General features: G+C 37.4%; 1 protein-coding gene and 4 pseudogenes across 6 annotated transcripts; 4 read left to right on the top strand and 1 right to left on the bottom strand.

Moving 5' to 3' along the window:
- The first annotated feature begins 37,805 nt into the window (after positions 1-37,805).
- On the top strand, positions 37,806-38,784 carry LOC101708850 (non-POU domain-containing octamer-binding protein pseudogene; annotated as a pseudogene).
- A 29,783-nt stretch (positions 38,785-68,567) lies between these two features.
- Positions 68,568-153,094, top strand: Wif1 (Wnt inhibitory factor 1). Of its 6 annotated transcripts, none has more exons than XM_004861109.4 (10): positions 68,605-69,063; positions 69,530-69,669; positions 117,978-118,086; positions 134,678-134,818; positions 135,747-135,842; positions 136,807-136,902; positions 143,013-143,108; positions 148,521-148,616; positions 149,114-149,209; positions 152,233-153,094. In XM_004861109.4, the coding sequence occupies exons 1-10, from the start codon at positions 68,916-68,918 to the stop codon at positions 152,355-152,357; spliced, it is 1,143 nt and encodes a 380-aa protein (XP_004861166.1). In that variant the 5' UTR covers positions 68,605-68,915; the 3' UTR covers positions 152,358-153,094. The 6 variants fall into 6 exon arrangements, with proteins under 6 accessions (XP_087048372.1, XP_004861166.1, XP_004861167.1 ...); XM_004861110.4 differs by having other exon boundaries at positions 68,736-69,063; positions 148,521-148,550; XM_021241525.2 differs by lacking the exon at positions 136,807-136,902 and having other exon boundaries at positions 68,736-69,063; positions 148,521-148,550.
- Positions 81,124-87,895, top strand: LOC147823733 (bifunctional phosphoribosylaminoimidazole carboxylase/phosphoribosylaminoimidazole succinocarboxamide synthetase pseudogene; annotated as a pseudogene).
- A 24,960-nt stretch (positions 153,095-178,054) lies between the features above and the next one.
- Positions 178,055-233,633, bottom strand: LOC147823732 (oocyte-secreted protein 4A-like; annotated as a pseudogene).
- A 2,812-nt stretch (positions 233,634-236,445) lies between these two features.
- On the top strand, positions 236,446-237,968 carry LOC101709334 (glycylpeptide N-tetradecanoyltransferase 1 pseudogene; annotated as a pseudogene).
- The last annotated feature ends 5,064 nt before the right edge of the window (positions 237,969-243,032 follow it).

Below are 243,032 nucleotides of genomic sequence, written 5' to 3'. Positions count from 1 at the left end.
GAGATGCAAATGAAAACAATGCTGAGATTCCACCTCACTCCAGAAAGAATGCCTGCTATCATGAAATCAACCAATAACAAATGCTGGCGGGGCTGTGGGGAAAGAGGAACCCTGCCCCACTGCTGGTGGGTGTGTAGACTGGTGTAACCACTGTGGAAATCAGTATGGAGATACCTCAAAGAACTAGGACTGGAAGTCCCATTTGACCCCGCTATTCCACTGCTGGGGATCTTCCCCAAAGAATTAAAAGAATCATACCACAGTGATATATGTGCTCCCGTGTTCATAGAAGCACAGTTTGTGATAGCTAAAACTTGGAAACAGCCCAAATGCCCATCAACTGGAGACTGGATAAAGAAAATGTGGGGGTTTTTTATAAAATGGAGTACTACTCAGCCATAAAAAATGAGAAATTAGAGACATTTATAGCTAAGTGGATGCACATTGAGGCAATACTCTTAAGTGAAATAAATAGGACACACATGTATAAATACCAAATAGTTTCTCTGGTGTGAGAAACTGAAAGTGTAAATAAGGACTAAAATGTATAATAGGTAATGTGAAACAGGAAGAAAAGGGGCAAAGAGGAAAGAAGTGGGAGGACTAGGGGAAAGGATAGAAGGAAATGGGGTTAATATGAGAAAATGGAAAAATAGGAACAAAATCTTTGTAACTAGGGAGGACTGGAGGGGTTGAAGGGAGGGCTGGGCAAGGGTGAAAAATAAGAACCAAGAGAGATTATGTAAAGGTGCAAATTTCCAATGATGAATGTCATTATATTGTACACCTAAAATGTACCAATGATTAGAATGAATAATCGATAATGCAAAATAGGAAGAAAAGGTCCAAAGGGGTAGGGGTAGTGGGAGGGTCAGGGGAAAGGAAAGAAGGGAAAGGAAAAATGCTGAGAAATGGAAATAAAGTCTTTGTAAATAGGGAAGGGTGGAGGGGGTGAAGGGAGGGCTAGGAATGGGGAAAAATAAGAACCAAGATGCATCATGTAAAGGTACAATTCCCAATGAGAAATGTAATTGTGTTGTATACTTAAAATGTACCAATAAAAGAATTTAACAAAAAGAAAAATAAAGAAGTTCAGGCTAAAATGTGTAACTCAGACATAGCAAGTGTACAGGGCTGCACAGCATATATTTTATAAATTAATCACATTACTAGATTCATCTAATTTCTAACTTTATTTTCATATGCCTTATTAAAAATAATTTATTTTTATTTTGTCTTCTTCAAATGACAGGAATCTGTGTTTTTTTTCTTTTTGAGACAGGGTCTTACTATGTAGGCCAGGATAGACTTGAACTCACTGTGTAGCACAGTCTAGTCTCAAGTTCACAGAGATACTCCTGCCTCAGCCTTCCAAGTGCTGAGATAAGAGGCATGTACTACCACACCTGGTTTGACATACATCTTTCTAAATGTCTTAAGTCATTTGAGGAATACAATATAATTCCTCTGACAACCCAATGGATAGGTTTTATTAGTTTTCAACTTTAATATTTGGAGAACCTGGAGCTAGAAAAGGAACTTGACTGAAATCTGACAATCAAATAGGAAACTGAAGTCCAGAACCTCCAAGTGTAAATTCCATTTCCTCTCCACTACATCACACTGACTTTTGGGTCTCTTTCTTAAATAATACAGTAATGTGTGTAAAATAATCTCAGGTCCCTCTTCTCTCACCCACCCTAAGGAGGAAGGAGTCTGTAACAGGGAAAGAAGAGGACAAAAGCATTTGCATTCAACCTGTCTCTTAACCTTGTTGCCACACACAACAAGTACAAAGAAAAGTCAAAAACATAAAGGTAACTTTATCGCATAACTTTCTAGCAGATCAAAGAAATAATACAATTTTATATTGATAGTATCACTTAACTTCTCTTAAAGTGCCTAAAGTATATGTTCATTAGTTTTTATCTATAAGTTCCTGCCCAATATTATTTTTCTTTTTAATTGCTTAATTTCAATATTAACATTTCTTCTAAGGAAGAAGTCAGCATAAATAGACTGAAAATACAACATGGTATTGAGAAATGTTTGACAAAATTATTATCATATGTAACTGCAAAAATTAGTCAAGAAAATTTTGTAGTAAGAGCATCTGTGTTATTTTTCCATATATAAGTCAAACAAGTGAGGAGCAATTATAGAATCCAAGTAAACAACATACACATGTCAGGATTGATAATTATATTCTACTCTAACTATGCAAGCAAGTGAATTGCCTAAATCATGCTAAAAGTCATGGAAAATATTTCACATTAATAAATGATGGATAAAGGTCTCCAAGTTAGGAGGCTTGAGTTATATCCAAGTTCTGCAATTAATCAGTGTAGTAATATTTTATGTTTGCATATTGCCTCAGAGTACACACAACCTTTCAGTTCTTTCATTTGATCTTTGTGTATATCTTAACAGGAATGTCTTCTTATCCTAGTTCTGAGAAAATTAAACTCAAGAAGCTTCTGTCATTTGTCTTTTATTAATAAGTCCTACTAATAAGTTCTGAATTCCAAAACCACTTCTCAGTTATTTGACCATAAATTCACTGTTCTTTCTAACCCACCTATCTCAGGTATGTAGCTTGTACTGAACAGAATGAGCCAGTTAACATTTTGTCTTTTAGTGCATCTCTAAAATGTGCAAGTAGAGCTGCTTGACCATTAAAATTCCTTCCAAATCCAAAACTTTGTGAAAGCTGTTTCTTACATTATTGTACTTATTATTATACTAATTTATATATGTGCCTTATTTCTACCTATAAATTATGTGTTCTTTGAGGCATGTGTCTGTCTTTCACAATTTTTCATCCTTTCAATCTCCCACCTTATTGCCTTATGAAGAATAGTCAATATAAGTGTGTTGAAAGAATTATAAAAAGGTATTACATGTCACAAAATTATAACATTAGGAAGACTTTTGGGTGCATACAAAGAAGAAATAATTTAGGGATGGTCCTCCTATAGAATATCTAGAAATAAGTTGGGTTTTTAAAGAAATTATAGTTGGTACAGGGGATTTAATTCAGGGCCATCACACTAAGTGACATCCCCAGTCCTTTATATATATATATATTTTAATTTTTATTGAGTTTTTGGTACATTTAGGTATACCTTATGATCACGTTCATCATTGAGAACTTGTACCTGTACATGATATATATATATATATATATATATTTTTTTTTTTTTTTTTTCTTTTTGTACTGGGGATCAAACTCAGGACCTTGCACTTTCAAGGCAGGCATGGTGCCACTGAGCTAAATCCCTGGCCCCTGTTCATGATATATCTTGATTCTTATTTTTTCCCATTCCCCTGCCCTCCCTTCAACCCCTCCACTTCCCCATATACATAAACTTTGTTTCCATTTTTTTCTTTCTTATTTTCTCTTTTTTTCTTTCCCTTCTTTCCTTTCCCCTGTTCCCCCTCCCTAGTTCCCCTTTCCCTTTAAACATTTTCTTTCTATTTCACATTTTCTATTATACATTTTGGTCCTCATTTACACCTTCAGTTTCTCACACCAGAGAAACAATTTGGTTTTTACACATGCATCCTATTTATTTCACTTATGAGTATGGCCTCAAGTATGCATCCATTTAGCTATAAATGTCTCAAGTTTATCTTTCTTTATGGCTGAGTAGTACTCCATTTTATTTTTTTAAAACCCACCACATCTTTATCCACTCACCAGTTGATGGGCTGTTTCCAAGATTTACCTATTACAAACTATGCTGCTGTATACTACTATTGTGGAAATCAGTGTGGAGATTTCTCAAAAATCTAGGATTAGAGATCTCAGTTGACCCAGCTATTTCTCTGATGGTTATGTTCCCCAAAGAATTAAAAGCATCATACCACAGTGGCATATGCGCACCCTTTTAATATTTTTTACTTTGAGATAGGACCTTGCTAAGTTGCTCAATCTGGACTCAAACTTGGGATTCTCCTGCCTCAGCCTCTCAGAGTGCTGAGATTATAGGTGTGCACAACCACACCAGACTACAAAAGGTATTTTAATACCAATACTTTCCTGTCCCACATTATGTGAATATAGTAGTGTAAACAAAGAGAATTGAACACCTCACCTAACAATTGTGCATTCTTTTCAATGAAATCTTTTCTTTAAATGTCATGTTATTAGTGGCAAGAGAACTTCATATGAAATAGCCACAAAGAGTCACCAGGTTTAGGATCTTATAATACTTTCAAATTTTAGCAGATGTATATTTGGATGTTTCTTATTTGTTCCTCCTAGAAGCTTAAGTCTGGATAGAGGAGATGGCAGGGAAGAGGGCAATTGTTAGCTTTTGCTGATGGGATAGGAAATTTCCTTTTTACACTCATGACTGAGACCTTTTTGATAAGGTGACATTTAAGCAGGCATCTAACAAGAAAGAGGAAGAAAGCCAGCTGGATAGCTAAGAAGGAAAGGGGATGGGGAGGACAAAACCAGAATGGGAATGTCCAAAAGGGGATGATGCATAGAAAGAGAGGAGTGTGAGTGACACAGGGAGGACAGGGGGACACGGACACAGGAGATGACCTCAGCTAAGTGGCAGAGAAGGAGTACAGACTGTGTGGGGCCTTTTAGGTTATGGTTTATGATGAGGACTTTGAATTTCACCTTGAGTAAGAAAGGAAAACATCATAGGGTTTGGAGGAATTGAGCAATATAATCTCATTTATGTTTTAAAACCTGTTGTGTTGAGAATAGGCTTTGAGAAGAGAAAAAAGAGAAACACACAAGGAGAATATTGCAATAATCCAGGTGAAAAAAGTTATGATTTAGAACAGGGTGATGGTGGGAGGAAGTCAGAAGTATTAGGATTTGAAATACATTTTATTTTTTAAATTTATTTTCATTTTTAAAATTTATTTTTAACTGATACATTAAAACAAAAATTGTTCATCATAATGGAATGCTGTGAAATCCTTTGATAATGTGTGCGTTGTGTATAAATCAGTATAAACATACCCGACTCCTCGAAGATGTATCATTTATTTACAGGGAAAAATTCCAAAATCTTTCTGTCTAGCTTTTTGAAATGTACCGTACAACCAGGCATGGTGGCGGATGCTTGTAATCTCAACACTTTGGGAGGCTGTGGCAGGAGGAGCACAAATTTGAATCCTGCTTATGCAATTTAGTGAGATGCTATCTCAAAAAGGTGGGGGAGGACCAGGTGAAGGCCCTCAGTTTAAAGGCCCTGGGTTCAATCCCCAGTTAAAGAAAGAAATAAGAAAAAGAAAGAGAGAGAGAGAGAGAGACTACATTATTATCTGTAATCACCCTGCTGTGCAATTGTACACCAGAACTTCTTGTTTGTATCTTACTGCAACCTAGTAACCTTAGCGCCCACTGATTCACCTTTCTCCACCTCATGGTTTTTTTTTTTTTTGGTACCAGGGATCGAACTCAGGTCCTTGCACTTGTGAAGCAGGCGGCGGAACAACTGAGCTAAATCCCTGGCCTTCCAACTCCATTTTTAAAGATAGAGCTAGGCAAGATTATCTATAGTCACCTTTCTATGTAATAGCACACAGAACTTCTTGCTCCTATCTTACTGCAGCCTCATATCCATTGATCTACCTCTTCCCAGTCCCATTTTAAAGATAGAGGTAGGCAGGATTTTTTTTACAAATGAGATCACAGATATGAAGGAAAAGTGTCAAGAATGACTGCAAAGTTTTAGGCTGAGCACTCAGAAGAAAGTTTACTGAGATGTAGTAGCCTGGGGGCATAGTAAGTCTTCTGAAGAGTCAAGAGATGTGTTTGGACTTATGGAGTTTGCAGCTTCCAAGGAGAGGAATCTGGTAAGCAGATGTTTAAATGAGTATGGAATTCAAGGGGGAAGTTCTGGGCTAAAGTTATAAATAAGAGTGTCACAGCACACAGAATTAAAAGCCATGGAAAAGAGAAAAAAAAATCTGAGAACTAATCCTTGATGTACTTCAACATTTAGGGTTAGAGAAGATCAGAGGGAACCTGGAAAGGAGACTGAAAACTAGCTGGCAGTGAGATACAGGGAAACCAAGAAAGTGATGCCTTAGAAGCTGCAAAGCCAAATTTCATTGTTGTAAATGTATATGTACAAACTCGCCATGATAAAAGTAATCATTATGTACTGCAAACATGTATTAAAATAAAAAAGCCAAATTTTAGAAGACACTCCTCAATCATGTAGTTTCTTTGTAGGTAAAAGACTCTTTTATGAAGCCAAACAGGTGATGATTCCTAAGAAGGTAAAGATATCAAATATATGCCTGTAAATTAAGAAGTAGTGATTAAAAATATTCATAGTTGCATTACAGTAGTGGGATAATGAATAACATACTATTTGTTGAGCCGGTCCCAGTACCCCGAAGGAAGCTTCCCCACTGCCATCCCAAGCTCCTAGGGCAGAGAAGGTGAGAAGCGTGGGTGCCAGAAGCACCCCCCACACCCCCAGGGAAATGAGAAGACACATAAACAAGCTTCAAAAAAAAGACTTCTGGATCACCTACAGGAACCCCAAAGGGAAACGAGATGGAACACTCTTATACTCAACCACCTGGACTCTCTGAACTAGCAACAAAAGAGGATCTGGGAAAAATGAAATCAGAAATAATTACTCAGATGAAAGCAAAGATTTTGCTCATGGTGCAAGACATGATTAATAAATCTAGAGAGGACACAGATAAAAAAAATAGAGGATCTGAGGAATATGATGGCATCCCAACATAGGAAACAAATAGAATCCATAAAACAGATACAAACAGATTTCCAAGAGATTAAAAACTCCGAAAGTCTGCCCAGCAGAATGAACCAATGTGAGGATAGAATTTCACATATAGAAGATAAGATTGCAATTAGTGACCAGGAAAAGAAAAATTGCTTTAAAATTATAAGGGAACATGAGAAATCAATCCAGCAGCTGCTAGACAATGCAAAGAAGAATAACATAAGACTGACTGGAGTCAATGAAGAAAGAGGAGAGAGTGCAGATGACATAAAAAACTGTTCACAGAAGTGATGGCAGAAAACTTCCCAAGGAGGGGAAAAGAATTTGACATACAGATAAGTGAGGCATACAGGACTCCAGCTAGCCTTAATCAAAAAAAAATCTACACATAGACATAGAATAGTTAGGATTCCAGGAATCCAACAGAAGAACAAAATTCTACAAGCAGTGAGAGAAAAGAAACAAATCACATACAAAGGAAAGCCCATCAGAATCACAGCAGACTTCTCAATGCAAAGCCTCAAGGCAAGAAGAGCTTGGAGTGATGTAGTTCAAGCCCTAAAGGAAAACAGCCTCCAACCCAGATTGATGTACCCTGCAAAACTACCTTTCAAAATTGATGGAGAAATAAGATACTTTCATGATAAAGAGCACCTCAGGAATTTCATGAATACGAAAGTGGCACTCCAAAAAATTTTAGACTATGCCCTAGGAAAAGACAATGAGAATCACAACCCCAGGAAACCCAGCAGAATGAATCCATTGGGCGTGACAAATTAAACGCAAAGAGGGAGAATCCAACAAAAAGAAAAAGTCATGACAAGGCTTTTAAAGCTTTTAACTTTATCTCCCTAATGAGTGTATAATTCAATCTTATTATTGTACTGATTAGTATTTTTCTGATTCTAGAGTTGCACACCATGCCTTGTGCTATACTGGCTATTTATCATCTTCTTATTTCTACATTTTAATTGGGTTGTCTATTAATGAGCTCTAAGTATTCTTTATATATTCTGGTCATAGGTTATATGCATTATAAATATGGTCTGTTTAAGGAGTACTTTTCATTTTAATGATGTCATTTAAAGTTCTAAATTTTGATGGAATCTCATTTATCAAGTTTTTTCTTTTATGCATCATGTTTTTTGTATCCTAGGTAGTTCTTGCCTACCCTGAATTCAAAAATATTTTCCATTATAATCTCTTCTTAAAGTTTTATACTTTTAGACTTTCTTATTTAGGTTCATAGATACCTTCAAGCTATTTTCATGTATGAACAAAAGGGTTGAGGTTAATTTTTTATATACAGATACCAGGTGTTCTAGTGCCATTTGCTGAAGACACTATCTCTTCCTCAGCTCTTGAATTGAGTTTATATTCTATAAAATGCTAATGTTAAATAATCTTTCAAAACTCAGTGGACCATATATGTGTGGTTCTATTTCTAGATTCTCTGTTTTATTCCAATGATCTATATGTCTTTCCTTACACCAACACTGCCTTGATTACTGTAGTTTTAGAAGAAGTCTTAAAATTGGGTGATAAACATCTTCCAACACTGTTTTTGTTTTTGTTCTTGTTTTTGTGTTTGGCTTTTCTGGGTCCTTTGTACTCCTACATAACTTTTAAATTTCAATATCCAATTCTTCATTTATAGCAAGTATACACAGACCTGAATTTTTATATATACCTTGTGTTTTCTAATCCTGCTAAATTCAATTACAAGTTCTAAGGGGTCCTCGAGATTTCTTAGTATTTTCTCTGTAGATGATCATTTCATCTACATATAAAGATTTTGCTTCTGCTATGCCAATCCTATCCTAGTTGTGTCATTTTATTGCCAGACTATTTTGGTGGGGACTAGGTTTCAAAGTTTAATGGACAGATGAAGAGTAAGCATATCTGCCCTTGTTCCCTACCTTAAGGAGAAAGCATTGTATCTTCTCCATTCATATAAGGCGTTCTCGCTGGAAGTATGGAGTATATGTCTTCAATCTGTTGAGAAGTTTCTGTTCTACTTCTAGTCTCCTGATAGCTTTTACCATGAACAGCTGTAGAATTTAGTCCAATACTTTTTCTCCAACTAGTGACAAGATCATATGGCTTTTTTCCTTTCCTCTGTTAAAATGATGACTTTTGGGGGTGGATCTTCCAATGCTGAACCAACAGTGCCATACCTATAACAAAACCACTTTCTACATCCTGCCAGATCTGACTTCCAATAGTTTGTTTTGTTCAACAAATTTCTGTCTATGTTCATACTTTTTTATTATCTTTATCCAGTTTTAGGATTAGCACAATGTTGAGTTCCTAAAATGAGGAGAGAAGTGTTCCTTCTTTTTTCTGCTTTAATTGTTTGATATAATTTATCAGTTAAAATGTTTATGAGCCTGCTGTCATCATATAGGTAGGTTTTCAAGCTAGGAATATACTTTCTTTAATAGGTGCTATTCAAATTTTATATTTCCTCCAGAGTTAGTTTCATTAATTTGTCTTCCAAGGTACTTCTTAGAAGCTGTCAAATTTATTTCAAAACAGATTTTTGTAAAATGTTTTCTATATCCTTTTAAATTCTGTAAAATCTGTGGTAATGTCTCCTAGATCTTGATATTGTAATTTAAAAAATGTATAACTGATATTGTGTAACAGGAAGAAAAGGTCTAAAAGGGCAGGGGAATTGGGAGGGGTAGGGGAAGGGAAAAAAAGGAAACGAAAAAATATGAGAAGAGGAAAAAAACGGAAACAAGGTCTTTGCAAATAGGGATGGGTGGAGGGGGTGAAGGGAGGGCAAGGGAAGGGGATAAAAATAAGAACCAGGAGACTCATGTAATGGTACAAGACCCCAGTGATGAATGTAACTGTATTGTATACCTAAAATGTACCAATAAAGTTAACGGGGAAAAAAATATATATACTATTTGTTTTATTTTTCTCAAACATTTAGTAATCATGCTTTCAATAAAAGTAAACTTCATGAAAAGAGCTTGAATTAATGTCCCAATCATTTTTTTCTATTGCTTGTAACTTAGGTTCTCTTCTTAATTTTAAAATTTTATTTGAGGTTTTTTGCACAAAAGTTCAAATGAAGCACTTTTCTAAAAAGGAAAGATGAAATAACTTATTGCTACTATGTGTATCTTTTAAATTTCATATGAAAAGATCAACTGTTTTTAAGCAACATGTATTATTCTTATTAAAGCCTTTAGTACCTGCAAGTTTTAGGTAGAGGTCTGAGTTATAAAACTTATATTCAGTAAGTAGAAAATTCTTTGTAGTTTAGCTCAAGTGGATGTTGAAATTACCTGAACTAAACTTTGTTGGTTTCAATTAAGTGTTTCAGGACTTTTTTTTTTTTTTTTTTTTTTTGGTACTGGGGATCGAACTACTTTCAGGACTTTATAAAAACAGACTTTTATAAGGACTATGCCTCTGCTCCTATCTGAAATGCTATGTAAATATCTTAACCATTATAAAAGCCACCAGACATGTACCTTGTACCTTTATGAAGAGAAATGTATAAATAAGATTTCAGTTATTTTTTCGTGGGCCATTATGGCAGGTATTTAAAAATTCAGAGGCATCTTAGGAAATATATAGGTAAATCATATTTTTTTAGATTATAGAAATAAAATCTATCAGGTTATACTATTTGTGCAAGGTAACTCAACTAGTTAGTGAGAAAAATAGGGTTAGAACCCAGGTATTCCTGCTTCCAAACCAGTTTGCAATATTATAGAGCTGCATATTAAAGGAAATAAGTAGTAGAATAAGTGACATTAGTCTGACTGTAAATCAACTTATGGTCTCTGACCATTTTTGTTTATTTTATATAAATACTCCTTTGTCTCTTTCATGATCTCACTGAATTTTAAAATAACCCTATAGCAGTCCAGAGCCCCAAGGAGCAGAACCACTTGGGCTACAATAGCACTGCCCCCAAGCCCCAAGGAGCAGAGCCTCTTGGACCACCATAGCACCGTCCCTCATGGCTGGGCCATGCCAGTACCTAGATCCACACTGCAGAGGTACAGGAGGTCATAAAGGCCATTGTTCTGAGCTCCAGAAGATAGAGCAGAAGTGAACAAGAGAAAGAGGGACTTTCTGAGACTACATGATGAAAATTGAAGCCCACTGGAAAAGTGAAGAAAACCTCTGCAGTAAAGGCACACCAGTCCACAGTAGTTGCTAAGTTGGAGGCATCATCACCTCCCATCGGAACCTGGACTATCTTCAGGGGAAGGGCAGCTGGAACCTGCAGTAGAACCTTGCAGGGTTCAACCCACCAGGAGGTCAAGGAACTCAACTTGAGCCTTGCATCCAGAAATCAGCTTGAATCTCAGGGGACTGCTGCTGGCTTGCTGAGACTGATTGACTTAGATCTGCACACTGCTGCCCACTTTATTGTGACAGCAGAGACATACCCTGAAAGAGGCCCTTTATCTTTATTTTTTATTTCCAAAGTTACTTTTTTCTCTTTTCAAATTTATTTTATTTTATTTTTTCTTCTTCCTTTTCTCTTTTTTCTTTCCCTCTTACTCTCCCCCCCCGACCTTGTTCTTCATCTCTCCCTTTTAGTTCATGTTACTGTCCCAATTCAGACTTCTTTTCTTTTTCTTTTTCTTTTCTTCTCTCTTTTTCCTTCTCTTGATTGTCATTAGTTTTAAAAGAAAGAGAACACCATTTCTAGCTTCCCTATTGCTGTTAGGTTGTTCTGTTCTTGTCTTTGTTCTTTCATTCCGTCTTTTCCTTTTGTCTTCAACAGTTTCCTAGAGTTTGCATGATCTTCCAGTATCCTCTGACCTCACTTCTAACCTTTCCCTATCCATCTATCTATCTATCCCTCCCTCCCCAACTCTTTCTAAGCCCCATCCTTAAAGGTAAAGTTGCTATATTGAAGAGTTTATTCACTATAAACCTATTTTGAGCTGGTCCTTGATTTTGATTTAATTCACACAGTTAAAGGTGACAGATTAATAACTAACACAAATTGTCATTTTGTAAGCTGTGCTTGATGCTATTGCTGCTGATTGCATCACTTGGGCTAAGGTGTTGTGATTGATCTAATCAGTTGTCCTTCCTAGTATACTGAAAACAAGATTGCTGAAGAGTCATTAGAGGCTCAAAACCTAAAGACGAGCTATATCTGGAAGACACCTCTGAGAAGCAATCATTCTGTAAGGGTTCTAAATACAAGCAACAAAGATACTTACAATAAGTAATACTGATGTAACAACCCAGGGATTAAATCAAACAAGTACCAACAACAAAAATAGAAATGAGAAGACACCTAAGTAAGGTGCAAACCCAGACTGCCAGCTCACCAAAGGCAAATTCTGGGGAAAATGAGAAGGAAAGGTCTGATAATCAGCCACCTGGATACCCTGAACTGATAGCACAGGAAGTAACAAAACAGATGAATGAGGCTCCAGAAAAATTCAAAACAGAAATAATTTTCCAGATAACTACAGAGATGGTGAGCAAAATGAAAGACATAATTAGAGACTCTAAAACAGAAACATAAAAAAAAATAGATGAGGTCAGGACCATGATGGAAGCCATGAATGCCCGACATAGGAAAGTAATGGAAATCATGAGTGTCCAACAAAGGAAAGAAATGGAATCCATGAAAAAGATTCAAACAGATATTCAGGAGATTAAAAACTGTATTGAAAGCATTCACAGCAGAAAAAGCCAATGTGAAGACAGAATTTCAAATACAGAAGACAAGACTGCAGTCAATGACCACATAGAGATCTCTTAAAAATAGTAAGGGACCATGAGAAATCAATGCACCAGCTCCTAGATGACAGAAAGTACAAATGACATAAAAAATCTGTTCACAGAATTAATGACAGAAAACATCCCAGAGTGAAAGAATTTGACATACAGATAAGTGAGGCATATAAGACTCCAACTAGCCATAAGCAAAAAAAAAAAAAATCTACACCTAGACATATAATAGTCAAGACCCTGGAAATCCAACAGAAGAACAAAATACTACAAGCAGTTAGAGCAAAGAAACAAATCACATAAAAAGGAAAACCCACCAGAATCACAGCAGACTTTTCAACACAAACCCTCAAGTCAAGGAGACCCTGGAGTGAGGTATTTCAAGCCCTAAAAGAAAACAAGCTCCATCCTAGACTAATGTATCCTGCAAAACTATCTTTCAAAATTAATGGGGAAATAACATACTTCCATGAAAAAGAACACCTGAAAAACTGCAGGAATACCAAACCAGCACTCCAAACAATTCTAAACAATATCCTAGAAAAAGACAATGAAGGTCACAACACCATGAGGCCCAACAGAGCAAATCCACCAGTCAAGGCAAGAAATTAAAGGGAGAGGGGGAAAAATTAAAAATAAAAGAGCCAATAACAGGAAAATAACATGACAAGGATAAGTCACTACATATCAGTCATAACCATCAATGTTAATGGCCACAATTCACCAATCAAAAGAAATAGACTGGCAGAATGGATTAAGAAGCAAAATCCAACAATATGCTGTATATAAGAAACACACCTAATTCAAAAATAAATTCATAGACTGAAAGTAAAAGGATGGAAGACGGTTCTCCATGCAACAGGAATCCGGAAAAAAGCAGGGGTAGCTATCTCATTTGCAGACAGAGTAGATTAAAAACCAAAATTAATCAGGAGAGACAAAGAAAGTCACTACATCTTGTAAAGGCAACAGTCCAAAAGGAAGAGATGACAATCATGAATATATATGCAGCAAATAAAATTGCTCCAACTGTACAAAACAAGCATTAATGGACATGAAAAACCAAATAAGCACTAATATAATTTTAGTGGGGGACTCAATACCTAACTGTTACAAATAGACAGATCATCTAGACAAAAAATCAACAATGAAATACTAGAACTGAATCAAGCTTTTGAACAAATGGACTTAATAAATGTCTACAGAGTGTTCCACTCCACAAAATCAGAATATACATTCTTTTCAGCTTCACATGGGTCATTCTCCAAAATAGACCACATGCTAGCTCATAGAACATGTTTAAATAAAGGCAAAGCAACTGAAGTTATCCCCTATATACTATCAGACCATAGTGCAATTAAACGGGAGAACAATAGCATAAGAAACTGCAAGAACTTCATGAACACATGGAAATTGAATAGCACTCTCCTGAACAACCAATGGTTCACAGAGGAAATTAAGGAAAAAATAGACAGTTTCTACAATGAAATGATAATGCCAATACAACATACAAGAATCTTTGGGACACAATGAAAGGAGTTCTACAAGGGAAATTCATAGCAGTGAATGCCCATATTAGAGAGAGCACAAATAAACAACCTAATGTTGAAACTTAAGCTCCTAGAAAAAGAAGAGCGAGACAAACCCAAAGCTCATACAAGAAAAGAAATTATAAAAATCAGAGCATAAATCACTGCAATGGAGACTAAGAGAATGACACAAAAAAAAATCAATGAAGAGTTGGTTTTTTGAAAGAATAAATAAAATCAATAAACCCTTAGCCAATCTTGTTTAAAAAAAGGAAAGCAAAGGTTCAAGTCCATGCAGTTAGGAATGAAAAAGGTGAAGTCACAACAGATCCAACAGAAATCCAGAGGATCATCAATACCTACTTCGAGAACTTGTACTCTAATAAAATGGAAAACACAGAAGAAATGGACAGATTTATAGATACATATGAATTACCAAAGTTGAACGAAGAAGATGTAAAAATTCTAAACACCTCAATTACAATCAGTGAAATTGAAAACATAATTAAAAATTTACCAAAAAAGAAAAGTCCAGGTCCTTATGGCTTCATTGCTGAATTCTACAAGACATCTACAGAAGAACTATTGCCACTACTGTATAAACTCTTCAATGAAATTGAAAGGGAAGCAGTACTTCCAAATTCATTCCTGAAAGCAAGTGTTACTTTGATTCCAAAAGCAGAGAAAGACCCAACCAAAAATGAGAACTACAGGCCAATCTCCCTAATGAACATAGGTGCAAAAATCCTCAATAAGATAATAGCAAACAGAGTGTCATCAAGAAGATCACACACCCTGGCCAAGTCGAATTTATCCCAGGAATGCCAAGGACAGGGATGCCAAGGAGCCAAGGACAAATACCATATGATCACCTCAATAGATGCAGAAAAAGCATTTGACAAAATTCAACACCCATTCATGATAAAAATGCTACAGAAAATTGGAATAGATGGTCTTTATCTCAACCTGATAAAGGCTATATATGAAAAACCAACAGCCAACATCATACTAAATGGTCAAAAAATGAAAACCTTCGGTGCTGCTTTTGCCAGAAAATCCAGAGCAGAGTGAGGAAAAACTACTGCTGCCTCTGTCTCCTCCAGTTTCCACCTTCTCCTCTGCCCCCTAGTGACTGAGCCCAAGTGAACACAGGAGCCCAGGTGGAGAATTAAGAAAGGTTTCCTAGCTGCCTTTCCACCACTCCCAGGCCAGAGGGAGGGGCTTCCAGGCTACCTTTCCACTGCACCAAGCTCAGAGGTAGGGGCTTCTGGGCCCCTGTTCCACTGCTCCCAGCCCAGAGGAAGGGGCTTGCTGGCCTCCTTTCCACTGCTCCCAGGCAGAAGGAAGGGGCTTCCGGGCTGTCATTCCATGACTCCCAGCACAGAGGTAGGGGCTTCCAGGCTACCTTTCCACTGCACCAAGCTCAGAGGTAGGGGCTTCTGGGCCCCTGTTCCACTGCTCCCAGCCCAGGGGTAGGGGCTTCTGGGTTGCTGTTCCACTGCTCCCAGCCCAGAGGAAGAGGCTTCCAGGGCACCTCTCCACCGCACACAGCCGAGAGGTAGGGACATCCTGCCGCTGTTCCACCTCAAACAGCGCAGAGGTAGGGGATTCTGGGCCCACTTTCTACCACTCCCAACCCAGAGGAAGAGGCTTTCAGGCCACCTTTCCAGCGCTCCCAGCCAAGAGGAAGGGGCTTCTGAGCCGTTGTTCCAGCAAAACAGGCCCAGAGGTAGGGTCTTCCAGACTGCCATTCCACCGCTCCCAGCCCAGAGGAAGGGGCTTCCAGGCCACCTTTCGACTGCTCACAGCTCAGAGGTAAGGGATTCCAGGCTGCCATTCCAACACTCCCAGCTCAGAGGAAGGGGCTCCTGGGCCACCTTTCCACTGTTCCTAGCCCAGAAGAAGAGGCTTCTGGGCAGCTGTTCCACCACTCCCAGTCCAGAGAAGGTGAGATGGGAGGGTGCCCATAGCAGCCCCCGTGCCCCATTGAAATGAGAAGACACATAAACAAGTCTCAAAACCAGACTTCCAGATTACCTACAGCAACCCCAAAGGGAAATATGTTGGAACACTCTGATACTCCACCACCTGGACTCCCTGAACCGGCAAAAAAAGAGGATCTGGAAAAACTGAAATCAGAAATAATTCCTCAGATAAGAGCAGGGATTGTGCCCATAGTGGAAGACATGATTAATAAATTTAGAGAGGACACAGATTAAGCAAAAATAGAGGAGCTCAGGAACATGATGGAATCCAAACAGAGGAAACAAATGGGATCCATAAAACACATACAAACAGATTTCCAGGAAATTAAAAACTCCATTGAAAGTTTACAGAGCAGAATGAGCCAATGTGAGGAAAGAATTTCAGATATAAAATATAAGATTGCAATTAGTGACCAGGAAAAGGAAAATTGTTTTAAAATTGTAAGGGACCACAAGAAATCAATCCAGCAGCTGCTAGATGATGCAAAGAAGAAAAACATAAGACTGATTAGAGTCAATGAAGAAACAGGAGAGAGTGTAGATGTCATAAAAAAAATTGTTCACAGAAGTAATGGCAGAAAACTTCCCAAGCAGGGGAAAAGAACTTGACATACAGAGAAGTGAGGCATATAGGACACCAAGGACCCCTGATCAAAAAAAATCTACACATAGACATATAATAGTTAAGATTCCAGAAACACAATGGAAGAACAAAGTTCTACAAGCAGTTAGGGAAAAGAAACAAATCACATACAAAGGAAAGCCCATCAGAATCACAGCAGACTTCTCAACACAAACCATCAAGGCAAGAAGAGCTTGGAGTGATGTATTCCAAACCTTAAAAGAAAACAGCCTCCAATCAAGATTGATGTACCCTGAAAAACTATCTTTCAAAATTGATGGAGAAATAAGATACTTTCATGACAAACAGCACCTTAGGAAGTTCATGAATACCAAACCAGCACTCCAAAAAATTTTACACAATATCCTAGGAACAGACAATGAGGATCACAACCCCAGGAAGCACAGCAGAATGAATCCATAGGGCACAACAAAAAATAAAATGCAAAGGGGGAGAATCCAACAAAGAGAAAAAGTCATGACAATGATAAATCAACAAATACAAGTTATAACCATCAATGTTAATGGTCTCAATTCGCTAATCAAAAGAAACAGACTGGCAGAATGGGTCAAAAAACAAAATCCAACAATATGCTCCATACAAGAAACACACTTAATTCAAAAAGAAACTCACAGATTGAAAGTTAAAAGGGGGAAAACAGTACTGCATACAATGGGAACATGGAAAAAAGCATGAGTAGCTATCCTCCTTGCAGATCAAGTGGATTTAAAACCAACACTGATTAAGAGAGATGAAGAAGGACACTACATCCTTGTAAATGGAACAATTCAACAGAAACACATGACAATCATAAATATCTATGCACCAAACACTAGTGCACTCAACTATACAAAAGAAATACTAACGGACATGAAAAGTCATATATGCACTAATACAATTGTAATGGGGAACCTCAACACCTCACTGTCACAGATAGATCAACTAGACAAAAAGGAAGTAATGAAATACTACAATTCAATCAAACTTTTGAACAAATGAACTTAACAGATGATTACAGAGTGTTCCACCCAACAAAATCAGAATACACATCCTTCTTAGCTGCACATGGGTTGTTCTCCAAAATAGACCACATACTCACTCATAGAATGTGTTTAAGTAAGTGCAAAGGGATTGAAGTTATCCCCTGTATATTATCAGACCATAGTGTGATGAAATTGGAGATCAATAGCAAAAGAAACTGCAAAAATTTCATAAATACATGGAAATTGAACAACACACTTCTGAATAACCAATGGCTCACAGAGGAAATTGAAGAAGAAATCAGACAGTTCCTTCAATTAAATAACAATGACAACACAACATGTTGAAATCGATGGAACACAATGAAAGCAGTCTTATGAGGGAAATTCATAGCAGTGAATACACATTAGGAAAACAGAGCGACCCAATTAAACAACCTGATTCTGAACCTCAAGCTTCTAGAAAAAGAAGAGCAGGACAAACCCAAAGCTCGTGCACAAGAGGAAATTATAAAGATCAGAGGAGAAATCAGTGCAATGGAGCTGAAGAGAATGATACAAAAAATCAATGAAGCCAAGAGTTGGTTCTTCAAAAGAATCAACAAAATTGACAAACCCTTAGCCAACCTTATCAGAAAAAGGAAAGAAAAGGCCCAAATCCATGCAATTAGGAATGAAAAGGGTGAAACTACAACAGACCCAGCAGAAATCCAGAGGATCATCAATACCTACTTCCAGAACATATGTGTCAATAAGATGGAAAACACAGAGGAAACGGACAGATTCCAAGATACATATGAATTACCAAAGTTGAATGAAAAAGACCAAAAATTCTAAACAACCCAATATCAACGAATGAAATTGAAAATGTAATTAAAAACTTAACAACTTAGTAAAGCCCAGGTCCTGATGGCTTCACTGCTGAATTCTACAAGACATTTAGAGGGGAACTACTGCCACTATTGTTTAAACTCTTCAATGAAATTGAAAGGGAAGCAATACTCCCGAATTCATTCCTGGAAGCAGGCATCACCTTGATCCACAAAGCAGAGAAAGATCCAACCAAAAAAGAGAACTATAGGCCAAGCTAACTAATGAACACAGATGCAAACATCCTGAATAAGACACTTACAAATAGAATGCAGAAGATCATCAAGAAGATCATACACCCTGACCAAGTGGGATTCATCCCAGGGATGCAGGGATGGTTCAATATATGAAAATCAATCAATGTAATACACTATATCAATAGAGCCTAGGACAAAAAGCATATGATTATCTCCATAGATGCAGAAAAAGCATTTGACAAAATCCAACACGCATTTATGAAAAAAAAACCCTACAAAAAATTGGAATAGATGCTCCCTACCTCAATCTGTTAAAAGCCATTTATGAAAAACCAACACCCAATATCATACTAAATGGTCAAAAACTGAAATCCTTCACACTCAAATCAGGAACAAGAAAAGGATGTCCACTATCACCACTCTTGTTCAATATAATTTTGGAAACATTAGCCATGGCAATTAGACAAGAGAAATAAATAAAAGGAATAGGAAATGAAGAGGTCAAATTGTCATTATTTGCAGATGACATGATACTCTATATAGAAGACCCCAAGAGCCACCAAAGGTCTTCTAGACTTAATAACTAAGTTCAGGTAGACTAGCTGGTTACAAGATTAACACACAAAATCGGTAGCTTTCCTCTACATGAACAATAGACTCATGGAGACAGAAATAGGGGAAATAATTCCTTTCACAATAGCATCCAAAAAACTGAGATAACTAGGAATCATCCTAACAAAAGAAATCAAAGACCTCTTCTCTGAAAACTATAGCACTCTGAAAAGAGAGATTGAAGATGATATCAGAAAATGCAAAGACATGCCCTGATCCTAGGTAGGAAGGATCAACATAGTGAAAATGGCCATATTTTCAAAACTGCTATATAGATTCAATGCAATTCCAATTGAAATCCCAGCAGCATACTTCATGGACCTTGAGAAAACAATCCAAAAATTCATTTGGAACAAGATACCTAGAATAGCAAAAGCAATTCTAGGTAACAGAGACATGGCAGGGGGTATCACAATCCTCAACTCAAAACTACACTACAAAGCTACTGTGATAAAAACAGCATGGTATTTGCAAAGAAACAGACCGGAAGACCAGTGGAACAGATTAGAAGATGGTGAAACAATTCCAGACACACTCAGTCATCTCATCTTCGATAAAGGTTCCAAATACCCTCACTGGAGGAAAGATAGCCTCTTTAATAAATGGTGCTGGAAAAAATGGGTTTCAACTTGCCAAAGATTAAAACTAGACCTATATCTCTCACCATTCACTAAACTAAAATTGAAATGGATTAAACATCTAAATATTAACAGGGAAACACTGAATCAGCTGGAACAGAGGTTAGGTAGAACTCCTGAAGACATTGGTGTACAGCACCCAGCAGGAAGCTCCCCTGCCACCATCCTCATGCTCCTAGGGCAGAGAAGGTGAGCCAGTCCCAGCACCCTGAAGGAAGTTCCCCCACGGCCATCCCACGCTCCTAGGGCAGAGAAGCTGAGTGGGTCCCAGCAACTGGAAGGAAGCTCCCCTGCCACCATCCCAAGCTCCTAGGGCAGAGAAGATGAGCCACGCAGGCACCAGAAGCACACCCCCCCCCCAGTGGAAATGAGAAGACACATAAATAAGCCTCAAAAACAGACTTCTGGATCACCTACAGCAACCCCAAAGGGAAACGGGATGGAACAATCTGATACTCAACCATCTGGAGTCTCCGAACTGGCAACAAAAGAGGATCTGGGAAAAATGAAATCAGAAATAATTACTCAGATAACAGCAAAGATTGTGCTCATGGTGCAAGACATGATTAATAAATCTAGAGAGGACACAGATAAAAAAATAGAGGATCTGAGGAACATGATGGAATTCCAACATAGGAAACAAATAGAATCCATAAAACAGATACAAATAGATTTCCAGGAGATTAAAAACGCCATCAAAAGTCTGCACAGCAGAATGAACCAATGTGAGGACAGAATTTCAGATATAGAAGATGAGATTGCAATTAGTGACCAGGAAAAGAAAAATTGCTTTAAAATTGTAAGTGACCATGAGGAATGAATCCATCAGCTGCTAGACGATGCAAAGAAGAATAACATAAGACTGACTGGAGTGAATGAAGAAAGAGGAGAGAGTGCAGATGACATAAAAAACTGTTCACAGAAGTGATGGCAGAAAACTTCCCAAGGAGGGGAAAAGAACTTGACATACAGATAAGTGAGGCATATAGGACTCCAGCTAGCCTTGATCAAAAACAATCTACACATAGGCATAGGATAGTTAGGGTTCCAGAAATCCAACAGAAGAACAAAATTCTACAAGCAGTGAGAGAAAAGAAACAAATCACATACAAAGGAAAGCCCATCAGAATCACAGCAGACTTCTCAATGCAAAGCCTCAAGGCAAGAAGAGCTTGGAGTGATGTAGTTCAAGCCCTAAAGGAAAACAGCCTCCAACCCAGACCCTGCAAAACTACCTTTCAAAATTGATGGAGAAATAAGATACTTTCATGATAAAGAGCACCTCAGGAATTTCATGAATACCAAACTGGCACTCCAGAAAATTTTAGACAATACCCTAGGAAAAGACAATGAGAATCACAACCCCAGGAAACCCAGCAGAATGAATCCATTGGGCATGACAAATTAAACGCAAGGGGGAGAATCCAACAAAAAGAAAAATCATGACAAGGCTTTTAAAACTTTTGACTTCATCTCCCTAATGAGTGTATATTTCAATCTTATTATTGTACTGATTAGTATTTTTCTGATTCTACAGTTGCACACATTTCCTTGTGCTGTACTGGCTATTTATCATCTTCTTATGTCTACTTTTTAATTGGGTTGTCTATTAATGAGCTGTAAGAGTTCTTTATATATTCTGGTCATAGGTTATATGCATTGTAAATAAGGTCTGTTTAAGGACTACTTTTCATTTTAATGATGTCATTTAAAGTTTCAAATTTTGATGGAATCTCCTTTATCAATTTTTTTCTTTTATACATCATGTTTTTTGTATCCTAGGTAGTTCTTGCCTACCCTAAATTCATAAACATTTTCCCTTATGATTTCTTCTTCAAGTTTTATACTTTTAAGCTTTCTTATTTAGGTTCATAGATACCTTCAAGCTATTTTCATGTATGAACAAAAGGGTTGAGGTTAATTTTTTGTATACGGATACCAGGTGTTCTAGTGCCATTTCCTGAAAACACTATGTCTTCCTCGGCTCTTGAATTGAGTTTATATTCTATAAAATGCTAATGTTAAATAATCTTTCAAAACTCAGTGGACCATATATGTGTGGTTCTATTTCTGGATTCTCTGTTTTATTCCAATGATCTATATGTCTTTCCTTACACCAACACTGCCTTGATTACTGTAGCTTTGGAAGAATTCTTAAAATTAGGGACTAAACATCTTCCAACACTGTTTTTTGTCTTTTTTAACTTTTCTAAGTCCTTTGTACTCCTACAAAACTTTTAAATTTCAATATCTAATTCTTCATTTATAGCAAGTATACACAGAACTGAATTTTTATATATACCTTGTGTTTTCTAATCCTGCTAAATTCAATTACAAGTTCTAAGGGCTCCTCAAGATTTCTTAGTATTTTCTCTGTAGATGATCATTTCATCTACATATAAAGATTTTTCTTCTACCTTGCCAATCCTATCCTAGTTGTGTCATTTTATTGCCAGGCTAGTTTGTTTGGGCCTAGGTTTCAAAGTTTAATGGACAGATAAAGAGTAAGCATATCTGCCCTTGTTCCCCACTTTAAGGAGAAATCATTGTATCTTCTCCATTCATATAAGGTGTTCTCACTGGAAGTATGGAGTACATGTCTTTAATCCATTGAGAAATTTCTGTTCTACTTCTAGTCTCCTGATAGCTTTTACCATGAACAGCTGTAGAATTTAGTCCAATACTTTTTCTCCAACTAGTGACAGGATCATATGGCTTTTTCCTTTTCTCTGTTAAAATAATGACTTTTGGTGGTGGATCTTCCAATGCTGAACCAACACTGCCATCCCTATAACAAAACCACTTTCTACATGCCAGGTCTGACTTCTAATAGTTTGTTTTGTTAAACAAATTTCTATGTTCATACTTTTTTCTTTTATTATCTTTATCCAGTTTTAGGATTAGCACAATGTTGAGTTCCTAAAATGAGGGGAGAAGTGTTTCTTCTTTTTTCTGCTTTAATTGTTTGATATAATTTACCAGTTAAAATGTTTATGAGCCTGCTGTTGTCATATAGGTAGGTTATCAAGCTAGGAATACACTTTCTTCAGTAGGTGCTATTCAAATTTTATATTTCCTCCAGAGTTAGTTTCATTAATTGTCTTCCAAGGTACTTCTTAGAAGTTGTCAAATTTATTTCAAAAAAGATTTTTGTAATATGCTTTCTGTATCCTTTTAAAATCTGTGGTAATATCTCCTAGATCTTGATATTGTAATTTTAAAAATGTATAATTGATATTGTGTAATAGGAAGAAAAGATCTAAAGGAGCAGGGGAAGTGGGAGGGGTAGGGGAAAGGAAAAAAAGGAAAAGAAAAAATATGAGAAAAGGAAAAAAATGGAAACAAAGTCTTTGCAAATACGGTAGGGTGGAGGGGGTGAAGTGAGGGCAGGGGAATGAGGAAAGAAATGAGAACCAAGAGACTCATATACAGGTACAAGATCCTAATGATGAATGTAACTGTATTTTATACCTAAAATGTACCAATAAACTTAATGGGAAGACATTGGTTTAGGAAAAGATTTGATGAACAAAACCTCAGTTGCCTGTGAACTAGCACAAAAAACAGGTAGGATCTCTCCTTATTGAAAAACTTCTGCACAGCAAGAGAAACCACCAACAGTGTGAAGAGACAACCCACAATGTGGAAAAAAGTCTTCACCTGCTGTTCCTCACACAAAGGTCTCCTATCTATAATCTATGAAAAACTTTAAAAAAAACAGACCTCCCAAATTTAAAGACCCATTTCAAAAATGGGCATCTGAAATGAATAGACATTTCTCGGACAAAGAAGTAGAAATAGCAAATAAACACATGAAAAAATATTCAACATCACTGGTCATTCGAGAGATGCAAATGAAAACAATGCTGAGATTCCACCTCACTCCAGAAAGAATGCCTGCTATCATTAAATCAACAAATAACAAATGCTGGCAGGCTGTGAGGAAAGAGGAACCCTGCTCCACTGCTGGTGGGAGTGTAGACTGGTGCAACCACTGTGGAAATCAGCATAGAGATACCTCAAAGAACTAGGACTGGAAGTCCCATTTGACCCAGCTATTCCCCTGCTGGGTATCTTCCCCAAAGAATTAAAAGAATCATACCACGGTGATATATGCGCACCCGTGTTTATAACGGCACAGTTTGTAATAGCTAAAACTTGGAAACAGCCCAATTGCCCATCAACTGGAGACTGGCTAAAGAAGATGCGGTTTTTTTAAAAAATGTGGTACTACTCAGCCATAAAGAAGGAGAAACTAGAGACATTTATAGCTAAGTGGATGCACATTGAGGCAATAATCTTGAGTGAAATAAATAGGACACACGTGTAAATAACAAATAGTTTCTCTAGTGTGAGAAACTGAAAATGTAAATAAGGACTGAAAGGTATAATAGATAATATGAAATAGGAAGAAAAAGGGCAAAGGGGAAGGGGAAATGGGAGGAGTAGGGGAAAGGAAAGAAGGGAATAGTATTTATATGAGAAAATGAAAAAATGGAAACAAAGTCTTTGTAAATAGGGAGGGATGGAAGGGTTGAAAGGAGGGCAGGGAAAAAGGGAAAAATAAGAACCAAGATATATTATGTAAAGGTAGCCGATCCCAACGATGAATGTAACTGTATTGTATACCTAAAATGTACCAATAAACTTAATGGAAAAATAAATAAATAAATAAATAAACCCTATAGAATGACAAATGCATGTTAACATTATTTTCATGTTAGATGGATAATTAAGAATTAGCATTTAATTTACTTCTCCAAGATCATAAAACTAGTAGATGAGATAGAATCCAGGCCTTCTAAATAGTATTTAACTTTTTTCTATAATTAGTCATATTAGGAGAAATATTAAAATAATCTAGTAAATATCATCAACCAAAAAATTCCAAAATAAAACAACTTTCACATTACACACAAGTTGAAAGGTGAAGGGGACAAGTTGATGGGAAATGTAATGGTTGAAATAAATAGTAACAAGTGTTGCCATAGTAGCAAAACTGAGAAAGGAATTGATGTAAATTTCTTCAAACAAAAATAATGAAATTCTATGAAAGGAGATAATTGTGGGCCAGTCCTTATATAGTTTCAAAACACCAACTGCGTAGATGCAAAGAGAGTAATCTGAATTAATGTCAGTTTCTGGGTGAAGATGCAGCAATGTTTTTAACTGGAAAGAAAATGTGATCCAGTGTTGTGACACAGCTGCCAAAAAAGCTAATATTTATCTAGTGATAGAGGCTGTGTGAAATATATTTCATTGGTTGTACAAAAGTCAGAGCTCTATGTTCATATTTTGTTGTCACTATTTAAGAACACTAAAAAGCTAAAATTCAGTTAAGGAAGTTGACCAGAAGAGAAGTCTGGAAGACATATCCTCAAAGAAAACTTTGCAGAAATAAGATTATTAATTTGAAAACAGGGAGAGAAAGAGTTCTTTAAATTTATTTATTAATTCGATAAAAACTTATTGAGTGCTCACTGTATGTTACAGCAGGTAGGACTTTTTAAGTGACTGTAAAGATACTGGCCAATGCCTTTGTGGATTGGAATCCGTGCAGAAAGTTTTAGGTAGAGGAAAACCACTTCTTACCTGTTTTCAAAGCATCATTCTGATGAGTACATTGAGGGTAGGTAGTGAGGATAGGATAATGATGGAAGCATGGAGACCAATCCAAGAAAGTTATTGCAATAATCTAGACAAGAGCAGGTTAAATACTTAGAGCAGGGTGATACCAGTGGAGGAAAAGAGAAGTGTTTGGATTTTTGATATATTTTGAATTTGGGCTCCTTGGTAAAAGGAGACCTGTGTAAAAAAAAATAGGTTAAACTTAATCTAAATCTTTGTGGGTCTATAGAACAGCACCTGGATCCACAGGTAGTGTTGGGATGGGAATATGTGTGGGAGGAGGGAATTTGCCACAGTTGGTAATCTTTCAATGGCAACAAGAAGAGGAAATTATCATCCTGTGGGTAAGAGGAGGCCAGAACTGGAACATTGCACTCTCTCCAAGGTTCTAACATCTTAGCTCAGTGATACAGAAGGAGAGAAGACTTGTAGCTCTCAGAAATAGAATTTCAAAAGGTTTGTGAAATTAGCAGTATAAGTTACAAATCAAAACTTTCATTATATTTGCTCTAAAATAGCATTTAAAATGGTCTTATAAAATAGAAAGCATAAACAAACTATAATCTACCTCTGTATTGAGGCGGCATTTAGGATTATGACTTGCAAATCCTATGCATGACAGGCACCACCTCCCATTCCCATTCAGATTATACTCATTTTTTTCACTTAACAATTATAAAACATAATAGAAATAGCAGAAAAATGAACAGCAAAGCTAAACATAGATAAATAGTTCTATCTCAAAATAGTCTGATAAAACAGTAATTAATTGGACTCATATAGGACATACTTAATAGCATTTGAGAAAGAAGAATGGAAATGTGGGCTAAGAGCAAGACTAATATGACAACAGAATTTAGGCCATTAAAAATCACAATAATGGGCTTGTTTTTGACACATTGTAAGTAATCTTAGAAATAATTTGGATTTATAATATATTCATGATATATAATTCAGTTACTAATTGTAGGGTAAGCCTCTTCATTGTCTTACACATTTGTATATAATCAGAAGTGTATTGTTGATGTAAGAGACATTTTATTAATTCTTCAGTATACTTATTAGGTATCATATATTCCAGGCAATGTGTCAATGATATAATCCTAAACAAGACAAACCAAGTCCTTGCCCTCAAGAACCTTATAGTGTGGTTCAATAGTTTTCAAATATTAATGTTCTTGAGAATAACCTGGAGAAATCATTGAAATGCAGATGTCTAGTTCTTTCTATTTCTTCAGACACTGCAGATATGCTAATGCAGTAGATCTAGAGTGAATCCCAGTAATCGTTCTCCATTCTAAGCAACTTCCTATGAAATTCTAATGCCAGTAGTCCAGGGACATCATTTTGAGAAACCCTGAAATGTAACAGAAAGATTGTGATTTTCTCTCAACCTTGCAACAACAGGTAAGTAGAAACAGGTCTCCTTTGGTGACAAAAACTATTTTTAGTGAGTAGAATCTTGAATGTTTATTAAAAAAGCATAACTATTAATTCCCAGGCTACGTGTTTTCCAAGTAGTCTGGTCTTATGGGGATTATTTATCTATCGAGAGTATACTGAGCCAGGCCGGGGATTTAGCCCAGTGGCCCTGCGCCTGCCTCCCAAGGTCCTGAGTTCGATCCCGGTACCAAAAAAAAAAAAAAGAAAAAAGAAAAAATCCACAGCCGGGGATTTAGCTCAGCGATTTCGCCGTCTGCTGCGCAAGCGGCAAGGACCTGGGTTCGATCCCCGGTACCAAACAAAACAAAAAAACAAAGGAGTATACTGAGCCGACCAGTTGCTTGGCAGGTACGGTGTCACAGACTTACGAACATTTGAGTTGTGAACTTTCACAGGTGTATTATATAAGATTCACAGATGTACTGTATGACTCACTTTGTCAGATCATGAACGAATCCGACTTATGAGCGTTCTCTTGGAACAGAACTCTTTTGTAAGTCAAGTTTGTATTCCCAACTTTACCTTGTTCCTTGAGCTACCTTATCCATTGTGTCCAGAGAGGTATGCAGTTAATTAATCTGACCCTCTCTTTTTTTTTAATTCTTTTATTGGTACATTTTAGGTAAACAACACAATTACATTTCTCATTGGGAATTGTACCTTTACATAATGCATCTTGGTTCTTATTTTTTCCCCATTCCTAGCCCTCCCTTCATGCCCTCCACCCTTCCCTATTCACAAAGACTTTATTTCCATTTTTTCCATTTCTCAGCATTTTTCCTTTCCCTTCTTTCCTTTCCCCTGCCCCTCCCACTACCCCTACCCCTTTGGACCTTTTATTCCTATTTTGCATTATCGATTATTCATTCTAATCATTGGTACATTTTAGGTATACAATATAATGACATTCATCATTGGAAATTTGCACCTTTACATAATCTCTCTTGGTTCTTATTTTTCACTCTTGACCAGCCCTCCCTTCAACCCCTCCAGTCCTCCCTATTTACAAAGATTTTGTTCCTATTTTTCCATTTTCTCATATTAATTCCATACCCTCCTTTCCTTTCCCCTACCCCTCCCACTTCCTTCCCCTTTGTCCCTTTTCTTCCTATTTCACATTACCTATTATACATTTTAGTCCTTATTTACACTTTCAGTTTCTCACAGGAGAGAAACTATTTGGTATTTATACATGTGTGTCCTGTTTATTTCACTTAAGAATATTGCCTCAATGTGCATCCATTTAGCTATAAATGTCTCTAATTTCTCATTTTTTATGGCTGAGTAGTACTCCATTTATAAAAAAAAAAAATCACATTTTCTTTATCCAGTCTCCAGTGGATGGGCATTTGGGCTGTTTCCAAGTTTTAGCTATCACAAACTGTGCTGCTATGAACATGGGCACACATATATCACTGTGGTATGATTCTTTTAATTCTTTGGGGAAGATCCCCAGCAGTGGAATAGCGGAGTCAAATGGGACTTCCAGTCCTAGTTCTTTGAGGTATCTCCATACTGATTTCCACAGTGCTTGCACCAGTTTACACTCCCACCAGCAGTGGGGCAGGGTTCCTCTTTCCCCACAGCCCCGCCAGCATTGGTTATTGGTTAATTTCATGATAGCAGGCATTCTTTCTGGAGTGAGGTGGAATCTCAGCATTGTTTTCATTTGCATCTCTCAAATGACCAGTGATGTTGAATATTTTTTCATGTGTTTATTTGCTATTTCTACTTCTTTGTGTGAGAAATGTCTGTTCATTTCAGATGCCCATTTTTGGATTGGGTCTTTCAATTTGGGAGGTCTGATCTTTTTAAGTTCTTTATAGATTCGAGATAGTAGACCTTTGTCTGAGGAAGAACAGGTGAAGACTTTTTCCCACATTGTGGGTTGTCTCTTCACACTGTTGGTGGTTTCTCTTGCTGTGCAGAAGCTTTTTAATAAAAAGAGATCCCAATTGTTGATTGTTTCTGCTAGTTTATGGGCAACTGAGGTTTTCTTCATAAAATCTTTTCCTACACCAATGTCTTCAAGAGTTCTACCTAACTTCTGTTCCAGCTGGTTCAGAGTTTCTATTTTAACATTTAGATCTTTAATCCATTTCGATTTTAGTTTAGTGCATGGCAAGAGATATAGGTCTAGTTTTAATCTTTGGCAAGTTGAAGCCCAATTTTTCCAGCACCATTTATTAAAGAGGCTATCTTTCCTCCAGTGAGGGTGATTGGCTCCTTTATCAAAGATGAGATGGCTGAGTGTGTCTGGAGTTGTTTCTGCATCCTCTAATCTGTTCCACTGGTCCTCAAGTCTGTTTCTTTGCCAGTACCATGCTGTTTTTAGCACAATAGCTTTGTAGTATAGTTGCAGGTTGGGGATTGTGATACCCCCTGCTATGTCTCTGTTACCTAGAATTGCTTTTGCTATTCTGGGTCTCTTCTTGTTCCAAATGAATTTTTGGATTGTTTTCTCAAGGTCCATGAAGTATGCTGCTGGGGTCTCAACTGGAATTGCATTGAATCTATATAGCAGTTTTGGAAATATGGCCATTTTTACTATATTAATCCTTCCTATTCTGGAGCAGGGGATGTCTGTCCATTTTCTTATATTATCTTCAATCTCTCTTTTCAGAGTGCTATAGTTTTCAGAGAAGAGGTCCTTGATTACTTTCATTAGGTTGATTCCTAGTTATTTCAGTTTTTTGGATGCTGTTGTGAAAGGAATTGTTTGTCCTAGTTCTCTCTCAGTGAGTCTGTCATTGGTGTAGAGGAAAGCTATTGATTTTTGTGTGTTGACCTTGTAACCATCTACTTGACTGAATTTGGTTATTAAGTCTAGAAGACTTTTGGTGGAATTCTTGGGGTCTTCTATATAGAGTATCATGTCATCTGCAAATAATGATAATTTGACTTCTTCATTTCCTATCTTTATTCTTTTATTTCTTTCTCTTGTCTAATTGCCATGGCTAATGTTTCCAGAACTATATTGAACAAGAGTGGTGATAGTGGGCATCCTTGTCTTGTTCCTGATTTGGGTGTGAAGGATTTCAGTTTTTGACCATTGACTCTGATATTGGCTTTTGGTTTTTCATAGATGGCTTCTACCAGTTTGAGGTAGAGACCATCTATTCCAATTTTTATAGGGTTTTTATCATAAATGCATGTTGGATTTTGTCAAATACTTTTTCTGTGTCTAAGGAGATAATCATATGGTTTTTGTCCTTGGCTCCATTGATGTAGTGTATTACATTGATTGATTTGCATATGTTGAACCATCCTTGCATCCCCGGGATGAATCCCAGTTGATCAGGGTGTATGATCTTCTTGATGACCTTCTGCATTCTATTTGCCAGTGTCTTATTAAGGATTTTTGCATCTATGTTCATTAGTGAGATTGGCTTATAGTTCTCCTTTTCAGTTGGGTCTTTCTCTGCTTTGGGGATCAAGGTGATGCTTGCTTCCAGGAATGAATTTGGGAGTATTGCTTCCCTTTCAATTTCATTGAAGAGTTTAAACAGTAGTGGCAGTAGTTCCTCTCTAAATGTCTTGTAAAATTCAGCTGTGAAGCCATTAGGCTTTTCTTAGTTGTTAAGTTTTTAATTACATTTTCAATTTCATTGGTTGATATTAGGTTGTTTAGAGGTTTTAGGTCTTCTTCATTCAACTCCATTTCTTCTGTGTTTTCCATCTTATTGGTGTAAAGGTTCTGGAAGTAGGTATTGATGATCCTCTGGATTTCTGCTGGGTCTATTGTAATTTCACACTTTTCATTCCTAATTGCTTGGATTTGGGCCTTTTCTTTCCTTTTTCTGATAAGGTTGGCTAAGGATTTGTCAATTTTGTTGATCCTTTCGAAGAACCAACTCTTGGCTTCATTGATTTTTTGTATCGTTCTCTTAGTCTCCATTGCATTGATTTCTCCTCTGATCTTTATAATTTCCTCCCTTGTATGAGCTTTGGGGTTGTCCTGCTCTTCTTTTTCTAGAAGCTTGAGGTTCAGCATCAGGTTGTTTAATTGGGCTCGTTCTGTTTTCCTAATATGTGTATTCACTGCTACAAATTTCCCTTGTAAGACTGCTTTCATTGTGTCCCATAGATTCCGATATGTTGTATTGTCATTGTCATTTAATTGAAGGAACTATCTGATTTCTTCTTTAATTTCCTCTGTGACCCATTGGTTATTCAGAAGTGTGTTGTTCAATTTCAACGTGTTTATGAAATTTTTCAAGTTTCTTTTGCTATGGATCTCCAATTTCATCGCACTATGGTCTGATAATATACAGGGGACAACTTCAATTCCTTTCCACTTACATAAACGTGTTCTATGTCTGAGTATGTGTTTTATTTTTGAGAATGACCCATGTGCAGCTGAGAAGAATGTATGTTCTGATTTTGTCGGGTGGAACATTCTGTAAACATCTGTTAAGTTCATTTGTTCAAGAGTTCGACTGAGTTCTAGTATTTCATTACTTCCTTTTTGTCTAGTTGATCTATCTGTGACCGTGAGGTGTTGAGGTTCCCCAATATAATTGTATTAGTGCATATATGACTTTTCATGTCCGTTAGTATTTCTTTTGTGTAGTTGGGTGCACTAGTGTTTGATGCATAGATATTTATGCTTGTCATCTCTTCCTCTTGGATTGTTCCCTTTACAAGGATGTAGTGTCCTTCTTCGTCTCTCTTAATCAGTGTTGGTTTGAAATTTACTTGATCTGCAAAGAGGATAACTACTCCTGCTGTTTTTGGGGTTCCTGTCTCATGGAGCATTGTTTTCCACCCTTTAACTTTCAGTCTATGAGTTTCATTTTGAGTTAAGTGTGTTTCTTGTATGCAGCATATTGTTAAATTTTGCTTCTTGACCCATTCTGCCAGTCTGTTTCTTTTGATTGTTGAAATGAGACCATTAACATTGATGGTTATAACTTAAATGTATTGACTTATTGTTGCCATGACTTTTTCTTTTTGTTGGGTTCTCCCCCTTTCCATTTAATTTCTTGTCATGCCAGATGGGTTCATTCTGCTTTGCTTCCTGGGGTTGTGATCCTCAATGTCTGTTCCTAGGCTATTGTGTAAAATTCTTTGGAGTGCTGGTTTGGTATTCATGAAGTTCCTAAGGTGCTCTTTGTCATGAAAGTATCTTATTTCTCCATCCATTTCGAAAGATAGTTTTTCAGGGTACATCAATCTTGATTGGAGGCTGTTTTCTTTTAGGGCTTGGAATATGTCACTCCAAGCTCTTCTTGCCTTGATGGTTTGTGTTGAGAAGTCTGCTGTGATTCTGATGGGCTTTCCTTTCTATGTGATTTGTTTCTTTTCTCTGACTGCTTGTAGAACTTTGTTCTTCTGTTGTGTTTCTGGAATCTTAACAATTATATGCCTATGTGTAGATTTTTTTTGATCAAGGCTATTTGGAGTCCTATATGCCTCACTTATCTGTATGTCAAGCTTTTTTCCTCTGCTGGGGAAGTTTTCTGCCATTATTTCTGTGAAGAGATTTTTTATGTCATCTGCACTCTCTCCTGTTTCTTCATTGAGGCCAATCAGTCTTATGTTATTCTTTTTTGCATCATCTAGCAGCTGCTGGATTGATTTCTCATGTTCCCTTATAATTTTGAAGCAAGTTTTCTTTTCCTGGTCACTAATTACAATCTTATCTTCTATATCTGAAATTCTGTCCTCACATTGGCTCATTCTGCTGTGTAGACTTTCAGTGGAGTTTTTATGTCCTGGAAATCTGTTTGCATCTGTTTTATGGATTCCATTTGTTTCTTATGTTGGGATTCCATCATGTTCCTCAGCTCCTCTCTAGATTTATTAATCATGTCTTGCACTAGGAGCACAATTTCTCCTGTTATCTGAGACATTATTTCTGATTTCATTTTTTCCAGACCCCCTTTTTTTGCCAGTTCAGTGGGTCCAGGTGGTTGAGTATCAGAGTGTTCCATCTCATTTCCCTTTGGGATTGCTATAGGTGATCTGGAAGTCTGGTTTTGAGACTTATTTATGTGTTTTCTCATTTCGACTGGGGTGGGGGCTGTTAGCGCCTGCACAGATTACCTCCTCTGAGGTGGGTGAGGTGGGACAGGGGCTGGAAGCAGCAGTAGGGATGGTGACCCAAAAGCCCTTTCCTGTGGGCTGGGAGCAGCCAGAGGGATGGTAGCTGGGAAACCCCTTCCTCTGGACCAGGAGCAGTGGGATGGTGGCTCAGAAGCCCCTACCTCTGGGCAGGGAGCCGCGGGATGGACAGCAGCCCAAAAGCCCTTTCCTCTGTGCTGGGAGCAGTGGGAGGGATGGTGGCTGGGCAGCCCCTCCCTCTGGACCAGGACTAGTGGGACAGTGGCTCAGAAGTCCCTACCTCTGGGCAGGGATTCTTTAAATGCTGAGAACTTGATTAGCTCCAGTACAGTGGTCTGGTGGTCCAGTGTCCTCTACATCTTTGTAGTGTGGAACCAGGTGGCTGTACAGAGAAGAGGCCAAAGCGGGGTGAGGGTCCAGTGGATTGCTGCCTGAGGCATGGGCTGATTTGGTGTTTTCTGATTTGGTGGTTTTGGTCACGAGGGACCACCTCGGGACTGCGTCTGCAGACCTGCCTGTCTGCAGTGGGCTGATTTGGTGTTTTCCATGCCACTCCCTCTCTTTTCATTAGCTTATTTGATTAAGGGAAAATACCTAATCCAAAGCCAACCAGACAGCAAATTTGTCTCTTAATCATCTGAACTAAGAGACATAAAGTTGTAATAACTTGATGATAGATTGGCCTAATGAGTAGTGAACAATTAATATGAAATGTAAAAGAAGAATCTAGAAAAAATGGATACCAGAACACAGGTGCAAAAAACAACAGTAAAGCCATAATAGAGACACAAATATGAAGGAGAACATGTGATCCCTGAGAAATCAAAAGAATAATCACAGTTCCTAGCTTCCTATTTCTCAGGTCAGTTTCCCACATTCCAGCTCTTAAGAACTTCCCTTAGTGTTTGAGGCTTCTTTGTGATCTTTCAATAGAAGCTTCATTTTCTGAGTCAGCTACAGTGAGTTCTGTCCTTTATAATCAATAAGTAGAGACCAGATCCTTGAGGAAAATCATCCACTTACCCTTTTATATGTAGTATTTGTGTAGAGATTTGAATTGCAAGCTAGTGCAGCAAATGCGAAGATAATTCAACCACTGGAAAGCTATTTGGGGCACTTAGAATTTAGATTAGAAGAAGTATTAGAGACCAGATGCATATCCTCAAGACAGAAAAAATTACAGACATATGATGTTATATTCAACTAAAAAATGTTTTCTGGGGTCAGGGATTTAGCTCACTTGTTCTGCCACCTGCCTCACAAGCACAAGGTCCGGGGTTCGATCCCCAGTACCAAAAACAAACAAACAAACAAAAATGTTTTCTGATGATTGGAGATATAGACTAGCCAAGTTAGTGAAGAAATGAACACCTTATCACTAACTATTCAAGTAGAGTCTGGGTAACCATTAGTGAGTGATATTCAAGGGATTTCTATATCAGATAACAAATGGATTAGATAATCCATCTGGCTGTTTACAGTGCTTCATAGTATAATAAGAAAAACACATTTAAAGTTATGTAACTATTTCATATCTTGGGGTAATAAGAATTATTTTATGAAGCAGCTTTGCTTATTTGTCTTCAAATGATTGTTTTAAAATTTAAACTGCCCCTCTTATTTCCCTGTCCTATATCCCTCTATCATTGCTGAGATACCTTCACCTTGAGGGAGCATAATCTTGCCATGTCCTCTGGGACTGAATTTGTTCTTAGATATAGGATACAAGAGGAGCCTCAAGAGCCCCAGGGTAGAAGCTTCAACCTCAACACACAGCTGTGTTGCTGCTTACATGTGCTGAAGTTGGTGTCTTGGTACCTTGATGAGTAGGACAGTACCTTATTTTCTTGTGATGGAGACTCTGACACACATGTCTCCCTGGTGACTTAATTTCTTATGCCTAAACTGACTGTTTATTGGTATCTCTGCTGATTATTGGCTACATGAATCATTTGTTGAATGACCATTTATATTAGTCAGGGTTCAATGCTGGAAAGAGAAACCATCTCTAGTATTTTAAACAGAAATATCTGAACTATTTTAAACAAATTTAGCATGCGTGGTGGTGCATGCTTGTAATCTCAGCACTCTGGGAAGCTGAGGCAGGAAAATCATGTTTGAGCCCATCCTGGGCAACTTGACAACTTACCAAGAGCCTATCTCAAAATTAAAATGAATAAATAATAAACGGCTGGGGATGTAGTTTACAGTGAAGGTCCAGCACTGCAAAACAACAACAATAACAACAAAAACAAATTTAATGCATACAATTATATAATTACAGAATCACTAGAAGATCCAGAAGATTTGGTTATAAGCTGAGATCCACAAATAACCTTTAGAACACTATGAATCTGACCTCTCAGAGAATTACCTCCTCTGCCTCGATAGGAAATAAGGGAATCAAATATTGGTCATTAATCTATGACAGTTAAAAATGAAACAAAACAAATTATTATTATACCAGCCATCAAGGCCTACTATCCAAAAGCATGTTGCTGTCTTTAAGGGGCAGTAAAGAGGCACCAGAGCACCAGAAATCATTCATCATATAAACTACATAGCTCTCAAGCAACTTTGAATACCTTTTTTCAATGCTTACCTTCATGCCATTCACATCTACATCGATTGTTTCACCAGTGGATGTGCCTGAGAAAATCTGGCATTTATTAAATTCTTACCATGGCTAAGCATGAGAAGACAGCGCAGGTGTAGCTGTGTCTCCTATGATGAATATCTTCTAGTTGAGGGACTAAGCATATAAAAATATATTTAACAATATAAAGGGCCCTAAAAAGTTCGAAATGGTTGTATAAGTTCACTAAAGGAAGAGATAATGTACAATAAGCTAAGTGCTCAGGAATAGTAGTCACAACTTCTGAAGCAAATACAGGGTTCAGGTTGATTTTGGCCTAGGCCACTTTAAAGAATGCTTCATTCATTCAATAACAGTGAAAAAAAGTACCTCAGTAATGGAGCTTACATTTGAGACAGTAAAGCACATACACATAAATGCAACCTAATAAAATGAAAAATTTATAAATGGTGAAGAGTAAAGCCAATAAAAGTAAGGGTGGGGTTATTTGACATAAATATGGTCCATCATGGTGATCTAAATAAAGTGTGGGGACAAGTCATGTGATTTCTAGAGGCTGTGGTTAATCTTAGTTGCCAACATTTGAGAAGCAGGAGATTGAAATGCAAATCAATTACTAGGTTTTCTAGAGAGATTGGAAATGCTAATAATGTTGGGTCCAAATTTCTACTTTCATCTGAGGCTGAATCACTGCTATGCCTTTCAGAAAGTATCTGGGCATCTGCAGTTCACTGTGTCCCCACCTGTGCCTTTCCTACAACCAGCTTTACTCATTTAGCTCAAGTTTCTTGTTTTCATAGGCCTTTGAGTTCCAACCTCTGCTCTAAAAGAAAGTACTGCGTGTTAGGTTAAGTTAAATTTTCATCCAACAACATACCAACCTCCTATATGAATTTAGATATTTTTTAAAAATAACTATATAGGGCCGGGGATTTATCTCAGTGGTTCCACCGCCTGCCTTGCAAGCACAAGGACCCAAGTTTGATACCCAGTACCAAAAAAAAAAAAGATATAGATAGTCTATGGTAGATTAATCATGTGTTAGTTGGTCTTTCTCAAAGCTCCATTAAAATTTAAAAAAAGGAATAACAAAGTTAAAAGTACACAAGACCAACCAACAAGAGAATGTGACAGGAGAAGTCAGTGGACAAGAAGATAATTTGGAAGGTGGAAAGTAAATGGAGTGTTGAGAACTAAAATCAGCATAAAGAAAATACAACCAAATTTTGCCCTGTAGAAAGACCTCAAAGGTGAGTCTTTGAGGCATAAGGTAGAGAGGAAGTGAGGTACCAGGCAGGGCTGAAAAGTGAGGAATTGGTTAAAAGTTGGTAAACAGACTCAAGAAGTCCCAGAAACCCTCCCCTGCTGAGAAACCAGATGACCATCTCCAGCCAAGGCAGCAGAATGGAGATTTCCTACTATTTTCTGGAAAATAGAGCCATGGAAGTTAAGGCCTTGAGGACCATGGATATGGTAGTAGACCAGGATAAAATGAAGGACTAAAAACAAGGATTCAATACAATCAGTTTACTCTGGTGACCCTCTGGTCTTTTTTTCCTTAAAACACCAGGACCAGAGGGAGTGGAGAACGAATTGAAAGTTTATCTGATATGTTTAGCCATTTAGAAAAGCATACTGATGGGTATCTGGCAGATCTGAGAATATATTGCAAGAAAAATGTAAGAGTAGACCTGTACAAAATCTTTTTATTCAAAGTGATGATACCAGTTTACAAATCAGGAACACTACAGGAAATTGTTCATAAAATTTTAAAAGACAAATCTCCATTGCTTGGTGTAATAGCACATATCAAAGCAATTGAAAGCGCCAATATTTTGCTGACATTTGTGATGAAAAATTAATGAAAATATCCTCTATTTCCACAAAATATAATTGTGCAAATTCCTGCACTGTTTTGGAAAAAAAAAAAAAAAAAAGAAACAAAACACTGTGGCTATAATCCAGATGGCAGAAAGCTGCTGCTGCTATTGCCCCTGCCTCCTGATGGCCAGGAAACTAGTAGACTGAAGAAACCCAACCAGCAAACAGCTAAAAGAGAATCTACAAAAAAATTATTGCAAGTATTAAGTAAATATTGTAATGGGTTGTCACTCTGAGGAGAAAACTGTCAGTGTTGGGGTGTAAAAATGCAGAAAATTTTAAAAAATGCAGAAAATGCAGAGCAATAAAACCTTTAACTTGAAGAAGCAGAAGCATACTCCAATGAAGCATCACCAGCATCACCAGCAGCAGCAGCAGCAGCAGCCACCACTACCACCAATACCGGCAAATGGGCAACAGGCCAGCAGCCAAAATGGGAGTTTGACTATTGACCTGAAGAATTTGAGGAAACCAGAGAGAAGACATTTACCCAACATAGCCATCTTTTTGTGGGCAATCTTCCCTCTGACATCACTGAGGAATAAATGGAGAAACTATTTGAGAAATACTGGAAAGCAGAAGTTTTCATTGTTAAGGGAAAAGGCTTTAGCTTTAGCCACTTTGAAACATGAACCCTTGCTGAGATTGCCAAAGTAGAGCTGGACAATATGCCACTCTGGAGAACAACTGCATGTCCTCTTTGCCTGCCATAGTGCTTCCCTTACAGTCTAAAACCTTCCTCAGTACGTATCACGGAACTGCTGGAAGAAGCCTTTTCTATGTTTGGCCAGGTGGAAAGGGCTGTAGTCATTGTGGATGATTGAGGAAGGCTCTCAGGAAAAGGGAAAAGGCATTCTTGGGCTCTCAGGGAAGTCAGCTGTGCAGAAAGCTCTGAACAAATGCAGTGACAGGTCTTTCCTGCTAACCACATTTCCTTGGCCTGTGACTATGAAATCCATGGACCAGATAGATGATAAAGAGGGACTTCTAGACAAACTGGCTATAGAGAACAAGCAATTTCACAAGGAATGAGAGCAGCCATCTATATTTGCACAGCCTTTGAATATGAGCATGCCATGCGCTGGAGGGCACTCACTGAGATGGAGAGCAGGAGCAGCATCAAGTGCAAAGAACACCAAGGAAGCTCACGAGAAGCTGGAGATAGAGATGGAGGCTGCTTACCATGCACCACGTCATGCTGATGAGGCAAGATTTGATGAGGTGCCAAGAAGAACTTCTATCCCTGTCATTGACAGTATATGGATGCCCTTAGTCTAGTTACTTTATTATTGTAAATCTCAGTTTCCTCTTCAGCAGGTTTTTTATAAGAATTAAATGAAATATTATATGTTATATTTAACATAATGTATAGTATATGGTATACACCATCTAAGTGATAGTTATTAATATAAGCAAAAGTGGCTGCCATATTCTTGGACTTAAGTAAAATTTTCCTGGACTTTAGCCCAATTTTGCAAGTTTTAAACATCCAAAGGGAGTAACAGACAGATTACAAACTGGAGCTAAGTTTCAGTTCCTAAGTCTCCTATTTTATTTTTAAGTGATAAATTGAATGTCATTAAAATTAAAAACTTCTACCCTTTGGAAACCACCTTCAATAAACTACAGACTGGGAGAAAATATTTGTGATATGTATATCTGACAAAGAATTGGTCTTAGCCAGGCACAGTGGTACATTCCTGTAATCTCAGCTACTTGGGAGGCTGAGGCAGAGGATCACAAGTTTGAAGCCCATATGGGCTTCTTACAGTTCAGTAATAAGAAGGCAAACAACTCAATTAAAAAATGAGTAACAGGCATGATAACACATACCTCTAATCCTAGCACTTGGGAGGCTGAGACAGGAGGGTTGCCATTGTTTTGATGGCAACCTGGACTACATGGTGAGTTCAAGGCCAGCCTGAACTGCATAGTGAGACTGTCTCAAAAAAAAAAAAAAAAAAAGACAGAGCAAAGTATTTGGACACTATTTACAAAGTAATATGATCAATAATTATAGGTATGCTCACCATTAATAGTCATAAGAGTGATTCAAATTAAAACACAATGAACTATTACTGCACACCTACTAGAAGGTCACTGTTCCAAGTATTAGCAAGCATATGAAATAGTATTTTCATACATTGCTGCTGGGATTGTAAAATGGTACACTCACTTGGGATACCATTTTGGAAATTTCTTATAAAGTTAAACACACAATTACCATATATTGTAGCAATCCTGCTCTTGGGTATTTATCTAAGAGAAATAAAAACATATATTCACACAAAGACAACTGAATGTAAGCAGCAGTTTTCTTCATTTTAGGCAAAAACTAGATTGGGCAAAAACATTGACAAAACTCCAAAGTATTTTTTAAGTTAAAGAAATTAGACACAAAGGAGCCCACATTATATGATTCTATGTGAAATTCTTAAGCAAGAAAAATTAAAAATAGGTACAAGAAACAGAATTATGTTTGCTTTTGGTGAGAGAAGAGGGAGTGACAGCCAAGAGTCATGATTGGGGGGTGAAGAAACTTTTATCCTGATTGGGGTAAATGTTGCACATGTTAATGGAGTACATATGAATACTTGTCAAAATTCACCTACTAGCTTATTCAATGAGTACATCTTATTATATGTAATTTATATCCTGCTAAAGTTGATTTAACCAAAAAACCCAAACTATACAGTATATATACTTCTGATTATGAAATTAATTCCCGGTTTATACACCCCCAGAAACATATAGCCAAATCACTTTTTTCTACATTAATAACAACATTGGAGATGGTCAATCCTTAAAATTGTTTTCTCATTTGTTATGCAAAATAAGTATCTAACGGACCAGCATTGCCCAGATATTAATGAATTGTCTGAAAGTACTAACTTTTAGATGTGTAAACAAAGGAGGAGGAACCGATAAATAAGACTGAGAAAGAAGCCAGGCATGGTGGCACACACCTCTAATCTCAGAACTTGGGGGTCTGAGATAGGAAGATCATTACGTGTTCAAGGCCAGCCTAGGCTACATAGTGAGTTCAAGGTCAGTCTGAACTACATAATGAGACCCTGTCTCAAAAAAACAAAAACAAAACCCAGGACTGAGAAGGAGCAAGCAGAGAGGTAAAAAGAAAACCAGTTTACACAGGAGTAGAGAATAACCTATTTACTACCCCCTCATAATATTTCTGTCTCTCTCCTTGCTCTGCATCAAAACTTTAGCAGCTATTTTGGTTTCTCCTTTATCCAATTGTCATATCATCATAATTATTTACAGGCCAATTGCTAAGTCCTTCATAATAATTCTTGCTTCAGTATCATTTCCCTCTCTCCATTACTTCTGCCACTCCAGCTCTTTTGACCTTTATATTCTTATACGTAGACGAAGTGGGTCCCTACCTCTGGGTTCTCTTTCCAGGCCATCTTACTCCCTGCTGTTTGTTTAATTTCCCTGAAGCACATTTCTATGTTGGTACTTACAGGATCAAAAACAGGAAGAAATAATAGTAGCAAATTTTTTTTCAGTAGACTCTTTACTAAATAAAATCAATGATGGGTGCAATGGCACATGCCTGTAATCCCAGCACTTGGTAGTCTGAGGCAGAAGGACTGTGGAAAGTTTGAGGCCAGCCTAGGTGACCTGGTGAGTTCAAGACCAGCCTGAAATACAGAGAGAGACCCTATCAAAAAAAAAATCCAAACCCTAAATAAATAAATAAGATTCCAATACGAATATTCAAGATACTCCAAATTTGGAATGGCATTTACATTTCTGGACTTATATTCCACTATTTTTAAATTTCTACTAACACTACACAGTATAGTGGTTGAAAGCTATTATTATCTCTGCATTAGCAATGCCTGAATAACTCTAGGGAATGGGCAACCTCTGGCACTTATCAAATACTCAGAAAGACTTATATTCATATGTGACAGCTGTTCCTGTGGTCTATTTTCCTTCAAAGTCCATGTTTCCCTCAGCTCTACCACTATAAAAATGGTCTATACTGTCCCTTGTGTTATTTAGGCACATGTTTAACTAGACCATACTCCAAGCAAAGGTTCATATATAGAAAATAGCCTCTTTATATATAAACAAGCCTTTATTTTATACACTTTGCTTCAGCAACCTTGGTTACATTTTCAAAAATCATCTTTTTTCAGCTTTATTGAGATATCATTGAAAGTAAAAGTTATATATTTTTAATTGGACTACTTGATGTTTTGACATATATATGTTGCGAAATGATCACTACAATAAAGCAAATTGACATATTCATCCTTTCTTTTCTCTTTTCTTTCCCCTCCCACCCTTCATTCCTCCTTCCCTTCCTTCCTCTCTGCCTCCCTTCCTTCCTTCCCTTCTTTCCTTCCTTCCCTTTCGTGCTGAGAACATTTGAAGTCTACCACCTTAGCAAATTTCAAGTATACAGTCAATATAACGCTGTGAACTATGATTACATTGCAGTGCATTAATCTCCAGAACTTATTCATCTTGCATAATTGAAACTTTGAGCCTTTTCAACAGCTCATTTCCTCCACCTGAATCACTGATAGTCATCATTTAATTCACTGCTTCTATGAGTAATGACATTTTAGATTTCACATGAGTGAGATCATGCACTATGTATTTGTCTTTCTGTCTCTTACTTGTTCCACTTAGCACACTGTTCTCTAGGCTAACATGGCAGAATTGCTGTCTTTTTAAGGTTGAATAATATCCCACTAAATATATACAGTATTTTCTTTATCTATTGGATAAAGAATCCATGGAAATTTAGGTTATTTCCATACCTTGGCTATTGTGAATGATGTTGTAATGAATATGGGAGTGAGTGGATATACCTCTTTGAGTTATTAACTTCATTTCCTTTGGATGTATACCCAGAAAAATTCAGTATTGATGGATCATATGAGAGTGCTATTTTTAATGTTTTGAGGAACTTCTATACTGTTTTCCATAGCAGTTACACCATTTCATGTCCCCACCAACAGTATGTAAGTGTTCCCTTTTCTCTGTATTATCTGTAACACTTACTATTTTTTGGGTTTTTTATAATAGTAATATATGTAAGGTAATATCTCACTGTGCTTTTGATTTGATTTCCCTAATGATTAGTGACATAACTTTTTCATATATTTGTTGGCCATTTGTATGTTTTCTTTTGAGAAATGCCTGTATATGTCTTTTGCCTGTTTTTAAATTATTTGGATTTAGCTATTGAGTTGTTTGAGTTACTTACATATTTTGGATATTAGCCCCTTATCAAATTGATGACTATGAAATATTTCCACCTATCCCATGGTTATTTTTTACTCTGTTGATTATTTCCTTTGCTGTACAGAGCTTTTTAGTTTGATACAATCCTATTTGTTTATTTTTGCTTTTGTTGCCTGTGGTTTTGGTGTCTGTTCCAAAAAATAATTGTGCAGGCCACTCTATGTTTTATTTTAGAAATTGTGTGATTTCATTTCTTATGCTTAACTTTTAATCCCTTTTCAGTAGATTTTTGTGTACAGTGCAAGATGTGTGTAATTTCATTCTTATGTGTATGGATATCGGTTTTCCCAACACTTTTTTGAAGAATCATCTTCCTCTGTCTTTAATTATAGTCTTTGTTGTATTCTACAAACATTTGTTGATTCCCAACTTTGTTAATAGAAATAAAACTGACAAATTAAAAGATGAGTGGGCCAAAGCCATGTAAACATTTTACAACCTGGTAAAAGATCAAGATAATAAATCTTGAAAATCTGAAATTTAAAGCAGAAATATTTCATCATCACAAGAGACATACAAAATGTTAGAGTGGCTTAAAGAAAGGACAAGTAATATATGGTTTGTGAATCAAGGCTTCATGACAAGAGTGATTTATAAGAAAGCCCTGGAATTATAGGTAGGATTTAGATAGGCAGAGATGGTTCAAGAAAACTTTCTGCCCAGAAGTATCAAAGATGAAGCCAGAGTTCAGAAAGTATTTCAGTTTTAAAAAGGAATTAGTGTGCCAGTTTAAGAAATGCATAGCATCCATAAAGGGAATAGCTGGTGGTATCGGTTCTATCTATTTCACAGCTTTCTTTTTTTTTTTTCCCTCCCTCTGTACCAGGGATCGGACTCGGGACCTTGTGCTTGTGAGACAGACGCTGGAACCACTGAGCTAAATCTCCTGCCCTAATCTATCTATTTCAGTAGAAAGCCTATGGTGGTAGGCTGAGGAGGCTAAACCGATGCTTCCTAGATGGCATATAACAAATGCATGACAGGCACTATGTTTTGAGGAGGATTAAACTGCAAGGACAGTAGAAGAGAGAAGGAGCCAAAAAATAAAGAGGAAAATCAAGGATTCTAATTCAACACTAAGTAGAAAATAACATAATGGGAGGAGGTAGTACTAAGGAAGAAGATGAAGTGAAATGGCATTTTACAAGATTTTCACAGGCATTAACAATGTCTTTCAGTTAAAGGAAGAGTGAGTAAAAGGCAAACATTAACTGAGCACCTACATAATACAGGTCCTGGTCTCAACTATTATGCTGAGGGATCCAGCAAGTTAAGCAGAGAAACAAGAGCATTTCCAAGATTCCCAGGTCAGGTATTCCTCACTCTGTTAACAGGCTGGGAAGTTAGGTGATAGTTTAATTTGAATATGTTGAGCTTGATGTTTTGATAGAACATTTAGGTGGAGATCTACGATGGAAATTAAAGACAAAACAAGGGAGCCCAGTCTATCATGGCTTTCCTCACCATAGCTTGCTTTGCTTCCCCCAGGGTTTACTCTTATCTTCTTTCTCCTCTTTTACCTGGCCCAAGCTCCTTCTGCAGAGCCAGTTTCTCTCTCACTTTTATTTTTTTCAAATAAAACTTTGCCCAAAAGGTGAGGGGAGCCCAGAAGCTATGTCTGGAAATCATCTAGGTAACAGAGATAGCAAAAGTTGACTGTACATCACCAAAAGAGAGCTTGTAGAGAGAAGGACTCTGTAGAGAAGATAAGAATACTGATAACCTTCACCATCATCATTGCAAACACTATCCAGTGATTAGTACGTGCCAGGCATTATGCCAAACACTTTGCATTCATTAATTATCACAATAAAGGAATATGTGAAAGCTATAGTTATGACTAGTTATTAATACACGTACAAAAATTAATTTTCCAGAAATAAAATCCCAGATGATTTCAAGATGGAAAATAATGAAGAGGGGGTCATACAAGGGACATAGCAAGAACACCAAATTTTAATGTCTTCTTCAGAAAACAATGAGTCACTTGAACTGTTAATCAATAAAATAGAAATTCAATGTGCATTGAAAAGTTTTGAACGAACAGAGCACGTTCTTCCATCACTGAAAGGAAAAAATAGAATAAAAAACAAGTAACTATGAATGTATAATAGTTATAAATTTTTATGCTCTAAAAACACAGCTCTAAAATAGACATTTTAAAACTGTTAACAATACAGGATACTTGCAAATCTGTAATCATAGTGAAAGCTATAAACAAACAAAAAAATAAGGATTTACACGACATAGTTTAAAAGTGTGACCATATATGTACATAGACACACAAGTGATTATAAATGAATATGATTTTCAAATGTCTATGAAACATTATCAAATAAATTGATTTTGGATCAAAGAAGAATAATTTCAACAAAATTCAAACAATAGAACTCACAATTTCATACCTTCAAATCATATGATAGCAAAAACAACAGCAAGATAAGCAAAATTTTAATAACTTGATTAAAGAGAAAATTTAGACTGATATTATAGGGAATACTCTTCAAATTGGTTGACAGGCTTAGTGAAATTCCTATCAAGATTTCAGTAGCATTTTTGGTTTTTTTTTGAAAAAAATTGCAAATTGATCCTAAAGTTCTTAAGGAAATGTAAGAAAGCCAGGCTAGGCAAAATAATATTTAAAAAGGAGAATCAAGTGGGGAATTCTCACTTCCCAGATTCAAAACTTACTGTAAAACTTCAGTAACCAAGACTTGTGTGGTACTGGCATTAGGCACAGACTTATAAACGAATGGAATAAATCCAAATGTCTATGGTCAATTGGTTTTCATCATGGTGCCAAAACCATTTGATCTGAAAAGAATAATCTCTTCAACAAGTGGAGCAGGAACAACTGTATATCTATATGCAAGAGAAGGCAAGAGAATATTTTTTGAATACAAACACAAGAAAAAACCAGATTCGACTTAAAATCTTCGTGTTTCAAGGGATATTATAAAGAAAATGAAAAGAGAATGAAGATAGCTCCTTATCCCACAAAATACACAAAAAATTAACTCAAAATCAATCAAAGACCTAAATCTAAGAGCTAAACCTATAGGACTTTTACAAACATACCAAAAGGGTAAATCTTCATGACTCCAGATAAATCAATGGATTCTTGAATGTTGTGTTTGTACTAAAAAAAAAAAAAAGGAAGAAAGAAAATGCAGAGATGCTGGGTAGAAAAAGCAGAAAATGACTATTTTGTTACAGAAATAAAATGTCTTACTTTAAATTTCCTGGGTTTTAATCCTTGTCCTCATATTAGTTATAAACTATTAGTTTGCTTTTTCTCTGCATTAATTGAGAAGGGAAGCATCTTGTTTCAATTAAATATTCCAAACCTTTCCCATCTAATTATTAAAATGAGGAGTAATGGAAAAACTTGTATCTGCTTTATGAAGGATGAAGGACTCAGGGCTTTGGCTTCTTTTGGCAAATTTCTCCTTTCTCTTCTAAGTTTTGTTTCTTTTTCATTTAGATTATAGTCATAAACTCCATCATTGCCTTTGTTTTTAATAATATAAACTATTTTAAATAACTTTATTTCAAATTTATAGACCACTTGTACAAATTCAATTTATCTATGTATTTAACTTTTTAATCACCTCAGTCTCCTTTTAGCCACCACTTTCTTCTTGACTATAAAATTTTATTAGTACTTTAGATTTTCAAAGCAGGATTTCAGACATTTATTTGGGAAGATAATCTGGCTTCTCAGTCCTTGGATACCTGAAAATGTTATTCTCTCTTTTTCTTTTCTCTACCTGATAACAAATGACCAAGGTAACTAAGGATGGATATGACTTTATTTACTGTATCAATAAGTATAATGATCAAGTTAACAAGGTCCTTACAGGAAGGAAGGGGTTATTCTGTTCCTGTAAAGAATCTGATTATATCTTTTATTTTACTGTATATTCACAGAAGATTTTCCTTATTTCTCATTAACTTGTACAGAATTTAGAAGAGAATTTTCACTATATACTATATTATCCATTTAGGTAGAAATTGATATTTGTTCTGTAATTCTGTAGCTGAGTATGGCAGCTTTAGAATATGGCAAAGAAAATAGACAGTAGGGGTTTCCTGTGCTTGAGGTCTGACAAACAGGCTATGACACCAGGTTAGGTACTGAGGACAGACTCAAATAATTGCAGTAGTGGCCTGGCCCGGCATACAGGGATACTGCATAGGAGGGTAAATGAGGTTGCAACAAGTGCATTTCCTGAAAGAGCAAGAAAAAAATGAAATAACTGAAAAATATTATTTGCACAAAGAGTAGGTCCAGTAGGGAGAAAGAATGTATAATTAAAATATCCTACATTCAGGTTTTATTGGAATCCTTTAGACTTTTTATCATATAATTGTACTTTCTACTGTATAATTTTTCTTTATCATTTTATCTCTGGCTGAAACCCATGTTATTACACTTTCCATTGACTAGATTCCTAAACAGCCTTTCCAGCTTTCTTCATAGAAACCCACCCTAATTAAGAGTCAGGCATAGATAGCCAATTTTCCCCTCTAAGAATAATGCCACCTCTGTTTTAACCATCAGCTCTGGTTTTTCTGTATTTATTCTCCATTTGACCAATATGACAAAACTTTTGTAATTATGCTGATGCAGTGAGAACCCTGTGTAAGCCTTTTCTGAATCATAGGATTGAAAGGATAGACTAATGTTAACAGTGATTTGGAAAACACATAGTGGCGATTATGCATGCCACAGAGTATTTAGCCTCTGATGAAAAAGCTTTTCATGATTCCTTGATTACATAATTGAGCTTTATAATTTATGTCCTATTACAGCCCCTGCAAAAGATTTTATGGTCTGCTTAATTGCAGTTATGACACAGCCCAGACTCAAATTCTGTCCTTGTAATTCCAAGTTGTGTTCCAGCTACTAGTCTGCATTGCATCTTATGTGCCCTGCTAGACTGTAAATTCCTTGAAGGAAGGCAGTAAATACTTGTGGAGTTTATATATTTAAAAGGAGTTGTATAAAAAGGGGTGAGACATGAATAATTAATTCCATGGGTAGAATATAATTCATTTTTCTGTATTTAAGTATATTTATATTTACTATTAAATGCTAGTACTAATACTGAAATGAACTGGTAATAAAAGAGGAAAAAAATTAAACTGGAATTACACCTGTATTTCAAAACATTCAATCAGAAAAATACAGATTTACCTATGAATCAACTCCTTCTCCAATGAACTGTCCATCTGGTCATTGTCACTTAAAACACTGTCTCCCATTTCATCTTAAACAAGCCCATCCATATATAATTACAAAACTGGGCACATTCTCTAAGTGTAGGTTTATGCCATAATCTAATTTAACATTGCCTCATGCCTTGACATTTCCTGAAAGAGTAAGAAAAAATTAATAATTGAAAGTTATTATTTGCACAAAGTCCAGTAGGGAAAAAGAATATATAATTAGAATGTCCTACATTCAGATTTTATTAGAATGCTTTAGCCTTTCTATTGCATAATTATGTCTCATGAGTATTCCCCAGGTTAGTCAATATTATGCAATTAGGACTCCATAATTGTTTGTACATCACTTTTCCCCATTGGTGAACATGTATCTATCTTCTAATGTTTTTGCTTTTGTAAATTATGCTACAAAAAACATCATAGCACATAAGTCTGTGTGCATCTTTTATTATTTCCTTAGGATAAAACCCTATACCAGCCAGGATTTTAGCAGATGGATGGCTTGAAATGTTTCATTCAATAGACTTCAATGATAACACTGATTACAAGAGATGTGACCAGGCTTAAGGAATGGTGAGACACTTAGGGACTGTAAAAGAAGCCCTTACCACCTCTATACCTGAAACAAAAGCACAAGGCTATAGTGTTATGGAACACAGGGAGCCTCAGCTAAGGAAGAGGGGCTGCTCCAAAGAGAGCTGTGGCCATAAAGCTGTGCTTTTCTGGATATAGTCCTGGAACGGCAGGATCAGCAAACCAGTAACCTCTTAGGAATGGAACTTCTTGGGGCTGTTTCATCCCTACTGAATTAGAAATAAGGCCCCCAGATAATTTGGATGCATAAGGTTTGAGAGCTACAAAACCATTCATAAAACCATGGCTGGGGTAGGTAGGGGGGTTGCAGGTGGAGGGATATGTACATTGAATCAGAAAAATACAAACTGAACCCCCACCCCGGAAATTTCTAAAAGTGCCATCATTGGCTAAACCCAACTGGAAGCTCCAGAGCAGGGTAGCCCATGAATCTAACCCACAGAAAACATAAAGGAGGACAGAGAGGAGTGAAATGTGATGTGGAGGGGCAAAAGAACAACCAGCCCAGTCCCTTTGTGGAGGATTTCTGAATCAAACAATGTGAACATTTTAAAATCCCTTAATATACATTAATAAATTGTTCATAAAGAACTTATGAGTAAACACCAGCAGTGGCTAAGACTGCCAATCTGGTGGGATTTTCGCTAACTTTTAAGAATGATTTTTTTTGGAAGTCTGTTCTAGTTTCATAAATTAAAAAGTTATCTCAGTCTTGTTTAAATTTGTATTGCTTTATTTAAAATCATATTTTTTTTTCAGTACTGGGAATTGAACTCAGGGAGCACTGAAGGCCAATCATTTTTTTAAAAATCTTATACTGTCTTGTTGACTATGACAATTTACATTACATTTAAAACACAAAAAACTCATTTTTAGAGGAGGCATTCATATTCTAAAATTCATGATTTAAGAAGTAAATCTTCCTTCATGGAAATGAATATTTTCTTTTTCACTCACTAACACTGCTTAATGTTGCAAATATAAAGGAAAATAGGACATCATTTTGCTCTCAAAGTTAAGAATAAACACAATTCCAATCATCTTTGTCATGTTTTAAAATAGAAATATTAGAAATGCATGTGTTTGTCTTCTTTCTTGCAAACTCACAGATAATTTGAATTCCATGTGTTGTACATATATTTGTATATATACATTTGTTTAGTACTATATATATATACACATTTTTTTTTTTGAGACAGGCTCTCACTATGTAGTTCAGGCTGGCCTTGAACTCACTATGTAGTGCAGATTGGCCTCTTCTTCCTGCTTCAGCTTCCCATGTGCTGGGATTACAGGCATGCACCACCATGCCTGGCAATATACTATATATTCTGAAAAGAGAATATTATCTGATAAGCAAAATATAGGTTCAAATCTTGGCTCTATCATTTCCTTATTCCGTGACTTTGAACATAAAATTTAACAATAATGAGCCTTAATTTTCATATTTGTAAAATATGGGTGATAGTAGCTACCTTACAGGGATTTTGTAAGGATTAAATGAAACAACATACGTGGTATGGTCTGAATATCCCCCAAAATTAATACATTGAAATTAAATTACAAAAAAAAGCTGATAGGGGCTTTAGAAGGTAATTAGGACATTAGGAACCTTCATGAATAAATTAGTGCCTTTATCAAAAAGCTTAGAGGAACTAGCTAGCACCCTTTTTCCCTTTTTACCTTCCACCAAACAATAACACAGCATTAAAGGTGATATCTTAGAAAAAGAAATCAGAACTCACTAGACACAAACCTGCTTGTACCTTAACTTGGATTTCCCAGCCTCAAGAACTGTGAAAAATAAGGTTCTAGTCTTTTTTTTTTTTTGTACCAGGGATTGAACTCGGGACCTTGCGTTTGCAAGGCAGGCAGCAGAAGCACTGAGCTAAATCCCCAGCCTAAGGTTCTATTCTTTATAAATTACCCAGTCTCACTTTGTTATGGCACAGGAACAAACAAATACAATATATCAAACACTTGGAGCAGTGTGGCACATAGTAATTCCTCAAATGTGTGGTCAGAATTTAAAACAGAGATGGCTTCTTTATATTATAGAGGGGTTAAGAACACATACTCGGGCTGGGGATTTAGCTCAGTGGTTTCACCGCTTGCTGTGCAAGCACAAGGACCCAAGTTCAATTCCTGGTACCAAAAAAAAAGAACACATGCTCTAGGGCTGGTGACAGCTCTGCGGCAGAGCACATGCCTAGCATGCATGAGGCCTTGGGTTCAATCCTCAGTACTACAACAGAAAACAATGACAACAACAACAGTAAACCACATACTCTGTAGCTAGCCTACTTAGTCTAAAATTCTAGCTCTGCCATTTGCTAGCCATCTGACCTTTGTTGTAAAACAAGGATAATAATAATTCCACTTCATAGAGTTGTCACAAATGGTATATGAATTATACTCTCTAACACAGCTAGAAAACTTAGAAGGCTAAGAATCCCACCTGCACATTTGAATCACCTGCACACCCCCAGCTTCATATAGCCAACCCTGATGTAATGGGGCTGGAATAGGACTGTACTATGGATAAGTTTCAAAAGAACATCAGATAATTGTAATATGGAGCAAGGACTGTATTATGGCTTATATCTAGGTGTCCCCCCAAAGCCTCATAGGGTCATAGGCAGGGCTTTTTGGAGGTGGCTGGATCTGGGTGTGTGATGCTAGGATCAAGGATGTGATGTTGGGATTGATACATGGTGAGATGCTAGGATTAAGGCTCCCCCTCCTTGGGTGTGAGTGCTACCCAGCCTAAGGATGGGTAGCCTGGATAAAATATGAGACAAAAAGAAGGTCACTGCTGGTCTCTTACTGCTTCTTTGCTACTTTGCTGCCTTCTGCCCACCATGAACCATTTCTCCTCTGTGATGTGCCTCTGCCATGCTACCCTGTCTTGGAGCCAGCCAACTACGGACTGTAACATCTACAAACCATGAGCCAAAATAAACCTTTCCTCCATTAACTTTGGGTGTTGAGTATTATGTCTCAGCAACAAGAAAAAGTAACTAAAACAGAATTAGAACCACTAATTTAAGCAATCCAAGCAACTAGAAACCTTTTTCCTGAGGGAGAGAATTCTGCATGGTTTTGAGCAAAGGAGTGCATATCTTCCAATTTAGACTCTATGACACAAGTATCCAACCTTTCAGCTGGCTGGGCCCCATTGAGTTAAGAGGAATTGTCTTGGGCCACATATAAAATATGTAATATAGTTAATGTATGTAAGTAACAAAACTTCCTTTCAATGTTTTTTTTTTTTGGTACCAGGGATCGAACTTGGGTCCTTGCACTTGCACAGCAGGTGGCGAAACCACTGAGATAAATCCCCAGCCCTCAATGTTTTTGTTTTTTTTTATTAGAAAGAAGAAGGCAACATATATAAAACTAGAGGGATAGTTGACCTTGTTTTTGTGGAACTAATGTTAAAAGTGTGTGGCTCAGGGGAAGTGGTTGCTGTTCTTAGTGAGTTCTCTAGGTGCTCTTCAGAAATTTTTCATCTAATTTTACTCTTTGTGTGCTTCATCTTTGAAAATAGTTGTTCACAATGTGCATACTGCAAAAAGTGATGACATGCATAAGATGATCGTGAAACAAGTAATATTTTTCCTCTGGAAAGATATATCTTATAACTATCTAGCAAAGAGACATGATCAAATTTTTCTTTAGTTTGAATATCTGCTTGTAGCCTTATAATTCCAAAAATTAATAGCAACAATTTATTTTTTCTAGTATTAATAACGTTATATGAGTAATTATAATAATGCCATAAGCAAAAAACTATTTGATACATTTGTATACTTACTAAACCAAAGATTTTAAAATAATATTTTAACTTAAATTATTTCACAAACTAACTTAAGCCCAAATTTAATAATTAAATAAGAAAAGTTCCATATCTGTTTAAAAAATAAACACCTGACTTCACAGACACACATGCACATATAGGGAGGTTGAACTACTATTGTTGAACTACTATTGGAAATTGCTGAAACCCATCTGACGTGTGGTTTTCTATTTGACTGACTGTGTATGCCTGACTGCACTGTGCTCTTCCCTATAGTGTTCCACTATTGCTTACGTGGTCAGTGCTCAAGCATCACACTTTTTTTTGAGTCATGAAAAATATTACTAAAAATAAAATAATGTTAAAAGTTTCCAATCTGTGGGGCTGCAGTGAGGACTGTCCAGGGCCACAGACAGCCCTTGGGCCGCTGGTTGGACATACTTGCTCTAAGAGGATCTCTGGCCAGAAAATATATGCAAGCCAGCAGTGTGCACATCTGTAATTCTAGCACTTGGGACGCGGAGTCAAGAGAATCAAAAGTTCAAGTCCAGTCTGTGCTACATATCAAGATCATGAATTTTTAAAAAAGAAAGAAAAGAAAGGAAAAATTTTATTTCTGACTTCTGAATGGGTGGATAAGAGCTTAGTCCTAATCTGCAAAACCTTGCCTGAGATTGTAATAATATCTAACTATGATAAACTCTGTGACATCTTTGCAGATTTCAAAGATAATAAATAACAATGGAGAGAAAGGAAGTTTAATAATGAAAATCTTTTTTATACTGGGCTACATGCCATTTACAGCAATTCTTCTGTAGATTGTTTCATTGTCATGTTAAATTATATGCCTTTTTTCAAATTGCTTCTCTATTTTTGCAAAAAGAAAAGAAAAACATTCTGTTAATAATGGGATACTTAGGTTTCTGTTCTGATGTATTTTTAAAAACTTGTAAAATATGAGTTACAAAAAGTGCTTCAATATGTATTCACTCTGGGAACTCCATAAAATCTAAGTCTTCTGTGGCTTTCCAGAACCCCATGTCCATATTCGGCAGGAGAAATATAAACCTTCCCTAATTCCCCTACCTATTCTTATTTCAAAAATAAGTGCATTATAATCATTACAAGAGAAATTAGAACAGTAAAAGAAGGAAAGAATAAAGCTCTCTACAATTTGAGGCTGTTAATGAAAAAGAGAAAATTTTTGTTTCAAATGAGTAACTGAAGTAAGTGATGGGTATATTCCATCTACCTACGCACCCTACACAAGATTTTATTTGAACACATATTTCTCTCCTTTCGATTTTTAAAGTTTTATTAAGAAAAATATCAAACATATACAAAGGGAGAGAGAATAGTATAACAAACTTCTACACATTCGTCACCCAGCGTTAGATTATCTCTGCCAATATTTCTTGTTCTGAGGTTGATTTTTGTCTAATATCAATAATCTCACTCCAACTTTTTAATGAATACTCCAGTGTTTACTTAATATATATTTTTTCATCCTTTTACCTTTAACTTACATGAGTCTTCTTATTTAAAATACATCTTCCTTTTTGAAAACAGCATAATGGAGTCTTCTTTTTTAAAATTCCAATCTGGCAACCTCTTATTTCTAAATGAAATGTGCAGACATTTATAGTTCCTGTAATTAACATTATGGTTCCTTTTAAGGCTGTCATTTTGCTACTTGTTTTCTATTTGTCACATCCATTCTGTTCGTTTTTTCCTCTTTTAGATTTAACGAATCTTTAAAAATATTCCATTTACTCTCTCTTAGTAACTTATTTTACTTTTTGTGTTTTCTTCCCTAGTATTTACAATATTAATTTTTAACCTAACACATTCTACCCTCAAATAATATTGTATTATTTCACATATAATAAAGAACCTTATAACCAAGCATGGTGGTGCACACCTGCAATTCCAGCCAGCCCTCTGCAGGGCTGAGGCAGGAGGAACCTAAATTTGAGCCCAGCCTAGGCAACTTGGACATTTAGTGAGACCTTGTCTCAGAATTAAAAAATGAAAGAAGCACAGTACTGGGAATGTATCTCAGTGTGAAGGCCTTAGATTTGATTCTCAGTATTAAAACAAAACAAAACAAAATAAAGCAAAACAAAATAAGACACAACACAACAAAACCTTATAAAAGTATTCTTCTATTACCTACCTACTCCTCTCTTATTCTTTGTTATTGTTGCTTTTACTTAGAACATCAAAATGCATTGTTATTTAACTTTGCTTTAAAGAGTCAATCATTCTCAAAGGAAATTTTAAAATGAGAAGAGATTTTTTTATATTTATCCACATTTCTGATTTTCCTCTGCTATTATTTTCCTTCAGTCTGAACAACTTCCTTTCCTATTTTTTATAATGAAATTCTTCTGGTAACAATTTTTTTTTCAACTGCTATTGGAAAAAGTTTCTATTTTGTGTTAATTTATTGAAGGACATTTTCACTCAATGTAGAAATTTAGGTGGACTTTTTGTCTTTTGACACTGTAAAATCCATTCTAGTAGATGTTCTTAAGGTTTATTCACCTGTAGGGAATTTTTATTTTTAATTTATCTCTGCCTGCTTTTAAGGTTTATTTTTAATTACTTGTTTTCAACGATTTGATTAAGATATTGTTTGGTGTACTTTCTTTGTGTTTATTTTGCTTGGGGTTTCTTGAACTTCTTGAATCTGAGTTTATAGTTTTCTTTTAATTTGGAAATGCAGAATTTCAGCCATTCTTTTTTTAAAATAAAAATTTCTGCTTCCTGGCCACCCTTTTTGTGCAATTCCAATTACATATATAAAAGTTTGCTTAATTATTGTCTTACAGAGGCTCTAGTTTTATTAAAGTCTTTTATTTCCTCTTTGTGCTTCCATTAGATAATTTCTAATGCTATGCCTTTGAGTTTATTGATTTCTTTCTATTTAATCTATTCTTGAGCCCATTCAATGAATCCTTTATTTCACATACTGCATTTTTCAGTTTAAAAATTCCAATTATATTTTTTTTATATCTGCCATCTCAGGACCTTGCACTTGTGAGACAGGCGCAGTGCCACTGAGCTAAATCTCCAGCCCTATATCTGTCATCTCTCCATTATATTTATGTTTTCCTTTAAGTCCTGGTGTATATTTAAAACTTTTAAAATTGATTCATTTGTCCCCTATGTGTATTATGTATATGTGTATATATATATATATTAATTTTTATGAATTAGTCTTTTCTGTCTCTTCACATGCCTAATAATTTTTTATTATATACTGAATTTTAGACTGTAATGTCTGGATTTTTACATTTTTCTTTAAAATTTTAATCTTGTTTTGAAACAAATTAATTTGTTTGTAGAATAGCTTGATCTTTGTGGCTCTTGTTAAGCTCTATTGAGATGGATCTAGGGTAGCTTTTACTCTACAGCTGGATTAACATTACTATTAAAAAATTATTTTGGGGATAAGGGGGAGTGTTTGGGAACATTTAAAATATGTTATGTGCACACACAAATCTGTCAAAATGATATCTATTAATTTGTATAACCAATATGCACTAATAAAAAAAGTAGGAAAAAAGATTATTCTCCTGAAGTCTCTAGTAAGAGTCTCTACTGTTCAACCTAGTCTTTTAACTTTGTTGTTTAGAATTCAAATGTCTCCTTTCTCTGAAAGAAATCTGGGAATTTTTCACCTTACATCTTCTCAGTAGTTTTTAAACCAGCTTTGTTATGTTTCCCTCTATGAATTCTTAACTTCATATTCATACAGCGAACAAGGGAACTTTTATGCCAACTTTTTGAGCTTATCTATCTCTCCTTTCCCTTCTTTCTTCCTTTCTCCCATCCTCCCTCCCACCCTCCCTTTTCCCCTCCCTCTTTCCCTCCCTTTCTCTTTCTTTCTCTCTTGTTTCTTCTTTTCTCCCTCCCCACCCCCCCCTTTTCCTTTCTTTGTCCCCTTTACTGTTTTTTTTTTTTATATATAGCTCTTTCCTCTAAGTTTTTGGCTCCATAAATTTCAACTACCTCAGTCTCAGCGGTCTCATTGTCCTCAGAGACCACCTCGCTCTTCTTGGATTCTGCCTTCCAACTCTGTAATCAGGAAAGTCCCTTCAGGAAAAAAAAATCAAGATGCTCCTTGGACTTAATTTATTTTCTTTTCCTTGATGGTCAACAATCTTACATTGCCTATTGTTTAATATCTGAAAATGGTTTTTTTTTATTTTGTTCAATTTTCTAGGTGTTTGCAAGGGGAAGACAAGTTGAGAACCAGTTCCACCCACAGATAGCAGAGGGTGTTTCAGCTTCAATAATTAATAACCATTCTTAGCCAGTCTTATTTCATCTATGCCTACACCCCCTACTCCCATTGCTCTCAGATATATCATTAAACTACACATTTTATTTTTTATTTTTGGGAGTACTAGGGATCGAACTCAGGACCTTACACTTGTGAGGCAGGTGCAGTGCCACTGAGCTAAATCCCCGGCCCCTAGAACTACACGTTTTAAATTCATGCTAAACAGGATGATTATGAACTCAATTATGAGTGACTGCAATAGGAACACATTTGAAGCTTGCTTGTGTGCCATGGATGCTAGAATGTGTATTTTGTACCTGAGCAATCCTCATCCTGACCTAAAATACATGGTTCAGTTTACAATCAATCAAGGCAAATTTTTTTAAAGTACTAGGAATTGAACCCAAGACCTTGTATGTACAAGACAAGCACTTTACCACTGAACTACATCCCTAGTTCTTTTTATTTTTTATTTTGAGGCAAAGTTTCACTAAGTTGTCCAGGCTGACCTGAAACTTGTGACCTTACTGCCTCAACCCCCTAGGAGCTGGGATTACAGATGTAGGACATTACAGTAGGATTTGTTTTCTGTTTTTAAGTTATTTTAATTCACATCCAATTCTACTGTCAACTACTACAAGCAAATCTACTAAACCAATATTTATTTGATTCTTCTTTTAGAAAACCACACATAGCAGATTTATTTTTCCCCCCCATTAACTTTATTGGTACATTTTAGGTATAAAATACAGTTACATTCATCATTGGGATCTTTTACCATTACATGAGTATCTTGGTTCTTATTTTTCTCCCCCTTCCTTTGCCCTCCCTTCACCCCCTCCACCCATCCCTATTTGCAAAGACTTTGTTTCCATTGTTTTCCTTTTCTCATACTTTTTCTTTTCCTTTTTTTTCCTTTTCCCTACCCCTCTCAATTCCCTTGCTCTTTTAGACCTTTTCTTCCTGTTACACAATATCAGTTATACATTTTTTAAATTACACTATTAAGATCTAGGAGACATTATCACAGATTTTACAGAATTTAAAAGGATATAGAAAGCATATTACAAAAATATTTTTTGAAATAAATTTGACACCTTCTAAGAAGTAACTTAGAAGACAAATTAATGAAACTAACTCTGGAGGAAATATAATATTTGAATAGCACCTATGAAAGGAAGTATATTCCTAGCTTGAAAACCTACCTATATGACAACAGCAGGCTCATAAACATTTTAACTGATAAATTATATCAAACAATTAAAGCAGAAAAAAGAAGGAACACTTCTCCCCTCATTTTAGGAACTCAACACTGTAGCAGATTTAAATAACAAGTTTCTAATATGGGTATTGGTTAATGATTATTTAAATGTTAAATTATCGCTACTTACTCATGCAGTTTAATTAATCGAATACCTGTTTGGCAAGAAAGTTAAAGAGCTATTAATTTATTATCCTGACACCTATTATTTGGTTATTATCCAAATTAAGGCCTTTTATTAGTTACGGTTACCCCTTAACTATTTTAATTGCCTTCAAAAAGTACACTAAACATTTCTGTATCTTCAACATTCCCAAAGCACTTTCAGAAGCCTACAGAATATACTGTAAATTGCAAAAAAGCCTTTAATATTCTAGCCAAAACATGGACTTGTTATAAACACCTTATTAAAACACAAGAGGGTTGTATTCTCTGTCAATAAAAGTGACATTGCAGACTACTTTTCTTCTAGGAATGTGAGTAGTAATGTTATTAAGAAAACTAGTTTTTTAATTTTGCTTTCTCAATAAACTCAGGTGGTACTATAATACGAGTACTGGCATTTTATTTTATTTTGCTTTAGAGGTGTCATGCCAGCAATGAACAAAAAAACCTTAAGAATCCACAGTATTCTTCTCCTTCAGCACAAAAGTTGTGAAGCAATATAGTATACTCAGACGATCACTAGAATTAAGCAACCTAGGTTTTCTTTTTTGTTGTTGTTGTTGGGGTACCAGGGATTGAACTTGGGACCTTGCACTCGCAAGGTAAGTACTGGAACCACTGAGCTAAATCCTCAGCCCCTAGCAACCTAGGTTTTAACCCTAACTGCCAATAACTTGCTAGCTTTGGTTAAAATGTAGTTCATTCGTTGTCATGAATTCAGTATAAAGAAATGGCTTCTCCTCATGTCTGACAGCATTCATAGGAAAATGAAAATGTACCTGGTGTGAGTGAATAGTCAAGTCACAAGAGATACAAATCATATTCTGGGAGCAGAAATGTCATCTGGGCAAACTATGGCCTCCTTCACTGGTTCTTACCACTGAGACCCGATGTCACCATTTTAGTTGTTTTATTTATGTTTGTACTCCAGTTTTAAAAAATTATTTAACTATTTTTAAATTCACATGCAGTGAATTTCACTTTTTTTATTGATTTTGCAAATGCTTGCAGTCACATAGTCATCAATACAATTAAGATTCAGAATGTTAACATTGCTTCCCTCTCATTCCATCATACTGCATCTTTGTAACCAACCCTTCCCCCAGACCGTTGGTCCCTGGTAGCTGTTAATGTGTTCCCTGTTCTATAGTGACTTTCCAGAATGTCACATAAATGAAATTATAGAGTATGTAGCCTTTACAGACAGTCCCAAAGCTGTCTTTTTATAACAGATATTCTGATAATTCCCCCTTACAATTCTCAAATAGAATCCATAAATAATAGCATCTTTTCTGACATATATTATTTCAAAACAACTAATATACATAAGAAAGGTAAAAAAAATCAATTCATAATAAAATAATATGTATTCAAAATGAAAATGATTGAGTACAACTATTCTGGACCCAAAGAAATAATCAGATGTCTGCATTTACATTAATTAAAAAGTTTAGTTTTAAGGTGAGAACATCAGAAGCCATTCTGTACAAAAAGTACAGATATATGGAAAAAAAGGGGATAGGTGGGATGTTTTCATTTTTCTAAAATGGAGTAATTCATGGTAAAGTCTGAACAAAACCAAATATAATTTTGTTTTCTGAAATTTCACAGAATTTTATTATTCACAGTAATATTTCTGGAAAATTCAGTAAGTATTAAAAACTTTGATTTTTTACAGGTTTTCCATATACATGAATCCCTAGTGAGGTAATGAAAAGATGTATAGACTTGGCCAGGGGTATTGTGGCCCACACCTGCAATCCCAGCACTCTGGGATGCTGAGGCAGGAGGATCACAAGTTTGACCCAGATTGGGCAATTTAGTGACTTAGTGAGGCTCTAGGGTTCAGTCTCCAGCAAAAGAGACAAGAAGTGTAGCCTTGAGTTGTGAAGATTTGGGACAGTGTTTGGTCCTGTCTTGTGCATGGCAAGATATCTATATCCTTGGCTTATATCCCATAGGAGCCCATGCAACCTTCAGACACTGTAGAAACAAAATATTCTCAGGAATTTCTATGATGTCTCTAAGTGGACTACAGTTGAGATTCACTGACCAAGACAGTGTCTTCATGCCAGTCAGTAGTGTCATCCCGGATCAATACTCACTCATCTGATTACCCGTTGAATTTCTCAGATAACTTCACATTTGGAAAGAATGTCTTGAAGTGCTACTTTTGGGTCCTCATCTCCAGAAATATGTTATTTTCCATGTGGGAGACTGTATTAATTATATTTTTTATTTTCTGTAAATTATGATGTTTTGACATTTAAAAAACCTTTCTGGCTAAAAAGAGACTCTTCTGAAGCCATATTTTGAAATAGCAAATCTTTGATATGCAAACTGATCAGCCCAGGCCTCCCATCAGTGGCCTGTATGCCAGGAGGTATTGCTTCTCTGCCTTGATTCTCCAAGGCCAAGTATCAGGCAACACGAGACTTCCCCTAACTTTAGAGTCCACTGAAATTGCCCGAACTACCCAGTCACACACTGCTCTGGCCTAGGCTCTCCTTCACTCCTGCATGGTCAGCCACCTTATCATACAAGTGACCTTGTATCGTATGCTCTGCCTCTTGTTTCTAGGACTTTGAATATAATAATAATGCACAGGTTTTCTTGAGCCTTCCCTGTGTCTCATCAGTTGTACCTGATTGACTACCATGTATAAGATATAGAACAGAATTAATAAACTATTATTTTTGTTTATCCTTGTTCTTTCCTTAGTTTGTATAGTCTGAAACAGTCTCTGAGATCCAGACCAAGTTGGAAGTGACAACATTGAGATTAATTTGCACAAAACCAATTTATTGTGTTAACTCTGTCGAAGAATTTTCCCCTCAATAAGTCCTGCTTCACAGTTAGCTGATCTCCTTGAAATTTTGAAGGTGTTCTTTAAGAATTTGTGATTGCATGTTTTTAAGAGTATGTTTACAGCTAATACAAATGATCCTTTGTATTTATCTGAACGAAGTCAGTAAAATAAAATAGGATTGTTTGGTTTCAATTATTCCTATGAGTGAAAACAAAAATGTATCATGTTCTTAGGCAAGATGCCTCAGGAAACTTGAGCCATCTCAAGATGAGTGCAAGGTTCTAGAATTCACATCTAATAAAAAATAAAATTACAGGCCAATATCCTTAAAGAATTTAGATGAAAAAGCCTCAACAAAGTACTAGTAATCTGATGTTGACAGCACATTAGAAGGATCACATATCCTGATCAAATGGAATTACCAACAATCAATAAGGGAGCTTTCACAATATATAAAGTCTTTGGTCTTTTTTAATTATAAAAATAAATTTTTTAGTATGTAGAAACAGTCTTAAGAGTCACATTGCTTTCTCTGAGATCTTGGTTGGTGTCTCCAGGGTTGCACAGTTGATGAAACTAGACTGTGCTCCCATTGTTCATTAATGATAAACTTTCTATTGCAATATCCAAAACACAGAGCAAAAACTTCTCTGGAGTAAGTTACATGGCTGCATATAATTCAGTGATAAATATCCAAGGCATTCATAACAGCCTCAGTTAAGACTAAATTTTTACAGATTGTCTGTAAAATTTTGGAAGGCCTTAGTAACTTATGAGAGGGAACCACTTGTAATCATTTGGATCCAAATATTACAATAATTCTTTAAACATGTATTTAATTGACACTTTGGAAGTATATTTAAGACACTTTGAAGTGAAAAACATTCTTTAAATCTGAGCTGAAGTAGCTAATCAAGCAGAGTTCTCAAATTTTAAAAAATCATGCTATGATGGTATTGTAATTTGTTTTTCCGTTCCTCTAATATGGGACAATGAAATTGCTTTCCTTTTTTCCTACCTGTCATAAAAGTAGTTTTGTTAAATGTCATGGGGATGAAAGAGCATGGATGGACAGAAAATAATAGATATGATTTGCAGAAGACAAGATATGCTAGGTTACCTGGCAATCCCATCATGTGAGGAAAGAAGACCCAGAATGCTGCATGGAATGATGAGGACTATGGAGCTGTGTGTGCTGCAGTAATGAGCTGTCATGTGTTGTGATGTGCAGTTCTTAAATGATAAAGTATGGAAGCAGCATCACAAGAGGTATTCACTCAGGGAGGTGACAGCTGCCTACTTTGGGAGAAACTGACTGTAGCACAAAAGAAGTAACCTTTTTCTATTCTTAAATTTTTTAAATTATAAAAGCATGTCTTGTCATTTTATTAAAATCAAATCGGGAAATATTTGTGCATAGAGTGAAAATCATTCCCTACTTCTGTTCTCACTCTTCACAGATGATCACTGGAAATATCGTGGTATATAATCTTTCAGACATTATTTAGAAATAGATATTATAATAGGTAATTATGATCTATGCAGCATTATGTACATATACCTATTATATATTATTACTTAAGACTGCATTAAGCATAATGCTTGGCACATCGCTCTTTTCATTTATTATCTAGCGGCTCCCTTTCCATAGCAGTGTGCTACGGAGGGTGTCTACTTCCTTCCTTCTCCAAACACAGTACAGAGTATAGCTGATATGCCCAGTCTCAGTCCCAAGATAGTTCTTCCAGAGACTGCAAGGCGGAGTGACAAGCAAAAAGGCAGCTTGCCTGGGTGAGTGTATGGCTAGGCACTGACTAGATCTTCCTATATAACAGTCTTTGTTTCTGTTCCCCCACAACACCTCGGAATGAGAGCTTCAGCCCCCTCAGCCTCCTTCTCCTTTCCTGTCCCTCTGTCTCCCCTCCAAGCCATGGGCCACAAACTCAGGAATCTACAGAAACTTAGCAGGTTAAAGCAAAAATGAAGCTGGGTTGAGGAGCTGTACAACCCTAAGAACTGGGTAACACTAGCCTTGTTTGAAGTGAAGGTACTGTTCACACCATCTGATTACCCCTTTAAAGAAGGAAATAAGCCCAATCTCTCAATTTTTAAGAGAAGCCAGAAATTCAACTTTTTATGAGAAATTTTCTGGACAAATGTTTCTAGTTAAGTTTTAATTTAGCCTGGTACTGTATTTCTCCTTTATTTTATTTTAAAAATAAACTTTATATTTTAGAATAGTTTTTAGCTTTATTGTAAAAATGGAAAAGATACTACAGAGTTCCCACATACCCCTCCCCCTATTAATCTTCCCTGTTATAGACATCTGTATTAGTTACAGTTCTCTAGAGGAAAGGAATCAAATATAAATATAAATATATAGATATACATGTTTATGCAAGGGGATCCAGTAGCTGCTCAGGCCAAGATGGAGCCCACAGAACAAGAGAGGTCAAAGATGCAGCACTAGTCCAAAGTCCAAGGCCTGGAAGAGTCACATGTAGAGTCACCAGTGCAAGTTTGTGCTGGAAGGCTGAAGAAACTGGAGACCATGTTCAAAGGCAATGGTGAAGAGCCGAAGCTCTGCTAAAATGGGCAGATTTCTGCTTTCATTTTCTTTTTTATTCCATGCAGGCTAAAAGCCTAGTGGTTGGCACCACATATCCAGAGTGGGTCTTCCCCCCCCCTAGTTTGTTGGCCTACATGTCAGTCACCCACAGAAACACCCAGGACTGCGCTTTACCAATGTGTTAGGTGTTTCTTAATCCATTCAAGTTGATTAACAGTCAAAATATATTTATATTGTGCTAATATATTAGTATAGTATAGTTGTCACAAATCATTTTTTCCATTTTCAATTTTTATTAGTACATGTTTGCAGTACGTAATGGCCACATTCATTATGGGAAACTTGTACATGTACATACCACATTTCAATTAGTTGTCACAATTCATGAAGCCATATTGATACATTATTATTAATAATAATAACAAACTAAATATTGATAATTATTTAGATTTGCTTAGTTTTTACCTAATGTCAATTTTCTTTTCCTAGATCTTACCCAGGATATCACATTATACTTTTCAGATTTTTATTTTTTATTAGTACTTATTTGCAGTACATGATGATGACATTCCTCATGGGGAATTGATATGTGTACATAACATGTCTTAATTCTTAAAACATCCCCTTCCCCTCTCTTCTCTCCCCCTCCTTCCATTCCTTGGTCCCTTTTCCTTTGCAAAAGTTCATTATATTTAGCTGTTATGTGCCCTTAGGTTCCTCTTGATTGAAACAGCTTCTCAAACTTTGTTTTTGATGATCTTGACAGTTTTAGGAAGTACTGGTCAAATATTTTGTAGAATGTCCCTCAGTTGAATTTTTCTGATATTTTTCTCTGGCTAGACTGTGGTTATGGGTTTTCAGAAAGAAAAACACAGAGGCAAAGTGCCATTCTCATTATATCATATGAAGGGTAAATACTATTAACATAACATTGATCACCTGGATGAGGTACTGTTTGTCAGGCATCTGCATTGTAAATCTACTTTTATCATTTTTCTGTACTATTCTCTGTGAAAGGAAGTCACTACGCACAATTCACATTTAAGGAGTAGGAAGTTATGTTAGGACAAAGTCTCTACACTAATTCCAGTAGCCTCTCCTCTCCTCTGCAGCTTTACTTTATGTAGTTCTAGTTACCCATAGTTAACATCAGTCTAAAAATATTAAGTGAAACTTTCTAGAAACAATTGATAAAGACTTGAACTGCATGTCATTCTGAGTAATGTGATGAAATCTCATGTCATCCCACTTAATCCAACCCAGAGCATAGTTCAGCATATCCGCACTATATAATATGCTGCCTTCCCATTAGTTACTTAGTGGTCCTTTCACTTATAGATTGATTATGACTGTGTCATGGTGCTTGTGACAGTAACACAGTACTTGTGTTCATAACCCTTATGTAGCAGCCTAATACCATGTCACAGTGTCAACATCATTTGCTTCATCTCATCTCATCCTGTAGGCTTTGTATTAGGTCCCATCATCACAAGAAAAGAAGAGTGAATAAAGTATAATAAGACATTTTGAGAGACAGTCCACATTCACAAAACTTTTTTTACAGGGTATTAGTGTACAATGTATTTATTTCATTTTATTATTAGTTATTAATTTCTTACAGTGCCCAATTTATAAATTAAATTTTACTATAGGGGAGTGGCTATAGAAAAAAACATAGAATATACAGGACTTGGTACTATCTGCAATTTTAAGCACGCCCTGGAAGTCTTGGAATGTATTTTGGGCTGGTTAATCTTATCAACAAGGCTAGATTAAGAGACTCCTGGATCTGGATTGTGCAGGCACTACCTCATCAATAGTTTAACTTCAAAGAGAAAATAGTTTAGCTTCATCAATGGGTCAGCCCGTTTGTGAGTTCATAGCTGAGGACATCAGTCATAGTGTTTGATCTTGGAGTCTATGAAGTTCCTCTCTGGCTCTTTCCAACCCACCCTGTCTATGGCCACCATGAAATGAATACCTTTTCTCTGCCATGAGCCTCCTCTATGATGTTTCTGCCTTGAAGCCAACTGACCATGAAATGAAATCTCTGAAACCATGAGCCAAAATAAGCCTCCACTTTTACAGTTGTGTGTGCCATATATTTTGTCCTAACACAGAGAAAGTTGACTCATGGATGAGGAAAAGGGGCTGTGTTTGGGGTTCTCCACGCAATCCTGTATCACCAGCTCTTACCTTCCTTTGTGGTTTCATCCTCACTTTCCTCCCTCTTCCTCATGAGTACAAAGGCTCATTGTACTACAGATCAGCACCCGCAGATCCTATAGAGTGCCATTCTTTGTCTTCTCTGTTCCCACTACTGCTGCTTTCTATGCATGCATGCCCCTTATCTCATTCCCTTGCAGCTTAATTTGCCTTTAACCTACAACGTTGTGGAAGTATCCATTATTTTAGGTGGTCCTCCTACAACCCGTCTGCATTAGGGGACTTTCTCCTGGGTCCCCATATAAATGGTGTATGTCCCCACCATGACATTCATGTTCTGTTTCCCCTGTAGGTTCTAGATCAGTGTCCTACATATAACAGGTATGTAATAGATCTTTATGGAATGAGTGACAGTTAAAGAACAAATAAAGTTGAAATGAACAATAAAGTTGGAAACATAATTGATGAGAGTGAATCACAAAAGAAAAGAAATATAATGGCCTGGAAAATAAATGGGAGAAGTTGATTTGTAATATCTCCTAGTACATTAATTCTAAAATTCTATCATATGCAAATAACTATTGTCACATTTTTATTTGAGTTATTTGAGTAAGGAAATTTAAAACCATAGCTCTATTCTGAGTGAAAAAGCTACCTTGATGTCTTCTTAACAACAGAAAGGAGAAACAAACCTGATTCAGTTCTTAGATGAATGTTCCCACTAAGAGGTACACTCTATTATGTTCAAAAATAGCTGACTGTTGTGTAACACAAAGTATGTCCCTTCCTCTTTTTTAAAAACCAAAAGATCTGAAGTCTGTGATTTTTAAAATAGCATTTTTCTTTACCTAATAAAACAAAATGTTTCTAAGTGTCCTCTGCTGGGGAGAAATAGACAGAGAACATTCTGAAAGGGAAAATAAGTCCTTACAGCAAGATAGATTACCATTATTATCAACATCAAATTCAACTGCTACTGAAGAGCTTCACTCAGGGAAAGTTGAGTTAGGGAGGAATTTAGTTTCTCTTTTTCTCTTAACAAAAATTAAACTGTGTGGATAGTTCTCAATTAGCACTGTACAGTACTGTATTTGATTACAATAACCTGTAGAGGGCGCCCTTGCACCAAGAGCCACAGAGGTTCAATTAAAATCATACCTCCAAGTCAAAGAAAATGTCTGTGTTGTGAAATTACCTTTAACTGAGTGATACTGGCATTACATTGTTAAAGTGTTTTAAAAGTAATGCATTAATACGTTAAATAAATGAATATTCACTGAAACAAAAAGTAATAGCATGTTAGAAAAGTTAAATATTTTAGTATATGTGCTGCCAAAGCAAGCACAAAGAGGTAAATATTTTAAAGGAACAATCGTTGTGAAGCTTTGGATGCAAGCAATTATGATTTACATATCAGACTGAAGCAGTGGATAGGAGAATGAGCTTCAAAACCAGAACAACCAACAGGTACAGTGGTGTACACCTGTAATCTGGCACTCTAGGGGGCTGTAGCAGCAGGATTAAAAATTTGAGACTAGCTTGGAGAATTTAGTTACTTAGTGAGACACTGTCTCAAAATAATAAAAAGGGGTTGGGAATGTAGCACACTGCGAAGGCCCTGGGTTCAATTCCCTGGTACAGTATGGAGAAGGGTCAGGACACCACAGAATGCTGGGACTTGAACCCTTACCAATTGGATATCTGTAGTCAATATACCGGACTTTGAGCGTTATTTTTCCAGCAGTAAAACTGGAAAAATAATCGCTTCTACTTCACAGAGCTGTGAGGATTAAATAAGCACTAAAAAGTACTTTGGAAACGAAGGCACTGTAAGTTCAAATGCCCTAATCAGAGTTCTCCTCTAGTTCTCGTCCCCTTATCTATCAGTTGGATAGCTAGGCATATTTCATCATTGGAAGTGTCCATTCTGTTTTTTTAGGACTTAACTTTTATTTAACTTAACTTTTATTTAATGCATGCACACGTCCAGCTTCTCTTCAGTGGTTTGTTTGCTTTTTCCCTTTTGGAGCATCCACTACTCTACAAAGGGCTGAGCGAAACACCATGCCCAGTCCCAGACACCTACTCCTTGAGGCATTTGTCGCAGCAGCAACTGGGCACTAAAGAACAAAGAGAAGTAAACAAAGCTTTGGTGAGTCTGAAAACAGAATTTTTAAGTTTTGGAAAAACCTTTTGCTTTCATTTTCTTTGCACATCCAAGCAATTAGGCAAGAGATATAAATCCTTTGCCCTGGTGTTCAGGTGGATGTGGGGGTGCTGTAGACACCCCACTGCCTGCTTAGCACATTTCCCACAGGCCGGGCCAGAGCCTTGGTCTTGTTCTCAAGCGCTTGTGATTTCAGCAACTGTGCACGCGCCTCCAATTTTTTATAAACCATCATCAAATGTGAAGATATTCAAGACTTCAGGGGAGCCCTACCTTCAGGGGGTCAGGTACTACTACGTACCAGTATTATCAAAACCTGGAGAGCTCTTCTAGGCGTTGCTGGTCAGAGAAACGCCGGCCACCTGTTGGGTGTCCAGCAAGTGCAGAAGAAATGCGCTGCGCCAAACCGAGCGCCCGCAGCCGGCCCCCCAGGCAGTTGCTCCTCGCTTAGCACGGGAGTAGAAAAGCGAATCATCCTCACTGTCCTTAGCGCCCAATCCACAGTAGCACTCCCCCAACTCTGCCAACGCCCATGCCACTCCTGGCCGAAGAGGAGGCGAGTGATGTCCTTGGGGTGCTTTTGCGTGCGCTCCTCCTAAGGCGTCCCGACCAAAGGTGCCTGGCGGGCGCAGCACTGGCTCTCCCGGACAGGGCGCCCTCTCCCGGGTCTAGGGCTCCGCCCCTGCGCGCCCTACAGCGCCCCCCACCCCACCCCACTGGCGGCCTAGCGGGCCCCGCTTCTGGCTAGCCCCTCACTCGCGCCAACCCTTCCGGCCCTTCCTCTCTCCCTGTATTTGACCCCCTGACGGTTGGCACTGCTGGGTGTTTTGTCAACTCCAGTTTGGTCAGCCTTGCGTCTCGCCTGCGCAACCCCTCCTTCCTCCTTCCCTCCTCTCCAGCTTTCCCAGGCGCACTCGCACCGCAGCCAGGAGGTTGCACGCTCAGCTGTCCAAGTGGAAGCAGCTCTGGCTAAGAGGGCTGAAGCCCAGCCGAGAGCTTAACGGCCGCAGGTGGTCGAGGTGCGGCGGAAGGAGTGGCACCAGCAGCGAGGAGGTCGCCAGCAGCATGGCCAAGAGAAGCTCCTTCCCGTCCGCCGCGCTGCGGCTCCTCAGCATCCTCCCCTGCCTGCTCGCGCTGCGGGCGGAGGCCGGGCAGCCGCCAGAGGAAAGCCTGTACTTGTGGATCGATGCTCACCAGGCGAGAGTGCTCATAGGTAAGGCCCAGGCGTCCGACACCTTCCCCTGCATATACGTCTTTACTCCAGTAGATTAGGGGTATAAGCATTTAGTATATTTTAAAACTTCACTTCCAAAGGCACCGCCCACCCCCCCGAATTGGATGTTTTCCATCTGAAACCTTATAAACTTCTCTCGAGAAGCCAAAGCCCATCACACTTGGTTGTTGTTACCGCCCTACGTTTTAGGTGCGTCCAGCTTTTTTTTTCTTTTCTTGGCACCAGTTAATCCATGCCCGTTCTTTTCCCTGAAAGCATGTGCCTGTTAGCATCCTTCTTCATCTTTCAAGTGGAAAAATAATCTCAGTAGTGTAGTTGGTACCAAAGACAGGTGCTTTGTGAAAAGAAGTGATCCGTACTAATTCTTTGGGGGTTTTTTTTGCATGATACTTCTGATTTGGATTCTTTGCAGTCCACCTAGTTTTATAATTCTGTTTATTAACAGGATTTGAAGAAGATATCCTAATTGTTTCTGAGGGGAAAATGGCCCCTTTCACACATGATTTCAGAAAAGCACAGCAGAGAATGCCAGCTATTCCTGTCAACATCCATTCCATGAATTTTACCTGGCAAGCTGCAGGGCAGGTAAGTTCTGGTAACCAGAAAGGGTGGAGGAAATTACCCTTTGATATTGTACTGCCTGATGGCAAATAGAAATAAATAGTAGTGTATGTATGTAGTATGTTTTACAGTTTTAAAGAGTACTTTCTCATAGGGTCACGGGCTACTGGAAATATAAAGACCTCAAATATTAACATCACCCTGCTTCTGTGATCATCAACACATTAAAATGTAAAATAATACTTAAAAGAATATTTCCATAGTATGTATTAATCACTTGTGACATTGTTTATACTTTAAAACAAAATTTTATGTCTATTTAAGGAGTTTGACATTATATATTTTAAAAAGCTGATATGGTGAATGCTTGTCACTGCAGTATGAATGTTTTATATTTCTGGTAGAAGTTCATAGACTCAAGAGGTGTCATACAAGAACATTGTAATATTACAACCTATTGATTTTCAAAGTTACGATTTAAAATACTTTTCTGAGGGAAAAAGAAAATTGGAATCTATTTTTATGAGGCATTCCTTTTATTCCTTAGCACATTAGCATCTTTGTATGTTACCTTTTATACATTACCAGTATAATATAAATGGAAAGAGAATAAAATGCTTATGTGAATTTGATTTCTATGGTACAATTGGAGAATATAATGGATCTACTACGAAAATCATTGTAATTATAATTAAGAATCACATTCTCTGCTCTTTTTTGTTCTAAAATTATCTAAATGGCTATTTTCAAGAAGAATGTGATTGAGAAAACACTTTATAAAAGTAACTTTAAAATTGAGAAACTACTATGTTTTCCTCTAATTGCCTGTTTGTTTTTTTGTTTTCGCTTTTGTTTTTTGGTACCGGGGATCAAACTCGGGTCCTTGCGCTTACACGGCAGGCATTGAAACCACTGATCTAAATCCCCCGCCCTAATTGCCTGTTATAGTATGGGTGTAATCATTTTAGCTCTTTTTTCCCCTCAATTTTGTTCTTTATTTCTTTTTTTAAAATTCTACTTCTAAAATAGATCAAGTCCAGACCCTTCAGCACTTCCATTGTTATGTGGTTAAAGAAAAACAAAACAAAACAAAATGACATTTTGGATCCACTTAAATTCATGACAGGAAGGCTCTGTATTCTAATATCCCATTTTGCAGATAAGTTCACTGAGGTTCCTGTTATTCTATAGGGAGATTGTTTCTTTCTCCCTGCAATTCTCTCTTCATAGATACTCTTTGACAGTTAAATTTAGAATGCTATGAAATCAGTCATAGGTCAGTGGAATGGCCTTCATCATCATCATCATCATCATCATCATCATCATCATCATTTCTTTTCATTCATATCTACTCACTTGTGGTTGACCATTTATCAGATGGGCTCAATATTAATTCTATATTTTTAAAGGAATTTTTAAATTCATACTTTTATGAACTCATCAGAACTGTCAGATTGTAGATTAAACTGCACCCTACTAACTAAAAGCATTTGGTAACTATAAGAGAGGCAGAAAATGCCAGTGACTCTTTTCTTTTTTCTGCATATAATTTTGTATTCTGAAGAATGAAATTTGAAACAAAGGGTGCCATTCAATCTCTTATTGCTTTGTAACAGTACATGTTTGCAAACATTCCAAATATGCTTGTTGAATACAAAGTGAATTGGCATCTCATGCAATCTCAGGAACATGTCTTATCAAGGTTAGGGAACATAGAACTGGCATAAGGATGAAACATCTAGCACTTGTTTTTCCCTCACACTCAGTATTTTCTGGGTACTTTATCGCAGGTAACTAAAGGAAATTTAATGTCTGGCTGGCAAGGGGAAATCTACACAATGCCAAACAGCATGTTTTAAAATATTATTTAAATAAGATTAATTTTTACTCTCTAAAGTTACATGGATTTCCATGCCGTAAGTTAGAAATACAAGGAAATTTTGAACATAATACCAGTACTTCAATACCAGTTAAGTATTCTGAAACATATCTATGGCTAGAGTCAAGTCACATCAAAACATTTATGAGGAAAGTGAAAAATTCATAGTATTATCCAGGTATTTCATCTAAACCATATCAAACACTTAGGCATTTCTATAATACATAAACAAAACACATACTCGATTAATGAAATTTTAAATTTGATATTTAAATGTTTTAGCAACATGTAGATGAAGTTATTTTGCTTTAGGATTGAGGACTAGTAGAGGCAATAATGTGTTATTTACTTTCAGTAAATTATTAGTCCAGTAACCAAAGTGTTCATGTTCTCCTTCAGAAAAATGCAAATAAAATTAACAGTGAGGTTTATTTGTTCACATTGAGCTGGACAAACCTTTAAAAGTGCTCTGGTATGTGGGAAATGGTACACAGCCATATATGGCTGATGTTTGTTTAGTCATTTTGCAGGGCAGTTTCACCTGGACGGCAAAAGGCTTGATATGATTCTTTGGGAAGTTTTACTTCTACACTCTTATCCTCAGGAAATAATCATTAATGTGAATAAAAGATTAGATCCAAGAATGTTCTGCATCATGCTGTTTATACCAGTAAAAACATAGTCACAACGTAAATATCCAGCAACAGCAGCAGAATATAATGAATCAATAGTAAGGATATTTCAGATGTCTATCTGAGGCCATGGAAACAATGTTCATGACAAATTAAATAGCCTGTAATGTGCTATATTTCTGTTTGATTCAATGAGGGAATAGGTTGGCAGACACAGGAAAAAATCATCCAATCAACATCTGATCTTCCTAGGGGTAAACATCAGCTACATTTACATCTATTATGTTTTACTTTTTCCACAATGAATGTATATTGATATGCAATTTAAAAAATCATTTTCAACTAAATATGTACAAAAGTTGTAAAAGTTTAAAAATGTATGATGTCCTGTATTATAAATACTTATCCTTATTTATTATCTGGCATCATTTCTGTATTATACATCACTCAACAAAATGCTAAAACAAGTGGCTATCATGGGTGATCATATCTACGGAGTCCAAAGGATTCATTAATGTTTATCTGATTCTCACTTTTGTGGTATACAAATTATCTGCTTATGAGGGCTTTCCTGCACCCAATCCCCACCCCACCCCTCTCTGAAATTCTTATTTTTCATGGACAACTTTGCTGTATTTTATTTCCCATATACAATATGTCATTGAAAGCTATCATGAATGCTTAAGTTAAAAAAGTATTACAGTTAATGACATTTTGCCATTAATTCCCCCTCAAAATACTCCCCTTTGTTTCAAACACTTATTTATTCTTGCCACTTTCTGAAGCAGTTCTGCAAGTCTTCTTTCATGAGTGTCTTCAGTTGTGCTGTCATGATTGCCTTGGTGTCCTGAAATGATTCAAAACATTTATCTGTTATGGTCATTTTGACTTTGGAGAAGAGCCAGACATTGCACAATGCCAGATCCAGTGGGTAAGGTGAATGAGGACACATGGTAATTTTTACAATTCTCGTTTTTTGTTGGATGGCACTCAGCAGAAGCATTCACCATATTTTGACCACATGTAGTAAAGACCCAAAAGAAGACTTTCAGAACTACTTCAGAAAGTGGCAAGAATGATGGGATAAGTGTGTTTGAAGTGAGGGAGGTATTTTAAGGGGGATTATTAACAATGTAAATTTTTTAAAAATTTAAACATTCACTGTATATTTTTATCACCCCTTCATCAAATACTCATTTTCTGGCGTGCCCCTTAGATGCAAGGATTTTAGATAAGAGTTTCCATTGAAGAGGCTTAGGCTTAAAAGATGTTTACTATTAAGAGGAAATACCTTTTATTATATATAACTTTTTAATAGTTGATTTTTTTGTTTAAATTATTTTATTGGTACATTTTAGGTATACAATACATTTACATTTATCATTGGGTATTTCTACCTGTACATGATGTATCTTGGTTCTTATTTTTTCTCCATTCCCTGTCCTCCCTTCACCCCCTCCAGCCTTCCCTATTTACAAAGACTTGGCTTCCATGTTTTCCTTTTCTCATAATTTTTCCTTTCCCTTCTTTCCTTTCTCCTTCCCCTCCCACTTCCCCTACCCCTTTGGACCTTTTCTTCCTATTTCAAATTATCAATTATTCATTTTAATTATTTTAAACCTTATTTACACTTTCAGTTTCTCACACCAGAGAAACTATTCAGTATTTACACACGTGTGTCCTATTTATTTCACTTAAGAATATTGCCTCAAGGGCCAGGGATTTAGCTCAGTGGTTTGCCTCCTGCTATGCAAGCACAAGGACCTGAGTTCGATTCCCAGCACTAAAAAAAAAAAAAAAGAGTATCACCTCAATATGCATCCATTTAGCTATAAAAGTCTCTAGTTTCTCATTCTTTATGGGTGAGTAGTACTCCATTTTATAAAAAACCCACATCTTCTTTATCCAGTTTCCAGTTGTTGGGCACTTGGGCTGTTTCCAAGCTTCAGCTATTATAAACTGTATACATATTATAAACGTGGGTGCACATATATTGCTGTGGTATGATACTTTTAATTCTTTGGGGAAGATACCCAGCAGGGGAATAGCTGGGTCAAATGGGACCACTAGCCCTAGTTCTTTGAGGTATCTCCATATTGATTTCCATAGTGCTTGCACCAGTCTGCACTCCCACCAACAATGAAGAAGGGTTCCTTTCTCCCCACACCCCCGCCAGCATTTGTTATTGGTTGATTTCTTGATAGCAGCCATTCTTTCCGGGGTGAGGTGGAATCTGTGTTGTTTTCATCTGCAATCTCTCGAATGACCAGTGATGTTGAACATTTTTTCATATGTTTATTTGCTGCTTTTACTTCTTTGTCTGAGAAATGTCTGTTCATTTCAGATGCCTGTTTTTGAATTGGGTCTTTAAACTTGGGGGGTCTGACTTTTTTGAGTTCTTTATATATTCTAGATAGTAGTCCTTTGTCTGAGGTACAGCTGCTAAAAATTTTTTCCCACATTGTAGGTTGTCTCTTAGCTCTGTTGGTGTTTTTTCTTGCAGTGCAGAAGCATTTTAATAAGAAGAGATCCCAGTTGTTGATTCTTTGTGCTAGTTCCTATGCTACTGAGGATTTTTTTCCTATGCCAATGTCTTCAAGAGTTCTACCTAACTTATCTTCCAGCAAGTTTAGTATTTCTGTAATCTAATTTAGTAATCCACTTCGATTTAGTTTAGTGCATGATGATAGATATGGGTCTAGATTTAATCTTTGGCAGGTTGAAATCCAATTTTTCCAACACCATTTATTGAACAGGCTGTCTTTCCTCCAGTGAGGATGGTTGGCTCCTTTGTCAAAGGTGAGGTGGTGAGTATGTCTGGAGTTGTTTCTGCATCTTCAAGTCTATTCCACTGATCCTCAGGTCTGGTTTTTTGCCAGTACCATGCTGTTTTTATCACAGTAGCTTTGTAGTATAGTTTCAAATTGGGGACTGTGATACCCCCAGCCATGTCTCTGTTGCCTAGAATTGCTTTTGCTATTCTACGTCTCTTATGGTTCCAAATGAATTTTTGGATTGTTTTCTCTAGTTCTGTGAAGTATATTGTTGGAATTTCAATCAGCATTGTATTAAATCTATATAGCAGTTTTGGAAGTATGGCCATTTTCACTATATTGGTTCTTCCTATCCAGGAACAAGGGATGCCTTTCCATTTTCTTATATCCTCTTCAATGTCTTTTTTTCAGAGTGCTGTAGTTTTCTGTGTAGAGGTCTTTTGCTTCCTTTGTTAGACTGACTCCTAGATATTTCATTTTTTTGGATACTATTGTAAAAGGAATTGTTTCCCTAATTTTTCTCTCAGTGAGTCTGTTATTAGTGTACAAGAAGGCTATTGTCTTTTGAGTGTTGACCTTGCATCCAGCTACTCTACTAATTGATATTTTTCATTGAGGAATGCCTTAATCTTTTTCTCTAAATTTGAGACAGGCAGGGGCTTTCTGATTCTAAATTAGGCACTACCTAGTTAAATATTTTATTTGGAAAAGAACACATCTTAAACCTAATGGATTTCAAGTAAAAATTTAATGAGAAGTTTTGTTAGACAAATCTGAATTCTAACATTAGGATACCACTGATGATTTCCATATGAACAGGTTTGATGCATAATAAATACTGGTTTTATAAATAGATCTTTGTTTATAATGATCATGTAGACCTGATAACTATAATATGTTCTATCAGCTGCATAAACATGATGAGATGCATGTAATTCAGTATTTAGTTAATGAAGCATCTTTTTTAATGTTGCCTTTTTTTAGCAGTGGTGATGATTTATGCTGAACCATCTGTACTAGCTTTCCATCTTCCTTGTGACTAAAGCCCTGGATTTCTGAGATGGATAGCAAGGGTTGGGTCAAAATTGGTATCTTTGGAATACAAACTCTTAAGTGAAGATAACCAGCTAATATTAACCTCAAATATACCAGTTGCATCACTAAACAAGCTTTAGAAATCTGAACTAACTGGTCCAGGTCTGGGAGTAAGCTTTGTATCATGAATTGTGTGCAGAATTCTTATAACCAGTAGAAGTCAGTGGTGTAGCTTCATTTTTCTTAATTTCAAGATGTTTTAAAACAAAACTGTAAAGTACTGGTCTGGATACAGGAAAGGAAGAGCAGAATTTTGTCTACAGCCCTGGGGATATGTATATTGCAGAAGAATTGGCTATATTGGGTTAAACTCCAGAAACATGTTCCTTTGTTTTTATGTATGACCAACAAAAATAGAAAATATTAAAAATGTTTAAGACTCAGTGTACCAAGTGAAATATTTCCCAACACGTAAGGTTAATTTTAAATGAATTTATGACCTTATCAGAAATAATAACAATAGCAATAAAGAATTAAGTGTAAAGAAAACTTGAGTACTTTGCCACAAGAGTCCTGCCTTAGTGAATGGCTCCAATCAGTACAACCCAAATTCAGCTTTATATTTTTGGTACTGGGGATCGAACTTGGGTCCTTGTGCTTGCGCAGCAGGTGGCGAAACCACTGAGCTAAATCCCCGGCCCACCAAACTCAGCTTTAATGTGAGGAAAGACCCATTGGGGGAAAAAAGAGAAACAGAAAATAGGCCATTTCTTTGACAACTGACTCACATATATGCTAATTTAAAAAACAACAGCAGTTCTACTGACATGTTTCTTTAATATCGACTGGATAACACAATCTCATTAATAAGTACCCCTATAGCCCTAGATAGCTTAGTTTTTCAATGCAGTGTTTGGTATGATGTAACCCTGGTCCCATTAAATTTTGGCTGCAGTTTGTACTCTCAAGTTTCACATTGGATTGATTGAACTCAAAGACCTAAACTATTATTATTATTATTATTGCCTTTCTCTCTAGACAAAAATCAAATAACGATTGAGGATGAATTTTAATTCAAGTACTTCCCCTCTAGCTACAAAGGAACTGCCAAACACCCTTAAACACCTCTTTCCAATCCTGAAGTTATGGTAGTACTTATTATTTAAATCCCTATATGTGTACTGTCCACATTTTTTTCTAATAGGGTTATGATTGTTAGGGTACTATAATTATTACCCACATGTTTCTGTACCTTTGTAGTCCCAGGGTTGGTCATCACACCTTAGTCTGGATTAGTATCACCAAGTGAAAGAAATGTCTCTTTTTCTGGCCCCTGTTCCATGATTTCAAAGCAGGAATGTGAATATGTTTACATACTGTGGGCATGTTTTTTTAAAAGAGGTACTCATATCAAAAGGACAGCTTTAAACTTTTAATGTTTAGATCTGCTGCACTGTGGTATTTTGGATTGTGTTGTTGTGAACATGCCACTAGGGATCAAAGAGTAATTCTGCAGAGAACCCATTTCATTTAGCAAAGCAGGCATGTGCCAGCCATCTGTTGTATCTGCTGATAGAAAACAGCAGTTAGCTTCTCAAACTTTTGCCAGAAAAAAAGGCTTTATCGCTTGGTGGAGATGAGTTACAAGGTAACTTGTAAGCCACATCTGGTTCTATACAGATTTACATGACATAAATGTAAACTCCACTATGTCATCCTTCCATGGTGGTGTAAAAGTGCATAAACAAACCCTTCACCAGTATTCCTGACTCTAAATTATTTGCACCAATAAAGGTCTTTGAAATTATTGTAGTGAAGTAGAAAGGTATGATAATTAATAAAGCACTTTATTTTCAATTGTAGCTTTACTGCCCCTAACAAATAAGATGAGTATTCTGAGGGAACGTTTTTGAGAATTAGGAATGAAAATGTCCTTCATTCTGTAGAGCTGCAGCTCAAGAGGAGGCTTGGTCAGATCAGGGCTTCTTCTGCTGTAGTGATGTAGCCAACTTACTAAAGTTATATGAGAGTAACTTGGTTACATTTCCATGAATTGGAGGTGGATAGGTGATAGTCCATGCAGACTTTCTTTCTAATTCAAGCGCACAGGCAACAAACACAGAGTTAGGTACAGAACGTACAAAGAGGAATGAACCCAGGATCTGCTCTCAGGAAGCTCAGAGTCTAAGAAACAAATATTCACCACCCAAGTGAAGATAGAAAGTTCAGGATTGGTTAAGAAGATAAAAGAAACCACTGGTTTTCCTCCTGAGGGAGGGAAGGAGCCAAGAGTATTTCACTGAGCATTTGGAATTGGTGATATTTGAATTAATTCCCAAAGGATGAGTCAGATCCACCAGGGGTGAAAAAACCCTGTCACATGGAGGGCCCAGGGTGTTGAAATTCATGGAGGTCTTAAAGGGGAAGGAATGTTCTAGGTGATTATGAGAAGCCTTGAATCTCATCTGAGAGGTAGTGGGAACCGGGAGAGGGGCTCAGGATCAGAGGTGTCTGGGACAGAGAAGTAGAAGAGTGAAATAAGCTAGGCAGGTTTATGCCTTGTGTATCATATAGTGAATGGACTCAAGACCTTGCAAGTTCATCCCAGGGATGTATTGAGTCAAATTTGATTATGTGCTGGGTAGAGTGGCTTCTCCACACCCGCATTCAGCTCTTCTCTCTTATTAATCGTTTGAAGGGTTTTGTGATGACTTTTCTCTTTTCTTTCTTGTTAATTAGGACACAAAACTATAACAAACTACTTTTGGTAGTGCATAGAAGTGCAAGAAATCTGTTTATTTTCTAATGGACTCTAGAACTTTGAACATAACATAAGAGGGAGCTTGCATAAGGAAAACGATGTTTTGACTTGGACTCTCTTTTTAACTCCCACACTACCTTTTAAGCATCAAGAAAAGTACAGTAAAAATACAGAAATTAAGCTTGTCAGATGATCCTTCAGTTTAAAGAAGGAAGGGTTGAACACTGGATATGGAGTTATTGGGAATAAGCCTGCTTTGTCAAGTATTTTATTTTCTTTGAAAATTGATCATTATTTAAAGCTCCAAAGTCACAGAATAATCACTGTTCTTCCCTGGTTTCCTCAGATAGGCATATGAATGTTATCCTTCATATTCTTTCTTTCTCTCTCTCTCTTTCTTCTCTTCTTTCTTTCTTCTTCCTTCTTTCCTTTCTCTTTTCTTTTCTTTCTTTCTTCCTCCTCCTCTTCCTCCTCCTCCTCCTCCTTTCTTCTCTCAACTCAATAAAAATTATTATGGTCCTACCTAAGGCCAACATTTACACTGAACACTGAAAAGACCAATATAAATTGGATACGAAGTTTGCTCTCAACATCTGGTGTGAAACAGACATGACCCAAAATAACAATGGTACAATATTGAATATTTTATAATTGCAGTGTAAGCAAGATGCTCTGACAGTACTGAGGACAGAGCATTAGCTCTGTTGTGGGAGAGTGAACTGTCTGTATAGGGTTCTGGTGTTTTTCAGGCTGTACCCTGACACCCAGAAAATTACAATATGCCCAATCAGACCAACTTTTGTTCTGGTTCACTTCATAGATTGTGTATACTTGGGATAACTAAGCCTAATGAATTCTGCTTTCCACTTGCTATTAATGATTTGGAGATAGATATGATAAATGTCAATATATTGCTAGGTGATAGAACAAATAAGCTGTCCCAGGTATAACATCCATAACAACTCTTGAGGTAACTAGTTTGTGGGAAATAAAGATAAGCCTGGATAAGCCTATATGGTAGGACTTGGTAAGGATAACACCCATGTTTGTAAGGTTTATTTCAGCATCAGTCATGGATGTACCCCTGGGAGAAGTCACATCTTAAGTCCATGTGGGGCATCTCATACTTAAGGCAGGGACCAAATGGATTCCCAGAACCCTTGTAGAATTACCCTGGTATTTGGCTTAAGAGTTCTTAGTAAATCCATTTGATTCCTACCATTTGAAAGTTCAGTTAATATTCCTGGTTCCAGTTAGAACTTGATTGGATTTGAGGTTGTACTTATATTGCTGTTACTTATAGCAGTAGCCAGCAGATGGCAATGTAAAAATTACTTCTCGGGGAATTTTCCACCTCAACAATTTTTTGAGGCTTCAGGGACGATCTATCTATCAGATCCATGTTGGGTATTGTGATCTTTGTTACTCATTTCAGTTACCCATTAAATATTTAGTAGGTTGGAAGATGAACCTTCTCATACATTCATTGTCCCTAAAAATGTGATTTTATTACATACAGATTACAATGGACTTACAAATTCAATTCATTCACAAAGTCTGGTTGTAACTCAGGTTGGTCAATTGAAGGCTCAGGCTTCTCTGCACAGCCTTCAAAGTCTGTTTTCTGTATACAGCAGACAGATCTTAGGGTCCTTAGAGAGACACTGGCCAAGGATTTCTCAATTGACCCCACACAAGAAAGGATGTTGTAATGTTCCTTCCAGAACAGGGTTAAATCTGTATCTGAGAACATCTGGAAGCACAAGCAGCCAGCATTCAGATTGTAACTCAAGACTTTTGTCGTAAGTTAAAACTAAAATTCTGGTCATAACCCAAGTTGTTGGTGTCAGGCTGGTCATAACTCAAGGGTCTACTGGATGTATTTCTTCCTTTTAAAAAATTGCTCGTTTATGTAGGACTTATGTTTTGGGTTACCATTCCATGTTCGTATAGTTTATTCTTGGTCTCTTCTGGCTGTACCTTTAGAAGACACATAATAGCCTAGTTGGAAAAGATTCTAGAACTCATGCAGGTTGTTAAGCCCACCCTTACTTCAATGTATCCGTGAATTGTGGTCTCTCAGTCTCTGATTGAGATACACCCAGTGACAGGGTTTTAATAATTATTTTTGTTGTGTTAATTCTAGAAAGTTGTTCTTCATAAAGAGCCAAAATCTGTCTTCTCAGTGTAATTGAATATCCCTAGCCTTTACCAATTTACCTTTGGAGAGTCCTACTTGCACTGATACTGTTAAATTTGCTGATTTGTTTCCCCTTTGCTTGTGTAGGACCTTTGGATCATTTACACCTACTCCTTCTCTAGAAAAGATCAGCTGAGTTCTTAGAAAGACTCCACATATGCTATCTTGGATGGAAATATCTTCACCTGTGCTCCACTATGGTGACACTAGTGAGTAGACAGCTTCCCAGGTCCAGGCAATCTATCGGAGCTCCTTAAGTGATAATTGCTAAGGTGTCAAGGTGGTCTGTATTCTCCACAGGATGTAAGGCCTCAGAGCACTTTGGTGTCCTATGCAGAAATGGGATGTCTACCCCTTCCCACAGTTTAGCATTGAGCTTTGTTACTTGGTACTTTAAGACCCTGTTCCTACAGCCCATGTCCCCGTAGATATCAGCCCTCATCTTAAGGGCCAAGCCTTAGAATCTTTCAATATATGTGTTCAACTTTACCTCCCTCCTTTATTTTCCAAGCAGCTGCATAAACAAACTTTTCCTTAGCAGGCCCCCTATATCCCACGCATGCCAGAGGGTACCATAGACAGCCAGAGACACAGCTAACCCCCCAATCCCAACTGAAGTTCCACTGGGATGCCTGGCCATATCTGAGTCCTGGCCCTGGGCCTCTCCTCCTGCTTGGAGCCAGTGGGTACATGTTTTTAATCCCTTTCTCATTGAAAATGAGGCCAACTCTCATCCCCTTCAACTCATCTTTCCTCTATGCCAGATATCCTGTTTCTTCAGCTATTTCACATAATCAGCTTTGCATTTCTTCAGCCTTGATGCATACATACTTATCAAAAATATAAAATTCTCATATATGGAAATTATTGGTACCTTATAGTATTCTGTTAAGAAAAGTGTCCTTGCTAAAGTTGGAGATTAATTTATATAATTTTGAAAGCATCTTTTGGCCTATAAGAAAAGCATGATAAATTGAAGAAGGAATGGGGAGATGGAGAAGAAAAAGGAAGAAAGAAGAAAAGAAAATAGAAGGAAATAGCTAATGATTAAGTATTTTTTTATGTTCTAGTATAATCGCTTTTCATCATTATCTAGTTCTCACAACAACCCCATTAGACAAACACTACTAATATTCTCATTTTACAAAAATAACAACTGAGCTCTCTTTCCAGCGTGGTTACTGCCTCCAGCCCACTCAGGATCTTGGCAACAGCAGAGGTATTGAACATTGGTAAAAAAAACTTTATGAAGGCAAAGCAAAAGAAGTCTATGAATTGTTAGATAGTCCAGGAAAAGTCCTTCTTCAGGCCAAGGACCAAATTAGAGCAGGAAAGGCAGCCAGAAAGAATCACCTGGAAGGAAAAGCTGCAACCTCCAATAGGATTACTGGTTGTATTTTTCAACTGTTGCAGGAAGCAGGCATCAAAACTTCTTGCACCAGAAAATGTGGAGCTTTCATTGTGCCCCATTGTGAAATGATTCCAATTGAATGGGTTTGCTGAAGAATAGCAACTGGTACTTTTTTATACTTTCAGTTTCTCACATCAGAGAAAGAATGGGATATTTACACACATGTGTCCAGTTTGTTTCACTTAAGAGTATGGTCTTTAGGTCCATCCATTTAGCTATAAATGTCTCGAGTTTATCCTTCTTTATGGCTGAGTAGTACTCTGTTGTATAAAAAAAAACCCCACATCTTCTTTATCCATTCATTGGTTGATGGGCATTTGGGTTGTTTCCAAGATGTATTACAAGCTGTGCTGCTATAAACATGGGTGTGCATATATCACTGTGACATGATGCTTTTCATTCTTTGGGGAAGATAACAAGAAACTGGGTCAAAGGAACCTCTAGCCCTGGAGTCCCGGTTGTTTTTTCTTCTTCTTCTTCTTCTCTCAAGTTTTTCTTTTTCTTTTTTCTTTTTTCCCCCTTCCCCTGACCTCACTTCAACCCCTCCATCCCTCCCTATTTACAGAGACTAGTCCTGGTTTTTTGAGGACTTTCTACACTGGTTTCTATAGTGGTTGCACCAGTCTACACTCCCGACAATAGTGAAGAAATGTTGCTTTTCCCCACAGCCCCTCCAGCATTTGTCATTGGTTGATTTCTTGATAATAGTCATTCTTTCTGGAGTGAGATGTATAATAGACAATGTAAAATAGAAAGAAAAAGTTCAAAAGGGAGGGGACACTAGGGAGGGAGAAGGTGGAAAGGGAGAAAGGAAAAGGAAAAAATGAGAAAAGAAAGATAAAATAGAAACAAAGCTTTTGTAAACAAGGAGGGGAAGAAGGGTTGAGGGAAGGGGAAAAGAATGGGAAAAAATAAGAATTAAGACATATCATGTACAGGTACAAATTCCCTATGATGAATGCAATCATTATGTATATCTAAATTGTACCAATAAACTTAATTTTAAAAAAAGAATAGCACTAGTTCTTTTCTCAAAAGAAATCCTAGTATCAAGGAAGGATTTAAGGGTTAGCCACCTAAAGTGGAGCTATTTTTCAAGAATGATGCTAATAATGATCTGCAGTGGTCTAAGGAACAACGAATTGCTGCAAAAATTTTGCTTAGCTGGACTTCTTATAGGCCAAACTGAAGTGGGCATCATGAGTCATGCTATACAAGCTATTTTTGAAATATGGGAGAAATCCTGGTTGCCCTAGAACTGTACGTTGGTCCTGATATGAAGATTGAATTTGGTGTTGATGTGACCACCAAAGAAATTGTTCTCACTTATGTTATTAAGAATAATTCCTTGCCACTGGGAGATGGAAGCCAGCAGAAAGACAAACAGTCTTATTGTGATCTCAAGAAAGTAACACCTGAAGGGCTCCAGATGGTAAAGAAAATCTCTGAGTGGTTTGCAGAGAGAGTGGAGTTAGTTTTGAAATCAGAAAGCCAGTGCAGGGTTGTAGTATTAATGGGCTCAACTTCCAAGCTTGGTCACTGTGAAATAATCAAGAAGGATTGTGGAAATTATGGGATTCCCTGTGAATTTCAAGTAACATCTACCCAGAAAGGCCCAAAGGAGATTCTGAGGATTAAAGCTGAGTGTGAAGAGGATGACATTCCAAATGTATTCATGGCAGTGGCGGCAGAGCCAATGGTTTAGGCCTGGTGATGGCTGGTAACATACCCAGTTATCAACTGTCCTCCCCTCACGTCAGACTTGGGAGCTCAGGATGTGTGGTCCTCTCTTCACCTACCCAGTAGTCTCGGCTGTTCCACCATACTTTCTCCAGAACAATCAGCTCAGCTTGCCACTCAGATATTTGGATTAAACGACCACTTGGTGTGAGCCAAACTGTTAGCAAGCATGCTGAATACATGTATTTCCTTGAAGCAGGTTGATACGAAAATCAGAGAATATAATTTATAAGAATATCACTTCATGCCATGGGGATGGGGCTATATGTTTCTAGTTTAGCTGCAGAAAAATAAGTAAAATAGAAAAAAGAGATTTTGGGAGGGGATCAAACTTGGGACCTTGCACTTGTGAGGCGGGTGGTGGAACCACTGGGCTAAATCCCTGGCCCCCAAAAAGATTTTTAATCAGAGAAAACAAATAAAATTGAACATAAATGCTTCTCTAGATACCAAAAATAAATAAATAAAAGACAACTGAATCACAAAAAAGTTAAGTAACTTACCTGAGGTAGTAGAGCCAGTAGGCAATAGAGCTGGAATTTACATTTGGAAGTCTTATCATTAAGTTGACATTTATTAGGCATTTATTGTGAGTCAGCAGCTCTGTTAAGTAATTTACATGGATTTGATTGTCTCATTTACTATTTAGGTCAATTCTGTGTGTTGAAGGCTAGAGTCATCTTTTTTCTTTTCTTTCCTTTACTTTTTTTCCCCAGCACTGGGATTGAACCCAGAGCCTTCACACCCAGAGCCATATCTCCGTACAGAAGAAGGTTTGTTTTAAACTATTATGCACAATCCTCCCCTCACTAAGTTGTTGAGTTGCTCAGACTGAGCTTGAACTTGCAGTCCTCCTGTTTCAGTCTCCCAGAATGCTGGGATTACAGCATGTACCACTAAAGCTACTGTTTTTGGGGGTTTTGTTTTTTATTGCTATTCAACATATGAGATTAAGTAACTTGTCCAAGGTCACACTTTAGCCATCTGCAGAGCTTGTGTTTGACTCTGGCAGTTAGGTACTAAGTATATGTGTATATAAGCATATATTATTCTACCTCTATATTACTTAAGACTAGCCAGCCTATTTGTCCAAATCAATTTTTTAAAAGACAATTTTATTTGTAGAGTCCTGTGGTATACAGCAAATATCGAATCATCTGAGTTAATACATAATTCAGAAGTTAAGTAGAATTAAGGCAATACCTACTTGGCTCCAAATTGGCTGATTGCCTTTGATTCCCAAAGTTTGAGGGTTAAACTTGCCTGGTTTCTTGGACACCTGCAGGCTTGAGTTCAGAGTTACTGTTGGGTGTGCTGTGCTATCCAAGGTTTGTCGGAGGAAGCATTCACTCATAAACTGAGGGAAGGAGGGTAAATTGGTACAGTTCTATCATTTAGCTAATAGCAGTGGACACTTTTTCTTTATATTGTGCATAATAGTTTAAAACAAACTTCCATTTGTTTTATTTTCATCCAGTCTTCCCAGTAACAGATTTTTATTGCCCATTAATGAAATTTAGACAGGTAAATGTGAGGAATAACTGATAATTTGAACCAAATGGTGTTTAGCCAAAATAATTCAAGCCTGATTTTTTAATAGATGTGCATTTTTCTATAATTCACAAAACATTTGTGTTTTTAATTTTATAAAAAGTCCTTTGCCTTTCAATAAAAATTCCTTCAATAAATATTTGAATTACTAGGAAATATTTTCAGTTGGAAATATAAGTAGATTTCCATTGCATAGTAAACAGAAATAAGTACTTGACAGGTGTGGTGGTGCACACCTATAATCCCAGTGCTCTAGGAGGCTGAGGCAGGAGAATCACTGCAAATCTGAGGCCAGCCTTGGCTACATAGTAAGTTCAAAGCCAGCCCAGACTACCTAGCAAGACCCCATCTTAAAAAAAAAAAAAAAAGAAAGAAAGAAGTACTATTTTGTACTCAACATTTCAGATATTTTCCCCTCAATTCTTTGAGAAACCCTGCATACCGAAGTCTTTTCTATAATGGAAAGTAGTTCTCTCAGTACAAAACATTGCAAATTAAGTGAGGTGAAGGGACCTACCCTACTGTGTAGCCACAGGGCCAGAATTAGGACAAGGCAAGTGAAGCCCCTAGGGTCTTGTGTGAGTTGAGGCAATGAGTGCCTTTGTAAACTGCATTCTGGGCATCCGGCTGGCCCCCTTCTATCCCAGGACCTGAATATGTTGGCAAGAATGGTATGCATGATGGTAAACTTTGTGTCCACTTGACTCAGCCATGGAGTACCCAGACATTTGGCCAAACATTACTGTGGATAGGTCTGTGAGGATGTTTCTGGGTGAGATTAACATTTCATCAAAGCAGATCAATATTCTTAATGTGAGTGGGCTCCATTCAATCAGGTGGTAGCCTGAAAAGAACAAAAAACTGACCTCCCCTGAAGCAGCAAGAACTCCTTCTGCTTTAATGCTTTCAAACTGAAATATCATTCCTTCCTGTGTCTCCAAGTAGCCAGCATTCAGATGGAAACTACACCATGCCCTTCTGGTACTCCAGCTTGCCAACTACAGATCTTAGAATTTGTCAGCCTCCATAATCATGTGAGCCAATTGTTTATCATCTCTCTGCACTTATTTGTACCTATATTTATCAGGGTTGGTCAAAATATACAATGAATGTTTAAATTTTAAAATTTTATTACAATAAAAGACACATTGCCATTAACCTCCTCAAAATACTCTCTTCACTTCAAACACACTTATCTAATCATTCTTGCCACTTTCAGAAGTGTTTTGTGAATGTCTTTACAAGATGTGATGGAAAAAATGTGAATGCTGCTTCCACATGCCATCCAACTGAAAGCCAGGCATAAAAATATTATGGTGTGTCCTTATCCACTTTATTTATTATATCTGGCACCATGCAAATTTTGGCTCTTCCCAAAAGTCAAAATAACTATGAAAGATAAATGTTCTGAATTGATTCAGAACATCAAGGCAGCCATGACAACACAACTAATGATAATGCAAAAGAGGACATCCAGAATTGCTTCAGAAAGTGGCAAGAATGGTGGGAAAATTGTCTTCAAAGTGAGGGAGAGTATTTTGAGAGAGATTAATGGCAATGTGTCTTCTACTGTAATAAATTTTTAAAAGCTTAAACACTCACTGTAATTTTTATCATACTTCATATATTTATATCTATCTATTGAGAGATGTTTCTCCTATCAGCTTAGTTTCTATAGAGAACCCTGACCAATACATCATTTAGAGACCACAGCATAAGCTAAATCTTGATCAACTTAAAGTCTTGGGACCTTTTTCAAGTGCTAAAAGGAAATCATTAATTTACTTTTTACAGTGGCAACAAAACACAGTTGCATTCTGTCATTCTGTGTACAAAGCACTTGACAACTAGTAGACATAGAAAAAGATGGGTCTTTTCTTCCCTCTGTATTAATGAGCTGTTAGTGCCAGGTGAGAGTTATGAGGCCAAAGAAAGATAGTCTGCCAGATCACGAGCTGGGAGTAGGCTGGCCAGGTGCCCCAATTCCACTGCAAATGACTGGTGTCCTGCTCTCTGAACTGAGAGTGTCACACTGAGCTGGCCTCAGGAACTCTGGCTTCCAGCCCAGCTTCCACACCAGTTATCTGGGACCTCAGATAAGTATTTCACTTTATTTCTCATCTGTGAAATAAGGGGGTTTCCTTTCAGTCCCAAAATGTCTGCGATTTATTGTTCATTATTATCATTTCTGGATTATTCTTAGTTTTGTATTTGATTTCAAATCACAGTAAGAAAAATAGTTCAGACTATACAATTACAGCAAAAATAAACTGAGCAGAATTAACTTTTTAAAGCACTGTTTGCCTGGGTCATGTTAATAAAATCTACTAAACTCTATTTTAGGCAACTTTTATGTAGTTTCTTTATTAGCTTGTTTCAGTCCATTCAACTTGAATAATAGACTGACTTTAGGAGTTGAATTTTGAGGCAGGTAGACAGGACGACTATACTACTAGTGTTTACCCTTTCAGACTTCCCCAAGTGGTAGCCCCTTTCTAGATATTCTTAATGCTTATTTATGTTTTGGCCCTTTATGAAGAACTGAGAATTCAACTCTGGTATTTATTCTTTTGTTATAAATCAAGGTTTTTAGGGCCGGGGATTTAGCTCAGTAGTTCTGCCACCTGCCTTGAAAGCGCAAGGTCCTGAGTTTGATCTCCGGTACCAAAAGAAAAGAGAGATATAAATCAAGGTTTTTACATTGCTAGCTGACTTCCAAAACCTACTACTCAGTAATGTAAATGGGATTTCCTTAGAATGTGCTATACTTAATTTCGATATAACTATCATTTTGTGAATTTTACCTTCATTACATTTTTTCTATCACAAATTAGTACACTCTCTAAAAACTTTTGGAAATACAGAAAAGGAAAGAGAAGAATGGGAGAAGGAAGTCATAGATAGTTAGCTCACCTAAGAAAATGTGAATATGTTGATATTTTTCTAGGTAGTGTTTTTCTGTTGTAGTAATAATTCTCTTTTGTCTGCTGTTTGCCTAAGGACAGTAAGACAGTTTGCCATGATTTTACATAGTCTATGAACTTGATTATTAAATGGTTATATAATATTCTGTGGTATATTTCAACATTCATCTTCTTGGACTATGTCTAACTTTTCACTATTTAAATAACATCATGAAAAGCAACTTTATGTGTGAAACTTTTTCCATATTAGGATTACTTCTTTAGCACTGAGTTTCAGAAGTGGAATTTTTGAGTCAAAACATGTGCTCATTGTATAGGCTCTTAGCACATATGTTCTTCCTGAAAAGCTTATAATGGCTACTCCATACTTCCAACAGACCTATCCGAGAGTGTCCTTTTCAGTATTCTGTTGTGGTCTTTTAAAAATCCTCCAAATGAAGCTTTGGGTGGTACAAATAGTTGTTGATCTGTGGTTGCGTTTTATAGTTATGGCAAGCTTAACTCAGAAATGTCGTCCTGTAGGGGGCGGTAAGGGATCAATACCTGGCAGGAGTGAGTGATTCTCCCCTTCGTAGGAGGCTATGAAAGTCCCTTAGGGTAAGAAGCTTTGCATTGGGATACTTATTAATTGTGGACACAGAACTCATCAGATAGATACCATGTTGTACACTATAGCTCTAGTCTATAAATACAAGACTAGTGGGTGACTACTAAAGAAAAAAACAGGTTATTTCTTTTTAAAATTTTTATTTTTATCGGTACATCTTTGTAGGGACATATACATAAAACATCTTAATTCTTTTTTCATCTTCTTTCCCTCCCTCCCCCTCCTTCCATATCTTGATCCACTTCTCTTTTGCAAAATATGTATCTTTATTTCCTATTACCTATTTTTTATTTTGCTCTTTATACTTCAGGTTTCTCATATAAGAAAAACAATGTGATATTTAAGCTTGTGTGTCAGATTTATTTCACTTAACATTGCGTTCCCATGGTGCAGCACAGGTTATTCCTTTTGAACATAGGAATAAAGCACTTCTATTAAATTTTATTTTATTAATTTTTTTAAAAATTCTTTTATTGGTACATTTTAGGTATACAATACATTTACATTTCTCATTGGGAATTGTACCTTTACATGATGCATCTTGGTTCTTATTTTTTGCCCATTCCTAGCCCTCCCTTCACCCCCTCCACCTTTCGCTGTTTACAAAGACTTTATTTCCATTTTTTCCATTTCTCAGCATTTTTCTTTTCCCTTCTTTCCTTTCCCCTGCCCCTCCCACTTCCCCTACCCCTTTGGACCTTTTCTTCCTATTTCGTATTATCGATTATTTATTCTAATCATTGGTACATTTTAGGTATACAATATAATGACATTCATCATTGAAAATTTGCACCTTTACATAATCTCTCTTGGTTCTTATTTTTCCCCTTCCCCTGCCTTCCCTTCAACCCTTCCACCTCTCCCTATTTACAAGACTTTGTTTCCATTTTCCATTTTCTCATTATAATTCCATTCCCTTCTTTCCTTTCCCCTTCCCCTCCCACTTCCCCTTCCCCTTTGCCCCTTTTCTTCCTATTTCACATTATCTATTACACCTTTTAGTGCTTATTTACACTTTCAGTTTCTCACACCAGAGAAGCTATTTGGTATTTATACATGTGTGTCCTATTTATTTCACTTAAGAGTATGGCCTCAATGTGCATCCACTTAGCTATAAATGTCTCTAATTTCTCATTTTTTATGGCTGAGTAGTACTCCATTTTATTAAAAAACCACATTTTCTTTATCCAGTCTCCAGTTGATGGGCATTTGGGCTGTTTCCAAGTTTTAGCTATTACGAACTGTGCCGCTATAAACATGGGAGCACATATATCACTGTGGTATGATTCTTTTAATTCTTTGGGGAAGATCCCCAGCAGGGGAATATCTGGGTCCAATGGGACTTCCAGTCCTAGTTCTTTGAGGTATCTCTATATGGATTTCCACAGTGGTTACACCAGTCTACACTCCCACCAGCAGTGGAGCAGGGTTCCTCTTTCCCCACAGCCCCGCCACCATTTGTTATTTGTTGATTTCATGATAGCAGCCATTCTTTCTGGAGTGAGGTGGAATCTCAGCATTGTTTTCATTTGCATCTCTCGAATGACCAGGGATGTTGAACATTTTTTCATGTATTTATTTGTTATTTCTACTTCTTTGTCTGAGAAATGTCTGTTCATTTCAGATGCCCATTTTCAGATTCGGTCTTTAAATTTGGGAGGTCTGATCTTTTTAAGTTCTTTATAGAATCGAGATAGTAGACCTTTGCCTGAGGAAAAGCAGGTGAAGATTTTTTCCCACATTGTGGATTGTCTCTTCACACTGCTGGTGGTTTCTCTTGCTATGCAGAAGCTTTTTAATAAGAAGAGATCCCACTTGTTGATTATGCTAGTTCACAGGCAACTGAGGTTTTGTTCATACAATCTTTTCCTACACCAATGTCTTCAAGAGTTCTACCTAACCTCTTTTCCAGCCGGTTCAGCATTTTTATTTTAATATTTAGATCTTTAATCCATTTTGATTTTAGTTTAGTTCACAGTGAGAGATATAGGTCTAGTTTTAATCTTCGGCAAGTTGAAACCCAGTTTTTCCAGCACCATTTATTAAAGAGGCTATTTTTCCTCCAGTGAGGGTGTTTGGCTCCTTTATCGAAGATGAGATGGCTGAGTGTGTCTGGAGTTGTTTCTGCATCTTCTAATCTGTTCCACTGACATCTACTCATTTTAAATGACTATAAGTAAACATTTGTATGCGTTTCTCATCATATTTCATATGTAGATACTTTTTGTTGTTGTTTTGCAATATTGGGGATTGAACTCAAGGCCTTGTTAGTGCTAGGCAAGCACTTTACTAGCTATACCCCCAGGCCTGTAGGTACATTTATCCATAAATATTTCAAAATAATAGTGCTTGGGGTATATATTTTTGTATATTTATGCTTTAAAATTTTTATATATTAAGAAGTTTATTCTGCTATAATGCAAGTGTGTTGTTTTCCCCAGTTTTCACAAAGACAAGGCAGTGTGGAATAAGCAAGTAGATCATCTTCAAAATTCAGAAAGTCATTGTCATCAGTGGCTAGAATAGAGCTTTTTTTAAAAGCATCACTTATCTGTTACATTTTATCAAAATGAGGGAAATCTAAACAAACAAGTCTACATTTTTCCCAATATTGGGGATTGAACACAGGGCCGTCGCACAAGAGCTGCAACTGCAGCCTGTTCCCCCCACCCACCCCGAAAAAAGGGTTTCAATAAATTGCTAAATTGCCCAGAATGGGCCTGAACTTGCAGTCCTCCTGCCTCTGCCTCCCAGAGTCCTGGGATTACAGGTGTAAACTACAATGCCTGGCACAAATAAGCATGCTCTTTTTTTGGTATTCATAAAAGAAAAGACAGGGTTGGGATGTAGCACAGTGGTAGGGCTTGTTTTTAGCATCCACAAACCTCTGGGTTCAATTCCCAGTACCTCTCTCCCCCCAAAAAGACTAATTTGCCAAGGAGAGCTCCCGAGGCATATATCTAAGAGTTAGAAGAAGGAAGAGCAGATCTAGGAGAGTCTTTAAAGAAATACTCAGACAGCCAAAAAGCTAGTATCATTTGAACTGCCAGTAAATACTGTGTATCTGAGTAAATACTATATTTTATCCCTTGAAGTATAGGTTGACTTGTCTTGAATTTACTCTTGTGGAATAAAATGGTTCAGGAAAGGAAAGAAACCCAGTAGGTAGCCACAATTTATTGTTTGTAACTATTGGCTCTCTGCTACAGACCATCTTCTATAGCCATTTAGAGGCAAGCATCATCACACAGCTTCTTTGAGCAGAATCTGCAGTGAGCACATGGTGAACAGGAAGCACAGTGGGCAGGTCTGGTGGAGGGAAACCATTTTCAACCATCTCACTGGCTTGCTGGTTTTGATAAGTGGGGGTTATCAAAACATATCTCTGCATTTTGAGCACATCAGGAATTGATAAAGGCAAAAGTATATCTGCATGGATGTTTATGCACTGAATATCCAGATTTACATTTGTTTTTGAGAAGATTATTCATTAGACCTGAGGTCTCTAACTACCCAGACCTAATATGCTAAGACTTTAGGAACTAACAACTGAATTTATCAATTCTTTACATAGATATGTATGCAGAATGAACCATTTTCTTCCCAAATGCTTAGGACTCTAAGTTAAATCTTGAAAAAAACTGGCAAGGGTTACCTTAGAATTATAAACTCTCGGAAGAGAATGAATCACAACAATTAGTTCAACCTCCTTATTTTTTGGATGAAAAAACTGAAGATCAGACATGATGATGGGGTTCTGAGAATCCCAGAGAAAGCTAGCAGCAAAGCTGGCAAAAGAGCACATGTTTTCTGATAACCAGAGCAGAGCTTTCCGTGTTGATTCAGTCTTAAACTTTAGGCTATGATAAGGTGCAGCATCACCACATCACAATCCACCAGCCCCATAAAAGGAAAAAGAGTTGCCTGCAGTTTCTGTCTTGTTATGAAGAACAGGGAAGTCCACTGACGTGTTTCTTTGTTATTCAGTCTTAGACACACACACACACACACACACACACACACACACACACACACTTTAGCATTCAATTTTAAAGCAATAGCTGGATGGGCTGATTTTAGGCACTACTCCATTCTGACCATGATACATTTCATCTAGTACAGTACAAAGACCATGGCAGATATTTAATATAGACACATGATTTGACTGGTAGGAAGGAAGTATGGTATCATAGAAGATGTTCTGGGCCAGTCCTGACTGGGTAGGCTGTGGAAATATAACTTATCTCCTTCCTTTTCATCTTCCCCACATGATCTCCTAGAATTGTTCTCAGCTTTAAAGTATCATGACCTGCCATTTTACCTTAGCAGGTCTTTCTGAAGACTGACTTGTTTATAAAGCTCTCTGAGATCCCTTATTATTAAAATTGCAACAGTATCAAAATGAACTGCAGATAGAGATTTTTCAAAGTTAAAAAAGTGTTAAATAGATAATATATTTCTTTGAAAATAACATTGTTTATACATGTCTTTGAAAAGCTGGCCTGATTCTATGTAAACCTATTTTTCAACACCTGTATTCACAGATTGATTTTGTCTTTTATCCACTGCCTATGGAGGAAGAAAGACATTATTTTGGCACATGTACTAATCCTAATGCTCTGTTGTCTTTCTCTTAATTTGTTTTGGAATTTGGCTTATTCTTGGAGACAAGTTCTGACTTCCAGAATCCACTAGTTCTAATCCTTTTCCCCTTTCCTTCCTTCTTTCATTTAGCAAACATGTTTTTCTCCATGATACTAGAACTTTGTAACTTTAATTTCTTCACCAATATACAGTAGCATGAATACATGGTAGGGCTTAGGAGTTGGAAAAGTAGAAACAAGAAGTAGGCAATGTACTGTCCAGAGCAGGAAGAGTGGGAAGGGAAAGTTGACAAGAAAGTTGCTTATGATGCAAGAGCCCTTCAAGGTCAACCACAGATTAGTGGAGCAGGAGCAGATCTCATCTCTGACTAGCAGGGTCCAGGGCAGATCCTTACCTTCCCTAAGAACTCAACCACCGTCTTTGGCTCTCAAAAGCATTGTGTGGGTCCACAGTTTACACCCACTCCAAATCTTCTGTGCTATGAAAAAGCCTAGATTTGAGACAAGCTACATCACATTCATTTATATCAAAGTGAGATTGATTTCCAAGAACGATATGTTATTTACACATGTCTGTCCTATTTATTTCACTTAAGAGTATCACCTCAATGTGCATCCATTTAGCTATAAATGTCTCTAGTTTCTCATTCTTTATGGCTGAGTAGTATTCCATTTTATGTAATAAAAAAAAACAAAAAAACAAACCACTCTTCTTTATCCAGTCACCAGTTGATGGGCATTTGCACTGTTTCCAAGATTTGGCTATTACAAACTGTGCTGTTATAAACATGGGTGCACATATATCACTGTGGTATGATGCTTTTAATTCTTTTGGGAAGATATCCAGCAGGGGGATAGCTGGGTCAAATGGGACCTCTAATCCTAGTTTTTTGAGATATCTACATACTGATTTCCACAGTGGTTGCACCAGTCTACACTCCCACCAACAGTGGAGAAGGAATCCTTTTTCCTCACAACCCCGCCAGCATTTGATATTGGTTGATTTTTTAATAGCAGCCATTCTTTCTGGAGTGAGGTGGAATCTCAGCATTGTTTTCATTTGCATCTCTTGAATGACCAGTGATGTTGAACATTTTTACATATGTTTGTCTGTTGTTTCTACTTCTTCATCTGAGAAATGTCTGTTCATTTCAGATGCTCATTTCTGTTTTGGGTCTTTAAATTTGGGAGGTCTGATTTTTTAAAGTTCTTTATATATTCTAGATAGTGTAAATGAGGACCAAAATGTATAATAGATAATGTGAAATAAGAAGAAAAGGTCCAAAGAAGAAGGAGAAGTAGGGAGGGGGGAATGGGGAAAAGAAAAGAAGGGAAAGGAAAAAAAATATGAGAAAAGAAGGAAAAAACAGAAGAAGTTTTTTTGTAAATCGGGAGGAGTGTAGGGGTAGAAGGGAAGGAAGGGAAATGGGGAAAAAACAAGAACCAAGATATACCATGTACCGGTATAAATTTCCAATGATGAATGTGATCATAATGTATACCTAAAATGTACCAATAAACTTAATGAAAAAATGGAAAAAAATGATATGTTAAAAAAAGAAACTCATCAAAAACTGTAACTACTAACTTAGAAAAATAATCCATTGGAATATTTAATTTTTAACTGCACTCCATAAGACTTTCAAAATGGTTTTAATAAATTTTAATAGGCCTCTCTGAGTCCTCCTGATTTATTTGTACCATTTAAAACAGATAATAGTACTAATGGATAGCATGAAGGAAGAATTTTATACCACAATAAATTGCCTAATCAAGTTGACTTTTTTCCTCAGTATATAGTTGCTAACTCATATTCAGCACACCCCATTTCATTTGCCCCGTTATGCTTTAGTGGTTGGCTTTTTGTTTCTATATATGCCTCAGTTTTCGTATCCCTACAAATTTATTCTAGCTTTAATGGTGTCATGCTTTAATTGGTCAAAAACATTGGGATAGATCTGTTCCAGAGAATTATGACCTACTTAGTTTAAGAAAGATTACAGATTTTGTGAGTATTTTCACATTTTCTTTAGTCATTAATAATTATATCTAGTAATTGGTTTCCAAGACTTCACTAAATGAAATAAAACTCAGTATGCATACCTGGCTGACGTAAGTTTATGCTTTGAGTGTGGTACTTTACACTGATGGACTGGCCTTCCCATATGATGGGAAATGCTTGATGCCCCACTTTATCAGTGTGGGTGCCATGTGGGAAGGAATCACTGTCAACTTTGAAGTAAAGATAGGCTCTTTCTATTGCTTTTTATACTGACTTTAGAGGATGAACATCAATTTAGTCTGGCACTTGTGGCTTCTTATGACCTTCGTGTCATTGCCTAGGTTGTTCTAGGTATTTTCAAGTCATGAAAATAGATATTGAAGCTGATCAGTCCACAATTTCCAGTCATCCTTAAAAAATACAGTTGAAGTGGGGCAAGGTGGGTGCAAGCCTATAATTCCAACAGTTTACAATGCTGAGGCAGAAAGCAAGGAGGAATCATAAATTCAAGCCGAGTCTGGGCAACTTAGTGACTTGATGAGAAACTGTCTCAAAAATAAATGAACAAATAAATAAAAAGAGGGGACACTTGGAAATAGCTCAGTGTGAAGACTCTGGGTTCAATCCTCAGTACTGGAAGAAAAAAAGAAAAAAAGAAAGAAAGGAAAAAAGAAGAAAGAAAGAAAGAAAGAAAGAAAGAAAGAAAGAAAGAAAGAAAGAAAGAAAGAAAAGAAGGAAATAAAAGAGACTCAGTAATCTGAGACTCAGTTGTCAGAGCCTTTTAGTTTCCATACATTTAGTAAATTATGATTCAGATCACATCAGCCTTTCTGATTTGTGTACATCTGTTTTTCTATTGATCTATTTCTTTTCTTATGTAGCCTGTTATTTTCTCTCACAACTAGGGATCCTCATAAGCTCATTGGTTTTTTTTTTTAGAAAGAGTGAAACTAAAGATATTTAAAAGCCCAATCCTTATCCCCTTTGGTGTTATTGATCTTTGATCACTTTTGTGTGTGTGCATGACATTTACTTTTATAAAATAAACTGGACCATTGAAATGGATTGATGAATAGGTATGGTTTGCCTTTAGGAATAGAGGAGATATCTAATACCATATTTTTAATGCAGATAGATACAATAAATATAGTATGAGTCAATAATTTTAATCTCAATTTGAAAGCTACTAACATATTTACAAGCAGAGAGGTACTATCTAATGGCAATAGAGCTCCTCAAATCCCTTTACACTATGCTGTTTTGAATTTAAAAATCTAGAGATATATGAATTTACTGGAAATTATTTTTGAAAACTTTCAAATATGTTCCAGAACGAAAAAAAATCTTTGATAATAGGTAACAAAATTGTCTAAGGTGATACTGCAGGTGGGGTGGAAGGAGTAGTTACAGTTATTGTAAGGGAAGGGAACAAATGCAAAATTAACTCCTTTAGATGTCCTCTTATTTGTTGCTGTTGGCTCTATATTATCTCTTTTTAAGGAGATGAGGTTTAATCCAAAAAGAAGAGACAGACCATTCCTTAGATATCTTTTATTCTGCCATTTATTTTTCCTTCAATTCAGACCTTTTCTTTGTTCCCCTAGGAACCTCTGAGGCTGAGGCCTCTGGCAACTTAGCAACTTAGTGAGATCCTCTCGCAAAATAAAAAATAAAAAGGGTCTAGGGATAAAGCTCAGTGCAAAGGTCCTGTGCTAAATTGCCAGTAACACACACACACACACACACACACACACACACCCTCACATAAAAAGAAGAAAAAAATCTCTATTGGTTTTGTTTTTTCACTGTTGCGCAAAGTACTTTTCCTTGGAAATCTTTTCTTCCATGCTTTCTGCCCTTCTTCTCAAAATGAAGTTAGTTAGGCTACATTAAACATTCTCATTTCTAATTTGCTAGTATAATATAATCTAGCTGAGAATGAGGGGGGAGGGCTCGGGATTTAGCTCAGTGGTTCCGCCGCCTGCCTTGCAAGCCCAAAGTCCCGAGTTCAATCCCCAGTACCAAAAAAAAAAAAAAAAAAAAAAGAATGAGGGGGGAGAAATATAAATCTCAGATAATGTTGATAATGACATAATGGCTTCCTAGCCAGGTCCAAGAAATTTGAGAATTTTACATGAGAGCATGCCTTTGTTAAGTGAATATATCTTCACTTATATTTTTAACCATGATTTGTTAGAAAAATCTCCTTTTCCCCAGATATATATTTTAAAGCACACAAGCTATGCAAATAAGTAAAAAGTTACTGGCTTTGATTAAATTGGCTTATGCAAACAAATATTTATTGGATATGTGGGAAATATTTATTTTTCCTCTTAAGCTATCCAAAAATCCTGGTTTAGGTACCTGTAGAGAGTCTGAAGAGTTTGAGGCTGACAGTAGCTGTGAAAAGTTTCATAGTCTTTTAAGAAAGTTTGGGGGCTATGTTTAGGGGAAGAGATGGGTGTATTATGCAGGGCTGCTAGCTAATGCAAAGATTGTAACATATGGAATTCATAAAGGTCCAATTACAGGACCGTCACTGTTTGCCACGGTTTTAACTTATGTAAGTTATGGATTATACTTTCATGAGATCATAATCAAAAGGTTATTCTTTGGTAATGGTGTGTTAGAAGAGCTTTATCCTGAACTTCAAAGCCATCCTCTGAGCCTGGAGAACAAAGGCTTAGAAGTTTGAACCGAGGCCAAAATCAGTCTGTATGAGTTAACGACGTCCCAGACCATCCGGGAGCCGGATCAACCTATCCACGTGCGTGAACTTTCTCTCATCACATCAGATCAACAGTCATCACTAAAAGATGACAGTTGATTCAGCTTTAATGTGTCCTTTTTCTCTTTGACTATGTGTCTGCTCACATTTGCTTCAGAGTGGTTTATTTTGACTGCAAAGCACTGTCATTCCCTGTGTTTCCAGAAGACAGTGATTATCACTAATTGGGGACACACCTAGGAAAAAAAACTGCAAACACTAAGGAATTTACTGAAAATAATTCTTAGAAATAAGAAGGCTAATATGTGACTTAACATAACAAGCAAAAAGTAATAAAGAAGCGTTGTGGTTTGTCGTAATATCCTGGCATGTTTTAAGTGGAAAACAAAGAAAGACTGGGAGGCTGTCTAATGTTACAAATGGAAAATCTGTTGCCTCCTCTTTGGCTCCTAAACTCCTTAAGGATCTAAGGCTTAAAAAAAACTATTACACCGAATAAGCAAATACCATCATGTGCAATCATGTGAGCAGCCTTTCCTTCTCCTCACAGCTTCCCTGTGAGCCTACTGAGTGGGCTCCTTTCTCCCTGAGTCTTCGGATGCATACTGGAATTTCTCTAGTCAGCCTGAAATAATAAAATGTCCTCTGATTACTTTAGTGCTATGATTATTTGAATTTCAGTAATTTTAAAAATCTACTTCTGTGTAGCAGTTAAAATTTGGATCTTCATATTTAAGATTTGTTCCTATCAAAAAAAAAAAAAAAAAGACTTGTTCCAGGGTCTGGGGATTTAGATTAATTGTTCTGCCGCCTGCCTCTCAAGAGCAAGGTCCTGAGTTCGATACCCGGTACCAAAAAAAAAAAAAAAACCCAAAAAACAGACTTGTTCCTTCCCTGGATCACAGCCTAGAAGGCAACATGGTTGACCCTTCTCATGAGGCCACTTCTGGCTGGCAGGCTGAGATGCCAACTAGGGGCATGAAAAAGAGAGATAAGAAGTGAGAGGTAGGATGTTGAGCACAACAGTGTTTCCTCTGGCCCCAAAGCTGATTAGAATTGATCTTGTTGGGGCTGGGGATTTAGCTCAGTGGTGCCCCTGCCTGCCTCACAAGCACAAGGTCCCAATTTTGATCCCCTGTACCAAAAAAAAAACAAAAAAAAAACCAAAAGCTTTCCGAAGAACTGATCTTGTTATGGGTACCTGTAGATTGCTCTTCTGGAAACATTTGACTGCTTTGCCTGTGACAAGGCCATGCTTCCCATCTGGCTGGGTGCTTATAACTGTGGCACCTCACTGTGGTACAGCTCCACAGCCTCCTCACTGTTTCCTGAACACACCAGGGACACTCCCACCGGAGGAAGCAGGCACTCACTGTCCCTTTGACAGCAGTGCTTCCCTTGCAGATATCTGAATGGCTCACTCCCTCACTTTGTTCCAGTCTCTAGCAAAATGTTATCTTGTGCAGACAACCTTGCCTGACCACTCTCTGAGGTAGTATCCATCCCTCTACCGTGTGTTCTCATTCTGTCATCTTTCTCTCCTTTGTTTCTCCACATAGCACTTATCTTTACTTGCTATATGGCCAGGTAAACATTTGTTAAAAATTAGGCATCTCCTCTTGGCCACATGGAAAGTAAACACCATGAGGGCCAGGACTTTCATCTCTTTCCTTCGCTGCTGCATCCCAAACCTGCGAGCAATGCCTGGCATGCTGAAATCACTCAGTAAATATTTACTGGATGATTGAAAGAAGGAATCAACAAAGATCAGCGAAATAGAACGACTTGTTCTTCTGTTTGTGTCTCAATTTGGAAACTTTTACATACTTTTAATTTACTATAAAAGCTTTGTCTTGATCAGAAGTGTTGGCTAAAGTTGATTCCTGGGATAAAAGACAAGATCTATGAAATACAAATGTATTTTTGGAAGTGCAAAGCACAGTACAATTTAACTGCAAGAACATTTGACCTAGCATGTGGTTTCTTTCTATTCAGATTGTAATATAAGAAATTGGTTGTATAGGATAAATTAGTGAATTTAATTTAATAGAAAAGATACTTTTATTTCCATAAGGTCAGGCAAATAGCATTATTATCAGAATTTCTTAAAGGTAAAGCTAACACTTCCTCTAAAGCTCTCACCTTGCTTTATGCTATACTAGACAATATAGGCAATGAATACTGCTGACCTAAATCTGTATGTTTTATTTAAAAATATTCTTCATTATTGTCTTTGTCATTAGAAAAGTTTCTATCTCAATACAAGTAGATGAATAAAAGTGTTAGAAAACTTCAGAATAATTGAATAAATATAACATAACTTGGGATATATTATTCTCTGTGAATTGAAGATTATTCATTTAACAGAGATGGCAGTTGACAGTATGAGACTTTTTCCTTTTATCAGAAGCTTATTTTACTGGAAATTTTCAAACATATATAAATATAGACAAACTAGAAAAATGAATACCGATTTACTTATCAGCCAGATTCAAGAATTATTGACTTAATGATCAGATTTTTTTCATCTATACTTACCACTCACCTCCCCCTCCCCCAGTTATTTTGAAACAATCTCAGATGTGGTATCATTTCATTCATAAACATTTTAGTGTATATCTTTAGAAGTTAAGAACTTTAAAAAAATCTCAAAAGGTATTAAGAAAAAGTCCTTAATAAATCAAATATCCAGCTAGTATTTAAATTTCCAACTACCTCTTGCAAATGCCACACATTTTTAAAGGTTGATTTATTAGAATGAGAAGCCAAAAAGGTCCACTTACTGTGATTGAAAGATAAATCTTTTAGGTCTCCTTTAATCTAAAGATTTTCCCTCCATCTCTCTCTTTCTTTATTCATTCACATTTTTGTTAAAAGAACTGGATCTTTGCCCTATAAAATTTTCCACTGTTTTGATTTTGCTGACCACATCTTTACGGTGTGGCTTAACTTGTTCTGTTAGTCTCTAAGCTTACCATAAATTGACAATTTGATGAGATTCCTAATTTGCTTTAAAGCCAAAAAAAGAAAAAAGAAAATCCCACTATTCCTTATATGTATATCTAACTTGAGTTATAAATCCATATCTTTGAGACGCAGAAAAGGAAAAGATTTAGACTATTTTCATAATTTCTTCTCTCTTTCTGCCTATCTACACAGTACATGGCTGATGTTCTTCAGAACTGTAGATTCCTCTCACCCCTTGATCCTACTCCTCCACCCTCTACACTCAGAAATACCCTGGCCATTCCTTTCCACCCATGCAGGAACTCCTGTTTCCACACACCAGCAATAAGGCACTTTGAACTGATCCTATGAAAAATACTAGCATTTGTTGGATGCTTGTAATGTGCCAACATTTGCTGTTTCCTTACATGTGTTATTTATTTTCATGCTCACAACAACACTATAAAGTAAATGATGACCTCTCTTGGGGTTTCTCAAGCTTGCTGAGGCCCTGTTAGAGCTTATGTTCCTAGTCTTCCCTCTGCCAAAGGAATTGCCCCTCTTTCACCTGTTTAACCTCTGCTCATTAAGACTATCTCAATTCTGCTATTCTTTCTCAAGCACACCTTTTCTGACCCCCAAAGTACATATAAGTGCACATTCTCCAAGCACGGTGTATTTTGTGAGGCCTTTGATCACATTCTTAATTTTTAAAATTATTTGATTAATTGACCTATCCCTTTTAGGCAGCAAGTTCTTTTTGTTAAAAAGCCAGCTATCATTTTATTCATCACGGCATCTTGGGTATGCATAATACAAGTGCCTGGCACACTCAGTACATATGTATTGAATGAATGAGAGGCCCCAGGCCTGCTAGAAAGTAGTGGAATTAGAATTCAAGCTGGTTTGGTCTGACTGTATCCCAGATGAAACCCAGATACTCCCCAGCTTTGTGAGCATGGTTATTGGGACTGTTCGCTAACTTCTTTGGAAAACCAGCTCAGGATGAGTTTAGTCCCATAGGCCCCATATTTCATATTTCTTGCTGCTTTGTGATTGGGTTGTCAATGTCTCAATGTCTATCTTTCAGCCAATGCTTCACAAGTATACTAGAGTTTCTGTTTTTTGGTTTTGGGGGGTTTTTGTTTGTTTGTTTGCTTGTTTTGCTATACCAAAGATTGAACCCAGGGCCTCAGCATTGAGCTACATCCCCAGCCCTGTTAAAAAATATTTTGAGACAAGGTCTCACTAAGTTCCCCGGGCTCGACTCCAACTTGGAATACTCCTGTCTCAGGGTCCCAGTCCGACTGCTGAGGTTATAGTCATGTGCCCCCATGCCTGACTACTTTGGTTTTTAGTCCACTCTGGCCATGAACATTCCTTCTGCCTCAGCCTCTGCAGGTCTGTGATTACAGGTCTGTGCCACCATGCTCAACTGAGTTTGTGTTTCATTTAACATCAGAAATGTTATGACTTGGCATGGTGAAATGTGATTTACCCTTTTTGGGAGAAAAAAGATGAGTAATTTGATTCAAAGTTTGTGTTCATTTTTCACAGATTTTTGAGCCACATAGAATATGTTAGCCTCTGGCAATTCAGATGACAGTAGACAGAGTTCCTTCTATAGAGGAGAGTTTATTGAGGGAGACAAGTAAATAGTTTTTACTGTAAATATTGTATCTTTACAGTAGTAAATATAAATGAAAGAGAACAAGAAAGAAACATCTGGAGAAGGAACCATTTTACCAAAGAGGTGACCTTTCATCTAAGTTTTGAGAAATAAGTTAAAATTTGACTGGTGGTCAAGGGCAGGGAGTGAGTAATACAGGGATAGAGTAGGAGTCATACAGAGCATAGCAGTTCAGAGACTTAAAGATTGCTATGGCTAGATCAAAGACTTGCGAGTCAAGAAATAGGCAAAGAGGACAGTGGGCAGAGCTATGGTAGATACAAAGCTGTAGCCAGCCAAACTCTTTCCTGCGATTAGAAACCACAGGGCTTTAATAGCTTGTAGTCCAATTGGCATTTAGGAAAAAAACTGAATGATAGGGTGGATAAATCTGGAGGACATGAGTTACTAAGAAGTTAGGTGAAGAGACAACTGCAGGAGCATGAATGAGAAATGTCCAAAGATTGGTAGTAACAGTGGGAAGAAAAAGAAAAAAAAAAGATCTGAGAAACCAATGAGCGTTCACAGAGGTAGTTGGTACAAGAAAAGTTAGGAGTCTAGAAAAACCACCAAGTCTGTATCTTAGGTAGTCAAGTATGTAGTGTTGTCTTAAGCAATTCAGGTGAATGCATTCCTGTAACCCCAGGATTCAGGAGGCTCATGAGCTCAATGCCAGCCTGGTCTACATAGTGACACATGTCTCCAAAAAAAAAAAAAAGAAAGAAAGAAAGAAAAAGAAAAATGATAAAGAAATATAGGTTCATTGGGAAGATAATGAGTTTGGCTCAAGCATGTTAGGTTCAAGGGGAGATGTCTGGTGTATAGGTGTTGATGTAGTTTTGATTCTCAGAAGGGTGAAAAACAGAGATAACAATTTGGAGGCCACTGAAATATAAATGTAAACTGAAGTCATGGAAGAGGCTAGTTATATCCAAAAGAGAGAACAAGCAAGAAAGGCAGATTTCTTTAAGAATATGGTAAAAGCTGGTGGTCCATTCTCTCTAGAAAAATATTCATACACATATAGACACAAAAGCTATGGATTCTGTAGTGGTGATTGGGCCTACATTCAGAAATCTTTTTCAAGCTGCAACTGTAGAAAGAAAATGTGATGGTGCTTAGGGAAAGAGTAGAGAAGGAGAAAGTAAACTCAAAGAGTTTACTTTGTGTAAGCCCACTATGTGTAAGCCTAAAAAGAAACAACAAAGAAGTTGATTGTAATATAAAAATTTCAGAGAATACGGGAGAGATAAAAATGGGAAAGTACTCACTGGAATTAATAACTTGGAAATTGTCAATGATCTTTCATTTTATTGGTATATGTTTACAGTACACAGTGATTGTATCCTTCATGGAGAGTTGGTATGTGCACATAACACATCTTATTGCTCGGTGTCTACCTTCTCTCCAACTCTCGGTTCCTTTCCCTTTTACAAAAGACTTGTCTCCCTTCTTCCTATTATCTTTGATTTTGCTCTATAATTTATTTATACTTTGGGTTCCTCACATAAGAGAAATCATGTGATATTTAAGCTTGAGTGTCTGATTTATTTCACTTAATATTATGGCCTTAATTAATAGTGATGGGGGCAAAAGTCATACTATTGTAAAGATTGGGAGAAAAAAATTAGAGTCATGAGTATAAACTCTACTGAAGCATGTAGTGATAGTAAAGAGAAGACTGCCTTTTTAACTTGGTCACCGCATTTGTATAAGTGAAGGAAGGTGACCTAGTTGATAGAGTCAGCTTCATAGGATGTGGGAAGGAAGCGGGGTTGGGTGTGGATGGACCATTTTTTAGGTAGATGGGGGAAAAGCTGCGAGAATTGGTTTCTGATCATCTCTGTTTTCTTTGTGAATAAAATATTGTCATCAACAGAGAGATGATAAAAAGAATGGGCCAGAGGACTTGTAGGAGATTATGTAATTGTTGTGCTCAGGAGAAGGGAGAGACTGGAACATTTAAAAGAATTATCTAGGGGCATTTGGTGGGAAATTGAGGTTGGTGGCACGAAATTAGCCAGACATGAGATTATGGATTTTTATCATCAGTGTTACTCAGGACCTTGTTTTGGTTCTGCCTCAGTTTCTCTTTTCCTCAACAGGATAGACAATGCATGTATGAGTAACAGTTTTAAAATACCAAGTGAGTAGAGGAGCTTAGAAGATTAAGTGGGTCATTTATGTTATATTTTATAGGCAGTTTTTTTCTGAAGTATGAAACAAAATGTATAGAATAAATAGTTATTCTTTGAATCTTCTGCTATTAAAATTGGTCTTCTAAATTTTAGTCTTTGGAAATCTGTAACAATGAAGTTACAGACTTTTTTCTTTTTCTGTTTTCTCTTAGGAACATAAACTATTCATTGGAGAATATGTTGTGGCATAGTATTTTGACACATGAAATTGCAATTATGTGAACAAAACATGCAAATTAAGGCACATCCCATAGCCTTTACCAAAGCACTTTAATGTATTTTTCAAAACATTCAACTAAAGGGGAAAGTTTGTTTTCTTCTGTTTTTTATGAAAGAAGTAAGTTAACACTGTCCATGTGTATTCAATAAAAATATATTAAAGAATATAAGAAAACTACCTGAGTTAAAAATGAGAAAAATATGACCTAATTTAAATATTTTGAGACTCAACTTGAGAATATGTCCTGACATTTTTAAGTCAGTTAAACATTTTCCCTTTCTAATCAACAGGATGAGGTATAGCAAATATACTATACCCATAGAAATAATAACTACACATCATACAGAACTATGAAAGAAATGGAACGTTAATTTTGCCTTTTTTGAGCTACTTACATGTGCTGCCCAAGTTTATATGTAAATTTCAACAAATACTCTGTCCTAAAAAAAAGTGATAGCTAAAATATGCCACTGTTTGAAACGCATGAAGGAATAAACAAGGGAATGAAATACTGATGATGAATGAAGGTACTTCATGAGGGGTAAGAGTGATTGCTCAGTTATTCTTTAATTATCATTAAAGAAATTGTTCTTAGTGGTTTTCTCCCCCACCACCATGAAATGAGTACTTAATGACTACTTCTGAAGCTTTAAGAAAAGAAATATTCAAACATAAGGATTGAGACGAGAAGGGAAAAAATATGATAGAGATTTCTTTTTGTTTTTTCAGAATTTAAGCCGGCCTCTCTTATCTCTTCCAAAACATCGGCCCATACAGCTACTCTGTTAGTCCTTCCATATTCTTAAATAACCGTCGTATCTCAGAGAAACTCAGAGCTGTATGCCCACAATTCTCACTTTGTTTCTTTTTCTACACCTCCTGTTTGAACTGACCCTGTACTCAAAGTGCCAGCCACACCCTCATTTTCTTTCTTTAGTCCCTTACCTTGCCCTGCCATAATTGCCCAGTGCTGTCCTTCCTCTTCACGTCCAGGTTTTAGGTTGGCATTGACCCATGACTTTGCAACTGCTTGAGTTGGATCAGACACACTGTTAGGAGGTACTTGTCATAGCAGCTTAAAAATAAAGGAGAGCAGAAACTTTCCAAAGCCCAAGCTTGCCTGCATTGCCTTTTCTGCTGGAAATGTTGACAACCAGTAAAAGCTATATGTGGAATGGTGCTCTATTTGGTTTAAAGGCTACTTTATATTTATTTTTATACTCTTTTTTTTCCAATCTTGAGACAAACTGAAAAAATTTTTCTTTTCATTTTCCAATCCTTTGATTTTCTACTTCTTTATTACTCCTCCCTCAAAAAATAGGGCTGGGGATTTAGCTCAGTGGTTCTGCCACATACCTCGCAAGCACAAGGTCCCGAGTTCAATCCCTGGTACCAAAGAAATAAAAAATAAAACAAACAAACAAAAATAAATAAAAATAAGAGACCTTAACTTTTGGTTTTACATAATACAAAAGAGCAATAGAGACCTCTGTTGCTTCCCTATCTTTAGAAATTTGGAAAAAAGAGTGACTAGCCAACAATTTGTCAGATAGCCAGGTCTGTTTCTGGTTTGCCTGAGCAGTGGTGATTCCAAACCTTAGGAAGAAAAAATGAAAAATGTCTTAGAAATTTCAGTTTTATGGGAAACAAAACTGTGTGATCTCCTGATAGTTTTAGTTTATGAAACTCTCATGGTCCCAGATGTGTTTATTTGAACTTTAAGTTTTAACATCACCTTTATATTCCAATAATTTCATTCTCTCAATCCAGCCCATGGGCTGTGGTCTGATTGATTTAGTGCATATAAAACTGATTACTAGTACAGAAGAACTTGGCTGATTGATATTCTCTCCTTAAGCAGTATTCCTTTCAATGCCAATTTAAGCTAAGATCGGTTAAATAATTAAATAACTATTCTGTATGAGAAGGTGCTTTTTGTTTTTACTTAAAAAGAAAGAAGAAAAGAAACTTTGTAAAGCTAGTTGCAAAATAAGCCATTGTTATCTCATAGTTTCCTGGTGAAATTGCAATTATATACTGTAATATATAGAATGCAGAATGACTAGAGGCCCAAGTGGAGAATATGAACCAAAGAGCATTGGACAAAGTTACATTTGAGAGCTGGACCTTGTTTACATTATCTGCTTACATTCTATCTGGCAGCCTCATTGCCAAGGTTTTGTCCCAGAACAAGCATAAAACAGTTACAAACTACACACAGATTGGCTGGATATCAAATGTCAATGTTCTTTTGATTGCTTTTTTATTTTGTATTTTCCATGTGCATTTCAGAGGCTGGCCACACAGCAAAGGAAGAATGAATCTTTTGACCCATAAAAATAAGTTAGCAGTTGCCCAAAACAGAAAAGCTGCTGCTTGTCAGTAGAATCAGAAGCCCATGGTATTTCAACACAACAATGTCCTCTGGAATGCGCTGGGTGTAAGCTTGTGGATATTTCTCCATGGGTCATTCATTCATTCAGCAAATATTTTTCAAATACCTTGCTTGTATTCCCCTTCTTGGTACCTTCTGGAAAGAGTTAAAGACATCATGAATATTCATCTTTTCATGACTACTTATGTTTATAGTAGAACAATTCATAATAGCTAAATCTAGGAAGCGACCTATACTCCATCAACAGATGAATGGATAAAGAAAATGTGGTATTTATACACAATGGAATGCTACTCTGCCACAAAGAAGGATAAACTTAAGCCATTTGTAGGTAAATGGATGCACCTGGAGACCATAATATTAAGTGAAATAAGTCAGACACACAAGCTTAAGTATAACAAGGTTTCTCCTATAGGAGAAATTCAAAATATAAATAAAGAGCAAGATAAAATATGGATAATAGGAAGCAAGAAGATCTTTTTCAAATGAGAAGGGGATCAAGAGATGGAGGCAAAGGGGAGGAAAGGGAGGGAAAGGGATGCAAAAAGAATAGAGATCTATTATGTGCATGTGCCAGTTCCCACAATTAATGCAATCATTATGTAACACAAACATACACTAACAAAAATAAAAGTTGAAGGGAGAAAAAAATCTTGCTTGTGTACAATACTGCATGAATATCCAGTTGTGTTCAGGAAAAAAAATAATTCTATTCTTAACCATAAAGAACTCAAAAGTTCGATGAGAATACATGATATACACATATGAACAGCTGAATGATAATGCGTGGAGCTGTATGTTTCACAGCCAAGCTGGTTTAAGTCCAGCGAAGGGCAGTATTGGTGAAAACACTGGAATATAGGCCTGGCTATGATATCACAGCTGGCCAATTGAGCTCCACAAGATGGCCCCTGCTGGGGAACAGTAAGAGATAAAGGAAATTTGGAGCCAGACTGTGGAGATAATTCATCTTATCTGAGAGATAAGAGGATCTAGAAAGAACAGTAACTTGGAGAGAGAAGCTCAGCCAGTTCCAGCAACCAGAAGGAAGTCCCCCCCCCCTCCATCCCAGGCTCCTAGGGCAGAGAAGGCTCCTAGGGCAGAGAAGCTCAGCTGGTCCCAGCACATGGAAGGAAGCTCCCCGCCTCCATCCCAGGCTCCTAGGGCAGAGAACCTCAGCTGGTCCTAGCACCTGGAAGGAAGATCCCCCACCACCATCCCAAGCTCCTAGGGCAGAGAAGCTGAGCTGGTCCCAGCACCCGGAAGGAAGCTCCCCTGCTGCCATCCCAAGCTCCTAGGGCAGAGAAGGTGAGCCGCATGGGCACCAGAAGAACACCCCCCCCCCTTGGAAATGAGAAAGCACATAAGCAAGTCTCAAAAACAGGCGTCCAGATCACCTACAGCAACCCCAAAGGGAAACAAGATGGAACAATCTGATACTCAACCACCTGGACTCTCTGAACTGGCAACAAAAGAGGATCTGGGAAAAATGAAATCAGAAATAATTACTCAGATAACAGCAAAGATTTTGCTCATGGTTCAAGACATGATTAATAAATCTAGACAGGACACAGATAAAAAAAAAAATAGAGGATCTGAGGAACATGATGGAATCCCAACATAGGAAACAAATGGAATCCATAAAACAGATACAAACAGATTTCCAAGAGATTAAAAACTCCATCGAAAGTCTGCCCAGCAGAATGAACCAATGTGAGGATAGAATTTCACATATAGAAGATAAGATTGCAATTAGTGAGGAGGAAAAGAAAAATTGCTTTAAAATTGTAAGGGAACACAAGAAATGAATCCAGCAGCTGCTAGACAATGCAAAGAAGAATAACATAAGACTGATTGGAGTCAATGAAGAAACAGGAGAGAGTGCAGATGACATAAAAAAGCTCTTCACAGAGGTGATGACAGAAAACTTCCCAAGGGAGGGGAAAAGAACTTGACATACAGATAAGTGAGCCATATATGACTCCAGCTAGCCTTAATCAAAAAAAAAAAATCTACACATAGGCATATAATAGTTAGGATTCCAGAAATCTAACAGAAGAACAAAATTCTACAAGCAGTGAGAGAAAAGAAACAAATCACATACAAAGGAAAGCCCATCAGAATCACAGCAGACTTCTCAATGCAAAGCCTCAAGGCAAGAAGAGCTTGGAGTGATGTAGTTCAAGCCCTAAAGGAAAACAGCCTCCAACCCAGATTGATGTACCCTGCAAAACTATCTTTCAAAATTGATGGAGAAATAAGATACTTTCATGATAAAGAGCACCTCAGGAACTTCATGAATACCAAACCGGCACTCCAAAGAATTTTAGACAATGCCCTAGGAAAAGACAATGAGGATCACAACCCCAGGAAACCCAGCAGAATGAATCCATTGGGCATGACAAGTTAAACACAAAGGGGGAGAATCCAACAAAAAGAAAAAGTCATGACAAGGCTTTTAAAACTTTTAACTTCATCTCCCTAATGAGTGTATAATTCAGTCTTATTATTGTGCTGATTAGTATTTTTCCGATTCTAGAGTTGCACACATTTCCTTATGCTGTACTGGCTATTTATCCTCTTCTTATGTCTACATTTTAATTGGGTTGTCTATTAATGAGCTGTAAGGGTTCTTTATATATTCTGGTCATAGGTTATATGCATTGCAAATATGGTCTGTTTAAGGACTACTTTTCATTTTAATGATGTCATTTAAAGTTCTAAATATTGATGGAATCTCATTTATCAATTTTTTTCTTTTATACATCATGTCGTTTGTATCCTAGGTAGTTCTTGCCTACCCTGAATTCATAAATATTTTCCCTTATAATTTCTTCTTAAAGTTTCATACTTTTAGGCTTTCTTGTTTAGGTTTATAGATCCCTTCAAGTTATTTTCACTTATGGAAAAAAAGGGTTGAGGTTAATTTTTTGTATACGGATACCAGGTGTTCTAGTGCCATTTGCTGAAAACACTATCTCTTCCTCGGCTCTTGAATCGAGTTTATATTCTATAAAATGCTAATGTTAAATAATCTTTCAAAATTCAGTGGACCATATATGTGTGGTTCTATTTCTAGATTCTCTGTTTTATTCCAATGATCTATATGTCTTTCCTTACACCAACACCGCCTTGATTACTGTAGCTTTAGAAGGAGCCTTAAAATTAGGTACTAAACATCTTCCAACACTGTTTTTGTTTTTGTTTTTGTTTTTAACTTTTCTAGGTCCTTTGTACTCCTACATAACTTTTAAATTTCAATATCCAATTCTTCATTTATAGCAAGTATACACAGACCTGAATTTTTATATATACCTTGTGTTTTCTAATCCTGCAAAATTCAAGTACAAGTTCTAGGAGCTCCTAGAGATTTCTTAGTATTTTCTCTGTAGATGATCATTTCATCTACATATAAAGATTTTGCTTATGCTGTGCCAATCCTATCCTAGTTGTGTCATTTTATTGCCAGACTATTTTGGTGGGGACTAGGTTTCAAAGTTTAATGGACAGATGAAGAGTAAGCATATCTGCCCTTGTTCCCCACTTTAAGGAGAAAGCATTGTATCTTCTCCATTCATATAAGGTGTTCTCACTGGAAGCATGGAGTACATGTCTTTAATCTGTTGAGATGTTTCTGTTCTACTTCTAGTCTCCTGATAGCTTTTACCAGGAACAGCTGTGGAATTTAGTCCAATACTTTTTCTCCAACTAGTAACAGGATCATATGGCTTTTTCCTTTCCTCTGTTAAAATGATGACTTTTGGGGGTGGATCTTCCAATGCTGAACCAACACTGCCATCCCTATAACAAAACCACTTTCTATATCCTGCTATATCTGACTTCGAATAGTTTGTTTTGTTAAACAAATTTCTATTTTTGTTCATAATTTTTTCTTCTATTATCTTTATCCAGTTTTAGGATTAGCACAATGTTGAGTTCCTAAAATGAAGGGAGAAGTATTCCTTCTTTTTTCTGCTTTAATTGTTTGATATAATTTATCAGTTAAAATGTTTATGAACCTGCTGTTGTCATATAGGTAGGTTTTCAAGCTAGGAATATACTTTCTTTAATAGGTGCTATTCAAATTTTATATTTCCTCCAGAGTTAGTTTCATTAATTTGTCTTCCAAGGTACTTCTTAGAAGTTGTCAAATTTATTTCAAAACAGATTTTTGTAATATGCTTTCTATATCCTTTTAAATTCTGTAAAATCTGTGGTAATGTCTCCTAGATCTTGATATTGTAATTTAAAAAATGTATAACTGATATTGTGTAACAGGAAGAAAAGGTCTAAAAGGGCAGGGGAATTGGGAGGGGTAGGGGAAGGGAAAAAAGGGAAAGGAAAAAATATGAGAAGAGGGAAAAAAATGGAAACAAGGTCTTTGCAAATAGGGAAGGGTGGAGGGGGTGAAGGGAGGGCAAGGGAAGGGGAAAAAAAATAAAAACCAAGAGACTCATGTAATGGTACAAGATCCTAATGATGAATGTAACTGTATTTTATACCTAAAATGCACCAATAAAGTTAATGGGGGAAAAAAAAGAATAGTAACTTGGAAAAAGTTATGTTTTAATTAAATTCATTGGCTCATATTTATGGCAGGTATTTTAAAAGCAAAGGCAGGAAGGATATTTTAAAGACTGTTACAATAACACCTATATGAGGAAGTAAAGTTTGGGGTAGGATTAAAGCAGTGGAGATAAAAGGAAGGGACAGAATCAAAAGATATCATAAAAAGAAAAAGGATAAGATTTTGGTGTCTTGCTGTGAAGAGATAAGATACAGGGAAGAAATAATGACTCTGAGGTTCAGTACCTTTGCTGTAAGAAAAATGGTAATACTGTTGACAGATATAAAGAAATCAGCTGGACTTGGAAGATAATGAATTAGGCTTCATGAAATGGGCAGAGGTAGGAAGAGTCAGCACTTTGGAAGAAGAGTATGAACATTTTATGTTGAGCATTATATTAGGCAGCTTTACATTACTACAGTGAAATACCTGAGACAACTAACTTACAAGCTGAAAGGGTTTTTTGTTGCTCACAATTTGGATTGGGTCTCTGGAGAGGCCAGCACATCATAGCAGGGGCATGTGTCAGGTTGACTGCTCACATGTTGAGCCAGGAAGCAGATGCAGTTAGATGGAAAGAGAGACTAAGGCTCACGATCCCCTCTGAGGACCTACAGGCCTTCTACAAGGCCTCAGCTCCCACAGCTTCCATCACTCACGGTAGCACCAGCCTGGCACCAAGCTTTTAACACATGATCCTTTGGGGACACTCATTAAACCATAACAAGCAGCATTGTCCAAAAGGACAATCTTAAGACTGTAAGAGCTTTACAGTAGAATTTAAAGAGAGAAGCACCAAGGACTGAGAAGCTCAGTGAAGGTCAGTAGAATGAAAATCACTGGAATATAGGTATGGCTGAACCTCACTGATGACCAAGTTATAGTACTTTTTCTAAAATTCTGAGCTGAAAGAAGGAAAGTTAATGAGGAAATGCAGGAAAACCAAGAAGTAGAATGAAAATCAGCAGAATGTCACACAATTGAAAATTAATGAGTTTTGAGTTTGAAGGATGAAATTGTGTAATGAGGTAACAGGAATGCTGAGGGAGAATGTGAGAGTTTTCGATGTTTGGTCTAGACATTCAGGCATCAGGTTATTTTAAGCATTGGGCATGTTTATTCATTTTGTTTGGGGCTTTAACATTTCACTAGTTTCTTTTCTTGTGTATTTTAGTAGATTTCTTCTTGCTCCTCACATACAGTGTAAGAGATATTTTGTATCCCTTTGTTACTCCTCATACCGAGTGCTCTGATAATCTGAATCCACTTGTATGCTATGATTGTTGTGAGAATTAAATGAACAGTGACTGGGATATATTAAACACTAAATAAAAATCATTTAAATTTTTAAAACTTCTGTCTTCCATATGTTCTATGGAAAATTTCTTTGGAACAAGGTGATGCCTTTACTATTTTAGTGTTCTCCCATGAAATGTTGGGTCAACATCACGATAGATAAAGTTAAGAGAGGTTTGAGTGCCATGGTTTTATGAAAGACTGATTCTTAGCTCAGTTTCCTGCAATTATTGTGCTTAGTAGATTAAGTATACACCATAAACCCAGAACTTCAAAGGTTGAAAAGAAATACTGGATTCCCTCCATTCCTCTGTTTCTTCTGTTGGCTAATGCAATTCTCTGCTTCCTTTCTCCATGTCTACCCTCAAAGGAATGCCAGAGCAAAGGCCTTATAAGTTGTCCCATTTTGCTATTCAAATGATGGCTTCATCTATTATGGAAGGAACAACCCTAATTTCAGCCAAGTCAATTTGGAAGCAAGATAAATGGCCTCCAGTACTCTTTTCTTGATAATATTTGGATGTCTTTTATACTTCTCAGTGAAAAGAAAATTTATTGCTTGGCAAACCAGGCCAACAAAATTTTTCAACAACTTTATTTAGAAGTGAATTATTCTCCTGAATAGACTCATTCTTTGCTAGAATACAAAGCGATCTTTTCATGCATTTCCCAACTAATCACCCTACTTGCATTTACCTAAGTTTCCACTAATGTCATTTAATAAAACAAAATGTACTTTTTCCTAATAGAGGTTTCAGACTCTCCAATATAACATCTCTATTACAGTTCGTGCTCTGAGTTCCTTTTATCTAAGTAATAAATCTGCAATTTGTGAAACTTGTTCCCAAACTTTAAAGCGGTTTCCCTGTTCTTTCTGGCATAGAATTTAGGTTTCATTTCCTTCCAAATAAATTTTTCCAATGGAGAGAATAGGGTCTAGGAATAGTTACTATATTGTAAATTTTAAAAATGGAAAGTTTTGTCTAGATGTTACTATATGGCATAAATCTATCATTCATTTCATCAGCCATGTTTATGACTTTTAAACTTAAGCCCTAAAAGGAAAGAAGGGAATAGAATTAATATGAGAAAATGAAAAAATGGAAACAAAGTCTTTGTAAATAGGGAGGGAAGGAGGGGTTGAAGGGGGGGATGGGGAAAAAATAAGAACCAAGAGAGACTATGTAAAGGTGCAAATTTCCAATGATGAATGTCATTATATTGTATACCTAAAATGTACCAAAAAATTAATTAAAAAGAAAAACTTAAGCCCTGAAGTTAAATGAAGGCTACATTTACTCTCTATGTCATGGCAATGATATGTTTGTAGAAATATTTGTGTTGTGTTGGTGGTTTTGGCAGATCCCTTTGCAATGACAAGTGAAACTGGAAGAAGTCCATGTCAAGATCAGACAAAAGATTGGTCAATTTATAAGTGGCTTTCAAGTTAGAATTTTTAAGGAGCAATGAAAATAGTACAAAGACAAAACCTTTCTTACAAAATATACTAAGAATAAAGAAAATTACATATTTCAGAGATTCAAGCTCCACCATCTTCTTCATTAAGAAGAATAAACAAACAAAACTAGTTTGTTCTAGAAACTGACTTTTGTTGATAAGATGAAAGGAAAAAGTGTTTTGACCTGTTCTTGCCTACAACAGTCTCAAATACAGTCTCAGAATTACAGTAGATAGAGTGAAAAATACTGATTCTCAAAGAAATCAAAGAGACAAACTAAAATTTATAGTGCGAAATTTGCTATTGATAAGATCAGAGTATCAGCTGTCCAGAGAAATCTACGTGCCTAAGAGCAGCTTGTTTAGGAATCATGCCAGCTAAATATAAATTTTCTGATACTGAATCTAACAGATTGCATGCCTTCCTACCCTACTTTATGTAACCATACAGAAATCTGAAGTTTGCTTGAAGTTATGTTTCTGGGCTCTGAATAACATTCTTTCACTTCCATGGTCTTTGAACATTATCAAAACTTTCTGAAAGAGATATTCCGAAGCTACTTTAATACTGGTTTTTCACTTTCAAGGAGACGTACAAGAAACTTATGTAAAATTGTTGCATAAGCATGATTAAAAGTGCAAGGAGAATATTTCCTCTATATTCAGAATTATATGAATAGAATCAAGGATTGTCATTAGCCACATAGAACTGAAAGCAGGGCACATGATCAATATTTATTTTGGAGTAAATACATTAGTTTCATTATAAAAGTTATAGAATCACATGCAGAAAAGTTGAAAAAGAAAGGGAAAAAACAGTTACCATCAATTCTATACAATCACATAATGTTGTGGTGTTTTACTTTTTTCTTATTAATAAAAATTATTTATAAAACTAAAAATCAGATTTCTTATTAAAATTATCTTAATTTTTACAAATGTAATTTAAAAATACATAACCTATAGAAAGGTAGATTTAATTTATAATATAACAAAGATATATTTATGGGATAGTAAGTGGTAACTTACTGTATGGTATTCAAGGTTTTTGTGTTCTACCTGCTCAGTTCTTCCTATAACTGTACTTTATAGTATAAGTAATCCAAACATAATTAAAATGGTATCCAGCTCTAAGTGCTTTCATAGTGCCAACTAAAATATGTTTTAGAACAAAACAGTAATAGATATCTAATAAAGTGTAGAGGGAAATGCAGCCGATAGAAGTCATTTGAAACACCTGGATTCATGAAAACCAGTCCACTTCTAATATAGCCATTGGTTTTCCTGCAGAGACAGAAATACTATTCATTCTCTTTTTCAAAGGAATTCATTCTAAATTGAATTACCTTTCCTGACAATATTCCTTTCATCAGGCATCTTTCAGATCTCTGCCTGCTCTTCAATAGGGTAGGAATCATCTGTCTTATGACCCTGTATTCTCAGAGACCTTCTAGTGAATGAATTTAATAAATCAGTTCATGAAACTCTGTTACTCACCTAGAGAACAGTGGTTTTCTAGAACAGTTGCCATAGCTCAGAAGGGGGCCCTGTGGGGATCAGGTCAATAAAGGTGCTCTTTGGCTTAGTGAGACCGGGAAGTATTTTTCAACTCATGCCAAATTATAGTATCCCTATAATAGCTGAGATTATACCTTTCCATTGTTATCCTTCTATGAAGTCTTTAATGCCTAATACTTTTGATACTGTGACATGAAACAGAAAGTTGCTGAATGTCTACCATTTTCCATGTTGGAAAATAAATTTTGTTTTACATGTAGAAAAAGTTCTATCCTTTTTAGCTTTCTTCTAGCTCATGTTTAAGTAATCAATTTATTTAACCTATCCAAATTCTGTTTATCTCTACAGATAACTACAGCACAACTTAACTTGCCCAACTTGCATATTAGCATTTGTGTCCTTATATCTTTTATTCCTAAGTAAGAATATATTATTTCTAACACAAACATATTTAATAAAAGGATTGAGAGTCAGTTGAGCATCAAAGCTCTGTAGTGAGAGATTATACATCTCTACTTTCCATATCCGTGACCATTTGAGTAACGAGAATCTTTTTATCAACTAGCTACTTAATGGGAAAATAAAAATGTTTACATTGTAAAGATTTAAGATTTGTCATATTGTGGTGGTGAGTTTTGCATTTTTAGGCTATTTTTGCTACAGTTAAATTGAGACTTTAAATATAAACCTTTCAAAGGAAATGAGACTGACAGCAAGATCACTAAATTTTGGCTTTTAATGTTTTCTTTTGCCAATAGGTTGCTGTTTTAATCATCCTTTATTTATTACAGGACTGCAATTTCTGATAAAAAGGCTCCTTTCAGATTTGAAAAGAATTTAAAAATGATCCAGGAAGCTGAGATGAATTTTCTAAAGGCTAGTCAATAATTGTTTTGACATCATTTATTTCTCTAAGAACATTTGTTTTGCAATCCTTCAACAGACAGCTAAATAATATTGTTTAAGTTAAAAGACCACCATTTGTGGATGTTTTGGGTAAATGTTTTTAATGTTACAAAGGAATAATTGCTCTCCTAAAGAGGGTATAATTCTATAGCTACAAAACATATAGTTAGGCCCATACAGTATCTTACATGTTGGGGACTGAAGTGTTCCCGCAGGAAAAATTATCACTCTTCCATCTGAAGATGTGTTGAGAAGTGCCTGCTCACTCCCTGTGGTTTCCCTGGTGCTAATGTCAATGCCTTTTGTTGTAGGCAGAATACTTCTATGAATTCCTGACCTTGCGCTCCTTGGATAAAGGCATTATGGCAGATCCAACAGTCAATGTCCCTCTGCTGGGAACAGTTCCTCACAAGGCGTCAGGTGGGTGGTCTCTGCTTTGGAGAAAAGTTTACACTTAAAATGTAACAGTGAGGAATAAAATATTTAAGATCCAAATGTCATCCATCAGAGGGATTATGGAGTGTTTGTCTGAAGAGATCTGCTGAGTTTAGGGGAACTTAGTTATTATCCTTTAGGCAAAGGATCAAGATGTGAGTGAAGAAATGATGGCTTTTATAGTTTTCTAAAAATTCAGAATAGCCCCAGCCCATACCCAGTTCATAAATTATTTCAGATTTATAAAAAAGGAAGAAAGAACAAAAAATAAAAATATTTGGTGAGATATATCCAGTCAATAAGTGTGGATTCATGTAGTGCACATAAATGTGGCAAAGATTCAAAGTAAATGATTGGTGGGCAAGGCCCAACAATCACTAGTACTACAAAAACAAACAAAACCAAAGTAAATGATAGGGAGCAAGTGGGATAAGTCCAGAAAAACTCCCCTAAACTAGCATAGTATTAGTAGGAATTTGAGGGAAAGAGCAGACATAAAAATGAGGGAGAAAAAGATTCAAGCTTTCAGATCTAATCATCTTTCTCTGCTAAGAAAATAATAGTACATGGTACTTGTTTCCAGCTTTTCTTTTTCCACTCACATTTGTTTCCACTCACAATTTGAGTACTTTGAGACCAGAATTACAGCACCATTTTACAAATTTTAAAATGAAGACTTGTGAGGTTTAACTGACTTGCCCAAAGTCAAATATTAGTAGTAAGCAGTGAAATTTTTTTTTTTTTTTTGGTACCAGGGATCGAACTTGGGATCTTGTGCTTGCGAGACAGGCACCAGAACCACTTAGCAAATCCCCAGCAGTAAGCAGTGAAATTGAGACTAGAGCCCAGGATTCCTAATTTTTAGAAAGATACAGAGATCCTTGTATGAACATGCTCATATATTTCCTTCTGGTCTTCTTTAATGAATGTATATTTTAATACAATTATAGTAATGTTAAATATATGGTTTTGTACCATGGTTTTTTCCTTTTAACATTTTACCATAAGCACTTGTCTGTATCATTTATAGATTTTTCTAAAAATTATTTTTAAATGGCTTTATAAGGCATTAAAATGCCTATTAGACTATTATATTTTATGGATATACTATTTTATTTTACATATTCAGTTATTGTTTGTTCATGAGATTGGGTTTTTTGGGGGTTTTTTGTTGTTGTTTTGTTTTGTTTTGTTTTGGTACGGGGGATCAAACTCATGACCTTGCCCAAGGCAGGTGTGGCACCACTGAGCTAAATCCCCGGCCTGAGATTGTTTTTAGAGTTTGCATGCTACCAGTATCACAATGAACATCCTCTTAAGACTGATAGATGGGGATTTCACAAGGGCAGGAGCCTTACTGGTCTTAGTCACCACAGCTTTCTAAACTAGGCCTAGCAAAGAACAGGCACTTGGAATAATTAATTGTTGGATTAATGTGCATACACAATCTTGATGCTAATCTCATTATTTTGTTAAAAAATTTTGGAGGTGGAATTATTGTGTAACAGGTTATGAACAATTAACTTTTTAAAAAATCTCTTAAACAATTTGCCAAAATACCATTATTACTTTCCAGAAAGTTTGTACCCACTTGTACTCTGGCTAGCAGTGTGAGAGAGTGCCTGTCTTACTGTAATCTCATGTAAATAGGTTATTAATCATGCAACTACTTTGCTAATTTAAAAAGTGAAAAGTGATTTTCATAGCATTCTTTCAATCTGATTTTTTAATATTCTTATTGAATTTTTAAATTCTTATTGAAGAATTTTAATTCTTTTGAATTCTTATTGAATTTTTAAAAACTTCTTGAATCTATTAAATAATGTAAAATACCTGTTTTCCATGCTTACTTTTACACTGGGATTATAGTGTTTTTCTTGGCTTGCAAAGTTTGTTATACATAAAATACTGCATTTAGAAAATTCATTTGTGAGAATCAGCCCATGTCCCAGCAACAATCCACTGGACCCCCACCCCCGCTCCTCTGTACAGCCACCTGGTTCCACACTACAAAGACGCAGAGGACACCAGACCACCAGACCACGGTACTGAGTCCCGCTGCTCCCGGCCCAGAGGTAGGGGCTTCTGAGCCGCCTTCCCACCGCTCCTGGTCCAGAGGAAGAGGCTTCCTGGCCACCATCCCTCCCACTGCTCCCAGACCAGAGGATAGGGCTTTTGGGCCACCTTCTGTCCCGCTGCTCCTGGCCCAGAGGAAGGGGCTTCCAGGCCACCATCCCTCCCACCGCTCCCGGCCCAGAGGTAGGGGCTGCTGAGCTGCCATCCCACTGCTCCTGGACCAAAGGAAGGGGCTTCCTGGGCACCATCCCTCCAGCTGCTCCCAGCCCACAGGAAAGGGCTCCTGGCCCCTGTCCCACCTCTCCCAGCTCAGAGGAGGTAATTCGTGCAGGTGCCAACAGCCCCCACCCCAGGTGAAATGAGAAAACAAGTAAATAAGTCTCAAAACCAGACTTCCAGATCACCTACAGCAACCCCAAAGGGAAATGAGATGGAACACTCTGATACTCAACCACCTGGACCCACTGAACTGGCAACAAAAGGGGATCTGGAAAAAATGAAATCAGAAATAATTTCTCAGATAACAGGAGAAATTGGGCCCCTAGTGCAAGACATGATTAATAAATCTAGAGAGGAGCTGAGGAACATGATGGAATCCCAACATAGGAAACAAATGGAATCCATAAAACAGATGCAAATAGATTTCCAGGACATGAAAAACTCCACTGAAAGTCTACACAGCAGAATGAGCCAATGTGAGGACAGAATTTCAGATATAGAAGATAAGATTGCAATTAATGACCAGGAAAAGAAAAATTATTTCAAAATTATAAGGGAACATGAGAAATGAATCCAGCAGCTGCTAGATGATGCAAAGAAGAATAACATAAGGCTGATTGGAGTCAATGAAGAAACAGGAGAGAGTGCAGATGACGTAAAAAAATCTCTTCACAGAAATAATGGCAGAAAACTTCCCAAGGAGGGGAAAAGAACTTGACATACAGAGAAGTGAGTCATATAGGACTCCAAATAGCCTTGATCAAAAAAAAATCTACACATAGGCATATAATTGTTAAGATTCCAGAAACTCAACAGAAGAACAAAGTTCTCCAAGCAGTCAGAGAAAAGAAATAAATCACATACAAAGGAAAGCCCATCAGAATCACAGCAGACTTCTCAACACAAACCATCAAGGCAAGAAGAGCTTGGAGTGACATATTCCAAGCCCTAAAAGAAAATAGCCTCCAACCCAGACTGATGTATCCTACAAAACTATCTTTCAAAATGGATGGAGAAATAAGATACTTTCATGACAAAGAGCACCTTAGGAACTTCATGAATACCAAACCAGCACTCCAAAGAATTTTACACAATAGCCTAGGAACAGACATTGAGGATCACAGCCCCAGGAAGCAAAGCAGAATGAACCCATCTGGCATGACAAGAAATTAAATGGAAATGGGGAGAACCCAAAAAAAAGAAAAAGTCATGGCAATGACAAGTCAATAGGTTTCAGTTATAACCATCAATGTTAATGGTCTCAATTCACCAATCAAAAGAAATAGACTGGCAGAATGGGTCAAGAAGCAAAATCCAACAATATGCTGCATACAAGAAACACACTTAATTCAAAAGGAAACTCATAGACTGAAAGTTAAAGGGTGGAAAACAAGACTCTATGTGACAGGAACCTGAAAAAAAGCAGGAGTAGCTATCCTCTTTGCAGATCAAGTAGATTTCAAATCAACACTGATTAAGAGAGACGAAGAAGGACACTACATCCTTGTAAAGGGAAAAATCCAAGAGGAAGAGATGACAATCATAAATATCTATGCACCAAACACTAGTGCACCCAACTATATAAAACAAATACTAATGGACATGAAAAGTCATATATGCACTAATACAATTGTAGTGGGGGACCTCAACACCCCACTGTCACAAATAGATAGATCAACTAGACAAAAAATAAGTAATAAAATACTAGAACTCAATCAAACTCTTGAACAAATGAACTTAACAGATATTTACAGAGTCTTCCACCCCACAAAATCAGAATACACATTCTTCTCAGCTGCACATGGCTCATTCTCAAAAATAGACCACATACTCACACATAGAACATGTTTAAGTAAGTGCAAAGAAATTGAAGTTATCCCCTGTATATTATCAGACCATAGTGAGATGAAATTGGAGATCCATAGCAAAAGAAACTCAAAATATCTCATAAACATGTGGAAATTGAACAACACACTTGTGAATAACCAATGGGTCACAGAGGAAATTAAAGAAGAACTCACACAGTTCCTTCAATTAAATGACAATGACAATACAACATATTGGAATCTATGGGACACAATGAAAGCAGTCTTAGGGGGGAAATTCATAGCAGTGAATATGTATATTAGGAAAACAGAACGAGCCCAATTAAACAACCTGATGCTGAACCTCAAGCTTCTAGAAAAAGAAGAACAGGACAAGCCCAGAGTTCATACAAGGGAGGAAATTATAAAGATCAGAGGAGAAATCAATGCAATGGAGACTAAGAGAACAATACAAAAAAATCAATGAAGCCAAGAGGTGGTTTTTCAAAAGAATCAACAAAATTGTTAAACCCTTAGCCAACCTTGTCAGAAAAAGGAAAGAAAAGGCCCAAATCCATGCAATTAGGAATGAAAAGGGTGAAATTACAACAGACCAAGCAGAATCCCAGAGGGTCATCAATACCTACTTCCAGAAACTATACACCAAAAGATGGACAACACAGAAGAAATGGACAGATTCCTAGATACATATGAATTACCAAAGTTGAACGAAGAAGACCTAAAAATTCTAAACAACCTAATATCAACCAATGAAATTGAAAATGTAATTAAAAATTTATCAAATAAGAAAAGCTCAGGCCCTGATGGCTTCACTGCTGAATTCTACAAGACATTTAGAGAGGAACTACTGCCACTACTGTTTAAACTCTTCAATGAAATTGAAAGGGAAGCAATACTCCCAAATTCATTCCTGGAAGCAAGCATCACCTTGATCCCCAAAGCAGAGAAAGACCCAACCGAAAAGGAGAACTATAGGCCAATCTCACTAATGAACATAAATGCAAAAATCCTTAATAAGATAATGGCAAACAGAATGCAGAAGATCATCAAGAAGATCATACACCCTGATCAACTGGGATTCATCCCAGGGATGCAGGGATGGTTCAATATACACAAATCAATCAATGTAATACACTGTATCAATAGAGCCAAGGACAAAAACCATATAATTATTTCCATAGATGCAGAAAAAGCATTTGACATAATCCAACATGCATTGATGATAAAAACCCTACAAAAAATTGGAATAGATAGTCTCTACCTCAAACTGATAGAAGCCATCTATGAAAAACCAACAGCCAATATCATACTAAACGGTCAAAAACTGAAATCCTTCACACTGAAATCAGGAACAAGACAAGGATGTCCACTATCACCACTCTTGTTCAATATAGTTCTGGAAACATTAGCCATGGCAATTAGACAAGAGAAAGAAATAAAAGGAAGAAAGATAGGAAATGAAGAAGTCAAATTGTCATTATTTGCAGATGACATGATACTCTATATAGAAGACCCCAAGAACTCTACTAAAAGTCTTCTAGACTTAATAAACAAATTCAGTCAGGTAGCTGGTTACAAGGTCAACACACAAAAATCAATAGCTTTCCTCTACACGAATGACAGACTCACTGAGAGAGAAATAGGGCAAATAATTCCTTTCACAATAGCATCCAAAAAACTGAAATACCTAGGAATCATCCTAACGAAAGAAATCAAAGACCTCTTCTCTGAATATTATGGCACTCTGAAAAGAGAGATTGAAGATGATATCAGAAAATGGAGAGACATCCCCTGCTCCTGGGTAGGAAGGATTAATATAGTGAAAATGGCCATACTTCCAAAACTGTTAGATAGATTTAATGCAATTCCAATTGAGATCCTAGCAGCATACTTCATGGACCTTGAGAAAACAATCCAAAGATTCATTTGGAACAAGAAGAGACCCAGAATAGCAAAAGCAATTCTAGGTAACAGAGACATGGCAGGGGTATCACAATCCCCAACCTGCAACTATACTACAAAGCTACTGTGATAAAAACAGCATGGGACTGGCAAAGTATCAGACCTGAGGACCAGTGGAACAGATTAGAAGATGCAGAAACAATGCCAGACACACTCAGCCATCTCATCTTCGACAAAGGAGCCAAACACCCTCACTGGAGGAAAGATAGCCTCTTTGATAAATGGTGCTGGAAAAATTGGGTTTCAACTTGCCAAAGATTAAAACTAGACCTATATCTCTCACCATGCACTAAACTAAAATCAAAATGGATTAAAGATCTAAATATTAAAATAGAAACTCTGAACCAGTTGGAACAGAGGTTAGGTAGAACCCTTGAAGACATCAGTGTAGGAAAAGATTTTATGAACAAAACCTCAGTTGCTCGTGAACTAGCACAAACAATCAACAAGTGGGATCTCTTCTTATTAAAAAGCTTCTGCACAGCAAGAGAAACCACCAGCAGGGTGAAGAGACAACCCACAATGTGGGAAAAAATCTTCACCTGCTCTTCCTCAGACAAAGGTCTACTATCTCAAATCTATAAAGAACTTAAAAAGATCAGACCTCCCAAATTTAAAGACCCAATCCAAAAATGGGCATCTGAAATGAACAGATATTTCTCTGACAAAGAAGTAGAAATAGCAAATAAATACATGAAAAAATGTTCAGCATCACTGGTCATTCGAGAGTTGCAAATGAAAACAATGCTGAGATCCCACTTCACTCCAGAAAGAATGGCTGCTATCATGAAATCCACCAATAACAAATGGTGGCAGGGCTGTGGGGAAAGAGGAACCCTGCTCCACTGCTGGTGGGAGTGTAGACTGGTGCAAGCACTGTGGAAATCAGTATGGAGATACCTCAAAGAACTAGGACTGGAAGTCCCATTTGACCCCGCTCTTCCACTGCTGGAGATCTTCCCCAAAGAATTAAAAGAATCATACCACAGTGATATATGTGTGCCCATGTTCATAGCAGCACAGTTTGTAATAGCTAAAACTTGGAAACAGCCCAAATGCCCATCAACTGGAGACTGGATAAAGAAAATGTGGTTTTTTAACAAAATGGAGTGCTACTCAGCCATAAAAAATGAGAAATTAGAGACATTTATAGCTAAATGGATGCACATTGAGGTGATACTCTTAAGTGAAATAAATAGGACACACATGTGTAAATACCAAATAGTTTCTCTCCTGTGAGAAACTGAAAGTGTAAATAAGGACTAAATGTATAAGAGGTAATGTGAAATAGGAAGAAAAGGGGCAAAGGGGAAGGAAGTGGGAGGGCTAAGGGAAAGGATAGAAGGGAATGGGATTAATATGAGAAAATGGAAAAATAGGAACAAAATCTTTGTAAATAGGGAGGACTGGAGGGGTTGAAGGGAGGGCTGGGCAAGAGTGAAAAATAAGAACCAAGAGAGATTATGTAAAGGTGCAAATTTCCAATGATGAATGTCATTATATTGTATACCTAAAATGTACCAATGATTAGAATGAATAATCGGCAATGCAAAATAGGAATAAAAGGTCCAAAGGGGTAGGGGTAGTGGGAGGGGCAGGGGAAAGGAAAGAAGGGAAAGGAAAAATGCTGAGAAATGGAAAAAATGGAAATAAAGTCTTTGTAAATAGGGAAGGGTGGAGGGGGTGAAGGGAGGGCTAGGAATGGGGAAAAAATAAGAACCAAGATGCATCATGTAAAGGTACAATTCCCAATGAGAAATGTAATTGTATTGTATACCTACAATGTACCAATAAAAGAATTTAATACAAAAAAAAGAAAAAAAAAAGAAAATTCATTTGTATTTTATCTTACGTTTTGGAGGTGGGATAAAATTCTATGTTGTCTAAAACTGTTGTCTGAAATTTGGATTGTCTAAACCTGTCTTTTGCTTTGCAGCCACCCCCACTCCCCATTCATTTTATGTTTAGAACTAATTCCTATTCCAGAGGACAGTTAAGTGATAACTTACATATGCTTTTAGTATTTTATAAAAAAGTATTTTGGCAACAGTATAAAGCAGGGATGTTGCCCAAGTTATTTTTCTGGGTCATCAGTTTTTCCAGTGTGAAAGATTGTGTGAATTCATTATTTGCCCTTATTCCACAGTAAGTTCTTGTACTTGTAGTTGCCTCAGCTTAATGCTTGTTTTAGTACTATCATGGTTATAGATTTTAGTGTTTTAAAATAATTGATAGCAAAACTGTCTGTTTTAAAATTTTTTAATCTTACTTTTCTGGAGGAACAGTGGAATAATTTTGTCAAATGTCAAATGCAAATCTCTTTAGGAGCTAATTTAAATCTCTAAAATATTTTCAGGCTGCAGTGATCTGCCACTTCCAATGAATCTACATTCCAGAATTGTAAGACTAAATGAGCAGTTTCCTGGCCTAAGTGCCGTCATGAGTGTGGACAGGAGGAATATGATCTGAGTTCTCTTCAATCATCTAGTTCTGTAGAGATCAGCAGCCCTCCCTGGAGATTTGCTACCAATCTAGAGGGCTAAAGGTTCTGGTTAAAGGAGTGAAGATCTGAGTTTTGAATATTTATTTGCTTAGATTTGTAGCCCCAAGGACATGAACCTCTTATCCAGGTATATGAGTACCCTGATATCACTCAGATGACATGGACTCTCCAATCCCCAGGGTCTTAGAATATGGTCATTACTCACTCTCCTGCCACATGTTACACGGTATTCCTTAGTTGTCAAAGAATTCTACATACATTTTTCTTAATCATATTTTTTGCTCTTATTTTAGAAGTGTCCAGAAAAAAAATAAATACATGTCTCTCAATCTCCAATTTATATTTTTAAATTTTTCTTTTGTCTTTTCTGATTATTAAAGAAATAGAAGTTCACTGCATCCCATTAACAGGCATTAATTAAGTTAATTGCACAGTTACATCTGCTTGGCTTCCAATAAATCTGCCATCTTTGGAGTACTAATTTAATACTTATATCCTACATTTTCCCAGCTTTATTCAAATTTTGTGCCTAGTGAAAAAAAAAATCTTACTGAAGTTCTATCTCTTAAGATAGTAACACATAAAGTATTAAACATATGATGTGAGAATATCCTAATAGATCATGTTTATATTAAACAAAATTTTCAAATAATGTAGAATTTTTAAAAATTAAATAATTTAGAGGAAAAAGTGCATGACACTTGGAGGAAGGTGAGAAAAAAAGGGCAAGATTTTTTCTGTGATATGGTGATATGCCTATATGCATGCACACACTTACGCACTGTTTTGGAAACAGATGTTGAATTTGTTTGCAAAAATACAGGTGCAAGAAGTTTATGGGAATTTCAGAGCATTGTGGGGCACTTGTTCATTAGCCTCATTAACTCAGTCACAACAGTAGGAGAAGTGAAATTACCTTGAATTATTAAAAAGTAACCAAATCAGTGTGTCTTTGCTTTTAAGCATCTAGGTAGCATTCATTATTCTTCTGGGCTATTTTATACCCCCAAGCTGCTAAGCTGTGCTTTTTATCCCAGACCTCTATATGCCTGAACATTGAATGAAAAAAGAAAACTCTTGATCTCTAACAATTATGAAGTGCCTGCCTTCTGGCATCTGAAAAGAACAAAAACAGGAAATACAAACTGCAGGGTGGTTCAGTAAAATTACTGAGTTGTATAACAAAAACAGTTTCCATAAAGCCAAGGCATGGTCTCTTTGAACACTCTGTCTCCGTCAGAGCATGAAACCCACAGCACAGTGGTGTTTCTCAACTAAAGCTTTCAGGAATCCAATGTCCAGAAATGTTTAAATAGGTGATAATGTTGGCGGCCCCACTTCTTAGCAGAGTATGAAATCCAGAGTAGGTAATCAGTATTTGCTGAGAGAATGAATGGCTGTCAGGGTAGCTTGAAGCACTGATGAACATTTATGTTGGATAATTTCTTTTTTCAATTTTGCTTAAATTCTTTTATTGGTACATTTTAGGTATACAATACATTTACACTTATCATTAGGTGTTTGTACCTGTATATGATGTATCTTGGTTCTTATTTTTTCCCCATTTCTAACCATTGAATAGTGTATAACCCTATGTGTTGAGATTGAGCTCTTATCTTCCCTTCTAATTTCTGCCCTTGTTGTAAGGGCAGTGGCTCAAATAACTGGAGGCTGGAGCAGTGTGAGCACCATACCCATCTCAGGGTAGAAGAGGTATTCATTCATTAGAGTAAGTTTGCCTTTACTTCTACATCAGAATTAGTTTATGTGCAATCAACTGCACATTAGTGTGTACTTGAGTGCCATGTGAGTTAAGTTTAATCTGCTTTAATTTTCCTAAATTGTTTTAATTCATCTCAGTTTAGAATACACAACCTAGCCTGCATTGCAATTTTAAAATGGCCTAACTTCATTTAGCTTTAGTAAAAGTGGCCCTTTATTCACTTGCTTATTGTTCCAAAGAATAACGTGAATTTGCATTTCTATTATTTCTTAGAGGTAAATTATCTATGCTTTTTCTGCCTTTGATGTCTTTATTTTCCTTGTATGTGTATCTTTCTAAATACATACTGCTAATATTTATTCTCTGTATCTTTGTTCTCTATGGTGAATTTCAGTTTCTATATATATGTGTACATGTGTGTATGTACAAGTGTGTGCCTGAGTATGTGAAGATCTATCAGTGAGTCTTCCATGACACATATCGTGTCCCTCAGTGCCTGGTTTCTGGTAAACATTATGGTAGGTGCTAAGATTCTTTTTTTTTAGGTACCAGGGATCGAACTCTGGTCCTTGTGCTTGTGAGGCAGGCGGTGGAACCACTGAGCTAAATCCCTGGCCCAAATTCTGAGATTCTTTAAAAAACTGAAATAAGATATGGTCATTTTGCCTATACAATCTCATCCTCAGCAAAGATACAGACCATAATGAAATCAGTATAAATCAGTATACTGCAATGAAATCATGTGTGGAGATGTTTGTAGGCTATACAAGTGAAATGATTTAGTCAGAAAGTTTACAGGGAGTGAATGCTATTTAATTTTGGCCTTGAAAGTGAGAGGACACTGGACAGAAAAGAGGAGAAAGTGAATTTCAGGCACCTGGGTACACAGTCAAGGCACAGTAGCCATGTACCACACATTGGGGAAGTAGGAGAGACATAGCAGAGGCAGAGCACAGGGTTATCCAAAGGCAATTCATGGAGATGAGGCTAACTAAAGGCAGATTTTGTTTTACGTTAAAGCAAAAGTATTTGAAATCTTTTAAAATATACTTATATTTCTTATTACCGAACCAGTCTTATGAATAATAAGACTTATGTAAGCAAAATGGAAGACAAGCAGAATTTGCACAAGAGTAAAGAATTTATTTCTTGGGTTTTTTTTTTTTTGGTATGGGGGATTGAACTCAGGACCTTGTGCTTGCGAGGCAGGCGGCAGAACCACTGAGCTAAATCCCCAGCTCTATTTCATGTTTTAAAAGTGAAAGATGGGCAATTTTAATGACTGTAATTTATATAGTTCATTACTTTCTGCATTTAAACTCATAAGCTAGGTACATCCTAACTTCTGAACTTTATTGCCTTGTTCTTTTCAAATTATTGTATATTACTGTTGAGATCATAACTGTGCTTACATGACTACTATTACAAAAGAGATAGATGTGTGTAGGTTAAACTTTTCTACATGGATGAACTTGATTTTTAATGTCTTCAATTTTTATGTGTTGGTTTGTAATTATTTTATATAAGTAAGATAAGCAAAGTTTTTGTTTATTTTGTTTTGGGGTGTGTGTGTGTGTGTGTGTGTGTGTGTTACTGGGGATTGAGCCCAGGGCCTTCTCACTGAGCTACATCCTCAGTCGTCCTTTTATTTTTTATTTGGGGACAGGATTTCACTAAGTTCCTAAGTTTCACAGTTGCCCATGCTGGGGTCAAACTTGCTATCCTGCCTCAGCTTCCCAGAGTGCTGAGATTACAGGTGTGTACCACTATGTCTAGCTGAAGAAAAGCAGAATTTTAAATTTGGAATGTATTAGAGCTTTTAAAAATGAAAAAAGAGATGAGAGTGGTGGCACATGCTTGTAACCCCAGCACTCTGGAAGAGGCAGGAGAAGGGCAAATTCAAGCGTGGAGAACTTAGAGATTTAATGAGAACCTATCTCAAAATTAAAAATAAAAAAGAGTTGGGGATGTAGCTCAGTGTGAAGGCCCTGGGTTCAATCCCTAGTAGCATAAAAATAAACAAAAAAAATAAGATGAAGAAAGAAGGAAAATAATTTATATTAATAGTAATTGGATGGAATTTTAGACTATTAAAATATTCTTAGTCATATCATTTCGATTGGTTTATTAAGAAGATGAAGGTATTGCATCTTCAGTCATCTACCAAAATTGCTTGCAATTTTTCTATTCAAAAAAATAAGACTATTTTACTCTTTTTCAATTGGCACAGTTTGGCATAACCGTAATGTACATGTAAATGCTTCAATAAGGTTTTTCAAGTGAAAAACATTTTTCCATTTTTTTATTTTTGAAACAGAGTCTTGTTTTTTTGGTTGCCAAGCATGTTAAGAAGATTGTATAACAAGCTTGAGTACAGGCGGAAAAAGAACAGACCACTTTCCAGCTCATTTCTAGAAGGAAGGTTAGATTTGTGAACACTAAAGAGAAAGGATTTGTCTTGGTTTAACATGATTTGCCCAAGCTCGGCAGTAACCATACCTATCATACAGAAACCAAATGAAGCAAAATTTCACAGTATTTCTTCTTATGTGTAGGGAAGAATTAGAGTCTAATGGTTTGGCCAGGTCAATCTTCCCTTACAGATGTTACAATAATCCCCTAGAATTGGGTAATTTACATAATCAGTCTCTCAGCCAATAGCCACATCTGGTCCACTCCAATTCATTCAATGACTTGTGGGCATTGCACAATTGTTTGCCTTTCAACTTATTCGTACAGCAATATTGTTTGTTCCTACTCCCTGCTTTGCAGCTCCACTGTCAACATTTATACCTGCCAAGTGATAGACTGGAGAAGGAAGAGCTCCTTAGAGGAAGTAACCTAAACCATTATATATAAGCCTATCTGTAGTAGATTATTTCATCACACCAACACCTCATGTTAAAAAATAGCCCGAGAAAATATTAACTGCATTGACTCAGTCCAACAATTGGAGTCCAGTTCAAGTTGTAAAATTTTTTCAAAGACAATATTTTGTTACTTTTAAGCACAAAATAAAAATAATCTAGTGGAGTATTTCTCAGAGGACTTCTTTAATGGATTATGAAATATTAATTTCTTGCTCTTTTGGGATAATGAAGGTGCCCATAAAATTCCTTCCCCTTATTAATAAACTTGTGATTGGTTTTGCAAACTTAAATTCCAGAAATCTTTTGTTGATTAAAAGATAATACAAACCAAAACTATCAACAAAATATTCCTAACCATTACTGTAATGTAGATGAATAAAGATCTTTCATTCCTCTGTGCCCAGCATAGCGCACAAGCTCTGTAGAGAATGCCCAGATGATCAGAATATAGTCTATCTCCAATGGAGATATACGAAAGTCATCCAAGTGTGGGCATTTTTGCTTTGTTCTTTGTCTCTCTCGCCAAGATCTCTGTAAAACTGTAAGCAACTGGATAAACTGTTTTCCCATACTTCCTCTTGTTCCTGGAGTTGTAGTCCAAAGGTCTAACTGGAGGAGGAGAGGCCCCACCAGACCAGGTTCTGCAATCCGCTGCCTCACCAGTCTGAGAGGCATGAGTGGGGAATGAAGCACAAGAGGAATTTATTGTTCAGTGTGGCCACACCAGGAGGCAGGAGACTAGTGTTTTAAGCCCTGTCTTCAAGGATACTGATGTGAGCTCCAGGGAAGGAACAAAAGTGTATGGGGGGTGCATAGTTAAGCGATCTTAGTCAAACTGTGGTCTGGTTTAGTATTACATCAGAACCTGTACTGCAGGGGAAGTTCTCATTGCTTGAGGGGGTAGGGCAATTCAGTTCCTAACATGAGATGATTTATCTGGTTTAGGGGGCAGCCACATGGGGTAGTCACAGGGTAATCTCTCCTGTTTAGAAAGGCAGTCCCTTCATGGTGCGACTGCCTTCAAGGCCTGCGTTCCCTGGAATCCTACAAATATCTTAGTTACATTTGATATCTTTAGTCTTGAAGAAAAAGGAGAAAATGATTAAGTAAGTTGAGGACTAATCAATCTTATATAACAAGTTTTTAGACAGACCTTTCTTAAGTAATTAACATGTGGATACAAGGTAAACACTCAAAAATCAATAGCCTTCTTGTACACAAATAACAGTCTCACTGAGAGAGAAATTAGGAAAACAATCCCTTTCACAATAGCATCCAAAAAAATGAAATATTTAGGAATCAATCTAATGAAGGAAGCAAAAGACCTCTACATTGAGAACTACAACACTATGAAAAAAGAGATCAAAGAGGATATAAGAAAATGGAAAGACATCCCTTGTTCCTGAATAGGAAGAACCAATATAGTGAAAATGGCCATACTTCCAAAGCTGCTATACAGATTCAATGCAATCCCGATTGCAAACCCCTGTTGCAATCCCATCAGCATATTTCACAGATCTAGAGAAAATAATCCAAAAATTCATTTGGAACCAGAAAAGACCTAGATCAGCAAAAGCAATTCTAGGCAACAAAGACATGAAAGGGAGTATCACAATCCCCAACTTGAAACTATACTACAAAGCCATTGTGATAAAAACAGCATGGTACTGGCAAAGAAACAGACCCCAGAGTCAGTGGAATAGACTAGAAGATACAGAAACAACTCCAGACATACTCAGCTACCTTATCTTTGACAAAGGAGCCAACCATCCTCATTGGAGGAAAAATAGCCTCTTTAATAAATGGTGTTGGAAAAACTGGATTTCAACTTGTCAAAGATTAAAACTAGACCCCTAGCTTTCACCATGCACTAAATTAAGATTGAAGTGGATTAATGATCTAAATATTAAAACATCTAAATATTAGATCTAAACTATAATAAATAAAAGATCTAAATATTAAAAATAATATTAAAATATTAAACTTGCTGGAAGATAAGTTAGGTAGAACTCTTGAAGACAATGGCACAGGAAAAAACTTTATGAACAAATCCTCAGTAGCACAAGAACTAGCACAGAGAATCAACAATTGGGATCTCATCTTATTAAAAAACTTCTGCACTGCAAGAGAAACCACCAACAGAGCTAAGAGACAACCTACAGTGTGGGAAAAAAAATTTTTACCAGCTGTTCTTCAGTCAAAGGCCTACTATCTAGAATATATAAAGAACTAAAAAAATCAGACCCCCAAATATAAAGACCCACTCCAAAAATGGGCATCTGAAATGAACAGACATTTCTCAGACAAAGAAGTAAAAGCAGCAAATACACATATGAAAAAATGTTCAACATCGCTGGGTCATTTGAGAGATGCAAATGAAAACAATGCTGAGATTCCACCTCACCCCAGTAAAAATGGCTGCTATCAAGAAATCAACCAATAACAAATGTTGGCAGGGTTGTGGGGAGAAAGGAACCCTTCTCCATTGTTGGTGGGAGTGCAGACTGGTGCAACCACTGTGGAAATCAGTATGGAGATACCTCAAACAATTAGGATTAGAAGTCCCATTTGACCCAGCTATTCCTATGCTGGGTATCTTCCCAAAAGAATTAAAAGCATCATACCACAGTGATATATGCACACCCATGTTTATAGCAGCACAGTTTGTAATAGCTAAAACTTGGAAACAGCCCAAATACCCATCAACTGGAGATTGGATGAAGAAGATGTGGTTTTTCTATAAAATGGAGTACTACTCAGCCATAAAGAATGAGAAACTAGAGAAATTTATGGCTAAATGGATGCACATTGAAGCGAAACTCTTAAGTGAAATAAATAGGACACACATGTAAATACCAAACAGTTTCTCTGGTGTGAAAAACTAAAAGTGTAAATAAGGATCAAAATGTATAATTGATATTGTGAAGTAGGAAGAAATAGTCTAAAGGAGTAGGGGAATGGGAGGGATAGGGGAAAGAAAAGAAAGGAAAAGAAAAAATATGAGAAAAGGAAAAAAATGGAAACAAAGTCTTTGTGAATAGGGAGGGATGGAGAGGGTGAAGATAGAGCAGGGGAATGGGGAAAAAATAAGAACCAAGATACATCACGTACAGGTACAAGATCCCAATGATAAATGTAAATGTGTTATATACCTAAAATGTACCAATAAACTTAATAAAAAAATAAAATACATAATTAACATGTTTACATGCAGAATTGAGCTGGAGTCTGAGCCAAAGTATAAGGTAGCAAAAGAAACAAATACAAAATGAAGGATGAGATACCCACCTTTTATCCTGCTTTTAGTTGCCCATCAAGCATCTGCAGGCCCAAGTGAAGAGTCAGTGCTTTTAGCAAAAGTAGCCTCTTAGTCCCTATTGCTCTCTTTTTCTTTTAGTCGTTCAAGTTGGTTTCCCGTGTCTTGGAAAACAAGATGGGGTGGCAGCATTTGAAGTGAATGTGATTGTGATGAATTCTGAAGGAAACACCATCCTCCAGACACCTCAAAATGCTATCTTCTTCAAAACATGTCAACAAGGTAACGGTTGATAGTGACTCAAGAGAAGATCAACAAGACTTCTAGGTGTGATTTGAGCCAAAAAATTGTTATAGTTTTTTGGATAATTATAAGCACATCAGTAAGAGGAGGCAACAGTAAACCTAGGGTCCAGTTAGAATATTAGAGCAGACTTTCTGTGGCTTTAACATTACTTAGAATTTTAGGAATTCTAATACCCCTTCAAAACACCCTCTAGTCTTCCCCCTTCCCTACACAATGTCCAGAAATCTTCTGAGGGATCTCATCTATGGTCATGAATTTCCCTACTTTTCTCATGCTAGTTACTCACTGCAAGTGCCAGGCTCTCTTCCCACTTGTCAAAGGCAACACTACTGTATCCCTGTCAAAAGCTTGGTGCTGCTCACGCCCACAGAGGACAAGATGCCACTGTCACCAGTGATCCCTGCCAATTCAAGGCCTCACTCAGTACCGCACTGCTACACCCAGGTGCCTAGTAAGCACGAGGCTGCTTTCCCACTCCATGCAAGCTTTTCCAGCACAGAATTGAAGCTCTGGCACCTGTCAGTGCTCTCAAGATGCAGCTAAACACCACCCCACTCTCTAAAAGTAAAGATTGAGGACAATGCCATTCATTCTTCTATAGTATGAATTTAAGGTAGTACAATGGGTTAATAGGTAGGGATGAGGGCAAAATAAAAAATGCTACATCTTCTTCCATGAGCCCCCCTACTGTTGGAAGCAAGACTGCAAGAGATAAAAATCTTACTTGAAGGTTATTGAAATCCAAGCAGTGTAGAGAGAATGAGGTAGGAGTATCTGGAAACACAATCAATTGCAATAATTGGTTCACTGGAATAAAAATGACCACTCACATCTCCCACTGGCTGTAATTCACCCAACATGATCTCAAGGACAAGCAGGTGAACTTTGTTTTTCTTTGCTACAGCTGAGTGCCCAGGAGGCTGCCGAAACGGAGGTTTCTGTAATGAAAGAAGAGTCTGCGAGTGTCCTGATGGATTCTATGGACCTCACTGTGAGAAAGGTGAGGAGAGGAGAGAGAGCCAGTGTTCCTTGCTTGCTTCCTAAGAACACCATGTCACCCAGGAGCCCATGTGGGTCTTTAATACATCCTCTGAAATTATTTTTCTGGTCACATTATAAAGACTGGTGAAGCTTTAAAAAGCCACAGAAGAGCTATTAGGAAATATTTTTTCTAGGAATGGTCTTCTCTTAAATTCAATGTGTGGTGACAAGGGCAGAGAACTTTGGCACAGTGTCAACATGCTTTGTGGTCACCCCCCACACACACACACATACACAGTATTGTGTACAGTATACTTTGCCATAATCTTATGAAAGTTTTCATTCTTTTTTTCTCCACTGAAGATGAGTTTTTAAAGATAGTCACCATTGATTTGAAATTATTCCAGCTAAAAGTAGCTTGATTCACAAGTAAATTACATTTGAATTTTGAAGTTATTAGCAGAGTAAAAGGGTGAAAAACATTTATACAGTAAATATATTCATTTTAGGGAAACTGATATTAAGAAAAATATGTGAAAAAAGAGATAAGAAAGACAATGAGATTATAAGATGCATAAATACCAAAAGCTTATTTAACCAGAGTAAACAAACTATTTTTCATGTTTGTGAAATAAGAACTTCTCTTGTTTTCTTATTTGCATTTGCCTTAGAAGTGAAAGGAAAATCAAGGAAATAGGGCAGAGCAAAAATATTTACAGTTTTAGAAAGACCACATCTTAGTCAAGATGATTCCGGGAAATTTTTTATCAGGCATTCAAAGTGGAACAGATTTCTAAGAAATTGGCTGAGAAGTTGAAAAATAGCCTGATTAATACCACAAAAACAATTTATAATATAACAGACTTGTGAAGAGTGAGCATTTTAGAGTCAACTACAAAACTTGAAATTGTATTATTGACATTTCAAAATGGCCCTGCTCCAAAATTCTACTTGGTCTTAATCAGGGTTTTTTCTCCTTTAAGCCCTTTGCGCACCACGGTGTATGAATGGCGGGCTTTGTGTTACTCCTGGTTTCTGCATTTGCCCACCTGGATTCTTTGGAGTCAATTGTGATAAAGGTAACAGTTTCTTTTTATGAACAGACTTCTTTTTAAATGCTTGGTTAAAATAAGTACGCAGTACTTAGCAAGTCATACTCTACTGCAGTAACTGAACCCCAATCCCAGTGTAGTTTAACACAGCAGTTCATTTTCACTCACCAAATGCTCTGCTAGAGGAATATGGGTTCAGTGTGCAGTGCAATGCTTTTTCTTGCAGTGACCCAGGCAGCATCCACTGGGGGCCCTGCCTAGAGCTATCTAGGTCCAGCCAATAAGCATAGAGAGATTGAGTTGGACATTTTTTAAAAAAAAATCCTTGTCTCCTAAAAGTGACTCCCAAAATTTCCACACCTATTCTGCGACTAGAAATTAGCCTGATTGGCTCTACATGGATGCAGCCAGAAAAATTGCTGCCCCTGATGAACAGGCATCTCACATGATGACTCATGTTTTGGAAGGAGAACATGGAAATTTTGGTGCCCTAGACCAATTTTGTGGGTGAACTTCTAAGGCTTTAGTTGGGCACCCTGCTCCAAATTGCCTGATCTAGGAGTTTACTCACTTGTATTCTACTCACATATAACATCCCTGACAACTCAGATGCCTCCTTTTTTTATTTACTTTTTTCTTTTTTCAGTACCCAGGATCAAACATGAGATCTTGTGCTTGCGAGGCAGGCGGTGGCACCACTGAGCTAAATCCCCCATTCAGATGCCTCCTTTTCAACACTGAAGCAATATAGCCAGATTTTACCTCAGGAAGAGTAGATTTAAACCTAAAATACTACTGACCATAAAATACTACAGAATGATTCCTTTCTTTACAAGAGAGCTATTTTGCCAGTTAACATATTTTTTAAAAAAAAAATTTAAGTAATTTTAATTTGTGTTTGGTGACTTCTAGACCTTACAATTATCTTGACATGCCAGGTGGTATGTAGTAAATTCCTTGTATATGGTAGGTGTACAAAACATTTTTATTGAACAAAATAATGAAGAACAAACCTATCTATATTTTCTTAGCAACATTTTTCACTTTCTAAACTTGTACTAAACAGTGAATAAGCCAGATTCAAAATTAAGTTTCCGTGTATTAAGGCACAAACAGACACAAATTAATGGACTTGGCAAACACTTTTGAAATTCATTGCAAAAAGAAATGTTATATAAGGGGAAACCTAGTAAACCTCACTAATCAAATTTTTCATGATGTAACCTCTGCAGGTTTCAGCCACAAAAATGCACAAGCCCTTGAAACTACTGAATTTAATGCACTATTTTTGCAGCGTACCCCAAAGAAATTTTTGGAGATGTAGAAATAGTTTTTGAATACTGTAAATGACAAAATAAATGCACTTGTTTATAATGAGTGTCTCACAAGCCAATCTTTTTCTTTTAAAAAGTTTTAGGGAGCGGAAATCTTTAGGGGATCACTGAGAATATATGAATGATGACATTAGCTAAATTTTTCCTTATCCAGAAAGTTCCATAAATTCCCCCAACTTCCACTTTCATCTGATTAGAATACTTTATTTATTTATTTATTTATTTATTTTTGAGACAAGGTCTTGCTATGTAGTTCAGGCTGGCTTCAAACTCACAGCGGATCCTCCTGTCTCAGCCTGCCCAGTGCTGCGATTACAGGCATGTGCCACCACACCCAGCTGAATATATGATTTTTTAAAAACTTCCCCCTTCTATGCTGAGAATCTTTTTTTGTTTTTTATTTATTTTAATGTAACACAAGTAGATATTAATAAAGAAAATATAAATGCTATTCTATGAAAAAATAATTTTTCATAACAAAAATTTTTAGAGAATAACAATGATAAATACATTGTGTATCATGATCTTAAAGGAATATATTTTCATTTGTTAATCTATCTCTCAGCTCATTTTCTGATAATGCATTGATAATCTTTTTTGCATAAAATATTTTAATTATTAAAAAATATCTCACACTCAGTATAATTTTAAACAATTTCTTCCTATTTCACAACATCTATTATTCTTTTTGGTTCTTTTTACACTTTCAGTTTCTCACACCAGAGAGACAGGGAGATATTTACACATGTGTGTTTGACTTCTTTCACTTAAGAATATGTTCTCAAGGTCCATCCATTTACCTAGAAGTGTCTCCAGTTTATCCTTTTTTGTGGCTGAACAGTACTCAATTATATAAAATAACCACATCTTTTTTATCCGTTCATCAGTTGTTGGGCACTTTGGTTGTTCCTAGGAATATTTTTTAAACATTTAAAAATATCCTGCAGAGTATATGAGTTTGATGAAGTTAACCCTGTACTATTCATGCTAATTGCATGTATACAGCATCTTTTATTAATAAATATATACTTTGAAATAGAATGATGACTACATTTTTGAGAATTATCTTTAGTTATTCATGTAAGGTTGCAATTCAGACCTTTTGTTAAAAAGAAAGAAAAGCTAGGGCCGGGGATTTAGCTCAGTGGTTCCGCCGCCTGCTGTGCAGGCTCAAGGACCCGAGTTCGATCCCCAGTACCAAAAAAAAAAACAAAAACAAAAAGAAAGCAAAGCTAAAGGAAAGAGCTCTCAGCATGAGTCAGAATAATAACTTATGGTGGTTTGCTATTTTATGATATTCAAAGTAATTTCATAAAATTGTCCGGTTTTACTTTCAACAGTATTTTTAGATATGGAAAGTACGATGCTTTTCATTCCCAGAGAATTGTAATGAGGCATATAGAGTTTGAGGAGCTTGACCTAAATTCACTCCCTCTGTATCATGTTACCACTCAGGCTACCAAATTCAGGCTCCATGTCCTCTAGAAGTGACTCTGGACTTTGGCTGATAACTAGCTCTGTCTTTGGGTCATTTTTTTACCTTCTGTAAATTTGGAATTAATTCCTAGACCAGCCTATTTGCTACCCCTAGGCTACCTGAGTTCGTATATCAAAGCCTTTCTACCTTTAAAAAAATGGTCTTTTAAAACTATAGCATTGGATTAAAATTTTTTAATGTGCTTTCATAGAGCTTAAGTCCTACTGACAAAAATGATCAGTGAATAAAATCATTTATTGTAAATCTTCTATTTGTCTAAATTTAGCATTTGGCATCTCTGCTGTTTCAAAATAGGATATTTCTTAAAGCAAAATAAAACTCAGATTATGTTAAATCTACTAGGAAAATCCTTCAGAAATTTGGATGACTAACACTTATATTTGTAGATTTAAATTTAGTCCTGTTTATGTAGATATGGTCATTATTGCTGGGTTTGCACAATGGAATATCATTGCAATGTTTTTCTAATGGTATGGTGTAACAAAGTTCATGGTCACTAGTGAATGAATATATTTATCTATATTCTAGGATTTTTACATTTTGTAATATTTTATCATTCAGATGAAAGACTGTCCTACTTGTTAGACTACAGTAATTTTTGTTTAATTCTTCTGGAAAGTGTGTTGAAATTCTACTTGGTTAGAATTTCTACATTAAAAAAACATTTTTTACCACCTCAACAAAAACATGCTTTTATTATGCAGGAGGGAGAATGGAGCTTCTGAAATATGGTTTAAATTACAAGCACAGAACTAGACCTTAGCACAATATGCTACAATAAATATTAAAGAATAATCTTCACTGGCCCTTGAGACATCTGCCATAAACTTTAGTAAGTGAGCAGTTAAGCATTAGCCAAAACCCTTGGCCCAAGTGAAAGTTACTTAGTGTTTCTAGCTCATTGCACAATAGAAATTTTATTAGTCTTTTTTGTATTGTTATAACAAAAAACCTGAAGTTGAGTACTTTGTAAGAAAGGGTCAATTAAGCTCATGTATCTGGAGATTCAAGAGTGTAACACTAGCATTTGCTTGGTTCTGGCGAGGGCCTTCTGGATACATCAGAACATGGTGTATAACGCCATGATAGGACTACCTGGAAGATGTAGAAATTGCATAGCAAGACGGGAAGTAGAAAGATTCAAGGGCTGTGCTTGCTCATCTTATAAAAATTTGCTCTCAGAAGAACTAACTGAGGTCCCATAAAACTACACTAATACTTTCTGAGGTTGGTGGCCTTATTCTAATGGAATGCCTTCCAGTAAGTCCCACTTCTTAAAAATTTCATCATTTCTCCATACTGCCACATTGGGCAGCAAGTTTGTAGCATACGACTTTTGGGAATGCATTCAAACCATATTCAAACCATTACAGAAATGTGGAGGAGATTGGTCAGGATGGTAACTTATGATACACATACTAAGAATGTGGCCAGATTACATAACCAGATCTATCAAATTCTATTACTTTTAATTAAGCTACCGGGCTTATTGTATTTTGCATATTGGTAAGAGGCAGTGTCCACAGGGCATGAACCAAGTGGGAGCTAATCCCAGTATTCCCTATCTCCTCTTATTCTCAGGAGAAATAGGGCAAGGGAGGAAACAGAACACACTCACAAAACAATTGCCCGCCTGAGCAATACTAGCAGCAAGTAGTAAACAGGATGCCCAAAGAGCTGGGTCTCCTGAATCCTAAATCCTGTGCCAAAATGGTACTGCTCCTTTCTACATCAAGACATTTAGTTTTGCCAAAATGAGTATAGCATTGCCTTAAGCTCTAAGATGCTTGTGATTTTAAACACTAAGTTTATTATTTAAGAGGCACAATATTCATAGGACATTTTGGTTGGACTTGTTTTCCACAAAGAAAGCAAACACATATAACTTTTGGCTTTCCTTTCTGATTTTCCTACTGGAAGCTTACTTTAGCTTTTGTTCATCCGTAGCCAACTTTGGCACATTTTATATGGGACAAGAACAAACAGATAATGTAACTGACATTGCTAAAAATCCAAGCTCGGCAGATTTTTTACAGAGTGAGCCAACTTGTTTACTTTTAGATGTTTCATCTCCCTACTTTCATTTCTCTGTTATCCCTCTCTTTAAGGTGCCAGCAAGCTGCGAAATTCCAGAAATTGACTCAGAGAGAGGGTTTAGGACAATGGTGGCAAACCTATGGCACATGTGTTGTTTTTCTTTGAAGACAAAAGATGTTAATGTATGAGTTGGGTTTTTTCTACACTAAAGCCTCAGTATTCAGGTTTACTTGTAGTGTTGGCACTTGGTGACAAATAAATGAGTTTGGGGTTGCAGTTTGAGCACTCATCTCTACAAGGTTTGCCATCACTGATTTAAGATGAATCACAGTATGACTATCAGTACCTGCATAAGGTAGTTAATTGGACTCCCGCTATAGTGTATCCAGCCTTAATCCCTAAGACTCAGGTTCTGCCACATCCCTACCTGTGGGATCTCACAAGGGTTCATAGTCTGGGGTTTTTTTTGGTTGTTTTTTGTTTTGGTACCGGGGATCGAACTAGGGACCTTGTGCTTGCGCGGCAGGTGCTGAAACCACTGAGCTAAATCCCCGACCCCCATAGTCTGTTTTTTTCTGAATTCAATCACTTCCTTCTCCAAATATCATGAAAATATATTTTTAAAATCCTACCAGGTAAAATAAATCTCTGTTCATATGATTCTGAAAGACAGCTGCTTTCTCTTTTGTTGAATTCTGATTTTATGACTTCTTTTCCAATTATTTTAAAGCAAGTTTTCTCCTTTTTTTAATATTTGAACTTTTTTCTTTTTTGGTACTAGAGATTATACCCAACATCTCACACATGCTAGGGAAGTGCTCTGTCACTGAGCTACACCCCATCCCAAATTTTCTCCTGTTTACTCTTCCTTTATCTCCAATCTGATATTTCAAAAAAAACATTTCTTGGATTTATAGCATTCTTCTCTAAGGGCATAGATTTTATTTTAAAAATTAAAAGAACTATTTTTTAAACACACCATACATTTTAAATTAAGATATTAAACTCCTGGGGGTAGGAGGGAGGTGATATACAGTGACATCCTATTGTATCTGACTATATTCTGAAATCAAGTAATTGTCATTTGATTTTGAACCAGTTACTTTGAATAACTGAGTCAACTGGTTCCAACTTTTATATTTGTAAAGTAGCTTTATTAAGTAAAGGGCAAGAACAAATTCCTAAGAAGTATCATTCACTTTTAGTGAAGTTTTTAAGTTAGGTTTAACCTACTGTCTAATACAACACGCTGTTCTTTATTTTAACAGCAAACTGCTCTACCACCTGCTTTAACGGTGGGACCTGTTTCTACCCTGGAAAATGCATCTGCCCTCCAGGGTTAGAAGGAGAACAGTGTGAAATAAGTAAGTATTAACTTTCTGTATTCTCTTTGCTTCTTTGGGACCACAGAAACTTCATCTAACTTCTTCATTTTCCCAGTGAGGAATCTGAAGCCCAGAAAGAGTGAATAAGTTAGATAAAGTCTTGGGCTGTTGGTAGGTTTCTTTTTAGTGGATTCATCTGCCAGTTATTTAAGCTAAAGGTGGAGCAAAGAGTGACATGGTTCACCTCAGAGGGCTTTGAACCAGTGCCCTCTGATTTGGTTACGTCTGGATTTGGATTATTCAGCAGACTGTTGACTCTTGTTAGTCAGTTCCTCTTCTCATTATGAAAAGCCCATAGCTTCAGCCTAGAAGTGTGGACCATAGCTTTAAGACAGCTGAGATTCATTCACCTGCCCACAGGCATAGAGGGGTTTTCCCTGCCTCCCATTGCCAGATATCCCAGAACAGAGTGAGCCTAATAACCCACCTAAAAGGATAGACCCAAGAAAAGGAGAGGAAAGGTGCCCGGCAATAAGAATAAGCACAAACTAACAGCAATTAGCGAATCCCACAGATATCTTAAGTGAACGGATCCAGATCCAAAAAAGTGCGTGATTCCATATTTTTAAAATTCAAGAATAGTAAAACTAATGAAGACAATGGAAATGAGAATCACAGTTCAGGCCACAAAGGAACTTCATGGGGTGCTGAAAGTGTTCTATGTCTTGACTGGTGAAGTCATTAGAGTTTTTGTTTATGTAAAAATTATTTGAGCTGTAAACTTGAGATTGATACACCTCTGCCTTCACTGTATGTTTCTCAGACAGTCATTGTTTAGGGAATCAGTGTACTAAACTGCTTGTCCTGGCTCTGCCACCTAGCAGCCATATGGCCCCCAGCAAGTCACTTATTCTCTCATTAAACTCAGAAATGAAACAACCCGACCTACTCTATTGCCTTATGACCCAGAAGACAGCAGCAAAACACATGCCCAGGAAGAAGGGAAAGGAAAAGGAGCATGTCCCCAAGGGTTCTTGGCTCTGCCTTTCTGCTGTGTGTTGAGAGAACCTGGTCAGCATTCCCACTTCTGCTATCTGGTATCTGTAGAATACCACTGTGCTTGGTACAGCTCTAGTTTCTGAAGTGGCAGTAACTTCAGAATTGCATAATACCAAGTCCCTCTTTTAACTTTCAGCCTCTAATTTATTTGTGGGGTTTTTTACTTAAGGAGTAGTAGTAGATGAAAGTAACCATTTTTTTTCCAAGTTCAAATGAAATACCTCTAAATTTTCCATGGACCATGTAATTAATCACTAGGATGTGGTTTCTATTCTTATTAATTCCCTTCCTGGTAAAGATATCTCTAACTGGCTCCCTTCAAATTTCTCATCACCTTCACCCCCAGACATTGCACATTTAGTTGCTCTGTGTTTACCAGTCTTTGCTCATGGACTCATTTCAGGCCCTTGGGTTTATGAACTTTCCATTGGCAGAGGCAATGTTTTTTATTCACATTTTTTGTTGTTGTTGTTGTGGGGTTTTTCTAACTCTACCAAAAATGTGGGTCTTTGAAAGCTCATGATTTTTTGACCGCAAGTTTTATTCAAATCTTTTTAGGAAATTTCCTATTTCTATGACAGGGACCACATTACCAGTAAAAAAATGGAAATAAGCCTTGAGTTGAAAAATCCTTTTTAAAATGTACAGATGAAAAAGTATAGTTGAATTATGTATTCTTATTTTTAAATTAAGATATAATTCACATATCATAAAATTCAACATGTTAAAGTATACCAACCAATACATTCACAAAATTGGGCAGTCTTCACAGCACCTTTGTCAAATTTCAGAATTTTTGTCACTCCAAAAAAAAGAAAAGCCCATAATTATCAATAGTCACTCCCCATAGCCTTCTCCTCCCAGATCCTGGCAACCACAAATCTACTTCCTGTCTCTTTAGACTTGCCTGTTCTGAACTTTTCATGGAGTCATGAATCACACAATATATAGCATTTTGTGTCTGGCTTCATTCACTTAAATTCATTTTGTTTTTAGGGTTCACATATGATGCAGCATATATCAGTACATCTTTCCTTTTTATTGATGAATAATATTCAATCATATGGATATACCACATTTTGTTTATTCATTCATTAGTTGATGGGTATTTGGGTTGTTTCTACAGAAGGATTATGAATACTGCACATTATGTGTATGCGTGTGTGTGTGTGTGTGTGTGTGTGTGTGTACTTGGATATATACACCAACAAGTGGAATTGCTGAATCATATAGCAACTTTTTTGAAGAACTATTAGACTGTTTTCAAAAGCGGCTCCACCATTTTACATTTCCATCTGCAAGGTGAAACAATTTCAATTTCTTCACATCCTCATAATACTCATTATTCTTTTTTAAATGAAATATATGTTCTGATGTCATTTTATTTTCATTTCTTCTGATTTGTCAGGAATGATACCTTATCAAACTTTATTCTGACCTGATTGTGATATATGCTTATAGTTAACAAATAAAACCATGGTTGGGGTTATCTAGAGGGCTGGAAGTACATTCATCTCATCATTTAGGGCTCATAGATTTACCAAGAATCTTTAATGAATTCATCATTTTTAAAGGCCACATAAATTTTAAGTTGTATTATAAATAAATTTTAAACTAAAATATTCTTTGTAAAAATTTAGACTATTGGAGAAAACAATTAAAAATCACCTAAGACCCAGAGATGATGGTTGTGGGCACTTGTAAACCCCTTTGATCTTTTTTTGTCCATGCATCACAAATTTAAGTTAAGCCACAATCACATGGGTGGAGGAAGATTAATGACTTTATTTATTAATACCTTATGACATCATTTGCCCAAAGATAGATCCACTGGTTGTACTAAAAATAGTGTTTAAACTTACCAAATCTGTGTATCTTTTAATCAAAGCTTAATCTCTTTGGGTAAAAATACATAACCTCCCAGACTGGCTAATTTCTCCATTGTCCAACAGATAAAATTTTGGCAAAGTATTTTCAGGAAAAGAAAGTCATTATTGGAGATACTTATACAGGATTCTGAATTTAAACCAGTGAAATTGTAAAATTTGGCTGTGGCCTTCTAATGGTCTCCTGTAGTCAAAATAACAACTGGGAGAAAACATCCTTCCTCCTAGCTGAGTGAACCTGAGGGGCCTCATTTCCCACTGGCTAAGATGCAAAAAGTCCGGTGGAATTGAAAAGATTCTCCCACTGATCATTCTCTGCAATATTTTTGATTACCAAGTTCATGCCTTATATGCGTGGGAAAATCTGAGCTCACCAAGTGTTTCATCTATAAGTGCTCTGTCTTTTGTGCCATGCAATTATCAACTCACATCTTGTTTGCCTGAAAAAACCCAGTACATCACAGAATACTGTGATATGATCTGATTATCTGTGTGCCTGGGGTCAGATGTTTCTTTGATGCAAATAGAAACTTGGAGTTAGGTATTCCTTTCTTTTAGGTAAGAGTTGAAATCTAACTAGAGAGTAAATAATATTCTTGTATTCAAAACTAGCAAATGGGACTTTTTTATACCTTTATTGGTCAACAAAAAGTAGTATTCTACTATAAAGTTTGTTTTAATAATTGTTTCTGGAATACATTTGCTTCAGAAAAATACTTGAAGTCTAATGGTATTCCAGGTTATTCCAATATTGTTATGTCTGTGATGTCTCCATAATGACTAAATGCTGCTTTGGTCAGTTTATGTACAAATAAAGTCCTTTTGGGTAAGTCAGAAGAAAAATGTTTATAGTAAAATGATTTTCACTGTTTGTTTGTCAAGAATAGTCCTGTCAGTAAATATACATGGTAATTTGTTTCTTTCAAAGCTTTCCTTTGCTGTAAAAAGAAAGGTTTAGAAAATGGAAGGTAGGTTGGTTGAGGACAAAGATTCCATTAATTTTCATTGTTTTCTCAGAATGCTTTGTAATGAGTGTCCTGCTAAAGTGGGGGGAAAAAGAAAAGGAACCATAAAAATCCAAACTTGTCCACTCCCAAAACTCAATGGCTACTTGCTCTCTTTGGAATAGCACTATGGTTTCTGTTCTTCCACTTCTTCAAAAACTGCAGCGTTAGGATGGCAAATTCTAGACTACAAAGGGAAAATAAATACCATCTACAATAAAAGAAAGTTATTGCATAATTTTATATGTAAGGCCTTGTTCTGGTGCTAAATTTCTGTGACTCAAAGATCTATGAAAGTGGTCAGGTGTGGTAGCACACAAGTAATCCTCACACTTGGGAGGCTGCAACAGGAGGATCTTCAAACCCAGCCTGGTGAACTCAGTGACTTAGCAAGACTCTGTCTAAAAATTTAAAAACTAAAAACAAAATTTTTAAAAAGAGCTAGACATATAGCTCATTGCAGAGGCCCTGGTTTCAATCCTCACTACTAGAAAAATCAAAAGATCTGTAAAAACATGAACAACACTCATTTGGCAGATAGAGAAAGAGCTAAAAGGAAAGAATAATGTATCATTAGGATCTAAGCATTCCAGAAAAATGCATAGCTGTAGAATTAGGCTTCACACACCCTCAACCAACCTTTCAGTTGGCTGTCTATGGCAACCTCTTTGCACAGGTGTAAGCTGACTGTAGCTTATCTTCCACCTTTGCTTTCCACTGAGAAATATTTCTGATGACTCCTTATAAGTCACATCCTGCAGCTGCAGCATGGAAATATGAGGAACTTATCCCACAGAGCAAGCTTTAGCTAGTGGGTGACAGGTGTTGATGAATAAATGCTCCCCTTCCCCCTTTTTGGGACAACTCTCAAATTCAGTCAGTATGGCTCCTCGGAAGGACCCCATAGGATAGAGCCTAGTTGTCCATAGTGGTGACTAACCCACAAACACATTTGTGTGATTCTTTTCCTTCCTTCCCTGCATCACTCTTCTCCTGCCTCCATTCCTATTTCCTGTGCTCACTTCCCTGAATAAACTGCATGCAGGCTTTGCTTCCAAGAGGATCCTAAACTAAGATATAGCATCAGGCACAGGTGTAGGCCTGCTTTCAGAAAAAGTAACATTCAAAAACCAGGACTCAAGAAAAGATAATTTAGTGAGTCATTCATATATTAGCTTTTAGTAGGGTACATCTTAAATTACTTGAATCAGATAAAAGATTATTATTTATAATTACTTATAATGGAAATACAACATTTGGGTAACACATTTATTATGGAAGAAGATATATACATATATACACAAAATCATAAGTAAAGGTATTAGCTTATCTGTTCCCAAAATAAAACTCAATATAAAACCTAGAGTAGACCTCAAATAAGCTGAACCGACTGCCACTTAAAAGCATTTATCTTCTCAAAGAGTTGTTACTCCATTGAAAGATGTACTTACCACTCAGTGAAACACTGAGTCCCTGCTTATTTACATTCTTCTCTATTTCAGGCAAATGCCCACAACCCTGTCGAAATGGAGGTAAATGCATTAGTAAAAGCAAATGTAAGTGCTCCAAAGGTTACCAAGGAGACCTGTGTTCTAAGCGTAAGTACAACGAACACCTCAACCTGGGGTATAACTAAAGTAGCAGCCTTCTCTTACCACATAACTTCCATGCCTATTGCATGCTCCCTAGACAACATGGTTAATCTTTCTTCACTGACATATATGTCTCCTTTATACAGACCAACAGCATTGTATGGAACCCATGCATGTAAAAATTTACACACATAAACAACCGAATGTTTTTTCCTTAAAAGTCTATTAGGGGTTTTCTTAAAGAAAATAAACTTCCACAGTCCAGTAGTTGCAGAATTCTACTGAGAGTCTTTTGTGAATGAGAAACATGATGCTTAGTTTAAAGTCACTCTTAGGAATTTTCAAAAGTCCAAAATTGATTTTTCCCTGGAGATTGACTTAGGGAAAAAAATAGGGAATGAAGCCAAATTTAACCTATTCTAAAGAATTGCAGGGAAAGTAGCTATGTAATTCTGTTGAGATGAGAAAACTCAGAATACCCTCTTTATTTTCTTTGCTTCTAGCTGTCTGTGAGCCGGGCTGTGGTGCACATGGAACCTGCCAGGAACCCAACAAATGCCAGTGTCAAGAAGGTTGGAATGGAAGGCACTGCAATAAAAGTGAGTGGGAGATCATTCGGAGAACCAGCCTCTTTCAATTCTGCTTCTTGGCTCTACAGGCTAATGGACAACCTGTAACTCAGGCCTGCCTGGCAAGTCACGAGCATTGAGCCTCCTGGCCCCTTCTTCTCTGAGTCTAAGCTTGAGGGTATAAAAAGTAAGGCATCACTGTAAGATATTACCAGACCTGTAACATATAGCCACCGTTTCTTCTAGGTTAAATTAGTAATACAGGTTAATTTGGTAACACAATAAATGGCATACACAATAATTGGCAAGAAATGATCATCTAAATTCAGATTTTAAATCAAATGTAGAATCAGTATCTACTTACTGCTGATGTTAAAATTCAAGATTTATCAATACATAGGAAACATGACGAGCTTTGCTTTTGAAAATCTTTAAATTATATCAGATATAATGTTTTAAATAAGATCTTTTGAGGGAAAAGAAAAGCCTATGAAGCTCTCCATGGTAGAGTGGTAAAATGGAATTGCATTTTCTCAAATTTACTGACTACCAAAAAGAAAACAGTAATATAGACAAACTACTGGGCTATTTTAAACATGAAATGAAGCTTGATATATCCAGTCATTTAGTATTGATTGGTGTCTCCTTTGTACTAAGCAGGAATCTAGGCACTGGGGACACATCAGGAAACAGAAAGAGAAGACCATACTTCATGGGCTTCATGCCTCAGTGGGAAGGAAAGTCAATTAGTAAGTGAACAAAATAATAGTTTAGTACTTCTGGCACCTGGAACTCAGAATCCTAAGCATGGCCCTCTGTCCACTTTGTTTTGAGGAAACTAAGGCTCCAGCCATATAATATTCTTCAGCAACAAAAGTCCAGATGTGCCTGTCATATTGTGTCTCCAAAATAATGGATACAGACTAAACGAATTACATATCAGATATTTTTCTAAATCGGTGATCTACAAAAGGTGATGCATGCAGTCCAGTGAATATGGAAATTATTAGTGCAGCTGATGAGGGAAGTTGTAGTTTTTAAATATTTTCAATTATTTTATATATATTTACATACAAATATATATTTAGTACATAAATATTTATATTTATTGCAAACTTTCTAATTTCTAATTTCTGCACATACTTTACAATGCTCACATTACATTATTCTGATGTATATGTATAATACATATGTTTATTTAAGGTAGCTTGATGCCTGGTCTAGGCAAAGTAAGCCTTTGACCTGATTGTTTTGCACTCACTACATTGTCTGGGTGGTTGAGTGAATGAGTTTCAGGTGGGCACAGAAATTCAGCTCCTCTGGGAAATAGCCAGTGGTCATGCATGAATGGTATCCCCATTGAGAGATACTTTGAGGGGAAGCCTGCGGACTAAAACACCTATAGGAGACTAATTATTTCTAGAGCCATTTTGGAAAAGAGTAAGCCAAATCTTGTATGCTACCCTCAACTGGTTACAAAGCCCAAAGCTTGTCCCAGAATCAAAGTAACTTTCTAGAAGCCTAGGGATCCTTGGGTCCTTAAACCTAAGATCAGACCATACACCCCAGCACTCAATTGCAAAGGTCTCTGGGTCTCACACTTGGGCTTGGTGATCATCAAGAATGATGAGAGGGGGCCACAAGGTCACTGTCTCCTCTGGTACACCCAATCACTCTTCCAAAAAGTAAGCAAGTTCAGGGCCTTTCAGTAGTAGAGCAATAGGTGAGTGACTCTGACAAGTCTGCACACCTCCAAATAAGCCCCCACTGTAGACCACACTGCTTAATCTGCCACCATTGTACCTCTTTCAGAACAAGGCTTTGTACTCCGGTACCTTGGTGCTTGACCCAAATGCAAATGTGTTTTCCAGGAAAGGCCACCCAGCCATTTAAAATATTAACAAAAATAATCAAGCTGAAAGAACATGATTTATTTTCACTAGAGGGAGGTGACAAGGAAGCTCTGAGTCAGAGAGTTCGGCTAAGAACAAACTCTCAGTGAGTTGACATGTTGGGAGGTCCTTAGGCACCCAGGCATCCTAACAGGGAGGAGGATCCTGGAGACAGGCATCCCTGCTTAGGCTCACCCTTACCAGCTGGGTGGTTTGGGCTTCATGGGTGGCAAGTCAAGCAGCATGGTAAGGATTTACTCCAGAGCATTGTTGGCTCATACTTTGACCATCCCATGAGCTACTAGCCTACATGCTGACAATTCAAAGAAACACATTCAGGAACAAATATTCTGTTCTCAGCGGTTGTTTAACAGCATGCCTGCATTTAAAAACCACAAGGAACAAACGAAATGCCAAGCTTGACTCTGATGCACAGGAAAATGGAGACAAATTTTTAATACATAATTGCTATCTTGGATCAGCTTTAGGAAACCAGAAATGAGTCAGTGCCCCAAGCACCTCCAAAAGCTCACAGGTAGAAGTCTCAAGATATGAACTCAGTATTAAATTTCACTTAAAGTTGAGCTGGAAATGGACAGATGCCACCTTGACCGAAACTCACAAATCCCCATAAGGAGTCAGTTCAGATTATAACCCTTTCTCTAACACATATAATGGAAGTCCTTAATTATTATAAAAATTCCTGTTTTGTATGAGTGCAGTAGCCACACTTAATCATGGGATCTACATTAAGAATTTAGGTTGTTAAATTGAATTGGATCAATATAAGCTAGGTTGGTTTAGTAACCTTTTGAAAAGGATCAATGAATGACCAAATCCTTTGCAGAAGCATTGGAGAATTGGGTGTTAGATTCTTACCAGCCCTTGGGTAGAGAATGCCTTTCCATTCAATCACACTGGCCAAAATATAGAGTGAGAAATCCAACAGGAGACAGATTTGATGGAGTTCGTAAAATGGGTTTCTTTTAACAGAGATCTTGAATCTATACCATCTCTTCGTTCAGGTAGCTTTTTGTGGTCATAGTGCTCTTTCACTCTTGGTTGAAAAGGGAAAATAGATTTCATTTGAATGGCTAATGATGAATCTGAGAGCCTGTTTTTGTAGTTTTCTTTTCTTTTAAGCTGTGAATAATTTTGCAGGGTACGGAGCCAGCCTCCTGCATGCCCTGAGGCCAGCAGGCGCCCGGCTCCGGCTGCAGCACACGCCTTCACTTAAAAAGGCTGAGGAGCCGCAGGATCCACCTGAATCCAATTACATCTGGTGAACTAAGACATCTGAAACGTTTTAAGTTACACCAAGTTCATAGCCTTTGTTAACCTTTCATGTGTTCAATGTTCAAATAATGCTCATTACACTTAAGAATACTGGCCTGAATTTTATTAGCTTCATTATAAATCACTGAGCTGATATTTACTCTTCCTTTTAAGTTTCCTAAGTATGTCTGTAGCATGATGGTATAGATTTTGTTCTTTCAGTCCTTTGAGACAGATTTTATATTATGTCAGTTGATCAGGTTAAAATTTTGTCTTTTCAGTGTATAGGTGGCAGATATTTGCAAAATTACAATACATTCATGGTGTTGAGGGGCTGGGGAACATTAGAGAGGTTAAATTGGGCAAAAATGCATAAATCACAAGGGTTTGGATGAAGCAGTTAGTAGGGTTGAGGTTACAACATTTCAAATTTTATTGTCATTTATTTAGATGTTTGTCACATTTTTATTGACTGTATTTTTAAGCTCTCATACAATGTATTTGACCTTACTATTATTCCATTAACTTCAGTATTGAAAACAAAAAACTTCCCCCCAAATTACACTATGGTAGTAGCATTTAAACAATATAATATATTGTAAACATGATGAAATAGGGAATATAATGTATGAAGATTTTGCATTGGCTTGAAGCAATATAATATATTGTAAACAAAACACAGCTCTTACGTAATAAACATTTTATACTGTTTGTATGTATAAATAAAGGTGCTGCTTTAGTTTTCTGAGTCATATGGAGTGGTCTTTGCATGTACTATCTTATAGAAATAAAGTTGGTTGCAATTTAGTGGTAGTTGCTAATCTGCAGTGCCATAAAAAACAAAAGATCAGATATTCTATCATCTGACACTGCCAGTAGCTCTCAGGCCATACTCCAGCCATGTTGCACTACACTATCGTCACTGCCCACAATCTTCCTGTTTAGGTCATATCTCAGGTTAGTTGACATTTATTTCAAGAAGTCTTCTCTAACGAGGATGTGTTAAATAACTGTCCGAGTCCATTTTCTGCCGCTGTAAAGAATACTGGGTAATTCATATAGAAAAAAAATTATTTAACTCACTGTTCAAAAAGCTTGGAAGACTAAGAGCATGGCACCACATGGAGCAAGGCCAAATGTGGCCCATCACCCCATACCAAGTGTTGAAGGCCAAGAGAGTGCAAGAGCAAGAGGGGGCTGAACTTGGTTTGATAACAGCCCGCTCTTGTCGTAACTAACCCACTCCTGTAATCACAGCATTAATCCATTAATCTACGCATGATTTATCTTGTCCCACCTCCCAACTCTGTGGCATTGGGGATTAAGTTTCTAACACATGAACTTTGGGCACACATTCAAACCATAGCAGTATCCCATTAGTAGGTGTCCCAAGGCTTCCTAGAGATGTCAGAATGTCACAAATAAAAAGTGCTACCATTTATTAAAGATCCAAGTACACTGCATGTGTTATTTTGTAATCGTAGGAGGCAAATATTATGTCCTTTTACAGATCAGAACCAGAGGCTTAGAGATAATAGTAACTACTTTACCCAAGATCACATGTGATAGGGCCAAGGTTCTAATCCCTGTCATCTTACTTCAAAGCATTAACAATATGCTGCTCTCCCTTCTTCCTTTTTCTTAGCAGATACAGAGAAACATAAAGCTCCGCACATCCTAGAGTCTTTTTCTAATATATAGTATGCAATTCTCCCTCATTCTCCTAAGAGTGTGAAGTTAACTTTATAAAGAATACAGTGTCTATAGGTTTTCTTCTGCAAGGCTGTGACAGGCTCGGTTGTACGATGTAAGGAGGTGACAATGAGAAGTGATTGAGGAAGCAGAGTGTGTGCATCTTATGCGGTGGGGCTGGAGCACAGTGACCTTTGTGCTATAATTGGCTGGAACAGGGTGTCAGTCTGTGGTCACAGGGACTTGGCAACGCAGACCTGGGCCCAGGACACTAACTTTGGAATCCCAGTAGGAGAACCAACTGATTTATTCAAATGTCTAAATAAAAAAACAATAGTATCTGACACATATGTAGTGTTCACTTTATTCTATGTGCTTTACTTGTACTAAAGGATCCATGATAGAACAGTGGGGAAGTTAGGCTGAAGGCAGAGTCACAAACTGCAATAATCTAGAGCAATCATCGTGAAGTTGTTTTACTTACACACTCCACTCAAAACTCATGAGCAGTCTTATACATGACTAATATTTATTGACATGGATATCTGCATTGATAGGTGCATTATAAAGCCTTAAATGTTAAAAGGAAAAAATTAAAAATAGGGTTTTAATGTGTGCACATACCCCATTGGGAGAGATGTTAGGATCTGCAGTGGCTTTAGGGTCAGAAAGCAGAGTTGGGCCTTGAGGGATTCTGGGTCTGAGCAGGGGACTAGATGACCAGATGAACACAGAGTTCAGAATAGACCTCTGAACCATGCTGCAGACAACTGGGGAAAGAACACAGGAAGGGCAGATGTGGAGCAGGAGCAAGGATCTCCAGAAATGCTGAATTGGGGTCAAAGATGCTAAATTTAAAATGCCACTGGGGGCCGGTGATTTAGCTCAGTGGTTCTGCCATCTGCCTCACAAGTACAAGGTCCCAAGTTCAATCCCCAGTACCCCCCAAAAAATGCCATTGGGACTTCTTGTTGGAAATGCATTGTAGACACTTGGAAATATAGTTAGGAGCTCAAGGCCAGCAATTTGTTCATTATTAGCCATATTATAAATGAATAATACCAATTATATGTTGAATTACTTTTAATAAAAATACACATAGGTACTTTATTTGATTAGGTATAGTATAATTCACTTGTGTTTTTTGTTTTTAATTTCTATATACAGTTAACATCCTTTGCTACTTACCTATGTTTATTTATGTAATAGTATGGTCTTTATTATTTGGTAAATTGATTGAGTACTGAGCACCCCTGGCCACCAGATGTATTATGAATCTTCATCCAAAATATTATTTTGTTAATTTATGTAGCACCACAGCCATAGAAACCAGATCTTACAACAAGGCCCAATAATTATTACTTTATGGAACCACTGATCTTATCATACAAGGGAAATTAGAGCAGAAGGAAGGAGGAAGGGGAAAAGGAGGGAGCAGAGAAAGAGGAAGGTATTTGCATAAATGTTAAAGTAAGAAAGAGTCAAGGCAGTGTGGAAAAATGTATACCATTTTCCAAGAGGAAATAAGAAAACGGAAATAAAGTTTAAACTAGGTACTTTGGTACACACCTTTAATCCCAGTACTCTAGGAGGCTGAGGCAAGAGAAGCGCAAGTTCCAGCCCAGCCTAGAAGAGGAATCTGTGACTGGGTATAAGTCCCCAAAACCATATCCTCACACAAACTAGTTGGTCAGGAGAAGTTAAAACCATATAAGGTTTTTCCATCGGGGCTAGATCAACAGATGTAAGTCTGTGGGAAAACTGCTCCTTAAATATCTTTTTAAAATATCTCTAACACATTTATACATAGAGGTAGTGCACGAAAAAGCAATGAAAAAGGATGGTTGACAGGATACACCTTCTCATCCATTATCCCAGAACATTTACTTCTGGCCCTAAAATTATGTGTCTCATCTTGCAAACAGAATCTCTCCAGTTAAGTCCAGCCATATTACTCAGAGGGAAGTTTATTGAACATCTTGTTACTCAAACACACTCCTTGAAATTCTTACCACCACCCCAACCTGCTTCTCAAAATATTCCCTTCAGCCACATACAGTATTCTTCCTGAAAGTAGTGTTTGTAGCTGATATTTTCTCCATCTTAATCTATGTCCAGTGATGCTCAAGACACATTTATATAGTGATACGCTAGGTATAGCCTGAAATGAGCTAGTCCTTAACCTGGATCTTATTGAGAGCAGCGAAAAGTGTCTTCTGCAAGTTTTCATAAAGAGATCAGTATCATATAAGACACAATGCTCTTACAGACAGAGAAATAACAGGACTATTTCTTTTCATATTCTTCAAGCAGGCCCAACTCTTTGCAATAAAGTACTGTTTAATAAAAGCATTTCTACAAAGTAATAGAGGGAAAGAGGATATAGTGAGGCAAGCAATTTTTAAATTGAGTAAAGAAGAAATGTTGCCATTTCAAAAGAATTTCTGAAAGGAATATAAAAGAAAGAAAGAAAAGAAAACAAATGACTACTCAGACAGAAGTTTTGTTGCAATAATTCTTGAGCAGTTTATGCAAGTGGTGCAAATATAAAAATTTAATAAGCATATTGAATAAATATCTGCCATATGGCTCAACATGAAAAAACAGAAACCATATACAGAAAACCGACATCATAAAATGAATATTCAGGTGTTTGGTAAGATTTTTTTAAATCCTAATGTAAACTCCAAATGTAAATTGATTTTGCACCTGTTCAAGATTTATTGCTGCTAAGTGTGTAAAAGTTACAAAGGAAAAATAATTTTTATTAAACCTTTGCATTGCCAGATTTTTCCTAGGCAACAGATTTGCCTCCTAATCATGTTCAGATGTTGAAATTACCTGGCATTTCTTGGAAGTGAAGCTAGAGCCTATGGGTGGCAAGAAAAATCTACTCAGATGACAAATAATCCACAAAACTCACAGGGGATCATTGAAGATTGACTCAATGCATGGTGAATACTCAGCTTCCTGCCCCAGTGAATAAGAGAATGGTCATACAGCATCGAGCATGGTGGTGAGGCTGTATCTGGTGCTATGGCTCGAAGGAAAGAAGGGGAAAGCAGACAGCCCTAGTAAGAAGGTCTGGCTATGAGAGTGAGGAAACTAGACCAAAATGAAAATATGAGACCACTTGTTCAAAAAGTATTAAGAATTTCAAAATGACAACCACAGAGCTTATACCAGGTATGGGGTCTGCCCAGTTCACATAACCTTGAAGTTGACCTTGTCCAGGAACAAGTTCTTAGGTCCATGTCCAAGTAGAGCATCCCAATCCCCAAATTCCAAATCTAAAATTCTCCATAATATTAAAGTTTTTGAGCACCAAGAGGACACCATAAGTGGAAGATTCCACACCTGCTCTTTTAGGACAAGAGCAGTCAAAACACAGATGCATGACTTTAATCCCAACCCCAAGGTGCTATCTCATTATGTATATTCCAAAATACAAAAAAAATTCCAAAATCTGAAATTATGGATAAGAGATATTCAACTCCTATGAGATACTCAACTCCTATGAAGCAATTTAGAGATAATGTAAAACGCTTTCCTTTACTTAGGCATTGGCCAAAAATCTATTCTCTCAGCTTCATGGCTATGGGAACCCAGGGCTTGAGAATGAAAAAATAGTCATGAAATCAGTTAAGTCAGTGACCATTTGTCAGATTTCTTCTGCACTTGTATCAAAAACACAAAATTAGGAAAGAACACAGAGGGCAAATTAAGGGAACAAAAATTTATTTGCTTTATATTTCATTCCAGTCAAATTCTTTGAACTTTAGTTACTACTTAAGAAAGGAAGAATTTATAGCTTTACATTTATAACCCACCAGGGCAAGATATTTTTTCAGAATTCTGTGAACAATTCATCATAACCGAAAAAGATTATTTTGGGTCACTCAAACTTATGGCTGCTGTTCTTTACTAGGAGACAGAAACCTGGCCAAGTTGGGAATCTTATGTTTGTGATGGAAAATAAGTTTGTTTCTACCCATGGAGGCTTAATTCAATGAAGAGCCATATGACACTCTCCAGAAACCCCAAATGTCCCCAAAGCCCAAATTAGTCTTGCCTCATGTTAAGGAAACTCCCAAAACTAAAAGGTTTGTGAATTTTTTGTACTCTATAAAGATGATTATTTGTAAAAAGTTTGTATTTGAGGCTAACACATAAAGCACTTGGGTAAGGAGCATAAGCTGCCTCTCTAGAAGCAAATCTAGCCATGGGCATCACATCCACTGTGCACCTTGTTGAATAATGAGTGCTTGGCTTGTGTCACATGAGCTGAACCCCAAGTATTCTACAAGAATTTCAAAGCTGCTTTGCGTTCAGTCATTTGGCTATTCTGCCCTAGCTTGTTTATTTGGATTACGTACTCCCTTGCTTCTAAACCAAAACCAGATTGAGGAGGCAGCTTCAGAGTAATAAGCCAAGGTGAGCCTTAGGCTGCCACCATCCTGGCTCCACATGTGAGCCACCCTTGAAACGATGATGGGAACACAGGTTATTCCATGACAATAGGTCTCCATGTGAGTGACTAAAAAGGTACTGAAGGAAATGACTATGGCAGCTGTGCCTTTAAAGAAAAAAAAAAGACCTTTCAAACAGACCATCCAGTTGAAATGGAAGCAAGTTGGAGCATCTCTGGCTTTGCCCAAGTGTCCACCAATGCTTTTACATAGGTGCCAAACCATGGCTGACATCCTACCTCCATGCATGATTGAGATTCTTGGCAGAAAGAAGAGGAGAATTAATAAGGTGGCTTTCTGCTCACGTTATTCCAGCACAAAAGTAGCATTTCAAACTTGTAAGAGAAACTTGCTGTGGAAATTTTGATTCACAGCATCTCTGTGAGGGGGTTAAATAATTCTGGGGAGAAACTGAGGATACGGTTTGCTGAAGATCACAAAACAGTGTAGAAACTATAACAGCTCTAGTATGGGGATTTAAAAATGGTGTCCTAAAGAGCACTAGCTGCTCAGAATGTTAATAGGAGTTAAGTGAAAACAGGGATCAATATGCCTAGAAGATGAGTTGCAATAAGTTGGGAGTGTTTGTGCAGTAGCATCCCTTAGAGTCTTTATTATCTAACTGTGAGCCACATAGCTACAAGAGAGGACTGATATGTAGTACTCCCCAAACCTTGATGAATTAGACTTTTTGATGAATTAGACCTTTACTCCAAAACACACCCAGAAATAAAACTCCACATAGCACACTTTGGAGAGAACATTAAAGTAAAGTGAATTGTGAATCAGTTGGGTTTAGATAATTTGCTTATTCTGCACCCCCCCCACCATGTATTCCGTAAGAGTGGGGATGAAGGGTGTAATACTATTATTTTCACTATACATATGAGGGACACAATGTACAGTAAGGTTTAGTCACATGCCCAGAGCTACCCAGCTAGTTAGTAGCAAAGCCAGTATTTGAAGACAGGTAGTGTCCAAATGAAATGCATTTAATTCATAAAAAAGGCTTACCTCTAGGCCATTGGAAACTGCTCCATTTCTTGGGTTCAGGTCTATGTTTATCACTTCTAGATGTGCTGCATTTAACTTTTACTCTTGCTTCATCCAGCTACTATTTTTAGCAATTGTATTAGTTTCTTGTGGCTGCAATAACAAATAAACACAAACCTAAAGGGTTACAACAACAGAAACTTCTCACAGCATTGGAGGCCAGAAGTCCAAAGTCTGTTTCATTGGGGGTTGTCAGGATCACACTGCCTCTGGAGGTCCTAGGTGAAAATCTGTTCTTTGCACTGTCCAGCTGCTGGTAGCTGTCAGCGGTTCTTGGCTGACAGCTGGTTCTTTCCCTGCTCTGTATTCACGTGGCCTTCTCCTCTGGGTGTCAGTGTTCAGTCTCTCTCTCTGCCTCTGTCCTCTTATGATGATATTTGCAATGGCATTTAAGGCTCACGCCCAGATTCCATCTCTCAAGACCCTTAACTATTTCTTTTGCCACTTAGGGTAATATTCTCAGGTTCCAGGGATTCTGACATGGACAGACCTTTGGAGCCACCACTCAGCCCACTATAGTCATCATCATCAATGACCACAAACCTATCCAGTGGTGAGAGTTAGGATTTCAGGTACTATTACTGCTCTCGAGAAGCCTACAGATGGAGCTAGAATCCATACCAAAACAGAACCCACTCCAAGAAGTCAATAATAGAAAAGATAAAATAATACAGCAACTTCAGAAAACAACTTGGCAGTTTCTTAGTAAGTTAGACATAGATTTACCTTATGACTCAGGAATTCTACTCTTAAGATACACAATCAAAAGTGAACCATATGTTCACGCAAAGATTTACACAGGAATGTTCAGAGTAGCCTTATTCATAATGGTCCCAAAGAGGACACAGCCCAATTGGCCATAGACTTAACTGATGAATGGAAGACACAATATGGTATTTCCAAACAATGAAACTCTATTCACTGTTTAAAAGGAATGACATTTTGATACCTGCAACAGCATGGATGAACTTCATGCTAAATGAAAGACTACAGACATAAAACACCACATTTTATATGATTGTATTTAAATAAAATGTCTAGAAAAGGAAAATCTATAGAAATAAAAGATTAGTGGTTTACCTGGGACCAAGAAAGGGTATGAGGGAGTACGGTTTGACTACAAATGGGCATGAGGGATCTAGTGTTTCAAAACTGGATTTTGGTAATAACTGCACCATTCAGTGAACTTACTAAAAATCATTGAAATGTGAACTTAAAATGGGTAACTTTCATGGTCTGCAAATTATACCTTTATAAAGCCCAAGGACACATATGCATATGTACCAACTCCCCTTGATGAATGTATTCATTATGCACTGTAATATGTACTAATAAAAAACTGTAAAAAGAAAAGGTGAATGTGGAGTGGTATGGGGGGTTATCTAAGATTTTAATATATTTTAAATTCTACTGAAAAAGAAAAACATCAAATAGCAGGAACTTGAGCCAGATGAGATAAGCACAATGAGAAAAGACCATGCCAGGGATACCAGAAAAGGGAGGTTCAGCCCCATTCTCTGTGGCCCATTCTCTCCATTAACCTGCTGCTTGCCCTCCCTTGACCTTCAGCCCAGAAGACCAAGGGTCCTTTGGCCCAGTGGCCTCTCTGTGTCTAACGTGGCCCAAAGGTGAGTGGCAACAGAACACATCACCCCTCTCCACTCTCACCTAAGCAGCTCTGAGTCAGGCTTGCCATAGGAGGGTGTGGGAGACAGTGTGGCTCAGAATGACAGTGACTTTCTGTGTCCATTTCGATCTGTTTCACAATATTTCCTATGGGTAGGTTTTCTCTCACGAAGGTTGACAGGAAGTCTTGGGATATTTGCTTCACCCTCGCATTACAACCATTAATATTGTTGAAAACATTTCTTAACTGATTACTTTCTGTGCATTTAGGAATCGACCAGGCACCCTAACCTAACCTCATTATATACTAGGCTTACACATAAATGAGAGAAAATTTACTTGTAATTTGTAAAAATTGGCTCCTCCAACTTTGAATCTTTGAAACCTTCCAACTAAATAGGAAACAGAGTGAAGATGAACATGATATCCTCCTGCTCTCATCTCCCTGTGTCTTGGGATCTTATATAAAACAGACTTAAGCTAAATGCTTACTGGATTGATTCACTCAAAAAACTCAAAAATTACATTTTCTTTTGATAAAATTTCAGACTCATATAATCATCAGCAGAATCCTTCCTTCCTTCCTTCCTTCCTTTCTTCTTTCCCTTCTCTTTCCCTTCCCTCCTTTCTTCCTTCTTTCTTTCTCTTTTTTCTTGCTTTTTTGGAAATCAAACAGGAAAAACCATTCACTGAGCAAACAAAATTGGGTTCCTTCAGGAGAAAATCCTTCTGAGAGGAGGCTTGTACTTTCCCCACTTGGTGTTTTCACATGTAAGTGATCTGTTCTATCTCTAGACACAAACAAAAACACCAATGTCCTTGTTCTTTCTAAAAAGGTAGGTAACAAGGTAATGCCTCTAGAAACAAACTCGAAAAGGTTTTCTTTCATATAAGTATTAGTGATTTTTAAAATATCTCTGAAAGGCCTATGACAGACTTTACAAATTAGACATCTACTGTCAAATTGCAGTCTAACAGAATTACAGGCTAGTCTTGGGTCTCCAGGTGCATGTTATAAAGATGTAAAAGCCATTATTTAAGGAAATATAGTTTGTTACACATACTCTAACAATATCCTCTCTAGGTCCCCAAAATATGGTGGTAATTACCTCATTTGGTTGATAAGGCAATAACATGCAATCCACAGGGATTGGCACACAGAAAGTAGTACCCAACAAATGGTCATAGTAATTGTTTTAGTCACTTTCTTGTAGCTGAGACAAATCACCCAACATGCACAACTTAAAGGATGGGAGGTGTGTGTGGGTTCACAGTATCAGTCCATGGTCTGCTGTCTGCAAAATAGAAAAGGCATGGCAGAACAGCATGGCAGAAGAAAGCTATTCACCACCCGACAGCCAAGAAGTAGAGAAAGGAGGGAGGAACTAGCTGGGAAGAGCCAAACCCTTCCAAGTCATGTTCCCAGTAGCCCACCTCCAACCAGGCCCCACCTCCTAACAGCAAATCAGCAACAGCGCTCCAGATCCTATCACCTTTCATACACATGAGAATTTGAGGTGACATTTTAGATCTAATCATAGCAGTAATGATGGTTGTTACCTATTAAATATAAAGAAAAAGATGTGGGAAGATAAATAGTCAGTCATCAATTGAAAGGAAATTCAATTTCATTGATAGTAATGAAGTAAATGTAAAATTCAAACCATAATAGGATACCATTTTTTAGCAACTCCAGCACAATATCAGAAAAAGTGTGAAGCAACAAGAAACTCATTCACTGCCAGTGGGAATAAAAATTGATGCAACCAGATTGGACAGGAGACTCATATTGTCCTGAGAAGTTGAACATACACATCCTCTATGACCCAGCAGTTCTACCCTACATGCATACAGGTATAGCAACTGTCTATTCACAGGAATCTGGATAAATAAATGGTGGTATATACATACGAGAGTACTATGCAGCAGTAAAACCAAGTGAGCTACAAGTGTGGAAGACAAACACTGATAAATTTTAGAAAGAAGTGTTAAAAGTACAGAAGACTTCAACTTAACTCCATTTTCAGAAGAAGCAAAACAACACACTATTTGGGGACATGTAAAAAAGCAATATGAAGATACCAAAGAATGGGATTAGGAGACATACATTGAGGTTTTAAAAGAACCAGTGACAACTCATTTCTTAAACTGGGTGGTGGGTACATGAGTGTTCATTTCTCAAATATAATCTCTTGTATGCATAATTTTTTCCTAATAGAAAATGAAAATCAATTTTACCATTTACAACAGATAAATCAACAAGATATTTGATCAGGTAATACCCCCAAAGAAGAAATACCAATGACTAATAAATAAATTTTAAAAGTTCCAAATTTACTAGTTATCAAACAATTATAAAAATTGTTGTAAATTTTTAAAATGAGTAACATTTTTCCACCAGTCAGGTCGGAAGAGATAATTTTTAAAATAATACTTAATGCATGAGCTAATACAGGGAGATGGACAGCTATATTCTGCTGCTAGAAGCATATATTGGAACAAATTTTTTAAAAGTTATTTAACAATATATACAATAAAACCTCAAAATTTGTTTCTTTGACTCAGGAATTCTATTTCTAAGAATGTATCCTAAGATAATCATAAAAGTCTCAAAGACTTAGATTCAAAACACATTGTTCATAATAACCCCAAATGCAAAACATTTATCCATGCATTCAACAAGTATTTATTAAATACCTAGTGTGTCCCAGGGAGTGTTTGGAGCACCTGTAATACATCAGTGAACAAAATTGGCCAAAATCTCTACCTTTATAGAATATACATTATCGTGGGAAGAACAGAAAATAAACAATGAACTTGGTTAATAAATAAATAGGACAAGAGAAGTAAAAATGATGTGAGAAAGGGTAAAAACAAAGCAAGAAAATTTCAGTTAGATGTTTAGAGTATGTTCAAGTGAACTATTATAAAATACAAGGGCTATAATTGAGACAATGTACTACATACTTCAATATTGTTAAGAGACTAGATTTTCACCACAAATAAATACTGTGATGTATAAAAATAAAAGCAAAGAAAGAGAAAAAGAGATCAGGATTGGCAGGAGGCAAGATGAGGAACAGTCGGCTCATTAAGGATGCGGCACTGGTACAAAGGTTTAAAGGAGGTATCTGGGAAGTGAGTTCTTGGGCCTTCCAGGCAGGGTGAACAGCTGGTGCAAAGGCCCAGAAACACAAGCCTGATGGATGATTATAGAAACAGTGGAGAGTCTAGTGTGACTGAAATGGCCTGAGTATGTAGATGCGGGGTGGGAGTAGGAGTTGGGAGCCTGAGAGGTAGGGTTGGGAGCAAGCCTCACTGGTCATCACAAAAACTTATGTTTTTATCCTTAGCACAATGGGAGCACTTACAGGGTTAGAGCAGAGGAAAGACATCACGTGACATATTTTTTAAGGATCAAAATGTTCAAACAACAGAGAAATAGCAAAATAAATTATAGTAAATTCTACATATATACATAGTAAGACATCAAAAAAGATTTAGAGACCAAAGGAATATGGACTATTATGCAACCATTAGAAATTCTAACTTCAAAAAATATTCAGTGCTCATCATGCATATTAGATGAAAAAAGTCTGGTTAAACAAATTAAATGCAATTAATAATCTCAATTTTGAAAAATAGGTAAAGATGGATAGATAAATAAATAAATGATAGGCTAATAGAAAATAGAATGAGAAGTAGATAAAAACTATAAGACAATACCATCAAGTGCAAAATGGTTTTAAGGCAGTTACTAAGTTATAGGAGTTTTTTTTGTATTTTTGTGTATTTCTGAATTTCTACACAAATAATATACTACTTTTACAATCAGAACAAAACAATAATGCAATGTTTTTAAAAAAACTACCATAACTATATGTATTCTTTATGATTTCTATGGCGAATACCAGGAAATATGTCCACTGATCAAAATTATCATCTTCTTTCTGAGTTCCAGGGAAAATAGAAGGTTTGTGATATTCATTGGATTGAATTGAGCAGCAAGCAGCCTGCAGTTCATCAGTGTGGCTGTCACCAGTGGTTCAATAAATCCACTGGAATCACTACAGAGGAATTTCTAATGGGATCATGGAAACAATTTGGCTGGTAGAAAACAAATGATTAAAAAGTCATCACATTATCTACACAGGCAGGAGAATTGCCTAATTGAACCAGGAAAGTCACTATAAAAGATCAAAATAATTGCAATGTAAATGGGTACTCAAAATAAGAGAATCATTTGATTTTAATGATACCTTGAGAGAAAATTAGGAGTACAGCCTAAGTTTGCCAGAATTGGGACAAATAGCTCATTAGCACCCTCACTGTACTCAACTGACTCCATGTTCAGATTCAAGGTGCCCTGTCCCTCTCCTCAGACCTCCTTCTTGCTAATTTTTGCTTTGGTTTCTCAGACTGATTTCTTCAAGTGGCTGAGGCTGAAGAACAGGTTTCCCGTGAGACACATCTCCTTTTAAGTACCTAAACGGCTCAATTTGCAGCAGAATTTCAGCCTTCTGTAGCCAAGAACATGTTGAACCATCAGAAAATGTGGTGATTTAGTCCATGAGGCATATGGAGTGATTTAAAAAAGAGGGAGTGAGAGAGTGAGAGAGTCCTTTAAAATAATCAAATGTGGGGTTTCCACAGAACATTGGCAAAGCTCTCAGGAACATGCTTTCTCTCCATAAAGGAGGCCACTCTGCTGAAGAGCTGAAGGGTGCCCTAATGCAACTGTATCTTCAAACCCCAAGTCTTAGTAAAAGTGGCTGTAGAATTAAATTGTTGCTCAATTATTTAATCAAGTAACATATTTATTGAGTTCCTGTTATGTGCCAATTTTCAGGACAGTAAGTCCCTGAATTAAAAAGCAAATAGTTTAGGAGGGAAAGCAGATAATTTTTAGCATTCTGTGGGATATGTGCAGGCAGAGGACCTTGAGGAAGCACAATGAAGAGGCCCTTGATTCTGTCCTGAGGCAGGGTAGGGAGAGTGGCTAAGTCTCTGTTTCCTACAGGAAATGCCTCAACTTAATTCCTAAACAAGTTAGACAGGTGGAGCAAAAGGCAATGAGAGTGGTTTTTACAGTGTCCCACAAAACAATCCAAAAATAAGTCTAATATTGCTGGTGTTTATTGTTACTGTGGAGGGTTTTTGTTTGTTTTTATGAGAACAGCTTTTTCCTCTAATGACAAATATGATGGCTGTTAACCATGAAATTCTTGCATTATATTGCTTTGAGGTAATAAACCCGATTCTGGAAAGGTCTTAATCTGGGTTTTAGTTACAAGTAGAATCATTTCATAATTTCTCAAACAGACAAGGTTCTTATAGGTGTGGTTAACTAAAAGAGAAAACAACAAATTTTATGTTAAATTTGCAACACACAGTAGACGTCTACAAAGTTTAAAGGTGAATTTTTGATGCTATTCAAATTTGTCCCTGATCATCACAGAACTTCTAAGAAAAGCAAACTTATAAGAAATTACAAATGAATTGGAACCAAAATCCCATCTTATTAACACAGATGCAAGTCCCTGAAACTCCAGAATAGAGTTGGTTTGGACATGAAAATTTAAACAGGACATCCTGTTTTATTTCTGTAGTCCCTCTGAACTTCTAATATTTGCTAAAGTGCAATTTTCAGATGGAAGAAACTCAAAGATAGAAAAGTATAAAAATGAAGCAGATAAACAGAGATAGAGATTATAAATTCTACAAAGTAATTATTCTCTAGTTCACCCACTCAGATGTTTGTTCAAAAAAGATGTGATAGGTTATTACTAGCTGCTACAACTAACAAACCCACACATTTAGAGATAGAATTTAATACAAATTAATTTCTCACTATAACTGAAGTCCAAAGGTGATGTTCCAAGGGAGTGAGCCGCCTTCCTCCAAATGGTTGTTCAGAGACCAAAGTGCCTTCTGTCTTCTGGGTCTCCCTCTAGGCTTCAATTTTTTAAAATTGTAGTTTACCCTGGTATATGCTATGGTTTTGATGTTGAATGCACAGTGAAGGAAACAATTAACAGAGTGAAAAGACAATCTACAGAATGGAGAAAAATGTTTGCCAGCTATTCCTCAAATAGAGACTAATATCTAGACTAAAGGACTAAAAAAATAGATCCCCTCCAAATAAAAAACTCAACCAAAAAATGAGCAAGTGAAATAAATAGGCATTTCTTAGAAGAAATACAAATGGTCAACAAACACATGAAGAAATGTTCAACATGGGTGCCCATTAGAGGAATGCAAATTAAAACAACACTGAGATTTCATCTTACCCCATAAAAATGGCTATCATCAAGAAATCAAATAATAACAAATGCTGGTGAGGTTGTGGAAGAAAGAAAAAGGAACACTTCTACATTGTTGGGGGGAATGTAAAGTAGTATAACCACTATGGAAAACAGTATGGAGATTCCTCAAAACACTAAAAATGGAAATTCCATTCAACTCAGGTATTTCCCTTCTAGATAGCCTCCCAAAGGAGTTTAAAAGCATCCTATTACAGTGATATATACATAACCATGTTTATAACAGTACTATTCTTAATAGCTAAATCTTGGAAGCAGCCATATATCCATCAATAAATGAATGAATAAAGAAAATGTGGTGATTACACACAAAAGAGTACTACTCTGCCATAAAGATAAACTGGAGTCATTTTTAGGAAAATGGATGCACCTTGAGATCATAATGCTAAGTGAAATAAATCAGACACACAAACTTAACTATCACATGGCTTCTCTTATATGAGAAACCTGAAATATAAATAAAGAGCAAGATAAAGATAACAGGAAGTGGGAGATAGTTCTTTTTCAAATGGGAAGAGGATCAAGACATGGAGGGAGGGGGAGGAGCAGTGGGAAAGGGGATGAAGAAAGGAATGAAGAAGTGTTATGCACATGTACCAACTCCACACAAGGAATGTAAGCTTTATGTACTGCAAAAACGTAAATACTAATAAAATACATAAATACTAGTAAAAATGAAAACTGGAAAAAAGAATAAATAAAATGAGATTGATAAAACCCACAATAGGTACTCAGAAAATATTAGGTCCTCAGAAAATATTAGGTCAATAAATATTTTTGAAGCTCTAACTATGTAAAAGACACTGTGCTAAGCTCTGAGGTTACAAATGGTGAATAAGCCTGATATAGTTTATGAATTTGTACAGCCTAGAGTGTAGTAGTAAATGAAGACGTTACATATCAAGTGGAAATCTAATGAATGAGAACTGTTGAACCTGTATTTAACAAAAGTCCAGGATAATGGACCCGATGCAACCTGAGGATGGAGGCCATGAGGTGAAGAACAAAAAATATTTAGAAATCCAATTTTTACCTAAGTCTGGACTTAGAGGGAAAGAAACTAATAAACACAGATAAGGTTATAACTGTTAACTTTTTTTTTTGACACCGGGGATCAAACTTGGGACCTTGCGCTTGCGAGGCAGGCAGCAGAACCACTGAGCTAAATCCCCAGCCCGATGACTGTTAACTTTTAAATGTAGGGAGGATATAGGAACCACTCAGATCCTCCAGCCTACCTGGACAAGCTTGAGGAGAATGTTGGCCATTAATGCCTCTGGGAAAAAAGTTGATAATGGCATTGAAACTGCTGTTTTATCTTAGGACCCTGGATTAAGCATCTCAAATAGGAAGTTAACCATAAAGTTAGCCATAAACACCTGGAGAGTGGTCTTCAGGTGGGTGGGGCCTTTCTGAGATAGAAAAAGGTCAAGTGTACCTAGGAATGCAGGTCAAGTATTTCTGATCATGTGCACTGATGTGTGTGTGTGTTGTGAGGGCACAGCTCTGGGATGTTTTCCAGCACAGCCTGGGGATTACTGGACATAGAATTCGACCCCCTTCCTCACCCCAACTGGTCAGAGCTCCAAACCAAAGCAAAGCCCCTCCTACAATCACTGGAATTGCTACCCAAATCTTTCATTGTCCTCAAACCAGATGGACTGGCCAGGGCTACTTGACATAGAAGCAAGACTTACATGGTAAACATTTTTCTGGAAACAATGGTAAAGAAGAATCAGGTATTTATCCTTATAGGTTTAAAAGGACATCTCTTTCTCAGTTATAAATTAAAGGATATGAAAGAATCATCTAAACAGAACATAGTATGCTCTTAAAATAACTATGCTGAACACATTCGTCTGGGTCAAAACTAAGGAAAAAACTCTCCTTCCTATTCTCCTCTTAGAGTCTCATTTCTTTCCTTCCCTTTCTGAAGAATTCTGACCTAAAGCCATTAGGTGGGGCAGACCCAGAGGGCTTCCACACGAGCAAGGAGGGAAAAGGGCTGCAGTGTGTCAGAGACCTAGTATGATGAGGGCTCCACCTAAGGATGAGGCTCTGAGGTGGTGTCAGAGCCCCAGTAGTGTGAGGGGGCTGCCCAGAGAAGGTGGTCTAGAGTGGGATCTCAGGGTCAAAGTGGGCTGAGGCATTTACACAAAGGGGCACCACAGCTCATGGTGTCAGAACCCAGGTGGGGTGAGATGTGCATCATCACATACTTAGTACAGAGTGAGGGCCAGGGCTCATGTGAAGGTTGGGCAGTACAGGCAGTCAGAGACATAGCAGGGTCAGGATGGTAACCACAGTAGCGAGGGACTGTAGGGAAAAGGGAGATCCAGGGATATAGATTATATATGCAAATATATTACAAATCATGTAAGCCAAGTCTCTCACTGTCAGAGAACGAAGTTATGATATATATATATATATATATATGTACCAAATCCCCATTATAAATGTATTCATTATGTATCACAAACATGTACTAATAAAAATTATATAAATATTATGAGTATAATTTTTAAAAATACGAATTCTGGGTTGTTGGTGTCAGACTAGAAGTAGAAGTATGGTTGTGAGCTTATACAAAGCAAGATATAAGAATAAAGGGGTGTGTGTCTGTCCTTGGAGAAACAGATAATTTGAATATCTTGTGTCAAAAAAAGGAAAGAAGTACTCAAAAGATGTTGAGGATATGTCAAAAAGACACAATTCAATCTGAAAGGCATCCACTGACCAACTACAGGACAACTGTATTAGTCATAGCACAGCACAAAGTAAAATCCTGTGCTACTGAGAAGATGCAGAGAAGAACATACTTTACTTCTGTGGTTCCCTACCAAAGACAAATGACCAAAATCTAATAATGAGCAAACAGCAGAGAAACTCAATCTGAGGGATATTTTACTAAATCATTTCTATACTATAATCTTTTAAAAAGTATAAAAGACATAAGCTCAAGAGCTGCTGCAAACTGAAAGAAACCAAAGAGGCATAATTCTCAGTGTAATGCATGACTCTCAGCTGGACCTTTCTGCAGTAAAAGGCCTTATTAGGACAGCTCATGAATCGCAAGGGAGCCTGACATTTTGAGCATAGTGATGTGTCCCTGTTAATTTCCTAAATCTGATGGTTGTACCGTGGGTATGTGGAAGTTACTTTGTGGTGGGAAATACACATTGAAGTATTCAGGATAAGGGGCATTAGGTCAGCAACTTACTCTCAAATGACACAGGAACTTTTCTATAATTTTGTGATTTTTTTGGAAAAAAAAGTATATTATTTAAGTATATTATTAAGTTTATTGGTACATTTTAGGTATACAATACAGTTACATTAATCATTGGGATCTTGTACCTTTACATGTTGTATCTTGGTTTTTATTTTTTTCCCATTCCCCTGCCCTCCCTTCACCCCCTCCTCCCTTCCCTATTTACAAAGACTTGGTTTCCATTTTTTTCCTTTTCTCGTATTTTTTCTTTTCCCTTCTTTTCTTTTGCCTACCCATATCAGGACATTTAAATATATCCTGTGGCAACAACAGAATACCTAAGAGCAAGGGTGTCTGGCTGCTCTCTCCACTGTGGTAGGAAAGCACCACCTGGACAGGCCTTTTTGCCCCTTCCACGAGCAGCCGGGCCTTTCCAAGTTATGGATTTTCTTCACCATGGAATGTGGGTACAGATGACTACAATTATATTAGCAATGGTTTCTCTAGGCTTGAAAATTTATCCTATGCTTAAGAGAACTTAAAACACAAAAGGCCAGACACCTGTCAGCTGAGTTCCCATGCCAGGGTAATGTGCTGAGACACTGTCACAACTGACATCTGCAAGTAGTGTGTGTTCAGGAATTCCTTGTTCAGAAGCCAACATTTCTGAAGGACAATGACAGATGGTGGGAGTTAGGACACCAAAGAAAAGCAATCTCTCTCTCTCTCTCACTCTCTCCATTCAACATACATTTGAATACTTATGGTGATGGACTGAATGATTGTGTCTTCCCAAACATTAAAATCCAAACCTCCAATGTGATGATGTTAGGTGGCAAGGCCTTTGAGAGATGAGAGGTCATGAAGGTGGATAGGGTTAGTGTTCCGTTAAAGAGGCCCCAGAGAACTCTCTTACCCTTTCCACCACATGAAAATATAGGAAGAAAATGGCCAACTATCAACCAGAAAGTCTTCCCTCACCAGACCCCTAATCTTCAGGCACCTCGATCTAAAACAATTATTATGAGACAAAAAGTGTTTTCAAAGCAAGGGATACAGCAGGGAATAAAAGACAAAATCCTTCTTCTCAAGGAAGACACTTTTGAAGGAAAACTTTAAAAAATTGAATTATAGCATAGAAACACAATCACAATCATACTGCTCCAGAGAATTTTCATAAACCAAACAGATCTATGGAATCAGCACTCATCACAAAGAACACGTCACCAGGCCCGGAAGCTTCCTTGCTCTTCTAACCCCAGCCAAGGCTAACCACTCTCCTGATATTTCTCAAAGCTTAGTTTTGCCCAAACTAGTTCATTTTTAAAGGAGATTGAAAGAAGGAAAACTAAGTTCTGTTTTTTCCAGAACGGTACTGCCCCTCCTGGGATCAGGATGACATAGCGCTGATGTGACCTCTCTCTGCATGCCATTACCTGGTTCTGCTTCTCTGTGATGCTGAGTCCCAACTAATGGGCAGCAATTGGAGCTCTGCCTGGTTTGAACAGTTAGAGAATTATCTGGACAGTGATTCTATATGAAAAACTTTGAGCAGGGCTGCTGAATATACTTGTCAGCAGGGGCCCCCTGCTGATCCAACCTCATCCCTCTCATCAAATCAGAAGCAACACGGCAGGTTCTGTGTGTGTCCTTTTCCCTCTGGGACCCAGTGGCAGCCCTGAGTGTGAGAGTTGTTGGAGTTGGAAAAATGAGTGGAGTGGTAGTGTATGCTTTGTCTATGGATCCAATGGCAGACAATTCATGGGTTTGCACGTTTCTTAGGAGTCTAGTTGAGTCGTTACTAGGAAGCATTCAGATATGCTGCCCCAATTTCCCATGGTGCTCATGCTCCCTCTGGGTTGCTTGCTTATGGTGGAGGATCCCGCTTCTGCCTTAGAGATTGTCAGATGAAAGTGGCCTTCTGTTTGCGTAACATAAAGCCCCAAGGAACTCAAGAAGAAGTAGATATGTTTTCTCAGCTAATCCAGTTAAAACACCCTCATTTCTATTAGAGATTTTAAGCTATTGGAGAGCTGTTCAACCCAAAATTGTGGAGCCTCTTATTCTAAGGGCTGCCCAGGGGGTGAAGTCCATTCCTCCTGGAGGTTTTAATTTCTTCCCTCACCGATCCCTACCTCACATCCTCCTTGTGTTCTTCTCATTTGGGCCTGATCTTTTCTTTCACTTGTCTTCTCCCTTCCTTCCTTTCTTTTCCCCCTCACTCCATAATTTTTTTCTAAGTATTCTACTTGGGTCTTATTGGTGATCCTATGAAGAGCAAAAAGAAAGAAGCCATATGCTCAGAAGAAAGGCAGAAACAAGAAGAGGACTCAGAGATGGTAATGTATGTTGTGTCCCTTTAGCTAAACTAGAGACCCATGTTGTTATAAAGGAAGTTTTCTTTTTAAAGAGAATTTTGAGGAAGTTGACAGAGGGGATGACTAAGTAAGAATTATGTGGATGGGCCGAGTATGATAAACATAAAGTTCTAGAATGTGAAATTTGAGAGTTTCCTGAACTCAGAGGTACCTGACAGATCAACTGACCCAACACTCGTTTTATAGACAAGACCATATCCAGATATGCTGCTTGATTGTCCTAGGCCATCCTAGTAATCAGTGGCAAAGACCTACATCTTCAGTCTCTCAGTACAGTGTTTTCTTTTTTCCACTCATGATTTTTCTCATAAATTGGAAAGAACACACCAACTTTATCCTACATATCCTGCTTAAGTGGCAAGCTCAAGCAAGTTGAGAAATTAAGAATTACAGTATTATTTGCAAAAGCATCCATCAGAACTTATTTCAGCCTTCAGAAAGCACAATACAAAAGAAACCTCCTCTCTACTACCTTAAATTAAGGGCGGAACATTTAGTGAAGTTTCCCTAACTTACTTGTTTTTGAAGTGTTGAAACTTCTCTGAGGAATCCAATCTTTTTGCCTTCCTGTGGTTTGTTTGATATTCATTATCCTCTTTCATCCCCAATGATTCTTTTCTCTCTCCCCCTACTCCACCCTCCCACCCCACCCTAGTCCCATGTCAAATCTGAAGCATCCTAAGGTGAAATATCACAGTCACCAAGGACTTATCCTCATCACCAATATTGATCCCATATGGTGTCTACAGAGATGAAGAGTGAGGCCACAGCTCTTATGTACTCCACAGGAATGGTGTCGGACCTGACTCCCTTTGCTCTTCATTTCCCATCTCTGAGATGAGTTCAGCCTGCTAAACCCAAGAATTTCTACTCCCCTGGCTTCAACAGAACTTCCAGCCATGCTTTTTCCATTCCTTCAATTACATTTCAACAGCAACAAAATTCAGAGGTTTGGAAGGCTTAAAAAATATATTTCATCTGAACCTGTGCTTACAGAATTCATGCATCGATTTACCTTTGAGCCCTTGCCCAGTCTTACTAATTCAAATTGTTCCTTTTGTGTCCGTCCATAAGTATTATTTAGAGGTTTTTTTTCTTTCCTCTAATTTGTTTAGTTTCCAGGATAGAAGAAATCTCATCTTGAGCTTTAATAACAGCTCCAGCACTAATCTGTCATTTGTTTCCAAGATGTTCTGAGAGGTGTCTCTCAGATTTTACCCTTTAAACTGGCCTCTTGGAATGTCAGTGGAGATTTCCACAAGCTTCTGCCATTAACCAGGCATCAATCTGGAGTCCGAATGTTTGCTGCCAAAGTGATGTGCTGCCACAGCGGTAGGGAGGCTCAGGAAGTACTGGGCTAGGATCACATCCAGCCAAGCTTTCCAATGTGATCCCTATGGCTTTGGTTCCTGACCCATCTTGTCCGCAGTTCCAAAATGGCAACTATTTAAGCCATATTTAGAGTTTGTTTCTTTTAAAGAAAAGAAGTGGTTTACTGCTTAGTTTCTTCCCATGATCTTCACTGTTTGTGTAGAGAAGCCAGGAAATCTGAGCTGCAAAAAAGGAAGGATTCATCAGACTCTCCTAATTGCTTGCACAGTTACTGGAGCCTCACAGCTCATGCCAATGGCCACACTACTGAGGAGCCAGCCAGAAACAAACAGGAAAAGAGAAAGTAGAAAGACACATAAAAGCCATTCTGCTCTAGTAAACTGCTTCAAGGAGTTCAAGAAGCGGAAAGGCAAACAACTCAAAATACAACCTTAAAATGTGCTCAGAAAGAAACAAATTGCACACTGGGGGGCCTTGGAACTTAGTTTTGATGCAAAGTTCAGTTCTACACTGAACTAATGAGTTGTTGGAGCCCAGGGCAAGCTGGAGGAGAATAAACACTCTTGCCCTGAGGAGTACAACTCTGAAAAAGATTTATCATGTATCTGATGAATTTGCCACATGTCAAAAAAGACTTTAATTTCAAGAATTCTTTTCTCTTTTGCACACACACATAGTTGTGGGAATGGGGTAACAATTTTAACATATGTGAGATTGCCCAAGGTATTATGCTTAGATAGTTTCAAAATTTCATTAATCCACCTTTCAGAAATGTGATATTTTACAGATTTTACTTGTATACAGTCCAAAGACTGCTAATTTTTAACAGACCCTGAAGAGCACCCTTTCTTTTTTCCAACATGCTCCTCAGATTTCTTTAATTGCTCAAACACAGAAAAATAACTTCTGAAACGCTCAGCACCTGGCTTCTTAACCAAATCCCCTTTAGAAAGCAAGCTCTGCATGAATAAGGTTTACAAGGGATGGGATTTGGAGACAAATGTTATATTAATTGATTGGGTAGAGGTGGCCCCTGTGCAGTTTCTCTTTGTTAGATTTGCTGTAAAAACTTCAATTTCAAAGATATAAATTATCTTTCATTGAGTTGATGTGTCTCTGTGGGGTAGGTCAGACAAATTCCTGCAATGAATTTCCAGGGTGACCATTTATAGCTGCCTCCTTAACCTAAATAATAAATAAGAGCACCATTCTTATAGATAGAAACATCTGTTACCCATGAACCTCTGTGCTTTTGAGCTAAGTTCTGTGATTAATCCTGCAGTATTTTCTCTCCTGCAGTGTGATCTCCACCATCTTAGTGAATAGGTACATACCACTTGCTTAGACCTGCCTAATTAGCATTGTTCAAACAGAGTATGCATAGATCTGAATGTAAACTAGAAATATTTTGCCACAACTCAAGACTAAGTACTATCATTTTCAGGAGTTTAGAACTGCAAAAGAGAATTTAGCTTAGCCCTGTGTCATGAGGTAGAATCATGCTCAAATATCTCCAAAAAGTTTTAACCTTTTTAAAAAAATCAAATCATTAATTATTGAGTGCCTCTAATGCAAGCAAAAAAAGAGAGAGATTAAACACATCCCAGCTAAAGTAGCTAAAATTTGATGAAAAAACAAATCATAAAAAATAACTATAGGGCTAAGGCTCTAGCTCAGTGCTAAGCACTTGTCTAGCATGTATGAGCCCCCGGACTTGACCCCCAACACCAGGAAAAATATGTAGACTAATGTATAATATTTCTCCTCTTTCCTAAACTGTCTTACTGCAGTCCTACTGTTCCCCTTCTCACACCATTCCAGGCATGCTGGTCTTAGCAATGGCTGGTCCCTGTGCACAGAATACTTGTTCCCAGATGTCCAAATGGCCAGCTCAGGCAACTTCTTCAAATGCTTGGTCAATGTCACCTTCTGAATGACTTTTACCCCGACTACTCTATTTAAAATTTCAATCTGCCTGCCTTTCAGTCCCATACACTCCCTTGAGCTTTTGTCTTTGTTACTAACAGTCTTCTAACATTTATGCAATTTATTTATGTACTATACATACTGCTTCTTTTTTCTCCCACTGGAATCTAGAAATCTCAGTTTTCTTTGGTTGCTGATATATGCTGAATGCATAGAGCAGTGCCTGGTATATTATAGGTGTTCCATAGATACTGTACTGGGTTCAAATTCTTGCTCTGCCAGGAATAGTATGGCTAATGAAATCATCAAGACCATGTCTTCATCCTATTGTGACAGGATCCTTTACTAAGATACTAGTTTGTTTGTTTGGCTTTTTATTAGCAGTAAATCAAATTCTATTTTTTTAATTTAAAAAAATTTATTAGTACATGTTTTCAATACATAATGTTTGCAATACATACATGACATGGGGAGCTGGTACATGTACATAATACATATGATATTAGCTTGTATTTTGTAGTCATCATATTCTCTACTCCATACCAAGCCACCCATTTTCAAAAGTCCATGACAATCTGGATGGTAAGAATATTAGTAGCAATGACAAGCTGAATACTAGGGACACATTTTCATTTTTTCAGTACCACATAAGACTCTTGTACAACTCTGGAGAACAAATATGAGGCCCACTTGACTAGGAATTAACTTCTTGTTGACAAAACGTATTAGGGTGAAGGTAGTATTGCTTCTGAGCCAGATTTAATTTGACATAAATAAAATAAAGACATAGGACCTCTTTCCATAAGGACTTCCATCATACCCTAGTAGAGTATTTAACAGACTTGGGTTTTTAGAAGCACAGTGATCCCAAAGTTTTTCCAAGAACTTTGTCCATGAATGATTCCAAATGTCTGTTGGAAGATGGGTAAAAGGGGTACTGGATGTGACTTAACCTCCTAAGACCAGCACAACATCCTCCTGGGAAAATTCTGAGCAGAGCCAATCTGCTCAGATCTGAGGAGTATCCCTGCACATACCCAAGGTCAGTATCCAGGAGTTTGATGGACATCAATATGAGCTCCTATAGGGGACTGTCCTGTTGACAAGATGAATGCCCAAAACAGATAGACCCATTCCCGCAATGAGCCTGGGAAGGCATTTTCCAATGTCAACAACTTCTTTGTTTTTTAAACTTCACCCTGAATCTTACAATCTTACCCCACAAATCTAACTTTTAAGATTCAACTAAAAACAAAGGGCCAGGGATTTAGCTCAGTGGTTTTGCTGCCTGCTGCGCAAGTGCAAGGACCTGAGTTTGATTCCCCAGTACCAAAAGAAAAAAAAGATTCAACTAAAAATTACATTCAACTTTTTTGAAAAGTTTACTCTGTATAGAAATGTATATTCTCTTCTTCCCGGGGTTCAAATGGGCATGAAAAAAAATTTTTTATTGAGAATTTCAAACCTTTATTTAAAAAAATTCCTTCATTACAAGCTTAAACTCTGAAGAAGCTCTCCCCCCCCCACACACACACCCCCAAAATGTTCATAAATACAGACTGCAGAGGAAATTTAAAATGGTAATTTTAAAATAGGTAAGAAATGATATCCATAGGCATTAGCCCATTCTCCAACAGGCAGGACGGTCCTCAGGAGCCACAGTTCTGGGGTTAGTGTGGCTGCCTCTCCCTCCTGAATTCACAGGTAAATTTCCATACTTAATTGGGAGGGAGAAAATGGATGTGGTCCTGCAATATTGCCTACTGTCTGTGCTAGATGGGTCCTTGAGTTTTTTGCTTCACGTGAAGTTGAGCTCCTCTTTCCTGCTGATTTTTTGGACTCAGCACCATTACTGTCTTTTACCTTTTTCGAATAAGTTAATGTAAATGATCTTCAAATATAGCACAATATTGGTAAGGAACCCCAGACATCTGAATTTTCCGATTCATAATTGAACTTGAAAGTTCATTGATTGAACTTTCAATGAGAATATCCCAGGAGCGTACTTCAGTTCTGATTCCACATTGAGAGTGAGAATAAAAATACTCATAGTAAACCATGGACCTTCTGGTTGCAGCACACAGGCTTCCTAGATACAGTTCAGATGGCTGGGGCTCCTAGCGATTCCCAAGAACCCACCATTTAACTCTCACCTGCAGCCACTGTTCACTACAGGTTATAATCATATCCTCTAAACCATAAATGGACACAAAAACCATGAGGAGCACAACCAACACACCAGTGATCTTCTTCACCTCAGGTCTCTGTCCAGGGTACCACAGGAACAGGAAGTTAGGGAAACAGGAAAAATTTCTTTAATTATGTAAGTTCTTTATACTTGGTCTAAGACCAAACCTGGAAAAGATATTTCTTTCCCTTCGATTAATAATTATTAGAGTCTGATCAATCTTTTTAAAGATACTTTCATTTTTAAAAAATCCCTCCTTCCTAACACTTATTTTCATATTCTTTATTATGTGAGTATTTTCATATGAAATGTTAACAAATTTGAGAACTATTCCTTCACTGTGTTAAGTTCAGTGAAAGTAATTATGTCCCTTTTGTTTTGTTGTCTTTCTGTCTTTCCTTTCTTTCTTTTACTCATTCTTTCTTTTCTTTATGTATTACTTTTCACTCATAAGCCCTCACATTTAATTAATAGGATACTAAATTTTAGAATGTTGACCATAACTATACCTCTAGGTATAATTAAAGGCTTCCCCCTTTTCTAAATAAATCCATTTGCTTTCTTTCAGACCCATGTGAACTTTTGTTCCAAACATGTCATGGAACAGCAGTGCAGATGGTGAGTAATCAGAAGACCACTCAAAGATTGCAGCTTTTGAAATAAGAAGTGGATGAAGGAAAGTTCTGCTCAGTGTTAGCTTCCCCTTCAACCTGCAGGATGGCATTTGAGGCCTTGTGGTAAGAGAGAGAAGAGGGCCAGAAGGGTGAGGCTCAGAAAAAGGCCTTGAATGACTGTGAGCATAACCAGCGGTATCTGGAGGCCCCAGTGATAGGTGCCAGAACCTGGAAGCTCTCTGTTTGGATGGTTTGGAAGCCTGGAGCATTTGCAGTCAGCCTGTTGGCAAGAATAATGTCATCTCATAATTGTCAGGGAGCATAAATCTTCTCTAAATTATTTTGGGGTACACGAGAGAAGCATCCCTTTAGAAATTCCACAAAATAACCAGTCATAGGAAAATGAGAGTGGGATCTATCAAGCGAGCAGCAATTTGTATTATATCTGTAATATACATGCGTGTCTATATTAGTAAGCAACATTTTATGTAGTGAACTTAAAAGGATGTGTAGCAAAAATAATAAGAACCTATACTGATGACATGGAAAGCATTAATAATTCCATTTCAAGGAAAAGAATGAAGTCAAAGAAGTTTTCCCAAAACACAGCCAATCCAGAACAAGATTTTGAATCCGCTTCAGATCTCCTATCATTCTGTGTCCTCTTTGATACACTATTCCATATTTTCTTTCATGTTGGAAACATTTTCCTCTTACATCTAGAGTTGGCTTTCTCATTAGAACCCCCCAAAAGTATTTCTGTAGATACTATGAAAAAAATGTGAAAAGATACACTCAGAGACATTCTCAGTGGCCTTTTCCTCCAGGCCATTCTCTTTATTAATACATACTGATAATGTGTAAGGTCTACATTTCTTGTGAAGAGTTGGTACACGTACATAATTCCTCTCAATTCCTTTTCTCGTCCCCTTTCCCTTCCCTCCCTCTCCCTCCCGTCCATCTCTTTATCTCTTTCCTTTATATTTTGTACATGTTTGCAGCACATAATGCTTACGTTCCTTGTGTGGAGTTGGTACTTGTGCATAACACTTCTTCATTCCTTTTTTTACCCTCTTCCCCTCCTTCCCCCTCCCTCCCTCCATCTTATGATCCCCTTCCTATTTGAGAAGGATCAATCTCCCTACTTCCTACTATCTATCTTTCATGTTGCTCCTTATTTATACCTTGAGTTTCTCATAAAAGAGAAACTATGAGATATTTAAACTCTTGTGTCTTATGTATTTCACTTAATCTTATATTTTCAAAGGCATCCATTTTCCTACAAATGGCTCAAGTTTCTTTGTGGCAGACTAGTACTACATTCTGTGTAAATACCACATTTTCTTGATCCATTCATCTATTGATGGATATATGGGCTGTTTCCAAGATTTAGCTCTTATGAATTTTGCTGCTATAAACATGAATATGCATGTATCACTGTAATATGATATCTTTAATTCTTTTGAGAAGACACCTAGAAGGAGAATAGCTGAGTCAAATGGAATTCTACTTTTAGTTTTTTGAGGAATCTCTGTACTGATTTCCAGAGTGGTTGTACTAGTTTACATTCCCACCAACAATGTAGAAGTGCTCCTTTTCCCCCATGCTGCCTCACCAGTATTTGATATTATTTGATTTCTTTTTAAATAATTTTTGTATTTCATGAAAAATAAACAAAAATTCATGACAAAATAATAAGAGAATATCAATAGTTAATACACTGATTTCTTCATGCTGGCCATTCTTTCTGGGGATAAGATGGAATCCCAGTACTGTTTTAATTCATATTTCTCTAATGACTGCAGATGTTGAGCACTTCTTCATGTATTTGTTAGTCATTTGTACTTTCTCCTATGAGAAGTTTCTATTTGTTTTGCTTGCCCATTTTTTGATTGGGTCTTTTTTGGGAGGTGTCTAACTTTTTGAGTACTTTATATGTTTTAGAAACTAATCTCCTATCATCTGTAGAATACCTGGAAAAAAATTTTCCCATTCTGTAAGCTGTCTTTTTACTCGGTTGGTTGGTTGGTTCTTTTGCTGTGCAGAAGCTTTTTAATTTGATATGATTCCGTTTGTTGATTCTGAGTAGCATTTCCTATGCAAACCAGGTTCTGTTCAGAATTTTTTGCCTTTGTTTAAAACAGTAGAAAACTAGCAAATCTGAGTATTCATGAACACTGAAATAATACATTGGAATATGCAATTACATCTATAATAATCAATCTGTAAAAAATATCCATGATACATTATTTAATTATTTATGCAAGTACAGACTAACACATGTAGCAGGAGCAAAATAAAAGATAATAACAAAAAATCCTCCATAGGGTACCATATATTTGTATAAACAGAAAAAGCATTAAATGAATACACATCAAGCTATCAACATGGCCTCCACTGGATGGGCTATTGGAGGTGACAATTTTTAACTTATTATTTATATATTTTTCATTGTTTTACTGGTTGGAACAGGAAAGAATTATTTTGGTGATTTTTAAAGTTTAAAAATGTATGCTCTTTATGAATAATGGAGCCATATTATTAATTCTTCTATAGCTTAATTGCCACATGAGGTATCCTTAAAGTTCACATCTCTTTAGAATGCTAATTGTAATTCACACTGCAAAGGCATTCCAATATTACCTGCTTGTGATGTGAACTTAACATGATGAAAGCTTTAAGTTAAAAATTTCCCTCTTGGAAATTTGCCACCATGGATGAAAGAGTTTGAGATCCAACAGGAGAAGCACATCTAATCAAAGTCATATTATATTTGTGAATTTGCTTCCTGGGTGTGTTGGAATTTAGTGTTCAAAGCAGGAACTGGATTATATTTTTGTTTCTTTTAATAATAATTTTTATAGGGAACAAATAAGAGTAGGTATAGGACAAGCTAATATTTTAAGGGAAAGGGGAAAATCCTAGCCATTTAATGCCAAAACTGGGTCAAATAACTGGCAGTCATATGTTTGAGGAGAATTTCTTAAGCGCTTGCAGTGTCAGTGCCTGATGTTGATAATATAAAGGACCAAAGATACAGCCTTTTCCTCTAGGAACTCATGACTGAGTGCCAGTGAAGATTATCCTTGTATCCTTGATTTGTCCTTGGTCAGTTCTCTATCTCATTCTCATCAGCAACTATACCAAATTTTCACCAAGTCAACTTGCTCAAGTACTTTTTATTCAACTCCTACTTTTCTTATTGCAAATGGACTTAAATAATACTTCGCAAGGAAAATGAGTGATCAGAGATGACTCTCCTTAGCATCTTACCCCACAATCTACAAGCATCTCCATGTACTCTCTCTTATGTCTTTTGATTCATTGTCACAGGTGAATTTCTCTCCTTTTTCTGGATCTTAATGCTTCAATGATCTCCCACCCTCTCTCCTACACATTCCTTCTCTATTAGCTCCATCTCTTCAGCCTATATAAGTAGGTTCAAGTTTCTTTTATCCTAATATTATTCTCTGTATTTCTTATAGTTTCTTTCCATTTCTATTTCCTTTTCTGCCCCTATACTAGTTAGTATGGGCTAGGTAGTGTTGCAATAACAACCAAAATCAAAAATTCACTGACCTAGTAATGAAAGGTAACTTCTTGGTAATGCCACATAGGTTTCTTTTGGAGAAAGAAACATGTCCTTTGGAGCACTATCACTCAAGGACACAGGCTGATGGAAGCGCTTCCATCTGGAACATCAGCAGTCACCTGGCAAAAGATGGGAGAAGTATATGACAGGTAAAAAATGCTTCAGTTCTAATAGTTCTGAAGTCACATGGCCCCAATTTAAGAAGAAAAATCCAATTTCGAAGCAGTCAAGTGACCTGCCCAAAGCACATATCCATTATGGGGTGGAATTATTTCTCAAACCAGATGGCTTAATTCCAAGTCCAATACACTATTTTCATTATGGCAGTGAAAAAAATCATTTGCTTAACTGCTTCATGATCTAAATTGCTATTTGATATTTTAAAAACTGACTGGAGAGTTTTGTTATAACCTGAGTGAACCAGGTATGAATATAAGGTACTGACTGACAGCAGTAAATAAAATATATTTTTTCATTATAGCTGTACACATGCCTTTCAATCCTGACCTAAAAAGACATAATATCAAATAAAACCTAAGATGCTCCAACTTGAGAATCTGCTTTTGGTCTAGTCCATCTACTGCAATATTATACCAGTACAAAAGATAAAGTGATGTAGTAGAAGACTACTTAATAAAGTTTTCTGCTCTATGATCTTTGGGAAGGGAATAAAGGGAGGAAAGAATTGAAGAAAGAAAAGAGGGGGCCAGGGATTTAGCTTAGTGGCAGAGTACCTAAGTGGCAAGTGTGAAGTCCTGAGTTTGATCCCTGGTACCAAGGAAGAAAGAAGGGGGGGGGGAAAGGAAGGAAGGATGAAAGAAAGAAAGAGAGAGAGAGAGAAAGGAAAGAGAAAGAAAGAAAGAGAAAGAAAGAAAGGTGGGAGGGAAGAGGGCAGGGAAAGAAGGAAGGGATAAAGGAAGCAAAGGAAGAGAGAAAGGGAAGGGAAAAGCAAGAAAGTTTTTATGTAACTCACTGAGACTAAGAGGATAAAATGCTGTCACTTACAAACAACCAACAACACATTCAATAAACTTAAATTAAAACAGTCATTAGTATACATAGTTTACCTGCACTATTGCCAGAAATGAAATCAGAACACATATGTATGAAAAGAATAATTAGAAATAAAATGAAAATATAGTCATTGAAATAAGAATCCAATAAATGTCATCAATTCTGGCCTGAACAAAGTTGATGAGAGAAATACAAGTTGGGAGAGTATACTGAGAAATTTACAGAGACCAATAAGAGGAAAAATGAAGCAATTAAGAGAAAAAGTATGGAGTGAGAGGTATGAACTTATATCTGACTAGAATTCTAGAAGCATCCCATCAAACAACAAATGTTTATTGAGTATCTATTATATGCCAGACAGTGTCCTAGGCACGTACATACAACAGTGAGCAAAAGACGTGAAAGAAATCCCTACCCTCCTGGAGCTTACATTCTACCAGGGAGAGAAAGACAAAGACAAATTAGGATTCCTCTAGGAAATAGATGCCACATTTAAACAGTGAGAATGCATTAATTCAAGGACTACTGGACATGGTAAAGCACACTCAGGCTAACCAATGGAAGAAGCCATGACCACAAAGGCTTGAAGGAGCAAACCACAATATGATAGGAAGATGAGAAGTGAAGAATTCCCTCAAAGTTAGAAAAAACCTGATTGTTGTAATAAACAGACACAAGAACCTGTTGAAGTGATCAACAAAAACTCACTTCAGTAAAGATGTTTCTGCTAACTAATGACTATCAGGCCCTCATTCTTAAAGTCAGGTAAACAGGGACAGACTCACTCCAGGAAATGCGCCTTTGAGAGTCAACCAGCCCACAGTCTTGCCCACCAACAGAGCTTCTGCAGGTGGTGCCAACCCACTTGAGCCCTGGAAAATCTGCAAATCTCACATTTCTTACCTTCCCAAACCTTTGTATAAGATCTGGAGCTTTCTCTGCTTGAAGACACTATGCTGACCAGTCTACTCTCCCTGGAGAAACTTTGACATAAAAATTTAGGGAAACATACTCCAAATTCTCTCTTTTGGCCTATGCACTAATTAATGGTTTTTCTTGTCCTAGAACCCACCTAGAAGTCAGAACAAAGGAGATCTGTTGAGTCGTCCCATAGATAACAGGTCCCCAGGGCACAGAGCCAGGTAGATAAGGGGGAAGAGTGTCTCTAAAAGAACAAGTGACATTTTAAGCAAAATAAGTATAATGAATTATATTATAATAATATAAATAAATTATAGTAAATTATATATAATACACTAGAAGGTAACAGGACAGAGAAAGGATGATTATAAATACCAGTGTAGGGAGTGGAGACAGATGGAAGTTTTAAATGGAGTTTTCAGAGTAGGTTCCATTAAGAAACCCACATTTGCGCAAAGATTTGAAAGTGGAAAGTGAGTTAGCCATTTGTATTTTTGAAAGAATAGTTGTCAAGATAGCAGGAATGGCAGAGGCAAAGGTTTTGAAGCCCGTGTGCCTGCCTGGAATGCTCAGAACACCTTATGGCTGGAACAACATGGAAGAGGAGTAGAAAATGAGGTGAAAGGTGAAACTGGACACCAAATGATGCCAGGTAGGTCCTTATAGACCATTGAAAGACTCTGGCCTTTGTATTAGTTTCCTAGGTTTGTCATATAAAAATAGCACCATAATCTGTATGACTTAAACAACAAAAATTTATTTTTTCACAGTTCTGGAGACTAGAAGTCCCAGATTGAGGTGATAGTAGATTTGGTATCTTCTGAGGCCCTTTCCTTGGCATATGGGGTTGGGGGGTAACCTTCTTACTGTGTGTTCAAACAGTCATCCTGAGGTCTATGTGTTATCTGTGTTATAATCTTCTTTTTTTCCCCTCCATTGTTTATTGGTACATTTTAGGTATACAATACAGTTACATTCATCATTGGGATCTTGTACCTTTACATGATGTATATTGGTTCTTATTTTTTCCCCATTCCCCTGCCATCCCTTCACCCCCTCCACCCGTCCCTATTTACAAAGACTTTGTTTCCATTTTTTCCTTTTCTCATAATATAATCTTCTTTTCTTATGAAGATACCAGTCATATTGGATTATAGTCCACCCATATGGCTTCATTTTACCTGAATTAACTTTTAAAGGGCACTATCTCCAAATACAGTTGCATCCTGAGGTCCTGGGGATTAGGACTTCATATGAATTTGGCAGGAGACTGTAACTCATGTTATAATTGGCTTTACATTGGATATGTGGAGCCACTGGGTAGTTTTGAATAGAGAAATGGCATAATTTGATTGGTTTTAAATTTCCATTCTGGCTGTGGTTTGAAGCTCAGGCTGAAATGGGGTGAGTTCTGAAGGGTAGAGGCCAGGAGACTGATTAGGACGATATTTCAATAAACCAGGCAGAGTAATGGCAAGCAGGTCCAGAAGGGGAGCCATAGAGGTAAGGATAGGATAGATTCAGGATAAATTTCTAAGGCAGAGTTAATGGGATTTCCTGATGGATTGGGATGTGAAATAAAGATTGGCATCAAGGATGATGCCGAGGTTTTGGTGTGAGCAACTGGGAGAATGAAGTCCCCACAGCTGACACTGGGAAGACTAGAGTAGGACCAACCTCGTGGGGACGGTGATGAGGTAATTTAGGCCTATAAACTTTGAAAATACTTCTAGAAATTCAAAAGGATATGTCAGCAAGCTGTGTGATTCTGAAGTTCAGAAAAATAACTGAACTGGATATATAAATGAGAGTCCATGAGGACAGGTAAGATCAGGAAGGCAGTGGCTGTAGAAGGGAGAAGGGATCAAGGGTTAAGTCCTGAATCACTCCAACACTAAGGGTTGGAAAGAAAGAAAGAACCACGAAGGAGACTTGAAAGAAACCACCAGGGAAGTACAAAGAAAATGAAGAGAATGTTCAGTCTTCAAAACCAAATGAAGAACTTTGTCAAGGAAAAGGATCAGCCAACAGTATCAAATCCTGCTCAAAGTGAACTTTTAGGTCACTGTTAATCTCGGCAAGAACATGTGATGTTGCCTCAGAGCCCTTAAATGCTCTATTTTATTTATTTACTTTGTCCTCTTTTTCAATTTGAGTAATTTCTATCTTCAAGTCCACTAATTTTTCCCTCTGCTGTTTCAAGTTTAAGCGTCCATCAAAAAAGTTCTTCACCCTTGTTACTGATTTTGATTTATGTATTTCCTCTGATTTTTTATTTCTATCTTTTGCTGAATTTAGTTGTATTTTTCATGCATATTCTTCACCTTTTCACTAACATATTAATCATAGCTCTTTTAAACTCACTGAAGCTTCCAACATTTGCATCATATCTGAAGTTGATTCTGTTGATTATTTTGCCCCTTTCCAGAGGTTTTTATCCCCCATATTTCTTGTAACTTTGTCTTTTTTTTTTCTAAATGTAGACAGCCGATATAGGACAGTGGAAACTAAGACTGCTAGTCCACTACCCTCTACTGTTTTATGTCTTCTTTTCCTTCTGCAAATTTTAATGGCTGTGTATGGACATGTCTCCTTCTGCAATGGAGGGTAAAAGCAATCTTGTCATGATTTGAGTTTCAGACTTCTTATTACAGTGTTCCTCAGTGTGCCACCACATATTTTAAATTTCTATAGCACTCCCTGGTGTTTAGGGTATGTACTAGTTCACTGAATGTTTTTTCAATGTCTGTTCTACATTTAGCTTTACATCTTCCCCTTTCCCTGATGTCAGTGCCATGATTTGTTAGCTGACATTTGTTAGCCTGGTTGTGTAAGGGTGGTAAAGGAGAAAAGCTCAGCTGCTCTTCCTACTCCCAGTTTTAGCCAGGCACTGTAGTCCTTATCTCTGAGACCATTTCACATTCCTGTCCCTTCCTCAGATGTTGAGGGGTTTTTTCAGTTCCCTTACTGCAATTGCAATGTGTTTTCCTGGTTCTTTAAAGGCAGCATTGTAGATTTAAGAGTTTGTTCCACATAAGAGATGGGGAGGTAGATTTATGTCCTTCCCACAGAGGCAGCTGTTTTTCTTCCCCAGAGCTGTACCAGGAGCAAACTTCTCTTCTGTCCCCTATCTTCCCTGTGAGCCCTTAGTGCGTTCTGTTGGGGAAGAGCCTCAGAATGGCTCCAAATTCACATCGCCCCTTTAGCTAGTCCACTTTTGAGCTGTAGTTAAAAATTTTAGCTGAATTCTACTTACCAGTGGTATCTACCCTTATAAACAAGAGCTTGAGTCTTGTTTCTCCTAGAAAGCACCTGCTTTTCTATAGATATCAAATGAGTTGATTGTCTCTAGACTGCAGTGCTCTGAGGTATATATTTTAAAAATTGTTAATTTGGAAACTGACATTTTTTGTCATCATTAGAGTGAGAATTGTGCTCTTTCCAGCTTCCTACACCCTGAGCAGAATCCAGAAGTCCTGTTTCATTACTCTTTAACTGTGTAACATCATTTATTCTCTTTGAATAATTATGGGAACAGATTGCTAGAAAATCTCCAGTGTTCCTTCCAGTGCTCAAATTCTGTGGTTGAAATAAATGAAACAGAAGCTTCAGATTTACGCTTATGTCATTGCTGCCTGTCACAGCAGTATCCACCAACCACTATATAGAAAGTTATAGGATATAAGAGAATTTGAACTTAAGAGAGTTTGAACTCAAATACTATGTAATAATTTCTATCAACAGAAGATCTAAAATCATCCTTTATTTATTATGTCCAAGAGACCAAACCAGTTTTAATTTGATGAGTAGCTCACGGATTCTGGAACTTATTTTCCCCTTAGTTAATTGTCATCACTAATATTTATTTCATTTCATGCTGAACTTTGTGTCTCCTTTAATAAATTCTTGGATGGCTCCACTACACTCTCATGTTACTTTCCTCCCACGATCTCAGGCAAATTTGGAAAAGCCTAGAAGTTGTTTTTGCCAGAAAGTGTTTGTGTCTCCTTGGTTCTGTTGCTCATATTGTAGAGTGCTTTGTCCAGGAAGGCAGGAAGCACAAAAGTCCTGTTCAGAAAATCCACCAATTTAACAGCCTTCCTGAAGCATCATCACAAGGAGAAGTATGAGAGGTGGTCTTTTCCTCCTTGCATATTTCACCTTGAACAAAAAGAGTTTTTGTCCACAAACCCGTCAAGCCATTAACCAGCCTTACACAGTTGCAAGGCTGGTGACCATTGCATAGCAATATGCACATGGCATTGATGAATTCCTGGCCTGGCATTTCCTCCAAGTCTCCTACAATTGATTACTAGATTTTACAAACCAGAGTTGGCTACTACATAGAAGCAGTGTCCCAGGATCTTGAGAACTTTTCCTCATGCCTGTCCAACTTCCCCTTTACTATTTATTTTTATGTTTCACTCAAGCCTCTTCTCTTTTGTAATTGATGACTTTCCAGGCTTAATGTTTTGCCAAAGGCATTAACAGATAACTCAAGGCAATGATTTCATTGCTATGGACTCAAAATACTGCAATATGCCAGAGAATACAAAAGTTTAGGTCTCTCCTTTCTAGGTTCATTCCAAGGAAGTGTGAATTTTTGTGGTAGACAGCAAGAAACTGGGCTCTGGGCTTTGGACAGAATAACTGCTTGCTGGCAGAGCTCTGCTTCCTGGAGAAGTAGGAAGCTATGTACTTTTACTTTAAAGGGACTCAGGAAAGAGAAAAATACTTTGACACTTAATTGGTTTGGCTTTTCTTCTCAATCAGTCCATTATGTGCTGAAACAATGTTTCCTTTCTTTTGATTTACATAACTTACATAAGATTTATAAATTTCCTGGGCCAAAATTTTGTGACCTATTTAATCTTGTGACCTTTTTTTTTTTTTTTTTGGTACCAGTGATCAACTCGGGACCTTGTGCTTGCGAGGCAGGCACCAGAACCACTGAGCTAAATCCCCAGCCCTTGTGACCTATTTTTTTCCTATGCTGTCTGTGACATTCAACTTATACTATTTTCTTTTCCCAAACTTAGATGTGACAAGCTAAAGATGGTGGCTTTCTAGTGATGTGTGTCCTCTAATCTTCCCTGAAAAGTAGGGTTATTATAAAATGAACAAGCTTGGCCTTGAATTTCTTTGGTTTCCTGTCTCACTGTGTAATCTATCACTTCCAGCCATTATGATACTATTCACCTTGAGGGCCTCACCACGGTCAAAAAGATGAGCGCGGTAAATCTTGAACTTGAATCCAAAACCGCAAGCTAAATAAGGTTCTTTTCTACATATCCTCAGATATTTTGTCACTGCAACAGAAAGCAGACTAAAACACATTCCATATCCTTTCAGTAGCCCCCTATACCTTTAGGTTAGCAAGAATTGGTTTCTATTACTTATGAGCACCCTCAAATCTTTATTAGTCCATGTTTACAGTACACAATGTTTCAATTCTTTATGTGGAGTTGGCACATGTATGTAACACATCTTAATTCTTTTTTTAATCCTTTTTCTCTCCCCTGCTTTCCCACCTCCCTCCGTCTTGATCCCTTTCCCATTTGAGAAAGAGTTATCTCCCTAACTTCATCTCTTAGCTTGCTCTTTGTTTGAGTTTCTCGTAGAAGAGAAACCATGCAGTATTTAAGCTTGTGTGTCAGATTTATTTCACTTAACATTATGATCTCAAGGTGCAACCATTTTCCTACCAATGACTTTCTTTATGGCAGAGTAGTTGATTGATACACTCAAAAATTTTCATCAACTCAAAAATTTTCAGGTCTCCCCACATCTTATAGGCGTCCTGGCTCCAGACTTTGAATTCAAGGTTTTCCATAATGAGTTCCAATCTAATTTTCTATATCATTCTCCCCAAAAGTCTCCTACATAGACCTAGGCTATTCTTTCCCAAAACCTTAAGAATCTGTTCTTCTGAGTTATCCAGTTTACCCAGGACCCTGTTACATGCTTGATGTTTCTCACATATACATACCACTGTTCACTGGATTATTTGAAGCTTATTGATCCTTTTACCTAAATTCAAATTTGAGGTATTCAGAAAATGTGCTCCATAATCATAATCTCCATCAACCAATGTCTCTATGCCCTAAATTCTTGTAATAACTTAAGAGATGTATGACTCATCTGGCTTCTAATCATACTTTTCCTTGTAACATTCCTGTTTAAATTACTAAAACTTGAATATCCTCCTCCTCTACAGTATCTACTTTAATTTATTTGAGGTGTGGCCTAGGCATCAGGATTTTTTTCAAGCTCTCCTATGTGATTCTAATATAGCCAAGATTAGGAATCAACAGTATAGATCAGTGATGGGGAACATTTTAAAGCTTTCAATGATAACAAACACCCTGCTGCGGCACATGTGCCTTAAGTTCACCAATGGTATAGATTGAAAGGGAAGGAAAGGACTAGCTGTTTTCATCTTGGAAAGCTGAAGTGAAAAGGAAAAATAAAAATAAGACATGGGAAGACCCTGGAGTGAGAAGCATTTTGATAAATTCTAAGAATCGAAGGGTCACCTGTGCAGGGACTCAGAAGGTGATGCAGGGGAATCCAAGATGAATCCAGAAGTAGAAATGTAGAACTTTTTGAGAACCACACTGCAATTTGACACTTTTCCTACCAAATCTTTCTTCCTTCCCTCTGTCCTTCACAAGGACAAGGTGAATATCTGTCTGAATGTCCTACTGAACACCTTCAGCCTCTCTACCTCCCCCTCAGTAAATTCCTTGTATATCTAATCCTGTCATGTCACGTGCTTCTCAGAGGACCTAAACTAACAAAACTAGTAAACATAATCAGATTGGCATTTTGGAGAGATGACCGCATGCTATGAGAATGAGTTAGAGAAATGACAGGGTGAATTCAGGAGGACTAGACAAAGCAATGCCAATAAAACAGGTTCACATTAAGACAACAGATCCTAGATTTAAAGAGAGATTTCAAGTTTCCAACCCCACGTGTGTTTGCTTGAGACAGAGCTTCTTACATCCTCCCAGAGTATCTCACGACCTAAAAGAAACCAAAAATATATTTTGGGGCTTCCATGTAGGCAGCTAACTCATGTTGGTGAAAACAAGCATCTACAGCATGGAATGTGGGAAGTTTCCTTCAGCTAGTTTTAAAACATTGTATAATTCAGCTCAGGAATTTGTATAATTCAGATTCAGGTTTTTAGCAGCATGAGACTTTTCAATGACAGAGATGATAGTATTGCTATTTGTCCACTATAATCATGGACAGGTTGATATTTCTACTGCTAACTTTGTATTTCAAAGAGCTATAAAACAACAAGCTGAAACATGGCATGGAAAATTAGCCACAAAAATTTCTAAATTGCCTGCAAAGACTAAATAACTCCATTCTTAAAAAACAAGAATGGAAGTGTAAGTAAAAGTTTGTTTTGTACTTTTTAACTATAAAAAGATAGCCTTTATAATACAATCAAACTTTGTCAATGAAAACTTCATGCAAAAAAGCAAGGATTTTCTAAAGATATTCCCTCAGAGGGCTAATAAAAAAAAGTGTATGTCTTAGTTACTTTTCTTGTTGCTGAGACACAATACCCAACACCCAAAGTTAAAGGAGGAAAGGTTTATATAGCTCACAGTTTGTGGCAGTTTTGGTCCATAATTGGCAGGCTCCAGGGCAGGGTGGCATGGCAGAGGGGTATCACAGAGAAGAAACAGTTCATGGTGGGCAGAAGGTAAGAATGGGAGGTTGCCCTGCTATTTTATTCTTCTCTCATTTTAACTGATGCCACTGCAGTTAGCAAATATATCTTAAAGCTCACTTTCCCCTTGAGCAGAAAGCTACAATATTTGATCAACAAATTTTAGTAATGCTTAATTACCCAGGCAGAGGAACTTGGGAGACTCTGGGCAGTAGAGCCAAGGATCCTGGAGGAAGTGTTGGGGGTGGGGTGTCCCACCTGTGGTACAATAAGTGGTTGTCATTTCCTCAGATTTCTTGAGACCACCCACAGGCACACAAGATGGTGAGAAAGGCATGAGAAATGGAGATTATCTTCCAAAAGGTACTTCCTGAGAGATTTAAGGGACAATCAGAAAATAATTTGTTGTTTGGCAAGTCAGCTGATATGGCTTTTGATTATTCCAAAGAGACAGTTCTACCTGCAAGGGAGTCAATCTTTTTTGTTGTTGTTGTTGCTCCAAAGACTAACACCAACCCATACAAATCAAAGGAGGGGCTCTTTCAATAAAGGAAATTCTACAAAGGATGTTGAGGCTTAATTAAAATAAAACCCTTTGTTTCAAGGGCTCCTCTTTCCCTTGCAAAAGGAAACACTGTCTGAAGAAGCATGTGCCGGGGCTGGCGAGATATTCTTCAACAAGTAAGGATCTGCCTGCATGCGGGGTCCATCTCGGGGAAGCCTTGAGGGAGTCGTGCCTGGAGTCCCATCTGACTCAACTCATCATCACAGTCCTTCATCACAACATAATGAGTGTTATTACTTCCTCATGTGGCCTGTGGGCTTTGTTAATTAAAGAATGGAAAGGTAAGTAGTTCCAACCTTTTGCTTTTAATTAATCAAAAGATGTGTTTTCCATCTTCACGTTGCTGGGCAGCAAGTGAAGTATTTAGTCTGCCTTCCAATACTCAGAAGAGTTCAGTGAAAAAACTCAGATGCTGCTTTGAGCTTGCATGGACTACACTGCAGAGAACTGGCTGGCTTGTTTTTTTTCTTTTCCAAATTTTAAATCAATTGTATTGGCCAGGCTGCTCCCTACAACATAATGGTATATGCAGAAAAGTAAAAGATTGTTTCATTATCATCTCATCTGTATAAATAAAGTCTTCTTAGTAAAAAGTCCACTTCTTAACATTTTTTGGATATTTACCACAGTGCTAGGTAATCAGGACACACTCAGCACAAGCAAAAAAGTAAGCTGACATTGAGTGCTTGTCATGCCAAATCTTGTGCTCTTTGTGGTACTATGCTGCCTTCCTATCCATTTGACTTATTAAAACTTCTAGCATTGGAGTCATTCCTCTATATTAAAACAGTCTCTGTATTTCAAATAGAAATATATTACCTAGAAGGGAAACACAACACATTAACAAGTGGAGCACCTCAGGAAAGACAGTACTTTAGAGAATGAGCAGGATATGACTACCCCACTCCCTCTTCTGAGGGAAGTTAGGAAGAGCCTGGAGGAGAGGGTGGCAAATACAGAAGTTAAACTAGTGTGCCAGCCCTGTCCAATTAGCATTGACTGCTGCCTGAAGCTCTGCTTTGAGAAGGCAACTGGGAGCAGAGAGTCCAGAAACTCTCTGGACTCTGTAGGAGAAGGAATTGTAATTGCCTTGCAGGAGACTTGGTAGTGTTGAAAGTACTACCAGGAAAACCAGCCACTAAGCTACTGAGAGAGATACAGAGGTATAAAGTGGAAATGGTCCCCTCCCTTAATAAAAGAAAAGCTAAATCCTTTTATAGGATGACTTCTTGAAGAGAATCTATGTGTGGGGTTGGGGCAGAAGGTCAGGGGGCCTCTACCATTCCCGTATCTCCCAGATTCACTTTCCTCTTGGGAGTGTCTTATGCTGAGGTGAACAGCCAGGAGCAGCCCACAGCCCTGTCTACCTACAACATACCTGGCTTACATGGAGACAGCCACTTTTCCTTCAACAGCTACTAGCACAGTGAGGCTAGTTGATTGGTTAAAAGAAGCCATCTCTTAGAAGAACTAGATGGGATTAAGTATATAAAGCAGAGGCTTTTAAGTATTTCTGTATCGTGGAAACCTTTGGCATTTTGGTAGTGTCTATAAAACTCCTTGTCAGAATAATGATTTAAAGTGTGTAGAATAAGGAGGTTAAAAAGGAAACCTATTATGTGGAATACTGTCAGCAAAATAATAAAATTTAAGATGTGATCTAGTAAATATATGAACTTCTCTGTTAATACACCAGATAGCAAGGGACACAGCAAGTTAAAGTTAAATTTTATCTTTTAAAAGATAGCAGTGTGAAGGCTGTTGATTTTAATATGAATAAGAACTTTAAACTTTGGGATAGGTCTTATCTAACCTGCTTCTATATGTGAATAAATTGCCACGCATTGATAAGTGAATACTGAAAAGCAACAGAGATGCCTGGGTTAACCTCAACATTTGGTGGCTGAATCACTACTAGGCAGAAAGCTCCCAATTGCTGTCCAGCTCAACCACTGAATATCTGTAGACTCTAAGACTATAAATGGTTTGATAACAGCAAAACTTCAAGGTAGTGATAAGTAAAAACAATATTTTAGAATATCTGAAACAACTACAATTTGATATCAAAATATTTGTGATTTCTATTAGTGACAAAGCCATTGATGCTGCCTAAATTTCTGTGGTGTTTTGCTTTGATAAACTGAATTACTAACCCCAGTTTTTCACCCCTTCTTTATTTGCATTTTTTAAGATTTTACTTTCTGGAGCAATTTTTGGTTCACCACAAAGTTGAGAAGAAGGTATCACATTTATTTCCTGGCCACACTTATTTCTACATTGGTTAGAAAGTATCCTACATTGACACATCATTACCACCCAGAGTTCACAAATGGCCTTAGGGTTCACTCTTGGTGCTGTACATTTTATGGACTTCAAAGGATGTATAATGGCTTGAATCCTTCATTATAATATCATATAGAATACTTTCATTGTCCTAAAAATCCTCTGTGCTCTGCCTGTTCATCCCTTCCCCCTACCCACTGACCTCCTGCAACCACTGAGCTTTTTACCATCTCCATAGTTTTGTCTTTTATTCCTACTTTTTACTTCTCAACTTTACAGTTAGTTCCTCCCACAAGTGCAATGTTTTCTTATCTAAGTTCAGGAACCCTTCCTGATGTGCAGATAGAACACTCACAACTTAAATATTCAAGCTCTGGGCCAATTTGTCTAAATGTTATCACTTTTACCCACTGCATCTACCATCAACATATTAAATTGTCTATAACATAAACACAAAATCTAGAGACACCCTGGTGTCATCATAGAAATCTTCTCATTGCGGTCTACCACCCAGGTAGTTCTTCTGTGAACAGAGTGATATATTTGTTTTGGCAGAGATGCAGAGCAAGAGAAGCCTATTTGCAGGAGCCAGCCATGCAATCAAGGGAGGATATCTGCTTGTCTAGCAGTATAGTCAAGAGGAAGACATTTCAGGTAAGGAACACAGAAGAGGAAGCAGCTTAAATCCTCATTATAGGTAAATACTCACCTTGGCCGTATTCTCTCAAATCATTGCTCTTTCTGCTAGAAATATTCTTTCTTTTTTTGGCTGTCTCATGACTCCTATTCTTCCTTCAAGACTATTCAAAAGTTTCAGCTCTTCTCAAACTCCTTTAGACATTACTGGTTGTCCCCACATATATAGACTCTAAACTATGTGAGGTCCTAAGACAGAGGCTATTGCAGAATTTCTTTCTCTCTCTCTCTTTTTAAAGTTTTGAGTATCAAATTCAAGGCCCTATATATGGTAAGCAAGCACTCTACTACTGAGCTATACGTCTTACTCTGTTGCAGAATTTCTATCAGAAAGAGCTTATGAACAATAACTAGCTTGAAAGGAGGACTCCACCTGAAGCTGCACTGGCACAGCAGATAAGAGTTTTCACTTTGGATGATTGCTTATTGGAAGGGGCACTCGGGGGGATGACAGAATATATGAGACACTGCAGTTACTCTTTGGCACCATCTTTGCCAAGTGGGGAAGGATAATATCCTCCCATATTTGGGCCCCAGAGAATACAAATGAGGGTAGCAAGGCATTCAGAGATAAACGTAAGACAAAAAGAAATAATTAAACATCACATCATAAGCCATCAGTTAATCAATTGAATAGATGCATGTATCTTTGCTTAAGCTTAAGCCTGACCTACACGCTCTTTTTTCTTTTGTATTTTTCTTTTGGTCTAGTGCCTTCATGGCCAGATAGAAAAGGTGTGGCCCAACAGTTTATCACCATGGGAATTACTCATAATAACCAAGGTGAAAGAACATCCATCCCTGTGTTCCAAGATGATGAAGTACCCAAGTTCCTAAAGAGGAGAGAGAGCTGAGTAGAATCATATCTCCCAAGAGATGAAATTTCTGAAGGTTATAATATATAAGAAAATACAAATAAAAATGTAAGTCTTTAATGATGATCACATACTAGATAAATAGTTCAAAATAACAAAGGACTAGATTATGCATTGTTGGTCAGGCAAATATTAAAGTACAGAATTTTAAGAAATATTAAAAACTGAAATTTACGTGAAACTCTGAACTTTAAAAGTCTGTTTTATGTAAAAATGTTATGGATGAAAAGCTCAATCCATGCCCAGTGACTCAGGTATGAATCATTTTGGAAGATACAACCATTTTAACTTCAGCTGGTTTTTTTTTTTTTGTACTGAGGATCAAACTCCAGACCTTGTACTTTCGAGGCAGGCACCGGAACCACTGAGCTAAATCCCTGGCCTCAAACTTCAGCTGTTTTGAAAAATTTCTTCTTTCCTTTTTCCATGTTTCTAAAATATCTAAAATTCCAGAAAAATATCAAAATGATATTATTGAAACCTGAGGAAGATATCAAAGTTAGATATAGCAAAATCCTAACAAGAAGAAAAATAGGATGACAATGAAAATGCTACTTAAACCTGTTGTTCATAGAATAGATTTAATGTGCTCATAAATTTTTTAAATTATACTATGTTTCAAAATTTTTGTTTAGATACATAAGTTTAATAAGTTGGGCATTGAAGAAAGTACAAAATAATCATGGCTATTGGTATCCAGATTAAAAATAAAAACAAATACCTGAACACTGAGAATCTAATACTACTTTTCTCTGAATATAGCCCAATTTTTTCTAGTCCTCCTCCTCCTGAACACTGATGAGGTAGGGGCAGACTCTTCCCTCACCAGGCCACTCATCTTTTCTGTTCCAGAAGGAAAGGGCAGGAACAGCCTGTCCCTTTAGTTAAAATCTTGCCCCAATCCCACAAAGATACCATCTCACTCATGTCCAAGAGACTTTCACAATAAACTTCCAGATGATTTCTAAAGTCTGAGTTGCTTGTTTTAAAATCCCTATGTGTAGAGCATCAATAAAATGCCCCAGTCAGCTCTATACCAAGATCTGTTTCTTTTCATTTCCTTCCGCTCAATTTGATGCAAAGCTCAAGCCTCCAGGTGGCCAAATGCTTCAACCAAAAGACTTATATGTTCTAAGAGTAATCAACAATATTTGGGCACAGAAAATCTCAAATCCAAGTTTAGGAAGGGGGAAACTCATCAGGGTTTCTCTACAAATACAATCAAATAATATTACCAACAGAAATTTAAACATCTTTGTCAGACTTTTATTGCTTCTACTCAAATAAAACTGGGAAAAAACAGAATTATCTTAAATGTAGTCATGAGCTAGCAAGAATATAAATTATATTCAGGACAAAAATGAAGGCGAGAGACCAGAAAGTCAAAGACAGTATAGTCAATACTGTCCACCCTGAAGACATTTATCAACTGAGCACTAGTTGTGAAAGCCCCCCAGGACTTAAGGAAAAGGGCTCAACCTGAGCATTGGTTGTCACACCCAGTATAGGGTTAGGAAGAGGGTACAAATCCTAGAATCCTCCCAAGATGGATTGTACAGTGGGAAACCTTGCTCACAAAGCAAGGATCCCAAAGGCATATATATACCCTCAATATAAGGATGAAATATAAACAATAAAGCCTGTTCCAAATCACTGAAGGGGAAATGACTTTTAAACATTGGTTCTAAGTACAGGGGAAAAATTCCATTGGGAAATAATCCACATAAGTGAGTCACATTAAATGGAGCACAAATTCATCCCAACTAAATGTTCTAAAGAACCTCAAAGTAAGAATTCAGTTTATGGGGACCAGACTTTTAGTGCTCTAAATTACGTGATAGAAACAAGTGCAAATTCACATTGGAAGAACCTCAGAGAGCTTCATCCTATAAAAACGGGCAGCTTCCAGTAAAAACAAAACAAAATAAAAATAAATAAAAACCCACAAAACAAGGAACTATGAACAAGAGCCAAAATAAACCACAGACAACAGAATCTGATTCTCAATGACTTCAGATACTGGAATCATGAGAATCACAAATAGCAAATAAGCATTTTTTTTCAAACAAGTATTTTTAATGTATTTCAGTAAATAGAGGAGAGTCTGAAAGACATAATTAAGCACCAAACAGACTTTTAAAAGAACAAAACATAACTTATGGAGATGGAAAATTAGTTAAATATAGTTAAAATAAATTTTAGTAGTTAAAATAAATTTTAAAATGGATTCAATAGCATATAATACACAGCTACAGAAAGAATTAATGGATTGGAAAACAGAGCTGAAGACATTATCCAAAAAGATAATCAGAATACAAAATAGAGAGAAAAGAAAGACAAATTAAGATGTATAGAGGATAAAACAAGAAAGCAATTTTCAAAATACTGTAGTAAAGAAAAAGATCTCAAAACTTGAGATATGAGGGCAATTAACAAAAAATGTTCTGACCACTCCTAAGGCAGAGGAGGTAAGCTGCATGGCCACCAGCAGCACACCCACCCCTCCATGGAAATGAGAAGACATGTAAACAAGCCTCAAAAACAGACTTCCAGATCACCTATATCAAACCCAAAGGGAAACGAGATGGAACAATCTAATACTCAACCACCTGTACTCCCTGAACTGGCAACAAAAGAGAATCTGGAAAAAAATGAAATCAGAAATAATTTCTCAGATAACAGCAAAGATTGTGCCCATAGTGCAAGACATGATTAATAAATCTAGAGAGGACACAGATTAAAAAATAGAGGATCTGAGGAACATGATGGAATCCCAATATAGGAAACAAATGGAATCCATAAAACAGATGCAAACAGATTTCCAGGAGATTAAAAACTCCATTGAAAGTCTACATACCAGAATGAACCAATGTAAGGATAGAATTTCAGATATAGAAGATAAGATTGCAGTTAGTGACCAGGAAAAGAAAAATTGTTTCATAATTGTAAGGGACTACAAGAAATCAATCCAGCAGCTGCTAGACGATGCAAAGAAGAATAACATAAGACTGATTGGAGCCAATGAAGAAACAAGAGAGAATGTAGATGACATAAAAAAACTGTTCACAAAAGTGATGGCAGAAAATTTCCCAAGCAGGGGAAAAGAACTTTACATACAGATAAGTGAGGCATATAGGACTCCAAATAACCTTGATCAAAAAAAATCTACACATAGACATATAATAATTAGGATTCCAGAAATCCAACAGAAGAACAAAATTCTACAAGCACTTAGAGAAAAGAAACAAACCATAGGACCGGAGATTTAGCTCAGTGGTTTCGTCACCTGCTGCACAAGTTCAAGGACCCAAGTTCGATCCCCAGTACCAAAAAAAAAACCAGAAACAAACCACATACAAAGGAAAGCCCATCAGAATCACAGCAGGCTTTTCAGTGCAAACCCTCAAGGCAAGAAGAGCTTGGAGTGACGTATTTCAAGCCCTAAAGGAAAACAGCCTCCAACCAAGATTGATGTACCCTGCAAAACTATCTTTCAAAATTGATGGAGAAATAAGATACTTTCATGATAAAGAGCACCTTAGGAACTTCATGAATACTAAATCAGCACTCCACAAAATTTTAGACAATATCCTAGGAAAAGACAATGAGGATCACAACCCCAGGAAGCCCAGCAGAATGAATCCGTTGGACATGACAAATTAAATGCAAAGGGGGAGAATCCAACAAAAAGAAAAAGTCATGACAAGGCTTTTAAAACTTTTAACTTCATCTTCCTAATGAGTGTATAATTCAATCTTGTTATTGTACTGATTAGTATTTTTCTGATTCTAGCATTGCACACCTTTCCTGGTGTGGTACTGGCTATTTGTCATCTTCTTGTGTCTACTTTTTAATTGGGTTGTGTATTAATGAGCTGTAAGAGTTCTTTATATATTCTGGTCATAGGTTATATGCATTGCAAATATGGTTTGTTTAAGGACTATTCATTTTAATGATGCATTTAAAGTTCTACATTTTGATGGAATCTCATTTATCAATTTTTTTTCTTTTATACATCATGTTTTTTGTATCCTAGGAAGTTCTTGCCTACCCTAAATTCATAAACATTTTCCCTTAAACTTTTATACTTTTAGCCTTTCATATTTAGGTTCATAGATCCCTTCAAGTTATTTTAATGTATGGGAAAAAAGGGTTGAGATTAATTTTTTATAGACAAATACCAGGTGTTCTAGTGCCATTTGCTGAAAACACTATCTTTTCCTCTGCTCTTGAATTGAGTTTATATTCTATAAAATGTTAATGTTAAATTATCTCTCAAAACTCAGTGGACTATATATGTATGGTTCTATTTCTAGATTCTCTGTTTTATTCCAATGATCTATATGTCTTTCCTTACACCAACACTGCCTTGATTACTGTAGCTTTAGAAGAAGTCTTAAAATTAGGTACTAAACGTCTTCTAACACTGTTCTTTTTTTTTTTTCTCTAGGTCCTTTGTGGTCCTACATAACTTTTAAATTTCAATATCCAATACTTTATTTACAGCAAGTATACATAGACCTGAATTTTTATATACACCTTGTGTTTTCTAATTCTGTTAAATTCAAATACAAGTTCTAGGGGCTCCTAGAGATTTCTTAGTATTTTCTCTGTAGATGATCACTTCATCTACATATAAAGATTTTGCTTCTACCTTGCCAATCTTATCCTAATTGTGTCATTTTATTGCCAGACTATTTTGGTTTAGGCCTATGTTTCAAAGTTTAATGGACAGATGAAGAGTAGGCATATCTGCTCTTGTTCCCCACCTCAGGGAGAAAGCATTGCATCTTCTCCATTCATATAAGGAATTTTTGCTGGAAGTATGGAGTACATGTCTTTAATCAGTTGAGAAGGTTCTGTTCTACTTCTAGTCTCCTGATAGCTTTTACCATGAACAGCTGTAGAAGTTAGTCCGATACTTTTTCTCCAACTAGTGACAGAATCATATGGCTTTTTCCTTTCCTCTGTTAAAATGATGACTTCTGGGGGTGGATCTTCCAATGCTGAACCAACACTGCCATCCCTATAATAAAACCACTTTCTACATCCTGCCAGATCTGACTTCTAATAGTTTATTTTGTTAAACAAACTTCTATCTATGTTCATACTTTTTTCTTTTATCATCTTTATCCAGTTTTAGGATTAGCACAATGTTGATTTCCTAAAATGAGGGCAGAAGTGTTTCCTTTTTTTCCCCCTATTAAGTCTCAAAGGATGGTTACACTAAGACTCATCAAAGAAATGTTTCGGGTGAACCACTTTAAAAAGAGAAAAATATCCAAGAGATGCTTCATGAGATACATGAAATAAAGGTTTTTAATATCTTATTTTTTAATAAAGATGTTCCTCTGAAGGCTGCAAGGGGTGCACAAATGTTTGATTTAGAATTCACAAATTTTAAAAAGGAACTTAAAATTTACAAGTACAAACTAACAATACACTACACACTAACAGTGTTACATTCCCAAATTTTAACATACTGGAGATGAACATGAAGCTACATGTCAGGCCATTGATTTACTTCAGAACAAGTAAATATTAGGAATTTTAACCATAAAATTTTAACTATAAAATATTAGAGATTTTATCTATAACAGTATAAAATGTATAGTATTATCAAAAGATAAATATATTAAAGTGTTTGCTATTAAAAATTATGTTTGAAGGAGAGAAATATAAATATATATGCATATCTGTACCTAATAACTCAGAGTTAAATTTTTAAATATCATTCTGATTGGATTAAGGTGAGCAAAAGCAGAAAGAATTAAAAGTATAAGTGTGTAGACCGCTCATCTTGTAAGGGAAGACATATGTTTATTGTCTTAAGTAATGAGATTAAAGAGAAATGCAAAAAAGTGGAAAAATTGAAATAATAACCAAAACAATAGAAACAGATACAATATATCAGTCATTACAATAAGTGTAAATGGACTAAATTTTCAGCTCAAACAGAGAAACTGTCAGCTTGACATGTGTATATGTGTGTCACAGAAAAGATGCATCTTTATCTTCATTCAGGGAGACATAGCCTGCTCTCTCTTCTTATTATACTTGCAAATAAAGGCAAGTTTCTTAACTTTTATGTACCTCAGTTTTCTCATAATCTGTAAATAGGATGCCTTTTCCATAAGCAATAGGAAACCCACCTTAAAGGATCAAACAACAAGAACTTTTATAATCCTGAGGAGAAGTCCAACAGAGGGGCACCTCAGTTTGTCTGCTTTGTATTCAGGCAGCCTCCTCTTCTAATCACAAGTTGGCTCCCACAATCAGGCATCCTGAGTAGACACAGCCATGTACAGCAGCAGAAGGCCTGTGTCTTTGAGTTATTTTTTAAAAATAAAGAAATCTTTCTCAGAATCTTCACAGCAGTCTTCTTGACACTTTTCACTGACTTGAATTTTCTTATGTTCATGTCCATACAATTCTTGATGAGGATAATTGGAAGACTAACCCCTCAAGGACTTGCTTGTGGCTGAGGGATGGGGACATATAAGGAATTGAAGTCACATTTGCGATGTAGACACTCAAAACAAAACAAAAATGGAGTAAGAAATAAAAAGAGAAATTGCTGTGATAGATATCTAGCAATGTCTGTTACAAATGGGCACGGTCACATGTTTCCCACAGAGTAGATGTGAAGACAGTATTTGAAAGTTCTTCCCTAAAGAAAGCATTTTGTAAATATTCTTTTATTTTCTAGCTCTATCCCTGCTTTCCTCCGGCTTCAAGGCTTCTTTTTCTCTCTTCCATTTATTGGTTTAAGGGGTTAAAACCACAGCACATTTACCATCAGCCTGAGAAAAGTTCCACAGTGCCCGCCTCCATCCCAGTGCTGATAAATTGTAGGTTACTCCTGCAAACCACAAGGCCGATGTCCAATTGGATTCAGGGAATTCCATCTTGGGGAACATTTAAATAGTGTAGAAGATCTAAGTAGCAGCTGCCTGGTCCTTATGAGCATTCTCTATACCACATCTAGCTACTCATCCTGGATAGCCAATCTGAGGGCAGGTTGTGGTAACTGAAGCTTTTTGTGTTTAGTCATCACCAAAATTTAGGCTTAAATATTTTTGTAGGTTTGTTGTATATTAACAGAACTATGGTGCAAATATTTCAAAGTTTTAGATTGGAGCCATGTAATTATATGCACACACATACTTTTCTGGAGGGAATGACACTCCAACACTGAATTTAGTGATTTAAAATGCCAACTGTAGCATAACAAAGCAAAGAATCTTTTTGTTTCTCTTTACTGGGCTTCTGAAAACTGATTTCATAGGTTTAGGAGGTTGGTATTTCTAAAATAATAACAAATAATAATTAACACTTATTGAAAGCTTTCCAGAAGCCAAGAATTTTGCTTTGTGCTTTACATTTATTAAATTAGTTTAATTTAGATAAATTTACTTAATTAGAATGAAGAAACTGGGGCATCAAAATTAAATAACTTACTCATAATCATAAGAATCCAAACTCAAGTAGTCTTACTCCAAGGCCAATTATTTTAACTATGTAGTAATGAAAAACTCTGCTGTTTAAGAAATCTTGAGCCCTGCGTGGTGGTATGTGCCTATAATTCCAGCACTTGGGAGGCTGAGGCAAGGGTTTTGCCCTGAGTCTGGGCTACATAGTGAGTTCAGGGCCAGCCTGAAGTACATAAAGAGACCCTGTCTCAAAAAGCGACAAAAAATCTTGAACTAGGTTTGCTAATACTCACAGTAGAGACTCAAAGATGGAGTCTAAAATGCAATACCCAATCTCTTTCCCTTCTTTGCTCACACATCACACACACTCAGGAACACACATCCACATTCAGATGTGATCCTGAGCTTCCTAAGGAAAAGAACTTGATTTTATTAATTTTGGGGTGCCTGGTCCCCAGCACCTTGCCTACAACACAGTAGGCATTCATTCAGTGCATGAGAGAAAGCCAAAAAACACCAGAACTTAAATAAAACTTTTAATTCCATATGAGGACTTTCTACAACCAGAAGGAAAGAAAAACAGCTCCTATCTTATTAAAGCTACTATATTTTAGTTTTTCAGTAACAGCAGTGCAGTCTGTACTTTAGACCATGAAATGTCATCGTCCATCTAGACCGAGATCTGTGTTCTTCTAGGGAAAGGAGTAAAGGAACGAGACAACGCATCCAGAGTGACTGATCCCTCACCACTTAGTTGGTTATGAATGCTTAGTCACTGCGACATTCTTACCATAACAATTCTTCAGTCAGTGCTACCAGTTTCCTGTGTCTCTGAAAAGTGCAGCCTCAGTCACTTAAACTCCAAGAACCCTGGATGCTTCTTGTGTTCGGTATGCCTGAAACTACATCAAACAACAGTGACAGAACATGCATCTGAAGCATTTAGTCTTACTGGCTCTTAGTATTTCTAAGTGTTGTACCCAGTGACAGAGAACCAACCAGAGACCAATATTAATCCACACAGGAGTTTATTACCAGCCTGGACCCGAGCCGAGCATCAGACTCAAACCTCAACTAGGTGTTGACAAACATGTTTTATACACCTTTGAGGCCAACAGTTTCTAGGCCCCCCATGGGATAGAACTAGTAAAGCAAGCAAAAGGTACAGAAGTGGAACGTCCTGCTGTTAGAACATTTGTAAAACAATAGTTGATTAATTGTTATTTCTAAAGAGACTTTCTAAGGGGAGGAGGTTTTTAAGCTTCCTCCTGAGTTCATCTAAAGGGCAGGCAGGTGGGTCAAGCAGCAATATGGAGTCTGTCTTGCTAACTAGGGTCTTTTACTAAGGACAGAATAAAAAACAAACTTCCTCCAGCCACTATTGAGATCACGCACAAGTTTTCTACCTACTATTCAAGTTATAATGAGTCTATTATATAAAACCAAATTAAGGTAAGAAGCACATGATCTGAACAATTCTTTGTCAACTCTTGAAAGGGCTTATACAAAAACACTATTAAAAGGTCAAGGGAAAACCAGACATGATAGGACCCTAAAAAGTTTTATCAACATGGACACTGATTGGCAGGTCTTCTCATGTCCCAGAAGAACAACTGGCCTTGTGGGAAAAGTTTAGAAAAGACTAAACTCAGATGCAACAACAATGTAGGGCACTTGGCAAACCTCACATATCCTCTAATTTAAAGGAACACAGACAGGAAAGATAGGATTTACAAAGTGATCTTTAAATTCAGACTTTTTCTGAAAGATTATGAAAAGTTCTTTTCTGATTGCTTTAAAATAGAGGCTGAGGGGCCGGGGATTTAGCTCAGTGGTTCTGCCGCCTGCCTCACAAGCAGAAGGTCCTGAGTTCAATCCCCGGTACCAAAAAAACCCCAAACAAACAAATAAAATAGAGGCTGAGAACCAAGGAAGAAGACTGTGAAAACTGTACTGATAATAATAAAGCATGCTGGGCATGGTGGTGCACGCCTGTAATCCCAGCACTCAGGAGGCTGAGGCAGGAGGATCACCATGAGTTCAAGGCCAGTCTGGGCTCCATAGTGAGACCCTGTCTCCAAAAAGGGAAAAAAAAAAACCAAACAGTATTAATTTCTAATGTTTATAAGTTTGTATAGAGTTAGCATTTTCTTCTTTAAATATTTGGAAGAATTCACCAGCAAAGCCATCTGGGCCTGAAATTTTCTTTATGAGTTTTTAAATTTTTAATATAATTTCTATAACAGAGGGCTATTCAAATTTCCTATTTATTTTTGTCAAATGTGTTAATTTTTGTTTTCCATGGTATTTATCACTTCATCTAAGTCACTGAATTTATTGGCACAACACTGATTGAAATATTCCCTTGTTATTACTTTAATGTGTGGATGGTTTCTAATGTCTTTTATTCTTGATATCAGGAATTCATATTTTCTCTCTTTGTTTCTTAATAATATCAATTTATTTTAAATTTCTATGATTATAAGATGGGGATGGTGACACATGTCCATAATCTCAGAATTCTGTGATACTGAAGCTAGAGGACCGCAAGTTTTAGTCCAGCCCAGCCAGGCAACATAGCAACTTGATAAGACTCTGTCTAAAATAAAAAGAATAAAAATTTTCAAAAGGACTGGGATGTAGCTCAGTGCAAAGAAAGGTGTTCAATTCCAAGTCCCACACATATGCACATACATGTGCACACACATAATTTATGGTTAATAACTTTTTATTGGTTCAAGTTAAATATACATAATGATCATATTCATGGAGGGAAATTTGTATATGGTATATATTGATTCCTCTTTTTCTCCCAGTCCCCTCCCCTCCCTTTAACTATCCCTCCCCTCTTTATTTACAAAGTTTTGTTTCCATTTTTTTCTTTTCTCTTCCTTCTCTTCCTCCTCTCCCCTTTCTAGTTTCCCTTTCCTTTTCAACAATTTCTTCCTATTTCACATTATCAATTAAATATTTTGGTCCTTACACTTTCAGTTTCTCACACCAGAGAGACAATGTGATATTTACACGTGTCCAATTTATTTTGAGTATGGTCTCAAGGTACATGCATTTAGCTATAAATGTCTTAAGTTTATCATTCTTTTTGGCTGAATAGCACGTCACTGTGTAAAAAAAAAATCACATCTTTTTTATCCATTCATCAATTGATGTGCATTTCAATTGACTCTAAGATTTAGCTATTATATACTGTGTTGCTATAAACATGGTTGCACATATATCGCTGTTGTAGGATGCTTTTCATTCTTTCAGGAAGATACCCAGAAGGGGAACAGCTGGGTCAAATGGGACCTCTGTTCCTAATTTTTCGAGGAATCTCCATACTGATTTCCACAGTGGTTGTACCAGTCTGCACTCCCACCAACAATGGAGAAGTGTTCCTTTCTCCCCACAGCCCCACCAACATTTATTGTTTGTTGATTTCTTAATAGCAGCCATTCTTTCTGGGGTGACATGGAATCTCAGCATTGTCTTAATTTGAATCTCTCAGATGGCAGGTGATGTTGAATATTTTTTTGTATTTTTATTTCTGTATGTACTTGTTCATCTGAGAAGTGTCTATTCATTTCAGATGCTATGGTTAATAAATTTTATCAATTTCTTGATGAATAAACTTTTGACTTTGTTGATTCATTTTAAAAAATTTTTATTTAAAAACCTTTATTCTTTCTACTAGCTTTCTATGCAACTTGTGTTTTCTTTTAGCAGCTCCTTAAGGTAGGGGATGAGAACACTGATTTTTCAACCCTTTTTATTTTCTAATATAAGAATTTAAAACTGGTAATTGTGGCACACACATATTTGTAATATCAGAACTCGGAGAGGCTGAGACAGAAAGATTTCAAGTTCAAGCCAAGCCTGGGCAACTTGGCAACTTAGTAAAACCTTGTCTCAAAATTTAAAAAATGTTTTTAAAAGAGCTGTGGGTGTAGCTCAGTGAAAAGGCCGGTTAAAACCCACTGCTGTGTGGAAGAAAAATGAATTTAAAACTATTAAGTTACCACTGCTTTACTACATTCAATAAATTCTGATATGTTTTATTATAATTCAGTTCAAGATATGTATTTTCTCCTTCATATGACTCCTTCTTTGAAGTGTATTGTTCAATTTCCAAATATTTGGCAATTTTTCTAGATTTTTTTGTTATATTTTATTGTATTCCAAGAACATATTCTGCCTTTTGAACTCTGTTCTTTTCATGGTTCTGTGTGTGTTCTTTGGTAAATATCCTAAGTACGCTTGAAAATAATTTGCATTCAAAACAAAAAGAAAATAAGTATTATGTAGTTGTTTGTGATAGTATTCTGTAAATGTCAATTAAGTTAAGATGATTAATAGGATGGTTCGGGTTTTCTGTATTCTTTTGGTTTTTGTCTATTTACTGAGAGAGGAGGACATTATGTGGATTTGTCTATTTCTGTCTTTTTGTGTCATACATTTTGAAGCAAAATGCATATTTAGAATAATTAACTTTTGATTTTCCTTTTTTTTTGATTTTCCATTTTTTTATTATGAAATGTCCTTGTTTCACTTGGTAATACTTCTTCTTTTAAACTCTACTTTATCTGATATGTATATATTACACATCAATTGTCTTCAATTTCACTCATCCTTACTTCTACAGTATTTAATTTAATGCTAAGCTCATCTAATCACTACTTGATTCAGACATTGTAGTTTTTGGTTCTAGAATTTCTGTTTTGCTTTTTAGAGTTTGCCTTTTCTCTTTTGAAATATCCAATCTTTTCACCCATTATATCCATTTTTCCTTAAAAAGTTTAAAATATGTATATGACAACTGTTTCAAGCCCTGTCTACTAATTCCATTACAGTAAGTATATAATCTATTGTTTACTACCTGTTTTATTATAGCTCACATTTTCCCATTTCTTACTACACTTCATATTCCAAACATTGTGTATAGAACAGTGGTGACTGATGTATAATATTTAGTTTTGCTTCATTTTCTATTCCCAGAGTGCAACCTTTTTCTATTCCTGACAATTAGAGTATGGAGCTGATAATTCATATTTTTTTCATAATTAAATAGAACTAGATCTGAGTTGCCTCCCAAGTCAAAATCTTTTTTACATTTTCAGTAGTTGAATGGGAGAAGCTTGGCTACAGTTTCATATATTTTTGGTTCATCTTTGGATTCATCTCCAGGAAGAGCTCTGGACTTTGAATACCACAGGAATGCATAGAACTAAGCAATTTCTCTCTCCTTGCCAGCTCTTCTTTCACTGTTACTTCCTTAGAAAAGCTCAGTTTGGGAGGGCCAGGAGGAAAGATTGCTGAGACCAGTAATCTGTCTCACGATCTTGGGCTTTTTCATACTTTGATTTGTCCTGAGAACCCCACTTGGCCCAAGCTACTGCTCATTTTGGGGCAAAGTTGCTCTACCCTATCAGACCTACCTGAGCAATAGCACGAAGCTGCCCAGGTACTAGAAGCTGTGTTGGGCCCCTGATTATTTATGAAGGGTTCTTTCTCTGTAGAATTCAGTTAAGAAAGGATTCCACCGGCCTTTATTAGCCCTATAGAAAAGACATTGTTTTTATTAAATTCTTTTATTGGTACATTGTAGGTATACAACACAATTACATTTCTCATTGGGAATTGTGCCTTTACCTAATGCATCTTGGTTCTTATTTTTTCCCCATTCCTAGCCTTCCCTTCATGCCCTCCACCCTTCCCTATTTACAAAGACTTTATTTCCATTTTTTCCATTTCTCAGCATTTTTCCTTTCCCTTCTTTCCTTTCCCCTGGCCCTCCCACTACCCCTACCCCTTTGGACCTTTTCTTCCTATTTTACATTATCGATTATTCGTTCTAATCATTGGTACATTTTAGGTATACAACATAATGGCATTCATCATTGGAAATTTGCACCTTTACATAGTCTCTCTTGGTTCTTATTTTTCACCCTTGCCCAGCCCTCCCTTCAACTCCTCCATTCCTATTTACAAAGATTTTGTACCTATTTTTCCATTTTCTCATATTAATCCCATTCCCTTCTATCCTTTCCCCTAGCCCTCCCACTTCCTTCCCCTTTGCCCCTTTTCTTCCTATTTCACATTACCTATTATACATTTAGTCCTTATTTACACTTTCAGTTTCTCACACCAGAGAAACTATTCGGTATTTATTCATGTGTGTCCTATTTATTTCACTTAAGACTATCGCCTCAATGTGCATCCACTTAGCTATAAATGTCTCTAATTTCTCATTTTTTATGGCTGAGTAGTACTCCATTTTATTTAAAAACCACATTTTCTTTATCCAGTCTCCAGTTGATGGGCATTTGGGCTGTTTCCAAGTTTTAGCTATTACAAACTGTGCTGCTATGAACATGGGCGCACATATATCACTGTGGTATGATTCTTTTAATTCTTTGGGGAAGATCCCCAGCAGTGGAATAGCGGGGTCAAATGGGACTTCCAGTCCTAGTGCTTTGAGGTATCTCCATAGTGATTTCCACAGTGGTTGCAGCAGTCTACACTCCCAGCAGCAGTGGAGCAGGGTTGCTCTTTCCCCACAGCCCCTCCAGCATTTGTTATTGGTTGATTTCATGATAGTAGCCATTCTTTCTGGAGTGAAGTGGAATCTCAGCATTGTTTTCATTTGCATCTCTTGAACGACCAGTGATGTTGAACATTTTTTCATGTATTTATTTGCTATTTCTACTTCTTTGTCTGAGAAATGTCTGTTCATTTCAGATGCCCATTTTTGAATTGGGTCTTTGAATTGGAGGGGTCTGATTTTTTTCATTTCTTTATATATTCTAGGTAGTAGTCCTTTTGTCTGAGGTACAGCTACTAAAAATCTTTTCCCACATTGTAGATTGTCTCTTACCTCTGTTGGTGGTTTCTCTTGCAGTGCAGAAGCTTTTTAATAAGATGAAATCCCAGTTGTTGATTCTTTGTGCTAGCTCCCGTGATACTGAGATTTTGTTCATAAAGTCTTTTCCTATGCCAGTATCTTCAAGAGTTCTACCTAACTTGTCTTCCAGCAAGTTTAGTATTTCTGTTTTAATATTTAGATCTTTAATCCACTTTGACTTTAGTTTAGTGCATGGTGATAGGTATGGGTCTAGTTTTAATCTTTGTCAGGTTGAAATCCAGTTTTTCCAACATCATTTATTAGATAAGCTATCTTTCCTCCAATGATGGTGGTTGGCTCCTTTGTCAAAGATGAGGTGGATGAAATGTCTGCAGTTGTTTCTGCATCTTCTCATCTATTGCACTGATCCTCAGGTCTGTTCTTTTTCCTGTACCATGCTGTTTCTATCACAGTAGCTTTGTAGTATAGTTTCAAGTTGGGGATTGTGATACCCCCTGCTATGTCTCTTTTGCCTAGAATTGTTTTTGCTATTCTAGGTCTCTTCTGGTTCCAAATGAATTTTTGGATTGTTTTCTCTAGTTCTGTGAAGTATATTGTTGGAATTTCAATCAGGATTGCATTAAATCTATATAGTAGTTTTGGAAGTATGGCCATTTTCATTAGATTGGTTCTTCCTACCAAGGAGCAAGGGATGTCTTTCCATTTTCTTAAATCCTCTTCAATCTCTTTTTTCAGAGTGCTGTAGTTTCCAGTGTAGAGGTCTTTGCTTCCTTTCTTAGATTGATTCCTAGATATTTCTTTTTTTTTGGATGCTATTGTAAAAGGAATTGTCTCCCTAATTTCTCTCTCAGTGAGTCTGCTATTTGTGTATACGAAGGCTATTGTTTTTTGAGTGTTGACCTTGTTTCCAGCTACTCTACTGAATCTGTCAATTAAGTTTAGAAGTCTTTTGGTGGAGTTTTTTGGGTCTTCTATGTGAAGCATCATATCATCGGCAAATAATGACAGTTTAATTTCTTCCTTTCCTATCTTTATTCCTTTTACTTCTTTCTCTTTTCCAATTGCTGTGGCTAATGTTTTCAGAACTATATTGAACAAGAGTAGTGATAGTGGGCATCCTTGTCTTGTTCTTGATTTTAGTGTCAAAGTTTTCAGTTTTTGACCATTTAGTATGATGTTGGCTGTTGTTTTTTTATAGATAGCCTTAATCAGGTTGCGATAAAGACCTTCTATTCCAATTTTCTGTAGGGTTTTTAATCATGAATGGGTGTTGGATACTGTTGAATGCCTTTTCTGCATCTGTTGAGATGATCATACAGTTTTTGTCCTTGACTCTGTTAATATAGCGGATTACATTTATTGATTTACAAATGTTGAAACATCCTTGCATCCCTGGGATAAATCTGACTTGGTCAGGGTGTATGATCTTTTTGATGACCCTCTGTATTCTGTTTCCCAGTATCTTGTTGAGGATTTTTTGCATCTATGTTCATTAGGAAGATTGGTCTGTAGTTCTCTTTTTGGGTTGGGTCTTTCCCTGGTTTTGGAATCAAAGTAACACTTGCTTCCAGGAATGAATTTGGAAGCCTTGCTTCCCTTTCAAATTCCTTGATGAGTTTAAAGAGTAATGGCTATAGTTCTTTAAATGTCTTGTAGAATTCAGCAGTGAAGCCATCAGGTCCTGGGCTTTTCTTTGTTGGTAAATTTTTTATTACATTTTCAATTTCACTCATTGTAATTGGGGTGTTTGGAATTTCTATATCTTCTTCATTTAACTTTGGCAATTTGTATGTATCTAGGAATCTGTCCATTTCTTCTGTGCTTTCCATTTTATTAGAGTACAGGTTCTCAAAGTAGGTATTGATGATCCTCTGGATTTCCGTTAGATCTGTTGTGACTTCACCTTTTTCATACTTAATTGCTTGGATTTGAGCCTTTTCTTTCCTTTTTTTGATAAGGTTGGCTGAAGGTTTATTGATTTTATTTATTCTTTCAAAAAACCAACTCTTTGATTCATTGATTTTTTTGTATCATTCTCTTAGTCTCCACTGCACTGATTTCTGATATGATCTTTATAATTTCCTCTCTTGTATGAGCTTTGGATTGTTATGTTCTTCTTTTTCTAGGAGATTGAGGTTCTGCATTAGGTTATTTATTTGAGTTCTCTCTGTTTTCCTAATATGGGCATTCACTGCTATGAATTTCCCATGTAGAACGGCTTTCTCTGTGTCCCATACATTACTGTATGTTGTACTGGTATTATCATTTATTTGTAGAAACTGTTTAATTTCTTCTTTAATTTCCTCTGTTACCCATTGGTTGTTCAGGAGGGTGTTATTCAGTTTCCATGTGTTTGCGGGGGTTTTGCGGTTTCTTTTCTTATTGAACTCCAATTTTATTTCACTATGGTCTGATAATATACAGGGGGTAACTTCAACTCTTTTACATTTACTTAGACATGTCCTATGAATTAGCATGTGGTCTATTCTGGAGAATGACCCATGTGCAGCTGAAAAGAATGTGTATTCTGATTTTGTGGGGTGGAACACTCTGTAAATATCTATTAAATCCATTTGTTCAATAGCTTGGTTCAGTTCTAAAATTTCACTGTTAATTTTTTGTCTAGATGATCTGTCTATTTGTGATAGTGTGGTATTGAGGTCCCCCACTACAATTGTGTTAGTGCTTATTTGGTTTTTCATGTCCATTAATATTTGTTTTGTATAGTTGGGGGCATTCATATTTGGTGCATAAATATTTAGGATTGTCATCTCTTCCTCTTGGATTGTTCCCTTCACAAGGATGTAGTGACCATCTTTGTCTCCCTTAATTAGTTTTGGTTTGAAATCTACTTTGTCTGCAAATAAGATTGCTACCTCTGCTTTTTTCTGAGCTCCTTTCTAGTGGAGAACTGTTTTCCATCCTTTTATTTTCAGTCTATGAATTTCTTTTTGAGTTAGGTGTGTTTCTTGTATATAGCATATTGTTGGATTTTGCTTCTTAATCCATTCTGCCAGTCTATTTCTTTTGATTGGTGAATTGAGGCCATTAACATTGATGGTTATAATTTATAGATATTGATTCATCCTTGTCGTGATATTTTACTTTTGTTGGCTCTTTTATTTATTTTTCCCCCTTTCCCTTTAGTTTCTTAGTTTGCCTGGTGGCTTCCCTCTCTTGGGCCTCATGGAGTTTTGACCTTCATTGCTTTTTTTCTAGGATATTATTTAAAATTGCTTGTAGTGCTGGTTTGGTGTTCATGAAATTTCTCAGGTGTTCTTTCTCACGGAAGTATCTAATTTCCCCATCAATTTTGAAAGATAATTTTGCAGGATTGCACAGTCTAGGTTAGAAGTTATTTTCTTTTAGGGCTTGAAATACTTCACTCCAGGCTCTCCTTGTCTTGAGGGTTTGTGTTGAGAAGTCTGCTGTTCTTCTGATGGGCTTTCCTTTGTATGTGATTTGTTTCTTTTCTCTAACTGCTTGTAGGATTTTGTTCTTCTGTTGGGTTTCTGGGATCTTGACTATTATATGTCTAGGTGTAGATTTTATTTTGATCGTGGCTAGTTGGAGTTCTCTATGCCTCACTTATCTGTATGTCCAATTCTCTACCTTTGTCTGGGAAGTTTTCCACTATTACTTCTGTGAACAGCTTATGTCAATTGTACTTTCTCTTGTTTTTTTGTGGACTCCAATCAGTCTTACGTTATTCTTCTTTGAATCATCTAGCACCTGCTGGATTGATTTCTTGTGGCCCCTTACTATTTTTAAGAAATCTCTGTTTTCATGGTCCTTAACCACGATCCTGTCTTTTATATTTGATATTCTATCTTCAGATTCCCTTAATCTGCTATGGATACTTTCAGTGGAGCTTTTAATCTCCTGAATATCTGTTTGAATCTGTTTCATGGATTCCTTTTCTTTCTTATGTTGGGCGATCACGGTTTCTATTTCTTTCTTATGCTGGGCATTCATGGCTTCCAACATGTTTCTGAGCTCATCTATTTTTTTTTAATCTGTTTCTGTTCTAGAGCCTCTAATCATGTCTTTCACTCTGCTCACCATCTCTGTAATTATCTGGGAGATTATTTCTGCTTTGAATTTTTCTAGAGCCTCATTCATCTGTTTTGTTACTTCCTGTGCCATCAGTTCAGGGTGTCCAGGTGGTTGATTATTGGACTTTTCCACCTCATTTCCCCCAGAGTTTATCCTTGGTGGAGTGGAATTCTGAGTTTGTGCCTTGCTTAAATGTCTTCTCATTTTTGTTTTTGCTACTGTCCTTGGTTTAATTCCTGGTTTGATACTTCAAAATTGCTTATTGTAAGTATCTTTGTTGCTTATAATTAGAACCCTTATGGATTGATTCCTTCTCGGAGGTGTCTTCCAGATATAGCTGGTCTTTAGGTTGTGAGCCTGTAATGGCTCTGAGGCTGTCTCATTTTCATTATACCAGGAAGGACCACTGACTAGTTCAATAACAACATCTTAGCCCAAGTGATACAATCAGCAACACCATAGCATCAAGTACATCTTAGAAAATGAGATTTTGTGGTAGTTATTAATCTATCACCTTTAACTGTGTGAATTAAATCAAAATTGAGGACCAACTCACCATATGTTTATAGTGAATAAACTCTTCAATAAGCAACTTTACACTTCAGACTGGGGAGTTAGAGTTGGGGAGGGAGAGATAGATAGGTAGAAGGATAGGGGAAGGTTAGCAGTGAGGCCAGAGGACAAGGGTGAGAGAAGGAAAAAGAGAAGAAAAGAAAAAGAAGAAATCCAAATTAGGACCAGAACAGGAACAAAAAGGTAGATGAAGAACCATGTGGGACAGCAAGAGAGTGAGTATGAGAGAAGGAATGGAAAGAGAAAAGAAAGAAAAAGGAAAAAAAATAGAAGAGAAAAACAAAAATTTGCAAAGAGTAGGAAAAAAATTTTTAAAAAGAGGGAAAAAACCAAACCAATAATACTAATTTTGGAAATAAAAAATAAAAATGAAAATGAAGGGCCTCCTTCAGGGTATGTCTCTGCTGTCACAATAGACAACGTGGGCAGCAGTGTGCAGATATAAGTCAATGAGTCTCAGCAAGCCAGTCGCAGACCCATGCGATTCAGGCAGATTTCTGGCTGAAAGTGCCAAGTTGAGCTCCCTGTCCTCCTGTAGGGTTGAACTCTGCAAGAGTCTACTGCAGGTTCCAGCTCCCCTTCCCCTTAAGATAGTCTAGGTTCTGATGGGAGGTGATGATCCCTCCAACTTACCGAGTATGGTGGTCTGGTGGTCTGGTGTCCCCTGTGTCTTTATAGTGTGGAGCCAGGTGGCAGCCAAGAGGCCAGAGGAGCAAGGTGAGGGGGGAGTGGGGGGGTCCTGCAGGCACCCATGTGGCTAAGTGGATCACTGCCGTGGGCATGAGCTGGATGGGGCAGGTTCCCTGTGACCTGGGACCTCTCTCAGGCATCTGCCAATGTGCCTGGTGCGAGCTGGATAGGGCAGGCTCCCTGTGATCTGGGACCTCTCTCTGGTGTCCACCGATGTGCCCGGTGTGAGCTGGATCTGTATGGATATTTCTTTAAACATGAACAAAAATACATGAATTATTTTAAACTAATTATTCAAAAAGTCTTCACATCTTTCCAACTATGCATTACCCACAGAAGTAATTCTATCCTCAGTTTTCCATAGGCCTGCTAAGTCATTATTATGCTGCAGTATTCCAGCCAGATTCAAATAGGTTAACTTGTAAATGGCACTAATCTGCTTTTTGGTTTAAAAAAATGGTTTCATACAAATTCTACATTAATTTCTGAAATTTTCCCCCAACTAAGATATTGGTGGTAAACTTCAATAGAAGCCTTTGGCACAGTATTAGAAATGCAATTTCACATGCAAAAATCATATTTTCATGTCATTAAGCCACCTAATATCTCCCAAAAGTCTATCAATCTGCTATGGCTATCCTACACTATACCACAGACTGGATGGATAAAACAAAATAAATTTGATTTCCTCACAATTCTGGAGGCTGGAAGGTCCAAGACCAAGATTGTGGCTAGTGTGGTATCTGGTGAGGGTGCTCTTCTTCACCTATAGACAGCCATCTTTTCACTGTGTCCTCACAAAGTCTTTCCTCAGTGTGTGTATGCAGAGAAAGAAAGCAAGTTAAATGTTGTCCCTTCTTCTAAGGATACTAATGCTTTGGGATGAAAGCCTCATTCTTATGATCTCAGGTAACCTTAATTTCTTTTCCTAAATGTCCCATCTACACTAGGTAGAAGGCTTTAGTATAATAATCTTCTAGGGACAAAAATATTCAGTCCAGAGACCAGAGGAAGGGGCTTCTGGGCAGCCATTCCACCGCTCCCACCCCAGAGGTAGGGGCTTCCAGGAAACAGTTCTGCCACTCACAGCACAGAGGTAGGGGCTTCCAGGCCACCTTTCCACCACTCCCAGTGCAGAGGAGGTGAGGTGAGCAGGCACCAACAGCACCCACCTCCACATTCAAAATGAGAAGACACGTAAACAAGTTGCAAAACCAGACTTCCAGATCACCTACAGAAATCCCAAAGGGAAACGAGATGAAACAATCTGATACTCAACCACCTGGACTCCCTGAACTGGCAACAAAAGAGAATCTGGAAAAAATGAAATCAGAAATAATTACTCAGATAAGAGCAGAGATTGGGCCCATAGTGCAAGACATGATTAATAAATCTAGAGAGGACACAGATTAAAAAAATAGAGGATCTGAGGAACATGATGGAATCCTAACATAGGAAACAAATGGAATCCATAAAACAGATAAAAGCAGATTTCCAGGAGACTAAAAACTCCATTGAAAGTCTGCACAGCAGAATGAGCCAATGAGAGGACAGAATTTCAGATACAGAAGATAAGATTGCAATTAGTGATTCAGAAAAGAAAAATTGCTTCAAAATTGTAAGAGACCATGAGACATAAAGCCAGCAGCTGCTAGACAATGCAAAGAAGAATAACATAAGACTGACTGGAGTCAACAAAGAAACAGGAGAGAGTGTAGATGACATTAAAAAACTGTTCACAGAAGTCACGGCAGAAAACTTCCCAAGCAGGGGAAAAGAAATTGATATACAGATAAGTGAGGCATATAGGATTCCAAATAGTCCTGATCAAAAAAAAATCTACACATAGACATATAATTGTTAAGATTCAAGAAACCCAACAGAAGAACAAAATTCTCCAAGCAGTTAGAGAAAAGAAACAAATCACATACAAAGGAAAGCCCATCAGAATCACAGCAGACTTCTCAACACAAACCCTCAAGGAAAGAAGAGCTTGGAGTAATGTATTTCAAGCCCTAAAGGAAAACAGTCTCAAACCCAGATTGATGTACCCTGCAAAGCTATTTTTCAAAATTGATGGAGGAATAAGATACTTTCATGACAAAGAGCACCTTAGGAACTTCATGAATACCAAACCAGCACTGCAAAAATTTTAGACAATATCCTAGGAACACACAATGAGGATCACAACCCTAGGAAGCAAAGCAGAATGAATTCATTGGGTGTGACAAGAAAGTAAATGTAAAGGGGGAGAACCCAACAAAAAGAAAAAGTCATGACAAGGTTAAGTCAAAACATGTCAGTTATGACCATCAATGTTAATGGTCTGAATTCACCAATCAAAAGAAATAGAATAGCAGAATGGGTCAAGAAGCAAGACAAAACAATATGCTGCATACAAGAAACAAATTTCATTCAAAAAGAAACTCATAGATTGAAAGCTAAAGGGTGGAAAACAATACTCAATGCAATAGGAGCCCGAAAAAAAGCAGGAGTAGCTATCCTCTTTGCAGATCAAGTAGATTTCAAACCAACACTGATTAAGAGAGACAAAGAAGGACGCAACATCCTTGTCAAGGGAACAATCCAACAGGAAGAGATGAAAAGTATAAATATATATGCACCAAACACTAGTGCACCCAACTATATAAAGCAAATACTAACTGACATGAAAAGTCTTATATACACTAATACAAGAGTAGTGGGGGAACTCAATACCCCACTGTCACAAATAGATAGATCAACGAGACAAAAAATAAGAAACAAAATACTAGAACTCAATCAAACTCTTGAACAAATGAACTTAACAAATGTTTACAGAGTGTCCACCCCACAAAATCAGAATACACATTCTTTACAGCTGCATACAGGTCATTCTCCAAAATAGACCACACACTCGCTCATAGAACATGTTTAAGTAAGTGCGAAGGAATTGAAGTTATCCATTCTATATTATCAGACCATAGTGCAATGAAATTGGACATCAGTAGCAAAAGAAAACACAAGAATTTCATAAAAACATGGAAATTGAACAACATACTTCTGAATAACCAATGGGTCACAGAGGAAATTAAAGAAGAAATCAGACAGTTCCTACAATTAAATAATAATGACAACACAACATATTGGAATGTATGGGACATGATGAAAGCTGTCTTACAAGGGAAATTCATAGCAATGAATACACATATTAGGAAAACAGAGCAAGCCCAATTAAACAACCTGATGCTGAACCTCAAGCTTCTAGGAAAAGAAGAGCAGGACAAACACAAAGCTCATACAAGGGAGGAAATTATAAACATCAGAGCAGAAATCAGTGCAATGGAGACTAAGAGAACAATACAAAAAATCAATGAAGCCAAAAGTTGGTTCTTTGAAAGAATCAACAAAATTGACAAACCCTTAGCCAACCTTATCAGAAAAAGGAAAGAAAAGGCCCAAATCCATGCAATTAGGAATCAAAAGGATGAAATTACAACAGACCCAGAAGAAATCCAGAGAATCATCAATACCTACTTCAAAAAAACTATATCCCAATAAGATGGAAAACACAGAAGAAATGGACAGATTCCTAGATACATATGAATTACCAAAGTTGAATGAAGAAGACCTAAAAATTCCAAATGACCCAATATCGATCAATGGAATTGAAAATATATTTAAAAACTTACCAACTAAGAAAAGTCTGGGCTCTGATGGCTTCACTGCTAACTTCTACAAAACATTTAGAGAGGAACTACTGCCACTACTGTTTAAACTCTTCAATGAAATTGAAAGGGAAGCAATACTCCCGAATTCATTCCTGGAAGCAAGCATCACCTTGATCCCCAAAGCAAAGAAAGACCTAACAGAAAAAGAGAACTATAGGCCAATCTCACTAATGAACATAGATGCAAAAAATCCTTAATAAGATACTGGCAAATAGAATTCAGAAGATCATCAAGAAGATCATATGCCCTGACCAAGTGGAATTCATCCCAGGGATGCAGGGATGGTTCAATATATGAAAATCAATCAATGTAATACACTAAATCAATAGAGCGAAGGACAAAAACCATGTGATTATCTCCATAGATGCAGAAAAAGCATTTGACAAAATCCAACATGCATTTATGATAAAAACCCTACAAAAAATTGGAATAGATGGTCTCTACCTCAATCTGATAAAAGCCATCTATGAAAAACTAACAGCCAGTATCAGAGTAAATGGTCAAAAACTGAAATCCTTCACACTAAAATCAGGAACAAGACAAGGATCTCCACTATCACCACTCCTGTTCAATACAGCTTTGGAAACATTAGCCACAGCAATTAGACAAGAGAAAGAAATGAAAGGAATAAAGATAAGAAATGAAGAAGTCAAATTGTCATTATTTGTAGATGACATGATACTCTATATAGAAGACCCCAAGAACTCCACCAAACATCTTCTAGACTTAATAACCAAATTCAGTAAAGTAGCTGGATACAAGGTCAATGCACAAAAATCAATAGCTTTCCTCTACATGAACAACAGCCTCACTGACAGAGAAATAGGGCAAACAATTCCTTTAACAATAGCATCCAAAAAACTGAAAGACCCAGGAATCATCCTAATGAAAGAAATCAAAGACCTCTTCTCTGAAAACTATAGTATTCTGAAAAGAGACTGAAGATGATATCAGAAAATGGAAAGACATCCCTTGCTCCTAGATAGGAAGAATCAACATAGTGAAAATGGCCATATTTTCAAAACTGCTATATAGATTCAACGCAATCCCAATTGAAATCCCAGCAGCATACTTCATAGACCTTGAGAAAACAATCCAAAAATTCATTTGGAACAAGAAGAGACTCAGAATAGCAAAGGCAACTCTAGGTAAAAGAGACATGGCAGGGGGTATCACAACCCCCAACTTGAAACTATACTACAAAGCTACTATGACAAAAGTAGCATGGTACTGGCAAAGAAACAGACCTGAGGACCAGTGGAACACATTAGAAGATGCAGAAAAAACTCTACACACACCTCATCTTCGACAAAAGAGCCAAATACCCTCACTGGAGGAAAGATAGCCTCTTTAATAAATGGTGCTGGAAAAATTGGGTTTCAACTTGCCAAAGATTAAAACTAGACCTATATCTCTCACCATGCACTAAACTAAAATCAAAATGGATTAAAGATCTAAATATTAAAACAGAAACACTGAACCAGCTGGAACAGAGGTTAGGTAGAACTGTTGAAGACATTGGTGTAGGAAAAGATTCTATGAACAAAACCTCAGTTGCCCGTGAAATAACACAATCAACAAGTGGGATCTCTTCTCATTAAAAAGCTTCTGCACAGAAAGAGAAACCACCAACAGTGTGAAGAGACAACCCACAATGTGGGAAAAAATCTTCACCTGCTGTTCCTCAGACAAAGGTCTACTATCTCGATTCTATAAAGAACTTAAAAAGATCAGACCTCTCAAATTTAAAGATCCAATCCAAAAATGGGCATCTGAAATGAACAGACATTTCTCACACAAAGAAGTAGAAGTAACAAATAAATACATGAAAAAATGTTCAACATCCCTGGTCATTCGAGAGATGCAAATGAAAACAACACTGAGATTCCATCTCACTCCAGAAAGAATGGCTCCTATCATGAAATCAACCAATAACATATGCTGGCGGGGCTGTGGGGAAAGAGGAACCCTGCTCCACTGCTGGTGGGAGTGTAGACTGGTACAACCACTGTGGAAATCAGTATGGAGATACCTCAAAGAACTAGGACTGGAAGTCTCATTTGACCCAGCTATTCCCCTGCTGGGTATTTTCCCCAAAGAATTAAAAGAATCATACCATAGTGATATATGTGCACTCATGTTCATAGCAGCACAATTTGTAATAGCTAAAACTTGGAAGCAGCCCAATTGCCCATCATCTGGCGACTGGATTAAGAAAACATGGGTTTTTTTATAAAATGGAGTACTACTCAGGCATAAAAAATGAGAAATTAGAGACATTTATAGCTAAATGGGTGCACATTGAGCCAATAGTCTTAAGTGAAATAAATAGCACACACGTGTGTAAATACCGAATAGTTTCTCTACTGTGAGAAACTGGAAGTGTAAATAAGGACTAAATGGTATAATAGATAATGTGAAATCGGAAGAAAAGGCCAAAGGGGAATGGGAAGTTGGAGGAGTAGGGGAAAGGAAAGAAGGGAATGGAATTAATATGATGAAATGAAAACATGGAAACAAAATCTTTGTAAATAGGGAGGGATGGAGGGGTTGAATGGAGGGCAAGGGAAGGGGGAAAAATAAGAACCAAGAGAGATTATGTAAAGGTTCAAATTTCCAATGATGAATGTCATTATATTGTATACCTATATTGTACCAATAAAATAAAATTATATTTTTAAAAAATTAAAAAAATATTCAGTCCATATCAATAGGTATTCAAGTATTACATTGTTTTTTCCTTGATGTCATGTCTTTTACACTTTTTCCTATAATCTTTTTCTTTCTTTCATACAACAAACATCCACACTGATATACCCATACACACAGTATTATAAAAACTGTCTATCATTAAGATAAAAGTTTCAAAGCATAGACTAACCACATTATAATATATGAAATGTCAAATTGTGTTTTGTGGCATATACTTTCATCTCAGGAAACATAGATTTATGCTATGTTAGAATTGACTTGTAGTTAAATTAGTATAAAGCAGAAATTTGACAGAAAGTGTTTGTTTTATCCCTAAAATATAGTATGGGTCAGTTCATTTCAGGGCAAACAAAATTATAGTTCTCTACTTCTACTTATTCTATTCCTGAGAGATATGGTCCCATCGGATATTCCTGTAACATCTTTAATATTAATTCCAATTCCTAATTCATTTTAGTAAAGAAATATTATGTTTGCCAAAACCCCAACAGTCATGAAATAGGAAGAATCTGTCTTTATTGTCACTTGCCTTCTCATATTGCACTGGTTTTTTCATAGGGTAAGGGTCAAACAAGACAGTGTAACTGCTGAGAATGTTGACTTTGCAGACAGATATGGGTTAAAATTCTTGTCACTCACAAGCTGTGTGGCCTTTGGCAAGATATGTGAGCCTTTAATGAGCCTGTATCATTTACTGATCACATATTTATTAAGCAATAATCTTATACCAGGCACTCTGCTAGGTACTAAACCTATAACTATGAAAAGGACACCTGAGATCTTTGCCATCCTGGAGCTCAAAATGGGGTTACTCACACATATTTCAGGAGTCTATCTTACAAAGATACCTACCACTAACACTTTGTGTGAGTTAGAATTCTTCTAGAATTCATCTAGATATTGTGCAGTAGGAGCTGGAAAATCACTGAACTAAATGAAGCCAGGGAACATAGTAAAGATAACCTTTGTAAACTAGTGATTCCACAGGATCTAGACAAATTCACAGTAATGCTTTCAACAGGGAAATGCAACTGAAATGAATACAAATATCTCTACCTAGTCAAAAGTACCAAAGTAGGCATACAGAGCAGTAGAAAGTGAGGTCAGAGAGGCCCAGGAGGAAGGCAGGGAGTGAGATGTTATAGGGTTCACTCTGAATGGAGAAGATCAGTTAGGAAGCTCTTCCTGCAATCCGAGTAGTACCTAATCAGGATTTGCTCCAGGTTGGTAGCAGGGGAGGCAAGAATTGGTCAGGTCACATATCTTTTGCAAGTAGAAAAAACAGAATTTGATGGTATCTTGTTTATAAGGTGCAAGAGGAGGAAAAACGTCAGAGATGACTCCAGAGATTTGGGACAGAACAGATGGAAAATTCCACTACTGTTAACTAAGACGGGAAGTCACGTTAACTGTTATAATCAGTGAATGTGCTAGCACCATGTAAATGAAGAATAATCAATAGATGAATTCTAATTCACACAAACTGTTAATGACTAATTATGTTTTTTGCTTCTGTTCATTAACTGACATTATGAGGTCTATGACCTACTAGTTTTGTGATAGGTACTTTGATTCCAAAGATGACCCAGGAGATTTTCAGGGACAGAATGAAACCTAAGTTGGAACTTGTAAGCATCAGAGTAAAATGGTATTTTTGGAAGATTTGTTTGGAAACAAGGAATCCTGATCTAATTTTCTAAAACTAATTAAGTACTCTCTTCCTAGCTGTGTGGTCTTGGGCACATTGAAGCCTTCAGGATCATACTATTCTAATTAATCTAACAAGGATAATGGATATTTAGTAATTATTAATTTCTTTTCTTCCTAATTCTTATAAAATTATAAACTGCCCAAGTATAAAATTCAGTCCTTGTTAGTTTATAAAGGAAATTATGGGAAATGCTGTTTGAATCCCCAGATACTCAAAGTGGGTAACTTGTTAATTGAGTATATCTGAAAAGCACATCTCTTCTGAGATGGGAAGCAAGTCCCTGCCTCTGCAATTTAGTCCTTGTTCAGTGTCCTGATCAAAGGTCATATGTCAAGCAAAGACTGGACATTTGTGGCACTGAGGACTGAGTGCAGTGGGTCATACATATTTACTGACAGAGTGTCTACTGCCAGATTCTTGGTCCATTTAGGAATGGCCACGACCTGAAGGAGTGGACCTCATTATCTAGGGCAGCAAGTGTGTCTTCTCCTAAATGCCACCCTCCCTCATAGACGTCAGTGTTGTCTCTGGAATTTACCCAGAGCCACCCCATTCCTCCTTTGTGCCATTTATAAATGTTAATTTTGAATGCTAAGTAATAAATGTCTATTACACAAGGATGCACTTACCTGTTCGCTGAACTATTGTTTTCATTACAGTGGAACAACTTTAGGACTCAAGATCTTTGTGCTTACTGTTTCGTCAGCCAGTACACTTGTTCCTATACTTTGTAAACTCTTTCCCTCTCTTCATCAAAGTCTCTGCTAAAAATAATCTTCCCCAGAGAAGCCTTCTCTGTCCAGTCCCATGATTTGTTAGCTTTATATTGCCAGTAAAAAATATGTGAGATAAATCAAAGAAAGAAAGGTTTATTTTGGCCCAGTTTCAAGAGTTTCAGCCCACAGTCAGTTGGCTCCATTATTTGGGGGCCAGGGACAAGGCAAAATATCATAATGGGGAGCACAGGATGGAGCAAAGCTCTTCACTTCATGGCAGCTGGAAAGCAAAAGGAGAGACAAAAGAGGGGCTAGGGTCCCAATATCCTTTTCAAAATCAAGCTCCCACTAACTTAGCTTCCACTAAATCCATCTCCCATAGTACCAGGCTGGGGACCAATCCTTCAATACATGAACCTTTGGGGGACATGTCTTTGCCCAGTCTATCCAAAGGCCCTTTTCACACCAAGTCTTGAGCCCCTTCTTTGGCCCTATTTTTCTATATAGCACTTACCACCACTCAACATTATGATCAATCTATATTTGTAGTGAAAAGCTAACTCTGAGAAAGGAGCCTTTCTACCTAGTGTCCCTTTCTGCCTCTGACACCTAAAATAATGTAGTAATTACACAAAGCAGAGAGGCAGTTCATAACCAGCCAAACAAATGGATGATATGCTAGACCATGTATCCAACGAAAGACAGGTAAATGTTTCTAAGGAGCACATGAACACATGTGCACAAGAAAATGAAATGATGAAATGTGTGGGGATCACCACAGAATAGCCCCACAACAATCACTCAAGAAAGATGAGAGGCAGCACAAAGGAGCTGGACTGTAGAGAGAGGAGACATAGTAGGAGAGCATGAGGAGCCATCTGCTCTGACTCCAGTAGGAGGGGTGAGAAGGAGAGGGTACAGCTTTCCCTGAAAGTCTTCTCACTTCCTTTCCTTCTAGTGCCATGGATTAAGGAGTAAAGAAAAGGAATGGCAGGGCAGAGTGCAAAGAGCACACTTTGGATGAGACACTGAATCTGAAATAAGTTGAAGACTTGAAGGCATAGCAGAAACGGAGTTCACCAAGAACAGGTTACTCTAGGACTCCAGATTTCCTCAGGTTCAGGTCTTATGAACTCATGTGTTGGCCATTTGCTCTCCTCTTACCTTTCCTGCTCCTGTTCTGAGTGCTGGTTTCACTATCACCTAAGTTCCTCTCCACACAGAAGTACTCAAAGGGCACTCTGTATAGCAGGACTCTCCCAAGACTGGTAGGAAGAGATGCTTTTAAATTTCTTGGTCATAGAATAGCAAAAGCAATTCTAGGCAACAGAGACATGGCTGGGGGTATCACAATCCCCAACTTGAAACTATACTACACAGCTACAGTGATAAAAACAGCATGGTACTGGCAAAGAAACAGACCCAAAGATCAGTGGAATAGATTAGAAGATGCAGAAACAACTCCAGACATACTCAGCCACCTCATCTTTGACAAAGGAGCCAACCACCATCATTGGAGGAAAGATATCTTATCTAATAAATGATGCTGGAAAAACTGGATTTCAACCTGACAAAGATTAAAACTAGACCCATACCTATCACCATGCACTAAACTAAAGTCAAAGTGGATTAAAGATCTAAATATTAAGACAGAAACAATAAACTTGCTGGAAGATCAGTTAGGTAGAACTCTTGATGACACTGGCATAGGAAAAGACTTTATGAACAAATCTTCAGTAGCATGGGAACTAGCACAAAGAATCAACAACTGGGATCGCATCGTATTAAAAAGCTTCTGCACTGCAAGAGAAACCACCAACAGAGCTAAGAGACAGCCTAAAATGTGGGAAGAAATTCTTATCAACTTTACCTCAGACAAAGGTCTACTATCAAGAATATACAAAGAACTGAAAAAAATAAGACACCTCAAATTCAAAGACCCAATTCAAAAATGGGCATCCGAAATGAACAGACATTTCTCAGACAAAGAAGTAAAAACAGCAAATTAATATAGGAAAAAATGTTCCACATCACTGGTCATTTGAGAGGTGTAGATGAAAACAACTCTGAGATTCCACCCCACCCCAGAAAGAATGGCTACTATCAAGAAATCAACCAATAACAAATGCTGGTGGGGGTGTGGAGAGAAAGGAACCCTGCTCCATTGTTGGTGAGAATGTAGATTGGTGCAACCACTGTGGAAATCAGTATGGAGATACCTCAAACAACTCGGACTAGAGGTCCCATTTGACCCAGCTATTCCCCTACTGGGGATCTTCCCCAAAGAATTAAAAAAATCATACCACAGCGATAAATGTGCACCTATGTTTATAGTGGCACAGTTTGTAATAGCTAAAGCTTGGAAACAGCCCAAGTGCCCATCGACTGAAAACTGGATAAAGAAGATGTGGTTTTTTTATAAAATGGAGTACTACTCAGCCATAAAGAATGAGAAATTAGAGACATTTATAGCTAAATAGATGCATATTGAGGCCATACTCTTAAGTGAAGTAAATAGGACACACGTGTAAATACCGAATAGTTTCTCTAGTGTGAGAAATTGAAAGTATAAATAAGGATGAAAATGATTAAAATGAATAATTGATAATTTGAAATAGGAAAAGGTCCAAGGGTTTGGGGATGGCAGGAGGGGAAGGAGAAAGGGAAGAATGGAAAGGAAAAATTATGAGAAAGAAAAAAAAATGGAATCAAAGTCTGTGTAAATAGGGAAGGGTGGAGGGGGTGAAGGGTGCACAGGTAATGGGAGAAAAAATAAGAACTAAGATACATCATGTTCTGGTACAAACACTCAATGATAAATGTGAATGTATTTTATACCTAAAATGTACATATATATATATATATATATATATATATATATATATATATATATATAATTAATAAATAAATTTCTTGGTCATTTAAGCAATAACATAGGACCATTTGTACATATTTCTAAAATACATCAAAAAATGTTTTTTAAAATCACTCATAATCCACCACCCAAGCATACTACTATAAACATTTTGGTGTATTTCCTTCAAGTCTTTGTTTTTCACAATTAAGGTCATGCTGAACATGTAATTTGCAATTCTGCTCCTTTCATCCAATAGTGTCTCATGAGCTGTTTCCCATACTACTGTAAAGCCTTCAGAATTTCCATTGTAGTTGGTGCAGAAAAGTCTAGCCTTTCTTCATCCTATTGTTGGACAATGACTTTCCTGGGAGTTTTCCTTAGTTTCTGTGTGGACTGAGATCATGGTCAGGGTAGAATGGAAGGCACCAGGGCCCACAGCACCACCATCCAGCCTGGGAGTCCTGGAGACCATGATAAGGGTGTGATGGAGGGGCTCAGGAAACAGACACCATATTGGATCTTACCATGTAGTGCTCTAGGATTTGCTTTATCTACTGTTGGAAGACTCTTTGTACAACCTGTGAACTAAGGTAGTTCTTACACTTTTAAACAGTGAAAAAGAGAGTCCCCTGTCTGCTAGAGATTAACTAGGATGGTTCTTGAAAATCTATTCCATGTGCTGCTAATAAAAGTAATTATTATTTGGATTTTTTAAATGCAGGATGTATAGGTTAGAAACTTTCAGGCTGAAAAGATCGGGTGAATTTATACATGCCTGCAAGTGGTTACATTTATAACAAAAGTATAAGGCAGTAAAAGATAGGTAACTGTTCCTACCCTAAGTACTACACAAAGGAATAATTAACTTCTCTTTTGAGTTTGAATTCAAAACAGAGAGATAGCAGTCTAAACTGGTAATGAGAGACAAAATGAAACTGAGTCACAAAGAGAGCGGAATGAATAATGTAAGGACCAGTATGTCAGAGGCACTCAAGTGTGAGGATCTGTATTCTACAACCATTGCTGGTGTGCTTCTGGGATGCTATTCTGTCTTTAAAAGGTTGAACAATATTCTACATAGAAATTTAAAAATATGCACAAATGATAGTGCTGCACAAATATAAAGATTTTCTTCATAAAATATTATCATTAATCCTGTTGTGAGTCTCCCCTACTATTTTATCACAGTTAATTTGATATTCATTTTTATTCTGCTACAATTTTAATATGATAAATTCTAAAAGATTTTTACTGATTTTTGAATTTTTAATTGAATTTTTAATTTTGAATTGGTTCTTAATAAAACCAATACATTCTGAGAAAAAATAAAATTAGAAAAAGTTATAAAGAGGTAAGTAAAACTCAGCAGCACACACACCCACCATCCCACCAACCCTCATTCCCACTCCCCAGAGGCAGCCACTGCTATCAGTTTCTTGGGAAACCTATCAGAAGTATCATCCATGTATTGCTGCTCATTTTACTGTAGTTTCTTCAATATAATACTGTGGTTTGGTTGGTCCTAGATGGTGACTTCCTGCCTTAATTAGGCATAATCCAAGGCACCCATTCTCTCAGAACACCATACTCCACCATCCTGGCCTTAGGTAAATTTGCAATGTCAATCAGTTGCCTTGGAAACTCTTCCTCATTCTTGTGTCCCTCCCTAATATTCTCATGATAGCCTATGACCTTGTCCCACCCATGTGTCACCCAGATGTGTCTTACCTGAGTAATAATTCATGCTCAAGAAATTATCCTGTACCCTATACCTCATCAAATCTGTCAATGATATAAGACAATTATTGCTAGATTGTAAATGGTCTTTTTAAAAGTAGATTATCTTCTCTAAAGGATATTCCCATTTTATTTAAAAAATAACTAACTCAGAAGAATAAATTTATAGTGATGAGCTTTAAAATTTGCAGTTCATAAATATTTTTTTAATGGCTTCTATGGACCGAGCGTAGAGATTCCAGGCAGAAATTTTTAAACCAGAAGGAACAAATGTCTGCTAGAAATAGATTCCTGAACCTATTCCACAAAGACCTAGCATGACAGTTGCTGAAGAGGAGAGACAATCCAAAGCAACAGTAATGGGCTCTCCATGAGATGAAGCGCGTGTCTTGTCTTTGTTTTTAATTCCTATCTTGTGGAAATTTTTACTGTTTTCACTCTGTCACAGAACAGATGGAGCCATGATTGATGATTCACAATTTATGAGGCTGATTTAATATTCTACCATGCTTTGTGTTCTATCACGTTTTCCACATTTCCAATAGTTTTTCTTCTGAAACATTTGTCACAAAAGTAACATTGCAATATTGACATGGGAGGGACTCTGGCACTATAAAGTAGGGGAACTAATGATACTGCAAGTGTCTTTTTTTTTTTTGTAAGTCATCCAACAAATATTTATTTGGTCCCCAACCTCTCCAGGCAGTTCTCTAGTGACTGAGTGACTAAGGATCCAGTGACTAAGGATCCAGTCAACAACTCAGAAGAGATTTGAACAAATAAGTAAAAAAAAGAAATAAATTTATTTCAGAAAAACACTTTAAAGAAGAATATTAAAAAGAGTGGTCAACATAGGTTAAGGAATGCCTCCCTCAGAGGTGCCACGGAAGCTGAGGCCTAAATGATGAGAAGAAATTGGTTCTTCCAAAGTCTTAGGAAGTGTGCTATGGGAAGAGAAAACAAAAACACAAAGGTCCTGAGCTGGGAAGAAGTTTAGGATATACAAGATTTGAAAATAGGAAACTGTCAATGTTGAGTAGCCCATCTTTCTAGCCCTTCTACTCCTGGTTTCCATCTAGCTGTTGCTACTGATGTCACTGGGGCCAGGGGCCAGGCTGTTGGCTTTTTGTTGTTTAGTGAATCAAATATAATACTTTCTGACTCCAGTTCTGAAGATTTTGTGTGGTCGTGGTGGATTTCCATTTCCTACTTCACATTATACTTCACAAGAAACCATCTAGAAGAGTGATTCCAACAGAATACCAGCCTGAAGCCTGGACATAGAACCCAGATATGATGACAGAAATCTTCAAATGTTGATGGTTGGGATTTTCCTCCAGTTAAATATATTTGTTGGGAAAATTCAAAACAGTTTTTACAAAACTCTGATGATTTAAGTATAGCATACTCATAGTAATAAAGTTTGTGAACTTTTAATCTACTGTCAATATGAAGTCATACATTATTTGAGTCATAGGGAAAGACCTTTCCTAATACTCTGAATCTATCCTTACCTATAATTCTGAATTTTTTTGAAAAAGAAAATCTTTGAAAATCAAATCTTTTTCAGAATGTATGATATGAGGCTACTTATAGTCTTTATCACAGTTAATATCAATATTCATACCTACATTAGTCAGTTTTTCTGTCACTAAGACATAATATTAACACTCACAATTTAAAGGAGGGAAGGTTTAATTTAGCTCATTGTTTGGAGGATTCAGTCCACATTCAACTGGCTCTAAATTGGGAGTATCATGGCAGAAGGGCATGGTGGAACAATGCTGCTTAGTTCATAGTGGCCAGAGAGCACAGCAGTGTGAGACCAAAAGTGACTCCATTTTGTGAATGTGGGACCAGAATGACTCCATTTTGTCCAAAATGAAGCAGTCTCCTTTGTTCTCTCAAATTAGTGCTTGAACTGGGACAAAGGACGTAATCCACAACTCAGGATTCCTAAGTTTATTACTCAGCCATCTGTTTGCCCTAGAAACAAATGTCCCGGGCCCACTATCTATAGGACAATCTGTTAACGTGCTGACTGTCCACACAGGGTGGTCATGACCATTAGTCAGGATGTCTGCTGACCATCAGTACGTGACAGTAGACCACTAACCTTTGTCCCCATTCTTCTTGTAAAAACCTATACGTAATCCCCTTCAACCCCCAGTGAGCCTAGCCAATCAAAATTCTACACTTCATACTTGCTAAATGTTAACCAATCATATGGCTGCTAATGACCAAAGCTTGTTGTAATCTCAATAAAAACCCTGCTAATTTGGAACTCGGGGCTCTCAATCTCGATCTGCTGTGTCGGTGACAATTGGGAGTCCCTGCTTAAGCTTGAATAAAGGACCCTCGTGTGCTTACATCGGAAATGGCCTCCTGGTGGTCTTTGGGACTTCGTAAACTGGGCACAACAGCAGGGGAAAAGCACCAGAGACAAGCAAGGTGTTGGGAGCAATGCTACATAATTCTAGGGATAAATCATTTGGTTAGCCTAGTTCTCTTGCCTACAGCCCAGCTACAGAATAACTCCAGTTTGGCCTCCGGTCACAACGGAGACTTCAGTGATCCAGTGACGCTGTGATTCTCCAGGACAAGAAACATCCTGGGAGAACAAACATCTGCTCAGTTCCTCATTGTTCTTGGACTGATTAACATCTTGTTTGCCGGAGATGTACTGAACTCTCTGCAAGCCTTCCGTTACACCTTGTTTATCCCAATGTGAACTATCGAACTCTCTGCAAGTCATTTGTTACATTTGTTTCTCCCGATGTACTGAATAAAAGGTGTGGTAAGATGGGGGCTTTTGCCTTTGCTGCCCAGAGCAGCACTGATCAGACCCAAAGCTCAGCTTCTTCTCAGTCTCATTTTTCTACCTTTCCTGTGATTCGCCCTGTGCTGCCGTGGCTCGCAGGAGACCAGGACTCACTGCAGAGGTTCTGGTAACGTCCCCTTCCCCTGTCCCCTACACAAGGGACCATAAATAGTATCCAATGCCATAACACCAGATCTACCCATACAGACCCACAAATGTGTTCTACTAATCTGTTAGATGTTTCTTAATTAAATGAAGTTGACATATCAGAATTAAAGGTCACAATTCACTCTTTGTCAATTTCATACCCCTCCCTTAACTTCTTCATACTTCTCCTTAACCCTTATTTAACTCCCAATAAAGACAATAGCAAGTTCATAATTTGCCTAACACAATGCAACATCCTGAGTACAACTGGAAATGTAATAATTTCTTCCCCAATATCTCAACAGTTCTAATATTTTTCAAAAGTCCAAGCCCATGGCTTTTCTAAGACTCATGGCAAACTCTTAGCTATTGATTCTGTAAAAATAAAAAACAAGTTACATGATTCTAAAGTACAATGGCACGGGGTAAATATTCTCATTCCAAATGGGAGAAATTGGGGGATAAAAAAGAATGAAGTCAAAGCAAGACAGAAAACCAACAGAACAAACATTAAATCCTATAGCGCTATATCCAGCACCTGGAGTTCATAGTAAAATGTGAGTTATAAAGGGCATGAGTGGCCCCAGGCCTCTGGCTTTCTGATTACAGTCCACAAGTTCCCTCTTTTTGGCTGGCTCCATTCATGGCCTATACCTTTTCTTGGCTGATGTTCCATATTCCTGGAATCTCCAGCTTCCTGGGGTCTCCACTCTACCTTCAGCTTCATTCTCACAGCTTCGGGCACTCCTACGGCCTTTTTGCCGGGCCTTTCTTTAAAATCTGATTGGAAGCCTCCCTGATCCCACAACTCTTGCATTCTGCATGTCGGTAAAACTTGCATCACATGAATAATGCCAAGGTCTGCTGTCAATGGAAGCAGCAGCCAGGCCTCTTTGAACTGTGGTTGCAACAGTCTCTGAGTACCTGCATGGCTGAGCACTGTCTAATGAATCCCAGAGAACAATTCTGTAGGAGGCCCTTCTCCAGCATGGGTTCCAGGGATTCTCTTCTCAAATGAAAAGTTTACACTTTTGTTCCCTTGTGTCTGCAATGTGTGAGGTCTTGTTGTTTCCTGAGATGCCCTCACAGCATCTTTCTTCTTGTTCTAAAACTACTTGTTTATTTTTCAATTGTACTAATCTCTTTAGCAGCCACACTTTTTTTGGCGCCAACTTTACACATACTTCCTTCTAGGCCAAAATTTAAATTTTGCATAATTTCTTGTTCTGCTTTTTGCCCCTGATTCTCACTATAAACCTGACTAAAAGCAACCAATAGTACCAATGCCACAGAACAAATGTTAGGATGTCTTGAAATTTCATCTACCAAAATAAGTACTTCTCTGCCCTTAATCTCAGCCTCCTAAAATTTCCAGGACATGAACAAAATATAGACAAATTTTCTGCCAGAGTGTAACATGTTGACCTCTAGATAAAATGCGAGTGGAACTCTCGTTCCCAACTGAAACCTTTGGGCCTGGGGTTTCCAAATATTTCCAAACTCCTCCCACAAACCAGTCCCAAAGGATTCCAAACCACATAGTCAGGAATAGTCACAGCAAGGACCCCAATTTTCTGGTGCTAATTTTCTGTATTAATTAGCTTTCCTGTTGCTAAGACATAATACCTGACATTCACAACTTAAAGAAGAAAAAAACAGTAAAGTTATATTGTATATTCTGACAACACACTGTGAACTTTTATCCCAGTGTCTGTATGAAACAATAATCTATTTGGGTCATACATAGATAGTCCTAGTAACTATTGTATCTCCAGAACATAGCAGAAAAACTGGCATATAGTAGCCACTCTAAATATTGATTCCATTCTTAATACTCTATCATAATGCTGTCCACCACACTGGTAGTCTTGAATGAAAAGTACACATCAAATCCTGATGCAGTGCCTTGTAACTTCTCTGCCAACCCAAGGTTGGGATGCTCTTCAAATAGATGTTTGGCATTTCTAAGATTCACATGATTCTGATGGCAAGAAGAAGCAGGTTTCCTGCCAAAGCCCAATTTATATTTTCTTAGAAATATGCTAGCTCTCTCTCTCTCTCCCTCCCTCTCTGTCTCTATCTGTCTCTGTCCTCCTCCTCTCCTCTCCTCTCCCCTCTCATAATGCTCAATTTAAAAGTCTCATGACTCTCTGAACCATGAAAGAATGAATTGTTAACATTTTTCACAAGTAACCTTCATGAATTTGAACATTTTTTCCTCTTGCCCTCCATAACTTCCACTGAGACTCCAACAGATGCCTATCAATGAAGAACATCCATTTGATTATCATTAGTTGTTCTTCTATTGGCTGAGCCAAGAGCATCGACAGAACCCAGTCTTTTCAGCAGCTGGGGCAGCAACTACCTCCCTTCCTATCCCATGCCACAGCAGTCCCAGGAGAGTCAAACCAATGATAAAGTTTCCACTGGCGAACCATAATGGTCAGTTAGTGAGATGACATAGATCTCTGCCCTGCTATAGTCAGCTCAGTTTGATGAAGAACTTGACCTCAGCTCCAAAAGCCAGGAACCAAGGAACCATGCAGTATGCAAGAATACATTTGTTAGGTCTTAGGATCTGTAGAATGGCACATCTGAGAGCTTATTTAACCACTAACCAAGAGGGACATTTTGAGGAAACTTTAGGGTCTTGGAAAACCACTATACAGATTTTTAAGTGAAGGCAGTAACAGTAAATGGGGTTGAGAAATAGTGTTAAGCTTAGCAGTAAACATCTACTTGGTTCTTTGAGCCTTATTTTTTCCTTATAAGTGTATAAAACTTAGAATCTACAAAAAGCGTTTAATAAACAAAACCCTTGTCTCTCAAACATAACTAATTCTAATGTCTTTTTTCCAAAACACTTTTTAAGACTGGCCTAGAAAAATTCTGTAGGGGTCCCAACATGTCTCTTTGTAAATGAAAATATGGCTAATGGGAGTTTTGTGTTGTACGTGAGCAGTTACAGTGGGCCAGAAGACCAAAAAGGAAAGTTCCGATTGTATAAGGACTCCAGGCTCAATGGGTACAATGATCAGAGCTCCAGGTCTCAGAAACTTGAAGGGTCTTGTCTCATTTCTGGAACCTGAACTTTGTTCTTGGGGTGCTCCTGTAGTAGTCTGGCAACTAGTTAAGAAACTGAGGGGCCAGGGATTTAGCTCAGTGTTTCCACTGCCTGCCTCACAAGCACAAGGTCCCAAGTTGGATCACTGGTACCAAAAACAAAAACAAAAACAGAGCACCAAGGAGCAGAGCTGCCTCCAGCACAGAGGAGGTGAAACTTCCAGACCACTGTACCACCGCCCCCAGCACCGAGATGAGCCATGCCTGCAGCAGCAGCACACCCCACCTGCCCCCCTACCAAGTTGAAATGAGAAGACACATAAACAAGTCTCAAACCAGACTTCCAGATCACCTAAATCAACCCCAAAGGGAAACAAGATGGAACAATCTGATACTCAACCATCTGGACTCCCTGAACTGGCAATGAAAGAGGATCTGGAAAAAATGAAATCAGAAATAATTTCTCAGATAAGAGCACAGATTGGGCCCATAGTGCAAGACACAATTAATAAATCTAGAGAAGACACGGATTAAAAAATAGAGGAGCTCGGTGCTGGCAGCTCAAGATGGCAAACGACAGTGAGACAGCAATGAAACCGCCGGCACCTCCGCAGCTGCACATGATGGAAGGCAATGGGAACAGTCATGAGCACTGCAGCAATTGCGAGAACGAGGAGGACAACAGCTACTTCTGGGGTGGTTTGAGTCCAGCCAATGACACTGGAGCCAAAAAGAAGAAAAAGAAACAAAAAAAGAAGAAAGAAAAAGGCAGCGAGACAGACCCAGCCCAGGATCAGCCTGTGAAGATGAACTCTTTGCCAGCAGAGAGGATCCAGGAAATACAGAAGGCCATTGAGCTGTTTTCTGTGGGCCAGGGACCTGCCAAAACCATGGAGGAGGCTAGCCAACGGAGCTACCAGTTCTGGGATACGCAGCCTGTCCCCAAACTGGGTGAAGTGGTGAACACTCACAGCCCTGTGGAGCCTGACAAGGACAATATCCGCCAGGAGCCTTACATCCTGCCTCAGGGTTACACCTGGAGCGCCTTGGACCTGGGTGACCGGGGCATGCTGAAAGAACTATACACCCTGCTGAACAAAAACTATGTGGAAGATGATGACAACATGTTCCGATTTGATTACTCCCCAGAGTTTCTCCTGTGGGCTCTGCAGCCGCCTGGCTGGCTTCCCCAGTGGCACTGTGGGGTTCGAGTGGTCTCAAGGAGAAAACTGATTGGCTTCATTAGTGCCATCCCAGCAAGCATCCACATCTATGACACAGAGAAGAAGATGGTGGAGATCAACTTCCTGTGTGTCCACAAGAAGCTTCGCTCCAAGAGAGTGGCGCCGGTCCTGATCCGAGAGATAACGCGGCAGGTGCACCTGGAGGGCGTCTTCCAAGCTGTGTACACTGCTGGGGTGGTGTTGCCAAAGCCCGTGGGCACCTGAGGGTACTGGCATCAGTAGCTCAACCCCCGGAAGCTGATTGAGGTGAAGTTCTCCCACCTGAGCAGGAACATGACCATGCAGAGCACCATGAAGCTCTACCAACTGCCGGCGTCTCCCAAGACAGCCGGGCTGCGACCAATGGAGAAGAAGGACACTCCGGTAGTGCACCAGCTGCTCACCAGATACCTGAAGCAATTCCACCTCATGCCAGTCATGAGCCAGGAAGAGGTGGAGCACTGGTTCTACCCCCAGGAGAATATCATCAACACCTTCGTGGTGGAGAATGCAAACGGCGAGGTGACAGATTTCCTGAGCTTTTATACGCTGCCCTCCACCATCATGAACCACCCGACCCACAAGAGTCTGAACGCTTTCTACAACATCCACACCCAGACCCTTCTTCTAGACCTCAGGAGTGATGCCCTTGTTCTTGCCAAAATGAAAGGGTTCGAGGTGTTCAATGCACTGGATCTCATGGAGAACAAGACCTTCCTGGAGAAGCTCAAGTTCAGCATGGGGGACAGCAACTTGCAGTATTACCTGTACAACTGGAAGTGCCCCAGCATGGGTGCCGAGAAGGTTGGGCTTGTGTTACAGTAAACAGTTGTGCGTGAGATTCTGGATAAAACCACTGAGGATTCCAGCCAGCAATGGAACCCAGCCTCTGTCAGTCCAGTGTCACAGGCCTGAGAGTCCCCGGAAGGGAGCAGAGCCGAATCGACTTTACACACCGCCAGCGGGCTCAGTGACTGCTGCTGTGGCATGGGCTGCCTGATGTCACCTCCAGCCGTGTCTGGTCTCTGTTTGCCAGTTAATCACATCCTCATGTAGCTGTGATCAAGGGAATGTAACTGCTGAAACTAGCTTGTGATTGGCGTATTATGGAGTTAACGGGTGAATAATGAAAGTATATATATTATATATATAAATATTTTAAATATCTTTCATGTTCCACATGTATGAGGATGTTTGGGCTCTAATGAAAGGCTGACTCCCATCGTCCTCAAGTTCAGAAGCCAAGGACAGAAGCAGACGGCGTCAGCCCTGCTCAGTGCCTGGGCACAAGAGATGATCTGGGCCTTGGCTCCCAGCACTCTGGCTCTAGGCCAAGGGAAGCTGGAGGGACCTGCATCTCGAGAGGCTCCAGGCGGGTGATGCTGGGCAGGGGTGGTGGAGACAGGGCCCGCTGAGCCCCTTCCGTTCATGGCCTGCCCTTGCAGGACGCCATCCTGCCCAGCCATTGAGGGGCTCCCATCTCCCGAGAGGTTTTGCCTTTCCAGTGCCAGGGGCCTGGCAGTCTGAAGGGGGCACCTTGTCTGGGACCTCGTGGAGACCACACCGTGCCAGCCTTGTGCAGCATGCCTCAGAGGAGAGCCCAAGGCCACGGCTCACCCTGCTCAGTGTGGCAAGAGGCAGATCTGGACTTGGCAACAGGTGCAGGGTCACGTTGCCGTGGTCTGAGCTGGCTTTCACCAGTGCCATCACGTGGACTTGTGTGGTGCTTGTGCCAGTTTCCCGGGTCCTTGCGCCCAAGCACGTTGCTGTCTACCCAGGCATCTTCAGCTGCCCGTGTCCAGCTTCGACGGAGCTTGCCCTCATGCAGCCGGGTGACAGCATGCCATGGGACAGTGGTCTTCACTGCACTTGCTCTGCTGCTCAAAGGGGAAGAAAGCCTCCTCAGGCCAGCAGGGTGTGCGTAGCCTGCAGACTGCTGTACTTTGCTGGAGGCTAACTGCGGTCTGCAGAGCTGGAGATGTCTCGTGTGCTTGAACTGGACTGTCCTGTCGCGGGAATGCAGGCGGCTGCACCAGAGGCTTCCTGGGCCTCGAGCCCCACTGTCATCGCTCTCCGGTGGCTGACCTTTGATTCCTCCACTCCAGACTCCAGACCAAAGAAGCTGCTTCGCTCGGCGGGAAGTGCACAGAGAGTCCGAGAGGCGGCGCTGTCAGCCCCTCAGACATCAGGTGCTGCCTGGTGACGGATATCACAGGACAAAGTGCTCACATCCTTCCTACCTTGGGCAGCATCTCACTGTGTGGAAGGTCCTGTCAGACCTGATCCTCTGGGCCAGGTCCCCACTTCACCTGCTGCTGAGCTTTGGGGTACACAGATCTTTGGACCAGGCTTTGCTTTGTTGGCTAGAGTCATGGAATGAGTTCCATGTGGCCCAGGCTGCTTGGGAAGAAGCAGAACTGGCAGGGCCCAGGGCCTCCCTTTCCATAGTCAGGGCTCTGCACCCTGCACCCTGATGCTGCGGGGGGACCCCACCCAGGGCTACAGGGGTCAGCTGGGTCTCGATCCTGTTCATACTCCCTGGTTCTTCACTGAACTCCTTCTGGGGTTTGGGGCCACGGAGCAGCACTGCGGGCTCAGGCCCCAACAGGAGCCCTGTAGGACGGATACTGCGGCAGGCTGGCACCAGCAAGGGACCACAGGCTCAGGCTGCCTGCCTCGGCGGCTGCTGTCACACCCTCTGCCCCCAGGCCCCCTGGCGGCTGCCCTGAAGGCAACGTCCTCTCCTGCCTTGGGATGTCTGCCTGACTATGGGTTCCACCATGTAGGAAGAGCTGGGTGGACGGGCTGAGCTCTGGCCAGATAGGGCCAGGCCACCCTCACCCTCCAGCACCTGCTCTCCACAAAGATGTTGGCCTTGCCTGTGCCTTGCTTCTGCTCCTCGGCAGCCTGGGGCAGCCACCTGTGGTCTTGAATTCTTTCCGCAAAGAGGACCAGCATTTCATTAGCCAAGGGTCCAAGCCTTGGACAGGCTCCAGAGCTGCTGTCTAGGGTCCAAGGACTGTCAGGCCAAGAGGGAGGACAGGGTTGTCCGGGGCCAGAATGGGAGACCAAGGCTCCGCTCCAGGCAGCTCTCAGGGAGGTGGGCAGGGACGGCCCCATTCAGTAGCTCTAGGAATCACTAGTAGTCCTTTTCTTTGTGCTGGGATGTCTCCATTTCTAGGCTCGGGGAGGAAATATCAAGTGAGTTGTTCCACTCAGTACATCACACTCTTTTTAATAAAGGAAACCACTGGACAAAAAAAAAAAATAGAGGAGCTGAGGAACATGAAGGAATCCCAACCTAGGAAATAAATGGAATCTATAAAACAGACGCAAACAGATTTCCAGGAGATTAAAAACTCCATTGAAAGTGTATGCAGCAGAATGAAACAATGTGAGGACAGAATTTCAGATATAGAAGATAAGATTGCAATTAGTGACCAGGAAAAGAAAAATTGCTTTAAAATAGTAAGGGATCATGAGACATAAATCCAGCAGCTGCTATACAATGCAAAGAAGAATAACGTAAGACAGATCAGAGTCAACAAAGAACAGGAGAAAGTGCAGATGACATAAAAAAACTGTTCACAGAAGTCATGGCAGAAAACTTCCCAAGCAGGGGAAAAGAACTTGATATACAGATAAATGAGGCATATAGGACCCCAACTAGCCTTGATCAAAAAAAATCTACATAGAGACTACAGCAAGGAGCAGTGAAATGAGCTGGAGGCTTTGGAGTCTATCAACTCTGACTCCTTCACAGTATTATCAGAAAATCCACCCAGCTTCACCATCACTGTGACATCTGAGGCTAGAGAAAATGATGAAACTGTCCAGACTACCCTCAAGTTTACATACAGTGAAAAATACTCAGATGAAACTCCTCTTTATGAAATATTTTCCCAGGAAAACCTAGAAGATAATGATGTCATAGACATTTTAAGATTATTAGCATTACAGGCTGAGGAAAATCTTGGTGTGGTCATGATCTTTACTCTAGTGACAGCAGTGCAAGAAAAATTAAATGAAATAGTAGAAGAGATAAAAACGAGAAGAGAGGAAGAAAAGAAACTAAAAGAAAAAGAAGCAGAAGAACCAGAGAAGCAATTATTCCACAGCACCCCTATTACAATTGAGAATTTCTTATGTTGGAAAGCCAAGTTTGATGCAGAATTCTTGGAAATTAAAAAGAAATGGATAAAAGAAGAAGAGCAAGCAGGAAAAAATAAATTAAATGGCAAACAGCTGTTTGAAACCTATCATAATCTTGACACATCTGATATCTAGTTCTTGGAGGATGCTGGAAATAATTTGGAAGTAGATGAGTCTTTGTTCCAGAAACTGGATGACTTGGAGCTGGAGGATGTTGAGGATGACCCAGACTACAACCTTGCTGGCCCAGAGAGTGACTCAGAGGACTGATGCACCATCTCTGGAAAGCTCCACAGCCACAGCATCTGTGGCTGTGCTGAGAGGCTTTTAATTTTCCTTTCTTTTTTTTCTAAGAAAAAATAACTCTCAGGAGAATATTCTTCTGATAACTTTCACCATTGAACTTAAAAAGCTGACCATAAATCTTCAAGAAAAAAAAAAAAACCTACACATACACATAGAATAGTTAAGATTCCAGAACCCAACAGAAGAACAAAATTCTACAAGCAGTTAGAGAAAAGAAACAAATCACATACAAAGAAAAGCCCATCAGAATCAGAGCAGACTTCTCAATGCAAACCCTCAAGGAAAGAAGAGCTTGGAGTAATGTATTTCAAACCCTAAAGGAAAACAGCCTCCAACCCAGATTGATATACCCTGCAAAACTATCTTTCAAAATTGATGGAGAAATAAGATACTTTCATGACAAAGAGCACCTTAGGAACTTCATGAATACCAAACCAGCACTCCAAAAACTTTTAGACAGTATCCTAGGAAAAGACGATGAGGATCACAACCCCAGAAAGCTCAGCAGAATGAATCCATCGGGCACAACAAGAAATTAAATGCAAAGGGGGAGAATCCAACACAAAGAAAAAGTCATGGCAATGATAAGTCAACGCATATCAGTTATAACCATCAATGTTAGTGGTCTCAATTCACCAGTCAAAAGAAATAGACTGGCAGAATGGGTCAAGAAGCAAGATCCAACAATATGCTGTGTACAATAAACACACTTAATTCAAAAACAAACTCATAGACTGAAAGTTGGTTAGAAAACAATACCCTATGGGACAAGAACACCCAAAAAAGCAGGAGTAGCTATCCTCTTTGCAAATCAAGTGGATTTCAAACCAACACTGATTGAGAGAAACAAAGAAGGACACGACATCCTTGTAAAGGGAAGAATCCAAGAGGAAGAGATGACAATCATAAATATATATGCACCAAACACTAATGCACCCAACTAAATAAAACAAATACTAACAGACATGAAAAATCATGTAAGCACTAATACAATAGTAGTTGGGGACCTCAATAAAATAGATAGATCAACTAGACAAAAAATAAGAAACAAAATACTAGAACTCAATCAAACTCTTCAACAAATGAACTTAACAGATGTTTACAAAGTCTTCCACCCCACAAAATCAGAATACACATTCTTTTCAGCTGCACATGGGTCATTCTCCAAAATAGACCACATACTCGCTCAGAGAACATGTTTAAGTAAGTGCAAAGGAATTGAAATTATCCCCTGTATATTATCAGACCATAGTGTGATGAAATTGGAGATCAATAGCAAAAGAAACTACAAAAATTACATAAACACATGGAAATTGAACAACACACTTCTGAATAACCAAAGGATCACAGAGGAAATTAAAGAAGAAACCAGACAGTTCCTAGAATTCAGTGATAATGACAATACAACATATCAAAATCTATGGGACACAATGAAAGCAGACTTATGAGGGAAATTCATAGCAGTGAATACT

The sequence above is a fragment of the Heterocephalus glaber genome, unplaced genomic scaffold (genome assembly GCF_053883595.1).
Source record: "Heterocephalus glaber isolate CG9 unplaced genomic scaffold, H.glaber_assembly_v1.0 deba00001569, whole genome shotgun sequence".
Lineage (NCBI taxonomy): Eukaryota > Metazoa > Chordata > Mammalia > Rodentia > Bathyergidae > Heterocephalus > Heterocephalus glaber.
This window is presented reverse-complemented; position numbering and strand designations above follow the sequence as displayed.

Excerpts from the sequence above, each read along its gene's own strand:
- Wif1 (XM_004861109.4), top strand. The coding sequence starts at position 68,916 with ATGGCCAAGAGAAGCTCCTTCCCGTCCGCCGCGCTGCGGCTCCTCAGC. Across the intron at positions 118,087-134,677 it reads AGTTCCTCACAAGGCGTCAG|TCGTTCAAGTTGGTTTCCCG; the intron begins GTGGGTGGTCTC and ends TTTTTCTTTTAG. Across the intron at positions 134,819-135,746 it reads CTTCAAAACATGTCAACAAG|CTGAGTGCCCAGGAGGCTGC; the intron begins GTAACGGTTGAT and ends TCTTTGCTACAG.